The sequence below is a fragment of the Anomaloglossus baeobatrachus genome, chromosome 9 (genome assembly GCF_048569485.1).
Source record: "Anomaloglossus baeobatrachus isolate aAnoBae1 chromosome 9, aAnoBae1.hap1, whole genome shotgun sequence".
In the NCBI taxonomy this organism is placed as follows: Eukaryota; Metazoa; Chordata; class Amphibia; order Anura; family Aromobatidae; genus Anomaloglossus; species Anomaloglossus baeobatrachus.
The window spans coordinates 124,734,824-124,983,797 of NC_134361.1; the positions used below are offsets into that span (position 1 = coordinate 124,734,824).

General features: G+C 45.3%; 1 protein-coding gene and 1 long non-coding RNA gene across 6 annotated transcripts; one reads left to right on the forward strand and one right to left on the reverse strand.

Moving 5' to 3' along the window:
- The first annotated feature begins 26,637 nt into the window (after positions 1 to 26,637).
- LOC142251310 (uncharacterized) lies at positions 26,638 to 163,169 on the forward strand. 5 transcript variants are annotated; one of them, XM_075323993.1, is made up of 9 exons: positions 26,950 to 27,180; positions 54,645 to 57,985; positions 68,841 to 69,018; positions 69,103 to 69,195; positions 77,409 to 77,669; positions 91,111 to 91,151; positions 118,719 to 118,788; positions 119,368 to 119,408; positions 162,928 to 163,169. In XM_075323993.1, the coding sequence occupies exons 2-8, from the start codon at positions 54,770 to 54,772 to the stop codon at positions 119,376 to 119,378; spliced, it is 3,870 nt and encodes a 1,289-aa protein (XP_075180108.1). In that variant the 5' UTR covers positions 26,950 to 27,180; positions 54,645 to 54,769; the 3' UTR covers positions 119,379 to 119,408; positions 162,928 to 163,169. The 5 variants fall into 5 exon arrangements, with proteins under 5 accessions (XP_075180104.1, XP_075180108.1, XP_075180107.1 ...); XM_075323992.1 differs by lacking the exon at positions 162,928 to 163,169 and adding an exon at positions 129,775 to 130,773; XM_075323989.1 differs by lacking the exons at positions 26,950 to 27,180; positions 118,719 to 118,788; positions 119,368 to 119,408; positions 162,928 to 163,169 and adding exons at positions 26,638 to 26,719; positions 102,969 to 103,144.
- An 11,202-nt stretch (positions 163,170 to 174,371) lies between these two features.
- Positions 174,372 to 207,739, reverse strand: LOC142250569 (uncharacterized). Its single transcript, XR_012725213.1, has 4 exons — positions 207,685 to 207,739; positions 175,659 to 175,706; positions 175,303 to 175,381; positions 174,372 to 175,079 (listed from the first exon to the last, which is right to left on the reverse strand). It is a non-coding gene; the product is annotated as an uncharacterized LOC142250569 (long non-coding RNA).
- Between the last annotated feature and the right edge of the window lie 41,235 nt (positions 207,740 to 248,974).

Below are 248,974 nucleotides of genomic sequence, written 5' to 3' on the forward strand. Positions count from 1 at the left end.
AAGCTTACTCCAAATGCGTTAACCCAACCTACTTTCTCCCAGCAAAGTTCTATTAAGACCAGGTCTAGAAAATCTGGAAAAACTACAAATTACAATTTGACGAGCCAAACAAAACCCTGAAAACTCCAAAGAAGAACCAGGAAGGGGATAAATCTAAAAAACAACACACCCAAGAGATGTCAGCACAAAAATCCAGACAAGCACCAACCACCAATTTCACACTGTCAGACAGTGATGAAGATGAAGAGACACTAAGCGGAAATCTCATGGAACACATCAAAGCCCTTCCTACAGCAAACTGCATCAGAAACCTATTTAAGGAATTCGCGCAGACCATAAAAGAAGAGATGGCTGAACTTAAAAGCGACATAAAACAGATCTATACAAGAGTTCATACCCTTGAAAATGACTTTGACCAAATTACAACGCCCTCAGAGAGAGTGACAGAAATCCTGATCGACAAACAAAAAGAGATCTTCTTGCAAAAACTTCACATAGATGATCTTGAGAACAGGTCCAGAAGGAATAACCTTCGAATTCGAGGATTACCAGAATCAGTAGAAGACAAAGACATTCACACAGCCCTTACACAGATATTTAATGCTCCACTTGGCAAAGAAGAAACCATTGACATAGGGTTAGAAAGACCCCACAGAGTTTACAAACCCAAAACAGCAAACTGGGATAAACCAAGGGATGTTCTATGTTGTTTACAAAGCTTTAAAATAATGGAACAAATCTATCAAAAAGCGAGATACACCTGCAAGATTGAATATGAAGAGACAGAAATACAAATCTATCAGGACCTTTCAAAGCTCACTTTAGATCTGAGAAGACAATTACAGCCCTTAACAAAAACACTGTGAGAAAAAAATATAATCTACAGATGGATGTTTCCTTTTGGTTTAGCCATCTCCTTTGACAACAAAAATCTAATAATCAGAACTCCAGATGATCTTCCCTTTGTCCTCAATAAGTTGGACTTAATGCATATAAAGATACCAGATTGGACCTCCGCTGAAGATTTCCTTCACTTGCCTGCACTACCTAAACGTGACAAATGGACCACAACATCACCACCCAGAGCAAGTAAAGTGAGAAAACTGAATCAGGGGCCAAAGAAGACTCCAAGAAAAAGACAAGGGGAACAAGATGAAAATGGATGATTACTCTCCAATACCTTTATATACCTGACCTCATCATTCAAGTTTAAGAAATACCCTGATGAGAAACGGAAAAGAAGAGATATTCATATAAAAAAAATTCCTTTTTTTAATTTCCTCTCTCTCTCTCCCTCTTCTCCCTCTGTTAACCTTCCACCCAACGTTTTCGTTCCGGGGAGGAGGAGAGAATTGGAGAGAAGTCGTAGTTTTGTCTAAGTTTACCACATGATTGCGTACGTTCCCAATTCAGTTCCTGTTCTAAAGACATTAAATTTGTTGAAATAGAGATATCGGGACTTAGTCCTCTTTCTATCTGCCTGTGATTTGTGCATATCGTTCAATCAAATCACAATTCTACAAAGAACTCTCCTGGACGCTCATGACCTCTATCCTCATCGTTCAAGCAAGAGAACCAAAGACCATTGGTTGTAACTATACAAATATGGAATGTTTGCTTTAATTGGTTATTTATCATTTATAACTGACTTGGTATCTCACCCTCTTACATTACATTTACTGATAAGACTTAGCTGGGAGATAGTGCCCCCTAGTTCACTTCACTGAAAGTGTCAAGTACATATACTGTCTATAAGTACTACATCCTAGGTCCACGCCCCCACGGACCGGAAAATCCACTATTGCAGATTACACTGGAAGGGATTGGCTTGGCTTACCCTATCCCTTCCAGCTGCAAATTTTCTTTGTTTTTTCATTTCTCAATTTGAGAAATCCACGTCTCAAGGCTATGGCTAAGAGACTCAAATATCTCACACTCTATCCTATACTAAATCTCTTTCACCCTTCACAGATACCTACCTAAATTTCAAAGATAAATTATCAATTATTTCATGGTAACTATGGCTAATCTTAACTTTATAACATTCAATGTTAAAGGCATGAACATCCCCCAAAAAGATCACAAATACTGAGCTATCTTAACAAACACCAAATAGATATCGCTCTTCTCCAGGAGACTCACTTCAAGAAGACGTACACACCAGTAACAAAAAATAAGGTCTACAACAGATGCCAATTCCCCAATCAAGAAAAATAAAGGGGTCTCGATTATTATTCATAAAAAGATAACCTTTAACCTCAAAGACGTCATTTATGATCCAGACGGCAGGTTCATCTTCTTGAAATGCCAACTATACAACTCCTTATACACAATCATAAACATCTACGCCCCAAATACTAACCAGCTGCCCTTATTTAAGAAAATATTCAACACTCTGCATCTTTTTTCAGAAGGGAATATAATATTAGGAGGTGACTTCAATATCCCCCTACACCCTCCATCAGACACCTCAGATGGACATTCAACGATCCCAATTAAAACAGTAAATTTCATTAAAAAATCCCTCACAGAATTACTTCTGGTCGACAGCTGGAGGATCTCACACCCCTCAACCAAAGATTACTCTTATTACTCACAAGTCCATAAGAAATACTCCAGAATAGATTATCTATTCATACCCCATCAACTTCTAAGCAATGTTGAAAAAAATACATTATGATATAATATTACTTTCTGATCATGCCCCCCTACTTTTAAACATAAAGCTTTCACAAGGCAGAAGACGCCCACTCAATTGGAAACTCAACAATAGTTTAATAAAAAACAAAACTTCTCAAGACTACATAAGAACGTCCATCCAAAACTACTTCAGAGAAAATTGCTTCAATAACATATGTGACCCTAACGTTTGGGAAGCCCACAAAGCAGTTCTACGAGGTACTTTAATAGAACTCGGCACTAGAACCAAAAAAGAAAGAGAAAAAACAACAATTTCCCTTCTAGACCAAATAAAAAACTTAGCAGGACAACATAAAACAAATCAAAACCCTTCATTACAGAAGGACTTATTCAAGCTAAGATCTGAGCTCAGAGCTCTTTTAAATCAAAAAAGCGAAAAATACCTTAACTATGCAAGGTTTTGATCCTACCTTTACTCCAACAAAAGTGGACGTAATTTAGCAAACATGATTAAAAAACATGTTGGGCTTGAGAAGTAATACACTCATAAGATTGTCAAGGAGAGGGCAGCATTCTCATTTTTATTCTCTATATTCTCTCTCCTCTATCCTTTCTCCTCCACTCCATACCCCGTAGTTACCATTGAGTTACCCCTGGTTTCATTTTATGTAGCTGAAGTAACAATCAGACACATCACCCTAATTTTGTAATTTGATTACATGATTACATGATTACATATTATGTGATTTTTGTCACGCTTGTGCGTGAGCTGCCCTGGACCCTGTCTCTGTACTGCAGGAGCTGCCCTCTGCATGACTCTCCCATGATTGCTATGTTTTCCTAACCCAACGGACCTTACTCCAGGCTATACCACTGAAGTCACTAGGTAACATGTCTCTCATTTTCTCTCCTCTATTTCCCCCCCCCCTTCTTTTCTACTCCTTGCTCTATGGTTACCATTTAATCACCCTGATGTCATCTCATTTGGTGCAGCTGAAGTTACAATCAGGCACATTTTCCTGATTCCTAGCATGAGCCCTGGACCCTGACTCCATACCGCAGGAGCTGCCCTCTCCTTGACAATCTTATGAGTGTATTATTTCTCAAGCCCAACGGACCTTACTCCAGGCTATATCACTGAAGTCAATAGGTAACATTACTTCTGCCTTTTACTCAATCCCCCCCTTTTTTACCCACTACTCTATTTAATGAGCCTTGGATACTGACATCACATTGCAGGAGCTGCCTTCTCCCTGACACTCTCGTGGTCGCCATATTTTCCAAGCGTCTGGACACTCCAGCAAGAGACATATACTACCACAGAGGTAATCAACACTTTACTTCCCCTGATGGACCCTACCTGATGATCAGTATCACCCTGTTACCCAACCTAATAGGTCATTCCCTATTCCCATACCTCTATGAGTATGTCTCATATTCTCTGTTCCAGACTTCCTCACTAGGATCCACACACATTCCTAGGGTCTGATCCCACATGCCGGGATTACCCAGGGACCCTATAGAGGGTATGTCTATACAAACACTTTTTTTTCCTGATCTCTTCCTTTTTCCTTTACATTTTGTTTTTTCCTCCTTCAGCTGTCTCCACACGGAGGTCTTTACATTCTCACAGCCATTCTACATACTCACCAGGCTGCTATTCCAGTGTAGGTCAAGGTGAGCATTCTTACCATGTTCTCCATACCTAACGGTCACTCCACGTTGCTTCTTCATCCTATATCCACCGGGTTATATTACAATAATAATCAACAGGTTCTGTGAATCTTTATGCGTGGTTTCCTCCATGTTTAAACTGTATGCATTAATTCATGTACCCTTGTCTCTATGGTTTTGTCATTACCTATGTTTTCTGATGTTCAATTTTTTGCCTTGTGTACCCTGACAATGCAGCCATTTATTACAATTGATTGATCTCCTTTCTTTGTTTTGTTTTTCTCATCTGTAAATAATGTATTCAGCCTGTCCGACCTGATGAAGGCTTGTTAGCCGAAACATCGACACCTGGCGGACAATTGTACAGCACCGTTTTTTTCACGTCTTGCACTAACAAAATAAAAGAAAAGGATTTTGACATCTAATTACTGCGTTCTACTTTGGTTTATGGGAAATTAATAGTGTGCCGGAGTTAGCCTTTAAAGGAAAAATAAATAATGAACTGTCCTCTAGTTTTAACATAAAAAATGGAACCAGACAGGGCAGTCCGCTTTCACCACTTCTATTTATTCTAACAATAGAAACCTTTCTCCAGAAAATAAGACAAAATCCCAAGATCTCAGGCCTGAAATGCAACCAAATAGAATACAAATCCGCGGCATTTGCAGATGACATACTTTTAATTTTAACGAACCCTTCAAATTCAATTAAGGCCCTTACCGCAGATTTCAAGTTATATAGTGAAGTCTCCAACTTCAAAATAAATTTTTCAAAATCCCATTTATTAAACATTAACATTCCCCCCAAAATATGGAAAGATGTATCAGAATCATCCCCTTTCAGTATTAGCAATTCCATCACCCACCTAGGCATAAGAATTAGCAACTCCCTGTCTCAACTATACGATCTGAATCTCAAGCCACTTTTTCACAAAATAGAAGCCGACATTTCCGCTTGGAGCAGTTTACCAATCTCGTGGTTTGGGAGAACCAATTTAATCAAGATGATCATTCTGCCACAAATCTTATATCTTCTACAAGTAATCCCTACAGATATCCCACAACATTTCTTCAGCAAATTGAAAAACATGATCTCAAATTTTATATGGCTTAAAAAGAGCCATAGACTAAAGTACACTATACTGACTGCTCCTAAATCTAAAGGAGGTACAGGACTCCCAGATTTTGAACGCTATTGGCTAGCCACACACATAGCCAGACTCATGGAGATGAGGACAAACCCCCCTACAAAACTGTGGACTACCTTGGAAATCAGCAACTTAAAAGGAGACCTATCACATTTTCTATGGCCAACCCCTCACAACAGATTCAAATATAAAGACATACTGAACCCTTTTACCAAAGTAACACTTAAGCTCTGGCACAAATTTAATAAAAAACTAGATCTAATTCCGAACATTTGCAGAGCCACCCCCATTTTACATGTAATCCCGCAAAAATTTAGACTCCTAAAAAACAAAATTAGGACATCAAAAAATCTCTGCAACATAACACTATCAGAAATAATCCATAACCATGAACTATACAAGAGCTAAAATCCATCTTTAATCCAATAGATTTAAAAGATAAAGACCTAGCCATCATTAGAGACCTAGCTTCATATCACATCCCAGATATTTCCCCTTCAAACCCGTCCCCCCAACAAGAATTTCTACTACATGCTCAAGGGAAGAATAGGCTAATCTCAAAAATATACAAGCTACTATATAACACTTCGGAAAAACCTTCTTACATTAACAGATGGGAAATGGAACTAAACACCACGTTCAACCCTAGTGAAATTCAAATGATCTTCAACAACGCCCACAACCTATCAACCTCATCTAGATATCAAGAACTCAACTATAAAATTATCTCACGGTGGTATAAAACCCCAGACATTCTCTACAAAATTGACAACTCCTTGTCGCCACACTGCTGGAGATGTAATCAAATGACTGGCACTCCTTCACACATTTGGTATCATTGCCCAAAAATAGCAAAATATTGGGATTCCATTAAAATTCACATAGAAAATGCTCTCAAGACCAAACTCCCTTTCAACCCAAACTTTATTATCCTCAATCTAGATCCATAAAAGGAACACATAAACAAACTCTCAATAATACCTCATCTCATAAATGCAGCAAAACTTCTAATAGCCAGACACTGGAAAGAAGGTGATGCACCGAGTCTAACCGAGTGGTTCAATGAATCAAATCTTATAAGTATACATGAAAAAGCCCGATTGCATTACACTAGGAAAAATGCGAAGCTTTTAGAATCTTGGGACAAATGGGACAGATACCAAAAGCTAACTAAAATCTCTTGACAAATTTGCTCATCCAAAGATAACACATTAGCCCAGAAACCGAATAGACAGAGTTAAGCAAAACAAACACGTTGCTCATACACACCTCTGAAAACAAAGCCTTTTCATACTTTCATATATATAAATCCTAGTAACCAGACACCTTCTTAGAAATAGGTGGGAATCTCACCTTTTTCCCCTTCCGCTACCCCCTCTACATTCCCAACCCCTTGTCCTCTCTTTACTTTATACCAAGCTCACGTCCCCATCTCTGCCTCTTTCCTTTCTTTTTCTCTTTCCTTTCATCTGAAAAATACATGTTTATGCTTATTTGTTGTTGCTATTTCATTTCTGTAATATTAACCCCTTCACGACCATGGACGGATCTTTCCGTCATGGATCGTGTCCCGGTAATCCCCGCCCCCTGCCGCGGGCAGGCGGCGTGGATCGGCACACATATCAGCTGTTTTCAACAGCTGACATGTGTGCCTACATGTTCCGAGTGGAATCGCATTCCACCCGGAACATTAACCCCTTAGATCTCGCTGCCAAAGTCTGGCAGCGAGATCTATATGCGCGCGGCCATCTTTTTTTCTTACCTCCGCCCCCTCCGGACGTCACGTGAGTGATCACGTGACGTTCGGTGGTTGCCATCGTAGCACAGGGTCATGTGATGACGCCTGGTGCTAAGAAGTTTCACTTTCATTCTTCCTCGGCACGGAGCAGAGGAAGAAAGAAAGTGACTATTTCTGCTGTTTACAGCGGAATAGCTGTGATCAGCAGATAGCGATCAGCAATCGGATTGCTGATCGCTATAGCCCCCTAGGGGGACAAGTAAAATAAAATAAAAAAAGTTAAAAAAAGTTTTAAAAAATTAAAAAAAAATAAAAAAACCTAAAAGTTCAAATCACCCCCCTTTCCCCCCATTGAAAATTAAAGGGTTAAAAAATAAATAAATATACACATATTTGGTATCGCCGCGTTCAGAAATGCCCGATCTATCAAAATATAAAATCAATTAATCGGATTGGTAAACGGCGTAGTGGCAATAAAATTCCAAACGCCAAAATTACGTTTTTTGGTCGCCGCAAGTTTTACGCAAAATGCAATAACAGGCGATCAAAACGTAGCATCTGCGCAAAAATGCTACCATTAGAAACATCAGCTCGAGACGCAAAAAATAAGCCGTCACTGAGCCACAGATCCCAAAAAATAAAAACGCTACGTGTTTCGGAAAATGGCGCAAAACGTACGCCACTTTTATTGGACAAACTTGTGAATTTTTTTTAACCCCTTAGATACAAGTAAACCTATACATGTTTGGTGTCTACAAACTCGCACCGACCTCAGGTATCATACCCACACATCAGTTTTACCATATAGTGAACACCGTGAATAAAACATCCCAAAAACTATTGTGCCATCACACTTTTTTTGCAATTTTTCCACACTTGGAATTTTTTTGCTGCTTTCCAGTACACCATATGGTAAAACTTATGGTTTCATTTAAAAGTATAACTTGTCCCGCAAAAAACAAGCCCTCATATGGCAAGATTGACGGAAAAATAAAAAAGTTACGGCTCTCGGAAGAAGGGGAGCAAAAAACAAAAACGCAAAAACGGAAAGTGCCCCGGGGCTGAAGGGGTTAAGAAACATCTTAAATAAAGAATTTACAAAAAAAAATATACACTTGTTTGTGTGGTATATATCAACATTTCCCCATTATCTACATATATTCCATGTTCATGCCTCATGTATCTAACACAGGGAATAAAATATACACTTGTTTGTGTGGTATATGTGTTCATTCCCCTGTTATCTACATACAGTATCTTTTGTGTTCATTATTATGTTCATTATTATTATTATTTATTATAATTATTATTTATTATGTTCACCTAAGGGCTCGTGTGCACGTTGAGTACTTACATGCATTTACTCTGCCTATTGCACTGCAGCTTAAATGCATGCGTCCTGCGTCCCCTGCACAATCTATGAAGATTGTGCATGATATGTGCGAACGATGCTGTTATGAACGAGCGATTTGGGTGCTAAAATTTTAACCCAAATCCGTGTGTTCATAAAATTATTCCGTGCACTATGGGTGCAGCTCCCACTCTGTCTATTGTGGGGGTAGCAGCCATAGCGCATGAAATCGGCTTTTTTTAACAAAAATACTGCATTCATTATGCAGTGTTTCTGCAGCGATTTGACGCACACATGTGCTGTCAAATCGCTGCAGAATACTCAGCTTAGGGAATAAAATATACACTTGTTTGTGTGGTATATGTGTACATTTCCCTATTATCCACATATATTCTACTAGAAGGTGGCCCGATTCTAACATATCCGGTAGTCTAGAATGTGTATGTAGGTTAGCAGATTGAATAATAAGGTAATGAATGGACTGGATGGGTTAGGTTTAATTTAGTATTCTTATAATTGTTTATTGGTTTTAAAATGACAAACAACAGAAGGAACAGTTTTAATAGATGAGTCTAATGTTTAATGATGTCCATGGCTTGTAATGAAAGGAGGCCATGAACAGTGTAAAGATAACAAAAATATGCTGATGCTGTGATGTGGCCCAATGCTGGTATGTGCCCCCATCGTGGTGCAGCCACCATCCTGACATGTGCCCCCATCCTGCAGGGTAATGTGTGCGGGCGGCGGAGTGCGGGGGGTGGAGGCGAGCGGGGCCATGGCGCTGAGGACGTCAGTGCCGGGGACTGCATGGCTGGGGACAGGTGACTATCTAGGTGTGTGTGTGTGTGTGTTCGGGGGCTTTCACACTTGCGTTCAGCGCAATCCGCCGCTATGGAGAATAGCACAGTCCGTTACCGCACTGCGCTATTCTCCATAGACTTGTATTGACGACACACTATAATGCAAGTGTCTGCATTGCATCGGCTGGACGATGCTGCGTCGTTAATTTGACGCAGCGTCGGGCGGAACTTTATGTAGCGTTTTTTGGCTCATTAAAATATCGCACCTTGACGGATTCCGTTAGAATCCGCCAAGGTGTCTAATGATTGTCTATGGGGGCGGATTTCGCCGCAATGCACTAAGCGGCGGAATACGCTGACGGATCCCGTCACGTTCTACTGCGCATGCTCAGCATGTCCAGCAGAACGATCTAAATCGTTTAAAATCACTCCTGGTCTCTCCCCCCCTCTAAAAAAAACAAAAACCTGCGGTCCCCCCAATTTTGATACCAGACAAGATAAAGCCACACGGCTGAAGGCTGGTATTGTCAGGATGGGGAGCGCCACGTTATGGGGAGCCCACCACCCTAACAATATCAGCCAAGCAACTGCCCAGAATTGCCGCATCCATTAGATGTGACTGTCCCGGGACTCTACCCGGCTCATCCCGAATTGCCCTGGTGCGGTGGCAATCGGGGTAATAAGGAATTAAATGGCAGCTTATAGCTGCTACTAAGTCCTAGGTTAATCATGGCAGGCGTCTCCCCGAGATACCTTCCATGATTAACCTGTAAGTGAAAGTATATAAACACACACAACGAAAAATCCTTTATTTGGAATAAATGACAAAAAACCCCCCTCATTTACCACTTTATTAATCCCCAAATACCCCTCCAGGTCCAACGTAATCCACACGACGCTATCAGCTCTGCTACATGAAGCTGACAGGGAGCGCCGTAGAACACGACTCCTCTGTGTCAGCTCCACGCAGCAACTGAAGTGAGCCGCGCTGTCACCGGAGACTTCACTCAGGTAGTGCCTGCGTGTGTGCGGGGATGACGGGGTCTGGAGTGTGCGGGGATGATGATGGGTGCGGTAGTGCCGGGGTGTGTGTGGGAATGATGATGGGTGCGGTAATGCCTGCGCGTGTGTGCGGGTATGATGATGGGAGCGGTAGTGCCTGTGTGTGTGCAGGGATGATGGGTGCAGTAGTGTTGGGGTGTGTGTTCAGTGTGTACATGCGGAGGGCAGAGTGCGGGGGGGGGTGGAGCCGAGCGGGGCCATTGGGCTGAGGACGTCAGTGCTGGGGACTGCATGGCTGGGGAAAGGTGACTATTCGCGTGTGTGTGTGTTCAGTTGTTCAGTATATACATGCGGAGAGCGGAGTGCAGGGGGGGGAGCCGAGTTACGCTGGTAACCATGGTACACAATCGGGTAACTATGCAAAGCGCTTTGCTTAGTTACCCGATGTGTACCATGGTTACCAGCGTATGCCGACTCCCGGCACGATCCCAGCAACGCAGGGGTATGTCTCGGCTGGATTCTCGGTGTGGGCTCCCGGGGGTGCAGCAGTCACCTGGGAGTCGGGGCTCCGTGTGGGTGCAGGGAAAGGTGTCGGGCGTCGTCCTGTCGCGCCGTAGTTCGTGCTGTTCACTTAGCTGAGCCGTTGGTCGTAGGCTCTTTAGTGCACGCCCTATTGCGACGGTTGTCACTGTAATGACGTCATTTTGGAGCAAGACAGACAGAATAAGGCAATTACAGTTAGGTCCAGAAATATTTGGACAGTGACACAAGTTTTGTTATTTTAGCTGTTTACAAAAACATGTTTAGAAATACAATTATATATATAATATGGGCTGAAAGTGCACACTCCCAGCTGCAATATGAGAGTTTTCACATCCAAATCGGAGAAAGGGTTTAGGAATCATGGCTCTGTAATGCATAGCCTCCTCTTTTTAAAGGGACCAAAAGTAATTGGACAAGGGACTCTAAGGGCTGCAATTAACTCTGAAGGCGTCTCCCTCGTTAACCTGTAATCAATGAAGTAGTTAAAAGGTCTGGGGTTGATTACAGGTGTGTGCTTTTGCATTTGTAAGCTGTTGCTGTGACCAGACAACATGCGGTCTAAGGAACTCTCAACTGAGGTGAAGCAGAACATCCTGAGGCTGAAAAAAAAGAAAAAATCCATCAGAGAGATAGCAGACATGCTTGGAGTAGCAAAATCAACAGTCGGGTACATTCTGAGAAAAAAGGAATTGACTGGTGAGCTTGGGAACTCAAAAAGGCCTGGGCGTCCACGGATGACAACAGTGGTGGATGATCGCCGCATACTTTCTTTGGTGAAGAAGAACCCGTTCACAACATCAACTGAAGTCCAGAACACTCTCAGTGAAGTAGGAGTATCTGTCTCTAAGTCAACAGTAAAGAGAAGACTCCATGAAAGTAAATACAAAGGGTTCACATCTAGATGCAAACCATTCATCAATTCCAAAAATAGACAGGCCAGAGTTAAATTTGCTGAAAAACACCTCATGAAGCCAGCTCAGTTCTGGAAAAGTATTCTATGGACATATGAGACAAAGATCAACCTGTACCAGAATGATGGGAAGAAAAAAGTTTGGAGAAGAAAGGGAACGGCACATGATCCAAGGCACACCACATCCTCTGTAAAACATGGTGGAGGCAACGTGATGGCATGGGCATGCATGGCTTTCAATGGCACTGGGTCACTTGTGTTTATTGATGACATAACAGCAGACAAGAGTAGCCGGATGAATTCTGAAGTGTACCGGGATATACTTTCAGCCCAGATTCAGCCAAATGCCGCAAAGTTGATCGGACGGCGCTTCATAGTACAGATGGACAATGACCCCAAGCATACAGCAAAAGCTACCCAGGAGTTCATGAGTGCAAAAAAGTGGAACATTCTGCAATGGCCAAGTCAATCACCAGATCTTAACCCAATTGAGCATGCATTTCACTTGCTCAAATCCAGACTTAAGACGGAAAGACCCACAAACAAGCAAGACCTGAAGGCTGCGGCTGTAAAGGCCTGGCAAAGCGTTAAGAAGGAGGAAACCCAGCATTTGGTGATGTCCATGGGTTCCAGACTTAAGGCAGTGATTGCCTCCAAAGGATTCGCAACAAAATATTGAAAATAAAAATATTTTGTTCGGGTTTGGTTTATTTGTCCAATTACTTTTGACCTCCTAAAATGTGGAGTGTTTGTAAAGAAATGTGTACAATTCCTACAATTTCTATCAGATATTTTTGTTCAGACCTTCAAATTAAACGTTACAATCTGCACTTGAATTCTGTTGTAGAAGTTTCATTGTTGAGGATGGATACAAGTGATCCCTTTTTCCCCGATCTGATCGTTGTTCCGAATTAAAATGTCGTTTGTGCACGGCGAAAAAGAATGATAATTAATTGGAAATCAATTAAAACTCTTCCTCTCACGACCAAGGCTGAGGCAAGACTGAAAATCTTTATTCTCGGACACTTAAACCACGAAGTAAAAGGGGTGTAAACAAAAGTTCTAGTCCAATCAAGTATCGTAGGTCAGGGCTTCATGACGTAGAGAGATCTGCATATGCCCCTTGGATTGGTCAATCCAAGGCTTCAGGAATTTCCCTTTGTCCATCTGTCTTGGGTGTAAACCAGGAAATGGTGGCCATCTTCAAGCTATACATATATAAATTTTAGTATATACTGAGTTTAAGGAAAATACACTGAATATGCAATATACTTATCTAAACGTGTTAGTAAGAAACAAAAGCATTCACAAATATGTGTGTTAGTTCACATCTACTGAACTATATAACTGAGTCTATGAAATGGCTGAATTAAGTATTTTTGGATACTCAATTCTTTATCCTCAACAGTCCCCCCTAAAGACTTACTTCTGCCATTTCTAAATTCTAAGGGTACTGTGTTCCCTTAGGAAGAGAGGTAGAAAAATCTGTTGAAAAACCTGCCTAACTGAACGTTGAAACATGGGCGGAAAGGGGAAAGGGGTTTTCTTCAATGGTTTGAGACCAAGGACTCCTAGGCGAGTCCTCACCCTTTGTAATTGGACTTTCCCATGTCTCAAGGTTCTCTAAGTCCTCTCTTCTAACTGTTCTGGCAATGCTGGTCTAAAACTGTACAGGGTTTTCTGAAAAGGATAAGCATGAGCAGAACGCTCAGTGCAGCTCTGGTTGATTAACCCTTCTACAATGCGAGGTGTGGATCCATAGATGTTTCTGTGGTTGGATCAGCTCCTCTAGTGTTGACTCATAGCTCTTTCTCGCTTGTCCTTTAGGATCAATCAGTCTCCTGACTGGAGACCATATGCTAATAGCTCTGATTTAAGATCTGGAATTAGAGAATACACCTGTTTATCACACTATTCAGTCAATTATATAAAAATATACATGTCTATGCTAAACCAAAAAACATCTTACATAAAAACCTGCTTATTGCAAAAAGAAAACAAAACATATACATTTTATACACGATTTACTAGTTTTCACTTTTCTATAAAATATACACTTTTTGTAAACACATTTTTCTTACATACCACCTTCATGTGCTTCTCAACAATAATGTCGTTTTCTGCACTGGAATGCCTCTGACCAAACCTGGAGAGAAATTTACACAACACGCACAGACTTGCATACAACGTGCTCATGATATACATCTATAATCAGTTTGCAGTCTCTAAGAATGGGTAGAGCAGGTGCAGGGTGTTTCTACGGACTCTTTACAGTTTTTTCTCACTTCGTTCTAGGCACTTGTCTCACAAGACTGGGTGAGTCTGCCCACCTGGGTACTGAACCCGGTGTCACCAAAGCACACACTGACAATTGTCTTTCACAGATGTTACCTGGGCCATCATTAAGAAGAGCTCTCATGACAGAGAAAGCTTACCACCCTTTGTCCACAGACCTTCCTCAGTCAGTTGGCTCCTTGCATGTCACAGTCCATTCCTTGTTGTATCGCTTGTTCCTGTAGGGATTTAAGAACACAAGGAGTAACAGAAGTCACTGACGTGACCAATGTCACCAAGGCATGGTCGGTATTGGTGAAAGACTCTCAACTCTAGGCCCGTTCACTGCTTCTTGGTCAGCTGCACCTGTGCAAGGATCTCCATCCGAATCCATCAGCTCAGATCTAGACTTTCTTTTCGGCATACCTAATTCATTTGACAACAGGAAGAAATCTACAACCTACATACACCTCTAAAGACTCTTACCCACTCCTGTTCTACCCATCAAGAGAGGCATTTAATGCATCACTGTCTCCTGTATCAATAGGATTGGAGGGAGTGGTCGAATTTAGACTACCTCATGTGGTGTAAACAGCAGCATATCCAGTGCAGAATCGACCACCATCTGGTTTCATCTATAAAAACAAAAACTAAAAAATATACATTAGATCATTCTTATAACTTCATCTCTGATCATAATACAGTTAGTGGTCATCTATACTTCACATGACTGAGAATACTAAATAAATAAACAAACAAATAAACAAATAAACATATAAGACAAGACTTTCCTATTTCAGTTAACAGATATACCTCATAGTAATCTAATAAACATAACTTATGGGAAAAATGTCAGCTTCAAAACCTATCTAATATGCCTACTGCACCCTCCAAGAAACTGGAGAATATAATTAATACCTTATTCCCCCCTTGTTTAATTGTTTATTTACCAATATGGCAAAATTCAGCATTTTTATACTGGTATTCCCTAAAAGAAAAGATAAAACAGCAGGTAATAAATTAGCCACATACTAAAATGAACAAACACTGAAAATAACGTACATCTCACAACAATATACATTACTGGGAAATTTCAAAACTTTACAATAAACAACACTGTATCCATAAAGAAAAGAAAAACCTTTCATAGTAGAAACGACTGAGACATGATGAAATGACAGCTGTGACTGGGCGACTAACTGGCAAAAAATATATGAATGGTTTAGAAATAATCGTAAAAACAGAAAAGGTGATAGAGTCACAAAATAAAAATATATTGTTCAAATAAATCGCCATTAAACACAAAACAACACAAATTATATCGCACATCCCATAAAATTTAATATTCCCTATTCAGGTATAAACAGCAAACTAAAAATGTGAAATCCTGAACTCTAAGGGTTAAACCAAACTCACGTCACTATTGGAGAGAGACACATTCCATCAAGACACATTCCATCCCTGTCTCTTAAAAGCGAGACAGGAAGAAGAAAAAAACTCATCCTTTGTTATAACAAAGACGTAGCAGTGAACACATTCATTACCCATATCTACATTGAATGCATTATACATTTTTCCTAATTCCTTTTTACAAATGGATTTGATACATTTTGACATCAGTAGGGGTAAGTCGTTTACGATTTTTGTTTTAAATTAACTAACACAGTACAAAGATATATATATTTACCTTCCTCTATTTTATTTTATGATATAATGCTGCAGGACTTCTAAAATACCAATTAATTTTATGTGAACAGATCTGTTTCCACATCATTTCTGTAAAAATTTCACTTACTTATCTTTGACTTGCATTTATGGGATAGCTGAGTAAACAAATATACAATTTATGCTTATTCAAATGTGTTAGTCATATATACCAGAGAACACCTCCCACCGGGGATGGGTGGAGAGCTTTGAACAAAGAGCCATTGCGAGGGGTGTGGCTTATGAGGTGTACTGCCATCAGTGGGTGTAGCAAGACGGCTGCCACAGGAAGTTCCAGGCACCTGACTTCCGGGTGCAGCATCCATGTTGTGACTCCCTGGGTGTACTGGGAGTGGCTGGAACTACGTAGTAAACCAGGGATACTTTTGGTGCCTGTAAATTTGCATTTCAGCATACAAAGGAGAGATTTGATTAGCACCAGATATAATGACTTCTAGAGCAGAACAATGAGGCACCGCTAGAGAAACACATTTAGTGATTCTACAAACAGCAACAGACAGTGAATAGGGTCTTTGTCCTTCATTATAAACTCACTACAGATTAATCTGAACTTCAATACATGGGTTGCAGCCTGCCATCTAGTGGTAGTCCAACGATATTACACAACTTTTTACAATCTTTTATATTTTTTCCGTTTTTTGTAACTAGGGCGACAGCGTTCTCAGCTCCTACTAAAAACAACATATTTATCTTTTGAACAGAGTATACAGTGCTTAATTGGATCGGCCGTTCCAATGGAGTCCTTTCTCGTCTCGTCCGCGTTTGTAACACGCTGACAGTGACTCGCGTCTAATACGCATGAGAATCCGCTAACTCCAGCACCCTTACCTCAACTAAAGTGAGTTCCTTTCCTGCCTCGTTATGAAGACCTACCCCCTCATAACAGTGGCTCACGTTTAAAACGCAGAGGAATACGCTAAATCCACTTTAAGTTAACAGAACCCTTCCCGCCTCGTCTATTATTTATCCAACACTCAATATTCAATATTTAATATTTAATATTCAATATCTAATATCTGATGTTTAATATCTAACAAACAGTGGCTGTGTCCGCAACACAAGGGAATCGCTAGTTCTCATACTTCTGTTCAAAAAGAAAATAACTCAACTGAAAACACCAAAAAAAATGCATAAACCCGTCAGGTTCTGTTCCAATTTAAGCCAAAATAACACTTGTCTTTCTTTCAAATCATTACAACTTAATGTAGTATACAAAGGCTGCAGTCACCTCCTGTACATTAGCCCACTGACCCCTCCTCTCTCCTCGCTCCAAAGAGCTGCGCTGTTTTAACACCCGGCGTCTGCCTCTTCACCCTCCACCCCCCTTCTCCTTCACAGAACAAAGACAACAGCTGCGTCTGTGGGCATTCCAACCCGCCCCGCTTTCTAACACACACAAACTTTCCTCTTAGTGAAGAAATGCAGGCAAGGGGGGGATTAACTATCAACCCCCCTGCTTTCTTTGTCTAAGACACTGCAGACACAGCGTGTAATACAATTCCCGCGCTCAGTCTGTGACTACCTCCCTTCTTCCTTTGGTCACAGCGAAGAAGAAAAAACTACAGGCAATTAACTCTTTGAAAACTAGATCAGAGCGTAGAATCTACAAGCTATCTATGAAGCTAAAAACACCGTTCACAATTAGCAATAAAAAAAAAACAAAAAAAAACCAAACGATCAGATCGTATGACCCACGGACCCTATGACGCTATGGGGTCTGGGTCCGTCTCTTTGTTCTTAGACTACCGGCGAAAGATTCAAGCCCGCTAAGGGTCAATAGCGTCAACCCCTTCCTCAGTTCAGGGATCAGACCTTTCGCCACAAGTCTCCGTAACCGCAGGCAAATCTCATATACATTATATATGACACTTACCTGCGATTTTGAGTGATCAGCTCCTGTTTCGGTGGCCTGTGGGTACTAGGAAACGATCCCTCGGATCCGAGATAGAAGTTCGGCCAATCTTTCTTACGGTATCCCAGCAGTGCCTCCAGTTGTTGAGGATGGATACAAGTGATCCCTTTTTCCCCGATCTGATCGTTGTTCCGAATTAAAATGTCGTTTGTGCACGGCGAAAAAGAATGATAATTAATTGGAAATCAATTAAAACTCTTCCTCTCACGACCAAGGCTGAGGCAAGACTGAAAATCTTTATTCTCGGACACTTAAACCACGAAGTAAAAGGGGTGTAAACAAAAGTTCTAGTCCAATCAAGTATCGTAGGTCAGGGCTTCATGACGTAGAGAGATCTGCATATGCCCCTTGGATTGGTCAATCCAAGGCTTCAGGAATTTCCCTTTGTCCATCTGTCTTGGGTGTAAACCAGGAAATGGTGGCCATCTTCAAGCTATACATATATAAATTTTAGTATATACTGAGTTTAAGGAAAATACACTGAATATGCAATATACTTATATAAACGTGTTAGTAAGAAACAAAAGCATTCACAAATATGTGTGTTAGTTCACATCTACTGAACTATATAACTGAGTCTATGAAATGGCTGAATTAAGTATTTTTGGATACTCAATTCTTTATCCTCAACATCATTTCAAATCCAATGTGGTGGCATGCAGAGCCCAACTCGCGAAAATTGTGTCACTGTCCAAATATTTCTGGACCTAACTGTATATATATAGATGTTCATTCCATGTCTATGATGTCTATGAAACCTATTATTCATCTCTATAATTAGGAACCAAGAAGTTTATTCTTTTTGTTCATTCCTTCTTCATTCTTTTTAGTATGTCCCCAAGGGTGTAATGTAACCAGCATCAGCCTCGTATGGAAGGGATCAGAGCCGCATACACACTAGCGCTGACGTAGTTAGATTTGTGTGCGTAAAGGTATTACTGTGTGAACGTGCGAATATTAATTAGCAGTGCACATTTTACCGTATTGTTCCTATTGTGAATATTCACATAACTATACGTGTGTTTATACCGCTGGAGCCTGAGAGCCAGACACAAGTCCTGCTCTGCGGTGACGACCTCTTAAGCTGCTTTCACACATCCGGTTTTAGCAGTGCGGCTAAATCCGGCTCTAAAACCTATGCAACGGATGCGGCGAAAAAAAACGCATCCTTTGCAGAAGTTTTTACATGCGGCCCGTCCGGTTTTTGCCGGTTGTGGCACACTACTGAGCATGCATAGTGCAAAAATGCATGGGGCGGCCGGATGCGGTTTTTGACGCATCGCGCCGCATCTGGCGTCCATAGGCATGCATTGGAAAAAGCGCCGCATCGGCAAGATGCGGCGCGATCCGTTTTTTTTTTCGCCGGACAAAAAAACATGCCAGGCAACGTTCCATCCGGCCGCCGCATGGGCTAAATATGCCGCATCCGGCAAAAACCGGACTGAACGCAAGGCCATGCGGCACAATCCGGCACTAATGAAAGTCTATGTGGGAAAAACGCAACCGGCGGCAAAAAAACCCAGTTGCGTTTTTTCTGCAAAGAGCCGGATTGTGCCGCACTGCTACAGCCGGATGTGTGAAAGCAGTCTGTTCTTGTGGTCTTTTTAAACTGACGGCACTGCCCAGAGGTGTAACAGACGAAACCTGATGTTTCCATGTAGCCTCAGTGTGTTGCCGGTCACACGTAGGGTAAGAACGAGAAACCTCCTGCTTTAGGCTGCTTTCACACTACGTTTTTTTAACATCCGTCATGAACGTTTTTTTAACGCAAAAGCGGATCCAGTGCAAATGCGTTTTCATTTCAATGCATTTGCAATGGACTCGCGTTAACATGCGTTCACCTGCGTTTGCGTGCGTTATAGTGAGGATCCAGCGACTTGCAGTTTTTTAACATTTTTCAAAAACGCTACTTGTAGCGTTTTTGAGCTGCGTCCAAATACTGCAAATTGCTGGATCCTTACTAAACAGCATGCAAACGCATGTGAACGCTGGCATGCTGATAGACAGGATCCTGCTTGCTGTACTGAGCATGCACAGAAACCAGTCTCAGGTGATCAGTCCCTCTCTCTCCTCCCTCTCTCACCCTCTCCCTCCACCCCCTCATTCCTCCCTCTCTCTGTCTCTCCCCCTCCCTCTCCTGTCTCTCTCTCCCACCTGAGAGCTGCGGACACTCGTAACCAAGGTAAATATCGGGTAACCACTTCTCTTAGTTACCCGATGTTTACGTTGGTTACGTGTACAGACGCTCGTAACCAAGATAAATATCGGGTATCCAAGCAAGTTACCCGATGTTTACCTTGGTTACGAACCTCCGCAGTTGTAAGAAGCCGGCTCCCAGCCTGGCACGTTTAGTTCCCCTCACTCCCGATCACATGACTCCAATGCCCGCCCCTAAACATCCAGTGACAGGATCCTGCAAAATAACACATGCGTTAGCATGCGTTTTTTGCTGTAAAAGCAGGATCCACTTTTACAGCAAAAAAACGTTCATGATGCATGTTAAAAAAACGTAGTGTGAAAGCAGCCTTAGGGTATGTGCGCACTAGGCGTTTTTTTCACGCTGCGTTTTTATGTGCGTTTTTGTCTAAAAAACGCACCCGCGGCTAAAAAAACGCGATTTGGTGCGTTTTTTGCTGCGTTTTTGCTCACTGCGTTTTTAATCAGTGCACAATGCCATTAAAGATTGTTGATGAAAAAAAAAAAAAAAAAAGGTCTGATGTCATTTCCTTCTTCAAAATGTTCATTGTATGCAGGAGAGCAGACAGCTGCAGAACTAGTGTATGCAGGAGAGCAGACAGCAGCTGCAGAACTACAAGTCTCAGCATCCTCCATTCACTAGTGTATGGAGGAGAGCAGACAGCAGCTGCAGAACTACAAGTCTCAGCATCCTCCATTCACTAGTGTATGCAGGAGAGCAGACAGCAGCTGCAGAACTACAAGTCTCAGCATCCTCCATTCACTAGTGTATGCAGGAGAGCAGACAGCAGCTGCAGAACTACAAGTCTCAGCATCCTCCATTCACTAGTGTATGCAGGAGAGCAGACAGCAGCTGCAGAACTACAAGTCTCAGCATCCTCCATTCACTAGTGTATGCAGGAGAGCAGACAGCAGCTGCAGAACTACAAGTCTCAGCATCCTCCATTCACTAGTGTATGCAGGAGAGCAGACAGCAGCTGCAGAACTACAAGTCTCAGCATCCTCCATCCAGGACTGTATGCAGTTTTTTGCCCAAAAAGAAAAAAAAAATGACGTAGGCTTCGCCATATTTTTGTATGCTAGCCGGGTACAGCAGGCAGGTACGGGCTGCCCCCAACCCCCAGCTGCCTATTTGTACCCGGCTGGGAACCAAAAATATAGAGAAGCCCTTTTTTTTTAATTATTTCATGAAATAATTAAAAAAAAAAATGACGTGGGCTTCGCCTAATTTTTGAGTCCAGCCGGGTACAACTAGGCAGCTGGGGATTGGAATCCACAGTGCAGGGTGCCCATGCTTTCTGGGCACCCCCACTGCGAATTGCAGTCCGCAGCCACCCCAGAAAATGGCGCTTTCATAGAAGCGCCATCTTCTGGCGCTGTATCCAACTCTTCCAGCTGCCCTGAAGCCGGGTGGCTAGCTAGGTAATAATGGGGTTAGGGCTAGCTGTATAGCTGGCCCTAAGCCCGAAATTCATGGTGTCACGCCAATATTAGACATGGCCACCATGAATTTCTAGTATTGATAAAAAAAAAACACAACACAGAGAAAAATATTTTTATTAGAAATAAAACACAACACAATTAGTGACTCCATCTTTATTGAAATAAACCCCCCTCCGCAGTAATCCTGGGTCAGGGTCCCGCGCCGTCCAATCAGGATCCAATATCATCTGATCGGTTTGCTGGAAGGCAAAGCGATCAGATGATGTGTCAGGTTAAACTACGTGAATCACATCACACATCAGCTGATTGTATAAAAGCCGATTATACAATCAGCTGATGCATCAGTAGAAAAAAAAAAAAAAAATAATACTCACTTATGTGCTGTGGTGATTACCGGCAGCTCCTGCAGCGATCGATTGGACAGGAGTCTGATCCTATACGATCGCTGCCGGAGCTGCCGGTAATCAGCTGATGAAGTCCCCTGACGGCAGGATCAGCTGATAGCCGGCCGGGCGCGAAAAAGCCGGCGACACCGCGATCAGCTGATGCATCAGGTGACTGCATCAGGTGATCAGCGCCAGGTCCTGCAAGCAAGGTCCTGCCCCGGGGAGACTGCACACAGCCAGAGCGGCGGGACCGGGAGGAGCTGGGAGCGGGCATGGCACCGGGACCCTGCGGACAGGTGAGTATATGACATTTTTTTTTTTCTACTGTTCACTTTGGTTTTCGCCGCTGCCTCCACCTCCCGCCCAGACATGGCGCCGCACGGAGCTGACATGCACAGGACGGGAGGTGGAGGCAGCGGTGACGGTACCGGGAGGATTCATGCTTCTGTGTTTACCAACAGAAGGAATCCTCTTCCTGTACACGTCACTGTAGTACCCACCCCTTGCGTTTATAGCTGCGTTTTTAGTCATAGAAACGCGGCTATATGCGTTATTCATTGCGTTTTTAACATCTCATTGAATTCAATGAGTGAAAAACGCAGTGGAAAACGCAGAAATAATTGACATGCTGCGTTTTTGTGGTCACCACAAAAATGCAGCTAAAAAAAAACGCTGTGTGAGGACAGCACTTCTGAAAACCCATTGACATTGCTGGGGAAGGCGTTTTTGCCGCGTTTTTAGCGGCGTTTTTTACCGCGTTTTTGTGCTGAAAACGCAGTGACATTGCTTCCCCAGCAATGTCAATGGGTTTTCAGAAGTGCTGTCCTCACACAGCGTTTTTTTTTAGCTGCGTTTTTGTGGTGACCACAAAAACGCAGCATGTCAATTATTTCTGCGTTTTCCACTGCGTTTTTCACTCATTGAATTCAATGAGATGTTAAAAACGCAATGAATAACGCATATAGCCGCGTTTCTATGACTAAAAACGCAGCTATAAACGCAAGGGGTGGGTACTACAGTGACGTGTACAGGAAGAGGATTCCTTCTGTTGGTAAACACAGAAGCAGGAATCCTCCCGGTACCGTCACCGCTGCCTCCACCTCCCGTCCGGTGCCATGTCAGCTCCGTGCGGCGCCATGTCTGGGCGGGAGGTGGAGGCAGCGGCGAAAACCAAAGTGAACAGTAGAAAAAAAAAAATGTCATATACTCACCTGTCCGCAGGGTCCCGGTGCCATGCCCGCTCCCAGCTCCTCCCGGTCCCGCCGCTCTGGCTGTGTGCAGTCTCCCCGGGGCAGGACCTTGCTTGCAGGACCTGGCGCTGATCACCTGATGCAGTCACCTGACGCATCAGCTGATCGCGGTGTCGCCGGCTTTTTCGCGCCCGGCCGGCTATCAGCTGATCCTGCCGTCAGGGGACTTCATCAGCTGATTACCGGCAGCTCCGGCAGCGATCGTATAGGATCAGACTCCTGTCCAATCGATCGCTCCAGGAGCTGCCGGTAATCAGCACAGCACATAAGTGAGTATTATTTTTTTTTTTTTTTCTACTGATGCATCAGCTGATTGTATAATCGGCTTTTATACAATCAGCTGCTGTGTGATGTGATTCAGGCACTTGATCCTGACACATCATCTGATCGCTTTGCCTTCCAGCAAACCGATCAGATGATATTGGATCCGGATTGGACGGCGCGGGACCCTGACCCAGGATTACTGCGGAGGGGGGTTTATTTCAATAAAGATGGAGTCACTAATTGTGTTGTGTTTTATTTCTAATAAAAATATTTTTCTCTGTGTTGTGTTTTTTTTATCATTACTAGAAATTCATGGTGGCCATGTCTAATATTGGCGTGACACCATGAATTTCGGGCTTAGGGCCAGCTATACAGCTAGCCCTAACCCCATTATTACCTAGCTAGCCACCCGGCTTCAGGGCAGCTGGAAGAGTTGGATACAGCGCCAGAAGATGGCGCTTCTATGAAAGCGCCATTTTCTGGGGTGGCTGCGGACTGCAATTCGCAGTGGGGGTGCCCAGAAAGCATGGGCACCCTGCACTGTGGATTCCAATCCCCAGCTGCCTAGTTGTACCCGGCTGGACTCAAAAATTAGGCGAAGCCCACGTCATTTTTTTTTTAATTATTTCATGAAATAATTAAAAAAAAAGGGCTTCTCTATATTTTTGGTTCCCAGCCGGGTACAAATAGGCAGCTGGGGGTTGGGGGCAGCCCGTACCTGCCTGCTGTACCCGGCTAGCATACAAAAATATGGCGAAGCCTACGTCATTTTTTTTTTCTTTTTGGGCAAAAAACTGCATACAGTCCTGGATGGAGGATGCTGAGACTTGTAGTTCTGCAGCTGCTGTCTGCTCTCCTCCATACACTAGTGAATGGAGGATGCTGAGACTTGTAGTTCTGCAGCTGCTGTCTGCTCTCCTGCATACACTAGTTCTGCAGCTGTCTGCTCTCCTGCATACAATGAACATTTTGAAGAAGGAAATGACATCAGACCTTTTTTTTTTTTTTTTTTTCATCAACAATCTTTAATGGCATTGTGCACTGATTAAAAACGCAGTGAGCAAAAACGCAGCAAAAAACGCACCAAATCGCGGCAAAAACGCATGCGTTTTTGCCGCGTTTTTTAGCCGCGGGTGCGTTTTTTAGACAAAAACGCACATAAAAACGCAGCGTGAAAAAAACGCCTAGTGCGCACATACCCTAAGGCTGTGCGGCTCAATCCGGCTGTGCAAGCTATGCAACGGATGCGGCGAAAAATCCGCATCCTTTGCATAAGTTTTTCCCGTGCGGCCCGTCCGTTTTTTGCCGCTTGCGGCATGCTACTGAGCATGCGCAGTGGCAAAAACCGCATGCGGCGGCCGGATGCGTTTTTTGCCGCATTGTGCCGCATCCGGCCGCCATAGGCATGCATTTAAAAATGCGCCGCATCTGCCGAATGCGGCGCGATGCGGTTTTTTTTGCCGCACGAAAAAACGTGCCAGGCAACGTTCCATCCGGCTGCCGCATCGGCTAAATCTACCACATGCGGCAAAAACCAGACCGAACACGAGCCCATGCGGCACTAATTAAAGTCTATGCAGAAAAAACGCAACCGGCAGCAAAAAAAAACAGGTTGCGATTTTCCTGCAAAGTGCCGGATTGTGCCGCATTGCAGAAACCGGAGGTGTGAAAGCTTTCACACCTCCGGTTTCTGCAATGCGGCACAATCCAGCACTTTGCAGGAAAATCACAACCGGTTTTTTTTTGCTGCCGGTTGCGTTTTTTCTGCATAGACTTTAATTAGTGCCGCATGGCTTTGCGTTCCATCCGGTTTTTGCCGCATGCGGCAGATTTAGCTGATGCGGCGGCCGGATGGAACGTTGCCTGGCACGTTTTTTCGTGCGGCAAAAAAACCCTGCACCGCGCCGCATTCGGCCGATGCGGCGCATTTTTCAATGCATGCCTATGGCGGCCGGATGCGGCAAAAACCGCATCCGGCCGCCACATGCAGTTTTTGCCACTGCGCATGCTCAGTAGCATGCCACAAGCGGCAAAAACCGGACGGACCGCATGGGAAAAACGTATGCAAAGGATGTGGTGTGTTCACCGCATCCGTTGCATAGCTTGCACAGCCGGATTGAGCCGCACAGCTCAAGCCAGATGTGTGAAAGCAGCCTAAGGCTACTTTCACACATCCGGATTTTTGCTCTGCGGCACAATACGGCGTTCTGCAGAAAAACCGCAACCGGCTTTTGTAACGCCGGTTGCGTTTTTTTTTGCATAGACTTACATTAGTGCCGTATTGTGCCGCAGGGGCTTGCGTTCGGTCCGGTTTTTGCCGCATGCGGCAGATTTAGCCGATGCCGCGGCCGGATCGAACGTTCCCTGCAACGTTTTTTGCTCCGGCAAAAAACACCGCATCGCGCCGCATCCGGCCGCTGTGGCGCATTTTTCAATGCATGCCTATGGAGGCCGGATGCGGTTTTTTCCACTGCGCATGCTCAGTAGCATGCTGCAACCGGAAAAAAACGGACGGGCCGCATGTAAAAACTTATGCAAAGGATGCGGTGTTTTCGCCGCATCCATTGCATAGTTTTCACAGCCGGATTGAGCCGCAGTGCTCAAACCGGATGTGTGAAAGTAGCCTAATAAGGCTACTTTCACACATCCGGCTTGAGCTCTGCGGCTCAATCCGGCTGTGCAAGCTATGCAACGGATGCGGTGAAAACACCGCATCCTTTGCATAAGTTTTTCCTTTGCGGCCCGTCCGGTTTTTGCGCTTGCGGCATGCTAATGAGCATGCGCAGTGGAAAAAACCGCATCCGGCCGCCATAGGCATGCATTGAAAAATGTGCCGCATTGGCCGAATGCGGCGCGATGCGGTTTTTTTTGCCGCACGAAAAAACGTGCCAGGCAACGTTCCATCCGGCCGCCGCATCGGCTAAATCTGCCGCATGCGGCAAAAACCGGACGGAACGCAAGGCCATGCGGCACAATGCGGCACTAATTAAAGTCTATGCAGGAAAATCGCAACCGGCAGCAAAAAAAACCGGTTGCGATTTTCCTGCAAAGTGCCGGATTGTGCCGCATTGCAAAAACCGGAGGTGTGCACACAACGCAGTGTAGAAGACGCCCCCGTACACAGCACCTGCAGAACTGCGCATGTCATTCCATAGACAGCAACCAATCAGACTGCACCGCTATGAGCTCCGCCTTCAATGTGCAGATTATCCAATCTAGGAATCCCATTACTTCCTGATCAATCTCAGCCAATTCTGATTGGCGCATTTCGGTTTTGTCTATACTGTACAGTGATTGGGTGTTTTCTATGTAGCCGGGTCACGTGATAATGATAAACCAATCAGTTTCGCACCGCGCGGCATTTGAAGCTGTACATCTGTTGGTGTTGGGTGGAAGCCTCGGTCCGGTGTCAGTGGCTTGTGTTGATGTGCGGTTTTGTGTTCATAGCCGCCGCTCGCCTCACAGTAAGTGGAGAACTCGGGCACTGGAGACTTGTCACGGGTTCCCGCGTCTAACGGCTCTATCGCTGCTGGCAGGTGATGAGCAGGGAGACACAGCGGCTGTGGGGGTGGAAACGGTGTGGAAATGCTTGGAATAGTGGGGTGGTGCGTGGGAGGAGACGTTGTTGAGTGGGGAGGAGGCGCTGTGCGTCACCTATTGGGGCTTCTTTAGCCCTACTACAGTGAGGACTCGGAGGCCTGGCCTTAGTGACAGCTCCGGTGGCCCAGTGCTATACAGACCAGGGGCGTAACTACCGCGGTCGCAGGTTAGGGGCCCGCGCTGCAGATCAGCAGCCGCTCCTGTCAGTGAGAGCGGTTCCTGCATTTTCAGTAGCAGCGGCCGGGCAGCGTGAGCTCTGCCCCCTCCAGTCTCTGCACGTGAGTACTGTACACTGTGCTGCCGGCCTCTGCAGAAGATATGACAGGTGAGGGCAGCAGCGCAGGCTGTATATACTCTGCTTCCCTTCCATCGCTCTGTGCAGTCACCGACAGCGTCTGATTGTTTATTTACTGATGTGCGATCATGTGGAGAGGGTGAGCTGTGGCAGGAAAGTGCATCTGACCTTTACGTTCTATGTTATCTTAATGTAATAATGTATGCTGCTTTGGACACTTTGGGATTTGGGGGGGATGAGGCTGATCAGGTGATTGGGGCCATCTCACAGAATCAGTCACACTGTGAGCAGAGGGGGGAAGTGTGCAGCAGTTTGATGAAAGCCGCACAGCCAGGTCCTGTATCTAAATCCAGCTAAATTACTGTGCACTGCTCTGCTACATACACAGATGCCCTTGTGCACATGTGGCTTTTTCATGCGTTTTTCCTTGCTTTTTTAATCTATAAAAGCAAGGAAAAATCATCTCAGCAAAGTCTGAATCCTCACTTGCTGTGCCCACGCTGTTTTTTGCAGTTTTTGTTGCTGAAAATAGAAGCAGTGTGTCAGTTGTTTCTGCATTTTTTTCCTGCTTTTTAACCAATTGACTTCAATGGAGTCAGTGAAAAATGCAGGAAAAAACGCATGTGTAATGCCCACGTTGAATATTTGTATGTTATATGCTTTTTTTGATGTCACTGGGGCTCCCTGCAGCCATTTCCTTATCTCAGTCTTTACTGCAGGACATTGCTTCTGGGAAGTCCGGTGATATCACAAGGTGAATCGAGTTCATGCCTGCAGATCACCGGGGTGTCCTGCAGATCCGCCGCCATGAACTCAGTTCACCTTGTGATGTCACCAGGGTTTCCTGCATCTAGGCCTCATGGTCTTTACCACGGGACCTTGTTGCAGGGAACTCTGGTGACGGAGGTGCCCTGGTTTGTGAGGCGATCCATACCTCAGTTATCCAGGGTCATCATGGTGATGACCCAGGGTTGCCATGGCAGTGATCGGATCCCTGTGATTGCACTACAGGGACCCGATCGCCAGAGAGGGGTAAGCGATGCCTCTCCCTGCCTTCTGAATGTAGCAATCACATTGATTGCAGCATTTAGAGGGTTAAACTGCCGAGAGCGGCGCGGGTACTGCTCCTGGCAGCGAGAGCCAGGACCTGGCGACCGCGGGGGTACAGCGCTTGAACCCCCATGATTGCCATGACTAAAAAACGCTCAAAAAGAAGTAGGTGAAAAAACACGCAAACGCAATAAAAAATGCTCATTTTTTTCAGTTGCTTTTTTTTGTTCCAAACATGCGTTTTTATGTGCAGATTTTCTGCACATAAAAACGCAATGTGAGCACATGGCCTAAAGTAGATTTGATGCAGTATGTCCTGGGAGGGTGCTTTATCTTTACAATACGTGAGCTGACTTCAGCAGCCTATAGTTGGTGGTTGGGGTGAGGAGAGCAGGCAGGGGAGTAACGATCACAAACGTAGAGAAACGTAGAGATTGTTTCCAGGCCCAAAGGTACAGGGGACCAGCCAACCCCAGCTCCTACTTCAGCTGGATGAGCGTCTGAGGGCGCACATCCAGCTGAAATGCATCACAGCACATTGACCCGCTGGGTCCCTGCACTGCTATACCCGCTGCCGGGCAAACAGTGGCTGGCAGCTGACGTCCATACCGTGACTGGGGGCAGAGCATGGTAGTACCGTCATGCTCTATAGGACACACTCTGATGTCAACTGCAGGCCACTCCGCGCTCGCTACAGAGGACACTTGGTGATGTGGGAGCAGAGGCAAGATGAGTAGAATTTTTTTAAAACTATTTATATTTTTTTAATTATGCATTAGAGACAGGACAGGATTTAAAACGCTACAGGTGCCCATTCATCTGACCAACGTCCGGAGGGGGGCCCAGGTCCAACTTTCGCACCGGGGCCCATCACACTAGTTACGCCACTGATACAGACCCTTGTATTATGTGCTCAGTGCAGAGATCACACTTGTTACTACGATGCTGAAGTTGGTTTCTTATTCGGCAATTTAGTTTTTTCAGTTTTTTTATACATTTAACAACAAAAACACATCACAATAATAAACTACAATGCACTGATGTGCCCTAATATACATACACTCTAAACCAGCTGCAAAAATTATAAAACTGGCAAAAAAAGGGCATCAAAGTGGGCACCGAAGTATGTTAGTGAAAGGGTTAAATGGCTTTGGGCCACTGATCTCACACCACAATTGCATATCTAGTGATGCCTCTAATCAAACTCAAGTGTCTCCAGCCTGGCCCAAACAGGTTCTGGGCATCAGAACTGGCATCAAAATGGGCACACAGCCAATTTTCACAGATTTGAATAAGTAACCAGTGTTTTTGAGGGGTTAAATGGCTTTGGGCCACTGACCTCCCCACATTTGCATACCTAGTGATGTCCCACATCAAATTCAGATCACTCCAGCCTGGCCCAAACAGGTTCTGGGCATCAGAACTGGCATCAAAGTGGGCAAAACCCCAGTTTTCACAGATTTGAATAAGTAACTGGTGTTTTTGAGGGGTTAAATGGCTTTGGGCCACTGACCTCACACCACATTTACATACCTAGTGATGACACACATAAAATTCAGATCACTTCAGCCTGGCCCAAACAGGTTCTGGGCATCAGAACTGGCATCAAAGTGGGCAAATGGCTAGTTTTCACAGATTTGAATAAGTAACCAGTGTTTTTGAGGGGTTAAATGGCGTTGGGCCACTGATCTCACACCACATTTACATACCTAGTGATGCTAAACATCAAATTCAGATCACTCCAGCCTGGCCCAAACAGGTTCTGGGCATCAGAACTGGCATCAAAGTGGGCAAAACCCCAGTTTTCACAGATTTGATTAAGTAACTGGTGTTTTTGAGGGGTTAAATGGCTTTGGGCCACTGATCTAACACCACATTTACATACCTAGTGATGCCACACATCAAATTCAGATCACTCCAGCCTGGCCCAAACAGGCTGGAGTGATCTGAATTTGATGTGTGGCATCACTAGGCATGTAAATGTGGTGTTAGATCAGTGGCTTAAAGCCATTTAACCCCTCAAAAACACCAGTTACTTATTTAAATCTGTGAAATCTGGCCATTTGCCCACTTTGATGCCAGTTCTGATGCCCAGAACCTGTTTGGGCCAGGCTGGAGTGATCTGAATTTGATGTTTAGCATCACTAGGTATGTAAATGTGGTGTGAGATCAGTGGCCCAAAGCCATTTAACCCTTCAAAAACACCAGTTATTATTCAAATCTGTGAAAACTGGGGTTTTGCCCACTTTGATGCCAGTTCTGATGCCCAGAACCTGTTTGGGCCAGGCTGGAGTGATCTGAATTTGATGTTTAGCATCACTAGGTATGTAAATGTGGTGTGAGATCAGTGGCCCAAAGCCATTTAACCCCTCAAAAACACTGGTTACTTATTCAAATCTGTGAAAATTGGCTGTGTGCCCACTTTGATGCCAGTTCTGATGCCCAGAACCCCTTTGGGCCAGGCTGGAGTCACTTCAGTTTGATTAGAGGCATCACTAGATATGCAATTCTGGTGTTCGATCAGTGGCCCAAAGCCATTTAACCCTTTCACTAACATACTTTGGTGCCCACTTTGATGCCCCTTTTTTTTGCCAGTTTTATAATTTTTGCAGCTGATTTTGAGTGTATTTATATTAGGGCACATCAGTGCATTGTATTTTATTATTGTCATGTGTTGTTTTTGTTAAATGCATAAAAAACTGAAAAAACTAAATTGCCGAATAAGAAACTGACGAATAAGAAACCAACTTCAGCCCCGAATAAGAAACTGGACGAATAAGAAACCAACTTCAGCATCGTCTTGTTACTGCAGTGACTGTGGTTGCCTGGTGCTCCCAGTATGGGGAAGACCACCAGTACAGTCCCACTACAGCTGCTGAGAGGGGCATAAAATGACTGGAGTCTCCTCAGTGTCATACAGTGTGCTGACTGAGCGCTCACAGACCCATCCTTACACCCAACATGCCCCCTCGGGGTAGTCGGCTGGTCCTGCCAAAATCAGCAAGGTTGGCCAAATGTTCTCTGTGCTGAGAAGCGTTCCTGAATGTCTTCCCTCCTCCCAATGGATTTGTACGTGGTATAACTAACGCACAACAGCGAGTAGGAAAAGTCATGGAAATCACCAGGTGAAGAAAGGTTACTGATATATGTGACGCCCCAGCCTATCAGGTCGTCACAAGGGTGCCGTGCAATCTGCCTTTCTGCATGGTACCCGCCCCTACTTGGTTCGGGTCCTGTCAATTTGGCGTTGCTACCAACAGGTGTATCTAAATCCTGAGGAACACTCTGCACCACACCCACCAACCACCTCAGCAGCCTGAGGGGAATAGGGCCACCCAGATGTCAGTTGAGTAGTAGTTGAGCAGTGAGACAGCGGTGACAGGACAGGTCATGCTGTGGAGCTGGGCTCCTCTACCCGTCCAGGTGCCAGACGTTGGCCTGGCCAGAAGGAGCTGGAACCCCTGTTGCAGAGGATAGTGACGGGGGGCACGGTGCAGCTACAGAGAGCAGGCTGGCTGCCTTGTGCTACAACCGGGCAGGGTCCAGGGCAGGACTGGGTACGTGGACCCTAGGCTGGGAAGAAGCTTCATGCAGCCCAGTAATTCACCCGACTGGAACTGAGTCTTCAGGAACCGTTCCCCACCCACTCCAAAATCGGGGTACTAGCGCAATGAGGGGGATAGGACTTCCCACAACCGTCCAGAAAATCCCAAGCGTGAACCCTGAGAGCAAGCTCACCCTGCTAGCCACGCAGATGAGCAAGATCCAATTAGTTCCAAGCGAAAGGGATCCATGCGAAGGACACACAGTGCCAAGGGACAAGGCTTCAGGCCAACCAGCAACACCAAAGGGGCACGGACCCAGCGTGCTCAACCAAAGGAGACAGAGCATTCAAGAGTTTGGTTTACCTGGTGTCAGTGACTTTAGACAGAGTGAGTACCGGATATCCCTTCATCCCCGATGGGTTTCCCACTCCATCCATCACCCACGGAGGGGTTAACCTCTCGAGCTGCCACACCATTGTCCCCGGGCTCCCCCCCCCCCCCCCCAAAACTGCAGCGGTGGTCCCTCACGTTACCACACACCGTGGGTGGCGTCACGAACATTATCCCATTCACCACCCAAAACATTCCCCCTTATTTTAAAGTCCGGGTAGCCGCGCGACAGGCAGTCCTGTAGGCCACTCATCATAACTGCTACCTCGAGCTTCTTTTCCTTTAGTAAGCTGTTGATCATCAAGCAGTATACGATGACTTGGGTCCACATAAACAGCTGTCCGAAGAACTTTATTTTCCAAAAGTTGTCTCTCCCCGTTTTATTGAAGCCGAAATGCCATCTGCGATTAAACCTCCCCTTTGTGATAGGCAAAATAGCAAGTTCTTCCACTTGCTTATGAAAGTACCAGGAGTTAAATCCTCAGCTTGTAATTTTTCAGTCACTGTAAACGTGTGATTAAGCAATTCCTTCAATTCAGCCACCTGTGTACATTGACCTTCATTTAGGGTTATCTGAGGGTTCGCCATATCTATAAGAAATGGTTTTAGTTCAAGCAATCGCTCAATCATTAAATGCTGCCCCGAGAGGCTTGATCAACAATTGCCCCTTTCCCAGCACGTCTCCAAGGTGGAATCAATTTTAGGGGTTCTGGCGGCAATAATCAACTTCCTCACTTTTCCAATCAGATTTCCAGCATGTCCCTCTTGCAGACTATCTCTTATTGCCAGCTGCAGCGTGTGCACAACACAGCGCATGTGATGAATATGAAAGTGTTTTGAAGCAGCTTCAACAAGATCTAATCCTAAAGTATAATTTTGCTGTTCTTCTGTTGTAATATCGGTTTGTTCCTCAGTTACATGAACAGCTCTGTGGCTCAATCTCACACATTCTGAATCCTAAATTTTTTTCTAGCTGTTGTTCATTACTCTCATTCATCAGTTTAATTTTACTTATCATGTTTGAAGCATTGTCCGCTACAATAGCAAGAACCTGTTCTTTTTTGAGTTCGTAATCTTGCAGAACTTTTTCCACTAAGGCCTGGAGAAACTGGCCGGTGTAATGAGCTTTAGTATATTTTACTGCCAGTGTCCTTAAACAATTTCTTTCTTGTCACAAACATATCGAACATTGATGGCAAAATAGTTCAGTGAAATGCAGGGACTCTGGCATCCTAGCAAAGGCAATGGGTTTCAAGATAGGACATTTAGACACATCGTTTTGTGAGAATGTCTTTGGGCTCAAAAACAGATCCTCCCAAAGAATGAGCAGTCAGTTTGTGGTATTTTTCTAATCTGCTTTTGCTATTGAAAACATTATCTATGAGCTCAGAAACCTTTCAGGTGATGCGGTTTTTTAAAAAGCTGATCTGCTTTTGCAGCTGAAAAACGTATCCTCAAAAACGCTGTGTGAGGCTCTGTGCGCACTAGGCCGTTTTGCCCGCGGATTTACCCGCGGATTTGCTGCAGAAATTTCTTGAGAAACGTCTGCAATCTTTGTGCAGACATTTCCCAGCAAATCCTATGAGAAAAAAAAATAGCTATGCGCACTGTGCGGATTTTTCTCAAGAAATTTCCTTGAAAATTTTCTCGAAACTTTCTTGAGAAAATGAGCATGTCCATTATTTTCCGCAGGTACCTGCTGTATACCCCCGGAATTTCACTCCATTCACTGTAATGTAATCGCGAAATTCCGGGGGTATACCGCAGGTAGCATATGATGTGCGGTATGCCCCCGGTATAGCCGCGATTTACCTGTGGTAATGCTCATCGCTGCCTGCGGTTTTGCAGGAAGCGATGTCATTATGCCAGGAAGAGGAAGCGGAGCAGAGTAAACACAGACGTCACACTCCCTGGACGCCGCACAGAAGCGCTTCCATGCGACCTCCAGGTGCCCGTGCAGTCTGTGTCCCGCTCCGGCCTCGCGGCTGCCTGCACTGCAGGGTGTCAGGGTCTGCTCGCAGTGTCAGCAGCCTGTCACGTGGCAGCGCAGGCAGACACTGACACCCTGCAGTGCTGGGAGCCGCGGGGATGACTATCGCTGCTGTCAGGAGGTGAGATCATTACCTGCTGTGACTATCTCCTGCCTCCTGACGTCAGCGCTGTCACTGCTGTCTATACCCGTCTCGCGAGCGGCCCGAGACTGTCACTAGCGGTGACGTCACGGGCTCTCGTGATACTTCTGACAACGCAGCGGGCATAGAAGTCAGTGACAGCGCTGACGTCAGCAGTACAAGAGATGATCACAGAAGGTAATGATCTCATCTATGCTCCTGATGGCAGCGCTCGGCATCCCCTGCAGTGACATGGGCTGACCTACTGATGTTAGCTCAGGTCACTGCATTGCTCTCCCAGCCAATGGGGAACATTCTGTTCTTCATTGACTGGGACAGCGACTATGGTATGGATCGCCGTGCCCCCCCCCCCTTATTGGATTACGCCGGACGTGGAATTGATTGTTCTTTTCAATAAATTGGTTAAAGAGGGAATGTTTTGGGGAGTGTTTTTTCAAATAAAACTTTTTTTGTTGTCTATTTTTTTAATTTCTTACTGACTGGGTTGGTGATGTCGGGTATCTGATAGACGCCTGACCTCACCAACCCCAGGGCTTGATGCCAGGTGACATTACACATCTGGCATCAACCCCATATATTACCTAGTTTACCAACGCACCAGGGCGTGAGATGAGCTGGGGCGAAGCGCCAGGATTGGCACGTCTAATGGATGCGCCACTTCTGGGGCGGCTGCGGCCTGCTATTTTTAGGCTGGGGAGTGTCCAATAACAGTGGACCTCCCTAGTCTGAGAATACCAGACCACAGCTGTCCGCTTTACCTTGGCTGGTGATCCAATTTGGGGGGGGACCCCACGTTTTTTGTTTTAAATTATTTATTTAATGTAAAACAGCGTGGGGTGCCCTCTATTTTGGATTACCAGCCAAGGTGAAGCTGCCAGCTGCAGCAGTCTGCTTTACCCTAGCTGGCTACAAAAGATGGGGGGACCTCACGTCGTTTTTTTTTTAAATTTATTTATTTTATGGCTTAATACAAGGCTAAGCACCCTTTAGTGCCACATGAAAGTCACTAAGGGGTGCCAGCTTAGAATTTTTAGGGAGGTGGGACGTTATATAGGTCTTTCTCATCTATCTATCTATGGCCCGTTTCACACGTCAGTGGAAAACACTGACGTTTTTCACTGGCGTGTAAAACATGCACATGTCCCTGCGTGTGCCGTGAACTACGGCACACGTGGGTTGTCTAAGTGCAATCCGGGCTCCATTCTCCGTGGCCCGTGATTGCACTAAGGCCTTGTGCGCACTAGGCGTTTTTTACCGCGTTTTTGTGCTGAAAACGCCGTGACATTGCTTCCCCAGCAATGTCTATGGGTTTTCATAAGTGCTGTCCGCACACAGCGTTTTTTTGTAGCTGCGTTTTTGTGGTGACCACAAAAATGCAGCATGTCAATTATTTCTGCGTTTTTCACTGCGTTTTTCACCCATTGAGTTCAATGAGATGTTCAACAACGCAATGAAAAACGCATATAGCCGCGTTTCTATGACTAAAAACGCAGCTATAAACGCAAGGGGTGGGTACTACAGTGACGTGAAGAGGATTCCTTCTGTTGGTAAACACAGAAGCATGAATCCTCCCGGTACCGTCACCGCTGCGTCCACCTCCCGTCCGGTGCCATGTCAGCTCCGTGCGGCGCCATGTCTGGGCGGGAGGTGGAGGCAGCGGCGAAAACCAAAGTGAACAGTAGAAAAAAAGTCATTTATACTCACCTGTCTGCAGACTCCCGGTGCCATGTCCGCTCCCAGCCCCTGTCTCTCTACCGCCGCTCTGGCTGTGTGCAGTCTCCCCGGGGCAGGACCTTGTTTGCAGGACCTGGCGGTGGATCACCTGATGCAGTCACCTGACGCATCAGCTGATTGTAGTCTCGCCGGCTTTTTCGCGCCCGGACGGCTATCAGCTGATCCTGCCGTCAGGGGACTTCATCAGCTGATTACCGGCAGCTCCTGCAACGATCGGACAGGATCAGACTCCTGTCCAATCGATCGCTCCAGGAGCTGCCGGTAATCAGCACAGCACATAAGTGAGTATTATTTTTTTTTTTCTACTGATGCATCAGCTGATTGTATAATCGGCTTTTTTACAATCAGCTGCTGTCATGTGATTCACGTAGTTTAACCTGACACATCATCTGATCGCTTTGCCTTCCAGCAAACCGATCAGTTGATATTGGATCCGGATTGGACGGCGCAGGACCCTTGACCCAGGATTACTGCGGAGGGGGGTTCTTTTTCAATAAAGATGGAGTCACTAATTGTGTTTGTGTTTTATTTCTATTAAAAATATTTTTCTGTTTTTTTTTTTTTTTTTATCATTACTAGAAATTCATGGTGGCCATGTCTAATATTGGCGTGACACCATGAATTTCGGGCTTAGGGCTAGCTGATAATATACAGCTAGCCCTAACTCCATTATTACCCAGCTAGCCACCCAGCATCAGGGCAGCTGGAAGAGTTGGATACAGCGCCAGAAGATGGCGCTTCTATGAAAGCGCCATTTTCTGGGGTGGCTGCGGACTGCAATTCGCAGTGGGGGTGCCCAGAAAGCTTGGGCACCCTGCACTGAGGATTCCAATCCCCAGCTGCCTAGTTGTACCCGGCTGGACTCAAAAAGTAGGCGAAGCGCACGTCGTTTTTTTTTTTTTTTTTTTTAATTCATGAAATTCAGGAAATAATTAAAAAAAAAAGGGCTTCTCTATATTTTTGGTTCCCAGCCGGGTACAAATAGGCAGCTGGGGGTTGGGGGCAGCCCGTACCTGCCTGCTGTACCCGGCTAGCATACAAAAATATGGCGAAGCCCGTGTCATTTTTTTTTTCTTTTTGGGAAAAAAACTGCATACAGTCCTGGATGGAGGATGCTGAGCCTTGTAGTTCTGCAGCTGCTGTCTGCTCTCCTGCATACACTAGTTCTGCAGCTGTCTGCTCTCTTGCATACAATGAACATTTTGAAGAAGGAAATGACATCAGACCTTTTTTTTTTTTTTTTCATCAACAATCTTTAATGGCATTGTGCACTGATTAAAAACGCAGTGAGCATAAACGCAGCAAAAAACGCACCAAATCACGGCAAAAACGCATGCGTTTTTGTCACGTTTTTTAGCCGCGGGTGCGTTTTTGAGACAAAAACTCACATAAAAACGCCTAGTGCACACATACCCTTAGAAATCAACTCACCTGTGCGCGCTCCCGCTCTTCATGGTGCTGATCGCTCCTGCGGTGCAGCATCCGGCCGGCGCTGACCCCCGCAGCAGCTGCTTCCGGGTCGGCTGTGTCGTGCATCATTAATATGTGTGACAGTAATGAGCCGGCTCAGAAGCAGCAAGCTGCACGGGCTGCAGAGAGCGCCGCTGAAGCCGGGTGAGTAAAAATGTTTTTTATTTTAAAAGCACGTTTTTTTCTGGCACGTGTTTCACGGACCACACCACTGCGTGGTCCGTGGGACATCAGTGATGCCAGAAAAAAATGGACATGTCTCCGTGCGGCAATCACGCACACGCGGGTATGCCGCACGGAGACATGTGCAGTGACAAATCACTGACGTGTGAGCAGACCCATTCATTATAATGGGTCTGCGTATGTCAGGGATTCTGGTACGTTTAAAAAAAAAAGCACAAACGTACCAGAATCACTGACGTGTGAAACAGGCCTATCTATTCATCTTTCACTCTATCCATTATCTGTCTATCGATTATCTATATTATTTATTGCAAAACCGCAGGGAGCAATCTGCGGTAAATCTGCGGCAAATCCGCATGCGTTTTTCCCGCGGATTTTTCCGCAGGTGCGGAAATCTTCAACTCGCCTAAGTTTCTCAAGAAATTTTCTTGAGAAAAATCACTTTTCTAGTGCGCACAGAGCCTGAATGTAGCCTTTAATCAGGAATAAAACAGCCATTTATAGGACATTTCATAACTTTCCCAAATTCCTATGAAAAAATATTCAGCTCACTCTGCATTGAACTACTGTACCAATTTATTATATATTTTAGGAGTCTGAGTCAGTCCATTTTATACCGACTCCACAGCCCTGGTTCCCACTCCTATGACTCCACCCCCACCCCCCCAGCCTGGCTTCGGTATAATCACGCCCTCTGCCATGTCTGAGGGGTTTCTGAGCCTGGGTGTTGTGCTTGTGTTAACCGCTGTTGACCTCCTCCTTACCCGAGATGTAATACCACACCTCTGGATGAGGTGCAGTACTTCTGTGGCAACTGAAGCCTCAGGGGCGCTACATGAGCGTGACTATGCCTCTGACTCTGCGCATTCATTTGCTTATTATTACACCCACAGGGGTGTGCTTGCATGCTATGGGGGCTGATTAGCCACGAGAACTAATGCCTTTGCGACTAGTCGCTGACCTTATTAGCATATCATAGAGAACTTTAGAAAAAGTATTTCTAAAAAAAGCTTTATCTCGGCTACTATAGCCTGGGATGGTTAGGCAGATTAGCAATATGCACCCAGAACTGCTCGTGGTTCTGGGTGCATACAGGACCTGACAGGTTCCCTTTTAACATATGGTCGTCAGAGAAATGTTCTGCCAAGCTGAATGCTTTGGGTGTGTGGATTAACCCCTCTTGGAACGGGAGAAAGCCGCTCCCCTGCAGCTTTGGACGCAAAGGGAGCCGTTGCCCGCAGATGCTGACCCGTGGGACTTCAGTGGGTTCTTGGCGGACACCCTGTCCCCCGCGTTGGGCTGCCGGTCTGCTCTATCTGGGCTTCTCTCCTCGAGAACAAGGCCTGGTACCTTGTCCTGCTGGTCAGTTAACAAGGGGCTTGAAGCTTGCTTCATCCTAGAGTCCAGGTGCCCCACCCATGCACTCTCTGGACCGGATTCCCTCCATCGGTACCGGCGGGCTACGACCCTGCCCCAGTCCACTTCGGGTCTCCTGTGGCCCTACAGAGGCGTCTGCCACCTAGTCGGTCCTCCCGTGGTCCCAGGGCTCCAACCCCGACCACACTGCACTTTGACTTAACTCCACTCTAACTGAACTGTTCCCGCCCCCTGTCACCTCAAGACCCCTAGGTGGGCGTTCCCATCCGCCTGGTCCCGACCACTGGTGTGTCCTGTGTCATGGGGAGGCAACTAGGATTTGTGGCTGATGTTCCCCTGTGTGGGATGTGTAGTGTTAATTCCCAAGGAGGCGGCGATTCCTGTACCCCTGGTGGGGGGTACAGTCATCTGTGACTACCTGGTTTTGCCAGGGCATCACAACTATGCCACTCACGGTTTGCGGCCAGGGATAAAGCCGCCACTGCAGGTTCCTCCTGGGGATGATGGATGGGGGCAGCGTGGATGATGGAGCTCTCCGCGTGTAGGGCTTTTTCCCAGAGATAGGTGAAGGGTTAACGTGGAGGCGCAGCGCAAGGAAGCAGTCCAGACAGAGTGAAGCTTGATTGTCTTTACTTACAGCTGGTGTAGCGACCTGGGGACGTGCTGGATCCCAGGTGCGCCCGTGTCCCTGATGGCTGTACCAGCCAACCTGGTGCCACTCTCCACCTTTGCACTTTGGTGTATGTGGGTCCTCCCTGGCGTGGAGCATTTGGAGTTCCTCCTGGTGTCTGGGTCCTGCCGCAGGCAGCTTGGACTATTCAAGGGACTATGTCCCGGTCCCCTCTTCGCTGCTGATGCCTCGGACGTTAGTGGTGGCAGATGAGTCCTGGAAACACACCCCCCTGGCAGAGTTAAGAAATGGCTTAAAGTCCTGGTCTGTTCTGGGATCTGCACCCTGTGTGTGCAAAGTACTGTGAGCACTGGATGTCCACCCCACAGGATCTGTCTGTCCTTGGAGCTTGCTCTCTTGCTCTACAGCTACTTTTCTTCTCTGAGTGGCTGATCTTTCTACTCAGGTCTTGGTGGTTCCTTTCTGCTGTCATTGTGTCTCAAGAGTCTCTGGTCTGTCTTAACACCTTTCTTGTCAGCAGCTCATCACAGCAACTAGCAACATGCGGCCTGGTGTTTTGAAAAATGGCTCCTGGGACCCTGTGGAGAAATTCCCATATTACTGATTGCCCAACCGAATCAATGTAACGCCGAGCTGGTAGTGTACCTGGAATGCAGAATAGAGGGGCACAGGTACCATACACACTACCACCCTGCACCATAATCCTGCGCATAGGACCGGTGTGACTTGTGACCCTTCCTTCTTGGTGGTGCAGTGTCAGGGTATGTGCGCACGTTGCTTTTTACCTGCTTTTTTGCTGCTTTTTCTTCTGCGCTGTTTAATGCAAAAATGGATGTGTTCTTCTATTCAAGCAAAGTCTATGGGAATTTGGGTTTCTTGTTCACACTATGTTGTTCAAAATGCTGCCTTTTTGTGGCAGAACTTTGGTCAAAAACTCAGCTTTTCAAAGAAGCAACATGTCAATTGTTTTTGCCATTTGGGTTTTGCACTGCAAAGCTGAGTTTTTGACCAAAGTTCTGCCACAAAAAGGCAGCATTTTGAACAACATAGTGTGAACAAGAAACCCAAATTCCCATAGACTTTGCTTGAATAGAAGAACCCATCCATTTTGGCATTAAACAGCGCAGAAGAAAAAGCAGCAAAAAGCAGGTAAAAAGCAACGTGCGCACATACCCTCAGTGTTGAGGTGTGTAGTAGTGGAGTTGGTTTCCTTAGGCTGCTTTCACACATCCGGCTTGAGCTGTGCGGCTCAATCCGGCTGTGAAGCCTATGCAACGGATGCAGTGAAAACACCGCATCCTTTGCATAAGTTTTTTACATGCGGCCGGTCCGGTTTTTGCTGCTTGCGGCATGCTACTGAGCATGCGCAGTGGCAAAAACCGCATGCGGCGGCCGGATGCGGTTTTTGCCGCATCCGGCATCCATAGGGATGCATTGGGAAAAGCGCCGCATCGGCCGAATGCGGCGCGATGCGTTTTTTTTTTTTGCCGGAGCAAAAAACGTGCCAGGGAACGTTCCATCCGGCCGCCGCATCGGCTACATCTGCCGCATGCGGCAAAAACCGGACCAAACGCAAGCCCATGCGGCACAATGCGGCACTAATTAAAGTCTATGCAGGAAAAACGCAACCGGCAGCAAAAAAAAACGGTTGCAGTTTTCCTGCAAAGTGCCGGATTGTGCCGCATTGCAAAAGCCGGATGTGTGAAAGCAGCCTTACTGATAGCATTGGTAGTTATCTTCTCATTTTGGTTCCTGTACTGTCATTCAGTGTTTTCAATGTGGCAGGAATAGTCTGTGTATTCTTATGATGACCACATTAAGGAACCCGTAGGAAAACTGACTTCTGTTCTACATTGCAGTGTAGAGATCAAAGCGCAGTGGTGCAGGACCATAGAAATGATCTTCTCCATTTTGATTTTTGTAATAAAATAAAGCTAGCGGTATTAAAGTAAACCTGTCCCTTTCCTATATTAAACTGTTCCCAGTGTCTTGTTAGTGATGCAGTGTAAGTTAGTAACATGCTGTTCTTAAACAAGTGGTCCCAGTTTTTGATGTTTTGGCGCCGCAGGGGATCTGTCAATGTAACAACCATTCCAGCAAAATCTGCACTATAATATGGTAGTCCTTCCCTTCTGAGCTGGACACTGCCTGAAAAGTAGCTTCTAACCACTGCAAGGATTTTGCTCACTCCGCTGCAGATCCAGGTAGTCAGAGTAACAGTTTCCATTTAATCTTTAGCTAGTGTATTGGGCTTCATAAGCAAGTAGCACAAAACAAACTTGGGCCCCTTCACACATCTCTTCATTAATCGCAGGTCCATATGTCCCTGTGTCTGTGTGCTGTCCATGTGACATCTGGATAATACACGGACAGCATGAACTTGTATACTTACCGGTCTGCGGCGCTGCTGTCACACTTGCTTCCGGTGTTAGGGTGAACTCTTAATCAGAGAACACTAGTTGCCTACTGCCTGTCTGAATTGGTATGGGCCAAGTGCATGCATAAAAGAATTCACACCAGACAGTCGGATATGAAATCTCTTCTTGACTCAGTAAAGATGGCACCGAACAGACTGAGGAGACTCATGCATCCTCTTGATATAGGCTAGGGGCGTACACAAGTTCAGATATGCCCATTTAGTGGGACAGTTCATGGGCTAGCGAATGGGGAGATCCGTGTTGCTGTTGATGGGCAGGTCTGACTCCAGTGGATGAAACCATGACGATGGGAGGGACGTCATTTAGTGGATCCATGCTGATGGTTTGGTCTGTGATGTCATCTGATCTTTGGGTTGGTCTTCTAGCTTGACCAGGGGTCTTCCCTTATATGGTGGTCTTTCATCTGGACATTCCTTGCATTCCAAGCAAGGTGTGGATAACAGGAAATGGCGGCCATCTTTATATCTGTGTCATGTATATGATCTGAAACCTGAATTATGTAAGGCAAATCGACATATTTCCCACAATCCCTTGTCAAGAAGTTAAGTATTTGATGTAAAGGTCCTCCTCAACACCGGTTCTGCAGTCAGTGCAGTGAATATTCATGAGGCATAATGACCGGGACCCGGATGCAACAGCAGTGACTGAGACGGGTAAGTATATAAACATCCATTTAATGTCAGTATGATTCCTTTGGTCCAAATTTTTTAATTTTCAAAAGGGTAATAGGAGAAAACTAATGGTACAATTAGTTGTGTGCAGTGAGCATGTTGACACCACATGTGCCTTATAGAATTTTATACCATTGGGTGGTGAAAAAGAACAACTCAACAATTTTTACTGCTAAAATGTTTAGCCCCCAATATTATTTTGTTTTTAACTATAATGGCAATAAGAAAAAAGTGTCACGCACAGTTTGAGTGCGCCAATGCCCCCCATGTAATTGGGAACTACTTTTCATGCACAGTGCAAAGTTCAGAGGGGAAGGAGCGCCATATTATAGCACAGACTTTGCTGTTATGGTTGCGAGTGCCATTGGCAGAGCAGGTGCTGAAACAGCAGAACCACTATAATTTTACAACTACAACTCTCCATGGGACACCATATGTCACAGAATTTTATATAATTTGTTTTTATTAACCCAAAATTAGAAGATTTACCAAGATTATCAGTAATTTAACCTATCAGGATATACCAACATCGAATCAACCAAAATATCCCAATAAACCAGTTAAAGGAAGTTTATTGATGGCATATTTTCTAAAAACATTCATGACAAAAATACAAATTAAAAACCCATAGGCAGGGAAGGCAGGTCATACATTAGTATAATGAAAAGTTAAAACATATGGGGAATCATAGTAATTATACAATCACCAATGCAAAAGCATTAGAGTAATGATGCAGTAAAATTCTTGCCTTCAGAACAGTAAAATACTTAATACAATCGCATCATTAGACTACCCCCCCCCCCATAATTCATATACCAGACCTGTAGCCATAATAGACCGTACACCCAGCTTCCCCGCCTCACACTCCTCCTCCACACTTGAGTGTGAGGTGGGGAAGCTGGTTGTACGGCCTATTATGGAGCGCGCCCCTGGGAGGATGATGAGGGGAGTAGTAATGGCGGGCGCCTATATCGGCAAGGACAGGCGGACAGTCTCTGTGGGTTCAAGGTTTTTTACTCACAGTCCTGGTTTACCCGAGAGATGCCGTGTTGGGCCCCAGTCAATGCTGGATCTGTCGGAGATCAGAACCGGTACAGTGGACGGTGGACCCTTCCTCCTTGCACTTGGTGTTGAATCCCCGTGGCCTGACGCATCTTGGGGACCCCGGTTCTTGAAAAGTGTTTACTCCCGTCCCGTATGCAGGTGCCGCGGGTTCTGAACCCTAGAATTCTGCACCCTGCTCAGCGTCTGTCCCAAGGGAGCAATGAAGCTCTCCCCTCGGTGACTGAATTGACTCCTGCGTCCCACCAGACCCACTTGTAAAACCCGACTGCTCTCTTCTCCTGCTGGAGAACTCACTAACTGTTGTGTTGCTCTTAACTCCCCCTGGTGGCTGTTCCTCCCCCATTATCCTGTTGGTAGAGGGTGGCTGCCCCCCATGTTTGTTGACTGCCTTAAGACCCTACCCTAGCTGGTCCCCACTGGGAAGGCCAACCTAGTTGTGTGGATGATTTGGTGTATGGTGGAACCGGTATCGACCTCTTCTGGATCCAGGATAAGTACTGCATCTTAATTGATGTGCAGTACCCTGTGGCGACTGAAGCCTCAGGGGCGCAACATATGTTCCTGGCATGGTCTAACAGGCCACTGTAGCTAGATAAACCTCTGTTTGCCCTAGTAATGATCAGGACCCCACGATCACGTCGCGAGGGACCTGATTGCCTGGGAGAGGAAGTGTATGCCTCTCTCAGCCCCCTAAATGCTGCAATCACTACTGATAGCAACATATAGTGGGTTAAAGAGCCAGGGGCAGTTTGGGCACTAACCCTGGATGACAGACTGATATGGTTATCATTCAACTCGAGCTCCCATGGTGATTTCCTGTGCTCGCCCGATTGCCAGAATGTACTGGTACATCCGTTTGCATGAACGCACTGCAATATAGTACATACTGCTTCATCAAATCTCGGGAAGAGGTTAATATACAGCAGGGGTCTCAAGCCCGCGGGCCGCATGCAGCCCTTCAGGTGGCTTCTTGCGGCCCGCTGGCCCGTGGACCCGGTAAAGATGGCGACCGGTGCAAGAGGCCGCAGCCTCCAGCTATCTATTTCAGTTTACAGTTTTGCCTTTGCCGGGCACAGTAAAGTTCTCGCTGCAGAACACAATAACAGCCGCCTGCCAATCAGAGGCAGGCACCTGCTCCATATGACCTCAGATGCTTACCTGTGATTGGCCAGTGGCTGTTGTGCAGTGAGAACTGCTCTGAGTGCTCTGCACGCGCCGGCAGAAAGTTCAGCAGTGACAGGCAGGAGCAGCGATCATTATCGGGTCCACATGCCTGCGTGCTGCTGAGCCGACGGAGGATAGGTGAGCAGAATGTTTTTGTGTTTCTGCTGCTGGCTGAGCCTGCACAGGGTGTGTGTGTGTGTGTGTGTCAGCTGAGGCTGCACAGGGTGTGTGTGTGTGTGTGTGTGTGTCAGCTGAGGCTGCACAGGGTGTGTGTGTGTGTGTGTCAGCTGAGGCTGCACAGGGTGTGTGTGTGTGTGTGTGTGTGTGTGTGTGTGTGTGTCAGCTGAGGCTGCACAGGGTGTGTGTCAGCTGAGGCTGCACAGGGTGTGTGTCAGCTGAGGCTGCACAGGGTGTGTGTCAGCTGAGGCTGCACAGGGTGTGTGTCAGCTGAGGCTGCACAGGGTGTGTGTCAGCTGAGGCTGCACAGGGTGTGTGTCAGCTGAGGCTGCACAGGGTGTGTGTCAGCTGAGGCTGCACAGGGTGTGTGTCAGCTGAGGCTGCACAGGGTGTGTGTCAGCTGAGGCTGCACAGGGTGTGTGTCAGCTGAGGCTGCACAGGGTGTGTGTCAGCTGAGGCTGCACAGGGTGTGTGTCAGCTGAGGCTGCACAGGGTGTGTGTGTGTGTGTCAGCTGAGGCTGCACAGGGTGTGTGTGTGTGTGTCAGCTGAGGCTGCACAGGGTGTGTGTGTGTGTGTGTGTCAGCTGAGGCTGCACAGGGTGTGTGTGTGTGTGTCAGCTGAGGCTGCACAGGGTGTGTGTGTGTGTGTCAGCTGAGGCTGCACAGGGTGTGTGTGTGTGTGTGTGTGTCAGCTGAGGCTGCACAGGGTGTGTGTGTGTGTGTGTCAGCTGAGGCTGCACAGGGTGTGTGTGTGTGTGTGTGTGTGTGTCAGCTGAGGCTGCACAGGGTGTGTGTGTGTGTGTGTGTGTGTCAGCTGAGGCTGCACAGGGTGTGTGTGTGTGTCAGCTGAGGCTGCACAGGGTGTGTGTGTGTGTGTCAGCTGAGGCTGCACAGGGTGTGTGTGTGTGTCAGCTGAGGCTGCACAGGGTGTGTGTGTGTGTGTCAGCTGAGGCTGCACAGGGTGTGTGTGTGTGTGTCAGCTGAGGCTGCACAGGGTGTGTGTGTGTGTGTCAGCTGAGGCTGCACAGGGTGTGTGTGTGTGTGTCAGCTGAGGCTGCACAGGGTGTGTGTGTGTGTGTCAGCTGAGGCTGCACAGGGTGTGTGTGTGTGTGTGTCAGCTGAGGCTGCACAGGGTGTGTGTGTGTGTGTGTCAGCTGAGGCTGCACAGGGTGTGTGTGTGTGTGTGTCAGCTGAGGCTGCACAGGGTGTGTGTGTGTGTGTCAGCTGAGGCTGCACAGGGTGTGTGTGTGTGTGTCAGCTGAGGCTGCACAGTGTGTGTGTGTGTGTGTCAGCTGAGGCTGCACAGTGTGTGTGTGTGTGTGTCAGCTGAGGCTGCACAGTGTGTGTGTGTGTGTGTGTCAGCTGAGGCTGCACAGTGTGTGTGTGTGTGTGTGTCAGCTGAGGCTGCACAGTGTGTGTGTGTGTGTGTGTCAGCTGAGGCTGCACAGTGTGTGTGTGTGTGTGTGTCAGCTGAGGCTGCACAGTGTGTGTGTGTGTGTGTGTCAGCTGAGGCTGCACAGTGTGTGTGTGTGTGTGTGTCAGCTGAGGCTGCACAGTGTGTGTGTGTGTGTGTGTCAGCTGAGGCTGCACAGTGTGTGTGTGTGTGTGTGTCAGCTGAGGCTGCACAGTGTGTGTGTGTGTGTGTCAGCTGAGGCTGCACAGTGTGTGTGTGTGTGTCAGCTGAGGCTGCACAGTGTGTGTGTGTGTGTCAGCTGAGGCTGCACAGTGTGTGTGTGTGTGTGTCAGCTGAGGCTGCACAGTGTGTGTGTGTGTGTGTGTGTGTGTCAGCTGAGGCTGCACAGTGTGTGTGTGTGTGTGTGTGTGTGTGTCAGCTGAGGCTGCACTGTGTGTGTGTGTGTGTGTGTCAGCTGAGGCTGCACAGGGTGTGTGTGTGTGTGTGTGTGTCAGCTGAGGCTGCACAGGGTGTGTGTGTGTGTGTGTGTCAGCTGAGGCTGCACTGTGTGTGTGTGTGTGTGTCAGCTGAGGCTGCACAGGGTGTGTGTGTGTGTGTGTGTGTGTGTGTGTCAGCTGAGGCTGCACAGGGTGTGTGTCAGCTGAGGCTGCACAGGGTGTGTGTCAGCTGAGGCTGCACAGGGTGTGTGTCAGCTGAGGCTGCACAGGGTGTGTGTCAGCTGAGGCTGCACAGGGTGTGTGTCAGCTGAGGCTGCACAGGGTGTGTGTCAGCTGAGGCTGCACAGGGTGTGTGTGTGTGTGTGTGTGTGTCAGCTGAGGCTGCACTGTGTGTGTGTGTGTGTGTGTGTCAGCTGAGGCTGCACTGTGTGTGTGTGTGTGTGTGTGTCAGCTGAGGCTGCACTGTGTGTGTGTGTGTGTGTGTGTGTGTGTCAGCTGAGGCTGCACTGTGTGTGTGTGTGTGTGTGTCAGCTGAGGCTGCACTGTGTGTGTGTGTGTGTGTGTGTGTGTCAGCTGAGGCTGCACAGTGTGTGTGTGTGTCAGCTGAGGCTGCACAGTGTGTGTGTGTGTGTCAGCTGAGGCTGCACAGTGTGTGTGTGTGTGTCAGCTGAGGCTGCACAGTGTGTGTGTGTGTGTGTCAGCTGAGGCTGCACAGTGTGTGTGTGTGTGTGTCAGCTGAGGCTGCACAGTGTGTGTGTGTGTGTGTGTCAGCTGAGGCTGCACAGTGTGTGTGTGTGTGTCAGCTGAGGCTGCACAGTGTGTGTGTGTGTGTCAGCTGAGGCTGCACAGTGTGTGTGTGTGTGTGTCAGCTGAGGCTGCACAGTGTGTGTGTGTGTGTGTCAGCTGAGGCTGCACAGTGTGTGTGTGTGTGTGTCAGCTGAGGCTGCACAGTGTGTGTGTGTGTGTGTCAGCTGAGGCTGCACAGTGTGTGTGTGTGTGTGTCAGCTGAGGCTGCACAGTGTGTGTGTGTGTGTGTCAGCTGAGGCTGCACAGTGTGTGTGTGTGTGTCAGCTGAGGCTGCACAGTGTGTGTGTGTGTGTCAGCTGAGGCTGCACAGTGTGTGTGTGTGTGTCAGCTGAGGCTGCACAGTGTGTGTGTGTGTGTCAGCTGAGGCTGCACAGTGTGTGTGTGTGTGTCAGCTGAGGCTGCACAGTGTGTGTGTGTGTGTCAGCTGAGGCTGCACAGTGTGTGTGTGTGTGTCAGCTGAGGCTGCACAGTGTGTGTGTGTGTGTCAGCTGAGGCTGCACAGTGTGTGTGTGTGTGTCAGCTGAGGCTGCACAGTGTGTGTGTGTGTGTCAGCTGAGGCTGCACAGTGTGTGTGTGTGTGTCAGCTGAGGCTGCACAGTGTGTGTGTGTGTGTCAGCTGAGGCTGCACAGTGTGTGTGTGTGTGTCAGCTGAGGCTGCACAGTGTGTGTGTGTGTGTCAGCTGAGGCTGCACAGTGTGTGTGTGTGTGTCAGCTGAGGCTGCACAGTGTGTGTGTGTGTGTCAGCTGAGGCTGCACAGTGTGTGTGTGTGTGTCAGCTGAGGCTGCACAGTGTGTGTGTGTGTGTCAGCTGAGGCTGCACAGTGTGTGTGTGTGTGTCAGCTGAGGCTGCACAGTGTGTGTGTGTGTGTCAGCTGAGGCTGCACAGTGTGTGTGTGTGTGTCAGCTGAGGCTGCACAGTGTGTGTGTGTGTGTGTCAGCTGAGGCTGCACAGTGTGTGTGTGTGTGTGTCAGCTGAGGCTGCACAGTGTGTGTGTGTGTGTCAGCTGAGGCTGCACAGTGTGTGTGTGTGTGTCAGCTGAGGCTGCACATGTGTGTGTGTGTGTGTCAGCTGAGGCTGCACAGTGTGTGTGTGTGTGTGTCAGCTGAGGCTGCACAGTGTGTGTGTGTGTGTGTCAGCTGAGGCTGCACAGTGTGTGTGTGTGTGTGTCAGCTGAGGCTGCACAGTGTGTGTGTGTGTGTGTCAGCTGAGGCTGCACAGTGTGTGTGTGTGTGTGTCAGCTGAGGCTGCACAGTGTGTGTGTGTGTGTGTGTCAGCTGAGGCTGCACAGTGTGTGTGTGTGTGTGTCAGCTGAGGCTGCACAGTGTGTGTGTGTGTGTGTGTCAGCTGAGGCTGCACAGTGTGTGTGTGTGTGTGTGTCAGCTGAGGCTGCACAGTGTGTGTGTGTGTGTGTGTCAGCTGAGGCTGCACAGTGTGTGTGTGTGTGTGTGTCAGCTGAGGCTGCACAGTGTGTGTGTGTGTGTGTGTCAGCTGAGGCTGCACAGTGTGTGTGTGTGTGTGTGTCAGCTGAGGCTGCACAGTGTGTGTGTGTGTGTGTGTCAGCTGAGGCTGCACAGTGTGTGTGTGTGTGTGTGTCAGCTGAGGCTGCACAGTGTGTGTGTGTGTGTGTGTCAGCTGAGGCTGCACAGTGTGTGTGTGTGTGTGTGTCAGCTGAGGCTGCACAGTGTGTGTGTGTGTGTGTCAGCTGAGGCTGCACAGTGTGTGTGTGTGTGTGTGTCAGCTGAGGCTGCACAGTGTGTGTGTGTGTGTGTGTCAGCTGAGGCTGCACAGTGTGTGTGTGTGTGTGTGTCAGCTGAGGCTGCACAGTGTGTGTGTGTGTGTGTGTCAGCTGAGGCTGCACAGTGTGTGTGTGTGTGTGTGTCAGCTGAGGCTGCACAGTGTGTGTGTGTGTGTGTGTCAGCTGAGGCTGCACAGTGTGTGTGTGTGTGTGTGTCAGCTGAGGCTGCACAGTGTGTGTGTGTGTGTGTCAGCTGAGGCTGCACAGTGTGTGTGTGTGTGTGTGTCAGCTGAGGCTGCACAGTGTGTGTGTGTGTGTGTGTCAGCTGAGGCTGCACAGTGTGGTGTGTGTGTGTGTCAGCTGAGGCTGCACAGTGTGTGTGTGTGTGTGTGTCAGCTGAGGCTGCACAGTGTGTGTGTGTGTGTGTGTCAGCTGAGGCTGCACAGTGTGTGTGTGTGTGTGTCAGCTGAGGCTGCAGGCTGCACAGTGTGTGTGTGTGTGTGTCAGCTGAGGCTGCACAGTGTGTGTGTGTGTGTGTCAGCTGAGGCTGCACAGTGTGTGTGTGTGTGTGTCAGCTGAGGCTGCACAGTGTGTGTGTGTGTGTGTCAGCTGAGGCTGCACAGTGTGTGTGTGTGTGTGTCAGCTGAGGCTGCACAGTGTGTGTGTGTGTGTGTCAGCTGAGGCTGCACAGTGTGTGTGTGTGTGTGTCAGCTGAGGCTGCACAGTGTGTGTGTGTGTGTGTGTCAGCTGAGGCTGCACAGTGTGTGTGTGTGTGTGTCAGCTGAGGCTGCACAGTGTGTGTGGTGTGTGTGTGTCAGCTGAGGCTGCACAGTGTGTGTGTGTGTGTGTGTCAGCTGAGGCTGCACAGTGTGTGTGTGTGTGTGTCAGCTGAGGCTGCACAGTGTGTGTGTGTGTGTGTGTGTGTCAGCTGAGGCTGCACAGTGTGTGTGTGTGTGTGTGTGTCAGCTGAGGCTGCACAGTGTGTGTGTGTGTGTGTGTGTGTGTGTCAGCTGAGGCTGCACAGTGTGTGTGTGTGTGTGTGTGTGTCAGCTGAGGCTGCACAGTGTGTGTGTGTGTGTGTGTGTGTGTCAGCTGAGGCTGCACAGTGTGTGTGTGTGTGTGTGTGTGTGTCAGCTGAGGCTGCACAGTGTGTGTGTGTGTGTGTGTGTGTGTCAGCTGAGGCTGCACAGTGTGTGTGTGTGTGTCAGCTGAGGCTGCACAGTGTGTGTGTGTGTGTGTGTGTCAGCTGAGGCTGCACAGTGTGTGTGTGTGTGTGTGTGTCAGCTGAGGCTGCACAGTGTGTGTGTGTGTGTGTGTGTCAGCTGAGGCTGCACAGTGTGTGTGTGTGTGTGTGTCAGCTGAGGCTGCACAGTGTGTGTGTGTGTGTGTCAGCTGAGGCTGCACAGTGTGTGTGTGTGTGTGTCAGCTGAGGCTGCACAGGTGTGTGTGTGTGTGTGTCAGCTGAGGCTGCACAGTGTGTGTGTGTGTGTGTGTGTCAGCTGAGGCTGCACAGTGTGTGTGTGTGTGTGTGTCAGCTGAGGCTGCACAGTGTGTGTGTGTGTGTGTGTGTCAGCTGAGGCTGCACAGTGTGTGTGTGTGTGTGTGTGTCAGCTGAGGCTGCACAGTGTGTGTGTGTGTGTGTGTGTCAGCTGAGGCTGCACAGTGTGTGTGTGTGTCAGCTGAGGCTGCACAGTGTGTGTGTGTGTGTGTGTGTGTGTGTCAGCTGAGGCTGCACAGTGTGTGTGTGTGTGTGTGTGTGTCAGCTGAGGCTGCACAGTGTGTGTGTGTGTGTGTGTGTGTCAGCTGAGGCTGCACAGTGTGTGTGTGTGTGTGTGTGTGTCAGCTGAGGCTGCACAGTGTGTGTGTGTGTGTGTGTGTCAGCTGAGGCTGCACAGTGTGTGTGTGTGTGTGTGTGTCAGCTGAGGCTGCACAGTGTGTGTGTGTGTGTGTGTGTCAGCTGAGGCTGCACAGTGTGTGTGTGTGTGTGTGTGTCAGCTGAGGCTGCACAGTGTGTGTGTGTGTGTGTGTGTCAGCTGAGGCTGCACAGTGTGTGTGTGTGTGTGTGTGTCAGCTGAGGCTGCACAGTGTGTGTGTGTGTGTGTGTCAGCTGAGGCTGCACAGTGTGTGTGTGTGTGTGTGTGTCAGCTGAGGCTGCACAGTGTGTGTGTGTGTGTCAGCTGAGGCTGCACAGTGTGTGTGTGTGTGTCAGCTGAGGCTGCACAGTGTGTGTGTGTGTGTGTCAGCTGAGGCTGCACAGTGTGTGTGTGTGTGTGTGTCAGCTGAGGCTGCACAGTGTGTGTGTGTGTGTGTGTCAGCTGAGGCTGCACAGTGTGTGTGTGTGTGTGTCAGCTGAGGCTGCACAGTGTGTGTGTGTGTGTGTCAGCTGAGGCTGCACAGTGTGTGTGTGTGTGTGTCAGCTGAGGCTGCACAGTGTGTGTGTGTGTGTGTCAGCTGAGGCTGCACAGTGTGTGTGTGTGTGTGTCAGCTGAGGCTGCACAGTGTGTGTGTGTGTGTGTGTGTCAGCTGAGGCTGCACAGTGTGTGTGTGTGTGTGTGTGTGTGTCAGCTGAGGCTGCACAGTGTGTGTGTGTGTGTGTGTGTGTGTCAGCTGAGGCTGCACAGTGTGTGTGTGTGTGTGTGTGTCAGCTGAGGCTGCACAGTGTGTGTGTGTGTGTGTGTGTCAGCTGAGGCTGCACAGTGTGTGTGTGTGTGTGTGTGTCAGCTGAGGCTGCACAGTGTGTGTGTGTGTGTGTGTGTCAGCTGAGGCTGCACAGTGTGTGTGTGTGTGTGTGTGTCAGCTGAGGCTGCACAGTGTGTGTGTGTGTGTGTGTGTGTCAGCTGAGGCTGCACAGTGTGTGTGTGTGTGTGTGTGTCAGCTGAGGCTGCACAGTGTGTGTGTGTGTGTGTGTGTCAGCTGAGGCTGCACAGTGTGTGTGTGTGTGTGTGTGTCAGCTGAGGCTGCACAGTGTGTGTGTGTGTGTGTGTGTCAGCTGAGGCTGCACAGTGTGTGTGTGTGTGTGTGTGTCAGCTGAGGCTGCACAGTGTGTGTGTGTGTGTGTGTGTCAGCTGAGGCTGCACAGTGTGTGTGTGTGTGTGTGTGTCAGCTGAGGCTGCACAGTGTGTGTGTGTGTGTGTGTGTGTGTCAGCTGAGGCTGCACAGTGTGTGTGTGTGTGTGTCAGCTGAGGCTGCACAGTGTGTGTGTGTGTGTGTGTGTCAGCTGAGGCTGCACAGTGTGTGTGTGTGTGTGTGTGTGTCAGCTGAGGCTGCACAGTGTGTGTGTGTGTGTGTGTGTGTCAGCTGAGGCTGCACAGTGTGTGTGTGTGTGTGTGTGTCAGCTGAGGCTGCACAGTGTGTGTGTGTGTGTGTGTCAGCTGAGGCTGCACAGTGTGTGTGTGTGTGTGTGTGTGTCAGCTGAGGCTGCACAGTGTGTGTGTGTGTGTGTGTGTCAGCTGAGGCTGCACAGTGTGTGTGTGTGTGTGTGTGTCAGCTGAGGCTGCACAGTGTGTGTGTGTGTGATTACTACAAGACATGCATGGGGCACATTTTTACAGAATGGGGAACAGGATGGGGCACATTACTACAAGATGTTGGCCAAAATTACTATGCAGTGCTTATTGTAAATTGTGTGCGTTTATCTATGTATGTATGTATGTATGTATGATATAGATATTTTATATATATATATATATATATATATATATATATATATATATATATATATATATATATATATATATATATATAATATTATTATTATTATTATTATTATTATTATTATTATTACCACCACCAATGTCACTTTGTCCTGGAAAGAATGTGGCCCCTCAACTTATTTTTTTTTCTGTGTGCGGCCCATACACCCAGCTGAGTTTGAGACCCCTGATATACAGTATCATTTCTCAGAAATCAATAGTACACCCAAAAGTATGTCTTCTTATTAAAGATTTTTTTTTCCACACATTCTCCCCCCCCCCCCCCTCCTTCCTCTCTCCTCTTTAGATCACTTATTCTTAATTCATGGGTAAAAATGTGTTTTCCTTGAGAAAAATTGTCCCATTACTGAGATAGGATGTGACAGTTGGTGCTCATAAGGTTCTGTGGAGAACTGTGGGGCTATGTATCCATGCTGCTTTTCTATGCTTTATTTAATACAGTTATTTTGGTAGGGAAAAAAGCAGCTGCAAACACATTGTGTTTTTTTTTTTTTTTTCTCCCTTTTCTTTTTGGGTCATGGCGTTCGTGGGGGGAGGGGGTTTAGGCGCTGTACCCTCGCAATCGCTGCCAGGTCTCCGGCTGATCTTACAGCCGGGACATAGCTTTCACTACCTGGAGTGGTCCCGGCAGTTTAACCCCCTGAATGCTGCGTTCAGAAGGCAGGGAGAGGAATCTCTTACCTCTCCCTGGCAATTGGGTCCCTGTAATACAATCACCATGACGACCCTGGGTTACTGAGCTACAGAGAGCCTCGCACACCTTGCTGTATGCATAGTGTGTGAGGCAAAGTGCTGTGCTATAATCCCCTGTAGTGATAAAGCATTGCAGGAGATTATAGAAATGCAGAAAGAATTGATATGCTGCTTGTTTGGATTCTCATAGACTTTGCTGGTATGCTTTTTTTTCTTTTGTTGATTTAAAATGTGCAAGGAAAAAACGCATGAAAAAACACAATGTGTGCACATAGCCCACCAGTGCTTAGAGGACAACTTTGCAGCAAAATGTCTGAGTATTTCAAGCTCCCCTCCCCCCACCCCATGCATCAATATAACATATAGAAAGTACCAGCTGTTACCTTCTATCTATGGGTATATCTGACTGTGTCTTTTAAGTCGGTAAAGATGGATTTTACCCAATAATTGGGAATAAAAGATCAATCCTGGGGGAGAAAGAAGCAGATTTCTCAAAGATATATTACAAAGTTTCTTATTTTTTGCATACTATTGGTTTATGAAATAAAAGGTTTTTTTTTTTTTGTTTTTTTTTTTTGGGTGGGTGGTAGGTTGTGTCAAGTGTAAAAAGTGGGTCCTAAAACCCTATAGTTTATCACAACAATGTGCTGTTCTTCTTCTTTTTCAGATTGTAAGAGAAATCTAAAACTCATTACCACCGAGTAGTTGCTTTCATATTTAAACCTGGAGGGATCTACCGTAAAAGCAACAAAAGTGCCGATAGGCACAAAAAGCCCCCTACAACTTCGACGTATGGTACTAAAGGACATAAAAAATGAACCCAATGTGAATGATGGACTGAAGCGGCCATTAAGTTCGCTTAAAAGGAGAATGAGTGAATCTGGATGTCCCTCTTCACCACCCAGTAAATCAAGGTTTAGAAAAGGTGATGTGGAACAAAATCTAGACTCTGCCTCTACAGGTTCGAGAAGTGAGCAAAACCTAAATATATGCACAGATCTCACAAATACTCCATTGGCCCTTCAAGGTAAAGACAGAATTGAAACTCTTTTCGGTAAGAGAGAGCTCTCTGGACCACGTGGCCTAATGAACTATGATGGTGTAGTCTCTCCTGTTCTAAGTAAAGAAAACGTTCTGCTCTCTTCTCCCGATTCTTACTCCTCATCTTCAGTTTTTTGTGTCTCCAATACGTCCCTGTCCTACTTTGCAGACCCCACAGTTCCCAATGCGAATGAGGAACAGAACCCTACAGAGTCCTCTTCTATCAATAGTGACAAATATTTCAGCACTCCAATGCCATCAAGAGACAGGATGAAAAAAAAGCTTACTCCTGTTATGGAAGTGAATATAGAATCAAATCTGTCAGATGAATGGCATCCTCAGGACAAACTATCAAGCATAGATCTGCTTCACAATAAACCGTATTCAACTGATGTCTTGTCACATGAAAGTCCCACCAAGACTCCACTATATAGAAGTTTCTTTGCTGCCGAGTGCCAAGAAATAGTTAATCAAATCGAAAACAGAGAAACACTTGTGCGAACTCCAGGCAAACGTAATGTGGAGGCATTTGATGTGTCTACCATTGATGCGGAGCCCCCTCCATATGACTGTACACCAATGAAGTCATTACTGGCTTGTGAAGTGGCCACAATCATCCGCTCTCTGGAAAGCAGCCCTGTCGAAGGACTGTCAATGTTTGGTGAGAGTCTTCTGGATCTTGAGAAGACTGATATGCAACTTAATGATTTTAACCTATCTGAATGTCAAACTCTAAATAACCCAGGATGTTCTGCAAGTAACATCAAAGGGCTTTCTGTTTTAAGTGACGGGCTCAATGGTGTATGTGCGAAGAGGCAGAAGACAGAACCTCTGGAGATAAGTGACTGCAAAGCAAATAAAGATATTAAAATATTGCTACCTTTGCATGTCTCTCCTGCCAGCAAATGCAGTGTCAAAAGGATAACTCAAGTCTCCTCCAACAACCTACTACATACTGAACAGCAGCCCTTGGACAATGTAATGACACCAGATATGGCTGCTACTCAGGTTAGCAAAGTGTTGAAGACTTCACCTCAAATTCTGGTCACTACCACAAAGAGTCCGGTACATGCAGGGCCCTCACCAACCTGCCTTGAGCAGATGGGCAAAGTGGATGAGGATAACCTTTGTGCCAGTACTGTACAGGACATTGAGGTAACCTATGATGAGCTGCCACCCACTGATATTACTCATGTGATTGAGAAGGGTAAGGCATCTACTGACACCAGGCCGAGCATTACATCAATGCATGAGATTACTGTGGCAAATGCCACTATAGTGACTGAAATCTTGCCCTCCACCTCTAATACAACACAAGATATACCATTTATTCAGGAGGAAGTTAATCTAGCGAATACCACACAGGTTATTGAAATGGTAGGGCTGCTGTCTGCTAATATGACTCAGGACATTGCCTCAGTGCACGATAGTGTAACTTCTGCCAATTCTACACAGGAAATAGATGCAGTGCCACTGTCGGCCAACACCACACATGAAATCACATCTGTGGCTGATGGCGTTACTACTGCCAACACAATTCAGATAATTGAAGTAGCGCCACAAGTTTTGGTGAACACCACACAAGACATCCCTCCCACGCATGAGAGCAAAACTGCGAATATTACTCATGAAATTGAACTGGTGCCACAGTCGTGTGTAAATGCTACACAGGACGTGGCATCCTTGTGTGAGGCAGCAGAACCAGCCACTATAACCCAAGTCATTGAAATGCTTTCTGAAGCTTCTGCCAAAAGAGCAGCAGGTACAACTTCAATTTGTAATTCAATTCCAACCTGTCATACTCAACACAGTAAGACGATGCCAAAATCGTCTGCGGATATAGCGACGCCTAACCCATGTACTGAAACTAATCCCAAAGCACCTTGTCATGCTAAAGAAAGTTGTGAGCAAGTAACAGATAATCATGGTAAACTCTTTAAAAAGGTGAGCCAACCTTCCTTAAATATCATTTTGGATGCACCAGCTCAGCTCAGTGACTTAAGCCTCACTGGTGCTACAGGATCAAACGCAGCAGTGCCTATTCCAAGCTCCAGCTTGAATGCAGACAATAAGTGCTTGATGCTAAATGATTGTAGAAATGTATCCAAACTTGATCCTAAGCAACAAGCTTTAGTGGTCAATGATGGGAATGAATTGCAGTCAGTAGCCTCAGAAGCACAAACCTCGGTTATTTGTGTCACTATTGATCCTAGTACACAGGTGAGTCCACCTGTCCAGCCCAATCATCATTCTATGGAAGGGCAGAAATTGGAAGGATCCGAGAAAAGTTGCCCAGGGATGACTACGTCCCAGACGGACGTTATCTGCAAGGAATCTGGTAATCAACCATTGCTCTCTGAATCCTGTTGTATGATACAGGAAGAAGAGAATGCTCATGATATCAGTGTTTTTTCTATTGGATCTCTTTCTTTTGTCACCTCCACTCCTGTTCCTGGAATAACTAATTTTCAGTATCAAAAACCGGTCATGGATTCCGTGCAGCAAGACCCTAGTATTGGCTCTGTACAGGATGAAATTGTGAATAAGGTCTTGGGAAAACAGCAAATGAACACACCACACGATGCACAGGGATTGAACTGTAAAGCCAAAGGAAATGTGGAAACATCACCTGGGTCATCTCTGCCTCTTAGAATGCAGAGGGGCATGGTTCCACCAACTGAGGCCATACCAAAACCAATGAAGTCATCTGGCATCCCATTAGCACGCCGTTCTCTAGCTCTGTATCAAAGCGCAAGTCAGAATACGGCAAGGGACCCTGCAGTTTCTAAAATTGCACAAGGGGGTGGAATTCCAGGCAGAGGAATTATTCGCCCCCCAATGGCTCGCCAGAGTTTGCCAAGGGCTAGCCTGGGAAATCTAAAACAAACCATGGAGGCTATAGGAAAAACCAGTTTAAGCAAGCCTACTGGAAGTCTATTCAAAAATCCAAAAGCCACTGCCCTAAAGGTTTGTAGGATTTATTACATGACTATGCAGCATGTTTAACTTGCCCGGTTCACTAAGGCCTCTTTCACACATCAGTTTTTTACCATCAGGCATAATCCGGTGAATTGCGGATAAAACTCATCCGGTGTATGATGCCACCAAATCCGTTTTTTCCTCATAGACTTGTATTAGCGCCGAATTGTGCCGCATGGCCTCGCATTTCATCCGGCATGCGCAAGATCTGGCAAAATATGTTTGTCCAGCTGCCGGAAACGACGCACAATGGCACATTTTTTTGTCAACGGCAAAAAACCGCACCACACCTGATCCAGCACAGTGCGGCATGTTGTATAATGAAAGCCAATGGGCGCCAATCTGTCGTAATATGGCAAAAAACGCATTACAGTAACTGATCCGGTTTTTTAAACAGCATGCTCAGATGTTTAAATTCCTTTCTGATTAGAAAGTGTGTCTGTGTCTGTGTCTGTGTCTGTGTCTGTGTCTGTGTCTGTCTGTGTCTGTGTCTGTCTGTGTCTGTGTCTGTCTGTGTCTGTGTCTGTGTCTGTGTCTCATACTCACCGGTTACTGCCGCGGCACAGCTGTCACACTGCTCCCGCTGCTTCTTCTGCTTTGAAAATATCGGCCGCTCATTATTCCATTTCGTATTCACTGCTTCCCTCGCCCACCGGCACCTATGATTGGCTGCAGTCAGTCGAGCCCCCACGCTGAGTGACAGCTGTCTCACTGCAATCAATCACAGACTCCGGCAGGCTGGTCTATATCTTGCAGTAAAATAAAGAAAGCGTCAGTGCCCCCCCCCCTTCCCCCTTTCCAATTTTGAACCAGCCAAGGGAAAGCCACTCGGCTGAGGGATGGTATTCTCAAGATGGGGAGCCCCACATTATGGGGAACCCCCCCAGCTTAAAAATGTAAGCCAGCAGCCACCCGGAAATGCCACATCCATTAGATGCGACGGTCCTGGGACTCTACCACGGCTTATCCCGATTGCCCTGATGCGGTGGCAGTCGGGGCAATAAGGAGTTAATGGCAGCCCATAGCTGCCACTAAATCCTGGGTTAGTGATGGCAGGTGTCTGAGACACCCTCCCATCACTAAGCTGTAGTGAAAGTAAATAAACACAAACCCCAAAAATCCTTTATTTGAAATATAAGACAAAAAAACACCCTCTTTCACAACTTTAATCCCCAAAGACCCCTCCAGGTCCAACGTAAACCACACTAGGTCTCAGGACTTTCAGCTCTGCTACATCGGAAGCTTACGGGAGCGGCCGTAGAGCACCGCCACTCGCTGTGAGCTCCACGGAGCAACTGAAGTGAGTCGTGCTGTCAGCAGTGACATTACTCAGGTTACCCGCGGCCAAAGCTGAATTCTTTGCCAGGTACAAACATCTACAACTGATCCGTTTTGTGTGGTGTGTGTGTTTTTTTGTTTTTTTTTTTTTTTTTACGGATATGTCTTATCAGTTGTACCACAAACCGGATTGTGCCTGAAGTAAAAAAACTGATGTGTGAAGGTAACCTTAGAGTATCATAGTTTTTACACTTATGTGTCAGTATAAGTGAGAAATCTGTCTTTCTCCTCAAGGACTGATCTTTCATTCTCAATTTACTAGAAAAATCTGTATTCAATGAATGCAAATTTATTGCATTACTGAGATGGTTATACTGGTAAGATGCTATGCTCTGCCTCTAGTGCCCTCCTCCTCTCCCCTCTACATAGAATCTTAAACAAACCAATTGCCATCTCCTGTTAGTAATATAATCTGCATTCACTGAATACAGATCTTACATATGAATTGAGAATGAACAGTCTTTGGGTAGAAAGAAGCAAATTTCTGATATATATTACAAAGTTGCTTATTTTCACGTGTACTATTGATTTATGAAATAAAAACTAAATTGTTTTAAATTTGACTATTCATGATGGAGATACAGTGCCTTGCAAAAGTATTTGGCCCCCTTGAATTTTTCAACCTTTTCCCACAGTTCAGGCTTTAAAGATAAAAATGTTAATGTTATGGTGAAGAATCAACAAGTGGGACACAATTGTGAAGTTGAACGAAATGTATTGCTTATTTTAAACTTTTTTAAAAAAGTGGGATGTGCAATATTATTCGTCCCCTTTAAGTTAATACTCTGTAGCGCCACAGTTTTCTGCGATTACAGCTGCAAGTCGCTTGGGGTATGTCTCTATCGGTTTTGCACATCGAGAGACTGAAAGTCTTGCCCATTCTTCCTTTGCAAACAGCTCGAGCTGAGTGAGGTTGGATGGAGAGCGTTTGTGAACAGTTTTCACCTCTTTCCACAGATTCTCAATTGGAGTCAGGTCTGGACTTTGACTTGGCCATTCTAACACCTGGATACGTTTATTTGTAAACCATTCCGTTGTAGATTTTGCTTTGTTTGGGATCATTGTCTTGTTTAAAGACAGATCTCCTTCCCAGTCTCAGGTCTTTCTTCAGCGCTCTATTGGGAGACCCAGACGATTGGGGTATAGCTACTGCCCTCCGGAGGCCACACAAAGCACTACACTAAAAAGTGCAAGGCCCCTCCCCTTCTGGCTATACCCCCCCGTGGTATCACGGGTTCTCCAGTTTTCAAGCTTTGTGCGAAGGAGGTCAGACATCCATGCATAGCTCCACAGATTTTAGTCAGCAGTAGCTGCTGACTATTTCGGATGGAAGAAAAGAGGGCCCATATAGGGCCCCCAGCATGCTCCCTTCTCACCCGTGGATGGTGTTGTAAGGTTGAGGTACCTATTGCTGGTACGGAGGCTGGAGCCCACATGCTGCTTTCCTTCCACATCCCCCTGAGGGGCTCTGAGGAAGTGGGATCCTGCCGGCCTCAAAGCTCTGACGCCGGGCTCCATCCACAGACCCATTTGAACCTGCTGGATACGGAGCTGGAGTACCGTTCAGGGACATAGCCCTGCACCATTACAGGTACTCTGTGTCCCCGTACACACAGGCACAGCACACTCCAGACTTGCTGGGTGTGCTAGTGCGCCGGGGACAGTAAAGGGTTACAGTCACTGCAGCTTTGCTGAGTGACTTTGTGTTTTGGGAACTACCGCGCCGGACGCTCCGGGAGCGGCGGCACGGCTGGGACTTGTAGTTCGCCGGGGACTGGGCGCCGACCGCGCTTTTACGGCGGCGGCGCTTATAAATCCAGTCCCTGGCTTCTGCGGCCTAGTGCCGCTTCGTTCCCGCCCCCTCCCTGTCACTCAGGGAAGGGGACAGACGCTGAGCAATCAGCAGCGCCGAGGGCTGGAGCCTTTTTACATGCTCCAGCCCTCTCACTGCACACTGTCGGACGCCGGATTCCCGCTCTGCCTTGGGGGCACGCCCACGGCCCGCCCCTCCTCACACGAGCTGGGGAAGAAGCCGGCAGCCATTACTGCAGTCCGAGCTCGGACTTTCGGCACCAAGGCAGGACGGTGGCGATCATACACCCGCTTATAGGCGGGCGGTAAGAGGCACACATAGTGCTGACCACGATATAACTGCAGTGTGTACATGTGTTGTTTTTTACTGCATAGGTCGCTATATGCCCGCTTGGGGAGCGACACATCAGCAGCAGGAAAGCAGGTGTGCTAAGGCACAGGCTTTCTAGGCTGCTTGTATTGCACGACTGAGGTGTTCATTTGTGTTTATGCTTATATGCTATACACTGCACTGTACAGTCGCTAGTCTTAGCTATATTCTCCTGGAATGGCTAGACCACAGCAGCAGAAAACCAAGGGTGCTGGGGCACAGGTTTTTTTCTATGCTGCTTGTATTGCATGGGCTGCAGTGTGCATTTGTACTTGTGCTTGTATGCTATACATAGCACTGTATGGTCACTCTTCTGGGCCATATTCCCCGAGATGACTAGTCTACAGCAGCAGAAGAGCTGGGGTGCCAGGGCACAGGCTTCTATGCTGCTTGTTTTGCATGTGCTGCAGTGCTCATTTGTACTTGTGCTTGTATGCTATACATTGCACTGTAGGGTCACTCTTCTGGGCTATATTCCCCTAGATGACTAGTATGCAGCAGCAGAAGAGCAGGGGTGCCAGGGCACAGGCTTCTATGCTGCGTGTATTGCTTGTGCTGCAGTGGTCTTTTGTACTTTATGCCTGTATGCTATACATTGCAATGTACGGTCACCAATCTGGGCTATATACTTCTAGATAGCTAGTCGGCAGCGGCAAAAAAGCAACACAGATTTCAGTGCTGTTTTTACTACATGGGATGCTGTTCATGACACCGTCCCATTGTGTGCATGCTCCCCTGTAGCACGTCGTCTGCCGGGGTCTCTAGCACTTCGTCTGCCGGGGCTCTACTAGTTGTGGCCAAAGAAACCTCCTGTCAACCCTGTCCATGGACAGGGACGGAGTAGTCATAATATAGAGACTTGCACCCATGGGCAATCTACTTGACCAAAAGGCAGCTCTTCAGGGCTTTGATACTGACATCGCTCTCAATCCGGATACACCGGGTGGTATCGCCATACGGAATGATCCTATACCGTCCATCAATGGAAGGTTGGATCTTTCTCCCTCAGCTCCCCCAGTGGAGATAGGAGACGAACAGGAGAAGTTCCTTTTCAGTATCTCACGCAGATATTGAGTATTTTTCTGGCCACGCTGACTTCAGAGAAGCAGTCCAGGAACACCACGCTTACCAGATAAGCGTCTTCTCCAAACGTTTTTAGGATACACGTTATCCCTTTTCCCCTGACGTGGTCAGCGCTGGACCCAGGGTCCAAAGGTGGATTCTCCAATCTCCAGGCTTGCATATAGAGCCATAGTTGCACTGGAGATGGGGCTTCACTTAAAGATGCCATTCACAGACAGATGGACTCTGGTTGAAATCTGTCTAGGAGGCTATCGGCGTGTCGGTTGCTCCGGCATCCACAGCCGTATTGGCAACCTAACCTTTTCAGCTGTTCTTGCGCAGCTGACCTTGAGCAGGGACATCTGTACCGCAGAGGCGTCCGTAACCCCGCAATGTCTGCACTGCGACTTACCCTGTTAATACTGTCCTAAAAGTACAGTCGAGGTTTCGGTCCTTCCCAAGCTCCGGCAGGTCCCAATTGTCCTCGTGCAAAAGGGCTACAAAACCTCAGACGGGCTCAGATTCCGGCCGGGCTCAATCTCGCCCAAGGAAGGCAGTCGGAGGAACCGCTACCAAGGCGGTCTCCTCAGGACTCTCAGCTCTCTCTCTCTCTCTCCGCATCCGCGGTTGATGGCAGACTCCCCCGCCTTTGGCGACATTTAGCTGCCACAGGTCACAGACCGGTGGGTGACGGACATTGTGCTCACGTGCACAGGACAGTGTTCTGTTCTCGTCCTCCGACTCCATTCTTCAGAACGGCCCCACCTCTCCACCGAGCAGATGCCCTGCTGCAGGCGGTGGACGCTCTAAGAGCAGAAGGAGTGGTGATCCCTGTCCCCCCTCAGGAACGAGGGCGAGGGTTTGTACTCCAATCTTTGTGGCTCCAAAAATGGACGGTTCCTTCCGTCCTGTTCTGGTCCTGAAACTGCTCAACGAGCATGCGAACGCCAGGCGGTTCCGGATGGGATCCCTCCGATCCGTCATTGCCTCAATGTCTCGAGGAGACTTCCTTGCCTCAACAGACATCAAAGATGCCTATCTCCACGTGCCAATTGCTACGGAGCACCAACGTTTTCTACGTTTTGTGATAGGAGACGAACATCTTCAGTTCGTAGCTCTGCCATTCAGTCTGGCGACAGCCCCACGGGTGTTCACCAAGGTCATGGCAGCAGTGGTAGCAGTCTTGCACTCTCAGGGACACCCGGTGATCCCGTACTTGGACGATCTACTCGTCAAAGCACCCTCCCTCGAGGCATGCCAACGCAGCCTGAATGTTACGCTGGAGACTCTCCAGACTTTCGGGTGGATCATCAATTTGGCAAGGTCAAATCTGTCTCCGACTCAATCACTAACGTATCTCGGCATGGAGTTTCATACTCTATCAGCCATAGTGAAGCTTCCGCTGAACCAGCAGCGTTCACTGCAGACAGAGGTGCAGTCTCTCCTTCAAGGCCAGTCGCACCCCTTAAGGCGCCTCATGCACTTCCTAAGGAAGATGGTGGCAGCCATCGAGGCAGTTCTCTTTGCGCAGTTTCATCTGCGCCAACGGCAATGGGACATTCTCCGCCAATGGGATGGGCAGTCAACCTCCCTGGACGGGAAGTCTCCCTTTCCCTGACGGCCGAGGACTCTCTGCAATAGTGGCTTATTCCCACCTCATTGTCATAGCCCCCATCCTGGGCAGTGGTCACGACAGATACGAGTCTGTCAGGGTGGGGAGCAGTTTGTCTCCGCCACATGGCTCAGGGGACGTGGACTCAGCAGGAGTCCACCCTTCAGATCGATGTTCTGGAAATCGGGGCAGGGTATCTTACCCTATTAGCTTTCCAGAAGTGGCTAGAAAGAGAGCAGATCCGAATCCAGTCGGACATCTCCACAGCGGTGGCATACATCAACCACCAAGGAGGGACACGCAGTCAGCAGCCTTCCAGGAAGTCCGGCGAATCCTCATGTGGGTGGAGGACACAGCATCCACCATATCCGCAGTTCACATCCCGGGCGTAGAAAACTGGGAAGCAGACTTCCTCAGTCGCCAGGGCATGGACGCGGGGGAATGGTCCCTTCACCCGGACGTGTTTCAGGAAATCTGTTGCCGCTGGGGGGTGCCGGACGTCGAACTAATGGCGTCTCGGCACACCAACAAGGTCCCGGCATTTATGGCACGATCGCGCGATCACAGAGCTCTGGCGGCAGACGCCTTAGTGCAAGATTGGTCGCAGTTCCGGCTCACATGTGTTTCCACCTCTGGCACTCTTGCCCAGAGTACTGCGCAAAAATCAGATCCGATTGCAGCCGCGTCATACTCGTCGCACCAGACTGGCCGAGGAGATCGTGGTACCCGGATCTGTGGCATCTCACGGTCGGCCGACCGGGGTCACTACCAGACCGACCAGACTTACTGTCTCAAGGGCCGTTTTCTCCATCGGAATTCTGCGGCCCTGAACCTGACTGTGTGGCCTTTGTGTCCTGGATCCTAGCGTCTTCAGGATTATCCCAAGGGGTCGTTGCCACCATGAGACAGGCTAGGAAGCCCACGTCTGCTAAGATCTACCACAGAACGTGGAAGGTTTTCTTAATCTGGTGCTCTACTCAGGGAGTGTCTCCCTGGCCATTTGCATTGCCTACTTTTCTTTCCTTCCTACAATAGGAGTTAGAAAAGGGCTTGTCGCTAGACTCCCTCAAAGGGCAAGTCTCAGCACTATCCGTGTTTTTTCAGAAGCGTCTAGCACGTCTTTCTAAGGTGCGCACGTTCCCGCAGGGGGTTTGTCATATCGTACCCCCGTACAAGCGGCCGTTAGATCCATGGGATCTGAACAGGGTTCTAGTTGCTCTCCAGAAGCCGCCTTTCGAGCCTCTGAAGGAAGTTTCCTTTTCTCGCCTGTCACAGAAGGTGGCGTTTCTCGTTGCGATCACATCGCTTCGGCGAGTGTCTGAGCTGGCAGCTCTGTCATTCAAGGCTCCCTTCCTGGTGTTTCACCAGGACAAGGTAGTGCTGCGCATCATTCCGGAGTTTCTCCCTAAGGTCGTATCCTCGTTTCATCTTAATCAGGATATCTCCTTACCGTCCTTTTGCACTCATCCGGTTCACCGGTATGAGAATGATTTACGTTTGCTAGATCTGGTGAGAGCACTCAGAATCTACATTTCCCGCACGGCGCCCATACGCCGTTCCGATGCCCTTGTCGCTGGTACGCGCAAGAGGTTGCAGGCTTCTAAAGCCACCCTGGCTCGATGGATCAAAGAACCAATTCTGGAAGCCTACCGTTCTGCAGGGCTTCCGGTTCTTTCAGGGCTGAAAGCCCATTCAACCAGAGCCGTGGGTGCGTCCTGGGCGCTACGACACCAGGCTTCGGCTCAACAGGTGTGCCAGGCAGCTACCTGGTCGAGTCTGCACACTTTCACCAAACATTATCAGGTGCATACCTATGCTTCGGCGGATGCCAGCTTAGGTAGAAGAGTCCTGCAGGCGGCAGTGACATCCCCGTAGGGGAGGGCTGTTTTGCAGCTCTAACATGAGGTATCTCTTTACCCACCCAGGGACAGCTTTTGGACGTCCCAATCGTCTGGGTCTCCCAATAGAGCGCTGAAGAAGAAGGGAATTTTGTTACTTACCGTAAATTCCTTTTCTTCTAGCTCTTATTGGGAGACCCAGCACCCGCCCTGTTGTCCTTCGGGATTTCTTGGTTGTTTGCGGGTACACATGTTGTTCATGTTGAACGGTTTTTCAGTTCTCCGACGTTATTCGGAGTTAATTTGTTTAAACCAGTTATTGGCTTCCTCCTTCTTGCTTTGGCACTAAAACTGGAGAACCCGTGATACCACGGGGGGGTATAGCCAGAAGGGGAGGGGCCTTGCACTTTTTAGTGTAGTGCTTTGTGTGGCCTCCGGAGGGCAGTAGCTATACCCCAATCGTCTGGGTCTCCCAATAAGAGCTAGAAGAAAAGGAATTTACGGTAAGTAACAAAATTCCCTTCTTTGCAGACTCCAACAGATTTTCTTCAAGAATGGTCCTGTATTTGGCTCCATACATCTTCCCTGTCCCTGCTGAAGAAAAGCAGGCCCAAACAATACTTCCACCACCATATTTGACAGTGGGGATGGTGTGCTCAGGGTGATGAGCTGTTGCTTTTGCGCCAAACATATTGTTTGGCATTGTGCCCAAATAGTTCGAGTTTGGTTTCATCTGACCAGAGCATCGCCTTCCACATGTTTGTCTCCCAGGTGGCTTGTGGCAAACTTTAGATCTCTGCAGTTCATCTAGGGTGATCATGGGCCTCTTGGCTGCATCTCTGATCAGTCTTCTCCTTGTTTGAGAAGAAAGTTTGGATGGACGGACGGTTCTTGGTAGATTTGCAGTGTTAGGATACTCCTTCCATTTCAGTATAATCACTTGCACAGTGCTCCTTGGGATGTTTAAAGTTTTGGAAATCTTTTTGTAACCAAATCCGGCTTTAAACTTCTCCAACAGTATCACGGACCTGCCTGTTGTGTTCCTTGGTCTTCATGATTCTATCTGCGCTTTAAACAGAACACTGAGACTATCATAGAGCAGGTACATTTATATGGAGACTTGATTACACCCAGGTGGCTTATATTTATCATCATCAGTCATTTAGGACAACATTGGATCATTCAGAGATCCTCAAACTTTTGGAGTGAGTTTGCTTCACTGAAAGTAAAGGGGCCAAATAATATTGCACGCCCCACTTTTCAGTTACGTATTTTTCACTTTATAAGACTCAGTTTTGTTCCCCCAAATTTTGGGGGGAAGTAGAGGGTGCGTCTTATAATCCGAATATACGGATTATATACTGCAGGGCCCAGGGGAGGTAGGGGCAGCTCTGGAGTGGTGGTGGAGGCTGGTGAAGGCTGCAGGAGGCAGCGGCAGATCCCCCTGCTCCCTCTGATATATGCACTGCCGCTGTCCATCACCGTGGTGCTGAAACCGCACCGCAGTGACGGGCTGGGGGAGCGGCGCATATATGTGCCTGTGCCCCCCTTTAATGGCACATGCCCCCCCCCCCCCCGTGTTAGATATGACCCCCATACTGCTGCCCATAGTAAAATAAAAAACTCTTTACTTGCCTCCTCCAGCGTGTCTCCCCGGTCTCACTGCTGCTGCTGTGATCAGGCACGCAGAGATGATGTCACTCTGCTGTGCCGATCACATGACCGGCACTGAGAACCAGGAAGTGCAGGAGCTCAGCAGCACGTAGGGAGACATGAGGGAGGACAGCGCTGGAGAAGGTAAGTAAAGGTTTTTTTTATTTTACTATGGGCAGCAGCATGAGGGCCATATCTAACACAGGGGGACGTGTGCCATCCATAGGGGGCCATATCAAACACAAGGTGACGTGTCATCCATAGGGGGCCATGGGCAGGCAGCACAGGGGGACGTGTGCCATCTATAGGAGACCTGTGCCAGCTGTAGGGGACGTGTGCCGTCAATGAGGGACATGTGGCATCACTGGGGGACGTGTGCCAGGACAAGGGGGCTATATTCAATATAAGGGGGCCATATCGAGATTAAGGGGGCTAATTTTAGGATGGGGGCTATGAGGGACATATACCCTATATGATTTGTTAGACGGACACTGGCATTATAAGACGGACCCTATTTAACATTAAAAAAAATGTTCTCTTTTCCTTCACCAAATTTGGGGGGTGCGTCTTATAATCAGGTGCGTCTTATAAAGCGAAAAATACGGTATTTATTTGTTTTAAAGTTTAATATAAGCAAGAAATTTCGTTCAACTTCACAATTGTGTCCCACTTGTTGATTTTTCACCATAACATTCAAATTTTTATCTTCGTTTTAGGCCTGAAATGTGGGAAGAGGTTGAAAAATTGAAGGGAGCCGAATACTTTCACAAGGCACTGTATGTATCACTATCTCAGCTCCCGTTGGGTTTGGTACAATGAGACATGGTGCATATTAAAATATTCTATCATTATTAGAAAGAGCTGTCAATCAGTTAACCAATCACTGGGTTAAAATGCCCCCCTCCATTTCCTCTTGTTGAGCATATAAAATCATGTAATGGTTGTCGGAATGCCTGCCGCATGCTAAATGTCTTCCTATAGGACTACGTTAATTTGCAGCAGAGTTCCTATTCCATCCCTTTCAACATGAATAAATACTGTCTACAGACAGGCCTGCATGCTAAACATGACAGCTGTTCTGCAAGATCCTAATATATTCTGCACACTTGGCAGTCGGGTTTTTCTTTTTTTTTTTCCTGATTACAGTTCTATTTACAGGTAAAGTTGGCTACAACACATTCACAATTATCATCTGCCCCCCCACCTGTTAGACCACCATCACGATTGGGGGTCCCAAGTAGCACTAGACAGTTATCTTTTGGAGGCCAGAATGCTCTCCTGCATGATGCGCCAAGTGACAAGAGTGTCTCCAGTGTACGCCCACCAACGTCAACAGGTAAGAGTACAGGTTTTCAAAGGAAGGGGATAATAATGTCACTTTGTTTATGGTACAAATGTTACAATAACTTTTCTTTAATAGGCATAGGGACAGGTCTTCCAAGACCAGGAACATCGTCAATATGCCCTTCTCTATCAGTGTCTCAAAAGCTTTCTCCTAAACCTCAAGTCCAAGGTGAGCAAAAACAATTATGGAGAGTCTTGAAGGAGTCAGCCACTTTCTCCTGTTAGTGCAATTTTCTCACACACTGACTAGCACTTCTGTCTGCACAATGGCTGCTGGTGAAGGATCAATAACCAGACCTATCCATCAGCACTAAATGAAAATGGCCATGTTTTGGAACTAAATGACAGATGTAAGGGGAAAAAAACCCCCTCAACTACTCCCGGGAGACAGCAGTAATAAAATGAGATAAAATACTAAACAAAACAGTGATATGGTAACCAGTCCTCTCTAACCAATTCAAACCAGGCCATTTATCCCAACTCCCTGATTAGGTGCTTTTTATTACATTTTTCACTTCCTATATGCAGAGTACACTGCACTTGTTTAGCACTGTGTATACAGTGATTGGGAAGGCAGAGACAGTAATAAACAGTGTCTGCATTCTCTGTGGAGTCCCACTGTGTCTGAAAGCTGGATGTTGCTGCTCTGAGCCACACGATTGGGTGCAACCTCTTTACTATGCAGTGATGTTCTAGAATGTTGCTACAGAGTAGAATGTGGATCGGGCAGCCATTTGTCTATGGATAGACTGGAAATGGATAAATATACAAAACAAAAACCTATGCAAGCTTGGTATCACTATAATAGTGCAGTCCTGTAGAATGACACTCCCAGGTAACTTTTTTACAGCACAATAAATGATGTAAAAGCCATTACCGAATTGCTTTTGTTTTATATTTCAACACACTTGGAATATTTTTTTTTCCCATTTTGCTATTTTCTAGTACATTGGTAAAATGACTGTTCGTTTTGAATTACTTGTTCCGCCCCAACAAAAGCAACTGTGTAATATATGTATAGGTGTGTATAAAATAGATGTTAAATAAAATAATTGCATGCCTGTAACAACAGTTATAGCTCTTGGAAGAAAGGGCTGAAAAACTGAAGTGACAGAAAATTGCCTGGCTAGTGTAGGCAGGTATGGATGCCAGGCCGTGGGGGCTTCGCACTCCTACGCCAGAGAGTCTGTGTGGATGACTTCGTGCTGGGTGTGTGACACTTAGGCCTAAGCCACACGGCATGAAAATCGGTGTGACTGGAGTGCGATTAAAAAATCGCGTTCCACTCGGACCAATATTAGCCTGTGTGTCAGCACAGATGAGCAATTATTTTTTCAGCCCTAATCGGACTGAGAAAACAATCGCAGCACTTTCTCTTGCACCCATTAAGTTTATGGGGAGAGAAAAATCTCACTGCACTCGCAGAACACCGGTGTCCACGAGTGCAGTGTGTGAATGGCAATAGCCAGCTATGGATGAGAGAGGGAGATAAATCTCTTCCTCCCCTCAGCAGCGCCGGCCCGCCCCTCCTCAGTGCTGGCTTGCTCCCCCCGCAGCTAAGGTCCGCTCGCACGGTCGGACCTCAGTCGCAGGGACACTGGGCTCTGCTGTACTGCCAGCGTGAGCCGAGTGTCATGCGAGGGGATCGCAGTAATCCCGGTGTGGCCCAGCCTTACTGTTTCTTCAGGTTGGTATCAATCACCCAGCAGCCGGTCCCCATCATAGCATGCTATGAAGAAAAAGACATGGATCGCACATCCCACAAAAATACAATGATCTAAAACCGCTAGGCAAAAAATTGCTGCAAGGCAAAGCCCCCAAGGCTCCAGGTCTCAGTGCCCCACTGACACGACACCACCACAACAGTGGCCACTACACAGTACCACAGCAGTGGTAAATAGAACCTCATGTTCTATTTAATTTTTTGCCTAGCCGCTTTAGATCATTGTATTTTTGTGGGATGTGCGATCCATGTCTCTTTTTCTTCATAGCATGTTATACAACAGTCTATCCCCCTCTTCTTCTTCTTTTTTTTTTTTTTTTTTTTTTTATTTTTTTTGCTTGGATCTCCACTCTCCCCATTTGGCACAGGTGATTTTAATCAGCAGGAGACTGCAAGAGGGGTCAACCTTTTTTTGCTCCCAGTCCACATATGGGAGCCAGTGGGAGGTGAGTGCGCAGCTCCTCTCACTGAGTGCTGGTACTGTGTAGTGGCCGCTGTTGTGGTGGTGTCGTGTCGCAGCATGAGTGCTGTGAGGCACCAAGTCGCCTGCCCTGCTGGCGCTTTGTCGCTGCAGCAGTGGTTGGTGCACGGTGCCGCACTATAAGGTTTAGGATAGGGACCCACTCAAGAGGTTTGCTGTGAAGTGGCAGTGGGCTTAATACAATCTGATCAGAATGGTAAAAGAACCTCATGTTCTATTTTAATTAATTTTTTGCCTATCTGCTTTAGATCATTGTATTTTTGTGGGATGTGCGATCCATGTCTTTTTCTTCATAGCAGGTCCCCATCATAGACTCAGTAGTAAAACATTTGACACTCTTTTGGCAAACATAACTTGAACAGTTAAAGGGGTTATCCGGCTTATTTGGCTTTTTTTAATTATTTCCCTATTGGGCTACATTGGGGCAGGTAAGTAGATAGTGGTTACTTACCTGCCCTGCTGTCAGCCCCTCTCCCCCGACTCAGACTGGTCATGTGACCGCTCCTGCCGCGATTTTGCTGCTACTGGTAATTTCATGTCAACAGGGGCAGGATCATGTTGACATGCAAATCGGTGAACAGCATGTTGCCGCCCTGCTGCTTAGTGGGCAGGTATAGTACGATGAGTACCTGCCCCCTCCAACACACTCCGTAGTCTCCCTCCCCCGCCTCCTGTGCTCAACTACATGTGCCCTGAATTCCAGCCGATTCAGTGTCAAGTTCAGTAAGGCAAGGAACAAGAAAGTTGCACATTTGCTTTCAGAGACGAGACACTGTCAGCGCTGTGTCCACAGCGCTTTATCATGTTTGGTGCCCAACGCCCTGGGAACTGTCCCCCCCCCCCCCCCCCCCCCCCCCCCCCCCCCCCCCCCCCCCCCCCCCCCCCACTCCTTACCCCGTGCGTGCTGTATCTAATCAGTATGGAGGGGTCTTCCTCGTGCACGCTGTCTCCTCAGTATGGAGAGGACTCCAAACCCCCCTCCCCCCACCCCTCCTTGCCCTTCCCCCGTGCGCGCTGTATCTCATTAGTATGAAAAGCAGGCTTTTCAGAGCGATCAGCTGATTGTTCTCGTCTCTCTGTGTGTGTGTTCGTCTGTGTGTCCCTCTCTGTGTGTGTGTCCCTCTCTGTGTGTGTGTCCCTCCTCTGTGTGTGTCCCTCCTCTGTGTGTGTCCCTCTCTCTGTGTGTGTCCCTCTCTCTGTGTGTGTCCCTCTCTCTGTGTGTGTCCCTCTCTCTGTGTGTGTCCCTCTCTCTGTGTGTGTCCCTCTCTCTGTGTGTGTCCCTCTCTCTGTGTGTGTCCCTCTCTCTGTGTGTGTCCCTCTCTCTGTGTGTGTCCCTCTCTCTGTGTGTCCCTCTCTCTGTGTGTGTCCCTATCCCAGAGAGCACAGGGGAGGAAGAGAGATGAATGGGAGTGTGGGAGACAGCACGGTGGGAGAGAATGCACTGCACAGTGAGTATGGATCGTCGTGGGACCCCCTTATTGAATTACGCCAGACCATATTTGATTCTTTGTAATAAGTTGGGGAGTGTGTTTTTTTTTTTTCTTCTTTTTTTTTTTTTTTTGTCTGGGTTAGTAATGTCTGGTATCTAATAGACGCCATGACATCACTAATGCCAGGTCTTGATGCCAGGTGACATTACACAGCTGGTATCAACCCCATATATTACCCAGTTTGCCACCGCACAAGGACAATGGGATGAGCCAGGGCGAAGCGCCAATGTGACACCCTGGCCTATCAGGGCGTCACAGGGTATTGTGCAATCTGCCCTTCTGCACAGTATCTACGCCTCCTTTGTTACGGGTCCTGGTCCTTTGGTGTTGCTAACAGCTTAGCCAATCAAACTCCTAGGAACACTTTACACTGTACCCACCAGACACACTATTGGGGGGGCCTGAAGGGAATAGGGCCGCCCATATGGGGGGTTGGTAAGGTGAAAGTGACAGTGGAGCAAAGGAGAAGAGTGAGGTGGACGAGGAGAGGTGACTCTTTGTGAGGGAGAGGTCACCGGCCTGGAGCAGGGCTCCTGTAGTTACTAGGTGGTAGACGTTGGTCTAGGCCTGGTAGGAGCTGGAACCCCGGTCGCAGGGAATTGTCAAGGGGCACGGACTGCCGAGGAGGGCGGCCTTGCGCTATCACCGGGCAGGGGCCAGGGCACGACTGGGTACGTGGACCCTAGGCCGGAAAGTAGCTTCACGTGTTCCGGTAATTTATCCGACAGGGGTGAAGACTTCAAGATTCATCCCCAACCCCCTACAAAATCGGGCTACTAGCGCACCGATGGGATAGGACTTTCCCAATACAGTCCAAAGAAATCCTACATGTGAACCCTGAGAGCAAGCTCACTCAGCAATATGGGTGAGCGGGACCCGGAGAGTTTTATACTCGAGGGTCCAAATAGAGACAAAGGTGCCAAGGAAAGGGCCACAGGCTAACTGCAACACCAAGGGCACGGACCCAAGCGTGCTCCCTGCAAGCTACAGTGGTGCTCAGAATTCTGGTTTACAAGCTGTCTGTTATTCCTGGACTGAGTACACTGAACATCCCTGTTCCTATCCCCAACGGCACCCCAAGCACCAACCATCCAATGGGCCCCGGGACACAAACCCCCTAAACATCTGGCTGCTGCACCATCGTCACCGGGCTCCCCAACAGCAGCGGTGGTCCCTTACATTACCACACAACGTGGGTGGCGTCACGAACTTTGTAACTCCCCTGTACATATCCCCCCTTCTCTTTTAATCCGAGTGTCTGCGTGGACCCCCCGCGGCTCCGGATCCGAGCGGCTCGGCTGCTGACGTGGGGGTGGTACACCAGGATTGGCGCATCTAATGGATGCACCACTTCTGGGGTGGCTGCGGCCTGCTATTTTTAGGCTGGGGAGTGTCCAATAATGGTGGACCTCCCTAGTCTGAGAATATCAACCACAGCTGTCCACTTTACCTTGACTGGTGGTCCCATTTGGGGAGACCCCACGTTTTTTTTTGTTTTTGTTAATTTTTTATTAGTTATTTATTTAATTTAAAACAGCGTGGGGTGCCCTCTGTTTTGGATTACCAGTCAAGGTGAAGCTGCCAGCTGTGGTTTGCAGGCTGCCGCTGTCTGCTTTACCTGAGCTGGCTACAAAAGATAGGGGGGGACCCCACGTCGTTTTTTTAATCATTTTATTTTTTTGCTAAATACAAGGCTAAACACCTTTTGTGTCACATAAAAGGCACTAAAGGGTGCAAGATTACAAAATTTAGGGAAGTGGGACATTATGTCTTTCTCATCTATTACCGATCTATCCCTCTATCTATTTATTCATTCATTCATTCATTCATTCATTCATTCCTCTATTTATCCCTCTAGCTATCCCTCTATTTATTTATTCCATTCATCTATCCATCCATTCATTCATTCATCTCTATATCCCTCTAGCTATATCTATCCATCTATTTATCTAGCCATTTTTTTGCAGTACGCAATGAAATGGAAATGAAAGCGACCTCACGGACCTGCATCATGCTACCGTAGTAGTGATATGGGCATGCTGCGATATTTGACAGCATGACCAAAATGTCATGTAGCCCAAGGAAAAAATAGTGGTCAAGGTTTTTCACAAAAATCTGCAGTAACTATATTTTATTGCAGATTATTATTATTATTTATTATTATTATCGCACTATTACAATGCGCTTCACAGTGCAGATAAGTGATCCTCACATCACATGCAGCACTGAGTTGTCAACAGTCAGAATGAATGGTCATGTGACCACTTGTATGCAATATGCACATTCCACATTCTGAGCCCAATGTGTCAATTCATATAGTGACAGAGGGATAAGCCTGGACAAGGTGTGTGTGTGTGTGTGTGTGTGTGTGTGTGTGTGTGTGTGTGTGTGTATATAATGCGCACATAAGCAAGGATGGTTGACCTTAGGGAGTTAGTATAGCAAGGATTTAAAATATAACTTTTAATAAATATAATGATAAAATAATGATAAATCAAAGTGCAAAGTGAAGTATAATAAAAGGAAGGATCTCACCCAGTTCTTCTCCTGAGAGATCCACACCACTGTACAATCCAAGGCGGGCGGGCACCAGACCAGTGACGTAACGCAAGGGATAAACGATACAATTACATTACCCCTGTCGTGCCCCTGCGATAGCTTCCGCCCTTACAAGGGCAGCACCCAAGTCAGGATAACTACCCCAATAAATACACAATACCCCTCCCAACGCGTTTCCCTCTCCTCTTTTATTAAAAGTTATATTTTAAATCCTTGCTATACTAATATCATATTCAGGATTTAGGCTACATCTCCCTGCCAGTTGGCAGGTCTGCTTTTCTTATTGACCTTAGGGAGATCAGCATCCAACACTGCGGAGACACCATCACGTGTTTCTCAACGCAGTGATTCTAGAGCAATGCCCCCTGGGAAATATTCAAAACAAAGCCTGCGGAGACGCTATCACATGTTTCTCAACGCTGGCAGGATACTAGCCAGGTCTTTCACGGGGAATGGCAGTCTCCTGTCAAGGAGACCACCTATGCCAAACATGGTATCCATCCACAGCTGTTTCGGGGTATTTGCCCCTCATCAGTGTGGAGTAGGATACCATGGATACCATGTTTGGCATAGGTGGTCTCCTTGACTGGAGACTGCCCTTCCCGTGGTTGTTCCTTCCCGGTGAAAGACCTGGCTAGTTTCCTGCCAGCGCTGAGAAACATGTGATGGTGTCTCCGCAGGCTTTCTTGGGGGGTGTGTGTGTGATAATGATATATACATTATGTACGTGTGTATATTATATAATATGATATATATTATATACATTATGTACGTGTGTGTATTATATAATGATATATAATTTTATAGTATGTATGTGTATGTGTAGCATGCATGTATATACATACATACGCCATGTATGTATCTCCTATAGACTCCCATTAGATGCTATATAGTCTTCCTTACACAGTATTCATTTATCTATAAGGGGTGAGGAACATGTAACACCTCTGTGTCACCATTGTAGATATGAGGTGATTGCTCTGTCACAGATGAGAGAAGCTGGATCTCTGCTGTTATTTCCAATGCTGAGAGGTCAGTGCTGGGCAGAATACTGACAGCCAATGAGTGTGCAGAGGGCGGGCAGGGGGAGGGGCTGGACAGTGAGGTCGGGCGGTGCCAGCTCTGACTGAAGTATGGCAACCAAAAATATAGGAAGTGGTCAGTTTGCTGGAGCTGAAGGTAAACAAAGAGCTGCAGAGAATAAAGTGATAATTCAAGAGGAACAAAAAATAACAATGTAGGGGTTTTATGACAATACAGCACAGATTAGCTTACATTTTTTTTTTTTTTTTGTATGTCGGACAACTTCTTTAATTTTCTTCTCACTGTTATGACAGACATGGCCTCACTCCTACGGTTCTGCTGTATTATTCTTTGGGGTACTCTTTCTTGGCCTATCCCCATTCTTATTATTCCCATTCTTATTCTTGGCCAGGCACGTGTCTCCTTTCCCCTACCGTTCTCACCACTGTCCACTTCTTTGGCCTGACTGCTTTAGTCGCTCCACTCTCTACGCCTGTCGGGGGGGGAGCCATAGGCTCCAGACCTTACAAGGATACGTCAGGGTTCCCTGACCAGCCCCCAGTCCATGCCATGTCTTTAGTCCACGAACCCTTGTGCAGAACGGACCCCTCACCATTCCAGTCTCTCAAACAACCCATGGCCATCTGTCACGCTCCCTCCTAACTCTGAACCCCTGTCATACCAGAAAGTGTTAGATATTGCTTATGCCTACTGAAACCCATACTTTAGCTAATACATTGTTAATACAGTTGCAAAACATTTAACATTACTTAAACGTATCCTTTACATTATCTGGCCTCAACGCTAGGTGACGCCAACTGCTACATCCAGGAACTGCATTTTGCTAGTAGCTGTAGATCTTCTCGCATATACTTTAACATTGAATGAAATTGGCAACCTACTTAGTAGAAAACTCAATACAGGTAAACTGAATTATACAATAGGGGTGGGGGTAAATGCAATCACCTTCTACATTAGGAAGAGGGTTAATGGGTTACTTTACTGTTTGTAATTGTCACATGCCAGGATGATAAATCACTGCAGTTAGTCTTATTCAAAATGCAAATCAGTATTCACACATTTAATTAATCATAATTGTGTTACAGGGTTAGCTATGAAGAAAAGTCAAAGAGAACGCTCTACACTTGGGTCTCGAAGACAAACTGGCTCAAAAGCTGAAAGCACATCTACTGTGAGATCCTCTGCAAAACAGCCGCCTCTTACACAAGGCTCTGCTACAGAAGCTAGTAGTCCAGCTAGTTTTTCCCTGAACCACACAGTACAAACCAAGGCAGATATCCACGAGAAGGAACAACGCTCACGATCTTCAAAAGTTGATATTAAAGATGTCCCTACGATCTCAACTGGTATGTAAAGAGGATTTCAGCCCAAAATGCTAGAAACACATAGTAAAAAAAACACAGGGGCAAGAGCCTGTCAGGTCTGCCATGTTGGAATGTTGTTTACTGGTCAGCAGCCCAACAATTTGGTTTGGGGTGTTTAAATGGGTGTTATACACTACAGTTAAAAAGTTTAGGGTCACTTAGATATTTCCTTATTTTTGAAAGAAAAGCACATTTGTTTTCAATGAGACTGACATTAAATAAACAAATACTCTATACATTATTAATGTGGTAAATGACTATTCTAGCTGCAAACACCTGGTTGTGAATGCAATAGATGCATCTAGATGGGATGTGGAGGAACGCCCCCTCTTGGGTCTGCCCAAGGGTCCCCTCTAAGGTGTGGGAGACCTGGTTGCTATGTGTCTGTGCGTACACACCCTATTCCAGCCCTCTGGATTACCTGGAAGTACTGCCCCAGCGTGGGTGCAGTACTCTGTGGTGCCTGACCAGGTCAGAGGCGCCACATTAGCACAGCTGAAAAGTTTTGCTGATTAGAGAAGCTATAAAACTGACCTTTCTTTGAGCTAGTTGACGATCTGGAGCATTATATACGTTTGTTCTATTAAACTCTTAAAATGGCCAGAAAAGGTACCGTATATACTGGCGTATAAGACGACTTTTTACCCCCTTAAAATAATGGCTACAGTGGGGGGTCGTCTTATACGCCGGATATACGGGGGGTGTGTGTGTGTGTGTGTATATGTATGTGTATATGTATATATATATATATATGTATATATGTGTGTGTATGTGTATATAGTGTGTGTGTGTGTGTGTGTGTGTGTGTATGTATATATATAATTTGTGTGTGTATGTGTATATATATAATTTGTGTGTGTGTGTATGTATATATATAATGTGTGTGTGTGTATGTATATATATAATGTGTGTGTGTGTGTGTGTGTATGTATATATATAATGTGTGTGTGTGTATGTATATATATAATGTGTGTGTGTGTGTGTGTGTGTGTGTATGTATATATATATGTGTGTGTGTGTATGTATATATATATATAAATGTGTGTGTGTGTGTATGTATATATATATATAAATGTGTGTGTGTATATGTACACTGCAGCGTCCAGGGGAGGTGGGGGCAGCAGCTCTGGAGCACAGGGGAACGCTGCGGGCTGCAGCCTTTGATCTCCTGCACCCGCTCATATAATATGCACAGCCGCTGTCCATCTCCAATGGTGCTGAAATCGCACGCAGTGAGGGGCTGGGGCAGCGGTGCATATTATATGAGCCTGCGTCCCAGTGTGATCGCACATGCCCACCCCTGTGTTAGATTTGGCCCCCAGGCTGCTGCTCATTCTAAAATAAAAAAGCTTTACTTACCCCTGCAGCGTTTCTCCCCGTGTCCCTGCTTCCACTGTGATCAGGCAGGCAGAGAGCTCAGCCTGCTGTGCCGATCACATGACCGCACTGAGAACCAGGAAGTGGAAGAACAGAAGCACGGAGCCAGACAGGAGGGAGCTCAGCGCTGGAGGAGATAAGGAAAGAGGGTTTTATTTTACTTTGGGCAGCAGCCTAGGGGCCATATCTGACACAGGGGGACTTGTGCGATCTATAGGGGCCATGGGCAGCACTATGGGGGCGATATCTGACACAGGGGGACTTGTGCGATCTATATAGGGGCCATGGGCAGCACTATGGGGGAGATATCTAACACAGGGGGACTTGTGCGATCTATATAGGGGCCATGGGCAGCACTATGGGGGAGATATCTAACACAGGGGGACTTGTGCGATCTATAGGGACCATGGGCAGCACTATGGGGGAGATATCTAACACAGGGGGACTTGTGCGATCTATAGGGACCAAGGGCAGCACTATGGGGGCGATATATAAACACGGGGACTTGTGCGATCTATATAGGAGCCATTTGCAGCACTATGGGGGCGATATCTAACACAGGGGGACTTGTGCGATCTATAGGGGCCATGGGCAGCAGCATGGGGGCGTTATCTAACACGGGAACGTGTGCAATCCATAGGGGACCATAGGCAGCACAGGGGAACGTGTGCCATCACAAGGGGGCTATATTCAATATAAGGGGGCCATATCCAGATTAAGGGGGCTAATTTTAGGATGGGGGGCTATGAGGGACATATACCCTATATGATTTGTCAGAGGGACACTGGCATTATAAGATGGACCCCATTTAACATTAAAAAAAAAAATTCTCTTTTCCTTCACCAAATTTGGGGGTGCGTCTTATAATCAGGTGCGTCTTATAAAGCGAAAAATACGGTATATATCATACAGCAGGGGTCGGGAACCTATGGCTCTTTTGATGGCCGTATCTGGCTCGCAGACAGGGCTCCTACCTGTCTATGGGCAAATTCCGGGGCCCTGGAGAGCCGGGGGGGCCCACTCGGCCTCGTCAGTTCTCCTGTCCCTTGGCCGGGGCCCACTCGCCTTTATAGTTCTGCTGCCCCCGGCCGAGTTCCGGGGACCGCAGTCCTCGGCAGCAATCTGCGGCGCCGTCACTTTAAGGCGCGCAGACATCCTGTTTTGAATTTCATCTGTGGGCAGAGCTACCGCCTTCTCAGTCCCACAGATGAAGGAGGCGAGCTTCTGTCCGGCGCTGTGTGGGCCCCCTCTCCACCGTGACCTAATCGGGTAAATGCCCTCCCCGCCTCCCCATTATGGGCCCCGGTGAGCTGCTTCTAACCCCCCAGATGTATGCCCTGCCAATCCCCCCCCCCCTGCTGATGCCGCGGGTGCTGTACCCGCCGAGCCGCGGGTGCAGGCCCCACAGAGCAGCAGAGTTGTGTGTGTTTGTCTGTATGTAGCAGAGTTGTGTTTGTCTGTATGTAGCAGAGTTGTGTGTGTTTGTCTGTATGTAGCAGAGTTGTGTGTGTTTGTCTGTATGTAGCAGAGTTGTATGTGTTTGTCTGTATGTAGCAGAGTTGTATGTGTTTGTCTGTATGTAGCAGAGTTGTATGTGTTTGTATGTAGCAGAGTTGTATGTGTTTGTCTGTTTGTAGCAGAGTGTAGTACCATTGTTTCAGTCCAGTTGTGGCTTTATACAGCAGGGAGGAGCATTCCTTGCTGTACTAAGTGAACATTGGAGCGATTGATCTGTCAATGGCCCTTTAAAAACATATTGTACGGCTCTCACGGAATTAAAATTAACATGTTGCAATCAAAGCAGACTTTTTTTCATTTGGGAGCGGGGTAGTCTTATACAGTGAGTATATCCCAAATTCTATATTTTTAGGGCAGAAGTTGGGGGTCGTCTTATACGCCCAGTCGTCTTATACGCCGGCATATACGGTACATTGGAGTCTCTAGGTTGAGAAATCGACGCCTCACAGGTCCTCAACTGGCAGCTTCATTAAATAGTACCCGGAAAATGCCAGTGTCAAGGTCTACAGTACAGAGGTGACTCCGGGACGCTGGCCTTCAATTTAGAGTGGCAAAGAAAAAGCCATATCTGGACTGGCTAATAAAAGGAAAAAATTAATATGGGCAAAAGAACAGACATTGGACAGAGGAAGATTGGGGAAAAAGTGTTCTGGACAGACAAATCTAAAGATTGCTTTACACGCTGCAATATGTCATGCGATCGCATTTGCGATCGCACCCGCTACCATCGTTTGTGCGGCACGGGCAATTTTGCCCTCACCCATGACAGCACCATGTGAGAGGGATCCGCCCAGCGAGGACAGTTAACCATTCTGAATAAAAGGGCGGTACCTCTCCCCTTCGTCAGTTGGTTTCCTGTCCTTGATGGGGGACCCCCGTTCTGAAAACCGGCTGTGAAGAGAAGTCGTCGCCTACATACCCAGCCCCTTCCGGTGTCTGGAAGAACAGAGTGAGTCCTGTAGCACCGTTCTTCGGGGCTGGAAGCGCCGTCCACCTGACCCTGGGGGTCCTGGTGTCCGTGCGGGGGCGTCCGGCAGGAGAAGTTTGTGGGATCCCGGTCCACCGCTCCTTCCTCCCCGCCCTGCGCTCCATGCTGCCTGACTTCCGGGTACGCAGCTGCGCGGCGGTCGTGCTGGGAGATGGAGGCGGGGCCTTGCGTGACGTCACCGGCAAAGATGGCGGCGTCCATGCAACGCTGGGGCCTGCCATTCTGGGCTGCGGGTGCTCCTGTCCAGGCACCGTGGGGAGCGTGGGGCAACGGGGAGGAGCCTCTCCTGGGACCGGAAGGCGGAGGATCACTTTTTTTTAAAAAAAAATAAAAATAAAAAAACATATAAAGACACTTCTGGCTCTGTAGAGTGAGGGTGCCTGTGCTCTGCTATGGATACTGATGAGCAGCAGCACTCTCCGGTACATCGTCAGCAGAGCCGAAAACCTGATGACTGCTCAAGTGACACCGGCCGGATGGGCCGTGGCAGCCATGACAGCAGATCCTTTCGTGACTCTGCAGCTCCTGTGAGACCTGTGGATGTTCCAAAACAGCCTTCAAAACCAGTACCCTTGATTCTTATGGTGGTGAGTGATCTTCGTGAATGTCACATTACTCAGTTACCTTGTGTTTTTTTTTTTTTTGTTTTTGTTTTTTTTTTCCCTGCTTTTGTCTGCCCTTCTTGGGCCCCTAACAAATCGGTGTCCAAAAAGAAGCATAAGGAGTGCCCCCTATGCAGAGAACCCCTCTCTGAGGAGTGGCATAAGAAGTTGTCAGGCGTGCATTCGTCGCACAATTGCGGAGGAATCTTTGGGACTCTCAGCGGACGTCCGTTCGGCTATCTGCTCAAAGTACAAGATTCCATGAAGGCTTTCTTAGAGGAAAAAATCAAAACCAGTTGACTCTGCCCCTTCCTCATCTTCCTCCGGTACGGCCTCGGACTCCTCCTCCTCAGATAGTGATGTAGGAGGCAGACCGTGCTTCTCCATTGATGATATAGGGACCCTAGTCAAATCGGTCAGGGCAACTATGGGGTTGACAGAGGAGAAATCCTCTACATCCCTGGAGGATGTTATGTTTGGAGGACTGGAAGAAAGGAAGAAGCGTACCTTTCCGGTCAACAACAAGATTGAGGCGCTTATTCAAAAAGAGTGGAAGCGTCCAGACAAAGCAGGTTCTCTCCCCTCCTCCTCCTCCAAGCAAAAATATCCCTTTGACGAGGACAAAACGACCGTATGGGATAAGGCGTCTCGAATCTTTGCTGCCGTCGTGAAGTCCTCTCTACGATGGGGCATCCCCTTAGACTCTGGAACATTGAAAGATCCCATGGACAAAAAAGCGGATGTCGTTCTTAAGCACTTGTGGGAAACATCTGCAGGGATCTTGAGGCTGGCTATCGCAAATACCTGCATGGCCCGTTCCCTAATGATCTGGCTCCAACAGATTGAGGATCAGTTGCGGGATAACGCCTCCCGTGAAAAGATCTTATCTAAACTTCCACTTCTCCAGGGGGCAGCAGCCTTTCTGGCGGATTCCTCAGCGGATGTGATCAGACTAGGGACTCGTTCTGCTGGACTGTCCAATCAAGCCAGACGGGCATTGTGGCTGAAGGGCTGTCCGGGAGATCTACAGTCCAAACACAAGTTGTGTATGGTGCCCTGTGACTGTTCCCTGCTTTTTGGGAAACAGTTGGAGGACGCATTGGACAAGGCGTCAGATAGCAAGAAGTCCTTCCCAAGGTTCCACTCTGGTATGTCTCGTTCCTTTCGGAGGCAGAGATTCTCCAAGGGCAGGCCCCCGGATAATCGGCGGTGGGAGCATAGACCCAAGCGGGACTCCGGCTTCATGTTTGGGAGCGCCACAGCCTCCTCGAAGAAATCTGCCCAGTGACGCCAGGCTACTGGTCAGAGGACGCCTTTCTCACTTTCTGGAGCAGTGGGAAAGCATTTCCTCCAACGCCTACGTTCGATCCATTATCAGATACTGTCTCCAGTTCCAATTTCTCCTTCAGCCACCACAGCATTTCGTCATCGCTCCTCTTCGGAGGTCACAGTCGGAACAACAAGCTCTGGAATCGGAGGTCCTGCTGTTGATTGGGAAGGCAGTCCTGTGCGAGGTACCCATTGCGGAAAGGTGAAGGGGGTTCTATTCCACCCTCTCTCCTAGGAAAACCGGACGGTTACTTCCGAACAATAATAAACCTCAGTTGTCTTAACCGTTTTTTACAGTATTTCCCGTTCAAGATGGAGTTTGTTCAGTCTGCAATAAAACTGCTGTTTCTCGACTGTTATATGGTGGTAATAGACTTGAAAGATGCCTATTACCATGTCCCTATACATTCACATTTTCAACGGTTTCTACGAGTGGCTGTTTCCATCAACAACCGAATCAGTCATTTTCAGTTCCGAGCCCTCCCCTTCGGGCTGTCTGTAGCCCCCAGGATTTTTACGAAACTAGTGGCAGAGATGTCGGCTCATTTGCGGATACAGAATGTTCTGCTGGTCCCTTACCTGGACGACTTCCTGGTGATTGGGAACTCCAAGCAGCAATATGCGGCGCATCTCCGATGCCTTCAAACGACTCTGCAAAACCTGGGTTGGATGGTGAATTACGAAAAGTCCCGGTTGGACCCAGTCAGGATTCAATCATTTCTCGGTCTCACTCTCAACTCAGACTACAGAGAACAATGGTGAAAAAAGGGTTTTCATAAGCCGCACCAAATGATCACTGGTTCAAGTAGTCCGATTACTGAATCTTTATTTAGCACAGGTCTACGCGTTTCTGGAGGCTCAGCTCCCTTCCTCAGGACCGTCAGGCATAAGAAAACATCAAATCTATTGCAACAGGAATGAACAACACATATATACATTTGATGACGTCAAAGGACCGCTTCTGTTAGAAAAAACGGGCGGGAAAGGGTGCATTGCAGTATACTCTGACGCAATACTTGTAACATCATAATAAATGTAAAAAACCAAATGCGATTTTCCTGACTTCACTAGATCATAGATGGTCATATATTGAAATTCGTGAAATAAATAAATACAAAACAAATATATGTGGTAATGAGACTCTGAAAGTACATATATAATATGTATATGTATATACAGTATATAATATATACACATACAGTGTCCATCTACAACAGAACCACGTAAGAGCCTGGAACTCGCCTAGAAGTGTCAGCGCTGGAGACGAAATTTCAAGATCAGAAACTGGGAAATAGGAGCATGAAACCACACCGCCAGCAGAGCGTGTGGTACATCAAAGTGAAAAAAACACAATCAGTTCCCCAGTATCGGTATGATAACCGGGAGAAAATATTCCAAAAAAACTCAAATGACATCCCATCGTGAAAGTAAGACAGAATCCACACATCCAGGAGTTGCTCGTAACCTCAAATTTAGTGCAGGAGTTCAAAGAAGTTCAGGAGCGTGGGAAAAAGACAGAACCCGCATGCGCTACTGTCTCCTCCCCATAATCCCATAGAATGTAAGCCCGCAAGGGCAGGGCCCTCTTCCCTCTGTACTAGTCTGTCTACTGTAACTTGTATATGTATTTTGTATGTAACCCCCTTCTCATGTACAGCACCATGGAACTAATGGTGCTCTATAAATAAATAATAATAATAATTAATAATGCGCAAGGGGTCGTCACCCTATCCTGGGCGGTCAGAAGCGCTCTCCTCTGGTGGACGTCCGTGGACAACTTGTCTGTGGGTGTTCCCTGGCTCCCTCGGGACCGGAGGGTGGTCACTACCGATGTCAGCCAGTCCGGCTGGGGAGCTCACCTTCACGAGCACATTTCTCAGGGATGGTGGTCACCACTGGAAGCGGCACAACCCTCGAATCTCCGACAACGGTGGGCAGTGGCGCGTGCCCTACAAGCCTTTCTTCCTCACCTTCAGGGGCGGCATGTTCTGGTCATGTCAGACAACCAGTCCAGTCTCCTATGTCAACCATCAAGGGGGCACGAGATCCCCATCCCTCATGCAGGTGTCTTACAGACTGTTCCTCTGAGCGGAGCAACATCTTCTCTCCCTCTCCGCTCTCCACATCAAGGGTCGTCTCAATGTCACAGCAGATTACCTCAGCCGCCATCACCTGCGGCAGGGAGAATGGTCCTTGAATCCTCGGGTCTTTCGATAGTGACCTTCTGGGGCATGCCACAGATAGACCTCTTTGCCACCAGACTGAACAGGCAGGTAGGGCAGTTCTGTTCGCCAAGCCCATCGGACCAGCCCTTCGCCGTAGACTGTCTACAGGTTCCATGGACCTTCAGACTGGCTTATGCGTTTCTTCCAATAGTCATGGTGCCGACCGTTCTGCAAAAAGTCAGGGAGGACTGGGCGAGGGTACTTCTTATCGCCCCCTTCTGGCCCAAAAGGCCGTGGTTTTCTCTTGTGAGGGCGATGTCGGTCACAGATCTCTGGGTTCTGCCGGAGGTTCCAGACCTGTTAGTGCAGGGACCAGTATTCCATGCACAAGCGAAGGGATTCCATTTAACGGCTTGGAATTTGAAAGGTCAGAGGAGCAAGGGTTTTTCCCCTGACCTTATTTCTACATTGTTGAAAAGTCGTAAACCAGTTACCACCAGAATATACGGGAGAGTGTGGCAAAAATTCCTGCACTTCTTCTCTGACCGTCCCCTGGGTCCGGAAGACCCTATTGAGTGCATTTTGGAATTCCTACAAAAGGGGTTTGATCTGGGGTTAGCAGTGAACACTCAAGGTTCAGGTCTCTGCCTTAGGGGTCCTGTACAATTGTAACCTGGCGGCCAACAAGTGGATTAAGTGGTTTATTATGGCTAGTGGTAGGGCTAAGCCAGTGGTCCTACCAAAGGTTCCTCTCTGGGACCTTAACTTATTCTTGGATGCCCTCACAGGACCCCCCCTTTGAGCCCCTGTCAGATCTTTCCCTGAAATTGCTTACTCTAAAAACCATATTGCTAGTCGCGTTAACCTCGGCACGGCGGATCAGTATTTTGCACAACTGATAGGGCCTGTAGCCTTACACTCAGGTCCTTGAGGAGAGTCCTCTTGCGGCTGGACCCGCCGTATCTCCCAAAAGTTGCATCTCATTTTCATCGAACGCAAGAGATAGTCCTACCCTCCTTCTGTAGCCATCCCGCTAGTGAAGAGGAACGTTTATTTCACACCCTAGATGTGCGCAGGGCCCTCCTACACTATATTTCAGTGACACGGGTAGTAAGGAAGACAGTCATTATTAATCTCCTTTTAGGGTAGTTCAGGGGGTGTCAAAGGGTACTATTGCTAGGTGGATTAGGGAGGCCTTTACTTCAGCCTACTCCTCCAGTGGTGCGCCCGTTTCGGAGAACATTCGGGCCCATTCCACCAGAGCAATGTCTACCTCCTGGGCTGAACGTGCGCAGGTATCTATTGAACAAATTTGTAGGGCCGCTACCTGGTCCTCAGTCTACTTTTTTCCGGCACTATCGGTTGGACATATCCTCCTTGGCTGCTTTCATTTGGCAGACGGGTGCTTGACTGGTCCCTCCCGAATTAGGTTTTCTCTGGAAATCTCTCACGTGGTGCTGTCATGGGGGAAGAGAAAACAACATGGTTACTTACCGGTAGCCGGTTTTTCCAGAACCCATGACAGCACCCATATAATCCATCCCTTTCTCATCCTTGGTGTGCACTTCTGGGGGTGCTTCTGTGTGTTTTAGTGGTGATGGAGTAAGTTCTAACGATTGTTGGAGGTCCTCTCATTCTCGGTAATCAACTGACCAAGGGGAGAGGTACCGCCCTTTTATTCAGAATGGTTTCCTGTCCTCGCTGGGCGGATCACTCTCATGTGGTGCTGTCATGGGTTCTGGAAAAACCGGCTACCGGTAAGTAACTGTGGTGTTTCTTGCCCGTGTCGCACAATGCTGTAACCCCCCCTTCCTAACTACCTCGCTGTGGGCGGCGAACATCCACTTCCTGAAGGGGGAGGGACGTTCGGCGTCAGAGACGTCACACAGTGGCTGGCCAATAGAAGCTAAACAGATCTAACTTTTTGTCAACCTCTCATCATATGGGAGGCCTTCCATTCCTTGTAGTAGTCTGGTTAGCTGCTTTTGAATGTTCTTTTTTTAAAATGTGGAGCCCAAAACTGGATCCCATATTCCAGATGTGTCCTTACAAGTAATTTATAGAGGGGTAACAATACATTGGGATCACAGGATCTAATCTCTCCTTTTATACACCCTAAAATCTTGTTTGCTTTAGCAGCTGCTGCTTGACATTGAGTACTGCTGCCCAGCTTATTTGTAATAAGAATACCAAAGTCCTTCTCCTGTTCTGTAGTCCCGAGTTTACTACCATATAATGTATACACAGCTATAGGATTACTCAGTCTTAGGTGCATTACTTTACATTTATCAACATTAAATTTAATTTGCAAAGTATCTGCCCATTCTGACATCTTATCCAGATCTTTTTGTAATATTGTACTATAAAGGTCAGTTTTTAATATCCTACATAGTTTGGTGTCATCAGCAAAGACTGACACTTTACTATCAATCCCATCCACAAGGTCATTAATAAAGAGATCCTAGCACAGATTCCTGCGGCACCCCACTGCTGACTATAGCCCATTTAGAGAATGTACCACCTATGACTACTTTGTTTCCTATCTTTTAGCCAATTACTTACCCAGTTGCAAATGGTTTTCCCTAGTCCCTTGCTTCTGGAGCTTTAGTATAAGGGTGGTGTCACACACAGCGACGACGACGTCGCTGTTACGTCACCATTTTCTGTGACGTTGCAGCGACGTCGCTGTGTGTGACATCCAGCAATGACCTGGCCCCTGCTGTGAGGTCGCCAGTCGTTGCTGAATGTCCAGCTTCATTTTTTGGTCGTCGCTCTCCCGCTGTGACTCACACATCACTGTGTGACAGCGAGAGAGCGACGAAATGAAGGAAGCAGGAGTCGGCATCTGGCGGCTTCGGTAAGCTGTAACCATGGTAGCCAAGGGAAGACCTTTCCCTGGTTACCCGATATTTACCTTCGTTACCAGTGTCCGCCGCTCTCACGCTGCCAGTGCCGGCTCCCGGCTCTCTGCACATGTAGCTGCAGTACACATCAGGTAATTAACCCGATGTGTACTGTAGCTAGGAGTGCAGGGAGCCAGCGCTAAGTAGTGTGCGCGGCTCCCTGCTCTCTGCACATGTAGCACAGCGACGCGTATCGTTATGATCGCTGCTGTTTGCTGTTTGACAGCTAAGCAGCGATCATAACAGCGACTTAAAAGGTCGCTGTTGCATCACAGAAAATGGTGACTTAACAGCGACGCCGTTGTAGCTATGTGTGAACCCATCTTTAGGCTATTATGTGGTACAGTATCAAATGCCTTTGCAAAGACCAAATAAATCACATCCACTGCATTCCAAATATTCAGATTTGTATTTACACCCTCATAGAACGCCGACAGATTGGTTATACACGACTTATCTTTCATGAATCCATGCTGTCTGTCAGTTATATTATTTTCTGTAATATATTTTTGCATGTAATCACTTAAAATGCCCTCAAAATTTTTCATACTATTGATGTCAGGCTTACTGGACGGTAGTTGCCTGGATCTACCCTCCTACCTTTCTTAAATATCGGTACCACATCAGCAATCCTACAATCCTGAGGCACCAACCCTATTACAAGCGAGTCTAAAAAGATGAGATACGGCAGTCTGTTGATTTACGGCGCTCAATTCCCTCAATATTCGTGGATGAATACAATCTGGCCCCGGGGGATTTGTCAATGTTTAATTTACACAGACGCAGGCGTACTTCTTGTGTTTAATTATATCGGGTGGTGAACTTAGATTTTTCACTTGTTGAATGATCCCTGGTACAGTCAGCTCCTTGGGGAACACTGATAAGTGCCTTTTTAATATCTGTCTTTTGTTTGTCTTCTATAACTAACTTGTTATATTTTAAGGGGCCGATACCATCCTTTGTTTTCCTTTTGGCATTAATGTATTTATAAAAGATTTTGGGATTTATTTTAATGTCCTTGACTATTGTTTCACTAACTAATTTTGCTTGCTTAATTTCGTTTTTGCATTTCATATTGGTATCTTTATACTCTTGAAATTCTATTTGTATTCTCAGCCTTCAAAAGTTTAAATGTCCTTTCTTTTTGTTTTATTATACTTTGTATAGTCTTATTTCTCCATAGTGGTTTCTTTTTATTCCTGGACATTCCAGGCTATAATAAGAGTAGAAAGAGCAGTGGGAGGCCCCGCTGCACAACTGAGCAACAAGACAAGTACATTAGAGTCTAGTTTGAGAAATCGATGCCTCACAGGTCCTCAACTGGCAGCTTCTTTAAATGGTATCCGCGCCAGTGTCAATGTCTATAGTGGAGGCGACTCCGGGATGCTGGCCTTCAGGGCAGAGTGGCAAAAAAAAGCCATATCTGAGACTGGCTAATAAAAGGAAAAGAGTAATATGGGCAAAAGAACAGACATTGGACAGAGGAAGATTGGTTTTCTGGCTGAAATTCACATTAAAATCCTCCTTGTGAACATGCCTTAACCACTTAGTGACCACCAATACACCTTTTTACTTAATGTACATAGTCGTGTAAGTGAAAATGCAGAGTCTTGTCAGCTGTACATGGCCATGACCATTATTTCACCCTTTAGACTCTGCTGTCCATAGTGGCAACAGCATCTGGATTAAGTGTGGGACTCACTCATTGACCCGATCAGCACCCTGAATTTGAGATTGTGTGGTCTTGATGGTTCCCTTGAGGTCAATAAATTACCTTAGGGCCGCTTTACACGCTGCGACATTGCTAGCATTTGCTGGCGATGTCGAGCGCGATAGCACCCGCCCCCGCCGTACAGCCGATATGTGGTGGTCGCTGCCGTAGCGAACATGATCACTACAGCAGTGTCACACGCACATACCTGTTCAGCGACGTCGCTGTGACTGCCGAACAATTCATCCCTCAAGGGGAGGTGCGCTCGGCGTCATAGCGACGTCACTGCGGTGTCACTAAGCGGCCTGCCAATAGAAGCGGAGATGAGCGGGACGTAACATCCCGCCCACCACCTTCCTTCCGCATTGCCGGTAGACGCAGGTAATGAATGTTCGTCGTTCCTGCGGTGTCACACATAGCGATGTTTATTATCTATTTTAAATAAATGTATTTAAAAATCAACCTAAATTTACCTATTACATAAAGTATATTGTGTCACGAAAAAACAATCTCACTGGGATGTGTTGAAGCTTTCCAGAGATTTCCACACAGTGATTTGAAGGGTTTGGCTTGGTCACTAGGGCGTAGACGACTGCTCTAGAAGTGTCCGTTTTCAGCGGCACTGTTCAGGTTTACTCTGCATGCAGTCCCTTAATAATACACCTTAAGCATGCACTTTCCCACTATCACTTGGGAGTGATAGTTGTCCTTTTTACAGGTATAGAATGACTTGAATCTTTCTTTTTGTTCTAACCATCAGAAAGCTGTTTTAATCTCAATTTTTTTTTTTTTTTTTTTTTTACATTTTTTTTCTTTACTTTCTCCTGCAGAGTTGGCAGACTCTGGACTTGACCGATGCCAGCACTTAGAGGTATGTAGCAGACTTATCTTGTTTTAACGTTTATTGCTTTGGCAAATTGATCTATATAATGTTATACATTAGTAAACATTTGGGTATTTTCTGTAGTGACCCTTTAGTAGATGTGCACAGCAGCATCTTTGTCCTGAAACATCTCTTTGATAGTGGTGTATTCCTGTATTATAGATTAAAGAGAATCTGTCAACAGGTTTTTGCTATGAATGTACCTATATAGAGCCTGGAAGTAAATGGTAACCCAATAAAAACATCCTACAAATGTATACATTTCCTTGATCCTTAAATTCCCACACACCTGAAGATTAAAGCTGTGCGGACTCTCAAAAAAACCTGCTCTTTTTAAAAAAAAAAAAAACTGATCCGGTCCGGAATCCGCCCCCATATAAATCTATGGGGCGCAGAATGTGGAGATTAAAAATGGTGGTAGAAAAGCTAGAGGAATGGGAGCACGTGCAGTGGACTTACCAAGGCTCCGGTATGGCTGTACGCTGCTCCCAGGACTTGCATTCACTGCATGGGCAGTTGATTAGTCAGACCTGCCCCCACTTTGAGTGGCATTGTGTTAGCTGACTGCATCAAATCCCCCACCCCCCGCCCCCCCCAGACCCACGCTTCATTTATAAACCACTTCATGCCCACGTGATGTTAGAAAAAGAATGTTTGTTTATTCTGGCTGGAAACATCGCACGGCATTTTGAACACTCCCCTATCATGCCTTGATGCGGTGACAATCGGGGTAATAAGGGGTTAATAGCGTACAGCTGCTACCAGATCAGTGATGGCACAAACGTCTGAGACACCCCCGCATCCTTAATCTGTTAAATAAACACCGGAAAAATCCTTTATTTGGAATAAAATACAAAAACACACCCTGTTTCACCACTATATTAACCCCAACACCCTGCAGATCTGACGTAATCCACACGATATCCCACAGCGATTCTAGCTCTGCTACATCTGATTCTCACAGCGAGCGCCATAGAACTGGACTGCCCACTGTGAGTGCAGAGAATGAATGAGCAGCGATGACTGCAGGCAGACTCAATCGCACTGGTTGCAGTCAGACGTGCCCGGCCGCTGGGTGGGGAAACCGTGCATGTAAAATGAGTGGCCCAGGGAGGCCACAGAAGCAGCGTACAGCAGTGCGGGAGCAGTGTACAACCGGACCAGAGCTTGGGTAAATATGAAGCGCTCGCTTCATTCTTATTTTCTTTTTACTTTTTTAATTCTTTTTTCTCGCGTGCCAGATCAAACACCTGGAATCCCAGGACTTGTCTGGCACCCGGGCAAGTTTGAAAATGCGTGGATCTAGACTTTTTCAGTCCGGGTCCACCCAGCCTTACTGAAAGTAGGATAAAACAATCCCATTTAAAAAGAAAGGGCATTGTGGTCCATAGCATGTAATGTATATTAAAAATATATTAGATTTGCATACGTTATAGTACAAAAAGAGGAGACTACAATGCTTCCACAAGCACAAAATTCATTAATTGGACAGAGACCCACAAAAAATAACCAATATAACATGATTCAAATAGTAGCAAGTATATGAATGATTGATAGAGGGAATCTAATCCACAAGATAATGCATTAATAGCAGGAATTCCAGCAATCACTAAATCAGAGTGCAGCAGTGCAAAAAACATACTCACCAAACTGTGCCATAGTAAATGTGCCAGTAATGTAGACTACAGTGCCCTGACATACCTTTCACTTACAGCTGACAAATTGCTGGATTTCTTCCTATTTATTATCTTGTGGCTTAGAATCCCTTTTGCTCATCAGTGTATATCAATGACAAAGGGAAACAATGTTTTGATCTTTTGACTTGTTGGGACTCCACTAGAGGAGGATTAATAATGTTTTCGCTATGTAATCTGAGGACCACATGCTGTAGGGGTTAAAACACAGACTTCAACAATGTCAAGCTCCTGTGCTGTTTACTTATAGGGAATCTGTCAGCAGGTTTTTGCTACCTCATCTGACAGTAACATAATGTAGGCAGAGAGATCCTGAATCCAAAGGTGTCACATAGATTAATGGCTCCAGCTGTTCTCACATAATCAGAGAATTCCGTTTTAACTATGTAGCTGAGCCCAGGGAGCTGTCCCACCCACACCAAGCTCACAAGCAATGCACAATCACAGCAGCGGGTGTGTCACATTGCAGTGTACCTGTGTTTCTAGTCCTGTAATGTCAATCACAGGGTAGTAAAGTTATTTGAAACTTATGTAAACAATTGCACACAAGATATACAGTAGATAGATACCGTATTTTCTCTAGTCCCTTCCACGACAGCATAGGAGGTTGTCTCTCCACGCCCTAATTGGGACAGGAAGCACAAGAGGTTTAAAAGGACCCTCCCACCTCCCATAGCCAGTGTCTTTCCTGTCCCCATGGGGCATGGAGAGGTTTTCTTTTTCTCCTATGCTGTGGTGGCCGGCGAACTACAGTGTATATTATTATTTTTTTTTTTTTTTCTTCCTACCTTAAGCCGGGCAGTATCGATCGGGCCTTCGCCGCTCCTCCCCTACTGTTCCCTCACGCTGTGGGGGACCGCTGCTCCAGCCTTCCGGAACTCCTCTGGGGTGATGCAGGCTGTGTAGCTCCCTGAGCCGCCGGTCGCTTCCTGCATGCACGCTGCTGGGCGATCCGGAAGTGCTACCGCGGGCGGGACTTCCGGTCTAGCGAACTTCCGGTTTGGGCACTTCCGGTCGCGGAGGCAGCGTGGAGGACACGCCGGCGCTGCCACGGCCTGTCAGGGACCGGATGCAGGAGGCAGGGAACATTCCCTGTCACTGGGGGGGGCAGGCCCTTCTGCATAAGGGCTGCCTTGAAGACTTCAGATTCATGGTAAGGATTTCGGCTGTGCTTCCTGACATGTCTTCCCCTGCAGCTGCATCTGCGAGCCCAGTGTTCCCCCTGCCACTGTAAGTACGGAGGGGGGTGGTCCCTCATGCATAGGTCTCAGGCGGATAATTATGGCTCTTTCTGGTCTGTGTTTTCCAGGAGGACAAGGCCACTAAGAAATTTGACAAATATGAGAAGTCAGCGAAGTCAGCGAAGTCAGCGAAGTCAGCGAAGTCAGCGAAGTCAGCGAAGTCAGCCTACCTGCAGTCTGGGATAAGAAGCTTTGCCAACAGTGTACGGACCAGATTATTAGGGCTGAACAACCGTCCCTGGTAGACGAGCTGCGGTCCCTGCTCCTGGCCCCTCTTCCCCAAAGAAAAGGAAACTCCAGTCAGCCCCGTCTGATGATGAGGCTGATTCCGCCTCGGAGGGTCCCGATGAGGGTTCTTCCTCCGGGAGGTCTGACCAGTCCTTCCTTTTTCCCTCAGAAGATTTGGGGGATCTTATTGGGGCGGTTCGGAGTACTATGGGGTTAGAGGAAGTGCAGTCTCTGCCCTCTATCCAGGATGAAATGTTTGCTGGCCTGAAAACCGTCAAACAATTAGGGTTTCCGGTTCATGCCAATATTCTGGATATTGTCTCTCAGGAATGGGAATTTCCTGAGAGGCGGTTCCGGAGTGACCCCAGACTCTGGTTTCCTCTGGAAACTTCTGGATTACATTGGGAGGTCCCCAAAGTAGATGTACAGGTGGCTAGGGTAGCTAAACAAACGGCGCTTCCCTTTGAAGATACTTCCCAACTTAGAGATCAGATGGATAGGAAGGTAGAGGGCCTCATGAAGCGATCCTGGGAGGCATCGTCTTCTACCATTCAGGCCAACATTGCCTCCACTTGTGTGTCCAGGTCCCTACTTAGGTGGTTAGACCAGTTGGAGGCTCATATTTCCCAGGGTACCCCTCGGGATGAGTTGCTGGAATCCCTTCCCTTACTTAGGAAGGCTACCAGTTTTTTGGCAGATACCTCGGTGGAATCAGTCCGCCTGGCGGCCAGGACCTCGGTTCTTTCTAACTCTGCCAGACGTGCCCTCTGGCTTAAGGCCTGGAGTGGAGACTCCACCTCCAAAATGAGACTTTGCTCCCTTCCGTTTTAAAGGGGATTTGGTGTTTGGGCCTGCCCTGGATGATATTCTGGACAAGGCGACTGATCGTAAGGCGTTACCTGATCCTAGACCCCCCAGGAAGCGGTCCTTTCGTCCCTCGGTGCCTCAGGCCTCCCAGCCCAGAGGGAAAGGGAAGGCGGGCCGATGGAGCTATCCTAAGGGTAGAGGGAGAAACATACCCATCCCTCCCCATCAACAACGTCCTCAGCAGGACAAACAGTGACTCGGCTCGGGTGGGGGGACGACTCTCGGCGTTTCTTCCCCAGTGGCGGTCCATCACCTCCTGCCAATGGGTTCTGAAGATCGTCTCAGAGGGTCTCTTAATAGAATTCATCTCCCCCCCTCTTCCGGGTCTCCGAGTCACGGCTCTGGCGTCACAGGTTTCCCAGGCTCTACTGTACGCAAAGATTCAGGAGCTAATGCACTCGGGGGTTGTTTCCCCAGTCCTGAGTCGGGAAGAAGGGATAGGCCACTACTCCCGTCTCTTCCTTGTCAGAAAGCCGTCTGGCGACGTCCGGCTTATCATCAATCTACGGCGTCTCAACCGGCTGGTCAAGTACCGGCGGTTCAAGATGGAGTCCGTGAAATCGGCTATTCCCCTGATAGGTCTGCACCACCAGATGGCCTCCATAGATCTGAAGGACGCCTACTTCCATGTGCCCATCCATCCGGGTCACAGGCATTACCTCAAGTTTGCGGTTCTACACGGGGAAGAAGTGCTTCATTTCCAATTCAATGTACTTCCCTTCGGGATCTCCTCGGCTCCAAGGATCTTTTCAAAGATCATGGCAGAGGTGGTCGCCTTCATACGATTGCAGGGTATCTGTCTGGTTCCATATTTGGACGACTTTCTTCTCGTAGCTCCCTCCGCTCACACCCTCCGGAGCCATGTGGAGAGGTCTTTAGGAATCCTTCGGTCCTTGAGATGGATTCCCAATCTCAAAAAATCAGTTGCACCCCTCCTCCACTCGGCAGTTTCTCGGAGTGCTGCTGGACTCCGACAGGCAGGCATCCTTTCTCCCGGAGGGCCACAGGGTGGCCCTGCTAGCCAAAATATCAAAGCTTCGCCGTCAGGCTCGCCCGACCCTTCGAGCGGCTATGTCGGCTCTGGGTTCTATGACTTCCTGCATTCCCTCAGTCAGGTGGGCTCAGGCCCATTCTCGGTGTCTCCAGGATCATATCCTGGCGCATTGGGACAGACTCCCGTCCTCCCTGAACCGACGGTTTCGCCTCTCGGGGACCGTCTCCTCATCCCTTCTCTGGTGGCTGCGACCCAACAACCTGCAGGTGGGGGTTGTCTGGACTCAGACGCCCCTGGTTACACTGACAACAGATGCCAGCCTGCGGGGATGGGGTGCTATGGTGGCAGACTCCCCATTTCAGGGGGTCTGGAGTCCTTATGTCAGCTCCCAATCCTCCAACTGCCGGGAGCTCAGGGCTGTCAGGGAAGCCCTCCTTGCGGCTCAGGATCTCGTCCGGGACTCTCACGTTCTGGTCTACTCGGACAATGTCACCACAGTGGCACATCTCCGCCATCAGGGCAGTACACGATCAGGCGCCCTGAAGTCGGTGTCCTCCCGGATCTTCCACTGGGCGGAACAGTCCCTGCTATCTCTTTCTGCAGTCCATCTAAAGGGCTCACTAAACCTTCAGGCAGATTTCCTGAGTCGTCGGGATGTTCATCCGGGGGAATGGAGTCTGGATCAGGCGGTGTTCTGCTCTCTGGTGGCAAGGTGGGGTACTCCAGAAGTGGACCTCTTTGCTTCAGCAGGAAATCGCAAGGTCGCAACATATTTCTCCCTGAACCCTCGGGACAAGGCGTTGGGGGTGGACGCCTTCTGCCACGATTGGTCCTTTTTGCCTCGCCTACGCTTTCCCCCCTCTTCCTCTTCTCGCACGGACCCTGAGGAAGATCAGAGACGATGGGGTCACAACTATCCTGGTAGCCCCTCTGTGGCCTCGGAGGAGTTGGTACAGCCTGATCCTGTCGCTCGGGATAGACGGACCGGTCCTCCTGGGTTCAGACCCCAGTTTACTATCCCAGGGTCCGATTTTTCCATCCGGATCCCCAGAAACTCAAATTGGCTGCCTGGCTTCTGAGGCCCGGGCACTGAAGGCCCAGGGACTTTCTGACAAAGTTGTGGCTACTCTACAGAAGAACCGTAAACCAGTGACTAATAGTATTTACAATAAAATCTGGAAGAGATTTTCCTCCTGGTGTGGTTCTCGGCCTCCTGACTTGCTCCGGCCTAATGTTGCGCAGATTCTAGACTTCCTCCAGAGTGGGTTGGACCTAGGCCTTCGGCCTAGTAGCACCCTGAAGGTTCAGGTCTCGGCACTCAGTGCAGTCTTTGACACGGCTCTGGCAGATCATCGCTGGATCCGCCGTTTCTTTGTGTCCGCTAGTAGGCTCTGTCCGCGTCAGAGGGTCCTGACGCCTCGCTGGGATCTCAATGTGGTCCTTACCGGACTATCTCAGTCACCCTTTGAGCCGCTGTCCTCCTGTAACATCCGTTCTCTTTCTCACAAGACTGCCTTTCTCGTGGCTATTACGTCTGCCCGTAGAGTCGGGGAACTTCAAGCATTATCTATTCGGGAGCCTTACCTGACCGTCAGAGATGACAGCATTGTCTTTCAGCTGGACCCTTCATTCCTTCCCAAGGTGGTTTCGGATTTTCACCGTTCTCAGTCCATCATCCTGCCTTCCTTCTGTCAGCATCCTAGGACTCCGGGTGAGGAAGTGTTTCATTCTTTGGACGTTCGTCGGACAGTGTTGCACTACCTGGATGTTACTGCACCTTGGCGTCTTGATCATAACCTATTCATCCAGCCCTTTGGTCGAAATAAGGGCAGGAAGGTGGCTAAGAGTACCGTCGCCAACTGGATTGTGCGGGCCATTAGAGACGCCTACCTCGCTCAGCATCTCTCTCCGCCTACCGGATTTACGGCGCACTCCACCAGGGCTACCTCTGTCTCCTGGGCTGAACGGGCAGGGGCTTCTCTTGAGCAGATCTGCAAGGCGGCTACGTGGTCTTCCCTCCATACTTTCACGAAGCATTATCGTTTGGATCTGGATTCCAACAGGGATTTGGCTTTTGGCAGGAAGGTCCTGCAGGCTGTGGTCCCCCCCCCCCTAGGTATCAATTCGTTGGTATTCCTCCTATGCTGTCGTGGAAGGGACTAGAGAAATAAGAATTATTCTTACAGTTAATTCGGTTTCTAGGACCTTCCACGACAGCAGGTAATTCCCTCCCTTGTCCTCGATGTGCCTGGATGTGTTTGTACTTCTCATATGCTATGGGTTCTTTGTAAGACACTGGCTATGGGAGGTGGGAGGGTCCTTTTTAAACCTCTTGTGCTTCCTGTCCCAATTAGGGCGTGGAGAGACAACCTCCTATGCTGTCGTGGAAGGTCCTAGAAACCGAATTAACGGTAAGAATAATTCTTATTTTCGGACCATAAGACGCACTTTTCCCCCCCCCCAAATGTTGGGGGAAAGTGGGGGGGTGCGTCTTATGTTCTGAATATAGGGCTGCGGGGAATGAGGGTGCTGCGGTGGAGCGGGTCATCGGGGGCACGAGCAGGCTGTAGCAGCCTGCCGTGACTGTGGACCCGCTCATTTAATATGCACGCCAATCATCCCGCCCATCATCTCTCAGCGCTGAAGCCGGAGCTGACAGGTGGGCGAGGGATAAACAGCCAGCCCGCATGATCACCCCTGGCAACTGCAGCCTGGAGTGATCATGTGCGGCTGTATTCACTGCCCCCCGAACATCATCAGTGCGGGGGGCACTGAAACAGTACACATTACTCACCATTCTTATGAGCAGCATGGGGAGTATATGAGCAGGCTGGGGAGTATATGAGCAGGACATTACCCCATAAGTGTCATGACCACATTTTTTGCTTAAAATTTTATTTTCCTCTAAAACTAGGGTGCGTCTTATGGTCCCGTGCGTCTTCTAGTCCGAAAAATACGGTACCTAGATAGAGAGATGAGGCATAGTTGCTTTTGTTTTTTAACACACTACAACATGCTGTCCTCAGCTTACATAGCAAAAACCTGTCGACAGATTCTCTTTAAACGGAGTTTTATCTTTGCTGTGACTAGCTGGTTTGTGCCATGTTTGACTGCACCCACTTGTGATTAGCAGCTCACTGTCTATAGAAAAGTACACTGAGAGCTTGGTGTGGCTAGAGGCAGCTTTCTCATCTCTAAAAACAAAAAACTGAGCTGTAACACAAAATCAGTAACCATGCAACATTACAAGCATGTAAATGGCAGCCTCTAGACAATAAAAAAAAAAAGCTTTCTCTGCTGCATGGCTAAATCTAAACTCTTGGAGCGCCTGCACCAAATCTAAGATACATGGTTGGACTCAGGGACTGTTTGCCTACATCATCCTGCTTTCAGATGAGGCAAGAAAAACCTAGTGACAGGGGACGTGGTTTTCCTTCGGATGGGATGTGAGAACTAATGTAGCATAGGCTCCTGCTAAACTTCCTAAACCAGATGGGCCTATCCGTGTAAATGTCTAGGGGTAAATCCAACAATCAACAGACTGCAGGAGGGAGACTCAAATACTAAGAAAACAACCTAAACTTTTATGCAATTCAAATTTTCAACTTTATTAACTTATCATAAAAGCAATAAAACACAAGCTAATATACACCATAAGAAGGTGGTCAGTGACTGGAAAATAAGTGTATACAATCCTAATACTGTGCTTAAAAACCAATGCAAAATAAAATATTGTAATGTTTAACTTAAACTTTTATTGAATAAAGTAGCGATACCAAAAATGGACACAAGGTGACACCACACTTAAATACAGTACCAGTCTTCCGGGAGGCGTAACTTTTTTTTTTTTTTCTTTTTTTTTTTTCTTCAATCTGATTATGTGAGGGCTTTTTTTTTTTTTTTTTTTTTTTTGCGGAACGAGCTGTACTTTTAAATTAAACCAAGTGTTTCATATAGTGTACTGGAAAAGGGCAAAAAAAAAAATTCCAAATGCGGAAAAATTACAAAACAAAAGTGCAATTCCACTTTAGTTTGAGATTTTATTCACTGTATTCACTATATGGTAAAACTGATGTTAGTGTGAAGCCAGAGGTCGGTGCGAGTTCGTAGACACCAAACAAATATAGGTTTACTTTTTGCAAGAGGTTAAAAAAAAGTCAGAAGCTTGTCCGAAAAAAAGCGTATGTTTTGCACCATTTTCCGCAACCCGTATCGTCATTTTTCGGGATCTATGGCTCAGTGACAGCTTATTTTTTTGCGTCTCGGGCTGATTATAACGGTACCATATTCGCGCAGATGCTACGTTCTGATCACCGGTTATTGCATTTAGCGCAAAATTTGTGGCGACCAAATAAAGTAATTTTGGTGTTTTGCATTTTTTTGCCGCTATGCCATTTACTGATCAGATTAATTGATTTTATCTTTTGATCTGGCATTTCTGAACGTAGCGCTGCCAAATGGTTTATTTTTTTTAACCCTTTAATTTTCAATGGGGCGAAAGGGGGGGTGATTTGAACTTTTTTTTTTTTATTTTATTTTACTAGGTCCACTAGGGGACTATAGCGATCAGTAATATGGTCATTCATTCATTTCTCCTGATCAGAGCAGCATCGCTCAGACCAGGAGAAAGGATCATCTCTTGTAACAAGCATCACTCGGCAATTTCTTACAGGACCTGAGTCATATGAGCACAGTCATTACATGACCCTGTGCTCTCATGACAACCACTGGATTCACGTGATCACGTCACGTGACTTCCGCTATCAGGCGGTGAGTACGAATCTACCGCTATCTCCGTTAATTTGGCGCTGTCACATCTTGACAGCGCCATTTACAGAGTTAAAAGGCACAGGCAGAACGCAATTCCACTCGTGCCTAGCAGGCACACATGTCAGCTATATAAATAATCTGACGTGCGTGGATCCCCGACTGCAGCCCACAGCTGCAGGTGGGGATTAACACTATGACCTCTAGGATGTAACTTTTAAGGGGTTAATATTCCTTCTTAAGAAGGCATTAGTGCCGAAACATGTGTTGGGGATTGTGGCACCACGCTAACTACACTGGTAGGATTTAACATTATTTCTGATTTTGGTTTTAACTTTGATTTTCAGCATTTATTTTATATACCAATTTCTTTTCTTTTCTTTTCTTTTCTTTTTTTTTTTTTTTTTTCTCCTCGTTGCACCTACTTGATTTTTGTTTTTTCTGAGCACTTTTTGTATGTATCATTTTCCCAGCATAGTCCTCTTGGGCAACCTGGTATTTGCACATTTACACTTTACCCTTCTACCCTTTTTATTTATTTCTTGTGCTATTTTCATTGTGAATCTAAGTGCAATATAACTTATATTTATCCGAATTTGGACCTGTGGAAGCACCTGTTTGAGTGCGAAACGGCCGTCGTCCGGCGTACCTGCACTTCCCCCTCCCCACTTATGCTGTAACTTTGCTTACAATTGCACATTAAAATATTGCATATACTCCACCGTGAAGTACTGCCTTTCCTGCTTTAACGGATCTTATATAGGATATGTCAATACTCAGTAAATCATAGATATGAACATTGATGAACTGTTGTGTGCCATGCGTTTTTAGCTGAGCATTATGTGCTTGTGCATATAGCAGGAAATGTTATTGCAGGAGCAAAAATGGCATGTAACCTGAAGTGTCTAATGAAAACCTGCATATTTTTTGAGTCTACATACCCCTTCTTTTTGCTGCGGTAATATTATCTGCTGCTGTATACACAAGCACTTTGCATTGATTATAGTCCATATGCCCTGCTTATTGTTGCTGCGATGTATATTTTTTTTTCTTATTTACATCATGGGGGCATGGAGTGTGCAGAGAGTCCCGGGGGGAAATTGGGAGGGGATGTGCAAAACTGTCAAGCACCGAATGCTGGCAGATACTGTATATACACAGAAGTAACTTGGTGTAATAAAGCAATTTCATCAGACTTTGCAAGTTGGTCATGCTACCCCGGAGATTACCCTATTAAGGCCCAGCTTGCAGAAAGTTGCTGATCGCTCCATTGCTGCTTTGGGTTAGAAGACCAGATATCTCCAGCCCTTAAAGACATCTAGAAAAAAACAAATAGAATATATACACAGGAATGCAGCAGAGCTGCCAATGATCTCTGATAAAGCAGCCAAATAAGAACAAAATGTAAGGTTGGAAGAAAATGCTGTGTAGGGGTGGTCTATTACTGACATGTCTCCGAATTTCCAAGCAATACATTTTGTATTTATTTTCTGAAAATGAGAAATGGTCAAAATAATGCATTGCTTTCAGACCTCAAATAACACTGGGGAACAATTTGAAAAAAAGTTCTGTTGAGTTAGGTTTTTGAGCTGACTTATACTAAAATTGGCATGCTGATTCCAAAAATGTAGTCAGTTTTTTTTTCTATCACGTCAAGTTTCTCCTCCTCAGCTTACCTGCCATAGAAGCACAATTGCACTGATTTCTGTAATAAGACTTTGTTATCTGAGTACAATTCGACTCATATAGAGCTACGTGGCAACTTGTAAGACTAGTCACAACTGAGAGTGTGGTGAGAGGTGTGTGCAGCTCCCAATAGGTTAATTATCAATATCTTTACACAAAAAATGTATCATAGTAGGAATAAATAGGATTTGTGATAGCTTTTCTCGTTACATTGGGCGCTTAGTTGTAATTTATATATCTTTTATGATTTTTTTCTTTGTTAGTTTTCAAAGCTTGTAACTTTCCATCTGTGTTTTATTTACTTATGTACATATTTCCTTTGTTTCAGATCATGTCTGCTCCTTCTTCCTCTCGTCGTAAATGCCTAAACAACCCTGACTCCTTCTGCTATATTTGTGGTGTTTTCACCATTCCAGTTCAAAAGGGCAAACATCAGTGCATTTGTCAAACAAGCATATTTTGCATATTTTAAAGTAAAACTCTGTGATCAAGATAAGCCATGGGCCCCTCACATGGTGTGCAAGCAGTGTGTCGAGAGTTTACGGATGTGGACCAAAGGAACACGTGAAAAGTTTGCATTTGGTATCCCCATGGTGTGGAGAAAGCAAAAAGTCATTCCACAGACTGTTACTTCTGTTTAGTGAAAACATCAGGATTTAACAGGAAAAATAAAAGTAAAATAGAATATCCAAATCTACTGTCAGCTATCAGACCAATGCCTCATTCAGCTGAAATTCCAGTGCCAGTTTTCAAACAGATACCATCTCTAGAAGTTCTGAGTGATGTTGACGAACACAGTGACAGCAATGATGCAGAATTTGAAATTCACAAGGATTCAGTTTGTAAGGGATTTGATCAGCACGAGTTAAATGATTTAGCACGTGAATTGTGCTTATCAAAAAAAGCTTCAGAATTACTAGCATCAAGGCTGAAGGAGAAACAGTTACTTGAACAAGGAGCGAAGGTATCATATTTTCGTACTAGAGAAAGTACATTTTTGCAGTCACACTTTCGGTGTGACAGCGGTTTTGTGTGTTGCCATAATATTCCTGGTTTACTACAAGAATTAGGGCTTTCAATGTACAATCCAAATGAATGGCGACTGTTTATTGATAGCTCAAAGCGGAGTCTTAAGTGTGTCCTTCTACACAATGGCAATTTATTTGGTGCTGTCCCTATTGGGCATTCTGTGTCTCCTCGTGAAGAACATGGAGATGTAAAGTTATTGAAATATGACACACACAATTGGATCATCTGTGTTGACCTTAAAATTGTTTGCTTCCTTCTTGGTCAGCAACGTGGGTACACAAAGTATCCCTGCTTTCTCTGTATGTGGGATAGCAGAGCTTGAGAAAAGCATTGGGTTGCATAGAATTGGCCTCCAAGATCTGGTCTTAAACCTGGAGATCCTAACATTCTACATCAGCCACTTGTTGACAGGAAGAATATACTATTCCCACCTCTGCACATAAAACTAGGTCTCATGAAGCAATTTGTAAAAGCATTGCCAACTGACGGCGACTGTTTTAAGTACATCATGTTGGTACTTCCTGGACTGTCCATTGAAAAAATCAAGACTGGTGTGTTTGATGGTCCACAAATTCGACAGCTCATCAAAGATGAACGTTTCACCGGGACTGTCACATCTTGAGAAGAATGCTTGGTTATCATTCAAAGACGTCGTCAAGAACTTTCTTGGAAATACACGTGCAAGTAATTACAAAGAAATTGTTCAGAAACTATTGGAGAGCCTCAAAGCGCTTGGTTGCAACATGAGTATTAAACTACATTTTCTGCATTGCCATCTTGCCAACTTTCCGGAAAATCTTGGTGCGGTTAGCGATGAGCAAGGTGAACGATTTCACCAAGATTTGAAGGTTATGGAAGACCGTTACCAGGGTAGATGGGATGTACATATGATGGCTGACTATTGTTGGAGCATCAAACGTGATTGTCCTCAAGTTACACTCCAGAAAAAGCTATAAATGTACATTTTTACCTTAAATACTTGCATGCATGCATGCATGCATATGCATATATGCATATATATATATATATATATATATATATATATATATATATATATATATATATATATATATATATATATATATATATATATATATATATATATATATATATCTCCTTTGTAAAAAAAAAAACCATGATAGTGTTAAACATATGCCTATTTCTTATATATTTCATTTTTTGTTCATATTTGTACTATTTAAAAAAAACACACACTTTTTAGGTACAGTAGTTTACATATTTTTGAGAAGACAAAAATCCTATAGTTCAAAAACTTGATGTGATAGAGAAAAACTGAGAATTTCTGGATTCAGCATCCAAAAATTAACAGTTGTCTGACCTAACTCCTAAAAAATTGCGTTCCCCAGTGTAATGCAAAGAAAACAAGTTCATAATAATTTAGAAACAACAATACTAATGTTTTACCTCAGGGAGAGTTCAGAAATCAATATTTTGTAGAATAACCATGATTTTTAATCACAGCTTTCATGCGTCTTGGCATGCTTTCCACCAGTTTTTCACACTGCTTTGGGTGACCTTTATGCTACTCCTGGCGCAAAAATATATGCAGTTCTTCTTTGATGGCTTGTGACTATCCATCTTCCTCTTGATTACATTAGAGGTTTTCAATGGGGTTCAGGTCTGGAGATTGTGCTGGCCATGACAGGGTTTTGATGTGGTGGCCCTTCATCCACACATTGATCTAGCTGTGTGACATGGCGCATTGTCCTACTGGAAAAAAGTCCTCAGAGTTGGGGAACATTGCCTGAGCAGAAGGAAGCAACTGTTTTTCCAGCATAACCTTGTATGTAGCTTGATTCATACGTCCTTATAGAGGACTGGAGTTAAATACTCTTCTGAGTCTAATTTTTAGCTTTGCCTAACACCTGGTCGTCTAATGGTTAGTCGGAGACCTGGAGAGGCGTACAAGACAGTGTTTTGCACCCACTGTGAAATTTGGTGGAGGATCGGTGATGATCTGGAGATGCTTAAGCAAGGCTGAAATTGGGAAGGTTAATCCCTTCCCGACCCTTGACGCACTGTCATGGCGGGATTCCGTTCCTACAGCCCTGGTGACAGTCCACTGAAATGTCACCAGCGCTGCAGGTACATGAGGATCTGTAGTTGATACCGGGGGGGTGGATTTGCCCACCCCATGGCTACGATAGCTCTGGCTGTTCAAATCTGAACCGCCAATCAGATATCGCACTGTTTTCGGCTAAAAACATGCCCAAAATACTGTGATCCTGTGAGATCCAGCTATGAGGTTTTGCAGCAGCAGGATCATAGCTGGAGATCATCAAACACTGTGCCCCCCCTCCCCCTAGAGCACTAATTGGAGCGATCGTGGTATGACGCGCAATCACTCCAATCAGCGTACAGGGGGGTAGGCTGAACAGGCTTTAACGTCTCTCCCAAGCCTGTTTTGGTCTGGAGAGCCCTCCAGCCAGTCTGCGGCGTGCCCCTGCTGGGACTTGTAGTTCCACTGCTTAGCTCTGCTGCATGGCCTCCGCCGCCGCATGATCGCCACTGCACGATCACCACCGCTTCTGCCCATCGCTGCTGCATGGCCTCTGCCACCACAAGAACTGCCCCTCCTCCAATCTCTCCGTCTGTACCCCCCCCCCACCCAGTATGCGGCATGCCCCTGCTGGGTCTTGTAGTTCCACGCTGACCCGGCTTTCCATCGCCGCTGCACGGCCGCCGCAAGTACTGCTCCTCCTCCGATCTCTCCGTCCGTCCACACCCCCATGGCTTCTCCTGTAACCCTTCACCCGCCTTCTTCTGGCCCCCTCCGACGTCTCCACTGTGGACCTGTGGAAGCGTGATTATACGCGAAACAGCTGTAATCTGGACCTGCACCGGGTCTTCACCCTGCGTTTTATATGCACCTATTTGTAAAATAAAAGTTTTCTACCGGATCTGGCTGGATTGTGCGGTTTTATGCATGCATGCATACATACGCACACATGCATGCATGCATACATACATACATACATGCATACATACAGTACAGACCAAAAGTTTGGACACACCTTCTCATTCAAAGTTTTCTTTATTTTCATGACTGAAAATTGTAGATTCACATTGAAGGCATCAAAACTATGAATTAACACATGTGGAATTAAATACTTAACAAAAAAGTGTGAAATAACTGAAAATATGTCTTTATATTCTCAAAGTAGCCACCTTTTTGCTTTGATTACTGCTTGGCACACTCTTGGCATTGTCTTGATGAGCTTCAAGAGGTAGTCACCGGAAATGGTAGATGCTTAGCACTTGTTGGCCCTTTTGCCTTCACTCTGCGGTCCAGCTCACCCCCAAACCATCTCGATTGGGTTTAGGTCTGGTGACTGTGGAGACCAGGTCATCTGGCGTAACACTCCATCACTCCATTACCTTCTTAGTCAAATAGCCCTTACACAGCCTGGAGGTGTGTTTGGGGTCATTGTCCCGTTGAAAAATAAATGATGGTCCAACTAAATGCAAACCGGATTAAATAGTATGCCGCTGCAAGATGCTGTGGTAACCATGCTGGTCAGTATACCTTCAATTTTGAATAAATCCCCAACAGTGTCACCAGCACAGCACCCCCACACCATCACGCCTCCCCCTCCATGCTTCACGTTGGGAACCAGGCATGTCGAGTGCTTTCGTTCACATTTTCTGCGTTGTACAAAGACAAGGTGGTTGGATCCAAAGATCTCAAATTTGGACTCATCAGACCAAAACACAGATTTCCACTGGTCTAATGTCCATTCCTTGTGTCTTTAGCCCCAACAAGTCTCTTCTGCTTGTTGCCTGTCCTTAGCAGTGGTTTCCTAGCAGCTATTTTACCATGAAGGCCTGCTGCACAAAGTCTTATCTTAACAGTTGTTCTAGAGATTTGGCTGCTGCTAGAACTCTGTGTGGCATTGACCTGGTCTCTAATCTGAGCTGCTGTTAACCTGTGATTTCTGAGGCTGGGGACTCGAATAAACCTATCCTTCGCATCAGAGGTGACTCTTGGTCTTCCTTTCCTGGGGCGGTCCTCATGTGAGCCAGTGTTTTGTGTTTTTGGGGTTTTTTTATATTTAGCGTCTGATGGTTTTTGCCACTGCTCTTGGGGACACTTTCAAAGTTTTCCCAATTTTTCGGACTGACTGACCTTCATTTCTTAAAGTAATGATGGCCACTCGTTTTTCTTTACTTAGTTGCTTTTTTCTTGCCGTAATACACATTCTAACAGTCTATTCAGTAGGACTATCAGCTGTGTATCCACCAGACTTCTGTACAACACAACTGATGGTCCCAACCCCATTTATAAAGCAAAAAATCCCACTTATTAAACCTGACAGGGGACACCTGTGAAGTGAAAACCATTTCTGGTGACTACCTCTTGAAGCTCAAGAGAATGCCAAAAGTGTGCAAAGCAGTAATCAAAGCAAAAGGTGGCTACTTTGAAGGAGCTAGAATATAAGACATATTATCAGTTTCATAATTTTTTTTTAAGTACTTCATTCCACATGTTAATTCATAGTTTTGATGCCTTCAATGTGAAGCTACAATTTTGAGTCACGAAAATAAAGAAAACTCTTTGAATGAGAAGGTGTCCAAACTTTTGGTCTGTTCTGTACAGACACACACAAGTACAGACACACACATATACACGTGTGTTTGGTTTTTGTTTTTTTGTTTTACACGCCCCACCACGCCCTTGGGGGGCTGTCACATGTGTGGCATTTCCACTGTTTAGACATATCAGGGGCTCTTCAAACACAACATGGCGTCCGCTAACTATTCCTGGCAATTTTGCGTTTGAAAATTCAAATGACTCTCTTTGCCTTCCGAGCCCTGCTGTGCGCCTAAATAGTGCTTTACCCACACATGTGGGGTATCCGCGTACTCGGGGGAAATTTTCCAACACATTTTGAGGTCCATTTTATCCTATTGCCCTTTTGAAAATGAAAAAAATAAAGACTAAGAGAACAATATTGTGGTAAAAATTTTATTTTTCATTTTCACGGCACATTATAAAATTCACTGAAGCACCTGGGGGTTCAAAGTGCTCAGTACACATCTACATAGGTTCCTTGGGGTGGGTCACTTGTGGGAGGTTTCCAATGTTTAGGCACCTCAGAGGGTCTCCAAACCCAACATGGCATCCGCTAATGATTCCAGCTAATTTTACTTTCAAAAATTCAAATGGCGCTCCTTCCCTTCTGAGCCCTGCTGTGCGCCCAAACAATTTATTGGCACCACATATGAGGTATCGGCGTACTCAGGAGAAATTGCACAATAAATGTAATGGTGCATTTTTCCTGATACCCTTGTGAAAAAAGCTAACTGGTTGAAGTAACAATTTTGTGGTAAAAATAATTTTTTTCATGGTTATAAACTTCTGTGAAGTCCCCAGGGGTTCGAAGTGCTCACTAAACATCTAAATAAATTCCATGAGGGGTCTAGTTTCCAAAATGCAGTCACTTGTGGGGGATATCCATTGTTTAGGCACCTCAGGGGGTCTCCAAACGCAACATGGCATCCGCTAACAATTCCAGACAGTTTTTGGTTTAAAAAAAATTCAAATGACGCTCCTTCCCTTCTGAGCCCTGCCTTGCGCCCAAACAATTGATTTCCGCCACATATGAGGTATGTGTACTCAGGAGAAATTGCACAATTAATTCTATGGTGCAATTTTCCTGATACCCTTGTGAAAATGCAAAATTTTATGGCTAAAGTAACATTTTTGTAAAATTAAAAAAAAATTCATTTTTTTTTCCCTTCCACATTGCTTTGATTCCTGTGAAGCACCTAAAGGGTTAATAAACTTCATGGATGTGGTTTTCAGTAGCGTGAAACTTCATGGATGTGGTTTTCAGTAGCGTGAAGGGTGCAGTTTTTAGAATGTTATTTTGTCACCTAGGCCTCTCAGTCACTCTAAATGTGGTGTCTCAAAGCTTTTTGTAAATTTTGTTGTAAAAATGAGAAATTGCTGATGAACTTTCAACCCTTCTAACTTCCTAACGAAAAAAAAGTTTTCAATATTGCGCTGGTGTAAAGTAGGCATGTGGGGAATGTTATTTAGTAATATATATATATATATTTTTTTTTAAAAATAGTAATATTTATTCATTTATATAGCGCTATTAATTCCACAGCACATCATCTACATTGGCAGCACTGTCCCCATTGGGGCTCACAATCTATATTCCCTGTCTGTATGTCTTTGCAGTGTGGGAGGAAACCGGAGTACCCGGAGGAAACCCACGCAAACACGGGGAGAACATACAAACTCCTTGCAGATGTTGTCCTTGGTGGTATTTGAACCCAGGACCCCAGCGCTGCAAGACTACAGTGCTAACCACTGAGCCACCTTGATATCACCAAGACTTAGCTTAGGGGCTGTTACTGTTTTCTGTACATTTTTTTTTTTTTCTTTTAAATGTTTTTATTAATTTAACACTAATATGAATATAACCAGACATGTTATAAAAATATACATTGCTGATTTTAGTAAACACACGTCAATATTCTAGGTTATAGAATGTTACTTTTAAATTTAATCACTACATACTAAACTACTACAACAATAAAATACATTAACTTTTAATCTGTCTTCTTTATTCATTGGAGTGGAAATCACCAAATTACAACATATCGATCAATCATAACCACAAGGAAATTTTAGAAACGTAAATTATTAAATATATAACTGGGAGAGGGAAAAAAAAACCAAAACAAAAAAAACACAGGTTTAAATAGTTATTTATCATTAGGTTATTCCATCTTTCCCAAATGTTTTGGTATTTTGGGTATCGATTGTTAAAAGTGGCGAAACTTCTCTCATAATAATTATTATGAAGCATTATAGTTTCTTTAATTTCTGTAATAGATGGTATATCTGTCTTTTTCCATTTAGCCGTTATATGAATTTTGACAATTAAAAACATATGAATAGCTAGGTATTTGTCTTTGGTAATGCTATCTAAATCTAATGAAAGAGCCATTTGAGGTTAGTGATAATAAATCAAATTCTTGGAAATAGTAAAAGGTTAACCTCCCTCCAGACATCTCAATTTGGGACAAGACCAAAATATGTGAAGAATATCTCCCTTTAAATTACATCCCCTCCAGCATAAATGGGAATTATTACTTGAAAAGAGCGATAGCTTATGAGGAGTAAAGTACCACCTAGAAAGCAATTTATAATAAGCTTCATGAAGTGTTAAACATATATTAGAGGAGTATGCATCTCCAATACATCTATTCCACTTTTCCAAGGAAAAGGGGTTTTTTAACTTTTACCCATTTTATCATAAATGGCCTCTTTTCAAAGAGTTTCTTTGTTGAATATTTCATATATAGATCTAGTTTGGCAAATAATATTATTGGCATTACAGATAAGATTACAGGATTGTTCAGTTAATAAATGGTTGTCTTTTAGTAAAGCGGAGATTATTTTTCTGATGGATAAATAGCTGTAGAAATCAATATCTGGTAAATAGTGTTGTTTTTTTAGAGTTTGAAAAGAAATAAAATTAGTCCCATCATGTAAATCCCAAATTTTAAGATTTCTGTTCCGCCATAATTCTGGAGTTTTTTACTTCTGGGAGCAAATTGAAAAAGGTAAGGGGGGTATTCTTTATTTGCTCATATTTATTACTTTTTTGATTTAATGCCACTAATTTTCTCCATGTTAAGATAGTTAGAAAAAACACTCCAAAGAGCACAACGTAATTGTGTGTGGGGATAATGTAGTATGAACCCCCACAATTGGCACAAACTCAATAGCATGATACATAAGCAAGAGGACCAAGAGTTGTTGAGTGCAAAAATAGACAAATTTTATTAAGTACAGCAGGTGATTAATCATTAAAATCATATAAAATCCAAATGATTACAGGACCTAAGGCTGAGGTCCATACCAAGTCAGGGCTAAGTTTAAGCAAAAAACATATAGTGATGCACCCATTCCGGTGCGTACATTAAATTCTAGCCCCTCCAAAAACCCCCACCAGATCGCAGCATATGCCATAATGTCTCTAGTATATCTACCAATTAATGGTGGGGTGGTATGGCCCAGCCTGGTCACAGGGGCAACCTCAGGAAAAGCGACGTACATTTCGAAAAAGGTCTGTTAAAATCTTCATCAGGGTAGAGGTGTTCTGACAATCAACCCCAAAGCTCCGGTTTTAAATACTCGCGCTGATCAGACGAGTCCGGAAGCTCACGAACGGCGCATGCACCGGCTCACAGGCAAGTCCCTTAGGTCCTGTAATCATTTGGATTTTATATGATTTTAATGATTAATCACCTGCTGTACTTCTTAATAAAATTTTGTCTGTTTTTGCACTCAACTCTTGGTCCTCTTGCTTATGTATCATGTTAAGATAGTTGCACATAAAATGGGAGATTCAGGAAGAGGTTGATGAGGATTCATTAGATTATGAATGATTAATGAATATAAAGGAATATTATTATGTAAGTCAGTTTCAATCTCCTTCCATGTAGTAGTAAGATTATCTTTAAACCAAATTTGACTTTGTCTAATTAAATTAGTATAGAAATAACTGTAAATATTTGGTAAGCCTAAGCCTCTTTTTTTTTCTTTTTCATTAGAATATAGTTAGCTACCCTTGTTCTTTTTTTTTTTTTTTTTTTTTTTTTATTTGAAACAAAGGTATTCATGAGAGACTGAATCTTAAGTAATTTTCTGGAATAAAAAGGGGAATAGTTCTAAAATAGTATATTTTTGGAATAATCATCATTTTAATAAAGGATATTCTTCCAAACCAAGTGAGTTCATACTTTTTACGTTTTTTAAGTTTGACTGAATTATTTTAATTAGGTTCTCCATATTAATGCTAATTATGGATTTTATATCCCTAGTTAGTTCAATTCCCAAATATGAGATTGTATGTGTAGCCCAATTAAAATCTGTTAGACTTTTAATTTCCTCTGTTATACCATGACTGAAATTAAATTCTAAAATATTTGATTTTGTAATATTTACTTTAAAAAAAAGAAATTCTTGCAAATTCATCTAAACTATACTGAACTTGTTATGGAAGTTACTGGATTTGATAGGGATAATATGATGTCATCTGCGAACAGGCAAATCTTAAACTCACTATTTTTTAATTGGATTCCTTCAATATTAGCATTTTCTCTGATTATATTCAGCAAGGGGTTCTAAGATTAGGGCGAATAGTAAAGGAGATAAGGGACATCCTTGACGTGTACCATTAGTTAAGTTAAATGACATGGATAAAAATTTATTTGCATATACTTTTGCTGAGGGACAAGAATATAGAGCAAGAATGGAATTTTAAAATTTGATTTTTTTTTAGGCCAAATTTAAGTAATGTTGTTTTCATATATAACCAATTGACTCTATCAAATGCTTTTTCGGCATCAAGAGTGATAAGTAATGTTGGATCCTTCTTATTGTTCATAATGTTGATTAGATTGATTATTCTACGGGTACCATCAGATGTTTGACGACCTTGAATGAAACCTAGCTGGTCATTAGAAATTAGTCTGGGTAAAATCTTTTTTTAGTCTATTAGCGATAATTTTGGAATACATTTTAAAATCAGAATTTATAAGTGAGATAGGTCTATAGTTTTTAACGAATTCTAAGTCTTCCTTAGTTTTAAGAATTAAAGTTATAGTGGCTTGGAGCATTTCCTTGGGGAATTGACCTGTTAAAGTAGCTTTGTTAAAAATGTTGACTAGGTGTGGAGTTAGTAAGTTAGGAAAGGCCTTTAAAATATTCATTTGTAAAACCGTCTGGACCTGGGGATTTTCCAATTTTTAACAGTTTAATTACATTTATTACCTCATCAAATACAAATGGGGAGTTTAAAGTAGATAACTTGTCTTCTGAGATTGAGGGGAGATTGACTTTAGAAAGAAAGGTATCATCAATAGCTTCTTTTGTGGGCTGAGGAGTTTGTGGATCAGAATTAAGATTATAAAGATTTTTATAATATTTTCCAAATTCTGCTGCAATATCTTTTGGATGAAAACAGTCTTCCCCATTTTGTTTCTTAATCTTTCTTATTCTGTTTTGAATCCTAATTTCTTTCAGTTTTCTGGACATATATTTAGTGGGTTTATTAATTGAAGCATAATGGTTTGCCTTGATTGCACCTATATATTTATCATACTCCGAGAAAAGGGAGTTTTTAATTTCTGTTCTTATCCCAAGGTTTGACGATGATTACTTTGCGAGGGAGTTGGAGAACTTTGTTGTAAATCCTCTATCTTTTAATTGTTTGAAGATTCTTAATTCTTTTCTGTCTTTTAATTCTAGCTGAAATTTCAATTAAATGACCTCTAATTACTGCCTTATGTGCATTCCATGTGACAAATGGACAAATAGATTCAGATGTGTTTTCTTGAAAGTAATTTTTATGTTGGTTTCTAATTCTTCTTTTAAATGGGGAGTATGTATTAATGTTGGATTGCATCTCCATATATAATCCATATTTGTTGGGATCCCCAAATCTACTTTGCAAATAATTGAAGAATGGTCCGAAAAGGTTTTGATTTATTGTAAAAATTTTTAAATTTCGTAATAGAAAAAATATCTAACAGCTAAATCAATACTGGAAAAGGTTTTATGAGGTTCTGAATAAAATGTATATTCTTTAGAAGAAGTATGCAAAAAAACGAAAAATATCATAAAGTTCATTTGCTAAAAGCCAGTTTTTTTTTAAAGTTGGGTAAATTCCTCTATTTGGAGCTGTGGAATCAAGGTGAGCATCTGGGACAATATTAAAATCACCCAGTATAAGGAGATCTCCCTTTCTGACCTCTTGGATTTTGGACATTTATTTAAAAAAACTAATTTGCCCTATATTTGGCACATATAAATTAACTAATGTATAGGGTCTATTATCCAAGTTTGCAATTAAGATCAAAAATCTCCCTTCAGTATCTTTGTATTCCGCAATTAAATCAAAGGTTATAGTGTTCTTAATCATTAACACCCCTGCTCTTTTTTTTTTTTCGTTTTAGAGAAGAAAAAATGTGTGGGAAATTTTTATTATGAAATTTAGGATGAGAATCTCTAGCAAATTTCACCTCTTGTAAAAACACATCTGCTTTATCTCTAATTTCCTTCCACGTGAGAAATCTTTTCCTTGGACTATTTAAACCTTTAACATTAAAAGACAAAAAATTTGTAGCCATAAGATGCAAGCCTGCTTAAAATAATGAGGGACACAAACAAAAAAACCCCCAAAAAAAAACAAAACAAAAAAAAACAAGTTAAGAATACCTATAATAAACAGTAGGAATTAACTAAATAGCTAATATCCTTATTGCAAGATTAATAATATTCTTGAAAAAGAGAGAATTACTATTTTAAGAAATCGCTACTCTACAAGACCTTAAACTATGTAATTGAATTATAACAACAAAGTTTTACAAGTACAAAGCACACGAAAAGAACTTAGATTAATATCTGTCAAAATCTTTCAAATAATCCGCAGTCGAGAAATTAAAGATCTAATAAGTAGTAGTAACAACTAAACTAACAAGCTGATCTTCCAAAGTATCCAAAGTATCCACTAACAATGGAAGCTCTTCGTGGGGGGAATAAGTTTGTGGAAAAAGTTTCCGAAGCCAACCGTGGTAAATGAGGATTTTAGAAATTCCAAAGTTGGAAATGAGTATTTTAGTTAGACTCAGATCAATGTCTCCATAACAATTATTGGAATTAATATCTCCATTCGTAAGTGACTTTAAATTGTGAAATCAAGTGGGTTGATGATGGAGTTGTTCATGATTTCTTCTGTTACCTAAGGAAGAAAGAAACTTCGTGCCCTCTTCAGGAGTGAAAATCGGTATGGTTTTTCCATTTTGATTAACAATTTTGTAGGGAAGCCCCATCTATAAGCAATACCTTTTTGTCTTAGTATGCTGGTAACAGATGAAAATGACTTTCTAAGAGATGTGTATTTGGAAAGATCACTGAATACTTTAATCAGATAGGGAGATGGAAGGGTTTTCTTTTCTCTCATGTATTTTAAGTCTCTTTGGTACCAAAAAAATGCAGATGTAAAATAGTATCTCTTGGGGTTTCTTCAGCAATAAAAGATGGTCTTGGCAAACGATGGATACGGTCAATTGTCAACTCCAGATCCGATGCAGATGGAAAAATCTTTAGAAGAAAATTCTTAACATAGTCTGGGAGTTTTAGATGGAACACTTTCAGGTATACCTCTAAGTTTAACATTATTCCTCCTACTCCTGTCTTCGAGGTCTGAAAGTTTCTGTTGGAGGTAATAAATGTCTTTTTTAGATCATGTTGATATTTTTCCAGGGAGTTTGGTTTTTCTTCCACCTGATCAATTTTGACCTCGTTTGCATTTATTCTGCCATTTAATTGTTGTACCGTGTCCTGTAAAGCCTTAAGCTGGTGTCACACTAAACGACAGCGACGTCGCTGTTACGTCACCATTTTCGGTGACGTAACAGCGACCTTGTAAGTCGCTGTTATGATCGCTGCTTAGCTGTCAAACACAGCAGAAGCAGCGATCATAAGGTCGCTGTGCTACATGTTCAGAGAGCAGGGAGCCGCGCTTAGCGCTGGCTCCTTGCTCTCCTGCAGCACACATCGGGTTAATTAACCCGATGTGTGCTGCAGCTACATGTCACAGTTCAGAGAGCAGGGAGCCGCGCTTAGCGCTGGCTCCTTGCTCTCCTGCAGCACACATCGGGTTAATTACCCGATGCGTACTGCAGCCACATGTCACAGTGCAGGAGCCGGCACTGGCAGCAAGAGCGGAGGCTGGTAACCAGCGTAAACATCGGGTAACCAGGGAAAGGTCTTCCCTTGGTTACCCGATGTTTACGCTGGTTACAGCTTACCGCAGCTGCCAGTGCCGGCTCCTGCTCGCTTCATTTCGTCGCTCTCTCGCTGTCACACACAGCGATGTGTGTGTCACAGCGGGAGAGTGACGACCAAAAAATGAAGCTGGACATTCAGCAACGACCGGCGACCTCACAGCAGGGGCCAGGTCGTTGCTGGATGTCACACACAGCGACAGCGACGGGACGTCGCTGCAACGTCACAGAAAATGGTGACGTAGCAGCGACGTCGTTGTCGTCGTCGTTATGTGTGACACCAGCTTTAGTTTGTTTGTCCATTACTAGCATTAAATTGTGGTTGAATGCATTAATAAGCTCATTGAAGTAAGGGTCTGAGCAATTGATCCTTGTCTGTATTTGGTGAATTAGAATGTTTTATTTCTTCCATGTTTATAGAGATATCAATTCTAGGTCGAGTCTTATCTGGACTATGAATAGGAGAGTCAGAATCGCTAACTGGCCCCTTCCTTTTTGCATTGGTACCAGCAGTAGTAGTATCCATAGTGGAGACTTTACAATCCTGTGAATTTTTGGATATCAGAAGAGTATGTTCAGTAGGTTTTGTATAACTTATTTTTCCAACATTATTGGAAGAATTAGTTGTTGCATCCTTTTTTAACATGTGTTCCTTTTTGTTTCTACAACTTGAGAAGTTGAGGAACCTAAACACTTAGTATGAATTTTTTGAGGTTTACCTACATTACCTTGTTTTAAGGATTTGTCGCTCATTTTGTTTTGTGATTTGACTCGGCTACTGTCTATCTCCTATGTGTATCTCTATATCTATTCCAGCAAATGTGGACAGATTAGATTTACTATTGAAATACTTGCAACTGGGTCCAATGAAACTTTGACAGCTTTTAATCCTTGTTCCGGATTTACTCAAAAACCACCAATACACACCAGATCTATTTCACTTTTGTCACTGGCCACATATTAAGCTGCCAATACTTGCTTAGCAAAAATAGTTTCAACACAGTCTGCACAACTCCCCTGAACTCGGAACTAGACGCTCAGTATTAGGTTATATTTTATAGTTTAAGTCAATAAATGTGGCTTTTGTGAGAGCTTAAGTCCTCTACTCTTGTCTGTCTTTATTAACTTCAACTCCTGTTTTAGTAAAGAAATACTTCAATGAGCCTTATGCTGAGCTGACAGAAATTCACTGAGGAGTTGTCATGGAAACGGCACATAGACCTCGTCACTCAGGTGTCAAATTTCCCTGGGAGATCTTTGACTAAAATGTTTTGGGTTTTTTTTTTGTTTTAGAGAATGACAAATGTTTGGATGATTTTCTATGTTTAGTATTTACATTTGTCCCACATCACCACTTTATCTCCTCAAACAGCCGTTTTTAATTAGTTATATATCTCCTTCTGAATCTCCTCAGACAAAGTCTCTCAGAAGTGCTGCTCCTCCGAACTGACAAAATTCCTCTTTCGTAATTATCTATCTTCAGCACCAAAAAAGTCAAAGGTCTCAAAATGTTCCAACAAATATACTGAATAAAATTATATATATTGTCTTGAAAATGTTATCCTCAGTATAGCTTTATAAGTTGATATATATGATTGGCTCTCAGAGCACTCTCTCCCTGTGTCCTAAATCGTCCTCAGCAGGCCACGCCCCCCATTTAGTAATATTTTGTGACTTATCTCTCAGATTTATGGGCATAACATTTCAAATTTTGAAAATTGTGCAATTTTCTAACTTTTTGCCAAATTTTATGAAATTTTTGAAAAATGAATGCAAAAAAAATCATCCTAAATTTACCACTTTCATGAAGGACAATGTTACAAAAAACAATCTCCGATTCGCTAGGATCCGTTGAAGCGTTCCAAGGTTATAACCTCCATAAAGGGACACTGGTCAGAATTGCGTAAAATGGCGAGGTCAGTAAGGTCAAAATAGGCTGGGAGGTGAAGGGGTTAATCTTTGCGAAGGACATATGAATCAAGCCGCATACAAGGTTATCCTGGAAAAACAGTTGCTTGCTTCTGTTCAGGCAATGTTCCCCAACTCTGAGGACTGTTTTTTCCAGTAGGACAATGCGCCATGTCACACAGCTAGATCAATGAATGTGTGGATGAAGGACCAGCACATCAAAACCTTGTCATGGCCTATGTATAATTAAGATAAATGGTGTAACGCTATTAATATGTAAATTTGTCTATTTTCATTTACTTAGATATGTAAATGCTGTGATATAAGGTATCGCCAAATTCTACAAGAGAACGAAGACCTTAAGAAACGCTTAGGTGAGAATGTCCTATAGTTTTTAAGTCACTTTGAATTAATAAAGTAGGGAAAGTCTTAAATGGTGAAATTGCACAAATCTGCCATTTTTCTGCTGTACTTTTTTGGGGGTGATATGTGCCATATCTGACAGACTTGACACCTCTACGAAAATGAGGTTAAATAATCGCTGCCATTTCAACAAACACAGCACGTACTGAATTCCTCATTTAATAATGTAGCTAAAATCTATATGCAAAACGAGATGGACTGAGGGATCAGATTACAGCTGCCTAGTGAAATCTATGGAGAGGGGAGGGGAGGAGTGATGGAGGCAGAAACAGTCCTACTTTCTAGTAAGAGTTTTATCTCACCCAATGAAGTACTGTCCCTGCTCAGTACTGCTGTGTAATTTCCTTCTATGTCGCTGTTGCTAATGAACAGACATGGATTTGACACTCCCTCTAAGGGACCTGATAGCCACCTGCTAGATCAAGGTCAGGTGAAATTTATTTTTCACCAATTTTCCCCTGAAGAATGAGGTATGTTGGAAGATTGGAAATATTCTAAAATTATTTTTTTTTTTTTGTTTTTTTTTTCAGACATAATATAAATTGTGAACGTACACCTTCATTCAGCAATGGTAAGCGGACAAGTCTTCTAACCTATAAAATGTGCTTTTCTTGTGCCAACATTTCGGGGTGATTTTTCATTTTCTACCCAATTAACCCCTCCAAGGTTGACCAATTTAGGGCCTGTTGGACAAAGGTGTGTTGTGTGTGGGTTTTTTTTTTTCTCTTCAGGATTCCACTTTGAGGACTTGTGTGCACGCTGCTTTTTTTGCTGCTTTTTTGGTGCTGTTTGTGGTCCTAAACTGCATGTATGACCTTCCCTAGCAAAAAGTCAATCCGAAAGTCTGTGCGCACACTGCTGTTTTTTTTTTTTTTGCCTGCAGTTTTGGTTGTAGAAAAAAAGCAGCATGTCACTACTGCTCTGCATTTTTCCCTGCGTTTTGTCATTGACAATGGTAAAAAAAAAAAAAAATTGCTGGAGCAAAAATGCGTGCATTTTTTTTTTTTTTCCGGCCAGAGGGTGCGTCTTTTTGCTGGAGAAACTAAACTGCAGTGTGCACACATAAAATTTATGGCACATTGCCTATAAGGCTGTCATTCTATGAATCTTAAAAAGGATTTTTGCAGGATGTGTTGTATTCACAAGTGGCATTTAGGTCTTTAGAACTCATTAATCATAGTTTTAAGCTTGGAGAAAAACAGCAATTTTACTTTTTTTTTTTTTTTTTTAACGTCATTCACTGTGTTGAAGTCTTCATTCTGTGGGTCAGTATGGTTGTGGAGATACCAAATTTAAAGGGTTCATGTTTAATTACTTTTGTGCATTAACCCTGTAACGAACGCTGCTTTACTGTAGTCATTAAAGGGAACCAATCGCCAGGATTTTCCTATATAACCTAAAGCCAGTGTTATACTAACACTATCAGGCTGATTCTATACAAACCTGTAGTGGTCAGCTCGGATGTTTAGGTTTTGAAAGCCAAGATAGTTTTATAAAATTGGCAGCTTCTTGAGTGACAGCAGCTGAGGATCAGTTATCTGGGGGGGTAGTCCTAGTTATCCCGTTTCCCAGAGGTGTATCTAGGCTTTCTGGCACCCAGCGCAAGACTTCAGTTTGGCCCCCACCCCCCTTCATGTGACCAATCATTCATATGTGATTTGCACGCTCAGTCACGTGATGACGAGCTGCTATTAATAATTTCATTCTCTTAATGTTCAAAGAGAAACATGAAGAAAAGCCAGTTGTCACATGCAAGCATGAACATTACATATGAGTGGAGTGGCCAAATGATGACTGCTGGAACCAGACACAGAGCTGAATCCTGACAGGGAGCATATTACACGCTGTTATGATTGGGCTACAGTGCTTAATTTTATGAGTAATGGGGTTGTCCAGGTTTGAGATGAAAATCTGCAGTTACTATGTGACTGCATACTTCTGAATTCTTACAGTGTGCACACTGCCCGCTGTTAGGATTCTCTGGTGTTGATGGTCAGAGTGGGAGGTCATGAAACTGCAAGTATGTGATTTACATATTTGGTCACGTGCTGACTAGACATGCGTGGTCTCGCTCAAAATGGATTGAGTGAGGCTGGACACGTCAAATCAAATGTGGCCAGAAATATAAAAATCTCATACTTGCGCTCAAATGACCGTCCACTATTGCCACTGGCACCGGAGAATCCCAAACGTGTGCAGAGTATGCATAGTGAGAATTCAGAAGCTTGCAGTCACCTAGAGTCACTGCAGAATTTCATCTCAAACTTAGACAAGCCCTTTACTTATACAATTAAGCAGTGTATCCCAATTCTAAGTAAAGTGGTTGTCCAATCTTACAATTTCTGAATTGTTACTTGTGTACGGGATCAAAGCTAATAACAGCACCAGAACCAGCAGAGGTACTGAAATACATATTTGTAACACCCAACAGTACAGAAACACAGCATCACAACCACCAGCAGTACAGAAATTCCTCATCAGAACCCAGCACTTAAGAAATTCATCCATGTAACCCCATCAGTACAGAAACACAGCATCAAAACCCTCATTAGTACAGAAATACATAATCGGAACCACAAGCAGTGCATGGTACATAAATTGTAATGTCAGGTCCGACCCATACACATTTGTATTCCATGAACAACTTCCAGTACATCCAGGGCTGGCTCCAGGTTTTTGTGGGCGCCGGGCAAAAGTCTGTCGGCCCCATACACACATAGAAATATCACATAGACGTACATACATAGATACACACATAGACACATTAGAGGTATTAATAAGGGGAAGCCAGCAGCAGCCTCACTCACCTCCCCCGCTTATCTGCCATCCAGCGCCTCCTGGGCTTGAGGCTGTGCTGCGCTTATTGGTGGCCATGGCTAACAGACATGGCCGCACACAGTGCACACTGACACTGCTATATACATCACAGGAGAGACTGGATCTGTATGTGCCCCCATAGCTGTATGTCTCCAGAGGAGGGCATACAGCTCTGAAGTAGCATACAGCACTGGGTGGGGGGGACATACAGCTCTTGGTGTACAGCACTGGGGTGGGGGAGATACAGCTCTGGGGGGTATACAGCTGTGGGGTAGTATATTGCACTGGGGTGGGGGGGACATACAGCTCTGGGGGTATAGCGCACTGGAGTGGGGAGACACTCTTCTGGGGGGTATACAGCACTGGTGTCAGGGGACAGACAGTTCAGGGGGTATACAGCACTAGGGTGAGGGTATACAGCACTGGGGTGGTGGGTACAAACAGTTCTGGGGGTATACAGCACTGGGCTGCATGGGACAGATAGTACTGGTGGTATACAGCTCTGGGGTGCGTGGGACAGATGGTACTGGGGGTATACAGCTCGGGTACGTGGGACAGAGATGGTACAGGGTGTATACAGCTCTGGGGTGCGTGGGACAGATGGTACTGGGGGTATACAGCTCGGGTACGTGGGACAGAGATGGTACAGGGTGTATACAGCTCTGGGGTACGTGGGACAGATGGTACAGGGGGTATACCGCTCTGGGGTACGTGGGACAGATGGTACAGGGGTATACAGCTCTGGGGTACGTGGGACAGATGGTACAGGGGGTTTACAGCTCTGGGGTGCGTGGGGAAGATGGTACAGGGGGTATACAGCTCTGGGGTGCGTGGGGAAGATGGTACAGAGGGTATACCGCTCTGGGGTGCGTGGGGAAGATGGTACTGGGGTATACAGCTCTGGGGTGCGTGGGGCAGATAGTACTGGGGATATACAGCACAGGGGTGGGGAGGATGACATACAGCTTGGCGGTATGTTGATGCTTCGGCTCCTCTCTGGGTTAAGCCTAGAATGTATGGGCTCCTTCCATGTTAGTGGGCATGACCAGCTTCATTACAAATTCTCATACCTGGAAGGAGCCTGTACATTCTAGCATCTACCTTCATCTGTTTTTGGGGAGCGCACAGTGCATGCTAGCTCTGCCCACAGACATACTTATACCCTGCACGCAGCAGTGAAAGCTCCGTGCAAGTGAGAACAGCCAGCAAATCAGGAAAGTGCGGGCTGATGGCAGGAGCGCTGCATTACCCGGAACTCAGCCTGGGGACCGCAGCATACATCACCACCCTTGATGACAGCCCGGACCTGATGCCGGACATGGCCGTCGGGGAGACTCGGAGTGCTGCATCAGTCGGCAGAACAGCGCCCCCCCCTGACACTGCGCCCGGGGCAGATGCCCCGCCAGTCCCCCCTAGATACGCCTCTGCCCTCTCCCTCTTAGAATTAGCATAAGTATTATACAATCGATTTAACTTTTCACTAGGAGGACCTGTGAGGTCATACCCATTTGACCAGAAGGGGTGGTCACATGCTAATGAATGTGCAGCGCAGAGGATGATCTCGCCTCTCCGCTGCCATCACCGCCCGATGCTGGGTTTTGGCTCAGTGCTTATGAGCTCGAAGTTTGGGCAATGCATACTACTTCAGTTTGAAGTCAGGACGCGTACATCCGGCTTATAGTGCACCTGACCGGAACTTCGGGGTCATGTGCACTGAGCCGAAATCCAGTGTTTGGTGGAGGGGTGAGTGAGATCATCCTCTGACACTATGTACGCCTTAGCATGCTCCAAACGGGCGTGCTAACTTGCTAATGGGGTTGACTAGCAAGGGAAGAGACGCCCTTGGGACTAGTCCCCGCGCTCATTAGCATATGATAAAAGATCTCAAGAAATACTTTTTCTAAAGATCCCTTTATCTATGCTAGTGTATACAGGGACAGATAGTCAGGGATTAGCAATATGCACCCAGAACTGCTCGTGGTTCTGGGTGCATATTGCACCTGACAGGTTCCATTTAACAAAAATGGTAGGGACTACACTTACACACATTAAGTATGGCAGATACAAGTCTTGGGAAACTACGTTCAGCATCCAACCACAACTGTTATGATTCAGGGACCGAGGAGGATCAAAAAATGCGGAATCCCAAAAAGGTAACGGTGGCTGGAAACTTAATGGACTGCAGACCTAATCCTGACACACAACTAGAAGTAGCCGTGGGGCGTGCCTATGATGACCTGGACGCCTTGACAAAGCCAGAGAACTAAATCTCAGAGATATAAGAAAGCTAATCTGCCTCGGAGCAGTCCCCAAAGATAGATAGCCCCCCACATGTAAAGGCTATGGTGATATAGAAAAACACAATACAAAGCCAGGCAAGACAGATTTCAGCAAAGGTGAGGCCCAAACTATCTTCATAGGAAATGATAAAAAAAAGAGCAACTGTCTGCAGCTGTAAAAACCCAAATATATACTATCACTTCTGATATGGAAAAATCCTGAGTTCACACAACCTCTCCCCTACTGTATCAGCACTCTGATGTTACTGGGATCCAAAAGCACTAATACAGATGAGGGACTGAATTAATACTAAGCATGACAAACAATACCTTGCAGAATCATGGCGCTAAGTATACAAACACTCCCAGCAGGGAATGATCCCATTCCACCAAGAACTCCACACAGACAAAATAGGAATCAAGCCTTAGTATTAAAGCAGAAAAAAAAACAACAAGAAAGTGGAACACAAACAGCAGAGGTACAAAGACCACTTATCCGAGAGGAGTTCTGGTAGTGAGCACAGCTGGTTACAGAATGTCCTTAACACACAGGAGACATTGACCACCGGCAAGTAACAAGAGAAAACTACTCAGCCCAATCTGACCCTGATTGCCAGTCCTCCACAGGTGTGTGGCTTTCACTCCACACATTAACTGCACTGACCACAAGAGGGAGCCCCAAACTGGAAAACGTATTCACAACACGCAACGTCCTTGGCTTGTGGCTGCCCTCTGTCCTTCCCAATCCATAGCTGTTGGTGGAGCAATGTGCCATTTTATTGCAACTCTGTGCTACTTCCTGTGATCAGAACGGAGCAGTTAAAAAAAAAAAACTCTGGCTGTAGCGCTCTGATCAGAGATTACCGGTGAGTGAATGGTGACGGTGGTGATTTTTCACCGATAAGAACAGGTCAGTGGTTGAAGTCACCGCTTAAGCTCTGTTTCGTGAACCGCCTTCACAGCTCACCAGTAATTACTGTGATCAGCCAGTAGTGATAGGACTGCTCCACTCCCTTCGCTGAAAGTACAGATGACCATGGTCCGTGTTGGGGAGGCGCAAACTAGCGTACCCCTCAAACACATCTTATGTTAAACTGCTGTTTGTTAAAACTGCAATTAAAAACAAAAATTGTAATGTAAAAGCCAAATTTTATTCCAAACAGATCATGGAGCACATAAAACAACCCAATGAAAGCAGTTTAAGACCTAAAAAAATATTTGTTAAAGGGAATCGGTCACCAGATTTGGGGCCTCTAAGCTGCTGCCGCCACCAGTGGACTCTTATATACAGCATTCTAACATGTGTAGAAAGTAAAAATCACTTTAATACGCACCTAACTGGCGGTGCGGTGCAGACCGGTCGGATGGGCATCTCCATTCTCCGGGTCCAACACCTCCTTTTTCGGCCATCTTTGTCGTCCTTCTGAAGCCTGGGTTCATGACTTTTCCTATGTCATCCATACTAACTGGCATTGAAATCCCGCACAGGTGCACTACAATACTTTGATCTGCCCTGCTCAGGGCAGATCAAAGTGCGCCTGTGTGGGACCTCAATGCCGGCTAGTGTGCATGACTACAATTTCTCCTCACTATACTATTCCTTGCTTAGGGCAAATAACCTGCAGTAAGCAGCATGCACTTTGATTTTATGTACAGAAATTGTTCGTTCAATATAAGGCACAAAAGTGACCCAAGACTTGCATATATTGTGGCCAGTCGCCACTTCACTCCCGCTGCCCCAACACATGTTTCGGAAGTTACTTCCTCAGGAGGCATCAAATTATCCTCGTCCTTATTAAAAACACCTAACAGCATGTTTAACAATAATGTTCCAGTTTTGTTACTCCAGACTTTTTCCCCTGGCTTTAAAGTCCATACTTGGAGAAAGGGAATTTTATTGTTAGAAAACAGAAGGATAATAAGGATCAGGGTACCCTTTCACCTTTCAAAACTCTATATGCGGCCATAACTAGGTAAATACTATTTAAGACCACTAGTCGAGACGTTGCCCTCCTATGTCAGAGACACCATGGACATCTTGAAACAGGTGGATGGATTACATCTCGATCCTTGTGCACTTTTGGTAACTGCCGACGTGGAGTCTTTGTACACATGCATTGACCATCTGGACGGAGTGAGGGCAGTTGACTTTTTTCTAAGGATGAGTAATATGGACGTGGCACTATGTGATCTGGTTTTGGAGCTGTTGCGGTTTCTTAACCCATAACTTTTTTACCTTTTTAGGGATAAATTTTATTTACAGCAGCGGGGGACCGCGATGGGGGCGGCGTGTGCGCCATCATATGCATGCCTGTTCCTAGGTTACTGGGAGCGGGAGGTATTCCGGGGTGGCGCCCACGCCTCCTCCCTCGTTTCAGGATGGTTCCGCTACATAGATGATCTACTCATTGTGTGGCATGGGACCATCCCAGAGCTGCAGGACTTTATGTCCGATCTTAACCGCAACAACTTTAATATCAGACTGACATATAAGTACAATCGATCATCCGTCGATTTCCTGGATATTCGACTCTTAGTCCAGGAGAATGGTAGGATTGAGACGGATGTCCATCGGAAGGAGACGTCTATCAACTCACTCCTTCACGCATCTTCGGTACACCTAACTTCTACCATCAGGGCGGTCCCTAGGGGCCAATTTTTGAGGATGCGACGCATTTGTTCCACTGACCCGTTCTTTGAACAACAGGCATCGGATTTAAGAAGAAGGTTTTTGGAAAGGGGGTATAGTAAGCGTTCTATTAATGATGGTTATAAGCGGGCCAAGAAATGCCAACGCAGTGATCTTTTGAACCCCAACACTAAGGGAAGAGGGGAAGAAGTAAATTCACCAGTTCGTTTTATTTCCACATTTAACCATCAGTGGAATAAGATGCGGACAATTTTATCACGTCACTGGTCCATCCTTACTACTGAACCCTCTTTGGCCCTGTCTTTGCCGTCTGAACCTCTAATGACGGCCCGCAGGGGTAAAAATCTTCGAGATCTACTTGTGCGGAGTCACTACGTGGCAAGGCAGCCCAGCATTCCCGGGGCAGGTAAACCTCGGCTGGGCTGCTTTCCATGTGGTGACTGTATGGGATGTAAGAATATCATCCGTGCTGCCACCTTCATGTCAAAACAGCTGAAAAAAAAAAAAAAGTCTTTAAATTTGCCTTATATTACATGATATCCCATGGCCCAAGAACCACCAACACCAAAGTAAGTTACACATAGAAAAACTTTAATTGGTTGGGTCAAGCATATAAATATTACATGGGATATAAAAATTGTGACAAGTAAGAAGGTTAAATGACATATAAGAGCGAATAAAGAACCCCATGTGGGGCTGCATGGATCAAATTAGGTGCACACAAAAAGGTGTACTCCCAGCAGGGCCAGTGTAGGTGCCTTTTACAAAACGCAGGTTCACCTAATCAAGAACTCTAGGCACATTACAGATAAATGAACAGGAATATATTCCCAGCAAAGCCAGTGTATGTGCCTATACAAAAGATAAATTCAGTCAGTGACAGAATAACACTTTAGTAAATGACAATAAGCATGTTACCCACACACATCATCCGATGAACAGGGATATGTTCCCAGCAAGGTCAGTGTAAATGCCATTGCAATAAACAGGTTCACAGTGGGTGATAGAGTAACATTCAAGTATATGAACATAGGCACATTGCCCAGGCATCTAGTCCAATGGACAGGGATATATTCCCAGCAGGGCCAGTGTACGTGCCTATATCATAAACAGGTTCACAGCAAATGACAGGGTAACACTTTAGTTAATGACAATAGGCACATTACACAAACACATGGTCCAACGGACTGGGAAGTATTCCCAGCAAAACCAATGTAAGTGCCTTTCCAAGTTCACAGTAATGACAGGATAACACTTAGTACATAATCATCGGCACATTACCCAAACACATAGCCCGGTGGATATTCCACCAATTATAGCACTCACATGCAGTCACACAAGGGGAAAAAAGTCCCAATACGTATTTCGTGGTGACTTCCTCAGGGGACCATGGACAAAAGGAGGGAAATGGTTGCATTTATACACTAGTGTATATTAGATCATTTGCAGCACCTGTCGCGGCTACAGAGCACTAAGGCACGCTGAGCAGGCGTGGGCGGCTACTCCAGCGTCACCTGGGCCAGGGAAAACCCCTTTGATGACGTCAATATTACCCAGGGGAAGCTTCAAGGAGAGCCACACACACTGCACATGTGCAGAGCCGCAAACAGGAAGTGAAGCTGCAAATGCCATGTCTACTCCTGGCAAAAAGGGCAAATCGCATTGGGAATCATACAAAGTGCATAGCACTATAGAGGGATAAGAATACATATAATTACATCATAATTACATCCAGTACTGTATACATAGAGAGTAAGGACATTATTCATGCATATAACAACATATTAAACAGTAAGACGCAGTCCAGTGAACAATCTCATTTAGACGATCAGGATATACTGTATTCCTTCCCAGCTCATTCTCCAATGCAGGCAGACCTCCAGGTTAGTGACACAGAGAAATATTGCACCAAGAGCACAAACGTAGACAACTGTAGAAAAGAGGACACACAAAGAATCCAGTTAAAAAAATATATATAAAAACCATTATGTACAAAGCAGATTCAATCACAGGGGATCTGCAACCAAAAAAATATTGCCCGTAATGGGGTATATGTCAACCGCAGACGAGACCTACTGGATTATAAATAGGAACTAAAGGTCTGCCTCTCATTCAATCCTCGAGGGGCCACTGTGTCGAGGAGAAATATCCAACGACATTCAACCCGTGCCAACACCTTATGAATATTACCACCCCTCAATCCAAGGTGTACACGGTCAATCCCCCTCACCTTTAAAGCTTGAGGGGTCAGACCCGTGATGCACCCTAAAATGGCGGGGGATGGTCTTCAGTAAATCAACATCCTCAGGTTTCGCTTTTTTAGCCGCGATGATGTCCCTAGTATGCTCCCTCGTCCGGACCCGCAATTCACGACTAGTGAGTCCGACATATATTAAGTCGCAAGCGCACGTAGCGTAATAAATTACGCCCGTGCTACTGCACGAAATATATTGCCGGATCTCGAATGTTTTGGAGCCGTCCGAGGAGGCAAAGCATTCCCGGGGCAGGTAAACCTCGGCTGGGCTGCTTTCCATGTGGTGACTGTATGGGATGTAAGAATATCATCCGTGCTGCCACCTTCATGTCATCAGATGGCAAACGGGAGTTCAAGATCAACAAATACATTTCTTGTAAATCAACATATGTCATCTACTATGCCACATGTGCATGTGGATTAATTTATGTGGGTCTGACATCACGGGAGCTACGTGTTCGCACTCGCGAACATGTGAGGGACATTGTGGCAGCACGCGATGTGGAGGACATAACCACTCTGAAAACTCTTCCCCGACATTTTCTCAGGTTCCACGATTGCAATCCAAAATGTCTTAAGATCAGAGGTATTGACTGCATACACGGAGGTATCCGTGGAGGTGACCTGCAACGGCGCCTTGCACAAATGGAATGCAGATGGATTGTGCTCATGGGATCTGTTGCCCCTAATGGCCTCAACGAGAGGCTCTCCTTTGCCCCCTTTTTATAATGTGATGTCCTGTCTTGGTCACCACCATTCTTTCATTCTCTCAATTTTTCATTTATTTATTGTTTTATCTATTTTTTTATTTTTCTATCCATGTCTTTAACATCTTGGTGTGTTGTACCATATTGTTAATTGACAATAATATTTGCTCTTCTTTTCCACATTTTTTACTAATGTGTGTGTTTTCTTTTTTCTTTCTTCTTGTTTTTAGTGCTGTGGTTATCGGTTACTGGATTTTTTTCTTCCACGTTACATATCATATGTGTACCTGACTATGGATTATGAATATTATGTCATGGGATCATGGATGAGCATCAGCCCGACACCTGATATTTTTTGTAAATGTTGTTTGTACTTCCCTCTGGATATCTAATGATATATGCTATGCTTGCACATTTCTATGCATTTACATATGTGTTCTTTTCGTATTAAGATACGGCTGATGTTGTCTATGCTCCCTGTTATTGACTTTTCCAACATGGTCTTGGTCTGCATTTCCTTTGGATGCGACCTTCCCACGATGGTCTTTGTGGAATTGCATTCAAACGCTGGTGACACAGTGCGCACGCGCGCTCGACCTGCGTTGCCTGGTGACTGCTGATGCCTCCACTGAGTGACTGGCCGGATGTGACGTCTGAAGGGGTTTTTCCCTCCCGGACCTTGTCACTGGAGTGCTGACGCAGTTTCCGGGCGACCCATTCGGGCCGACTGCGCATGCGCCATTACGTGTGTCGCCATCGCGTGAATTCTGATCAGCTGTTTTGTATGTATTTATACCCTGGGAAACACACCACCTATTGCGACCCCCAGTGAAGAAGCCCTCGCGAAACGCGTTGGGATCCGTGGAGCTGCACTTCCCTCTGCTGATTCGGTTATTATGGGTATGTGTCCTTGTTTATTGTTCTGACCTGCAAACCTATATGGATCTTGTCACGTGCTAGGGGTTTACTTTCTCCCCGGCGTTATCTTAGTTAGGCGTAGTGCTTGTGTGCTGGGCACTTATTTTGTGCCCAGTATTCATGCACAGGGCTGCACCTTATTTTGGTCCATACGGTAATTATTGCAGGCTTTGAGCCATTTTCTGAATTATTACCTGGTGACACAGGTTCCCAGCCACTACTTGATGCATTATTTGTACATTTTCAGCAGTGGTATGCAGCTCCTTGCTTTTTGTATCCCCTCCAGCACTCTATTTTTGAACCTCTTTTAACCTATGTGTTTTTATACAATTGACTAATAAACTTGTATATTTATTTGCATTAAGGTAGTGTCAGTGATTCCCTTCTTTTTGGTTTTTTGATACTTATGGAGTCTCTACCAGGGATTTATTATCTTTGCTATCCTATATAGGGGTTATGGTGATCGGTGGTGATCACCAAAAATTTCCCCCGTATGTTCAGATGTTGTTTATATCTATCATGGAACACAGATCAGAAGGTGGGTGTTAGATATTTCTACATTTAATTTGAAAATAACTTTTAGAAATTCACAGCAATAAATCTCAAGAGCTGGAAGAGCCTTTTCTTTTATATAGACCTCTAGAAAGTGAGCAGATAATTCTGGGAGAGGAATGTTGTCCCATTCTTGTCTAATGTAAGATTCAGACTACCCAACAGTCCTGGGTCATCTTTGCGGGAATTTTTCATTTCATAATGTACCAAATGTTTTCTATTGGTGAAAGGTCTGGACTGCCGGCGGCTGGTTCACCACCTGAACTCTTCTTTTGTGTAGCCATGCTGTTGTGATGGATGCAGTATGTGGCTTAGCATTGATTTGCTGAAATTTACACGGCCTTGCCTGAATTAGATGTCTAGCAGATGGTCGCATGTGGTGTTCTAAATACTCTATATAATGCTCAGCATAGATGTAGGAACTGTACGCTGATAACAAGCTGGATGGACCTTTTCCTCTGGAATGTGTATGCAGCGTCTATGCTTCCATAAAGAATTTCTCTTGATATTGTGTCTTGTAGATGGTGAGAAGTCTTTTGCATTATGGAACAATTTCAGAAAAATGTTCAACATAAAGTTGCTGTTCAGATTGGTGAACCTCTGACCATCGCTGTATAAGAAAACCTATCCGAGAGGCAGTCTCTCCAGATACAAATAACTGACTCTTGTTAACCATTAGAGATGAGCAAACCTGAGGTTCGGGTTTGGAAACAGACTTCCAAAAAAAGCAAACCACTCAAGCGAGCAGCGCTGTGCTTGGGTCTGATGCTCAGCCATGTGCAGTGTCTGAACGGCTTGAATTGAGGGTAAAATCTGCATGATCTGAAGTAGTGTGCACAACAAAGTTTAAAAAAAAAAAAAAAAAACCCCACCCTCTTTTGGAAGCGTTCTGCTTATGGCTGGCTTCATGTGGGCAGAGACACAAACTGCTGAATTAATTATTGACTTCCATTGAGGTTCGGTTCATGTCAGGATCAGAAACAGCCTTATCAAGGGTTCGAATATGCCCTGCGAACCGAAGCTCCAAAGGCTCGCTCATCTCTATTAACCATGTCCCAACCTTTATGATGTGTTGCTGCCATGAATTTCTAAATACAGTTAATTTTTCAAATTAAATAGACAATGTATATTGCATTTTTGTTTTCTTTGCATTTTACAGTTTCCCAATTTTTTGGGAATTGGGATTGTGCATGTCCCTGGGAAAGGTGAATGGCAAGCTTAACCCCTTCAGCCCAAAGCCTATTTTGACCCTAAAGACCAGGCCATTTTTTGCAATTTTGACCAGTGTCACTTTGAGGTTATAACTCTGGAACGCTTCAACGGATCCCGGTGATTCTGAGATTGCTTTTTTTTTTCGTGACCTATTGGGCTTCAAGTTAGTGGTAAATTTAGGCCGATATTTTTTGCGTTTCTTTGTGAAAAAAACGGAAATTTCGTGAAAATTTTGTAATTTTCAAACTTTGAATTTTTATGCTCTAAAATTAACGAGACATGACACAAAATAATTAACATTTCCCACATGTCTACTTTTACCTTAGAACAATTTTGGGGAAAAAAAAAAAATTAAGGAAGTTATAGGGGTTCAAAGTTTATGAGCAATTGCTCATTTTTACAACAAAATTTACAAAGCCACTTTTTTTTTTTAGGGACCACATCACATTTGAAGCGATTTTGAAAGGTCTACATGACACAACACCCAAAAGTGACACCATTCCGAAAACTGCACCCCTCAGGCTACTCAAAACCACATTCATGAAGGTTATTAACCCTTCTGGTGCTTCACAGTAACTAAAGCAATGTGGAAGGAAAAAATGAACATTTTACTTTTTGCAACAAAAATGTTAATTTAGCCTCAAATATTGCATTTCACAAGGGTAGCAGGATTAAATGAACCCCCAAAATTTGTTGGCCAATTTCTTCTGAGCACGTAGATACCTCATATGTGGCGAAAATCCACTGTTTGGGCGCACGGCAGGACTCGGAAGGGAAGGAGCGTTATTTGACTTTTTGAACAGAAAATTAGCTGGAGTCGTTAGCCGCACCATGTTGCGTTTGGAGACCCCCTGAGGTGCCGAAACAGTGGAGCTCCCCCACATGTGACCCCATTTTGGAAACTAGACCCCCATGGCATAGAAAAAAAAAGAGCGCACGCACGAATGTTCTGCAAAAAAAAGGGGGTGGGATGGAAAAAAAGTCCTGTCCAAAGTCGAGTACGACTGCAGGACGATTGCTGACCAGGTACCTAATTGTTCAAGTTTTTTTTTTTTTTATTTGGGGTGCACAAAAAAGCAAAAACTAGAGCAACAATTACGTACCTGATCAGCCAATCACGTAGCTGATCAGCACTTCGGCAAGCAGGTGGGGGAGGAGGTGGGGAGAAGGAGTAGGAGATGCGATTGGGGATAGTTAGAAAAGAGCCACGAAAAATACTTACAGGATGGATCAGAACAGCGGCAGATGGGGGGCGGCAGATGGGGGGGGTGGGGGGAAGCGGCATATAAAGGGAGAATCTGTGATTGTGAGACGGAGGCGGCTGGGATAGGGTGGAGGCGGCTGGGATGGGAGAGGGCGCAGTGGATGCAGGAGCGGCAGAAGATGGGGGGGGATGGGAGGGAAGGGGAGTGGGAGGTGAGATTGGGGATAGTTACCTTACAGCAGAGGTTCCCAACTCCAGTCCTCAAGGCACACCAACAGTGCATGTTTTCAGGATTTCTTTAGCATTGCATGGGTGTTGGATTCAGCACCTTTGCAGGTGATTAAATTATCACCTGTGCAATACTAAGGAAATCCTGAAAACATGCACTGTTGGTGTGCCTTGAGGACTGGAGTTGGGAACCTCTGCCTTACAGGATGGATCTAGGCAGCAGGATCACAGGAGATGGAGGCTGCAGATCGGGGAGGGTGAGAGGTGAGAGGTGGGAGAGGGAGCGCAGTGCAGGTCACAGGGGAGACAGGTGAGCAGAGCACACATCACGGGGGTGAGAGGGGAGGGAGCACACATCACGGGGGTGAGAGGGGAGGGAGCACACATCACGGGGGTGAGAGGGGAGGGAGCACACATCACGGGGGTGAGAGGGGAGGGAGCACACATCACGGGGGTGAGAGGGGAGGGAGCACACATCACGGGGGTGAGAGGGGAGGGAGCACACATCACGGGGGTGAGAGGGGAGGGAGCACACATCACGGGGGTGAGAGGGGAGGGAGCACACATCACGGGGGTGAGAGGGGAGGGAGCACACATCACGGGGGTGAGAGGGGAGGGAGCACACATCACGGGGGTGAGAGGGGAGGGAGCACACATCACGGGGGTGAGAGGGGAGGGAGCACACATCACGGGGGTGAGAGGGGAGGGAGCACACATCACGGGGGTGAGAGGGGAGGGAGCACACATCACGGGGGTGAGAGGGGAGGGAGCACACATCACATCACGGGGGTGAGAGGGGAGGGAGCACACATCACATCACGGGGGTGAGAGGGGAGGGAGCACACATCACGGGGGTGAGAGGGGAGGGAGCACACATCACGGGGGTAAGAGGGGAGGGAGCACACATCACGGGGGTGAGAGGGGAGGGAGCACACATCACGGGGGTGAGAGGGGAGGGAGCACACATCACGGGGGTGAGAGGGGAGGGAGCACACATCACGGGGGTGAGAGGGGAGGGAGCACACATCACGGGGGTGAGAGGGGAGGGAGCACACATCACGGGGGTGAGAGGGGAGGGAGCACACATCACGGGGGTGAGAGGGGAGGGAGCACACATCACGGGGGTGAGAGGGGAGGGAGCACACATCACGGGGGTGAGAGGGGAGGGAGCACACATCACGGGGGTGAGAGGGGAGGGAGCACACATCACGGGGGTGAGAGGGGAGGGAGCACACATCACGGGGGTGAGAGGGGAGGGAGCACACATCACGGGGGTGAGAGGGGAGGGAGCACACATCACGGGGGTGAGAGGGGAGGGAGCACACATCACGGGGGTGAGAGGGGAGGGAGCACACATCACGGGGGTGAGAGGGGAGGGAGCACACATCACGGGGGTGAGAGGGGAGGGAGCACACATCACGGGGGTGAGAGGGGAGGGAGCACACATCACGGGGGTGAGAGGGGAGGGAGCACACATCACGGGGGTGAGAGGGGAGGGAGCACACATCACGGGGGTGAGAGGGGAGGGAGCACACATCACGGGGGTGACAGGGGAGGGAGCACACATCACGGGGGTGACAGGGGAGGGAGCACACATCACGGGGGTGACAGGGGAGGGAGCACACATCACGGGGGTGACAGGGGAGGGAGCACACATCACTAGGTGGAGGGGGCGCGCAGCGCATAACGGAGGGGAGGGGGAGGGGCCAGGCAGCAGATCGGGGAGAGCGGTGACACTGTGGCAGACGGAGGAGGGCAGCGGCGGATCGGGAGGGCAGTGGGGGTGCGGGCAGCAGATAACGAGGGGTGGGGGTGTGGGCAGCAGATTGGGGAGACAGGTGGCAGATCGCGGAGGGCAGCGGATCGGGGCGCTTTTCGGCAGTTTCATACAGTGCAATGGCAGCGTGGCAACTTCCGGGTCCCATGCTCCGGTCACATAACAGCATGGGACCGGAGCTTGTCGCCCTGCCATTGCACTGTATACACTCACTGTGCTGGTGTGCTGCAGGGACGACAAGTGACTGTGACGGGGGTGGTCACCGGCAACAGGTCTATGGTGATTGGAGAGATCGGTCACAATCCCGATCTCTCCAATCAGAGCTGCTGGAACTGGGGGAGGGTGATCCAGTGAGGTCACCAAGCTCCAGCCATTGGCCAGTGCTTCAGCTGCACTGGTCATGGCTGGATTTCAATGTTTCAGTCATATTAAATGGCTGGAACATTACAGTGGCTGTGATTGGTTGAGCGGCGTTCGTCAGCCAATCACAGCTTCCGTATGTCCGGGGAGGAGGCACCACCCCTCCTGAGGTCAGGTACAGGTCCCCTCCTCCCCGAATCTGCAGTTTATGTTAACCAATCGCAGTCACCAGAGGCTCCGGTGCCGCGATTACGCCATGACTGAAAGATCCGTCCATGGTCTTGAAGGGGTTAAAGAAGTTATCCACTACCCTGACTCATTTACATTTTTTTGTACTATTATGCACCACTAAATGGATCCATACTCTTATTGTAATATCAACCTTTTATCATGCAGAGAGCATCACTTGGTGTCTGCAGCTGAGATGTTTACATCGATCTTTTCTCCTCCCCAGGCTTACTGTGCTCTTACTAAAAGTTCCATAATGCATTGCACTAGCCTGTAAGCCAGCACTTAGCACGCCCCCTTCATCCTCCACTCAAACTCTTCCCTCCGCCCTCACTCTAATGTTCACCCTCACCAACTGTATGTTGCCATGTTAAATCCTGACAAAGATATTGCGAGATACCAAGTGTCAGTGGTCCAGGGTAGGTACAGTCCATGTGGCAATTGCCAGATGACCAGTACAGCCCTGTCACTGTTAATTTCGGTGCTTTTCAGCTGTCCACCTCAGTGAGTGGATTACCTAAACCATTTGCTTTTGAAATACAGATCACTTCACTAGCTAAGGTGTCAGACCCTGCTGTTACTGCTGACTGAAGCTGTCAGCTCTGCTTGCATGAGGCAGTGAGTCAGACTAAGGCTGTGCCCACGAGACCATGTACCCGTGGATTTTTGCTGTGGAAAACCCGCGATTTATCTGGATATTCTAGATAAATCCGCAGGGTCTAGCAGGTACACACTCCCCATGTTACCCTATGGGATTTGGGGAGTGCTGTATCAATGCTGCGGTATGTGTGGCTGTGGAAAATGCTGCGGATTTTCCGCAACCGCACGTAACAATGTCAATTATTCATGCGGAAATATGTGGAATTTCCGCTCCTTCACTATGGAGATACAGGGCAGGAATTCTGCACGAAATCAGCATGGTTTCCGCAGGTTTACCACAACAACTCTGCAGATATACCGCAGCAATGGATAGCTGCGGATTCCGGGGAGCAGCTGTGGTAAACCTGTGGAAAAATCCACCGGTACATTGTCCCGTGGGCACATAGCCCTATTGTATCTTGAGGAGCCATGATCAGGAAGCAGTAGCCCAGTTACCACTTCTTTCATTTGGTCTGATTTCTTTCCCAGGAAAGGAAGTAACAGATGAGTAAGAATCTGCATAACTATCCAGTACTATGTGATCCCTTTTGAGATGCGCTCAGACACATCCACTAAAAGTATAAGCTATGTATCTGCTATAAATATAAGCTATGATATATGGTAAGTAGGGGGGTAAGTAGTGGGAAAACTCCTTTAACCAAAAACCTTCCAAAAAACCGATACCACAAACAGCAACTGAAGAACCTAATAACATAGGAGAAGATGTTAGAGGATAAGTTGGGAGGGTACAAACTACAGCCCCCTCCGGTCTAATGCCTTCTCTGGTCACCACTCCATGCTACAAAAAAGCCTCAAATACCCCTTACCAATAGTTTTTTTTTTTTTTTTTAAAACAAAATACAAAAATAAACATAATTTGGCATCACTGTATTTTGTAAAAAGTCTGGTCTTTAAAAATAAAAATGTAATCAACCCTATGAAAATTTCAATCAACAAAAATGGAAACATTTTTATTTTTTGGGGGGGTCCTCTGGTGTTCTTTATTAAAAAAAAGGCAATAAGCGCTCAAAGCATCATACACATACTGTATATGATGCTAAATTAAGAGTATATAAGCCTCCTCCCACAATTCAGAAAGAAAAGCCCTCACTTATGTTGCTCTGTAGATAGAAACAAGTATATAATACTGGACTCAAAAAAAAGTCAACACAAACTATATGTATGTATGTATGTATGTATGTATGTATATGTGTGTATATATATATATATATATGTATGTATGTATGTATGTATGTATGTATGTGTGTGTATATATATATCTATCGTATACCGTATTTTTCGCTTTATAACACGCACTTTTGTTCCCCCAAATTTTGGGGGAAAGTAGGGGGTGCGTCTTATAATCCGAATATACGGGAGGGGGGTGTGTGTGTGTATGTTTGTATGTATATGTGTATATATATGTATGTGTGTATATATGTATGTGTATATTATAAAATATATATATACACACACAGAACACAGAGTCCAGTGGAGGTGCGGGCAGCTCTGGAGCAGTGCTCGGGGCAGGAAAAGCTGGGAGCAGCAGCGTTTGATCTCCCGCTCATATAATATGCACAGCCGCTGTCCATCAGAAGCGTGGTGCTGAAACTGCATCGCGCTGATGGGCTGGGGGAGCTGCACATATTATATCTGCCTGTGCTTACCTTTGATCGCACAGGATCCCCCCTCCCCCTGTGTTAGCTATAGCCTCCCGTGCTGCTGCCCATAGTAAAATAATAAACTCTTTACTCACCTCCTCCAGCGTGTCTGCCCGGTTTCCCTCCTGCTGCTGTGATCTTGCAGGCAGAGATATCTCTCTGCTGTCCCGATCACATGACCTGCACTAGAACCAGGAAGTAGGAAGTGCAGGAGACACTGGAGGAGCTCAACCCCGAGGAGGGAGACAAAAGACAAGACAGTGCTGCAGAAGGTAAGGAAAGAGTTTATTTTACTAAAAGCAGCAACATGGGGGCGATATGTAACAGAGGGTGATGTCTGCCTGCCCCAGGGGGCCTGTCTGCCTGCCCCAGGGGGCCTGTCTGCCTGCCCCAGGGGGCCTGTCTGCCTGCCCCAGGGGGCCTGTCTGCCTGCCCCAGGGGGCCTGTCTGCCTGCCCCAGGGGGCCTGTCTGCCTGCCCCAGGGGGCCTGTCTGCCTGCCCCAGGGGGCCTGTCTGCCTGCCCCAGGGGAAATGTGGAATCACTGGGGGACGTATTCAATATAAGGTGGCCATATGCAGATTAAGGGGGCTAATTTTAGGATGAGGGGGCTATGAGGGACTTATACCCTATATTATTTGTTAGACGGACACTGGCATTATAAGACTGACCCCATTTATTAAAAAATTCTCTCTTCCTTCACCAAATTTGGGGGTGCGTCTTATAATCAGGTGCGTCTTATAAAGCGGAAAAATACGGTATATATAATCTTATTATATATCTCATTATTTATTATAATATTTATATTATAATTATTTATAAATATTATATTTATATTATATATATTTATATATATTATATTTATATTATAATATCATATATAAATATATATTATATTATAAATATATAATATATATATATATATATATATATATATATAGACACACACACACACACACACACACATATTATATATATATATATATATATATATATATATATATATATATATATATATATATATATATATATATATATATATATATATATATATATATATATATATATATATATATATATATATATATATATATATATATATATATATATAATATATATATATAATATATATATATATAAATAATTTATATTATATTTTAATATATTATCCCCAGCCCAATTGATACCATATAAAACTGACACTTCTATGCTGCAGAGCATGAGACTTCTTACAGTATTTGACCAGCAATCCAAGTGAATAGTCATTTTCCATAGTGGGATTGTTTGTGAAAAGAAAATATATGGTATCACTAAAAATATTAACTTGTACTGCAGAATACAAGCCATCACTCGATTGATGACATAAAGATGAAAAAGTTACAGCTGCCAGAATACAGAAATGCAAAATCAAATTATATTTTATAAAATACTGTTTACTGTGCAAAAGTAGCAAAGTGATATTTTTTTTTTTTTTGTGAAAAAAAATAAATCTGTAATTGTACTATCCTGAAGAATACAACTGGTTTACGTTGCACTTTATACTCCACAGTTAAGTGTATAAAACAAAATCCTGAATTGCTGGGTCTTGTTCATTGTGATCTTAAAATATTATATATCAATATAAATAGCAAGACATCCTGCAAAAACAAATAATCATATTGCTCTGACAAATAACCGGTAGCTAGAAGTGTGACAGCAAAAAAAAATCTATTTTTGCTAAACTAGCAAAACATTCAAGTGGAATTACTGTTATTGTGAACAGTCAAGTTGAAGATGAAATAATCTTATAGGCATAGGTAAGGCTAATTTCACACATCAGTTTTCTGTATTCAGGCACAGTCCTTGTTTTTTTTTTTTTTTTTTCCCCAGCTCCAACGGAACTGGAAAAAAAATGTGAAAAATCGGATCCGGTTTTTAACGGATCCGTTATGCCGGATGCGTAAAAAAACTGATCCGTTGGATCAGTTTTGCATCCGTTTTCCATCAGTTTCGTCCGTTTTTTTTTTGTTTGTTTTTTTTTTGACTGATCCGGTTTTTTAACACAAAACAAACAATTAACACATTCCGTTCTTTGGCTAATGGAAAAATACGGTATAAATAACCTGGTTTGAAGCATATTTGACAGATTGAAGAGAGAGGCAAACAGAAAACATGGAAGGTGTTCTGGAAAATATCACAAAGATATCGGCTGACTTCGCATTTGAGGCCAATCGGTTGGGTGTCATAGTCCGCGAAAAGGAGCGACAGCGTCTGAGGCGTCAGCGCCATCGTCTATTTTGGATTCATCCAGTGACTGCCCAGAGAATGACCCGTGGTTTTTTTTCCACACTGTACATGGAGCTTCGTGGAAACCCTGAAAAGTTTTCAAAGTATGTACGGATGGTAGTGGAGAATTTTGACATCCTAGTTGCAGACCAGATACGGAAGACTGATACCTACTGCCGGTACTCAATATCACCTGAGGAGCGTTTGCTGGTTACGCTTAGGTAAGCCTTTTCTGTATAAATTGTTTATCCTCCTGTTAACTTGACTTTTAACTGTAATGTGGTTGCTGGTATTTTTTTTTTATTAATTCTTGTATTTCCTTTACAGATTCCTTGCAACAGGAGAGTCGCTGTAGTCACTCCATTACCAGTTTAGACTCTGTATTTCTACCATCTCTGGAATCATCAGACAGACTTGCCGAGCCTTGTGGGATTGTCTCAAGGAGGAATTCACCCCACAGCCCACCAGGGACAGATGGCTGGACATTGCCGAAAAATACAACAACATATGTCAGTTTCCCAATTGCCTGGGTGCAGTTGACGGAAAGCATATAAGAATTGTTAAACCTGCATCTTCTGGGTCGGAGTACTACAACTACAAAGTTTTTTTTCAATGTCCTCATGGCAATAACTGATGCTGAGTACAAATTTATTGCAGTGGACATTGGTGCTTATGGCAGGTCAAATGACTCTCTCAGGTCTTTAAAATTTCTCCTATGGGGCGGCAATTATATGGTAACACTTTTTTGATTTTCCTACTGAAAGACCACTTCCTGGAACATGTGATCCACCAATGCCGTTTGTTTTTGTGGCAGACGAAGCCTTTCAACGATCACCACATCTTCTAAAGCCATATGCAAGCCGTGGCTTGACGCAAACCCAAAAAATATATAATTATCGATTATCCAGAGCAAGAAGAATGGTGGAATGCTCGTTTGGGATCCTGACAAGCAAATGGCGAGTGTTAACTGCGATCAACCTAAACATTGAAACTGTTGATGAGGTAGTAAAAGCCTGTGTGGTACTACATAATTTTATTTTTATCAAATGAACAAATCTCCATGGATGATATGAATGTGGAATCAACCTCTTTGTCTGATTACACTAATCCTGATTTTAGAAGTAGTGTTGCCAGTTCAAGAATCCGTGACAAATATGCAGAATATTTTGTGTCCCCAGAAGGTAGAGTTGATAGACAAAACTACAGATCATTTGATCTTGCCAATGTCTACTATGTATGTAGTTTTAATAAAAAAAAAATTTACCTTTTGAAAGATTTCTGTACCTTGTTAAACTTGTTAAATTTCAAATTTTTGTACCTTTTAACATTTTCTAATTATTGCACCTTATTACAGGTTCAAAGTATTGTACCTTTTATGTTGTGTATTATACCTTATTACCATCCAAACTTTAAAATTCTGATTACAAAAAAACCCCGAACAAATTAAATCATTTCAACAAAAATGTTCTATTTTTTTTTTTTTATTACATATAATTTTTTTTATAAGTTTGTATAGCTTGGGGTTGGGGTGGAGATAGTACTGGAGGGGCTGTCAGATGGGACCACATGCACACTGGGAGTATGGAGGGTGGAAAGTGGTGTTGTTGGTGGTGAAGTAACAGAAGGTGAAGGGGTGGTGGAGAAACCGAGAGGGAAAACAGGAGATGGGATGGGATTTGGTAAGGATTGAGGGGTGGAGTGGAGGGATTGGGAGACAGAAGAGATGGTGGGTGAAGTAGAGGCTTGTATTGGGGTCATGATGGGTGTGGAAGGAGAGTGGTGGTAGGGAGTGGAGGGGCAGATGGGGTTGGGAGCTGGTACGGGGCAGGAGGCTGGTACAGGGCAGGAGGCTGGTACGGGGCTGGAGGGGGGCAGGTGCAGGACGAGGGGTGGGTGGTGGTGGTTGGGAGCAAACCTGCGCCAGAGCATGCTGGGTGGCTTGCATTACATGCATCTGCTGGTCAGGAGACAGCTTTTCCATGCGCTCGAGTACGGCTTGAAAAAAACGATTCGGCGATTTACTTGCATCTAAATGCATCCTGTCCAGAAGCGTGCACAATTCGTACGTATTTTTCTGCATAGTATTCTGCATGAGGCTAAAACCAGCACTCGTTTGTTCTGCTAACAATTTAATGGCGTTCTGGAAGGCTGCATTTAGATGCAAGATCTCGGGCACATAGCTCCTATCCTGACCCCGCTGACGTCCAGAACCCAAAGGTGTTCTACTGAGGGCAGCAGTGTCAGAGGGGTGGGATAGGGGAAAAGCTACCTCGTCACCAGCAGCTTCAGGTAATGAAGTCTCACCAGATGCTCCAGCGCAGGTGGATGGGATCTAGGGACCAGATGTGAGGGAAGGTGCAGGTAGGTGGGGTATGTGCATGTGTTCCCCAGTGGCGGACTCTGGTGGGATCGCTCCAAAAGGGTTCGATGCAGGCTCCCGAGTGCTGCAGACTGTGCTGTTACAAAGAGAAAAAAAATTATTAAATTGCTATTGATTAGCCCTGGCTAAAAGACAAAGGTTAGACATGTAAACAAATGTACTTAGTACATTTACTTACTACATATTAGGGCGGCACGGTGGCTCAGTGGTTAGCACTGCAGTCTTGCAGCGCTGGGGTCCTGGGTTCAAATCCCACCAAGGACACTATCTGCAAGGAGTTTGTATGTTCTCCCCGTGTTTGCGTGGGTTTCCTCCGGGTACTCCGGTTTCCTCCCACACTCCAAAGACATACAGATAGGGAACCTAGATTGTGAGCCCCAATGGGGACAGTGTTGCCAATGTATGTAAAAGCGCTGTGGAATTAATAGCGCTATATAAATGAATAAAATTATTATTATTATTATTATTATTATATTGTGGCCAATATTTTTACCTTCTGCACACCATAGTTGTCCGGAGGAACGACAAAGCTCTAAAGTATCTGTATTTGGATCTGCGTCCTCCGGATCCACTCGGGGCCTGTATCTCTAGATTCAACTCCTTCTTGAAGCGATCCCTCATAGACCGCCACCGCTTTTGAAGTTTGTCACCTGGAAGGTGAAAGCACAAAGTGGTTAGTATACAACACATTAAATCATGCAGCATAACCTACTGAACTGTGAATACTTACGCGCTTTCTTCTGGGCCCAAGAATTGAGGTCCTCCCAATCTTGTACCGCTGCGTGGCATACCTCGTCCCAGAGTCAACAGGTTACGATGGTATCAGCGTGGAGGCGGTCACCCATTTTCCACAGCGACTCCCTCTCTCGAACTTCATCGATGAGGAGGTCGATGTTGATACATCCGGCCTCCTCACCGTCCGATTCGGGAGCACGCTGTGAAGCCTGTTGCCCAAAAAAAAAAAAGAAATTTACACTGAAATGCACAGAAAGTAGAAATTAACCACAAAACCAAATATATTAACTTACACTATGACCTCCGCCACCTTGACGCCGACCCTGGGACTGTCTTAAAGGACCTCTATCGTGAGCCCTAGAAGTGGAAGCCTTTTAGGAGAAAAAAATGATGTGCTTTCATGTGTTGGCTGTGCTGTGATAAGCAATTCCTGTAAAATGAAACTTACAATCTGACCGCCCACTCCGTGGATTTCTCCACCCCTTTCGTCCCCTTCTGGAAGCACCTGTGATGTTCCAGCTACCTGTTAAAGACAAAGTTAATTTTAAGTTTTTTGTTTTTTTTTTTTTACCAAAAACCCGAAAAAAAACAAAAAAAACACCACAGTTTGAGAACATGAGGGAGGGCTCCCAGAAAAAGACATTGTTGGCTGTATTTTTTTGGGGTTTTCCATGCAAATTTCTGCAAGAAATACGATTATACCTATCCTACCGACTGCACACCCGTAAAACCGCACTTTATCATTTAACACTGATTTAGTGTTGTACAAAGTAAAGGAACATCCAAAAACCCACAGGTGCTTGGCTTTTATACACAACCAAAAAATATAAAGTTACCTTGGTTAAATCAGACAACGCATGCAAAGGTTTTGTATAAATTTAATATTTCATTTTATTTTTTTTTCAATTTTTTTCAAAATAAATTAAACAAGGTTGGAGCCAGACAGCTCTTTATTAAAATAAAATTACATTACAGAAATTTAAAACAAGAAAAAAAAAAACAAAACAAAAAAACTTGCCTATTCAGGACGGGACTGCTGGACTGGGGTTGACTGCTGGACCAGACCGCTGAACTGGACCGCAGAACAGGACCTGGAAACAAACAAGACCTGTAATTAGGATGACAGGACCTCAGGACAGGATCTCTGGACATTACTCTGGACAGTACCTCTGGCCTGGACCGCTGGACTGCACAGGAACGCTGGACTGCAACGCTGGACAGAATAGCAGGTAGTGTGGACAATGTTTACTTTAGGGCTTATATATCTTGTGCAAAAAAAAAAAAATGGAGCATGCTCATTTGCAAAACCGGAAGCGGCGGCCGCATCCGGTTTTAACCGCATCGCGCCGGATCCAGCGTCCATATACTTTCATTGTACACCGCCGCATTGCGCCGGATCGTGGTTTGTTTTAAGGGGCCAAAAAACGTTACATGAAACGTTCCATCCGGCCGCCGCATTAATTTTGCCGGATCCGGGAAAAAACTGATGCAACGCAAAGCCATCGGGCACAATCCGTTAACACTGCAAATCAATGAGGATAAAACTGATGCGGTACCGGATCCGTTTTACCCGTTTTTTTCCGGATTGTGCCTGATAGGAAAAAACCTGATGTGTGAAAGTAGCCTAAAGCTGACACATATTCCTTTTTATTAGGCAAAAACTTTTTTTTTAATCTTTCACATTTTTAAAGTAACAAAAAAGGAAAATGGGCTGATGCAAAAGTTTGGCCACCCTACATGGTTAGTACCTAGTAGCTCCCTCTTTTGGCAGATATCGGTTTGTAAATGCTTTTTGTAACCAGCCGATTTTAGTTTTTCAAATCTATTTATTTATTTATTTATTTATTTATTTTTTTTTGTCATCCATTCTTCCTTGGTAGTGATGGAGGAAACCGAACTGTAAGGTTCTTGTACCGAGTACAGTGTTTGTGCACACTGTCCCGAACACAAGTTTTCCTGGGAAGCTCGTGTTATAGTTCCGGTCCAGTTTGGGTCCAGGGGCTGTAAAAATAAAAATCACATTAGTAAAAATACATTATGATTTATACTTCTGGTCCTTCGACGCGTCCCACAGACCTGCTCACCTGACTCTCGGCCGCTTCTGCTTGCGGGTCCGATCATTATCTTCCGGTGGTTTTCACTGCACTGATTGTCACTCAACAGTTTTCAGTTTTTTTTTCGGCGTGTTTGCATGAACATCAGGATTCACCCAAGTCCAAGAGCCATGGACTCGATTGAACTTTGACTGTCACCGTGCTAGTCTCGCATCTGTATCACCCGGCATGGCGCACACTCTCCTTACAGGAATGGGTCGGCTGCATAAATTTTCATGCAGTTGAGGCGCTTCTGTCTGGAGAGTCTGCGCTGTGCTTGGTGATACCGATGTGAGACTCGCAGGAGTTCTACGCAAGCCTCAGCTGTGCACTCGGGTGAAGGCTCTGTCAGCTCTCAGCTGAGTCTGTGTGAGCAGACCTGTTTGTCTTCTCGCACAGATGTAGCAGAATTGAAGATGCTCGCCCGCCTCTGGACTACGTTAGAGGGTTGGGTTTTTTTTTTTGGGATAATAAAGATTGAGTCCTAAATGTCTTCTGTTTTATTTCCATTAAAATATTTTTCTGTTTTTTATTTTACTGTTAAAATAACAGACAATCACAGACGCTGTCACAGAATATATGAGCAGATTCCAGGTTACTCCAACAGCCAATCAGACACCTATTCTGCATGACAGCATCTGAGATTGGATGTTGGGTACCTCACTCAAAGTAGTGTAAAAATAAATTAAAAATGACGTAGCTCTGCTGTATTTTTGATTTTCAGCGCAGATAAGCAGATGGCTACGGGCTGCCACCTCCAGCTGCCTGGCTTTACCTTGGCTGGCAATCAAAATACAGGGAAGCGCATTTATTTTATTTTTGTTTTCAATTATTTAAAAAAATATAAAAAGAAATGCATGGGCTCCCGCCGTATTTTGATCGCTAGTCAGGTAAAACAAAGCAGCTGGGGGCTGGGATTCTCTGCAGCCGCCCCTGGAAATGGCACATTGTTTTTTAGCGCCATTTCCAGGTGCTTTTACTCAGCTCATCCAGCTTCCCTGATGGCGGTGGCACGCTGGGTAATAAAGGGGTTATTACCAGTTTTGTATTCTCAGCTGGTGGGAAGCCCGAAATTCATGGTGTCACGCCAAGTTACACATGGCCATCATGAATTTCTAGTAAACAGTGAAAAGAAAAACGCAACACGTAAAAAAATGTTTTATTAGAAACAAAACAAAAAAAACATTTAGACTCCATCTTTATTATAAAAGAAATCCTTTGTCCGACGTAGTCCACAGGAAGAGCAATGTCAGCTCTGCTTCATCGCTCTGTACAGACAAATATCTATAAAGAGCGAGAAAAAGTTCGCATACTCAGAACCCAAACCCTAACTTAACAAAAAGTTTGGGCGAGTCTCCCAAACACTAACATCGGTGGGTTCACCCATCACTATTCCTTGGAAAAGTTTTTAGTTCTGTGAGATTCTGGCTAGTCTTGCATGCACTGCTCTTTTAAGGTCTAGCCACAGATTTTCAATGCTGTTCAGATCAGGGGACTGTGATGGCCATTGTAAAACTTTCAGATTGGGCCTTTTGAGGTAGTCTATTGTGTGTTTAGGATCATTATCCATTTGTGGAAGCCTTCCTTTGTGTAAAAAGTGTTATGCATCAATAATTTGTTGAAATTTCATTGAATCCATTCTTCCCTTTACTCATGAAATGTTCCCTGTGCCATTGCTGCAACACAATCCCAAAGCATGATTGATTAATTGATCTACTCCCATTCTTAATGGCTGGTGAGATGTTCTTTTCCTGAAATTCTGTGCCTTTTTTTGTACACACATACCTTTTGATCATTGTGGTCAAAGAGTTCTATTTTCACCTCATTAGTCCACATGACTTGTTTACAATATGCATTAGCTTTGTTTAGATGTTCATTTGCATACTTCTGACTCTGAATTTTGTAGTGAGGACACGAGGTTTACGTCTGACTTTTCCATGAAGGCCATATTTTGTGTAATGTCTCTGAACAGTTGAACAGTGTACCAGAACTCAAGTCTGCTAAATCTTTCTGAAGTTTTTTGCAGTCAGTCAGGGGTTCTGATTTTCCCCTCTAGCAATCCTACGAGCAGCTCTCTAGGAAATTTTGCTTGGTCTTCCAGACCTTATCTTGACCTCCATCTTCAATCTGCCCCTGGTGGCCGCTCCTCCAATGGTTACCTGTCACTAGTGGGTGGCAGCCCCCCCATGTTTGGTGACTACCTTTTAGACCCGACCCTAGCCCGGTCCCCAATGGGGAGGGCAACCTAACTGTTAGCATTTGTGTGTAGTGGAACCGGTACAGACCTCCTCTGGATCCAGGATGAGTGCCGCACCTTAAGTGAGGTGCAGTACCCTATGGCGACTGAAGCCTCAGGGGCGCCACATAAGATAGCTTAGTGCTAGGCAGCTGCTTAGAAGAACCATAGCTGTTGTTTTTTTGCACAAAATTAGGAGGCTGGTTTTTATAAAGCTGGGAAATTTGCACCACCTGGCTTGAACGATGGTGAAAAAGTCCTAACCCTAGCAGACTAAGGTTTAAAACCTTAGTCAGTTCTGTGCACACAAATCATTTTAGTTTACTGTTCTCTGCTCTAAGGCCCTGTGCGCACTGGAACACGGAATTCCGCAGGGTCTGAAAGATTACCGCAACCACGGTAAAAAACCGCGGCAAACCGCACCCGAAAACCACATGCGGTTTGCCGCAGTTTTACCATGGTATTGTTCGCGGTATTGCAGTGGAATTGCAGCATGCGGGTTGGTACATGTGCTTTAATGGTACATTAAATGGTACATGTGGTTTAATGCATTCAATGCAATAAAGCACATTTGAAAAAAAAAAAAATTCCTTCTGAGATATAGCAGACAGATAAATAGATAAATAGATAGGATAGATAGAAGGATGGAGGATAGAGTCCCTGTGAGCACACGCTGCATTTCTCCCGAGCGGTAATGTGTGTTCACATTACCGGCCGTGGGAAATGCCCTGTGGTTACCTCTGCTGTCTCGTTGCGAGGCTGCATTCAGCGCTGTGTGTCAGTCGAGGCTGGATGCCAGCATCGGAGGACGTGGATTACGCCGGAGCTGTGTGTTTTGGGGGGGGTTAATAAAATGGTGAACCAGGGGCTTTTTTGTGTTTTATTTAAAATAAAGGATTTTTTGGTGTGGGCTTATTCACTTTACTTATGGGTTGATCATGTCAGCTGTCACAGACGCTGCCATGATCAAGCCTGGATTTAAATGGCAGCGATCCGCTGCCATTTAACTCGTTATTACCTGGATTGCCACCGCATCACGGCATCTGGAAGAGCCGGGGACACTCCGGGACTGCCGCATAATGGATGCGACAGTCCCGGGGCAGCTGCAGGCTGATATTCTCGGCTGGGGGGGGGCATTAACCCTGACCCTCGCCCTCCCCAGCCTGAGCATACCAGGCCGCCGCTGTTTGTTTACCTCGGCTGGAAGGTAAAAATATGGCGTAGCCCATGTGTTTTTGTTTTGTTTTTTTTTTCTATATGTCCGTTTGCTTTCTATGTGTATTCTATATGTCTGTGTGTGATCTGTGTGTGTGAGATCTGTCTGTCTGTGATGTGTCTGTGATGTGTCTGTGATGTGTCTGTGATGTGTCTGTGATGTGTCTGTGATGTGTGTTTTTACTCTCTGCTCCGCTTCCTCTTCCTGTCATAATGACATCACTTCCCTGCAACCCGCAGGCAGCGATGAACATTACCGCAGGTAAACCGCGAAATACCGGAGGGAATAACGCAGGAAAACGCAATGAACCGCACAATTTGCTGCCTGCGTTATTCCCTGCGGGATTTCACGATTGCATTGCAGTCAATGGAGTGAAATCCCGCAGCGACGTGCGGAAAAGTGACATGCAATTGTTTTTGCTGCGGGAATTCTGCAGCAAAACATGCAGCTGTCAAAATCCGCATAGTGCGCACAGCATTTTTTTTTCCCATAGGTTTTGCTGGTGAATCACTGCAGAGATGTTATGAACATAACATGCAGCAAAACCGCCGGAAATCTGCGGCAAACACCGGCAAGTGCACACAGGGCCTTAACAGCAGGTACTCCTCATTAGGACAGTGTGACGTGGCGGCGCAGTGAAAACTTAACCCTTTAGTGACGGAGCTAATTTTCACCTTAATGACCAGACCAAATTTTGCAATTCTGACCAGTGTCACTTCATGAGGTTATAACTCTGGAACGCTTCAACGGATCCCGGTGATTCTGCGATTGTTTTTTCGTCACATATTGGACTTCATGTTAGTACCAAATTTAGGACAATATTTTTTGTGTTTATTTATGAAAAAAATTGAATATTGGCAAAAATTTTGAAAATTTAGCAATTTTCAACTTTTGAATTTTTATACCGTTAAACCAGAGATTTCTGTGACACAAAATAGTTAATAAATAACATTTCCCACATTTCTACTTTACATCAGCACAATTTTGGAAACAAAATTTTTTTTTGTTAGGAAGTTAGAGGGGTTCAAAGTTTATCAGCAATTTCTCATTTTTACATCAAAATTTACAAAACCAGTTTTTTAGGGACCACATCACATTTGAAGTGACTTCAATAGGCCTAGATGACAGAAAATACCCAAAAGTGACACCATTCTAAAAACTGCACCCCCCAAAGTACTCAAAACCACATTCAAGAAGTTTATTAACCCTTCAGGTGCTTCACATGAACAAAAGCAATGTGGAATGAAAAAAAGCAAAAATTAAATTTTACCTAAAAATGTTGCTCTAACCCAAATTTATTCACTTTTAGAAGAAATAACACAACAAAATGGACCTCAAAACTTGTTCCCCACTTTCTTATGAGCGCGCCGATACCCCACATGTGGTCAGAAACCTCTGTTTGGACAAATGGGAGGGCTCGGAACAGAAGGAGCAATATTTGAATTTTGGAAAGCAAATTTGGCTGAAATAGATTGCGGGCACCATGTTGCATTTACAGGTCCGCTAAGGTACCTAAACAGAAGAAATCCCTCACAAGTGACACCATTTTGGCAACTAGACCCCTCAAGGCTTCTATCTAGGGGTATAGTGAGCATTTTAGATCCACAGGTACTTCACAGATTTTGTTAACGTTACGTTGTCATATTGAAAATTTTAATAATTTTCTCAAAAATGTTGCTTTAGCATCAATTTTCTCACTTTTTCAAGAGGTAATTCCAAAAATTTGACCTCAAGGTTTGTTAACCACTTTTTTATGAGCGCGGTGATACCTCACATGTGGTCTGAAACCTTTGTTTGGACAAATGGGAGGGCTTGGAACGAAAGGAGCAATATTTGAATTATAGAAAGGAAATTTGGCTGAAAAAGATTGCGGGCACCATGTCGCATTTGGAGGTCCCCTAAGGTACCTAAACAGCAGAAACCCCGCACAAGTGGCCCCATTTTGGAAACTAGGCCCCTCAAGGAATTTATCTAGATGTTTGCTGAGTACCCTGAACCCTCAGGTGCTTCACAGAATTTTATAACGTTGAGCCATGAAAAAAAAAAATAAAATTTTACCACAAAATTGTTATTTCAACCAGGTAGCTTTTTTTTTTACAAGAGTAAAAGGAAAAAATTCAGCATAACATTTATTGTGCAATTTCTCCTGAGTTTGGCGATACCTTATATGTGGTGGAAATCAACTGTTTGGGCGCATGGCAGGGCTCGGAAGGGAAGGAGTGCCATTTGACTGCAAAATTGGCTGGAATCAATAGCGGACGCCAGGTTGCATTTGGAGAGCCCCTGAGGTGCCTAAACAGTGGCGGTCCCCCACAAGTGACTTCATTCTGGAAACAAGACACCTCAAGGCTTTTATCAAGGTGTATAGTGAGCAGTTTGAATCCACGAGTACTTCACAGAATTTGATAAGCTTAGGTTGGCATATTGAAAATTTTCATTTTTTTCACAAAACTGTTGCTTTAGCATCAAATTTCTCACTTTTTCAAGAGACAACAACAAACCGTGGACCCCACAGGTTGTTATCCAATGTCTTATGAGCACAGGGATACCCCACATGTGGCCAAAAACCTCTGTTTGGATAAATGGGAGGGCTTGGAATGGAGGGAGCACCATTTGAATTCTGGAAAAGTTGAAATAAATTGCGCGCACCATGTCACATTAGCAGGGCCCCTTGGGTACCTATACATCAGAAAACCCCCACAAGTGACCCCATTTTGGAAACTGGATTTTATTCAGGAGTATAGTAAGCATTTTGAATCCACAGGTACTTCACAAAAATGTTGCTGTAGCAACAAATGTCTCACTGTTAGGCTCTGTGGCCATGATCCAGCGACACGGCATCTAGTACACAGTGTCAGCCTCCTGCAGAGATGTGAGTGTTGTCCACGGGAGAACGCAGCTGCCCAAGCCCACGATTTGGGTTCAGGCCGCTGTGGAGCTCTATGCTACCTGCAGAGAACACTCATCTCCGCAGCATAAATTGACATGCTGAGGCTCGGGAAGCTGCGCCACAGGTCGGTTTATGCTGCGGAGAAAAGAAGCACATTGGGCATGGGATTTCTAAAAATCCTTCCACTGTGCTTCTACTGCACAACGCAGCATTATGGACACAGGGAAAACACTCTGCGCCCAAAACGCTGCAAACCCTGATTGTGGGCACACAGCGTAAAATGCTACAATGGATGAATGGATAGATGTCAAACAAATATAACGTCCCATTCCCCTGCATATTCTAAGCTGGCGCCCTTTAGTGCCTTTCATGTGGCACTAAAGGGTGCCTAGCCTTGTATTTAGCCCCCCAAAAAATTAATAATTAAAATAGACGTGGGGTCCCCCCTATTTTTGATAGCCAGCTAGGGTAAAGCAGACAGCTGTAGCCTGCAAACCACAGCTGACAGCTTCACCTTGGCTGGTGATCAATTTGGAGGGCTCCCCAGGCGTTTTTAAAAAAAATAAAAAAACGTGGGGTCCCCCCCAAATTAGATCACCAGCCAAGGTGAAGCGGACAGCTGGGGTCTGGTATTCTCAGGGTGGGAAGAGCCATGGTTATTGGACTCTTCCCAGCCTAAAAATAGCAGGCCGCAGCCGCCCCAGAAGTGGCGCATCCATTAGATGCGCCAATCCTGGCGCTTCGCCCCAGCTCATCCCGCGCCCTGGTGCGGTGGCAGACGGGGTAATATATGGGGTTGATACCAGCTGTAATGTCACCTGGCATCAAGCCCTGGGGTTAGTGATGTCACGGCATCTGAACAGATACCCGACATCACTAACCCAGTCAGTAATAGAAAAAAAAAAGACAAGAAAAAAATTTATTTGAAAAAACACTCCCCGAAACATTCCTCTTTTACCAATTTATTGAAAATAAAGAAATTCCGGTCGCTGTAATCCATTTTGGAGGTCCCGCGCCGACTCTGGATCTTCTAGAATATGGGGGGCACGTTCAGGGAACGTATCCCCCATTTTCTGGAAGAGCAAGCTCTCCATGAGCAGTGTGGGTGCAGTAATCTGAGAATACTGCACTCACACTGCCCCGGTCCAACCTAGGGCAGAGTGACCTGCAGTAACCTCATTCCAGAATATGAGGGGCACGCTCACAGAACGTATCCCCCATTTTCTGGAACAGCAGCCTCTCCATGTGAGGAGTGTGGCTGCAGATCACTGCACTCACCCTCCCCCGGTCCACAGTGGAGCCTGTGCATCAGCGACGTCAGCAGGATCCCTGCTTGCAGGGATCCAGCTGACAGCCGCTGTCTGCGCATGCGCCGCCAGCATTGAAGAAGGAGGCGGCGATCGCGGGCCCGGAGCGGCAGACAGGTAACGTATAACCGGGGGCTTGGGGGGGGGGGGTGACGGGGGGTGACCTAGTGGGACCTGGGGACACCTTTCTGCCGCATGTGACGTGTCACATGCGGCAGAAAGAGCAGAATGAAGGCGGCCGCGCGCTGTGCGCCGCCATCTTCCACGCTCCGGAGGGGGGAGGGGGGTGGTGGCTCTGGAGAACCGGAGGGGGCTCCGGTGACCAGAGGGCTCCGGTGGACCGGAGGAGGGGTCAGGGGGAGGACATTTCCCTCCGATCTGAAATGTTTGATCATTTCAGATCGGAGGGAAATGACTGCAGAGCCGGCGGCGGCTGCAGTTTTCTGTGCGCTTCGGCGCCATTTTGGATGTCCGGTGGGGGTAGGGGTGGGGGTGGGGGGACTCTCCGGTACCGGGGGCTTTGGGGGCACTAGGGGGTTAGATTTCTTTCTCATCTGACATGTTTGATCATGTCAGATGAAAAAGAAATCAGTTTTACCGGCCATTTCTTTTTTTTTCATGTGTTCGTCGGTATACGGTGTATACCGCCGATCACATGATCGGGGTCCAAAAAAAACACCCCGATTCATAATATGGGGGGTCTCAGCTACCCCCGGTAGCTGAAACCCCCGAGATTTTCGGTCGCTGGGGGGCGCTACAGGGTTTTTTCGGGCCGCCGCTTTAAAGCGGCGGAACAGAATAAGTACCCTGTTTTGCCGCCGCTTTAAGTCGTACGGCCGTCGTTATGAGGTTAAAGTAAAACTATAAGGCTATGTGCGTACGTTGCATAGTGTCCATGCTGAAAATTCTGCAGCGATTTGGCAGCTTGTGTACTTCAAATCGCTGCAGAAACAATGTGTAATAGATGCAGTGTGTCTGCAGAATAGATGCCGATTTCATTCGCTCAGAATGCTGCCTCTCCCATAGAGTGGGAACAGCATCCAAAGCGCACAAAATAAGTGACATGTTGCTTTTTTTGAGCGCAGCGATTTGGATCAAAATTTCAGCATGCAAATCCCTGCGCTCTCAAACTCAACGTGCAGATGGATTATGCACAATGTTCATAGATTGTGCTGGGGGTTCAGGACGCATGCATTTACGCTGCAGTGCAATACGCAGCGTAAATGCATGAAATTACGCAACGTGCGCGCACTGTCTTAGCATCTTGTTAATATCTTGTGCGGGCCATAGTTTTACCTTTAGGCTAGAAACACATCTATGCGAGTAAAATCGGTCCGACTGGGCTGAATAACTCGGCTGATTTTAGTTCACGTTAGGACCGAGTGCAACACAAGTGCGATGCCTTTTCTGAATAAATTTAATCATTTTACTAGCGTGTGTAATGCGTGTGTAATGCGTATTTTTTACTATGTCATCTGCCATTCAGCTCTGCTACATGGCCGCTGACAGCAGACACAGACAGCCATGTAGCAGAGCTGAATGGCAGATGACAGCAGACACAGACAGAGCCGCACAATCAGAATGAACTCTGGTAAACTTGACCCGACTTCATTGTCATGCTGCGGCTCTGTCTGTGCCACGTCCTGATTAGCGGTCACCTGTGAAGGACTCACCGGTGACAGCTAATCTCCTGAGTGACTGAAGTTAGAAGCCCTCTCTCATATACTCACCGATCCCCGATCTCCGTCGCGGCGCTGCACAGCGTTCACACTGCTCCGGCGGCTTTTACTATTTTGAAAAAGCTGGCCGCTCATTAATCAATCTCGTATTCCTTGCTTTCCCCGCCCACAGGCGCCTATGATTGGTTGCATTTAAATCAAATGGAAAACCGGTTTTCCATTTGATTTATATGATAACCTGCTTTCCGGGGCCGCTGCTAAACCACATAAAACCACTCACATGCGATCATAGGGGGTTGTGACTGGCACAACCTTACCAGGTGAGTGTATCTTTCTGTTCTGTCTCTCTACCCTCATACCGGGTAAGACCCTATTGTGCTTTTTCCCCCCTATAGCTTTGATTGGTTGCAGTGAGACATGCCTCCACGCTGAGTGACAGGTGTCTCACTGCACCCAATCCCAGCAGCCGGTGGGCGTGTCTATACTGTGCAGTTAAATAAATAATTAAATAAAAAAAAGGCGTGCGATCCCCCCCCAATTTTAATACCAGCCAGATAAAGCCATACAGCTGAAGGCTGGTATTCTCAGGATGGGGAGCTCCACGTTATGGGGAGTCCCCCAGCCTAACAATATCAGTCAGCAGCCGCCCAGAATTGCCGCATACATTAGATGCGACAGTTCTGGGACTGTACCCGGCTCTTCCCGATTTGCCCTGGTGCGTTTGCAAATCGGGGTAATAAGGAGTTAATGGCAGCCCATAGCTGCCACTAAATCCTAGATTAATCATGTCAGGCGTCTCCCCGAGATACCTTCCATGATTAATCTGTAAGTGACAGTAAATAAACACACACACCTGAAAAAATCCTTTATTAGAAATAAAAAACACAAACCTATACCCTCGTTCACCACTTTAATAAGCCCGAAAAAGCCCTCCATGTCCGGAGTAATCCAGGATGGTCCAGCGTCGCTTCCAGCTCTGCTGCATGGAGGTGACCGGAGCTGCAGAAGACACAGCCGCTCCTGTCACCTCCACGCAGCAACTGTCAGTCACGCGATCAGCTGAGCTGTCACTGAGGTTACCCGCGGCCACCGCTGTATCCAGTGACAGCGGATAACCTCAGTGACAGCTCAGCTGATCGCGCTACTCACCTCATTTGCTGCATGGAGCTGACAGGAGCGGCGGTGTCTTCTACAGCTCCGGTCACCTTCATGCAGCAGAGCTGGAAGCGACGCTGGACCATCCTGGATTACGCCGGACATGGAGGGCTTTTTGGGGCTTATTAAATTGGTGAACCAGGGAATTTTAGTGTTTTTTTATTTCTAATGATTTTTTCAGGTGTGTGTGTGTTTATTTACTGTCCCTTACAGATTAATCATGGAAGGTATCTCGGGGAGATGCCTGTCATGATTAATCTAGGATTTAGTGGCAGCTATGGGCTGCCATTAACTCCTTATTACCCAGATTGCCAACGCACCAGGGCAAATCTGGAAGAGCCGGGTACAGTCCCAGAACTGTCGCATCTAATGTATGTGGCAATTCTGGGCGGCTGCTGACTGATAGTTAGGCTGGGGGACTCCCCATAACGTGGAGCTCCCCATCCTGAGAATACCAGCCTTCAGCCGTATGGCTTTATCTGGCTGGTATTAAAATTGGGGGGGATCGCACGCCTTTTTTTTATTTAATTATTTATTTCACTGCACAGTATAGACACGCCCACCAGCTGCTGTGATTGGGTGCAGTGAGACACCTGTCACTCAGCGTGGGGGCGTGTCTCACTGCAACCAATCATAGGCGCCTGTGGGCGGGGAAAGCAGGGAATACGAGATTGTTTAATGAGCGGCCGGCTTTTCCAAAATAGGAAAAGCCGCCGCAGCAGTGTGAATGCCGTGCAGCGCCGCGGATCGGGGAACGGTAAGTATGAGAGAGGAGGGGAAAATGACCGACAGACTGTGAGAGAGGGACAGAGATAGTGACGGACCGACAGAGAATAGAGACCGAGAGGGAGAGACCGACTGACGGAGAATAGTGAGTGCCAGACATTGAGACATCACTCGTTTCCAGTGTTTTAGGAAACATGTGAGAAATGCATTTAGAAAATCGGATGTCACTAGGATGGTGTGAGTGCCTTCCCGTGACATGCGATTATTTACATGCTCCCATAGACTTGCATTGGAGAGACTCGCAGTAGAACTCGCAAAAAAGCAGCATGCTGCGATTTTTTTTTTTTTTTTTCTGTCCGATTTGGACTGAGGAAAATATCGCAAATGCGAGCTGAATCATTCAATAACATGTGTCCGATTCCAATGCGAGTTTTTCTCGCATTGCTCTACTGCGAGAAACTCGCAAGTGAGAAGCAGCCCTTAGGCTATGTGCCCACGGTGCGTTTTTTCATGCTTTTCTGCAGCGTTTTCAACTGCACCTTTTTAGTGCTCAAATGGCTGCGTTTTGATTTCCCAGCAAAGTCTATGGGAAATAGGGTTTTCCTGTGCCCACCATGCAGTTCAAAATGCTGCGTTTAATTTGCATATTTTGTGGCAAAAACCATGCATTTAAAAAAGCAGCATGTCAATTGTTTTTGCCATTTGAGGTGCGTTTAGATAACATAGAAGTCAATGAGAAACAGGGAGTAACCAAGAAACATCAAAATTCCTGCGTTTTACCTGCTTTTTAGGTGCAGAAAACATGCGTTTTGGACTACTAAAACGCATGCTTTTTGCACATCAAAATGATTTCATATGTCCCTTTTACACACACATAGTCCGACAATTTATTTAAAGAAAATTATCATTTTATTGCTATATTTCCGTTTTTATTAAATAACCGCTATAATTCTATTAAATCTTGCAATTTTCATTTTTTTCATACAAATATTTGTGCCCATTTTTTTTATTTTTTTTCATTTGGTTTGACTGTTGTAACTTTATTTATCAGTGTCTTGGTGTTCAAAACGCATGTGTCAAAAAGCATTTGAAAAAGTATTCAAAAAGCGCTAAAAACGCATCAAATACGCGGCAAAAACGCATGCGTTTTCAGCGCTAAAGTTCTGCAAAAGGCAACTTTGGCTAATTCAATTAAGGACAAAACGTGCATTTAGAACTGCAAGTAGGGAAAAGCAACGTGGACACATAGCCTTAGAGGTTTCTCACTACTACTCTGCAGTGCATTACTCTGTATATCACACTACTCCCTGCTCTAATCGGTATGAGAACTTGCTCTTTAGAGCAGAGAGCAGTGTAACATACAGGCAAAGTGATGCTGATACGCAAAACCACAGCACTGAACGTATATTCTGCTCTAGTCAGAGAACTTGTGATATTTTGCTAATGTCCTTGTTCAGAGGAGAAAGATCACCTCCAGAGCTATGGAGTGACATAATGCTGCTATTCATGCAATGAGCATCCGGTCCAGCTGCCTGGTGGCAAAACTAAAAAGTATTGCAAACGCCCTTACCTACTGGTTGTTTTTTGTTTTTGTTTTTTGTCAATCACTCACATTTTAAGGCTTTTTCCTTCATATACTGAACAGCTGTAAAGTAAAAAAATCTTGTTTGAATGTAAGATATTGCATGTTTGAGAGAGAGAGAGAGAGAGAATATATCCACACTTCACCCGCTGTATATAAAGTATTGAACACGTCACCAATTTTAAGTGAATCCATTTCTAAGGCCGTGTGCGTTGAACATGCGTTTATGCTGCGTTTTGAACTGCAGCGTAAACGCATGCGTTCTGTCACCAGCAAAGTCTGAGAATTTAGGAAATTCCATGCGCCCGTTGCGTTTTGCATGCAGAATTTTTTGACCAAAACGCTGCGGTCTAAAAAGCAACAGGTCACTACTTTTAGGAGTTATGGATGATTTTCCCACTGTCTATGGGAGAGAAAGCATCCAAAACACAACAGTTCTGCATCAATTCTGCTTTCAACAAACTGTCATAACACAGCTGTTCAGCTGCGTTTTGAAACGCACCTGCAGTGACTTAAACACTGCGGAATATTTGTGACGGCAGAACGCAACGTGGGTACATACCCTAAAGGTGCTATTGATATGAATTTGCCCTTCTGCCTATGACAGCAGCACCTGAGAGAGAGGTTCCGCCCACATCAGGACAGGAAACCCACTGAATAAAAAGGCGGTACATCTCCTCCGCATCAGTTTGGTTTCCTGTCCTGGTATGGACAACCCATTGCTGTCCCAGGTCCGACCCGGTGTGGAAGCCTGGTGCTCACCAGAACTGTGTTCGAGCCTGGATGCACACCCCCCCTCCCCCACAGTCTCAGGCCTTTGCGGTGGTGAGCCACGCGGGTCTGGAGCTGAAGCTCTGCCCAGTGTAGCTCCGGAACTGTGTGCACTCACTGCAGCAGCTGGAAGGCTTGTTCCTGCTGTGCAGCATGCTGGAGTGAAGACCGGAAGTGACGCAGGGACCCTGGTGACGTGCGCAGAGCGACCAGGAAGTCTCTGGGGGACGCATGCGGACACTGATCCAAGATGGCGGCGCCCATGGAAACTGGAGCGTGATCTTTTTAAAAAAGCCATGGCCGACCAGCGGGTCACATGAGTATTGCTTCTACCATTGCAGTATGGCAGAAGATTCACCCCGCAGCAATGAGTCGCCGCAACGTGGCTAAAGACGGGGCTTGACTGAGCAGTCCAAAACCACCGGTTCCAGTCTGGGGAGCTGTCGGTCGGTTTGTTCCAGGAGGAACAGGTCGGGGGAAAAAGTTCCGCCTCCAGATCCGGTATTAATCCAGGAGTCAAGGGTGGTGAGTGAGCCTCTGGGTCGGACATGATTACTAAGGCCCCATTCCATGTTCGCCTTTTTTGTTAGGCGCAGCCTAAGAAATGTACTGTAATGTACAGTAATGTATGTAATGTAATGTATGTACTGTACTGTAATGTAATGTGATGCGGAGGAGAGGTACCGCCTTTTTATTCAGTGGGTTTCCTGCCCTGATGTGGGTGGAACCTCTCTCAGGTGGTGCTGTCATGCGCTTCTGAAAATCCCATTACCGGTAAGTAAGATTTTCTCCCCAGATATCTGTAACAGCCTATCCAAGCCACACATGCAATAAAATCGAACCATAGTTGTCCATAAATGATGTGTAATACTGAGAACTGATAGGGAAGAAAGTATTGAACGCTTGAAGTTCGGTACATAAAGCCATGGAAAGTCGTGAAACCAGCTGAAATCTATCAGTAATTAGAAAGTAATCCTGCTACGTAGTGAAAAATAGCTGATTTTACTGATGGAAGGCATGAGATAGCCTATAAAAAGGTCTCATAACCAAGGTGCCACACAAATATCTCATGATGTCTAAAACCAGTGAGCTGTCTAAAACAATACCATCATTATGTTTTGTAATAAGGTTGTGAAAGTTTTTAAAGAAACATTTCTAAATTGCTGAATGCTCTAGTGAGCACTGTTGGGGCCATAATCCGGAAGTGGAAAGAACATGGTTTACCCTTAAACCAGCTATGACCAGGTGCTCATTGCAAGATTTCTGACAGTGAAAGGAATTATCAGAAGGGTTGTCAAAGAGCCAAGAATCTGCCTGTGGAGATCCACAGAAAGACCTGGAATCAGCAGGTACAATTGTTTCAAAGAAAACAATAAGTAATGCAAACAAATGTTTGCTCAAGAACATTTAGACAATCCTGTGAAATACTGGGAGAATATAGTCTGGTCAGATGAGACTAAAATGGAACTGTTTGGATGCCATAATACCCACCATGTTTGGCGGTCATAAGGCATTGCTTATCACCCCCAAAACACCAGATCAACAGTGTAGTTTAGAGGTGGGAACATCATGGTCTGCAGCTGTTTTTCAACTTGCGGCACTTAGAAACTTCATGATTGAAGGAAGGATGAATGGACAAATGTACCAAAACATTCTCTATAAAAATCTGCTGCCATGTACCAGAATGATGAAGCTAAAACGGCCAGTGGACATTTCAGTAAGAGAATCATCCCAAATACACAGCCAAGGAAACTCAATTGGGTTCAGAGAAAGAAAATGAAAATAAAGCTGCTAGAATGACTGTCGATCACCTTAGCTGAATCCAATAGAGAATTTATGGAAGGAACTAAAGCTGACTTCATAAGAACACATGCAGTTTCAGGATTTGAAGAGTGTTTGTGGAAGACTGGTGGGACAAATTCACACCTGAGCAATCTTATAGTCAAAGCTTTTGTACGAAGTATTACATTTCAGTAAGCAAATTCAATACCCTCACCCCCCACCCCACCCCCGTCAGTTCTCATTATTACACATCACTACATTTTTGGACATCTATTGTTTGATTTCTTTGCCTGTGTGGATTGGTGAGAAATTCTGTCAATAGCTTCTTTAGAAATATATTTACTGCGAAACTTAGTGACTTGTTCAATACTTATTTCACTCTCTATATATACAGTATAATATACGGGTAGTGCTTGTAATGGAATTTTATAATTGCAGTTTTGCAGTGTCTATTTAATTATGATTTGACCCCCATGAGATCTTAAAGGGAACCTGTCACTAAATTTGGCCCGTATGAGCTGCGGCCACCACCAGTGAGCTCTTTTATATAAAGCATTCTAGAATTCTGTAACTAAAAGCCTAGGCCTCTCTGTAAAAGATAAAAAAAAACAAACATATTTTATTATATTCACCTGTAGGGCGGTCTGGTCTAATAGGTGATTCTTGTCTTAGTCGTCGCCTCCGCTCTTCCTTTCATCGCTGTCCCCCCTTCCCAGCCCCATGTGGATAACTCATCCTTTGTCATCCACACAGGCCTCCATTGTGCTCCTTTGCATGCACACTGTTCACTGCCTTGCTGAGAGCAGAGTAAAGTACTGTGATGCGCAGGGAAAGGTCAAAGACTGCATGTGCACTAATAGAAGTATGCAGGATCAAAATGGAGGCCCCTGTGAGGATGACATAGCACATATAATCCACACGGAGCTAGGAAGGAGGACAGATACTAGCGACGCCAATTAGACTCAACTGCGCCGCAGGTGACGTTTTTTTACTTTATACAGATCGACTTGGGCACTTATATATACAGCATTCTAGATTGCTGTATAAGGGCTTAATGGTGGTGGCCACAACTTATTGAGGTCAAATCTGGTGACAGGTTCCCTTTTAAATGCCCCACCACCCTACCCCAAAGGTCCTTTATTGTGTTAATACACTTTTTATTACATATTTCCTCTGTAACTGGCCTTACAAAATTCAGCCTTCTAGCTACATAAGAGCCCACTGGGCCTCCTTTACCCAGCGATTGCATGACGGCTGGATTCGGAGGATGGAGCACCCACAATTCTTCCTAATCTGTTATTTTATTTCACTATAGACACAAATACCTCATTCAAAGAGGTGTGTGTATTGTGGTTGTGTGTTTTTTTGTTATCGCAGATGAAATTTACCAACACAAGTTTCTTTGAAGATCATGGGCAGCAGCCTGATGACATCCATGTGCAGTGTGTGATTAACATTGCAAAGCTTCTTCTGTTCGATGCAAAGTTTGACACCACCCCTATAGCTGAAAACCCATGGTTGCCCGGAGGAATAGTTAATTTCCTCCTGGCAGCAGGACTCTGTGCATGCGGCGAGCAGTGTCAGAATGTTATTAGCCAGCAGATGAATCCAGGTGAATAGTGTTTGTGGTTTTATTTATTTTTTTTACGTAACTGGTTCCCTTTTAAAATTATGGCTTTTCATAAAGGAAGGAAGAAAAATAAATTTTGCAGTTTTTGAATCTGTGTACTAACACAATGTAAGTTGAGCTTGGTATTGTAATTAATATAATTCCTGTTTATTACCTTAGGTCACGTACGGCATACACAAGTGGAAGTGCCCCATATGGCTGCTACGTAATATGAAGACTAAGAAGGAGAATATGGCTCTACGTGAAGGATTAGTTGCACGGGCTTACAAGTTTGTTACATACTGTATATATTACTGTAATTGGCAAAGCTGACTACAAAGCATTGGGACAAAAGCTGCTACATTATATGCACAATGGCTTTCTCTTCCCTACCCCTGCCAGAGTGTACAAATATATAATCATGTGGATAAATGTCTTATGTAATAGTGTTTATTTTTTACATATTAGAATAAAATAAAATATATCACTGACTTAACCTTTCCATTTACTAGATTTTTTTTTTTTCTTCAATTTTTCTCAACTATATATTCGTTTACCTATTTTACTCTACGAAAAATAAAGAAAAACTGAAAATAGTAAGCACTTATCTATCTTCTGCTGGTTAGACTTTTGTGTTGTATGTGGATGGAGTTTATTTATTTTTTCTCCAGCAGAAAATCTTCAGATAATTACAGAAGCAGCAAAGTGACTGAGGTGGTTAAAAAAACAAAGACTACACTTCAGGTTAATTTTCATACACATCTGAAAGGGGTTGTCTGGTCTAAAATGATGGGTCAGAAATCACTATGTATAACTCTGTGTACAGATTTCTGAATCTTCACATCTGGCGCACTGTGAGGATTCTCCAGTGTCAGAGCCGGGAACAGTGGTCACATGGCCGCAATTATGTGATATGTCCGCTAATCAGACCAGCAGATGTGACCAAAGGGAGGCAACCTAGGACATAATATAATATATTATATTATTCATGAAGGGGTTAATGGAGGTGTGAACCGGGTAAGAATATGTAATTATGTACAGGGGGAAGGTGTATCGTAGCATGCCTGTCAGCCTGCACAACGCACCCAGCAGCCACATGAAAATAAGGCAAGAGCTCACGTTAAAACCACAGTGTTTTGTTTTTTTTTTGTTTTCTTTCCCCACTGCTGGATGGGTATCACTATTGTCTGCTCCCTGTTATTTTTCAATAAAGTTAATTGTATTGTTAATAGGGTTTGTTACTTCATATTTTTTTCTTTCTTATATGCCTGCCTTTTTAAGCTTTTAATTCTCAATGTTTCATAAATGTATACATTTCTAGTATACTGGGAGTTGCCTTCACTTTTTGACTATGATCCTTGTTGATTTCCCTTTGTTCTTATTATCTCTGCATTTAAAATGGGCTGAAAGAATGGCAATACAGCCAGTAACAGATGTACAGAAGATAGTGATTCCACTTTTGGAACAGTGTTGAAAACACTGCTAATTCATGCCTCTCAAAGTGGGAAAGGATATGCATTCACTATAAAACAATATAAATGTAAGTAAGAGATTATTTGCGGTAGGCCTCTAAAAAAAAAATAATGTATTGCAGAATCATACACCTCCTTGGAAAATAGCTAGGGTGGCATAATCATTTTTGATATGGTAAATAGGCAATACAACTGTATACCATTGTTGGGGTGTGGAGCTGTGCATGGAAATACACCAAAATAAGGAACATTTAGATCCAGCTGCAGTCGTCCGGTGTGGTTGAAAAGTCTGGGTTAATCCATGCTTTGTTTATTTTGCGAAGAGTCAGCCTGTTAGGCACATCCGCTTGATAACGGACATTGCTATCTGTTATTATGCCCACAGTGGCACTAAAAACTCATTCATAAAAATGGCATAGTATGCCAGCACCTCCAAGGTGGAGAGGAACTGTTCATGCCACCTGTTTAGCTTTGATAACAAGTAATTTTACAGTACAGGAATCTGGAGATGGTGCTACTGTCGGCTATGTAATCCTTCACAATCTTCCAAAACTTTTTCCTCCTTGTCAGAGTACTATGTGCATCAGGGCCTGGGTGCTGGGAGTGTGTAATGAAACTGTACCAGACTTTTGTGCGCTCTCTCCTCTGTTGTTCCTGCTGTGTCTCCCTCATCTCCTTGGTTTTCCAAAGAACTATGATCTCTACTGCCAGCGTTATCACATGGAAATTTTTTTGACCAATTCTTCAACTATGGCCTTCTGAAATAGTACCATTTTAGTAGCCCTCTTAACTGCAGGAATGAGAGCTGTAAAGTTCTCCTTGTAGTGTGGGTTGGGAAGGGTGTAAAACCACTAATCTGTGTTGCCCAGGCAAGGCAGTGTGGGACATGAAGTCTGCCATGTGTGCCAGACCGAATTTGTTCAAAACAGGTTTGCCAATTTGAAATTCTGCTTGAGTCTTGCCCATATGGATTAGTGTGAGGAAGGCAGAACACTTTTCTCAAAAATAGCAATGTTCAACTCTGGTAACTGTTTGCAGTTGCACGAATGTTTTTCTTCTAAGTTATGACTTTGGCTACTATAGTGGTGCTGTATGATGAGCAGGAGAGGTCAGGAGCGGTGGCCTTTTTTTTTTTTTTTTTTTTTTTTTTTTTTTGTTCTTATCCTTAACTTTAATGTGTGGATGTTCTGGCAGCCAGAGTGCAGAAACCTTCCATAATGTTCAGACACAAGGGCTTGTGCCATTGGCTGCCTAAAGGCCGCTTTACACGCTGCGTCATCGCTAGCGATTGCTCCCGCCCCCATCGTGCGTGCGTCACGGGCAAATCGCTGCCAGTGGCGAACATTATCGCTAGTACGCGTCACACGTATATACATTCCTAACGACGTTGCTGTGGCCGGCGAACAAACTTTTGTTGAGGCGGCGGTTCGTGCAGCGTCAAAGCGACGTTACACAACCAATAGAAGCGGAGGGGTGGAGAGCAGCTGCATTAACGTCACTTTCACCTCGTTGCTGGTGGACGCAGGAACGCTGTTCATCGTTCCCGGGGTATCAGACTTAGCGATGTGTGCTGCCTCAGGAACAACGAACAACCTGTGTCCAAAATGAGCAATGATATTTGGGAAAGGTACAGTGTGTCAACAATCAATGATTTTGTCCGGGGTTTTTTTTTAGTAGTTAGCGGTCGCTCATAGGTGTTAAACGCAATGACGTCGCTAATGACGCCGGATGTGTGTCACTAATTCCGTGACCCCAGCGGTATCGTGTTAGCGATGTCGTGTGTAACGGGGCCTTTAGTCACATGTCTCTCTGCATATAAGTGGAAATAAAGCGTTAGTGCCATTTTGAGACTGCTACATATAAATGCAGCTAAATACAAATTCATAATAATTTTGCTCCTGGCACCAATTGACATTTCAGCATCTAAATCCTGATTTGCTAATTCTGTGGTCCTGCCAGCAATTTTAAATTTCAGCATCTATATTCTGATAGCTAACTCCGTGTTCCTGCACCCTCCCCAAATCAACATTTCATCTAAATCCTGATAGCTACTTCTGTGGTCCAGCCATAAATTGACATTTCATCATCTAAATAATGATCTCTACTTGTGTGGTCCAGTCACAAATTGCAATCCCCACAAATAATTCTGATTGCTAATTTAGTGACAGGCAACTGACAGGTGTGCGTCTAGGGTTGTGAAACAGCTGGCTAAAAGTGGGTAAGGGTACATCAAACATGAGTGGGAAATCCTGAAGTTGTGGGGTAGGTTCTAAACTTACTGAAAGCTCTATTGAACAAACACTGGCTTGTCCTAATTTAAAGACAAATGATAACTTTTGTTACTGGATGGGATATTCTACTCCCTTTCTGTGGCAGCCGCACAGCTGTACGACTTGTTCTTTCTGGGTCTCATCTACATGTGCTACAGTGGTGGCAAGTGCTGCATCAAGTGGCCTCTCCTCTTCAACATCACACAGTACAATCAAAGCAAAAAAAGAGCAGCAGAGACTCACCAGTTTATTGCAGAAAAGTCTTATGCTTCTTTTACCCAAAGATTAAATAAGACTTTTCTGCAATAAACTAGTTTTTGCTATGATTGTTCCATGCTTGACCTGTGAAGTGAACCGCCAGTTGCAGATCTATACTAACGAGTGTTGTCTGTTCACCGTGATAGGTGGATAAGTGCAGTGATTACTAGCTGGGAGCTGTGCCCGCTTTTTCCTTCTGACCTCCGTGATCACATACAGTACAGTCCTCACAGGTGGCACCCCAATTACACTTGCTTCCAACCCGCGTCACAAATCTTCAACTGTACAGCTAACTGTGGGGAACCACAGATGTGCGAGTCTGCAGAACTTTTCCCACATTTTATTCCTTGGGCATTAGAGGTCTGCTCCAAAGAAAAACACTCGAGGAGGAAATCATCTGCACTGATGCCCAAAGTCTTTCAGTTGGATGAAGTAGGGTCCAGGCAAAATACAGAACCCAGGGGTGCAGGTGATTATGATGAGACTTGGATACCTGAGGCTCACGCATACTGTACTGTGTTCTCAGGGCAGGAAGAGGAGGAGGGTGACTGTCAAGGCAAGGAGTATGACAATGGAAAGGATGGCGATAAAGTTCTAGATCCCATTTGGTGTGAACCCACAGTCATGCATTTGAGTAGCTCAACACAAGAGGAGAAAGATGAGGAGGTTACGTTGCCACTTCTGGAAAAACACAGTGATGCAACCACGACAAGTATTGCATCCTCCACCACAACTCTGGCTGTGGTCAGCAGCGGTCGCGGGTCTTTTGCATGGGCGGCAAGGGTTGCCTAGCCTGGGTCTTTTTTGAGATTGCAAAATATGACCCATCTTGTTTACATTATCTGCCAACTTTGTAAAGAAATTCCAATAATTTGACTACTATAAGCATGAACTGACATGCATTATTCTGGAAATCTTACTGTGCTAAAATGTAGCCTAGTGGGCCTTGCCAACCACCAGCCACTACCTCATCTGCTGCATCTTTCTTGTCCGTGGCAAGTGTTGTCAGGCAGGTCTCCGGCCGCAGACCCTCCACTTGGATTCCCACTACAGTAGGGTTCAGTGGACGTGGATATGCCTGGTGTTTTTGAACAATTTCCGACACAGAGTACACCACATTTTTCTCAATCCATCATAACCTCTCCACCTGCACCTCCCTCGCAGTCCACCAGTTTGTCATATACACCATGCTCCTCCCTCTCTCGGCACAGCAGCCAGCCTTTTGTCCCGCAGTTGTGGTTATGTAATTTTTTTTTTTTCTCCTGCACATGCCAAAATAAGAACTTGAACTTCACCATATCTAAACTGTTGGCCATGGAAATGCTGTTTCTTCCTGGTGGATAGAGTTTCCGAAAGCTAATGGTCATGGCAGTTTCCCAGTACCAGCTGCCCAGTAGTCCTTACTCCTCTTATAAAGCTGTGCCTGCACTACATCATCATGTCGCAGACAACATTACCTTTTCCTTGAAAAATTCTGTCTCCCAGGGTGCATTTCACCACTGATACCTGGATGAGCAAGCATGGGCAGGGGCGTTACATCTTGCTGACTGGGGACTGGGTGACTGGTGGCTGTGTGGGCAGGCAGGGAAGGAGCTGCTCCACAATTCTTGAAATCCCCAAGACTTGCGGGACAAACCTATGTATCTACCACTTCCTCCACTGCTTTTGTCTTCTCTACCTCCTCTAGGGCTTCCACCTGCTCCCTCAACCTCTCCCTTAATGTAACACGCTTTCAAACAGTGCAGAGAGAGAATCTCCCCCCCCCCCACCCCACCACCACTGTACATCTCCTTTGAAGCCCAGTCACCGGCTGGCTTTCAATGAGGCACCGTAATCACAGAGGTCTTCAGCAGACCTCTGGCAGCCATAGCAAGTCATCAATGTCACATGTTTGCATCTGAGGAATGTCGATGGGCATGTGTGTAGGAGGTGGACAGATTATTCCACTCCTAGGGTTGTTAACTATATGTCCGAAGTATTTTACAGTTGTGTTTTTATAATATTGTCTAAGTGTTGCTGCTGGAGAATACGGGCTGGTCGTGTAGCAGAGCCAGTGCAGTTCAGCGATCAGCGCAATCTCGCGGCCGAAAGTTTAAAGTGTTTTACAGAAAATTGCGTTTTATCATAATGTGTATTTTATAGGAATGTAATGTTTAATCCGTTATGTGGGAGTAATGTATTAACAGTACAATGCAAAGTATAAGAATGTAAAGTAGGCGTGACAGGTATTAGGTGACAGTTTTAGAATGTACAATGTAAGGCTGGTTTCAGACGTCCATGTTTTAGGTACGTGTGACATCCGTTTTTATCACGGATGTCACACGTACGCATGTTACCCTATTGTGTACTCACACGGCCGTGTTTCCACACGGACCGTGTGTCCCCCGCTATTTCACACGGAGACGTGTCCGTTTTTTTCTCGGGCAGCACGGGGGTCACACGGACCGCACACTGATGTGATCAGTGTGACACAAAAAATATGGGTAGAGCTGGGCTCAACCGCTAAGGAGGAAGGTGCTTAAGGGAAAGAAAGCGCTAAGTAATATATTGGATCCCAAGCACTCAAAATAGGACAAGGAGAATAAATGCAAAAAAAAGTGTAATTTTATTGGACTATTTGCAAAAAAGAAAACGCCACCACAATAGAGCAAAAGCCGACGTTCGGCCTATGTTAGGCCTTTTTCAAGGTTTTTGCCTATGAGAAATGATAGAAAGTATATTACACTTAAGAAGAAGATGTAAGTTCAAGCCTGGACCAGGGAAATGCAGTGGATGTTGTGTATATGGACTTTTCAAAAGCTTTTGATACGGTGCCACACAAAAGGTTGGTACATAAAATGAGAATAATGGGGATAGGGGAAAATGTGTAACTGGGTTAAAAACTGGCTCAGTGATAGGAAACAAAGGGTGGTTATTAATGGTACGTACTCGGACTGGGTCTCAGTTCATAGTGAGGTACCACAGGGGTCAGTATTGGGCCCGCTTCTTTTCAACATATTTATAAATGACCTTGTTGGGGGCATGCGGAGTAGAATTTCAATATTTGCAGATGATACTAAACTCTGCAGGGTAATCAATACAAAGGAGGATAATTTTATATTACAGGGAGATTTATTTAAATTGGAGGATTGGGCTGAGAAGTGGGAATTGAAGTTTAATGTAGATAAATGTAAGGTCATGCACTTGGGTAGAGGAAATAACATTTATGATTATGTACTTAATTGTAGAACACTGGGTAAAACAGACACAGAAAAAGACTTGGGTGTATGGGTGGATGGTAAACTTCACTTTAGCGGACAGTGTCAGGCAACTGCTGCCAGGGCTAATAAAATAATGGGATGTATTAAAAGAGGTATAAGTGTTCATGAAAAAAATATAGTTCTACCTCTGTACAAGTCACTAGTGCGACCACACTTAGAATACTGTGTACAATTCTGGTCACCGATATATAAGAAGGACATAGCTGAACTGGAGAGGGTGCAGAGAAGAGCCACCAAGATTATTAGAGGAATGGGTGGGCTGCAATACCAAGACAGGTTATTAAACTTGGGGTTATTTAGTTTGGAAAAACGAAGGCTTAGGGGGGGATCTAATCACAATGTATAAATATATGAGGGGACAGTACAGAGACCTTTCCAAAGATCTTTTTACACCTAGGCCTGCGACTGGAACACGGGGGCATCCGCTACGTCTTGAGGAAAGAAGGTTTAATCATAATCACAGACGAGGATTCTTTACTGTACAAGCAGTGAGACTATGGAACTCTCTGCCGCATGATGTTGTAATGAGTGATTCACTACTAACATTTAAGCAGAGCCTGGATGCCTTTCTTGAAAAATTTAATATTACCAGTTATGTTTATTAGATTTTATGACAGGGTATTGATCCAGGGAACTAGTCTGATTGCCGGATGTGGAGTCAGGAAGGAAATTTTTTCCCCATTGGAACTTGTTTGCCACATTGGGGTTTTTTTGCCTTCCTCTGGATCAACATGTTGGGCTACGGGTTGAACTAGATGGACTTAGAGTCTCCCTTCAACCTTAAAAACTATGATACTATGATACTATGAAGTGTCCCTGCGGTCTCGGATATGTTGGGGAGACCACCCAACATATCCGAAACCGCATTAGTAAACATAAATCTACCATACGTTGTGGTCAAACTGCACTTCCGATTCCAGCACACTTCATCGCTAGGGATCACTCAATTTCTCAACTTAGGTATCAGGTTTTGGAACACGTGCCGTTACCCAGGAGAGGGGGGAACCGTGTTCAAATCCTCAGGGACCGCGAGGCCTACTGGATACATACTTTACAGACTCTAGAACCATGGGGCATGAACAGAGAATATGAAGTTAATTATTAATTTTCAGCTACCATCTTACTCAGCAACTGTGGTATATAGCGGCTAAGGCCTATGTTGTTTTGTATAAGCGCTTTTGACTACCATGCACATATCCAGGTATTCATGTACTTATGCAAGTTCTAACTTATTCTTATCTTCTTTTCCAGAGGTATTGACCACCTTCATCACGGGCAGGACTCCACTCCCACATCCTTCTCATAAGCACCCCCTTTCTATAAGGTACCATCTCTAAACACCCCCCTCCCCTTTTTCTTCCAGGCACTTAGATTAGTATCACGTTACAGATGTACTCCCAACCCATGGTTTAATAACCTGTCTTGGTATTGCAGCCCACCCATTCCTCTAATAATCTTGGTGGCTCTTCTCTGCACCCTCTCCAGTTCAGCTATGTCCTTCTTATATATCGGTGACCAGAATTGTACACAGTATTCTAAGTGTGGTCGCACTAGTGACTTGTACAGAGGTAGAACTATATTTTTTTCATGAACACTTATACCTCTTTTAATACATCCCATTATTTTATTAGCCCTGGCAGCAGTTGCCTGACACTGTCCGCTAAAGTGAAGTTTACCATCCACCCATACACCCAAGTCTTTTTCTGTGTCTGTTTTACCCAGTGTTCTACAATTAAGTACATAATCATAAATGTTATTTCCTCTACCCAAGTGCATGACCTTACATTTATCTACATTAAACTTCAATTGCCACTTCTCAGCCCAATCCTCCAATTTAAATAAATCTCCCTGTAATATAAAATTATCCTCCTTTGTATTGATTACCCTGCAGAGTTTAGTATCATCTGCAAATATTGAAATTCTACTCCGCATGCCCCCAACAAGGTCATTTATAAATATGTTGAAAAGAAGCGGGCCCAATACTGACCCCTGTGGTACCCCACTATGAACTGAGACCCAGTCCGAGTACGTACCATTAATAACCACCCTTTGTTTCCTATCACTGAGCCAGTTTTTAACCCAGTTACACATATTTTCCCCTATCCCCACTTGATTAAGTAAACCTCAAAGTTAGTGTCACAAGTGTAGAAACCCTTAATAGGGTATTTTTTGCCAGTTCGTGGATGTTTGAAATTCTCACCTTTAGTGACATTAGAGCACTGAACGCAATGGAGGCATGGGAATGTACCCTTACGTGGCGTGGAGAGAAAACTCTGTCTGTCCTTGGATGTGGAGGAGCCGATGTCTGCTCGTACCAAAGTGTCCCTAATGTTGCGAGGACGTTTGTGGCAAATAAGTGGTGGATTTTGGAATTCTGCAATTCCAGGATAGGCATTGCCAAGGATTGGCCAATGTCTTTTGATGACCTGGCTAAAAGATGGGGAAAAGGGATGGTAAGTGTTGATGAATGGGATGCGCGGATTAGGTTTGGGCTCTGAATCACGTATCCGGGTAGTGGAGACTGCAATATGGCGAGGATAGTCTCTAGCCAGAAACTTTTTGCTCATTTCTTCGTGTCGCAGTTGACGGACTGTGGGGTCAGAGACGATTCTGTCCACTCTACAGTGCTGGGAGATTGGTAAGGATTGTTTGATGTGTTTAGGATGACCGCTACTATACAGGAGTAGACTATTTTTATCAGTGGGTTTGGTATAAATATCCGTAAATAACCTCCCATTGCAATCCTTGTTGACCAGGGTATCAAGGAAGTTGATGGAATCTTTGTCGTGATGTAGGGTGCACGATATATTGGGGGAAACCGTATTGATGCTGTGGAAGAATTCGGTAAGCGATTCTTCGTTGCCATTCCAGATGAAAAATACATCGTCTAGGTATCTTTTCCACAAGGGGATATGAGTGGAGAAGAGGGGGTGAGAGTAGATGAAATCTTCCTCAAATTTGGCCATGTATATGTTTGCGTAAGGGGGTGCTACGTTTGACCCCATAGCGGTCCCCTTACGCTGTAAATAGAATGTGTCCTCAAATAGGAAGAAATTGTTCTCCAAGACCACCCTCAGGGTATCCAAACAGAATTGTTTTTTGAGTCTGTCAAAATCGGTATGTTTGTTAAGGAACCACTTCACTGCCTCGAGGCCCCCCTGGTGGTCAATGCTGGTGTATAGACTGGTAACGTCCATGGTGACCAGAAGGCAGTTGTTGGTGATGCAGTTAGTGTTGGATATGACTTCCAAGAAATGGGTGGTGTCCTTTAAGTGTGACTGGGCCTTGGGAATGAGAGGAGTGAATATTTTTTCCAAGGTGCGGGCTAGGGGAGATAGGATGGAGTCTGTGAAAGCAACAATGGGTCGGCCAGGGGGTGAGGTGAGATTCTTATGAATTTTCGGAAGGGTTTAAAATACGGGTGTGATTGGATGGTTATTGATTAGGAATTCAGACAATTTGTTATCTATTGTTGCATTTTTGGAATAAAAATCAACAAGGTCACAGATAATTGAATTGATTGTTGTGGTAGGGTCCCGTGGGATTGGGGTATATGTGTTCGTGTCACTGAGCTGGTTTTTAATCTCAGATATGTAATATGATTTATCAAGGACAACAATAGCGCCCCCTTTATCTGCTGGTTTAATCACCAGATGGGGATTGTTCTTGAGTGAAGTAAGGGCTCTGGATTCCTCGTTAGTCATGTTGTGGCGCAGGTGCATGTGTCCATATCCGATGTCAGATTTAATTTTATCAATATCCCGTGTGACCAAGGATACGTAAGTTTCGATGGGGTGGTAATTCCTCGGGGGTTGGAAGGAGCTTGGGTTGCGAAGACCCAAGCCATGTAGTGTAATGGAGGCTAAAGGTGGAGAGTCTGTTGTGGAGGTAGCAGAGTTAATGTCCAGGGAATTCTGAGGGGTGGAAAAATGGGCCTTCAGACGGAGGTTCCTGAAGAAGTGATTAAGTTCCTGTTCTAAAGTGAAGGTATTAAGTGGAGGTGTAGGGCAAAATGTCAGACCTTTCTGTAGAACCTTGGTTTCTGTGGGTGTGAGGATTGATGAGGAAATGTTGTACACAATGTTTTCCCTACCTGGGACCGCGTGGTTATCCTGTGGGGGGGAGCCCTGTTTCTTGCCCCTCCTGGTTTGCCTCTTGGTTGTAGACCTGTGCCTAAAAAAGAAGAGGAGGGACCAGAATTGCTCTGATCGCTGTCCGAACTGTATGCACTTGTGTAATTGCCTCGATGGGAGGGCCTTCTCTCGGATAGAAATGAGGGAGTACGCCATTTCTAGACCCGTTTATTGAGATAGTCGTCCTGGTCACGTATGAATTTTGAACGCTTGCGGGTCTGTAGAGTTTGCTGGAATTCTGTGATGGTTTCTTTATTTTTCGTTCTTAGTGTAGAGAAGTTCGCCGCAGGAAGGGTCTGGGTCAGCTGTTCCTCTATAGTTTTTATATTAACGTCCACTGTGTTAATTTCTTTTTGCAAATAGTCCAATGTCAAGATAATAATATTAAGAGAACACTTGTTCAGGATACTCTCAAACTGGTCACAGTATGAGGGATTATCTGCAAAAAGGGTGGGCCTTAAAGGGACTCTAAGCCCTCTGGGGATACGCTGTGCTTTGTGATATTCCGCAAGAGTTATTGCATGGAGTTCCAACGACGTGTGCCGTTTTAACTCTTTAAGGTAATCTCTAGTGCGGAGCTCCTCTGTTGGTACAGTAAGAAATTGATTAGTTGCTGCTATCCCAGCAAGGACAGTCGCAGCTTGATCGTTACTATACGACAGCATGGGGAGAGACATTGAAGGTGCTGCGCAGGAGCGCCAGCATAAATAAATGTCAGAAAATATGGGTAGAGCTGGGCTCAACCGCTAAGGAGGAAGGTGCTTAAGGGAAAGAAAGCGCTAAGTAATATATTGGATCCCAAGCACTCAAAATAGGACAAGGAGACTAAATGCAAAAAAAGTGTTATTTTATTGGACTATTTGCAAAAAAGAAAACGCCACCACAATAGAGCAAAAGCCGACGTTTCGGCCTATGTTAGGCCTTTTTCAAGGTTTTTGCCTATGAGAAATGATAGAAAGTATATTACACACCACAAAGTGTCAGAAAAAAACGAAAATGTTTCACAAATATATATATATATATATATATATATATATATATATATATATATATATATATATATATATATATATATATATATATATATATATATATATATATATATATATATATATATATATATGTACACACGCATATTTATATACAAGGTATTTACACGTACCTATAATGGGAGGGTGGATGGGACAAATTAGACGTCAAGGGTTTGTACCATGTGGCGTTTGCTTTGCAAGGGTACGTCACTGGATAGAATAAAAAGCAATTGATCAGCACCAAAACAGGGAAATGTCATAGTCATACAGTAACATATAACAAGCGCCAGTGAGTTCATATTAGATAGCTGTCCTAGGTCAATCCAGGAGGAGACACATGAATAGACAGCGGGTCATGCTAATGTAGGGACACCATAGAGAGGGCTTTATGCATCAGGGCAACAGCAGATTAAGGCATTACAGAGTACAAAAATTGAGGGTACATCAGAGCATAAATTCAGACAAGCATGTTATCATTGGCACATACCGGAGGCCAGGGAGGCCCAGAAGACAGGTGGAGGAAGAGAGGGGATGCCTGTGGAGAGAGATATGGTGAGGCAATGGTAAATATAAGGACGTGCCTGGAGAAGTAGATTAGCAGTTGTGAGCTGGAGAGAGCAGAACGCATCTTATGGCAAGTTACCTGGATAACACAAGGAGTGGGGACAGGGTCCCAGAGGTCTGTGATGGAGGCAGGAGGCATGTCGGTGTGGTGTATGGCGCGTATTTATAGAGGTTGTGTGCCACTTTCGGGTGTCCGGTACTGGGGCTACTGCGCCTGCGTGTATGACGTTGGTGGTGGCGTGGGTACGCAGCAGCGCCTGCGTGGAGCGTCACACTAGGGGCGGGGACAGTACTGGTATGTTGGGAGGTGTGAGCGATGCAGCGTCACTGTGTAATGTCTATCGCGCATGCGCGCGTGACGTCACTAAAGCGCAACTGCGCATGCGTGCGGCGTCATAGCCGAGGCACTATTACAGGAGGTCTGTGTTAGTGCTAGTATGCACGGAGGGGGCGTCATCTAGTGGGTGTGGACCAAGTCCACAATAGGGTATGTAGATGATGGTAATAAGAAGCGGGGTGATGCGGAATACTCCTAAACATAGAGCGATATTAATCTAAAACCCCCCCTTTTTTCTATACTCCTCTGCCCTAATAGAATCTGTACACACATACATTAACATAATTAGTAATAAGGGGTATTTAGTCATACCCCTCATTCTGCCTTCCTATAGTTTCCCCATATCCATACACATCCCAAAGCGTATATACCTCCTTATTAATATCGCTCTATGTTTGAGTATTCCGCATCACCCCGCTTCTTATTACCATCATCTACATCCCCTATTGTGGACTTGGTCCACACCCACTAGATGACGCCCCATCCGCGCATACTAGCACTAACACACACCTCCTGTAATAGTGCCTTGGCTATGACGCCGCACGCATGCACAGTTGCGCTTTAGTGACGTCACGCGCGCATGCGCGATAGACATTACACAGTGACGCTGCATCGCTCACACCTCCCAACATACCAGTACTGTCCCCGCCCCTAGTGTGACGCTCCACGCAGGCGCTGCTGCGTACCCACGCCACCACTAACGTCATACACGCAGGCGCAGTAGCCCCAGTACCGGACACCCGGAAGTGGCACACAACCCCTATAAATACGCGCCATACACCACACCGCCATGTCTCCTTCCTCCATCACAGACCTCTGGGACCCTGTCCCCACTCCTTGCGTTATCCAGGTAACTTGCCATAAGATGCGTTCTGCTCTCTCCAGCTCACAACTGCTGATCTACTTCCCTGAAAAATGCCCACAGGATAAATGCCCACAGGAAAATTGCCCACACAGAAAATTGCCCACATGGAAAATTGCCCACACAAAAAAAAATCACAAATTGCAGCATCACAAAGTTTCAGATCTATGATATTTGAGGTGCAAGGTGAGGATGTTCACATGATAGGTGATCAACTTGTGATATACAGTTGACCTAGTGCAAAACTGCAAAAATGCTGAAGATCTGTGAATAGTAGCAGTCTGTCATTATCAGCAATAGATAGATACAGTCTGCTCTCATCTCTTACTGATCCTGCCTTACTCCTCCCACCAGCCCAAAACAGCAGCACATGCAGAACCAGCAGCAGTGTGATCCAGAGGAGCAATCACTACTATCTGTTCTCACAAAAGTATCACTGTATTATCTGTTGAGATACATGGGACTCATCATCTCAGTGAGAACCCACCAAAAGCAGGGTGCTGCTGGCAGAGATAAATAGATTGTCCAAGGACAAGAGTAAGCGCTAGATCCAAAAATTCACTTAAAATTCTGCAGCTGGTTTATAGGCAAAAAATACCCCAAAATTGCCTGGGTACAAACAAATAATAAATTAGAGATTTTTCGTGGATAGAAAAAGCTCACCAACCAGCGCTGAATAATAAGATTATTTGATACTTTGATATTTTATTAATCAGCAGTATGAAAATAATAATGAATAGTAATACTACTACATGAGACAGGACACAAAAGACAAAATAGATATATAAGCAAAAAGAAGTATAATAAAACTGTACTCTCGTGGGGCCCCGGCCGGTGGCACCACGAATAGTAATAAGTGTTAGTAAAACTAAAAATCCGAACAAGAAAAACAACTTCCTCAGGAATGATCAAAAAATGAGCAGTAATTGTTACAAGAGTTTTTTTCAAGAGTTTTTTTCAAGGGGGGTACCACGTCCGTGCTAGCCCATATGTGAGGGCGAGGGTTCCTTCTGGCGGGTACTAGTGCACAGATGAATACTTCAAAATCGGTTAAATTGCACTTACATCCACGCTGCAAGTTTTCACGGTCCCTGAATGAGATTGAATATGCCGCGCTTCTACCAAAGGCTCTAACAGGCAGAGGGATCAGTGCACCAGGGACTCGTTACAAGTCCCGGTGTATATTACCTGACACCCGCGCTGGCAATGGGAGCTCCGTGAAGTATGGTCCTTGCGTGGAGCGATTCTCTCTCCCAGCTGGAGAGGAGGAAATAATGCCAGGTTGCGATTTGCGAAAGTCCTTAGATCCAAGCAGGATACTAGTTGAGAGTTGCTGAAGCAAGATTGCACCGTCCTAGGGCATGGATTCCTCCGTGCACCTTGCTTAGACGTTCACTTGCCAGTAAGTCGGCAGGGTCCGTAGTCGATAGAAACAGGCAGACAATTACGTCCAATTCAGGGTCCGTAGTCCGTAGTCGATAGAAACAGGCAGACAATTACGTCCACTTCACAATATTAAACTGAGCTAGATCCGACGCGCGTTTCGGGGGCGTCACCAGTCCCCCTTCCTCAATGCTATCCTTGAGGAAGGGGGACTGGTGACGCCCCCGAAACGCGCGTCGGATCTAGCTCAGTTTAATATTGTGAAGTGGACGTAATTGTCTGCCTGTTTCTATCGACTACGGACCCTGCCGACTTACTGGCAAGTGAACGTCTAAGCAAGGTGCACGGAGGAATCCATGCCCTAGGACGGTGCAATCTTGCTTCAGCAACTCTCAACTAGTATCCTGCTTGGATCTAAGGACTTTCGCAAATCGCAACCTGGCATTATTTCCTCCTCTCCAGCTGGGAGAGAGAATCGCTCCACGCAAGGACCATACTTCACGGAGCTCCCATTGCCAGCGCGGGTGTCAGGTAATATACACCGGGACTTGTAACGAGTCCCTGGTGCACTGATCCCTCTGCCTGTTAGAGCCTTTGGTAGAAGCGCGGCATATTCAATCTCATTCAGGGACCGTGAAAACTTGCAGCGTGGATGTAAGTGCAATTTAACCGATTTTGAAGTATTCATCTGTGCACTAGTACCCGCCAGAAGGAACCCTCGCCCTCACATATGGGCTAGCACGGACGTGGTACCCCCCTTGAAAAAAACTCTTGAAAAAAACTCTTGTAACAATTACTGCTCATTTTTTGATCATTCCTGAGGAAGTTGTTTTTCTTGATCGGATTTTTAGTTTTACTAACACTTATTACTATTCGTGGTGCCACCGGCCGGGGCCCCACGAGAGTACAGTTTTATTATACTTCTTTTTGTTTATATATCTATTTTGTCTTTTGTGTCCTGTCTCATGTAGTAGTATTACTATTCATTATTATTTTCATACTGCTGATTAATAAAATATCAAAGTATCAAATAATCTTATTATTCAGCGCTGGTTGGTGAGCTTTTTCTATCCACGAAAAATCTCTAATTTATTATTTGCTGGCAGAGATAGTTGCTTCTGAAAGCCCCAAAGGCATAGCAGAAAGGTGAGACTGTCGCTTGTACCACCTTGTGTTTGTGCTGGGAATGTATATGTTTTTGCAGTGGTGTAACTAGAGTCCAATGGCCCCCAGTGTGAAATTTTGACCTGTCCCCCCACTCACACGTTTTTCACATGTATGGGCCCTTGTAGCGTTCTAACTTTTATCAAGACTTATGAACTGCCTCCCCTCCCACTTCATTATGTAGTAATGTCCCCCGTCCTGGTATATATGCCCATCATCCTGGGGAATATGTCCTCATCCTGGTGTATATGACCCAATGCTGGTACATAAGGTCCTCATCCTGGTATGTATAGTCCATGTTGTCTCCATCCTGGTATATATGCTCCCATCCTGGGTTACATGGTCCCAAATCCTAGTGTGTGTGTCCCTGTTCTGCCCCGATGCATAATTAAAAACTAAAACATTCTACTCACCTTTCCTCTGCTCCTACATTGCCTGGTGTCTGCTATAGCCACAGTCAGCAGCTGACATCGGAGTGTGCACCACTGTCATGTGCCACTCACTTCACTGTGGCTGCACCTCCTACGTCAGCTCACAGTCACGGTACCGGCAGCATGTTTCGCAGTGCAGGGACCCGACAGGTCTCTGCAACACGATGCATGTCATCTGGATCTGTGTCTTCAGTGAGGACGCAGATCCAGCAGAAACAGGCACCAGAGTTGGCGGGCCCCTGTACCCCATGCCTGGTCATGGCTTTGACCCCTGCAACCACAGTCATTACACCTCTGTGTTTTTTTCTGTTGGTAAATAGTCTTACCAATGTGGGTTTCCCTCACCCTGTGTTGTCTGAGTGGTGTTCTGCCCACGGGGATCGAGTGCGGGAATTCAGTGGAATGAGCTCTGGTTCTTGTGGGCTCTTGAAAGACAGCCAGGCCAACAGACAAGGGCACCCACTGACCCGTGTGTCTCCATAGGGATGTGACTGACCAACAGAGGAGCCAGAAATGCCATAGCAGCGCCACTCTCCCATTGATTTTAGTGGCAGTGAATCAGTGCCTGCACTTATTTCCCTGTCCACTTATGACTGCCAAGAGTAAAGGGTGCTTTACACGCTGCGACATTGCTAACGATATATCGTCGGGGGTCACGTCGTTAGTAATGCACATCCAACGCAGTTAGCAACATTGCAGTGTGTGACAGCTAGGAGCGACGATCAACGAGCACAAAAACGTGAAAAATCATTGCTCGTTGACACGTCGCTCCTTTTCATAATATCGTTGCTGCTGCAGGTACGATGTTGTTCGTCGTTCCTACGGCATCACACATCGCTATGTGTGACACCGCAGGAACGACGAACATCTCCTTACCTGCGTCCACCGGCAATGAGGAAGGAAAGAGGTGGGCGGCATGTTCCGGCGGCTCATCTTCGCCCCTGCTCTGCTATTGGACGGCTGCCGTGTGATGTCGCTGTGACGCCGCACAAACCGCCCCCTTAGAAAGGAGGCGGATCGCTGGCAACAGCGACGTCGCAGGGAAGGTAAGTCCGTGTGACGGGTGTAAGAGATGTTGTGCGCCACGGGCAGTGATTTGCCCGTGTCGCACAACCGACGGGGGCGGGTACGCTCGCTAGCGATATCGGTACCGATATCGCAGCGTGTAAAGTACCCTTAAGAGTGAATATATTCTACCTAGCTATGTAGCATACACAAACTGCAGGTGTTGGCAGACATAGGATGAAATAAAATGCAGAATGGATTTGAATATGGGTCTCTCGGCCCATACACACCACACTGAGAGTGAAATTATATTTAGCACAGTGGAATGACAACTCATGAGAACAGAATCTGTATTCTGGGACTAGGTATGAATGAACTGAACCTGTAGAACCTGGAGAATTAACGTGGGCCTAGAGACCTTTGTTGAAATCCATTCTGCATTTTCTTTGCTGCCTGTGTTGTGCTGTATTGTATTTCAATGGAGTCCATGGAAGTCATTTTCTTTTCCTTGTTGACATTATTTCAAATGGGCAATCCAGCGCCCTCCCACCCCATTGTTTCTAAATAGCAATCATGTCATTCCTTTTGGTACAACCCCAGTGAACAATGACTTTCCTGCTGTGCCAGCCAATTGTGTTTTGGTTAAGGTACCGTCACACATAACGAGATCGCTAGCGAGATCGCAGCTGAGTCACTGTTTCCGTGACGCAGTAGCGATCCCGTTAGCGATCTTGTTATGTGTGACACCTACCAGCGATCAGGCCCCTGCTGTGAGATCGCTAGTCGTTGCAGAGTGGTCCAGGCCATTTTCTCCAAAGGTGATGACCTGCTGGGCAGGACACATCGCTGTGTTTGACACTGTGTGACAGGGTCACAGTGACTGCTGAGATCGTTATACAGGTCGCTACTGCGACCCGTATTGTTCCTGCATGGCTGGTAAGATCTGACTGTGTGACATCTCACCTGCGACCTCCCAGTGACTTACCTGCGATCCCTATCAGGTCGCATCGTTTTCGGGATCGCTGGTAAGTCGTTGTGTGTGACTGGGCCTTTAGTTAAAACATGTACTTTAATAGATCCATCCCCACATTGATTAATTTCTTTTCAAGAAAAATGTATTTTGAGTTTATCTAAAGTATTCTATTCCTTCTTGTAGTGCAAACAATGGAGTTTTCAAGAAGCCAGAAGAACAACAAAGTTATGATTTACTTGGGGTTTGAATATCTTGCATTTCGCACTATCAATGCAGTGGTGACTTGGAGATGCCGACTGCATCGCTCTTCAAAGTGCCATTCAATTCTCAAAACAAAAGATGACAACATAGTTCAAGAACCAACAGAACATTGTCATGACTCCTGCCCTCAAAAAGCAGAAGCAAACATTGCCAGAAGCAAAATGAGAGAAGACATGAGAGCAGTAAGTGCTACTCCTCGCAACGTGATGGGAAAGGTGTTGTCTGTGTTGAGTAATGATGTATTGGCCCATATGCCAAGACAATCATCTCTTGCAAGAAGCCTGGTATATCATAGAACAAATGGTAATTTGCCTAACCCGAAAACTATAAATTTTTGCATTCCGGAAAAGTATAGTCAACTGATACTTCATGATTCAGGAAAGGATGATCGACACAGAATTCTGGTTTTAGGAGATAGAGATCTAATGCTTGAACTGAACAAAGATACAATCTATGGAGATGGCACCTTTGATAAAGTGCCCAATGTGTTTTACCAACTCCACACTTGGCATGCCAAGGTGGGTAACTCATATCCGCCATGTTTGTACATTTTACTACAAAGAAAGGATATGAACACGTATAAGAGAATGTTTGAAATAATGAAGCTATTGATTCCAAATCTGGCACCACAAAAGGTTTTAGTGGATATTGAGAAGGCTTGTATGACTGCAGTAAGGGTTGCCTTTCCACATGCTGATGTTAAAAGGGTGTTATTTTCATCTTTGTCAGAGTCTCATTAGAAAAATAAAAAATGTTGGTTTGAAAACAGAATATGAATCTAATATCAACATACAAATTACACTGAAGTCTCTTGCTGCATTAGCCTTTGTGCCAATTGAAGATGTGAGATGTGTTTTTGACAAACTTGCTGCTACATTCCCAGATGAAGAATGCTATAATGAGGTGCTCACACACTTTTTTTCATCATATATTGAGGGTGCAGCTGGTAGAGATCCTCAATTTCCTATAAGAATATGGAATCATCATGATGCAGCCCTGGAGCAGTCACCAAAAACCACAAACTGTTGTGAGGGATTTCACAATGCCCTTAATTCCATGTTCCACTGCAGTCATCCCAGCTTGTGGTTTCTTTTTGATGGATTGCAGAAGGACCTGGCTTGCCACAAATTAACACTGGTTAATACACTGGTTAATGCACAGGCAGGTCGCCTTGAGATAAAAAAGAGGAAGTATGAGGTGCTGTATAACGTGGTTGCAACTTCTGTACAGGACTATCACCAGGTGGAAGATAAACTAAAGTACTTAAGGAGAATATCTAATTTGCAGTAAAATGGCTAATTTGCAGATATGCAATGATTGTTTACTAAACTAGAGTTATTGTTATCAGACCTCTTTAATAAACTGTTCATAATAAACTTGTGGGAAATTTTCTGTGTGGGCAATTTTTGCGAACATCCCTCGGTGCTACAGAGCATCTCACCTATAACTCTATATTATTCTTCTGTCCTGCAGAGCATCTCACCTATAATTCTATATTGTCCTGCCCTGCAGAGCATCTCACATGTACCTGCATACTATCCCCCTGTCATGCAGCGCATTTAACCTATTTTTCTATATTATTCTCTGTTCTGCAGAGCATCTCAACTATTTACTCTATCTTGTTTTCCTGTGGGCATTTGTGTCTGTTAGCAATATTCTGTGGATATTTTTCACCTATCATGTGAATATCCTCACCTTGCTACTCAAATATCATAGATCTGAAACTTTGATGCTGCAATTGGCAATTTTCTGTGTGGGCAATTTTCCATACGGGCAATTTTCAGTGTGGGCAATTTTCCATGTGGGCAACTTTCCATGTGGGCAATTTTCCATGTGGGCAATTTTCCATGTGGGCAATTTTCCTGTGGGCATTTTTCCTGTGGGCAATTTTCATGTGGGCATTTTTCCTGTGGGCAATTTTCCTGTGGGCATTTTTCTGGTCACTAATATATATATGCAGACTGTTCTGTGCACCCTGTTGCGGCCGGTGTCTTGGTGCAGATGTGCACCCTCCTATTTGCATATTAAAGACAGTCCCTCGTCCTTAGTCAGTGCTGTCTAAAATCACTTAGCATTTCTGCATGTGTCCTGACACTGGAGGAGCAGAGTAGCACTCAAAGTGTCAGTGTGGGTGCGCACGCAATGTGACTGCAGTGCCAGTGTGGGTGCACGCAATGTGACTGTAGTGCCAGTGTGGGTGCACGCAATGTGACTGCAGTGTCAGTGTGGGTGCACGCAATGTGACTGCAGTGCCAGTGTGGGTGCACGCAATGTGACTGCAGTGTCAGTGTGGGTGTATGCAATGTGACTGCAGTGTCAGTGTGGGTGTATGCAATGTGACTGCAGTGTCCGCATGGGTGCACATGCAATGTGACTGCAGTGTCCGCGTGGGTGCGCATGCAATGTGACTGCAGGTTTGTTCTGACACCTGGTTGCTGCCTGTATTTGACTGCAGATTCAATAAGGAGGAAGGTTGTTGAAGTGAGCAGACAGCACATCACAGCGCCGTGTCCCCCTCCTCACTGTACTCCTGTGTTGTGTGCACACCCGCATTTACGCTTGGAGTGTGCCGCTGTGCTCCTCCTGTGTTGTGTGCACAGCTGCACTGACGCTTGGAGTGTGCCGCTGTGCTCCTCCTGTGTTGTGTGCACAGCTGCACTGACGCTTGGAGTGTGCCGCTGTGCTCCTCCTGTGTTGTGTGCACACCCGCACTGACGCTTGGAGTGTGCCGCTTTGCTCCTCCGGTGTTGTGTGCACACCCGCACTGATGCTTGGAGTGTGCCGCAGTGTTGGGTGCGGTGCAGTCAGGAGATCTGGTGTTACGGTGCTCACTCTCTCCAATGGATCACTATTAAATAAAAACAAAGGCCTGGCTAGTATTTTCCTATATTAGGTGGTATCGTGCACCCAGGCTTAGGCCGCGCAGAAATGTCCTCATTTTCATATCAAATAAATGTGTTTTTTTCAGTAAATATTAAAGGGAACCTGTTACACCCTTTTACAATTTTAAACTGCCCCCAATGTCTTGTTAGTGGCGCAATGTAAGTGATGCACATTTTCTGACTAACAAGACGATGAAGCAGTTTAATATTAAAGGTTGTGACCAGTTCCTTTTAAGCTGAACTATATGAGTGGGATTATTTCTCCACAGATCATGTCCCCATATAAATATTTCTGCAGTCTAGGTGTCATTTTGGGGTGACAGATTCCCTTTCAGTCAGCTTAAAAATCATCTCACCTGACGAATGAAAGTTTTTTGCTCGTGCATCGGGTGATGGACACTGTTTAGATAAATCAGTTTCCCATCTTTGGCTGCAGTGTTAATGCTGCTTTAAAGGGGTTTTCTCACATTGGAAACTTACCCCCTATCCTTGGGATGGGGAATAACTTTCCAATCGCTGGGGGTCCGACTACCGTGGCCCCGAGTGTTTCCAACCAGAATATGCAGACAGAATGGATGCCGGGAGTAAAATTTCATAGTCCTGTCTCCTGAGCTGTGCACTTAAGAGGTCTTTTGAGCAATTGGTGGGGTCTCAAGTCCCACCCCATGATGCCCCTTCTCCCTACTGAGCCCACCTCTGCCCTACTAATCTCCTCAGAATTAATGGACCTAAACATATAAGATCTCTTCCAAAAGTTAAGTCTACTGCCTGGGACTAATCAGTATTGTGGTTCTTATATGGTCCACAGTCTAATGATGGCTGGTAACAACTACCAGCATCGCCTTACCATTGTTAAGGACATACTGGGAGTTGTACGTTAATGCAATACATATATGTATATGGGTCTAACCTGACACTGCACTTGATTGCTGTACGAAGTTGGCAATGTATTCATGTACTGATGGTGGTTTTGGTGATGTATTATTGTCTTTAGGGTGGGTTTGGCAATGTATTATTGTCTTTAGGGTGGGTTTGGTGATGTATTATTGTATTTAGGGTGGTTTTGGTGATGTATTATTGTATTTAGGGTGGTTTTGGTGATATATTACTGTATTGATAGTAGTTCTGCTGATGTATTACTGTACTAACTGTGGTTTTGGTTACGTATTCTTGTATTTAGTGTGGTTTTAGTTATGTATTACTGTACTGATGGTAGTTCTGGTGATAGTCATGTGGCTGTTGTAATCTTTACCTTATCAGTCTTGAGCCTAAAACATAGCGTCAGTGTGCTGGACTAAAAACACAGCTATCTGCATGTCTGTCAGCCAAATAAGTAATAGACTAAAGCCCCCATACAGTTTAGTCTGATCTTTCAGCCGACAGCTATCTTCCTCAGCTCTCCCATATACAGGAGCACTCATTCTGCCAAGTGTTTGTGTTCTCTATTAAAGCCGCTGCTGGACATCTCCGGCAGCAGCTTATCATTTAGAGGATAATAGGATCTATACTTCTACACTCTGTAGTCGGACATGCTGGATCCTTATTCCCCCCCAACAATCAGATATGAGAGCCCCTATACACATTGGGCTGTCAGCAGAACCCGTCGATATTGACGGGTTTAGACCACTTTAGCTTAATGTGTATGGAGGTCTTACCTACTATCTGAAGGCTCTGGGCTCTATCAGGGCATGTGCACACCTCTTGTAGTTGTCTGTGAACCCCCGGAATTATTCAGACAGAAAACACTTCAGGACAGTCATCATTTTATCCTGAAGCAAATATTTTATTTTTTTTTTTGCTGTTGCTTCTTGGTTGTTTTTTCTAACATCTTTTAGCTACTGGATTTTACTTATTTTTTAAATGAACTAGTAAGCGGCATCCAAGCAGAAGCCACCATATAATGGACCGGTCACTGTAAGCCGCTTCATGTCTGAGGAAACCTGACGCGCTTGAAAAAAAATCCAAAGACTGAACATATGAACAGCAAGTCGTTTACATTGCAGTGTATGAGTTCATTTCTTTAATATTTAGAGTTTGGGGTTTTTGGGCAGGTTACAGGGCGGATCTGTCTGAAAACAAAATGCTGTGTGCACATACCCTTACTCTGACTGATGAGAAGGGGGCGCCATCACTGACAGTGCCTAGGGCAGCATAAACCCCAAATACGGCCCTGTTTGGGGGGCACTTTTCTTGGAATCATATTTTATGGCTGCAATAAAAGGGGAATCTACGGGCTTCAATAAGAGGAAAATTACATGGTAAGGGCTGTAAAGTTGTGAAATATGCTCTTCTGTGTCCCAGCTGAATATTTTTATTTATTATTATTATTGGTTTTTTTTTGGGGGGGGCCCAATTAGAAATTCTGCTATGGGGCCCCATGATTTCTATGTACGCCCCTGCCTGACAGGTTCCATTTAACCTTTCCTCGCGTCTGCGCATTACAGTACTTTGATCGCTGCCCTCAGTCTAGCACCAAATGTGATGCTGCACACCATTCACACAGAGTATAATGGGTGGTTTTACTTGCTCACTTCCTGCGGTGCGAGGTAGCACAGGAAACACAGTCCATTAACAAGTCCAGCAGTTTATTAAATATCTCATAAACTTCACTTCAACAACATAACAAAACCTCTTCTGGCTTAAAGGAAAACACACACATGGATTCCAGTCCTTTTTCTTCAGAGAGGTTTCTGTGCCTCAATTATAAGTCTAACAACTCCTTTACCTCTCAGAGGTTGTTTCCTCAGGAACCCGGTTTCCCAGTCCGTATTCGTCGTGATACTCCTACTTAGGTTCGGATATCACTCAGCCGCAGTATCCCAGTGGAGATGTCTCCCTCCACTTGCTCACTCCAGACAGAAGCGAACCTTCATTTCCCTCAGAAGGTTCCTCCCAGAGGTTCAGACCTCTACATGCGGTCCAGGTCCGGACTTTCCAATACTCTCTTCACCCAGAGGATTCTTCCCAGAGGTTTCACACACAAACAGCCTTCTCACACTGCACCATGTGCCAAACAAACAAGCTCCATTTTATGTAGGTGACCAGTCCCACCCATCTCTCCAGCCACCTTTAATCCTCACCCTGTGAACACTAAAGCAAAACATGTGGCACTAAAAGTACCAGTACTCCTGAGGATCACACCACTCATGTGATACATACCGGCCATTAATAATGTAGCCGATCGCATTCTTACAATGTTTACAACGTAACCTTCCCTCAGTATATCGTCTCATTTATGCGTGAAATGCCCTAAAAATGGCTTTAAAATGGATTTGGAGCATGGGGACGATTATCTTGGGATTGCAAGATAACCAAACAAAACTTTTAGTGGATTTCCACTTATTTTATTAAATATCATCTCCACCAAACAGAACAAGCTTGCATCTGTTTATAGTTTTGGAGAAAAATGTGATCATTTCATTTATGCGCTGTGAGACTGTGACCGGGGTTATCTATGACGGCCGGTATGTCTCGCCCCGGTTGTGCTCACTCCATGATAGAAAGTAGATCCACTCTAGGGTTAATGCTGTTTCCCTACAGGCTGAAGGAAGGGTTAAATAGAATCAGGAACAAGGGCAGGTGTGCCGGGTGTGGGGGAGTGAACAGAACTCCCTGAGCTCTCTGCTGGAGAGGCACATGTATTTTGTTGTGGACTTTTGTTTGGACATTAAAACCGTGTGCTGTGAACCTTAATGCCTGGATCCCGTGTCTTCTGCTGCGCAGCCGACCGTTCTACCTCACATATGGTGGAGAATGCGGGCATGACAGCCAGTGAGGTGTAGCATCCATCCCTGGTGACCCGGTAGCACATGTCCTGGATTCGAGCGGCTATAATACAGCCCAAACCCGGCGACGCCATGGAGGACATACTAAGGCAGCAGCAACAGACTAATGCACAGGTACAAGAGGCTAATGCACAGCAGCAACAGACCAATGCACACCTGCTCCGGGCGTTGGAACGTCAGCAGCAATCCTTGCAAATGCAGGAAAAAAGGCACCAAGAACAGATGGTTCTCCTGGCCAAGTCGATCCGTGCCGGACCGGCAGCAACAACCCCGGGACCGGGTGACGACGGCAGCGTCCGGAAAGCGGTGAGACAAGCGTTGCAAAAGATGACCCCGGGTGATGTGGAAGCGTTCCTGGCGGTGTTTGAGCGGGTGGCCGAGCGGGAAAAGCTGCCGACCCCCCAGTGGGCTGAGGTATTGTCGCCCTATCTGACGGGGGAACCCCAAAAAGCGTACCTGGACCTCTGTACCGAGGACGCCATTGACTATGTGACCCTGAAAGCCGAAATACTGGCTCGGTTGGGGGTGAATACCTATGTACGGGCTCAGCGGGTAAATCAGTGGTTCTATGAGGAAGCCAAACCCGTACGCTCCCAGGCCTATGACTTGTTGCATCTTGTAAAAAAGTGGTTGCAGCCTGACACTCTGAGCCCGGCGCAAATGGTGGAAAGGGTAGTAGTGGATCGTTTTGTGCGCACTTTACCCGTCACCGTTCAACGGTGGGTAGGACAGGGTGACCCGAGTACCCTGGACCAATTAGTGTCCCTGGTAGAGCGGCATGTGGCTACGCAGGACTTGATACGGGACACTGAGACTTTGCGTACCGCCCGTCGGTCCGGCCCCTCCAAGCCTAGGGCCAAGGACCCACCGCTGACAACGGTGCAGGAGTCCCCTACCGTCCCGTCTAAGGCCGCGGCCGCCATTCCTGAGGTCCGGAAGGTTCTGTACCCTAAACGACAACCCGTCAAGGGGGTTTCCGTCCCCATTAGATGTTGGCGGTGCCAGCGGGTGGGACATATGGAAGCCTAGTGTCCACTCACCACGGAGCCCATGGATTGTGGGGTTACCCGGCGGGGTTCAATGTATGCTCAGGTGGTGTGTACCGCTGACCTGGTCTCCCCAGAGACGGAGCCCCACTTGTGCCAAATACAGGTGAATGGATGTCCGGTTACAGGATTGTTGGATTCCGGAAGCTTAGTGACCCTTGTGCGATCCACCTTGAGGGCTAAAGTAAAGGCCACAGGACGTACCGTGGGGGTGGTTTGCATACATGGGGACCGCCGCGACTATCCCACGGGGATTGTCACTATCACAGCACCTTGCGGTCAGGTGCAACATGAGGTGGGACTTCTTAACACTCTTCCTTATGACGTGATCCTAGGAAGGGATCTGCCCTATTTTTGGACTCTATGGAGGGGACCCCCTAAGTCCCCTCAGTTATTGGTCAGTCCGGGACCTGAGCCCTACAATCCTGAATCCGGGACGCCTGCCGTAGGGGTCACCATGATAGGGACAGAGTGTGAACCCGATAGGTCACCCCTAGAGGTATTGGCAGGAGAGGCTGAGATGGTCGAGCCCATCCCGGAGTTGGAGGCGTCCCCGGATACGTTTGGGACAGCCCAACTCCAGGACCCTACGTTAATACATGGCCGGAGTTGGGTGACAGTAGTTGACGGGGTGGCACAGCTGCCCGGTGCCCAGTAAGGTACCCCCTTTTCGCTCTTAAGCAAGATTTACTCTACCGGGTAGATGAAATACGGGGCGTGGGGGTAGAACAGTTGGTGGTGCCCCAGCCGCATCGCCGGCGGGTCCTCGACTTGGCTCATAAACACCTGATGAGTGGCCACCTAGGGGTCAAGAAAACGCAGGAGCGAATATTGCAAAGGTTCTATTGGCCCGGGGTCTTTGGGGAGGTAAAACGGTTCTGCGAAACCTGCCCGGAGTGTCAGCTTACCGCACCCCTGACCCATTTTCGCAGTCCGTTGGTACGTTACCCATTATAGAAGTCCCTTTTGAACGGATAGGGTTGGATCTGGTGGGGCCCCTCGTAAAGTCCGCTCGAGGGCACCAACACATCCTAGTGATCGTTGACTATGCCACCCGGTATCCCGAGGCGATACCTCTCAGACATACTGCAGCAAAGCTTATAGCTCGGGAGTTGTTTGCTGTGTTCTGCCGGGTGGGGTTGCCCAAGGAGATCCTTACGGATCAGGGGACCCCATTCATGTCTAAAGTGACCAAAGAGCTATGCCGGCTACTCCAGATCAAGCAGTTGCGTACGTCTGTGTATCATCCTCAAACGGACGGTTTAGTCGAGCGATTCAATAAAACCCTGAAAACCATGCTCAAAAGGGTGATCTCCAAAGACGGGAAATACTGGAATATGATGCTTCCCTATTTGCCTATTTGATGTTTGCCATACGAGAGGTGCCACAGGCATCCATGGGGTTTTCGCCTTTTGAATTGTTATACGGGCGACATCCCCGGGGATTGTTGGACCTGGCAAAGGAAACATAGGAGCAAGAGCCCACCCCCCATAAAAGTGTGATTGAACACATTTTGGGTATGCAGAACCGCATAAGCGCGGTCATGCCAATTGTGAAGGAGCATTTACAGGAGGCTCAGGCCGCGCAAAGCGGCTGCTACAATAGACAAGCCACCATGCGGACCTTTAAACCCGGGGATCGGGTGTTGGTATTAATCCCCACGGCGGAGAGTAAATTCCTGGCTCAGTGGCAAGGCCCCTACGAGATAAAGGAAAGAGTCGGGGTGGTTAACTATAAAGTATTGCAGCCCGGTAGGCGGAAACCTGAACAAATATACCATGTCAACCTATTAAAACCTTGGCAGGAACGGGAAAGCCTGATGGCTGTTTTTTCCCCACCTCCCTCCTCTTCGGGTCGTTCACATCCGGCTCCAGCGACCTCCGGAGAGGACGAACCGGAAGTAAGGATTGGAGAAGCCCTCACCAAGCAACAGAGGCGAGAGGCCAGACGGTTGGTTCAGCAGAACCCCGATGTCTTCTCCGAGCTGCCCGGTAGGACCAGTCTGATACGACATGATATTGTCACCGAGCCCCACCTGAAGGTACGCCTGAAGTCATACCGGGTACCGGAGGCTCGACGACAAGCCATATCGGAGGAAGTAAAGACAATGTTACGCCTGGGGGTCATCGAAAAATCCCGGAGTGAATGGGCTAGTCCGATTGTCCTAATACCAAAACCCGATGGCTCCTTAAGGTTCTGCAATGACTTTAGGAGATTGAACGAAATATCCAAGTTCGATCTCTACCCCATGCCCCGGGTGGATGAGCTGATTGATAGGCTGGGACAGGCGCGATATTTTACCACGCTCGACCTGACCAAGGGGTACTGGCAGGTGCCACTGACGGAGTCCGCCAAGGAGAGAACCGCTTTTGTTACGCCGGAGGGTCTCTTCCACTATGTTGTCTTGCCTTTTGGGTTACATGGCGCTCCGGCCACGTTCCAGAGGTTGATGGACTTGGTGCTGGAACCCCACCAGGCGTATGCATCAGCGTACCTTCATGACATCATTATTTACAGCTCCGATTGGCAGACCCACTTGGAACAGGTACAAGCGGTGGTGGACGCGCTTCGAACAGCCGGATTGACAGCCAATCCCAAGAAATGTGCGTTGGGACTCACGGAAGCCCGCTACTTGGGCTACGTAATAGGCCAAGGAGTGATTAAGCCCCAAATTAACAAGGTTGAGGCGATCCAGAAGTGTCCTAGACCCCTGACCACGAAGCAGGTTAGGGCCTTCCTGGGTATCGTGGGGTACTACAGGAGGTTTGTAAAGGATTTTGCGGGACTATCAGCCCCCTTGACGGACCTTCTCAAAGGCAAGAAGTCCGTCATGGTGCGCTGGACTCCGCAGGCCGAGGACTCCTTCCGGGCCCTGAAGGGGGTCCTGTGCGGACAGCCCGTTCTGGTCAACCCTGATTTCCGGAAGGAGTTCATTGTACAGACTGACGCCTCGGAGGTCGGCCTGGGGGCAGTGCTGTCTCAGGTGGTTCAGGGGGAGGAACACCCCGTCACCTTCTTAAGTAGGAAGCTCACCCCTCCCGAGCGGAATTATAGCGTAGTGGAGAAGGAGTGCCTGGCGATTAAGTGGGCCTTGGAGTCCCTACGCTATTACCTGCTGGGACGTCAGTTTCGCTTGGTGACGGATCACTCTCCACTGGTCTGGATGAGGTCCGCCAAGGAACGGAATGCCCGGGTTACCCGGTGGTTCCTTTCTCTGCAGAACTTCCGGTTTACGGTTGAACACCGGGCCGGTAGGTTGCAGGGCAACGCCGATGCCTTGTCCCGCGGCCCGTGTTTGATGGCGGGAGTTCAACCCCGCGCGCTTGAACTGAGGGGGGGGGGTATGTGAGACTGTGACCGGGGTTATCTATGACGGCCGGTATGTCTCGCCCCGGTTGTGCTCACTCCATGATAGAAAGTAGATCCACTCTAGGGTTAATGCTGTTTCCCTACAGGCTGAAGGAAGGGTTAAATAGAATCAGGAACAAGGGCAGGTGTGCCGGGTGTGGGGGAGTGAACAGAACTCCCTGAGCTCTCTGCTGGAGAGGCACATGTATTTTGTTGTGGACTTTTGTTTGGACATTAAAACCGTGTGCTGTGAACCTTAATGCCTGGATCCCGTGTCTTCTGCTGCGCAGCCGACCGTGCTACCTCACAGCGCGAAATGCCTTAAAAATGGCTTTAAAATGGATTTGGAGCATGGGGACGATTATCTCGGGATTGTAAGATAACCAAACAAAACTTTTAGTGGATTTCCACTTATTTTATTAAATATCATCTCCACCAAACAGGACAAGCTTGCATCTGTTAAAGTTTTGGAGAAAAAAAAAAATAAAAAAATATATATATATATATATATATATATATATATATATATATATACATATATGAGAAACGGGTTTTAGCCACGCTCCTGTCTCACTTGTCTCTTTGGTCACTGTTTTTACTGTTTCCTCTTTCCCTCTTTGCACCCAGAACACTGATGCGGTCTGCTTTTCTACACATCTGAACCTTAGTCACCTTCACTGTGTCTCCGCGCATGCGCCTTCCTTTAGTTCCCACGGTCTGAACTTAATTTACCCCGGTTCCCTTTGAGAACCTGCTCAGTGTCTTCGCGCAGGCGCTCTAGTTCCCCCTCACGTGCACTGTCCCCTGCTTTCTAGGAATTCTTCTAACACTTTGATTATAATCCTATCTTCCTTTGGGTTGATGTCACCAATATATTCCTAATGCACATTCCTTTATTAAATCGGTGCATTTGATTCCCCCATATATCCATTTATCTCCTCAATGTGGCACTAGAGAAACCTCTCAATTTTCCTTTCCACTGTAACCAGTCATCTTTGGAGTAACAGATGATTACTAACCACCCTGTGTTGAACTCCGTGTCTTACCCTTTTTGAGTTCGGGAATCATACCAAACACATACGTCTGTTATCATTTTGACGCGCTCTGAAAAAAAACAAGCAGTGTTTATATATTTTCCACATATTATTATTTTTATATTCATTTCATGTTTACTTTTATTTTTATTATGCTCTTATATATGTTTTTCGTGTTAGTAGAAAATACTCCTCCTTTGCAGTTTCACATGTCTGAGTCACTCCGTTAACATGAGAGCATTGACGTCATAGATGTCAACGTGGCGGTATGGACTCCATTATAAATAACCGGTCTGCATACTGTGTGTATATTTTCTCTTTTTCCCTGAAGAAGGAGACGGCCCTTGTCTCTGAAACGCGTTGGAGTGCTGTAATAAAAGATTTTTATTAACACCCTGACAACAGTGTTTTTTTAGTACGGCTAAAACCCGTTTCTCATATATGTGTATATATATATATATATATATTTTTCACTACGTCTCCACGGGGCCGCTGCTTGAACCACGCGGACACTCACATGCTCAATAGGGGGTTGTGACTGGCACAACCTCATTAGGTGAGTGTACCTATTTATATCTTCACACGGTTATTACCGGGTAAGACCCTATTGCGCCTTTGTTTCCCCCTCTCTAGCAGTCACATTTATACTAAAGAAATATGTCTATGAATAAAATATATTCGGGGGGCGGAGCCGGACATGCCTGAGTAAAGACGCTGTTTCCTTGAGCTCCTGTCTACAATCCCCCATAAAGCCGGTTTTTCTATCTAAAATGGGCAAATCTTCCGCCAAAAAGGTCAAGCCCCACACCCCAAGGCGACCACCCTCTTCTCAAAGCGAGATTGGAGTCTATCTTACCCGATCTCGGGAGCCTGGGATGATATCACAGCCAGGACGGGTGTTGGGGCCTGCAGATCCTGCTCCTGTATTAGATCCGATGCCCGAGACTACAGCAGCCCCGGTGATTCGGAGGAGGGGAGAAGCAGCGGGGAATCCCCGTGAAGTAGAGGGACCCACAGGCAGCCCCATGGTAGCGGCCGGAACCAGCGGACGTCCCACACAGAAAGAAGCGGTGAGGCCGGCGGCGCCATTCCAAGATGGCGGCCGCGCACATGGGGAGCGGGGCGACTGTTCAGCGGCAGAAGACGGGACACCCGCAGCCATACCCCCGCCTGCCACACGACGCCCCGCCGCAACTCTGCAGGGACTGTAGAGCTCCCACAAACCGCGTGGTAATCGAGCAGTTGCGGCCAGTGAGAGCAGGGAGCACATTTGCTCAGGCGCGGGGACGGACTCACCGCTGCAGCCCCAGGCAAAGGAGAAGGTGTCACCGCACCGAGCAGCAGAGGAGAAGATGACATCATCCCTGCATTCAGATGCCATAGTTAGAGGGGAGGAAGGGGCCGCATTTAAACCCAATAGACTGCCTGTGGGCACCCCACAGGCGCTGAACCTGCAGGGGGACCTGGTGGAGGGGGCCAAAATCAGGGACTGTGACACCATCTTCAGTACTTCTCCCCTATTAAAGGCCTCAGGGTCCACAGGGAGCCTTGGATATGGAGAGAGGCCACATAGTCCCCTAGTGGCGACTAATGAGTCCTGGGGAATCCCCCAGAGGAAGACATCCCCTACCCATTCAGAGAGCTGGTCCACTGGCTCCTGGGCAGAGAGCCTGATGAGCCCAGATGGGGAGCCGGATAGGGGCACACTGATGCCCACGATCAGAGGGCCCAAGGCGCGGGGATCCCCCCACTCCGACTTGCGGCAATGCCACAGGCATGGGAAAGTATAAACAACCCCCAAGGTTCGCAGAAATTGATATATGGTCCGGCTCTACAGGACTCCTTTTGTGCATACCCCAACATGTCCCATACTGCCGCCTCCATGGGTGAGGAACGTCCGGCATCCTTGGCAGATCTGCGGTCACTGCTACAGGCGATTCCAACCAAGAACGAAATAGCAGCGCTGGCCAATCAAGTGGTAGCGGAATGTAAACAGGAATTTATCCAACTGTGAAATGAACTTTCCTCACTTACTCATAGGGTCGATGCCCTTGACGAGCGCAATCAAATTCTCAGGTTTCTATTCAATCTATCCAGGAGTCAGTAAAAAAACAATCTAAGCAATTATTTGCCCTCCAACAACATGTGGATGATTTGGAAAACAGAAACAGAAGGAACAATCTACGTGTTAGAGGCCTCCCTGAGTCCATTGCCGCTCCTGATATTCCCGCAGTCCTCCACGCTATTTTTAATAGCTTATTAAAGAGGCCACCTGGAGCCCCTCTTGAACTTGACAGAGCCCACAGGGCCCTCCGCCCTCCTGATCCAGAGGACCCCCGCCCAAAAGATGTCGTGTGCAGGGTGCACTTTTTCACCGCCAAAGAGGCCATCTTACAAGCGGCTCGGAGGAAGCAAAACCTATCATACAATGGCTTTGCCATCTGCATAATGCCGGATCTTTCATGGCACACCCTAGCTCAGCGTGCTACTCTTAATCCCCTTCTGGATATCCTAAAAGAAAAGGGTCTACCGTTCCGGTGGGGATTCCCATTCTCCTTATCGGTACAGAAGGACTCGCGGTGGTGGGTCTTGCGTTCCCCAGAGGACTTGCCTGCACTCATCTCAGGCTTGGGTCTGCCTCCAACATCCATCCCAACATGGCCTACCACCCTGCTTCAGTCTTGGGTCCCCAGGGGACCAGCCGGCACCTCCAGGCCGACCCCACCTGCAGAGCCCAGTGGGGGGCTACCCCCGAGAGGAGAAAGGGGTCGTAGATCAGGCCGTCCACAGCTGACGACATAGAAGAGCCCAGTTGCGGCACCTGCCTTCTTGACCTATACCTTTTACAGCCATTTAAGTTAACCGACGTTGTCATGTTGCCTTAAAATCTACTCATTGCCCATATTGCATAAGCATTTGATATATTTGCCGGTGTTTATGGTTATCTCTAATGTTTTAAGCATATTTCGAGCTCTGCTCTGTTATGTCTGACTTCTTTTTCCCCCAAATAGGTTGGGATCCTCTGTTATGCCTAGTGGAGGCGGATATGTTCCCTTGGAACGTTTGTTCAGACTTAGACTATTGTGCAAGGTCTTTATGCCTGCTGTTCTTTTTGTTTTTCTCCCTGCTACACTTTTCCCAGCTCAAGTCTTTTCTTCCACTTACCCCTGGCGGCCGGGCTGATCGTGTTCGATCCCTTTTCTCATATATCTTTAATATTCTATCCCTTTATAGATGGCAGACCTAACCATCGCCTCTTTTAATGCCCCAAGGGCCTCAATGTTCCGGAGAAACGGACACAGATTCTCTACCACCTTCATAAGCGGAAGGTGAGCATAGTATGTTTCCAGGAGACCCATTTCAAACAAAGTCATGCCCCCATTATTAAAAATAAGTACTACCAGACATGGGTATCCTCAGATAGCCCAGACTCTCGTTCTAAAGGTGTGGCGCTAGCCATTCATAAATCCCTCCCACACCAAATCTTAAAGTACACGTCAGATAGTCTTGGACGATATATTATCCTCTCGGTGACCAGAAAAATGCACACAGGAAAATTGCCCACAGGAAAAATGCCCACATGAAAATTGCCCACATGGAAAATTGCCCACATGGAAAATTGCCCACACGGAAAATTGCCCAAACGGAAAATTGCCCACATGGAAAATTGCCCACACTGAAAATTGCCCACATGGAAAGTTGCCCACATGGAAAATTGCCCACACTGAAGATTGCCCATATGGAAAATTGCCCACACAGAAAATTGCCAATTGCAGCATCACAAAGTTTCAGATCTATGATATTTGAGTAGCAAGGTGAGGATGTTCACATGATAGGTGAAAAATATCCACCGAATATTGCTAACAGACACAAATGCCCACAGGAAAGCAAGATAGAGTAAATAGTTGAGATGCTCTGCAGAACAGAGAATAGTATAGAAAAATAGGTTAAATGCGCTGCATGACAGGGGGATAGTATGCAGGTACATGTGAGATGCTCTGCAGGGCAGGACAATATAGAATTATAGGTGAGATGCTCTGCAGGACAGAAGAATAATATAGAGTTATAGGTGAGATGCTCTGTAGCACCGAGGGATGTTCGCAAAAATTGCCCACACAGAAAATTGCCCACAAGTTTATTATGAACAGTTTATTAAAGAGGTCTGATAACAATAACTCTAGTTTAGTAAACAATCATTGCATATCTGCAAATTAGCCATTTTACTGCAAATTAGATATTCTCCTTAAGTACTTTAGTTTATCTTCCACCTGGTGATAGTCCTGTACAGAAGTTCAGAAGTTGCAACCACGTTATACAGCACCTCATACTTCCTCTTTTTTATCTCAAGGCGACCTGCCTGTGCATTAACCAGTGTATTAACCAGTGTTAATTTGTGGCAAGCCAGGTCCTTCTGCAATCCATCAAAAAGAAACCACAAGCTGGGATGACTGCAGTGGAACATGGAATTAAGGGCATTGTGAAATCCCTCACAACAGTTTGTGGTTTTTGGTGACTGCTCCAGGGCTGCATCATGATGATTCCATATTCTTATAGGAAATTGAGGATCTCTACCAGCTGCACCCTCAATATATGTTGAAAAAAAGTGTGTGAGCACCTCATTATAGCATTCTTCATCTGGGAATGTAGCAGCAAGTTTGTCAAAAACACATCTCACATCTTCAATTGGCACAAAGGCTAATGCAGCAAGAGACTTCAGTGTAATTTTTATGTTGATATTAGATTCATATTCTGTTTTCAAACCAACATTTTTTATTTTTCTAATGAGACTCTGACAAAGATGAAAATAACACCCTTTAACATCAGCATGTGGAAAGGCAACCCTTACTGCAGTCATACAAGCCTTCTCAAAATCCACTAAAACCTTTTTTTGGTGCCAGATTTGGAATCAATAGCTTCATTATTTCAAACATTCTCTTATACGTGTTCATATCCTTTCTTTGTAGTAAAATGTACAAACATGGCGGATATGAGTTACCCACCTTGGCATGCCAAGTGTATAGTTGTATCACACAGGTAGAAGAAAAGACCGGGTTTATGCCGCGCTAAAAACCACTGATGCGTGTAAATTAAAAGATTTCCTTTTTATTGGATAGTTCCTACGCGTTTCAGAGACATCCGTCTCCTTCCTCAGGAAAAGAAATCATATCAGTTTTACAAAGTGTACAGTTGGTAAAACACATTGGGCACTTTATCAAAGGTGCCATCTCCATAGATTGTATCTTTGTTCAGTTCAAGCATTAGATCTCTATCTCCTAAAACCAGAATTCTGTGTCGATCATCCTTTCCTGAATCATGAAGTATCAGTTGACTATACTTTTCCGGAATGCAAAAATGTATAGTTTTCGGGTTAGGCAAATTACCATTTGTTCTATGATATACCAGGCTTCTTGCAAGAGATGATTGTCTTGGCATATGGGCCAATACATCATTACTCAACACAGACAACACCTTTCCCATCACGTTGCGAGGAGTAGCACTTACTGCTCTCGTGTCTTCTCTCATTTTGCTTCTGGCAATGTTTGCTTCTGCTTTTTGAGGGCAGGAGTCATGACAATGTTCTGTTGGTTCTTGAACTATGTTGTCATCTTTTGTTTTGAGAATCGAATGGCACTTTGAAGAGCGATGCAGTCGGCATCTCCAAGTCACCACTGCATTGATAGTGCGAAATGCAAGATATTCAAACCCCAAGTAAATCATAACTTTGTTGTTCTTCTGGCTTCTTGAAAACTCCATTGTTTGCACTACAAGAAGGAATAGAATACTTTAGATAAACTCAAAATACATTTTTCTTGAAAAGAAATTAATCAATGTGGGGATAGATCTATTAAAGTACATGTTTTAACTAAAGGCCCAGTCACACACAACAACTTACCAGCGATCCCGAAAACGATGCGACCTGATAGGGATCGCAGGTAAGTCACTGGGAGGTCGCAGGTGAGATGTCACACAGTCAGATCTTACCAGCCATGCAGGAACAATACGGGTCGCAGTAGCGACCTGTATAACGATCTCAGCAGTCACTGTGACCCTGTCACACAGTGTCAAACACAGCGATGTGTCCTGCCCAGCAGGTCATCACCTTTGGAGAAAATGGCCTGGACCACTCTGCAACGACTAGCGATCTCACAGCAGGGGCCTGATTGCTGGTAGGTGTCACACATAACAAGATCGCTAACGGGATCGCTACTGCGTCACGGAAACAGTGACTCAGCTGCGATCTCGCTAGCGATCTCGTTATGTGTGACGGTACCTTAACCAAAACACAATTGGCTGGCACAGCAGGAAAGTCATTGTTCACTGCGGTTGTACCAAAAGGAATGACATGATTGCTATTTAGAAACAATGGGGTGGGAGGGCGCTGGATTGCCCATTTGAAATAATGTCAACAAGGAAAAGAAAATGACTTCCATGGACTCCATTGAAATACAATACAGCACAACACAGGCAGCAAAGAAAATGCAGAATGGATTTCAACAAAGGTCTCTAGGCCCACGTTAATTCTCCAGGTTCTACAGGTTCAGGTCATTCATACCTAGTCCCAGAATACAGATTCTGTTCTCATGAGTTGTCATTCCACTGTGCTAAATATAATTTCACTCTCAGTGTGGTGTGTATGGGCCGAGAGACCCATATTCAAATCCATTCTGCATTTTATTTCATCCTATGTCTGCCAACACCTGCAGTTTGTGTATGATACATAGCTAGGTAGAATATATTCACTCTTAAGGGTACTTTACACGCTGCGATATCGGTACCGATATCGCTAGCGAGCGTACCCGCCCCCGTCGGTTGTGCGACACGGGCAAATCACTGCCCGTGGCGCACAACATCTCTTACACCCGTCACACGGACTTACCTTCCCTGCGACGTCGCTGTTGCCAGCGATCCGCCTCCTTTCTAAGGGGGCGGTTTGTGCGGCGTCACAGCGACATCACACGGCAGCCGTCCAATAGCAGAGCAGGGGCGAAGATGAGCCGCCGGAACATGCCGCCCACCTCTTTCCTTCCTCATTGCCGGTGGACGCAGGTAAGGAGATGTTCGTCATTCCTGCGGTGTCACACATAGCGATGTGTGATGCCGTAGGAACGACGAACAACATCGTACCTGCAGCAGCAACGATATTATGAAAAGGAGCGACGTGTCAACGAGCAATGATTTTTCACGTTTTTGTGCTCGTTGATCGTCGCTCCTAGCTGTCACACGCTGCAATGTCGCTAACTGCGTTGGATGTGCATTACTAACGACGTGACCCCCGACGATATATCGTTAGCGATGTCGCAGCGTGTAAAGCACCCTTTACTCTTGGCAGTCATAAGTGGACAGGGAAATAAGTGCAGGCACTGATTCACTGCCACTAAAATCAATGGGAGAGTGGCGCTGCTATGGCATTTCTGGCTCCTCTGTTGGTCAGTCACATCCCTATGGAGACACACGGGTCAGTGGGTGCCCTTGTCTGTTGGCCTGGCTGTCTTTCAAGAGCCCACAAGAACCAGAGCTCATTCCACTGAATTCCCGCACTCGATCCCCGTGGGCAGAACACCACTCAGACAACACAGGGTGAGGGAAACCCACATTGGTAAGACTATTTACCAACAGAAAAAAACACAGAGGTGTAATGACTGTGGTTGCAGGGGTCAAAGCCATGACCAGGCATGGGGTACAGGGGCCCGCCAACTCTGGTGCCTGTTTCTGCTGGATCTGCGTCCTCACTGAAGACACAGATCCAGATGACATGCATCGTGTTGCAGAGACCTGTCGGGTCCCTGCACTGCGAAACATGCTGCCGGTACCGTGACTGTGAGCTGACGTAGGAGGTGCAGCCACAGTGAAGTGAGTGGCACATGACAGTGGTGCACACTCCGATGTCAGCTGCTGACTGTGGCTATAGCAGACACCAGGCAATGTAGGAGCAGAGGAAAGGTGAGTAGAATGTTTTAGTTTTTAATTATGCATCGGGGCAGAACAGGGACACACACACTAGGATTTGGGACCATGTAACCCAGGATGGGAGCATATATTCCAGGATGGAGACAACATGGACTATACATACCAGGATGAGGACCTTATGTACCAGCATTGGGTCATATACACCAGGATGAGGACATATTCCCCAGGATGATGGGCATATATACCAGGACGGGGGACATTACTACATAATGAAGGGGGAGGGGAGGCAGTTCATAAGTCTTGATAAAAGTTAGAACGCTACAAGGGCCCATACATGTGAAAAACGTGTGAGTGGGGGGACAGGTCAAAATTTCACACTGGGGGCCATTGGACTCTAGTTACACCACTGCAAAAACATATACATTCCCAGCACAAACACAAGGTGGTACAAGCGACAGTCTCACCTTTCTGCTATGCCTTTGGGGCTTTCAGAAGCAACTATCTCTGCCAGCAGCACCCTGCTTTTGGTGGGTTCTCACTGAGATGATGAGTCCCATGTATCCCAACAGATAATACAGTGATACTTTTGTGAGAACAGATAGTAGTGATTGCTCCTCTGGATCACACTGCTGCTGGTTCTGCATGTGCTGCTGTTTTGGGCTGGTGGGAGGAGTAAGGCAGGATCAGTAAGAGATGAGAGCAGACTGTATCTATCTATTGCTGATAATGACAGACTGCTACTATTCACAGATCTTCAGCATTTTTGCAGTTTTGCACTAGGTCAACTGTATATCACAAGTTGATCACCTATCATGTGAACATCCTCACCTTGCACCTCAAATATCATAGATCTGAAACTTTGTGATGCTGCAATTTGTGATTTTTTTTTTGTGTGGGCAATTTTCCATCTGGGCAATTTTCCATGTGGGCAATTTTCCATGTGGGCAATTTTCAGTGTGGGCAATTATCCGTGTGGGCAATTTTCAGTGTGGGCAATTTTCCATGTGGGCAATTTTCAGTGTGGACAATTTTCCATGTGGGCAATTTTCCTGTGGGCATTTTTCCTGTGGACATTTTTCCTGTGGGCAATTTTCCTGTGGGCATTTTTCCTGTGGGCATTTTTCAGGGAACCTATCCTCTCGCTGAAGGTGGGGGACCAGACATTCACAATAATCAATGCGTACGCCCCAAATCAAAACCAGGACAGCTTTGTTGTTCGTTTGGTCGACTCCGCAATCCCCTTGATACAAGGTACTGCTATTTTATGCGACGACCTCAACGTCACTCTTGACCCCACGTTGGATAATTCCAGGGGGAAATCTAGCATTGCATACACTACCATTAAACGTATCAAAAAGGCTTTGTTGCGCATCCAGTTGTTCGACACTTGGAGACTAAAACACCCGTCGGACAGAGACTATAGTTTCTATTCCCACACACAAGACTCATATAGTCGTATAGACTACATACTACTACAGCACAATGCTCTTCCCTGGATTCAAAATACTGGGATGGATAACATACTGTGGTCAGACCACGCGCCGGTATACTGTACAATTGAAATCCCTTCTCTCTCGGCCCCTAGAGGGTCGTGGCGGCTGAATGAATCGTTGCTACTGGATGAGCTCTGTGTTACCGATGTTCAGACCTCTATCACAAGGTTCATAGAGGACCACTCACTGGATGACACAGCCCCCACTTATAAGTGGGAAGCATTGAAGTGCGTCCTACGAGGCATTTTTATTAAACATGGGTCCCGAATTAAAAAAGAAAGGGCCCAAGACATAGTAAAAGCTCTCCATAGGGTCTCTGAACTGGAGCTCCTCCACAAGCGATCCTTATCGGCCGCAAACTTACAAGCTCTTCTACAAGCTAGGATAGAGGTTAAAAAACTGTTAGATTCTTCATATAAGCGCTTACTACAGTTGGGGAAGGGGAGGTTTTATGAGTTTTGGGACAAGCCAGGTAGATTGCTGGCTAATGCACTGAGAGAAAGGAGAGCCCATACTCTCATTCCTTGCATCAAAAATTCACGCGACGAACTGCTTTATGCCACCCAGGACATCTCAAATACCTTTCACGACTTTTATTCCAAGCTGTACAATTTGCCTGTCGAGTCCCCTGGGTCGAGCGATGGATGTCCTTCAATGCCCTCACCTTTTAAACGTCTCAACAGTTCTATAATTGAAGACCTAGAAAGCCCATTCTCATTGGAGGATATATTGGCGGTGATTCGTGACACACCGGGTAATAAGAGTCCTGGGCCCGACGGGCTCCCCGCCAAGTTTTACAAATCCTTTTCAGAACAGTTAGCACCCTTAATGCTTCTCTCCTTCAATTCAATTTCAGACTCTGTCCCTTTCCTTCCCCACTCTACCATGGCCCATATCTCTCTGCTCCTTAAGGCTGGAAAAGACCCCACGGCGTGTAGTAGTTTTAGACCTATATCACTCCTTAATGTAGATTTAAAAATATATGCCAAGCTTCTGGCAAATAGACTTGGCCCTCTGCTCCCAGACCTGATTCATTTAGACCAGGCCGGATTTGTCCCGGGCAGGGAGGCGAGGGACAATACCATAAAGACACTGGACCTAATTCAACACGCACATACTAAGAAACTTTCCTTGATGTTGCTATCTTTAGATGCCGAGAAGGCTTTCGACAGAGTCTCCTGGCAGTCACTTTCACAGACACTGGAACATATAGGCCTGGGACCAGTTTTTTCGTCTAAGATCATGGCCTTATACCAATCTCCGACTGCTTATCTCAAGATTAATGGTACTCTGTCGAAACCCTTCTCCATCCAGAATGGGACCCGACAGGGGTTTCCCCTGTCACCTTCATTATATATCTTAGTCATGGAATACTTGCTGTCAGCCATTAGGAACAACCCAGATATTCAGGAAATCAGGACCGCTAGCCGAGAGCATAAATGCGCCGCTTTTGCAGACGATCTCCTTGTGTATCTATGTAACCCCCTTACATCTCTCCCGTCTCTAATGGTGGAACTGAACCGCTTTAGCAGGTAGTCCAACTTTAAAATTAATTTTGATAAATCAGAGGCCCTAAATATCTCTCTGCCCCAAACAACAGTAAATGCTGTAAAATCAAACTTCCCTTTTAGATGGCCACCCACGGCAGTATCGGTTACTTAGGCATTAATATCCCATCCGATCTGACCAGACTCTTTTCATTAAATTATCAAAGTTTTCTGTCAAAACTTGAAGGAGACTTAGCCTCACGGCAAAGAGGTACTCTTTCTTGGTTCGGTAGGATTGGCGCTCTCCGGATGACGGCTCTACCAAGACTGTTGTATTTGATACAGACGGTCCCGGTTTATGTCCCGGCAACCTATTGGGCCAGGATTCAGCACTTATTCACTCAATTTGTCTGGTCAAAGAAGCGCGCCCGTCTCAGAAGCAGCGTCTTAACCAGGACCAAGAACGCAGGCGGAGTGGGGTTGCCCGATTGCAGGCGATATTACCTGGCGGCTGCCCATGCCAGAGTATTGGATCTTTTGCATAGCTCCGGATCCAAATTTGGGTTTGTCTGGCTCAGGATTTATGCCCTCTGTCAGTGCCGACCCTGCCGTGAACCTGGCCACTCCTCACCAAACATAAGGTTGAGATGTCATATAGCAGCAAACAAACCTTGAAAATTGTACACTCTACACCACCACGCAATCGCTTGCTTCAGCCTGGGGGTCCCCTTATGCCTCTAACTGACAATCCAAATTTTTTACCGGGAGCATCCTCCAACAATTTTTTGGGTAGCATGAAACAGAACCCCTTGAGATTGAACCAGGTGGCCCTGGAGGGATCCCTCCTGACGCTCTTAGAGATTGTAGAAAATCGTAATTTTAAAATGCGGTTCCACTTTGAATATGCCCAACTCAAACACTTCATTACCTCACAAGATAATGTCCTGGCCCATCCCTCACCCCAAACACCCTTTGAAAACCTCTGTACCGCGCCCTCCGACACACGTCACGCGATATCAAAAGGGTACAAGCTCACAACAAGCGCGGCAGAGTCGTCTCTTCCTCGCTTCTGCGCAGCATGGGAGGCAGAGCTCAATCAGATATTCCTTGGGAATCAGTGGGAGCGTTGTTTCCACCTGACCCACAGGTCCGTGGTTGCCACCAGGATGCAAGAAACCAGCTATAAAATACTTTCTAGGTGGTACAGGGTCCCAGCATCCCTCCATGCGTGGTGCCCAGAAGTACCCAATACCTGTTGGCGTTGTGGAGCGCAGGGGGGCACCATGTCCCACATCTGGTGGCATTGCCCGAGCCTGGTGGTCTCTTGGAACAAAGTACTAGGATCCATAAAAGAGGTCACCAGGATCACAGTCCCTAGTCGCCCAGAGGCAGTTTTATTGTACATCTTTAACGTATCGGAAAAGGCCTACAAAAAATCCCTCTTAGGCCACCTTCTTCAGGCGGCTAAGACAGTGATTCCACGGCGTTGGAAGGACCCTGTCCCCCCTACACTGGATGAGTGGGTAATGGAGGTGAATGTGATTCACCGCATGGAAATGGTGATGGCCAAGTCGCGTGGGCAGACGGTAGAGACGGCCACTAAATTGTTTCAGTGGGAATCATTCCTGTCTGGTAAGAAATTTCTTGAATTAATTTAATCTCCGGAAATAGGTACTTTGGCCCTATCCCCCTCAGACAACATACTTCACTTTCCCGATACGTCATGATCCAACGGACATTGTATCAGACCCGGCCGACGCGTCCTATTCTTTATCTCTTTTTCCTTTTCTCTTTCTCTCTGACTTTTTCTCCCCTCTCTACATAGTTTGACAGCCACTCTCCTCAACCTCTCCTTTTTTGTTTTTATATATATGTATATTTTTTGTGGCTTAAATTGACTGCCCATGTATCAACTATCTGCATACTACTACGAAGTCTGCGAGGATGTTGTATCGCATAGACTTTTCATTCGCATCATTTGTTATAACGGATCTTTGTTTTCTTAATGTGTTCTTTTTTCAAAAATTCAATAAAACTTTAAATTGGAAAGTAAAATAAAAAATAAAATATATATATATTCTGTATAAATTCCTTCATTATTAATACTTATGTACTACTACTACTAATGTATAACTTATTTATCCTAATAATATACATACATATATAGATACCTAACTTTGAAGTTAAAAAAAAAAAAGTTTCCTTTTTTTTTTCCTTTGGAAGCTTCAAAGACCTCTGGATAGAATTTCAGTCAACAGCTGTTCAGTCAATTAGACTGCCTCACTGTATATACAAACCTATCCACATACAGATAAACATTGACAACACATATCCCCTTTTTGATTTTCCAATTTGTCTATGCGCATTTCAAAAATGTGATACTAATCTATCTGATAAAAATGGTTGCTAAATTCTAAAGTTGCAATTCAGTTACAGAAAAGAAAAATAATATTCTTGTTAGCTTAAGTAAGAGAGTTCAGTTAGTCCATACTAATCAATAGAAATATTCATTCATCTTTCCTTAGTTCTGAATAGAATCATACTGGAGACCTGACAGCCATGTCTTGCTTCGTGGAGGGTTGTAGCTGCTTCCCCAGACTGACGACACGTGTAAGAGAGAGCCCCCCTCGCTCCGTGTCATATTTATACAGCTGTCCAAATCCATATAGGGAAATTCTCTGAAAGCAGTTTCACATGATGTAATCCTTTTGCTGTAAAGATCCAGATGGATATATATACCATACTATGTCAGCATTTATCTATATTCAATACAAATACCTTAATATTTATTCTTTATAAGAACTTTTTTTTTCAATAAGCTATGCCCTCCAACATAACATTTGTGAAAAAAATTAAAATTTTAAATATGGTGACCTAAGCTTATCAAATTCTGTGAAGTACTCGTGGATTCAAGAATGCTCACTATAGACCTAGATAAAAGCCATAAAGGGTCGATGATGTCATAAAGGGTCGATGATGTCATAAAGGGTCAATGATGTCATAAAGGGTCGATGATGTCATAATGGGTCGATGATGTCATAAAGGGTCGATGATATAATGGCTCGATGATGTCATAATAAGTAGATGATGTCATAAAGGGTCAATGATGTCATAAAGGGTCGGTGATGTCATAATAAGTCGATGATGTCATAATGGGTCGATGATGTCATAATAAGTCGATGATGTCATAATGGGTCGATGATGACATAATGGGTCAATGATTTCATAAAGGGTCGATGATGTCATAATGGGTCGATGATGTCATAATGAGTCGATGATGTCATAATCAAAAAGCGAAGAAACTTCAGCTCTCCCCTCTTCACTCCCAAATCTTACCTCCGGTGCACGGAAACACCCTGACCTGGGTGAGAACACATGAAGAAAAGGAGAAATTCCAGCAACTTCAGGAGAAAGTAGAATTTTCTTAAAAAACAGAATCTTTATTGATCATAAAAATATTAATGTTCCATCCAAGCAAGACAAAAAATAGAGAGGCAAGACAGAGGAGCTGTTTCCTACGCGTTTCAACCTGAATAGGTCTTAATCATGGAATGCCATGTCTATTTTTTGTCTTGCTTGGATGGAACATTAATATTTTTATGATCAATAAAGATTCTGTTTTTTAAGAAACTTCTACTTTCTCCTGAAGATGCTGGAATTTCTCCTTTTCTTCAGATGATGTCATAATAGGTCGATGATGTCATAATGGGTCGATGATGTCATAATGGGTCAATGAAGTCATAATGGGTCGATGAAATCATAATGGGTCGATGAAGTCATAAAGGGTCGATGATGTACTCACTCAGTCCCAGAATACTGACACCGACAATTTGTAAACCAGAATTCTGAGCACCGCTGCAGCAGGGAGGGAGCATGCGTGGATCCGTGCCCCTTGGTGTTGCTTGTTAGCCTGTGACTTTTTCCGTGGCACTTTCTTCACTATATGGACCCTGTAGTGTGGAACTAGTTAGCTCCCGCTCACCCGTATGGCTAACGGAGTGAGCTTGCTCTCAGGGTTCACGCTTGGGATTTTCTGGACTATGTATTGGGAAAGTCCTATCTTCTCGTTGCGCTAGTACCCCGTTTTAGAGTTCGTGGAGGATGAATCTTTAAGACTTCACCCTCGTCGGGTAAATTACCAGGATACGTGAAGCTACTTCCTGGCCCAGGGTCCACATACCCAGTCGTGCAATGACCCCTGCCCGGAGACGGCTCAAGGCTGCCCTCCTCGGCAGACCCGTGCCCCTTGACACGATCCCCTGCGACCAGGGTTCCAACTCCCACCAGACGAACTTCTACCACCTAGTATTCTACAGGGAGCCCTTCTCTTGTCCTCCTCTCTCCTTCGCCTCCAGCACTACACACTCCTTGTGACCTTTCTCCTTGAGAGTCACCATTCACTCTCCTGCCCCTAACTCCTCTGACTCTCCCCTACCAACCCCCCAAGTGGGTGGCCCTATTCCCTTCAGGCCCCCCATTTGTGTGTCTGGTGGGTGTGGTGCAGAGTGTTCCTAGGGTTTTGACTGACTCTGCTCTTAGCAATACCAAAGGCCAGGGATCCATAACCAAGGAAGATGCGGATACTGTGCAGAAGGGCAGATTGCACAATACCCTGTGACGAACTGATAGGCCAGGGCATCACAAACAGTCCAGATGGATTTACCAACTGGACACTGTTGTGCCAAGGGGAATAAATGAACTCACAGCTTTTTTTTTTCTTTGAGATCTTTTATTAGTTGTCACCTACATGTACATGTTGGGCTAGACTTTGTAATTGTAAGGAACTGTAACAACCCTTGTGTACATGTAAGCATATAGCAATCGTTATATTTGTGGTTGGTATTCCTTTGTATTCCCTTGTGAATTGCCTTTGATAACTAATCATCTGTTCTTTGCTCTTATGTCGGTTTCTGCAATCTGTGTCATTTATACTCATATTTCACATGCTAATGTCATTAATGCTCATCATGCTGTCATTCATATCCGTATGTGGCCTCCCCACTCCTCTGTTTGCTTTGTCCTGGCTGCAGTTAAGCGACGCTTGTGTGACACCCTGACAAAATCAGGTTGTCACAGGAGACTGCAGCCATCCAACAGATGCAGGACTCTCTCCTCCTTACCTACCAACATAACCCACACACAGGTACCAACACCAGCCACAAAGCCTAGTCACCCTCCCCCAGGACAATAGAGACAAACCAGTGGACGGGGCCCGGCAGATGGTGACGCTCACCTAGGGGTTCTGAGGTGTTAGGGGAGGGAACACGTCAGTGTGTAGTAGAGAGTGAAAAGAGTGAAGTGGTAGTCTGGGGTCGTAGCTCCCGGACTACCTGAGCTGACTAGGTGGAAGACGGCAGAGCAGGGCCATAGGCGACGGAGATCCGGTCGCGGGAGACCTTAAGTGGACCGAGGCAGGGTTGTAGCACGCCGGTGCCGACAGCGGGAATCTGGTCCAGAGGCCGTGCACAGTCGTGGTGCCTGGACCCTAGGGTGAGGACAGCTTCAAGCCCCTTGTCAATTAGCCAGCAGGGGACAAGATTCCACGTCTTGTCCCACCAGTAAGCCCAGATAGAGCGTGATGGAAGCCCAACGCGGAGAATATGGCGTCTGCAAGTGCCTGCAAAAATCCCAAGGGTCAGATCTCGCGGGCAACAGCTCACACAGCAAAGACAGCGGGAGTGGTCTTTTCCCGTTTCATGCGGACTAGTCAACACACAAAACACTAAAGTGCTGGAGGAAGGGCCACTGATCTGTTCACCAGTGTGCGGGACCCGAGCACACCCCTCCGGAGGCTACCGGTATCCGGCACTTAGTTTACTACTTGGACTTTGTGTGGTTTATTCAACAAAAGTGAGTACACTGGTATCATCGGGTCCAGTCCTGCAACTGGGCCCCAGCACTGCACTTCACCTACACCTGGGCCCTGGAACAACACCTCCCCTACCCGTGGAGGGGATACCATCCTGCTGCCCCGCTCCATCAGCCCCGGGCGCCCCATACCAAGGCAGCGGCGGTGTCACCAACCCTCATCGCAACCCACGGGTGGCGTCACTGACAAACTCTTCCCCGGTAAATACCCCCTTTATTACGTTGTGGGCGACGGGCTGCTGCACGAGCCCCGGATCCAGCTGCCACTTGAGCCACAGCCACAATCCCGGATCTGAGCATCTCAAGTAGCTCCCCACTGGCCGTGGCCTGCGCCCCGCCTGCGACACTTGTACTTTATTTTATTTCCACAGTGACCTCTGTTCAAAATTTTTCTTTATCTGCGCCATTTTGTGTGCCTTAGCGCATTTGTTTTTTGTTTGTTTCTTTATTTTACCATGGTTTCAATTTCAATAACACTTGCTCAAGCGTCCGTAGTAACCTTGCATTGATTATTCTAATAGCGTTTTTTGTGCATTGTGTGATGTATATATATATCTTATGTGTAATGATTTTTCTAACTATGCGGTCCATTGTTTTTACGCATTTAATTATGTGCCCTGTTCCTTCTCCATCTAGCAATGTGTGTTTTGGCAGCTATATGGCGTTTTTTTATCGCCTGTTGCTAAGCGCTACCGTGCGCATGCGCATATTATAATAAAACTTTCATTCACATGAAAGTACTGCTGTAGTTACTCTGAGTTTGCATACTGTTTGACACACTGTACATAATGTTTATGCATTCCAAGGCCTTTGACTCACATTGCGCAAGTTAAAATTTCTTTATATGGAGTAAATATGCATTGATTAGGCTGGTTTCACATCAGCGTTTTTTTTGCCTTAAGGCAAAAAAACGCAAACTGCATGTTACAGGATCTGTTTTTTTTGGAGAACAACGCATGCCTTCGCTAGTGACCTGAACGTTTTTTTTACTGGATCCGTCTACCGGATCCAACAAAAAAACGGACCCTTCACTTGTGTTTGCATGCGTTTGGGTGCTGTTTTTTGCTTAGTTTTGACGGATCCGTTTTTATTCTCAGCAGCTATGTCATCTGCCATTCAGCTCTGCTACATGGCCGCTGACAGCAGACAGACAGAGCCATGTAGCAGAGCTGAATGGTCACTGACAGCAGACACAGAGCCGCACAATCAGAATGAAGTCGGATGAACGTCACCCGACTTCATTGTCATCCCGCGGCTCTGTCTGTGTGACATGGCCTGACTTTGGGTCAACGGTGAAGGTCTCGCCGGTGACCGTAAATACCGAGTGACTTTAGTGATTTGCACTATCAGCGGTGCCGTCACTGAGGTTACCCGTGGCCACAGCTGGAGTCCTCCCGCTGAGATCTGTGGCCGCGGGTAACCTGGGTGACGTCATCGCTGATAGTGCGACTCACTTCAGTCGCTGCGGGGAGCTCACAGAGAGCGGTCGTGGTCTGTGTCCGCTCTCTGTCAGCTTCTGATGTAGCAGAGCTGAAAGCGTCGTAGGACCTCTGTGGATAACGTCGAAAATGGAAGGGTATTTGGGAACTTGAATAAAGTGGTGAAAGAGGGTGTTTTTTTGTTTATAATTTCAAATAAAGGTTTTGTTGGTGGATGTCTTCTTTTTCTTCTATCATACAGATTCATCATGAAAGGTATCTCGGGGAGACGCCTGCCATGATAAATCAAGGACTTATTGGCAGCTATGGGCTGCTGACATTAACTCCTTATTACCTAGATTGCCACCGCACCAGGGCAATTCGGGATGAGCCGGGTACAGTCCCGGGACTGACGTATCTAATGGATGCGGCTATTCCGGGCGGCAGCTGGCTGATATTGTTAGGCTGGGGGGCTCCCCATAACGTGGGGCTCCCCATCCTGACAATACCAGCCTCCAGCCGTATGACATCATCGACCCATTATGACATCATCAACCCATTATGATATCATCGACTTATTATGACATCATTGACCCATTATGACATCGACCCTTTTTTGACAGCAGCGACCCTTTATGACATCATTGACCCATTATGACATCATCAACCCATTATGACATCATCGACCCATTTTGACATCATCAATCTATTATGACATCATCGACCCTTTATGACATCATCGACCCTTTATGACATCATCGACCCATTATGACATCATCGATCATTTATGACATCATTGACCCATAATGACATCATCGACCCATTATGACATCATCGACTTATTATGACATCATCGACCCATTATGACATCAACCCATTATGAAATCATTGACTTATTATGACATCATCGACCCTTTTTTTACAGCATCGACCCTTTATGACATCATCGACCCATTATGACATCATCGACCCATTATGACATCATCGACCCTTTATGACATCATCGACCCATTTTGACATCATCAACCCATTATGACATCATCGACCCTTTATGACATCATAGAGCCATTATGACATCATCGACCATTTATGACATCATCGACCTATTATGACATCATCGACCCGTTATGACATCATAGACTCATTATGACATCATCGACCCATTATGACATCATCGACCCATTATGACATCATCGACCCATTATGACATCATCAACCCATTATGACATCATCAACCCATTATGAAATGATCGACTTATTATGACATCATCGACCCATTATGACATCATCGACCCTTTTTTGACAGCAGCGACCCTTTATGACATCATCGACCCATTATGACATCATCAACCCATTATGACATCATCGACCCATTTTGACATCATCAATCCATTATGACATCATCGACCCTTTATGACATCATCGACCCATTATGACATCATCGACCCATTATGACATCATCGATCATTTATGACATCATTGACCCATAATGACATCATCAACCCATTATGACATCATCGACTTATTATGACATCATCGACCCATTATGACATCAACCCATTATGAAATCATTGACTTATTATGACATCATCGACCCTTTTTTGACAGCATCGACCCTTTATGACATCATCGACCCATTATGACATCATCGACCCATTATGACATCATCGACCCTTTATGACATCATCGACCCATTTTGACATCATCAACCCATTATGACATCATCGACCCTTTATGACATCATAGACCCATTATGACATCATCGACCATTTATGACATCATCGACCTATTATGACATCATCGACCCGTTATGACATCATAGACTCATTATGACATCATCGACCCATTATGACATCATCGACCCATTATGACATCATCGACCCATTATGACATCATCAACCCATTATGACATCATCAACCCATTATGAAATCATCGACTTATTATGACATCATCGACCCATTATGACATCATCGACCCTTTTTTGACAGCAGCGACCCTTTATGACATCATTGACCCATTATGACATCATCGACCCATTATGACATCATCGACCCATTTTTACATCATCGACCCATTATGACATCATCGACCCTTTAGGACATCATCGACCCATTATGACATCATCGACCCATTATTGACATCATCGACTTATTATGACATCATCGACCCATTATGACATCAACCCATTATGAAATCATTGACTTATTATGACATCATCGACCCATTATGACATCATCGACCCTTTTTTGACAGCATCGACCCTTTATGACATCATCGACCCATTTTGACATCATCGACCCATTATGACATCATCGACCATTTATGACATCATAGACCCATTATCACATCATCGACCATTTATGACATCATCGACCCATTATGACATCATTGACCCATAATGACATCCTCGACCCATTATGACATCATCGACCCATTATGACATCATCGACCCATTATGATATCATTGACCCATAATGACATCATCGACCCGTTATGACAGCATCGACCCTTTATGACATCATCGACCCATTATTACATCATCGACCCATTTTGACCTCATCGACCCATTATATCATCGACCCTTTATGACATCATCAACCCATTATGAAATCATCGACTCTTTATGACATCATCGACCCATTTTGACCTCATCGACCCATTATATCATCGACCCTTTATGACATCATCGACCCATTATGACATCATCGACACATTATGACATCATCGACCCATTATGACATCATCAACCCATTATGAAATCATCGACTTATTATGGCATCATCGACCCATTATGACATCATCAACCCTTTTTTGACAGCATCGACCCTTTATGACATCATCGACCCATTATGACATCATCGACCCATTAGGACATCATCGACCCTTTATGACATCATCGACCCATTTTGACTTCTTCGACCCATTATGACATCATCGACCCATTATATCATCGACTCATTATGACATCATCGACCCATTATGACATCATCGACCCATTATGACATCATCGACCCATTATGACATCATCGACGCATTATGACATCATCGACCCTTTATTACATCATCGACCCTTTATGAAATCATCGACTCATTATGACATCATCGACCCATTATGAAATCAGCGCCCTATTATGACATCATCGACCTATTATGACATCATCGACCCATTATGACATCATAGATCCATTATGACATCATCGACCCTTTATGACATCATCGACCCATGTTGACATCACCGACCCATTATGACATCATCGACCCTTTATGACATCATCGACCTATTATGACATCATCGACCCGTTATGACATCATAGACTCATTATGACATCATCGACCCATTATGACATCATCGACCCATTATGACATCATCAACCCATTATGACATCATCAACCCATTATGAAATCATCGACTTATTATGACATCATCGACCCATTATGACATCATCGACCCTTTTTTGACAGCAGCGACCCTTTATGACATCATTGACCCATTATGACATCATCGACCCATTATGACATCATCGACCCATTTTTACATCATCGACCCATTATCACATCATCGACCCTTTAGGACATCATCGACCCATTATGACATCATCGACCCATTATGACATCATCGACCCATTATTGACATCATCGACTTATTATGACATCATCGACCCATTATGAAATCATTGACTTATTATGACATCATCGACCCATTATGACATCATCGACCCTTTTTTGACAGCATCGACCCTTTATGACATCATCGACCCATTTTGACATCATCAACCCTGTGGAGACACGGGGCTCAGTGGGCGCTCTCGTCCACTAAAACCCGCCGCCTTTAGAAAGACAGCGTGGCTCAGGGCTCATCCCAACTGAACGCCGGCCTCCCTAACCGTGGGCGTAACACTACTCAGACAACACAGGGTGAGGGAACCACAATAATTAGACTTTATTGGATCCCCAAACAATTAACGGCACATAACACATAACCAGCAAAACACACAAATGTAACAGGCAACAGAGTCTCACCCTTCCGCTGGCTCACCAGGGATTTAGAATGTCCATGCCTCACAGGTTCCAAGCTGTCTGAGGTCTGCAAAGTCTGTAACAGGTGACTGAACTGTCCCAACCTGAGTGTCCTCCTTAGGTAGTCCTGGTTTGATGTTACAATCCTGGCAGCCGGAGTCGAAATCCCTAGGCTGTGGATATGGTCTCCAACCGGATCCGGAGTCCCTAGATTGAAGCCATAAGATGTCCTGATCCTCCAGTCAGCTCCAAAGAGCTTAGACTGAATCCATCAACCATCAACAACCACTGGTGGCTTAAAGAAGTCCTTGTTATAGCCACAACCTTCCCCTTGGATACACTGCATCCTCATCGATTGGTTGGACAAGATTGCTTCTCCCATTGGAGGAATGATGTGCTTAGAAAGGCTGAGGGTGTACATGTAAACTGGGAGTCACTGACTAGACAATGGCTACTAAGGTAATTACATTATCAATACACAACTACAATACAATGGTTACTGGAAATGTCTGGAGAACAATACGTCTAGCTTTCAGTGGCCAACACAATTACAATGAGTCAACAAGAGTCTTATAAAAACAATGAGGGACTTCTCCCCCATGTATAGACAATCTATCATGCTGTCTGGCTGGATTTTAAGAAACGTTAACCCATGAGAGTCCATGTCGTCACATTCCTCCCCCTTCTTAATATTAGCCAGACATGATAGGCTTCCGATCATCCTTCTCCTCTTGGCGGCATTGTCCTTTTTAATGGTGAGGTCAGCAACAGAGGCTTGCATCTATACACCTCCCCCTGATTACCTCCCCCAAGTTGAGCAGCCATATTGTGGACAAGCACTAAGGTGGGGTCCATGAGTTGGGCGTGCACAAATCTCCCACTATCAATCTTCCCCCAGTCAATAGCCACAGTGTGGTTAAGCTTACTCACGGTTCTTGGCTCAGAAGTGGATGCTGGAGACTGGGAATGTGAATTATTCTTGGAAAAAATGTTAGAAAGATCCACATCAGGGTTCTGCTTGGCTTGGAGGTGGGTGATGGCTGCTTCAAACTGACTGGATAGTCCTTGTCCTAGGTCATTCTCCAAAATGACTGGTGTGAGCAGGTAATTCACAAGCCCCACTTTCACTTCCCTTTGAGTGGTATCAAAAACAACAGGCTTGGTGGGGCCATCTATGAACCCCACTTCAACTTCCTCCTGGCTAGTCCCCGAAACAACAGGTGTGGGGAGGCTGTCCATAAACTCCATATGGACCTCTTCCTGGTCAGACCCCAAAGTAACTGGTGTGGGGACGGTGTCCATAAGCTCCACATCAGCCTTGCTCGGATTAGTCTCCACAATGACAGGTGTGGGGAGGCTGTTCACAAGTCTCACATCAACCTCTCCCTGGTCCTTTCCCGAAATAACTGGTGTGGGGACGGTGTCCATAAGCTCCACATCAGCCTTGCTCTGGTCAGTCTCCACAATGACAGGTATGGGGAGGCTGTTCACAATCCCCACATCGATCACTTCCTGGTTGGTCCCCAAAATACCAGGTGTGGGGAGGCTGTCCACAAGCTCCACCTCGACCTCTCCCTGGTCGGTCCTTAGGTCCAACTGCACACATGCCAGAGGAATGTCTGAGCGCTGGCCCTCAGCCAGGGAGATGGATAATTGGGAATCCGGTACAGGGTCTTCCGGGGAAACAATAACTGGGCTTACCAGAGTGATGGAAGATCCAATGTCTCGAAGTCCCTGAGTCTGTATATCACCGACCTTGACCGTCTGGATGTGGGGATGGAGGTTGGCTGGTGTACGTTGTCCGACCTGCCGTAGGGTGTGGACTGGATAAACCACTTCCTCAGCTATTGGTGTTTCTTGGGAGTAGCATTCCTCAGGTCTCGTTGGTTCATCTCGGCATATGTTGACTGGTTGGACTGGCAGATGGGCTCCAAGCATGCGGCCTCTTTGTTTTGGTGCAGCTTCTGCTGGGTAACTGGACCATCCTTCTCGACCGGCTGGTGCTAGCAGTACGGCAGCTGGAATCCCATAAACATATTCCATAACCCAAGCCCTCTCTTCTCTTGAGGATCTAGGCCCCAATGCATCCAACAATGCTGTGGCTTGGGCCAATTTGGACAAAGTTGATTTCCGATTGTCACTAGATTCATGATGTGGCACATAGTTTAAATCCTCTGGGTCAATATCGACGGGATCATCATTGTCCTCTGCATCATTCTGGGCATCCCAACGGACTAATTTCTGGATCAAGACTGACCGAGTCTCAGCGTTCCAGTAGATAATCTTTCGCCTCTGGCACAGATCCTGTAGCATCCATTTACTGCAGCGGTCGTAACTCCTCTCTTGTCCTTGTCCCATGGCTGAGCTGGTGGGGTTGGACATGGCAGCGTCCAAAACCTGAATGCCTCCCCTATGGCCTGCTGGGTATGCTTATGTGCCTCCCTGGTTGTTGAGCCCTGGACGGTGTCCGAAAACACAAGTCCACTGCAGCTCCCCTGGGTAAACCAGGCTGAGTAGTATCCCACTGCTGCCACCAATTGTGGAGACACGGGGCTCAGTGGGCGCTCTCGTCCACTAAAACCCGCCGCCTTTAGAAAGACAGCGTGGCTCAGGGCTCATCCCAACTGAACGCCGGCCTCCCTAACCGTGGGCGTAACACTACTCAGACAACACAGGGTGAGGGAACCACAATAATTAGACTTTATTGGATCCCCAAACAATTAACGGCACATAACACATAACCAGCAAAACACACAAATGTAACAGGCAACAGAGTCTCACCCTTCCGCTGGCTCACCAGGGATTTAGAATGTCCATGCCTCACAGGTTCCAAGCTGTCTGAGGTCTGCAAAGTCTGTAACAGGTGACTGAACTGTCCCAACCTGAGTGTCCTCCTTAGGTAGTCCTGGTTTGATGTTACAATCCTGGCAGCCGGAGTCGAAATCCCTAGGCTGTGGATATGGTCTCCAACCGGATCCGGAGTCCCTAGATTGAAGCCATAAGATGTCCTGATCCTCCAGTCAGCTCCAAAGAGCTTAGACTGAATCCATCAACCATCAACAACCACTGGTGGCTTAAAGAAGTCCTTGTTATAGCCACAACCTTCCCCTTGGATACACTGCGTCCTCATCGATTGGTTGGACAAGATTGCTTCTCCCATTGGAGGAATGATGTGCTTAGAAAGGCTGAGGGTGTACATGTAAACTGGGAGTCACTGACTAGACAATGGCTACTAAGGTAATTACATTATCAATACACAACTACAATACAATGGTTACTGGAAATGTCTGGAGAACAATACGTCTAGCTTTCAGTGGCCAACACAATTACAATGAGTCAACAAGAGTCTTGTAAAAACAATGAGGGACTTCTCCCCCATGTATAGACAATCTATCATGCTGTCTGGCTGGATTTTAAGAAACGTTAACCCATGAGAGTCCATGTCGTCACAAACCCATTATGACATCATCGACCATTTATGACATCATAGACCCATTATCACATCATCGACCATTTATGACATCATCGACCCATTATGACATCATTGACCCATAATGACATCCTCGACCCATTAAGACATCATCGACCCATTATGACATCATCGACCCATTATGATATCATTGACCCATAATGACATCATCGACCCGTTATGACAGCATCGACCCTTTATGACATCATCGACCCATTATGACATCATCGACCCATTTTGACCTCATCGACCCATTATGATATCATCGACCCTTTATGACATCATCAACTCATTATGAAATCATCGACTCTTTATGACATCATCGTCCCATTTTGACCTCATCGACCCATTATGATATCATCGACCCTTTATGACATCATCGACCCATTATGACATCATCGACACATTATGACATCATCGACCCATTATGACATCATCAACCCATTATGAAATCATCGACTTATTATGACATCATCGACCCTTTTTTGACAGCATCGACCCTTTATGACATCATCGACCCATTATGACATCATCGATCCATTAGGACATCATCGACCCTTTATGACATCATCGACCCATTTTGACTTCTTCGACCCATTATGACATCATCGACCCATTATGATATCATCGACTCATTATGACATCATCGACCCATTATGACATCATCGACCCATTATGAAATCATCAACCCATTATGAAATCATCGACTTATTATGACATCATCGACCCTTTATGACAGCATCGACCAATTATGACTTCATCGACCCATTATGACATCATCGACCCATTATGACATCATCGACCCATTATGACATCAACCCATTATGAAATCATTGACTTATTATGACATCATCGACCCTTTTTTGACAGCATCGACCCTTTATGACATCATCGACCCATTATGACATCATCGACCCATTATGACATCATCGACCCTTTATGACATCATCGACCCATTTTGACATCATCAACCCATTATGACATCATCGACCCTTTATGACATCATAGACCCATTATGACATCATCGACCATTTATGACATCATCGACCTATTATGACATCATCGACCCGTTATGACATCATAGACTCATTATGACATCATCGACCCATTATGACATCATCGACCCATTATGACATCATCGACCCATTATGACATCATCAACCCATTATGACATCATCAACCCATTATGAAATCATCGACTTATTATGACATCATCGACCCATTATGACATCATCGACCCTTTTTTGACAGCAGCGACCCTTTATGACATCATTGACCCATTATGACATCATCGACCCATTATGACATCATCGACCCATTTTTACATCATCGACCCATTATGACATCATCGACCCTTTAGGACATCATCGACCCATTATGACATCATCGACCCATTATTGACATCATCGACTTATTATGACATCATCGACCCATTATGACATCAACCCATTATGAAATCATTGACTTATTATGACATCATCGACCCATTATGACATCATCGACCCTTTTTTGACAGCATCGACCCTTTATGACATCATCGACCCATTTTGACATCATCGACCCATTATGACATCATCGACCATTTATGACATCATAGACCCATTATCACATCATCGACCATTTATGACATCATCGACCCATTATGACATCATTGACCCATAATGACATCCTCGACCCATTATGACATCATCGACCCATTATGACATCATCGACCCATTATGATATCATTGACCCATAATGACATCATCGACCCGTTATGACAGCATCGACCCTTTATGACATCATCGACCCATTATTACATCATCGACCCATTTTGACCTCATCGACCCATTATATCATCGACCCTTTATGACATCATCAACCCATTATGAAATCATCGACTCTTTATGACATCATCGACCCATTTTGACCTCATCGACCCATTATATCATCGACCCTTTATGACATCATCGACCCATTATGACATCATCGACACATTATGACATCATCGACCCATTATGACATCATCAACCCATTATGAAATCATCGACTTATTATGGCATCATCGACCCATTATGACATCATCAACCCTTTTTTGACAGCATCGACCCTTTATGACATCATCGACCCATTATGACATCATCGACCCATTAGGACATCATCGACCCTTTATGACATCATCGACCCATTTTGACTTCTTCGACCCATTATGACATCATCGACCCATTATATCATCGACTCATTATGACATCATCGACCCATTATGACATCATCGACCCATTATGACATCATCGACGCATTATGACATCATCGACCCTTTATTACATCATCGACCCTTTATGAAATCATCGACTCATTATGACATCATCGACCCATTATGAAATCAGCGCCCTATTATGACATCATCGACCTATTATGACATCATCGACCCATTATGACATCATAGATCCATTATGACATCATCGACCCTTTATGACATCATCGACCCATGTTGACATCACCGACCCATTATGACATCATCGACCCTTTATGACATCATCGACCTATTATGACATCATCGACCCGTTATGACATCATAGACTCATTATGACATCATCGACCCATTATGACATCATCGACCCATTATGACATCATCAACCCATTATGACATCATCAACCCATTATGAAATCATCGACTTATTATGACATCATCGACCCATTATGACATCATCGACCCTTTTTTGACAGCAGCGACCCTTTATGACATCATTGACCCATTATGACATCATCGACCCATTATGACATCATCGACCCATTTTTACATCATCGACCCATTATCACATCATCGACCCTTTAGGACATCATCGACCCATTATGACATCATCGACCCATTATGACATCATCGACCCATTATTGACATCATCGACTTATTATGACATCATCGACCCATTATGAAATCATTGACTTATTATGACATCATCGACCCATTATGACATCATCGACCCTTTTTTGACAGCATCGACCCTTTATGACATCATCGACCCATTTTGACATCATCAACCCTGTGGAGACACGGGGCTCAGTGGGCGCTCTCGTCCACTAAAACCCGCCGCCTTTAGAAAGACAGCGTGGCTCAGGGCTCATCCCAACTGAACGCCGGCCTCCCTAACCGTGGGCGTAACACTACTCAGACAACACAGGGTGAGGGAACCACAATAATTAGACTTTATTGGATCCCCAAACAATTAACGGCACATAACACATAACCAGCAAAACACACAAATGTAACAGGCAACAGAGTCTCACCCTTCCGCTGGCTCACCAGGGATTTAGAATGTCCATGCCTCACAGGTTCCAAGCTGTCTGAGGTCTGCAAAGTCTGTAACAGGTGACTGAACTGTCCCAACCTGAGTGTCCTCCTTAGGTAGTCCTGGTTTGATGTTACAATCCTGGCAGCCGGAGTCGAAATCCCTAGGCTGTGGATATGGTCTCCAACCGGATCCGGAGTCCCTAGATTGAAGCCATAAGATGTCCTGATCCTCCAGTCAGCTCCAAAGAGCTTAGACTGAATCCATCAACCATCAACAACCACTGGTGGCTTAAAGAAGTCCTTGTTATAGCCACAACCTTCCCCTTGGATACACTGCATCCTCATCGATTGGTTGGACAAGATTGCTTCTCCCATTGGAGGAATGATGTGCTTAGAAAGGCTGAGGGTGTACATGTAAACTGGGAGTCACTGACTAGACAATGGCTACTAAGGTAATTACATTATCAATACACAACTACAATACAATGGTTACTGGAAATGTCTGGAGAACAATACGTCTAGCTTTCAGTGGCCAACACAATTACAATGAGTCAACAAGAGTCTTATAAAAACAATGAGGGACTTCTCCCCCATGTATAGACAATCTATCATGCTGTCTGGCTGGATTTTAAGAAACGTTAACCCATGAGAGTCCATGTCGTCACATTCCTCCCCCTTCTTAATATTAGCCAGACATGATAGGCTTCCGATCATCCTTCTCCTCTTGGCGGCATTGTCCTTTTTAATGGTGAGGTCAGCAACAGAGGCTTGCATCTATACACCTCCCCCTGATTACCTCCCCCAAGTTGAGCAGCCATATTGTGGACAAGCACTAAGGTGGGGTCCATGAGTTGGGCGTGCACAAATCTCCCACTATCAATCTTCCCCCAGTCAATAGCCACAGTGTGGTTAAGCTTACTCACGGTTCTTGGCTCAGAAGTGGATGCTGGAGACTGGGAATGTGAATTATTCTTGGAAAAAATGTTAGAAAGATCCACATCAGGGTTCTGCTTGGCTTGGAGGTGGGTGATGGCTGCTTCAAACTGACTGGATAGTCCTTGTCCTAGGTCATTCTCCAAAATGACTGGTGTGAGCAGGTAATTCACAAGCCCCACTTTCACTTCCCTTTGAGTGGTATCAAAAACAACAGGCTTGGTGGGGCCATCTATGAACCCCACTTCAACTTCCTCCTGGCTAGTCCCCGAAACAACAGGTGTGGGGAGGCTGTCCATAAACTCCATATGGACCTCTTCCTGGTCAGACCCCAAAGTAACTGGTGTGGGGACGGTGTCCATAAGCTCCACATCAGCCTTGCTCGGATTAGTCTCCACAATGACAGGTGTGGGGAGGCTGTTCACAAGTCTCACATCAACCTCTCCCTGGTCCTTTCCCGAAATAACTGGTGTGGGGACGGTGTCCATAAGCTCCACATCAGCCTTGCTCTGGTCAGTCTCCACAATGACAGGTATGGGGAGGCTGTTCACAATCCCCACATCGATCACTTCCTGGTTGGTCCCCAAAATACCAGGTGTGGGGAGGCTGTCCACAAGCTCCACCTCGACCTCTCCCTGGTCGGTCCTTAGGTCCAACTGCACACATGCCAGAGGAATGTCTGAGCGCTGGCCCTCAGCCAGGGAGATGGATAATTGGGAATCCGGTACAGGGTCTTCCGGGGAAACAATAACTGGGCTTACCAGAGTGATGGAAGATCCAATGTCTCGAAGTCCCTGAGTCTGTATATCACCGACCTTGACCGTCTGGATGTGGGGATGGAGGTTGGCTGGTGTACGTTGTCCGACCTGCCGTAGGGTGTGGACTGGATAAACCACTTCCTCAGCTATTGGTGTTTCTTGGGAGTAGCATTCCTCAGGTCTCGTTGGTTCATCTCGGCATATGTTGACTGGTTGGACTGGCAGATGGGCTCCAAGCATGCGGCCTCTTTGTTTTGGTGCAGCTTCTGCTGGGTAACTGGACCATCCTTCTCGACCGGCTGGTGCTAGCAGTACGGCAGCTGGAATCCCATAAACATATTCCATAACCCAAGCCCTCTCTTCTCTTGAGGATCTAGGCCCCAATGCATCCAACAATGCTGTGGCTTGGGCCAATTTGGACAAAGTTGATTTCCGATTGTCACTAGATTCATGATGTGGCACATAGTTTAAATCCTCTGGGTCAATATCGACGGGATCATCATTGTCCTCTGCATCATTCTGGGCATCCCAACGGACTAATTTCTGGATCAAGACTGACCGAGTCTCAGCGTTCCAGTAGATAATCTTTCGCCTCTGGCACAGATCCTGTAGCATCCATTTACTGCAGCGGTCGTAACTCCTCTCTTGTCCTTGTCCCATGGCTGAGCTGGTGGGGTTGGACATGGCAGCGTCCAAAACCTGAATGCCTCCCCTATGGCCTGCTGGGTATGCTTATGTGCCTCCCTGGTTGTTGAGCCCTGGACGGTGTCCGAAAACACAAGTCCACTGCAGCTCCCCTGGGTAAACCAGGCTGAGTAGTATCCCACTGCTGCCACCAATTGTGGAGACACGGGGCTCAGTGGGCGCTCTCGTCCACTAAAACCCGCCGCCTTTAGAAAGACAGCGTGGCTCAGGGCTCATCCCAACTGAACGCCGGCCTCCCTAACCGTGGGCGTAACACTACTCAGACAACACAGGGTGAGGGAACCACAATAATTAGACTTTATTGGATCCCCAAACAATTAACGGCACATAACACATAACCAGCAAAACACACAAATGTAACAGGCAACAGAGTCTCACACTTCCGCTGGCTCACCAGGGATTTAGAATGTCCATGCCTCACAGGTTCCAAGCTGTCTGAGGTCTGCAAAGTCTGTAACAGGTGACTGAACTGTCCCAACCTGAGTGTCCTCCTTAGGTAGTCCTGGTTTGATGTTACAATCCTGGCAGCCGGAGTCGAAATCCCTAGGCTGTGGATATGGTCTCCAACCGGATCCGGAGTCCCTAGATTGAAGCCATAAGATGTCCTGATCCTCCAGTCAGCTCCAAAGAGCTTAGACTGAATCCATCAACCATCAACAACCACTGGTGGCTTAAAGAAGTCCTTGTTATAGCCACAACCTTCCCCTTGGATACACTGCGTCCTCATCGATTGGTTGGACAAGATTGCTTCTCCCATTGGAGGAATGATGTGCTTAGAAAGGCTGAGGGTGTACATGTAAACTGGGAGTCACTGACTAGACAATGGCTACTAAGGTAATTACATTATCAATACACAACTACAATACAATGGTTACTGGAAATGTCTGGAGAACAATACGTCTAGCTTTCAGTGGCCAACACAATTACAATGAGTCAACAAGAGTCTTGTAAAAACAATGAGGGACTTCTCCCCCATGTATAGACAATCTATCATGCTGTCTGGCTGGATTTTAAGAAACGTTAACCCATGAGAGTCCATGTCGTCACAAACCCATTATGACATCATCGACCATTTATGACATCATAGACCCATTATCACATCATCGACCATTTATGACATCATCGACCCATTATGACATCATTGACCCATAATGACATCCTCGACCCATTAAGACATCATCGACCCATTATGACATCATCGACCCATTATGATATCATTGACCCATAATGACATCATCGACCCGTTATGACAGCATCGACCCTTTATGACATCATCGACCCATTATGACATCATCGACCCATTTTGACCTCATCGACCCATTATGATATCATCGACCCTTTATGACATCATCAACTCATTATGAAATCATCGACTCTTTATGACATCATCGTCCCATTTTGACCTCATCGACCCATTATGATATCATCGACCCTTTATGACATCATCGACCCATTATGACATCATCGACACATTATGACATCATCGACCCATTATGACATCATCAACCCATTATGAAATCATCGACTTATTATGACATCATCGACCCTTTTTTGACAGCATCGACCCTTTATGACATCATCGACCCATTATGACATCATCGATCCATTAGGACATCATCGACCCTTTATGACATCATCGACCCATTTTGACTTCTTCGACCCATTATGACATCATCGACCCATTATGATATCATCGACTCATTATGACATCATCGACCCATTATGACATCATCGACCCATTATGAAATCATCAACCCATTATGAAATCATCGACTTATTATGACATCATCGACCCTTTATGACAGCATCGACCAATTATGACTTCATCGACCCATTATGACATCATCGACCCATTATGACATCATCGACCCATTATGACATCAAATACCCATTATGACATCATCAACCCATTAAGACATAATTGACCCATTATGACATCATCGACCCATTATGACATCATCGACCCTTTATGACATCATCGACCCATTTTGACATCATCGACCCATTATGACGTCATCGACCCATTATGACATCATCGACCCATTATGACGACATCAACCTATTATGAAATCCTCGACTTATTATGACATCATCGACCCATTATGACATCATCGACCCTTTATGACAGCATCGACCAATTATGACTTCATCGACCCATTATGACATCATCGACCCATTATGACATCATCAAACCATTAGGAAATCATCGACTTATTATGACATCATCGACCCTTTATGACATCATCGACCCATTATTACATCATAGACCCATTATGACATCATCAACCCATTATGACATCATAGATCCATTATGACATCATCGACCCTTTATGACATCATCGACCCATTATGACATCTTCGACTCATTATGACATCATCGACCCTTCATGACATCATCGACCCATGTTGACATCACCGACCCATTATGACATCATCGACCCTTTATGACATCATCGACCTATTATGACATCATCGACCCGTTATGACATCATACTCATTATGACATCATCGACCCATTATGACATCATCGACCCGTTATGACATCATCGACCCGTTATGACATCATCGACCCGTTATGACAGCATCGACCCTTTATGACATCATCGACCCATTATGACATCATCGACCCATTGTGACATCATCAACCCTTTATGACATCATCGACCCATTTTGACATCATCAACCCATTATGACATCATCGACCCTTTATGACATCATAGACCCATTATGACATCATCGACCCATTATGACATCATCGACCCATTATGACATCATCGACGCATTATGACATCATCGACCCTTTATGACATCATCGACCCTTTATGACATCATCGACTCATTATGACATCATCGACCTATTATGACATCATCGACCCATTATGACATCATAGATCCATTATGACATCATCGACCCTTTATGACATCATCGACCCATTATGACATCATCGACTCATTATGACATCATCGACCCTTCATGACATCATCGACCCATGTTGATATCACCGACCCATTATGACATCATCGACCCTTTATGACATCATCGACCTAATATGACATCATCGACCCTTTATGACATCATAGACTCATTATGACATCATCGATCCATTATGACATCATAGACTCATTATGACATCATCGACCCATTATGACATCATCGACCATTTTTTGACAGCAGCGACCCTTTATGACATCATTGACCCATTATGACATCATCGACCCATTATGACATCATCGACCCATTATGACATCATCGACCCATTTTTACATCATCGACCCATTATGACATCATCGACTTATTATGATATCATCGACCCATTATGACATCATCGACCCATTATGACATCATCGACTTATTATGACATCATCGACCTATTATGACATCATCGACCCATTATGACATCATCGACCTATTATGACATCATCGACTCATTATGACAACATCGACTCATTATGACATCATCGACCCATTATGACGTCATCGACCCAATATGACATCGACCCATTATGACATCATCGACCCATTATGACATCATCAACCCATTATGAAATCATCGACTTATTATGACATCATCGACCCTTTATGACATCATCGACCCATTATGACATCATCGACTCATTATGACATCATCGACCCTTCATGACATCATCGACCCATGTTGACATCACCGACCCATTATGACATCATCGACCCTTTATGACATCATCGACCTATTATGACATCATCGACCCGTTATGACATCATAGTCATTATGTCATCATCGACCCATTATGACATCATCGACCCATTATGACATCATCGACCCATTATGACATCATCGACCCGTTATGACATCATCGACCCGTTATGACATCAAAGACTCATTATGACATCATCGAATCATTATGACATCATCGACTTATTATGACATCATCGACCCTTTATGACATCATCGACCCATTATGACATCATAGACCCATTATGACATCATCGACCCATTATGACATCATCAACCCATTATGACATCATCAACCCATTATGAAATCATCGACTTATTATGACATCATCGACCCTTTTTTGACAGCAGCGACCCTTTATGACATCATTAACCCGTTATGACATCATCGACCCATTATGACATCATCGACCCATTATGACATCATCGACCCATTTTTACATCATCGACCCATTATGACATCATCGACCCTTTATGACATCATCGACCCATTATGACATCATCGACCCATTATGACATCATCAACCCATTATGATATCATCGACCGTTTATGACATAATCGACCCATTATGACATCATCGACCCATTATGACATCATCGACCCATTATGACATCATCAACCCATTATGAAATCATAGACTTTTTATGGCATCATCGACCCATTATGACATCATCAACCCTTTTTTTACATCATCGACCCTTTATGACATCATCAACCCTTTTTTTACATCATCGACCCTTTATGACATCATCGACCCATTATGACATCATCGACCCATTAAGACATCATCGACCCTTTATGACATCATCGACCCATTTTGACTTTTTCGACCCATTATGACATCATCGACCCATTATGATATCATCGACCAATTATGATATCATCGACTCATTATGACATCATCGACTTATTATGACATTATCGACCCATTATGACATCATCGACCCTTTATGACAGCATCGACCCATTATGACTTCTTCGACCCATTATGACATCATCGACCCATAATGACATCATCGACCCATAATGACATCAAATACCCATTATGACATCATCGACTCATTATAAAATAATCGACTTATTATGACATCATCGACCCATTATGACATCATCGACCCATTATGACATCATCGACCCATTATGACATCATCAACCCATTATGAAATCATCGACTTATTATGACATCATCAACCCATTATGACATCATCGACCCTTTTTTGACAGCATCAACCCTTTTTTGACAGCATCGACCCTTTATGACATCATCGACCCATTATGACATCATCGACCCATTATTACATCATCGACCCTTTATGACATCATCGATTCATTTTTATATCATCGACCCATTATGACATCATCGACCCATTATGACATCATCGACCTATTATGACATTGACCCATTATGACATCATCGACCATTTATGACATCATCGACCCATTTTGACATCATCGACCAAGTATGACATCATCAACCAATTATGACATCATTGACCCATTATGACATCATCGACTCATTATGACATCATCAACCCATTATGAAATCATCGACTTATTATGCCTTCATCGACCCATTATGACATCATCGACCCATTATGACATAATCGACCCATTATATCATCGAACTATTATGACATCATCGACCCATTATGACATCATCGACCCATTATGACATCATCGACCCATTATGACATCATCGACCCTTTATGACATCATCGACCCATTTTGACATCATCGACCAATTATGACATCATCGACCCATTATGACATCATTGACCCATTATGACATCATCGACTCATTATGACATCATCAACCCATTATGAAATCATCGACTTATTATGATATCATCGAACTATTATTACATCATCGACCCATTATGACATCATCGACTCATTATGACATAATCGACCCATTAAGACGTCATCGACCCATTATGACATCATCGACCCATTATGACATCATCGACCCTTTGTGACAGCATCGACCCATTATGACTTCATCGACCCATTATGACATCATCGACCCATTATGACATCAACGATCCATTTTTACATCATTGACCCATTATGACATCATCGACCCATTATGACATTTTCGACCCATTATGACATCATCAACCCAATATGAAATCATCGACTTATTATGACATCATCAACCCATTATGACATCATCGACCCTTTATGACAGCATCGTCCCATTCTGACTTCATCGACCCATTATGACATCATCGACCCATTATGAAATCATCGACCTATTATGACATCATCGACCCATTATGACGTCATCGACTCATTATAAAATAATCGACTTATTATGACATCATCGACCCATTATGACATCATCGACCCATTATGACATCATCGACCCATTATGACATCATCAACCCATTATGAAATCATCGACTTATTATGACATCATCAACCCATTATGACATCATCGACCCTTTTTTGACAGCATCAACCCTTTTTTGACAGCATCGACCCTTTATGACATCATCGACCCATTATGACATCATCGACCCATTATGACATCATCGACCCTTTATGACATCATCGACCCATTTTGATATCATTGACCCATTATGACATCATCGACCCATTATGACATCATCGACCCATTATGACATCATCGACCTATTATGACATTGACCCATTATGACATCATCGACCCTTTATGACATCATCGACCCATTTTGACATCATCGACCAATTATGACATCATCGACCAATTATGACATCATTGACCCATCATGACATCATCGACTCATTATGACATCATCAACCCATTATGAAATCATCGACTTATTATGCCTTCATCGACCCATTATGACATCATCGACCCATTATGACATAATCGACCCATTATATCATCGAACTATTATGACATCATCGACCCATTATGACATCATCGACCCATTATGACATCATCGACCCATTATGACATCATCGACTTATTATGACATCATCGACCCATTTTGACATCATCGACCAATTATGACATCATCGACCCATTATGACATCATTGACCCATTATGACATCATCGACTCATTATGACATCATCAACCCATTATGAAATCATCGACTTATTATGATATCATCGAACTATTATTACATCATCGACCCATTATGACATCATCGACTCATTATGACATAATCGACCTATTAAGACGTCATCGACCCATTATGACATCATCGACCCATTATGACATCATCGACCCTTTGTGACAGCATCGACCCATTATGACTTCATCGACCCATTATGACATCATCGACCCATTATGACATCAACGATCCATTTTTACATCATTGACCCATTATGACATCATCGACCCATTATGACATTTTCGACCCATTATGACATCATCAACCCATTATGAAATCATCGACTTATTATGACATCATCAACCGATTATGACATCATCGACCCTTTTTTGACAGCATCGACCCTTTATGACATCATCAACCCTTTATGACATCATCGACCCATTTTGACATCATCGACCCATTATGACATCATCGACCCTTTATGACATCATCGACCCATTATGACATCATTGACCCATTATGACATTATCGACCCATTATGACATCATCGACCCATTATGAAATCATCGACATATTATGGTATCATCAACCCATTATGACATCATCGACCCTTTATGATATCATCGACCCATTATGACATCATCGACCCATGATATCGACTCATTATGACATCATTGACCCATTATGACATCATCGACCCATTATTACATTATCGACCCATTATGACATCATCAACCCATTATGAAATCATCGACCTATTATGACATCATCAACCCATTATGACATCATCGACCCATTTTGATATCATCGACCCATTATGACATCATCGACCCATTATGACATCATCGACCCATTATGAAATCATCGAACTATTATGACATCATCGACCCATTATGACATCATCGACCCATTATGACATCATCGACCCATTTTGATATCATCGACCCATTATGACATCATCGACCCTTTATGACATCATCGACCCAGTATGACATCATCGACCCATTATGACATCATCGGCCCATTATGACATCATCGACCCATTATGACATCATCAACCCTTTATGACATCATCAACCCATTATGACATCATCGACCCATTATGACATCATCGACCTATTATGACATCATCGACCCATTATGACATCATCAACTTACAAAATGATCGACTTATTATGACATCATCGACCCATTATGACAACATTGACCGTTTATGACATCATCGACCCATTTTGATATCATCGACCCATTATGACATCATCGACCCTTTATGACATCATCGACCCATTATGACATCATCGACCCATTATGACATGATCGGCCCATTATGACATCATCGACCCATTATGACATCATAAACCCTTTATGACATCATCAACCCATTATGACATCATCGACCCATTATGACATCATCGAACTATTATGACATCATCGACCCATTATGACATCATCAACTTACAAAATGATCGACTTATTATGACATCATCGACCCATTATGACATCATCGACCCTTTATGACAGCATCGACCCATTATGACTTCATCGACCCATTATGACATCATCGACCCATTATGACATCATCGACCCTTTATGACATCATCGACCCATTATGACATCATCGACCCATTATGACATCATCAACCCATTATGAAATCATCGACTTATTATGACATCAACCCATTATGACATCATCGACCCTTTTTTGACAGCATCAACCCTTTTTTGACAGCATCGACCCTTTATGACATCATCGATCCATTATGACATCATCGACCCATTATGACATCATCGACCCATTATGACATCATCGACCCTTTATGACATCATCGACCCATTTTGATATCATCGACCCATTATGACATCATCGACCTATTATGACATCATCGACCCATTATGACATCATCGACCCATTATGACATGATCGGCCCATTATGACATCATCGACCCATTATGACATCATCAACCCATTATGACATCATCAACCCATTATGACATCATCGACCTATTATGACATCATCGACCCATTATGACATCATCAACTTACGAAATGATCGACTTATTATGACATCATCGACCCTTTATGACAGCATCGACCCATTATGACATCATTGACTTATTATGACATCATCGACCCATTATGACTTCATCGACCCATTATGACATCATCGACCCATTATGACATTATCGACCCTTTATGACATCATCGACCCATTATGACATCATAGACCCATTATGACATCATCGACCCATTATGAAATCAACGACTTATTATGACTTCATCGACCCATTATGACATCAACGACCCATTATGAAATCATCGACTTATTATGACTTCATCGACCCATTATGACATCATCGACCCATTATGACATCATCGACCCATTATGATATCATCGAACTATTATGACATCATCGACCCATTATGACATCAACGACTCATTATGACATCATCAACCCATTAAGACGTCATCGACCCATTATGACATCATCGACCCATTATGACATCATCGACCCTTTGTGACAGCATCGACCCATTATGACTTCATCGACCCATTATGACATCATCGACCCATTATGACATCAACGACCCATTTTTACATCATTGACCCATTATGACATCATCGACCCATTATGACATGATCGGCCCATTATGACATCATCAACCCTTTATGACATCATCAACCCATTATGACATCATCAACCCATTATGACATCATTGACCTAATATGACATCATCGACCCATTATGACATCATCGACCCATTTTGATATCATCGACCCATTATGACATCATCGACCCTTTATGACATCATCGACCCATTATGACATCATCGACCCATTATGACATCATCGACCCATTATGACATGATCGGCCCATTATGACATCATCGACCCATTATGACATCATCAACCCTTTATGACATCATCAACCCATTATGACATCATCGACCCATTATGACATCATCGACCTATTATGACATCATCGACCCATTATGACATCATCAACTTACAAAATGATCGACTTATTATGACATCATCGACCCATTATGACATCATCGACCCTTTATGACATCATCGACCCATTTTGATATCATCGACCCATTATGACATCATCGACCCTTTATGACATCATCGACCCATTATGACATGATCGACCCATTATGACATGATCGGCCCATTATGACATCATCGACCCATTATGACATCATAAACCCTTTATGACATCATCAACCCATTATGACATCATCGACCCATTATGACATCATCGACCTATTATGACATCATCGACCTATTATGACATCATCAACTTACAAAATGATCGACTTATTATGACATCATCGACCCATTATGACATCATCGACCCTTTATGACAGCATCGACCCATTATGACTTCATCGACCCATTATGACATCATCGACCCATTATGACATCATCGACCCTTTATGACATAATCGACCCATTATGACATCATCGACCCATTATGACATCATCAACCCATTATGAAATCATCGACTTATTATGACATCAACCCATTATGACATCATCGACCCTTTTTTGACAGCATCAACCCTTTTTTGACAGCATCGACCCTTTATGACATCATCGATCCATTATGACATCATCGACCCATTATGACATCATCGACCCATTATGACATCATCGACCCTTTATGACATCATCGACCCATTTTGATATCATCGACCCATTATGACATCATCGACCTATTATGACATCATCGACCCATTATGACATCATCGACCCATTATGACATGATCGGCCCATTATGACATCATCGACCCATTATGACATCATCAACCCATTATGACATCATCAACCCATTATGACAACATCGACCTATTATGACATCATCGACCCATTATGACATCATCAACTTACGAAATGATCGACTTATTATGACATCATCGACCCTTTATGACAGCATCGACCCATTATGACATCATTGACTTATTATGACATCATCGACCCATTATGACTTAATCGACCCATTATGACATCATCGACCCATTATGACATTATCGACCCTTTATGACATCATCGACCCATTATGACATCATAGACCCATTATGACATCATCGACCCATTATGAAATCAACGACTTATTATGACTTCATCGACCCATTATGACATCAACGACCCATTATGAAATCATCGACTTATTATGACTTCATCGACCCATTATGACATCATCGACCCATTATGACATCATCGACCCATTATGATATCATCGAACTATTATGACATCATCGACCCATTATGACATCAACGACTCATTATGACATCATCAACCCATTAAGACGTCATCGACCCATTATGACATCATCGACCCATTATGACATCATCGACCCTTTGTGACAGCATCGACCCATTATGACTTCATCGACCCATTATGACATCATCGACCCATTATGACATCAACGACCCATTTTTACATCATTGACCCATTTTGACATCATCGACCCATTATGACATGATCGGCCCATTATGACATCATCAACCCTTTATGACATCATCAACCCATTATGACATCATCAACCCATTATGACATCATTGACCTAATATGACATCATCGACCCATTATGACATCATCAACTTACGAAATGATCGACTTATTATGACATCATCGACCCATTATGACATCATCGACCCATTATGACATCATCGACCCATTATGACATTATCGACTCTTTATGACAGCATCGACCCATTATGACATCATCGACCCATTTTGACATCATCGATTCATTATGACATCATCGACCCATTATGACATCATCAACCCATTATGACATCATCGACCCATTATGACATCATCGATCATTTAAGACATCATTGACCCATTATGACATCATCGACCCATTATGACATCATCAACTTATTATGACATCATCGACCCATTATGACATCAAACCATTATGAAATCATCGACTTATTATGACATCATCGACCCATTATGACATCATCGGCCCTTTTTTGACAACATCGACCCTTTATGACATCATCGACCCATTATGACATCATCGACCCATTATGACATCATCGACCCTTTATGACATCATCGACCCATTTTGACATCATCGACCCATTATGACATCATTGACCCTTTATGACATCATAGACCCATTATGACATCAACGACCCATTATGACATCATCGACCCATTATGACATCATTGACTCATTATGACATCATCGACCCATTATGACTTCATAGACCCATTATGACATCATCGATTCATTATGACATCATCGACCCTTTATGACATCATCGACCCATTATGACATCATCGATCATTTAAGACATCATTGACCCATTATGACATCATCGACCCATTATGACATCATCGACTTATTATGACATCATCAACCCATTATGACATAAACCCGTTATGAAATCATGGACTTATTATAACATCATAGACCCATTATGACATCAACGACCCATTATGACATCATCGACCCATTATGACATCATCGACCTCTTATGACATCATCGACCTATTATGACATCATCAACTTACAAAATGATCGACTTATTATGACATCATCGACCCATTATGACATCATCGACCCTTTATGACAGCATCGACCCATTATGACTTCATCGACCCATTATGACATCATCGACCCATTATGACATCATCGACCCTTTATGACATAATCGACCCATTATGACATCATCGACCCATTATGACATCATCAACCCATTATGAAATCATCGACTTATTATGACATCAACCCATTATGACATCATCGACCCTTTTTTGACAGCATCAACCCTTTTTTGACAGCATCGACCCTTTATGACATCATCGATCCATTATGACATCATCGACCCATTATGACATCATCGACCCATTATGACATCATCGACCCTTTATGACATCATCGACCCATTTTGATATCATCGACCCATTATGACATCATCGACCTATTATGACATCATCGACCCATTATGACATCATCGACCCATTATGACATGATCGGCCCATTATGACATCATCGACCCATTATGACATCATCAACCCATTATGACATCATCAACCCATTATGACAACATCGACCTATTATGACATCATCGACCCATTATGACATCATCAACTTACGAAATGATCGACTTATTATGACATCATCGACCCTTTATGACAGCATCGACCCATTATGACATCATTGACTTATTATGACATCATCGACCCATTATGACTTAATCGACCCATTATGACATCATCGACCCATTATGACATTATCGACCCTTTATGACATCATCGACCCATTATGACATCATAGACCCATTATGACATCATCGACCCATTATGAAATCAACGACTTATTATGACTTCATCGACCCATTATGACATCAACGACCCATTATGAAATCATCGACTTATTATGACTTCATCGACCCATTATGACATCATCGACCCATTATGACATCATCGACCCATTATGATATCATCGAACTATTATGACATCATCGACCCATTATGACATCAACGACTCATTATGACATCATCAACCCATTAAGACGTCATCGACCCATTATGACATCATCGACCCATTATGACATCATCGACCCTTTGTGACAGCATCGACCCATTATGACTTCATCGACCCATTATGACATCATCGACCCATTATGACATCAACGACCCATTTTTACATCATTGACCCATTTTGACATCATCGACCCATTATGACATGATCGGCCCATTATGACATCATCAACCCTTTATGACATCATCAACCCATTATGACATCATCAACCCATTATGACATCATTGACCTAATATGACATCATCGACCCATTATGACATCATCAACTTACGAAATGATCGACTTATTATGACATCATCGACCCATTATGACATCATCGACCCATTATGACATCATCGACCCATTATGACATTATCGACTCTTTATGACAGCATCGACCCATTATGACATCATCGACCCATTTTGACATCATCGATTCATTATGACATCATCGACCCATTATGACATCATCAACCCATTATGACATCATCGACCCATTATGACATCATCGATCATTTAAGACATCATTGACCCATTATGACATCATCGACCCATTATGACATCATCAACTTATTATGACATCATCGACCCATTATGACATCAAACCATTATGAAATCATCGACTTATTATGACATCATCGACCCATTATGACATCATCGGCCCTTTTTTGACAACATCGACCCTTTATGACATCATCGACCCATTATGACATCATCGACCCATTATGACATCATCGACCCTTTATGACATCATCGACCCATTTTGACATCATCGACCCATTATGACATCATTGACCCTTTATGACATCATAGACCCATTATGACATCAACGACCCATTATGACATCATCGACCCATTATGACATCATTGACCCATTATGACATCATCGACCCATTATGACTTCATAGACCCATTATGACATCATCGATTCATTATGACATCATCGACCCTTTATGACATCATCGACCCATTATGACATCATCGATCATTTAAGACATCATTGACCCATTATGACATCATCGACCCATTATGACATCATCGACTTATTATGACATCATCAACCCATTATGACATAAACCCGTTATGAAATCATGGACTTATTATAACATCATAGACCCATTATGACATCAACGACCCATTATGACATCATCGACCCATTATGACATCATTGACCCATTATGACATCATCGACCCATGATGACCCTCATCGACCCATTATGACATCATCGACCCTTTCTGAGATCATCGACCCTTTATGACATCATCGACTCATTATGACATCATCGACCCATTATGACATCATTGACCCATTATGACATCATCGACCCTTTATGACATCATCAACCCTTTATGACATCATCGACTCAATATGACATCGACCCATTATGACATCAGCGACCTATTATGACATCATCAACCTATTATGACATCATCGACCCATTATGACATCATCGACCCATTATGACATCATCGACCCTTTTTTGACAACATCGACCCTTTATGACATCATCGATCCAATATGACATCATCGACTTATTATGACATCATCGACCCATTATGACATTATAGACCCATTATGACATCATCGACTCATTATGACATCATCGACCCATTATGACATCATCGACCCTTTATGACATCATCGACCCATTATGACATCATCGACCCTTTATGACATCATCGACCAATTATGACAACATCGACCCATTATGACATCATCGACCCATTATGACATTATCGACCCATTATGACATCATCAACCCATTATGAAATCATCGACTTATGACATCATCGACCCATTATGACTAGTGATGAGCGAGTACTAAAATCTCGGTTGCTCGAGGCTCGGGCCGAGCATCCCAAGATACTCGTGTACTCGGCCCGAGCACCGAGCCCAATGTTATCTTATAGGAGACCAGAGTATTTTTATGAAATGACCCCCCGGCAGCATGTAGAAACCCTAAAAATGTCACAAAAGTATCAGAAGAATGCTCAAATGACATGGCAACAGCATGGGGAAGACCCCTTGAAGCATTTATCACTCAAAAGTCACAGCTGTGAACAATTTTATCCGAGTTTTATGCCATTTTTACAGACTCGCCAGAAAACCTTCCAAAATGACACCAAAATTAATTTTCATGGCGGAAATGTTAAGTGCACATACCCAATAGTGAGATAGAGCTGGTGTATGTTACTTTTTGAGATTACATGAAAGATTTTACGTGAAAACATTGTGTGGCTCTCCGATGTCCCTGAGTAGAGACGTACATGAAGGCCTCTTGAGTCTAATGTGCCCATTTTGAGGAAGTGAGTCTTTGTAGTATTTTCCTTTGCCAGGGAAGTCCAAAATTGTGAGGTTCACCAATGCCCCTGCATACAGACGTGCATGATGGTCTGTAAACCTGAAGTGCCCATTGTAATGAAGTGGGTCTATTGTAGTATAGCCCTTTGGCAGGGCAGCCAAAAATTGGGAGGCTCCACATTGTCCCTGGATAGAGACGTGCATGAGGGCCTGTAAACCTGAAGTGCCCATTGTAAGGAAGTGGGTCTATTGTAGTATAGCCCTTTGGCAGGGCAGCCAAAAATTGGGAGGCTCCACATTGTCCCTGGATAGAGATGTGCATGAGGGCCTCAAAACATTATTCCCATTGCAAAGGAGCGGGTCTCCTGTCGTTGTAATGTCCATTCTGAAAGAATGGGCGAAAAAACCTACCACTGGGGGTATACCTGAAACAACGGCCTAACTATTGTAACGGTCATCATGGTGGTGCATGAGGAGAAGGAGGAGCAGTCCAGCGATTATCCAAAGTCCAGAAGTGTGTACCCATGGGTGAGTCGAGGTACATGGCAAATTCCCGTTACAAACTTTAAATTCCGCTCTCATTTGCTGGTGGTGTGGTGAAGTCTGGCCCAATCCAACCCTTGCTCATCTTGATCAGAGTCAGCCTGTCAGCATTTTCAGTTGACAGGCGGGTGCGTTTATCTGTAATGATTCCACCTGCGGCACTAAAAACACGCTCTGACAAAACGCTAGCGGCAGGGCAGGCCAGGACTTCCAAGGCGTAGAGAGCCAATTCATGCCACGTGTCCAGCTTGGATACCCAATAATTGTAAGGCACAGAGGAATGTCTGAGTACAGTTGTTCGATCTGCATGGTACTCCTTGAGCATCTGGGCAAACTTAGTATTTCTTGTGGCACTACCCCACACCTCAGGGGCATGTCATTATGACATCATCGACCCATTATGACATCATAGACCCATTATGACATCATCGACTCATTATGACATCATCGACCCATTATGACATCATCGACCCTTTATGACATCATCGACCCATTATGACATCATCGACCCATTATGACATCAACCCATTATGAAATCATCGACCCATTATGACATCATTGACCCATTATGACATCATCGACCATTATGACATCATCGACTCATTATGACATCATCGACTCATTATGACATCATCGACCCATTTTGACATCATCGACCCATTATGACATCATCGACCCATTATGACATCATCGACCCATAATGACATCATCGACCCATTATGACATCATCAACCCATTATGAAATCATCGACTTATGACATCATCGACCCATTATGACATTATCGACCCTTTTTTGACAACATCGACCCTTTATGACATCATCGACCCATTATGACATCATCGACCCATTATGACATCATCGACTTATTATGACATCATCGACCCATTATGACATCATCGACCCATTATGACATCATCGACTCATTATGACATCATCGACCCATTATGACATCATCGACCCATTATGACATCATCGACCCATTATGACATCATCAACCCATTATGAAATCATCGACTTATTATGACATCATCGATCCATTATGACTAGTGATGAGCGAGTACTAAAAAGCTCGGGTGCTCGAGGCTCGGGCCGAGCATCCCAAGATACTCGTGTACTCGGCCCGAGCACCGAGCCCAATGTTATCCTATGGGAGACCAGAGTATTTTTTAATGAAATGACCCCCCGGCAGCATGAAGAAACCCTAAAAATGTCACAAAAGTATCAGAAGAATGCTCAAATGACATGGCAACAGCATGGGGAAGACCCCTTGAAGCATTTATCACTCAAAAGTCACAGCTGTGAACAATTTTATCCGAGTTTTATGCCATTTTTACAGACTCGCCAGAAAACCTTCCAAAATGACACCAAAATTAATTTTCATGGCGGAAATGTTAAGGGCACATACCCAATAGTGAGATAGAGCTGGTGTATGATACTTTTTGAGATTACATGAAAGATTTTACGTGAAAACATTGTGTGGCACTCCAATGTCCCTGAGTAGAGATGTACATGAAGGCCTCTTGAGTCTAATGTGCCCATTTTGAGGAAGTGAGTCTTTGTAGTATTTTCCTTTGCCAGGGAAGTCCAAAATTGTGAGGTTCACCAATGCCCCTGCATACAGACGTGCATGATGGCCTGTAGACCTGAAGTGCCCATTGTAAGGAAGTGGGTCTATTGTAGTATAGCCCTTTGGCAGGGCAGCCAAAAATTGGGAGGCTCCACATTGTCCCTGGATAGAGACGTGCATGAGGGCCTGTACACCTGAAGTGCCCATTGTAAGGAAGTGGGTCTATTGTAGTATAGCCCTTTGGCAAGGCAGCCAAAAATTGGGAGGCTCCATATTGTCCCTGGATAGAGACGTGCATGAGGGCCTGCAAACCTGAATTGTCCATTGTAAGGAAGTGGGTCTATTGTAGTATAGCCCTTTGGCAGGGCAGTCCAAAATTATGATGTTCACCAATGCCCCTGCATACAGATGTGCATGAGGGCCTGTAAACCTGAAGTGCCCATTGTAAGGAAGTGGGTCTATTGTAGTATAGCCCTTTGGCAGGGCAGCCAAAAATTGGGAGGCTCCACATTGTCCCTGGATAGAGACGTGCATGATGGCCTGTAAACCTGAAGTGCCCATTGTAAGGAAGTGGGTCTATTGTAGTATAGCCCTTTGGCAGGGCAGTCCAAAATTGTGAGGTTCACCAATGCCCCTGCATACAGACGTGCATGAGGGCCTGTAAACCTGAAGTGCCCATTGTAAGAAAGTGGGTCTATTGTAGTATAGCCCTTTGGCAGGGCAGCCAAAAAATGGGAGGCTCCACATTGTCCCTGGATAGAGTCGTGCATGAGGGCCTGTAAACCTGAAGTGCCCATTGTAAGGAAGTTGGTCTATTGTAGTATAGCCCTTTGGCAGGGCAGCCAAAAATTGGGAGGCTCCACATTGTCCCTGGATAGAGATGTGCTGAGGGCCTCAAAACATTGTTCCCATTGCAAAGGAGCGGGTCTCCTGTCGTTGTAATGTCCATTCTGAAACAATGGGCAAAAATATTTACCACTGGGGGTATACCTGAAACAACAGCCTAACTATTGTAACGGTCATCATGGTGGTGCATGAGGAGAAGGAGGAGCAGTCCAGCGATTATCCAAAGTCCAGAAGTGTGTACCCATGGGTGAGTGGAGGTACATGGCAAATTCCCGTTACAAACTTTAAATTCCGCTCTCATGTGCTGGTGGTGTGGTGAAGTCTGGCCCAATCCAACCCTTGTTCATCTTGATCAGAGTCAGCCTGTCAGCATTTTCAGTTGACAGGCGGGTGCGTTTATCTGTAATGATTCCACCTGTGGCACTAAAAACACGCTCTGACAAAACGCTAGCGGCAGGGCAGGCCAGGACTTCCAAGGCGTAGAGAGCCAATTCATGCCACGTGTCCAGCTTGGATACCCAATAATTGTAAGGCACAGAGGAATGTCTGAGTACAGTTGTTCGATCTGCAAGGTACTCCTTGAGCATCTGGGCAAACTTAGGATTTCTTGTGGCACTACCCCGCACCTCAGGGGCTGTGGTACGTGAGGGGCTGAGAAAACTGTCCCACATCTTAAAGACTGTTCCCCTACCTCTGGCGGATTGGACTTGTGCCCCTCTCGGCTGTACGCCTTGGTTGTCCACTGATTCCTGACCTATGCCGCTAGCGTTTTGTGATGGGAATGCTTTGCCTACTTCCGTGACTATGGCCTTCCGGAACTGCTGCATTTTGGCTGACCTCTCCGCCTCGGGAATAAGAGACATAAAGTTCTCCTTGTAGCGTGGGTCTAACAGTGTTACCAACCAGTAATGATTGTCGGCCAAGATGTTCTTAACGCGAGGGTCACGAGACAGGCAGCTTACCATAAAGTCAGCCATGTGCTCCAGACTCTTAACAGCCAGTGCTTCAGTATCCTGACCAACACGATGACTGAACATGCTGTCCTCCTCCTCCTCATCTACCCTGTCCTCTGGCCAGCCACGCTGAACCGAGGATATGACTGGTGTGCATGTCATATCCTCAATTTGGCCGGAGAGTTGCTCCATGTCTTCATCCTCCTCCTCGTCATAGTCCTCCACTGCACGTTGTGATGAGACGAGGCTGGGCTGTGTGTTATCACCCACACCCACTTCTGTTTCTTGCTCCAACTCATCGCGCTCCGCCTGCAATGCATCATGTTTGTTTTTGAGCAGAGACCATTTTAGAAGGCAGAGAAGCAGTATGGTGACGCTAATAATGGCGTCATCACCACTTACCATCTTGGTGGAGTCCTCAAAGTTTTGGGGGATGGTACATAGGTCGGACATCCATCTCCACTCCTCAGGTGTTATGTGTGGCGTTTGACCCATTTCCCGACGGCTTAGGTGATGCAGGTACTCAACAACTGCCCTCTTCTGCTCACATATCCTGACCAACATGTGCAGAGTTGAATTCCAACGCATGGGGACATCACACATCAGTCTGTGAGCCGGGAGATGCAAACGGCGCTGAAAGCCGGCAAGGCCGGCTGAAGCAGTAGGTGACTTTCGAAAATGTGCAGACAGGCTGCGAACTTTTACCAGCAGATCAGACAGCTCTGGGTATGACTTTAGAAACCGCTGAACCACGAGGTTGAGCACATGGGCCACGCATGGAACATGTGTCAGCTGGCCTCGCCTCAAAGCCGCCACCAGGTTCCGGCCATTGTCACACACGACCTTTCCTGGCTTTAGGTTCAGAGGTGTGAGCCAGTGATCTGCCTGCTGTTTCAGAGCTGTCCACACCTCTTCTGCATTGTGGGGTTTGTCACCTATGCAGATTAGCTTCAGCACAGCCTGTTGCCGCTTCGCCAAGGCAGTGCTGCTGTGCTTCCAGCTTGGGACTGGTGTGGAGGGTAAAGTGGATGAGGATGCGCAGGAGGAGGAGGAGAAGGCTGAGGAGCATGACATTCCGGAGCTGTAGAGTGTGGGTGAAACCCTGACTGAGGTAGGGCCTGCAGACCTTGGTGTGGGAAGGACGTGTTCCATCCCTCGCTCAGACTGGGTCCCAGCTTCCACAATATTAACCCAGTGTGCCGTCAACGAGATGTAGCGGCCTTGCCCACAAGCACTTGTCCACGTGTCTGTGGTTAGGTGGACTTTGGCTGAAACAGCGTTGTTCAGGGCACGTGTGATGTTTTGTGACACGTGGTTATGCAATGCGGGGACGGCACACCGGGAGAAATAGTGGCGGCTGGGGACCGAGTAACGTGGGACAGCTGCCGCCATCAGGTCGCGGAATGCTTCTGTCTCCACCAGCCTAAAAGGCAACATTTCCAGCGCAAGCAGTCGCGAAATGTTAGCATTTAGAACTGTGGCATGTGGGGCGTTTGCAGTGTATTTTCGCCTGCGTTCAAAGGTTTGCTGAATGGATAACTGAACGCTGCGCTGGGACAAGGACGTGCTTGATGATGATTTCCTGCTGGCACTGGCTACTGTCTGCCATCTAGCCAAGGTGTCAGGGCTCCGACCCTGGCACCTGTCAGCTTGCACTTCAGGCCTTGACTGCCTGAGCTCTCCTCCTCCACGCCACTCTGAACTTGACTCTAGACTTATCTGACTGTTTTCCCGCCCTGGGCTCTCCAGACCCCTAGGTGGGCGTTCTCCATCCACTTGGTCCCACCCACTGGTGTGTCTGTCCTTCCCTGAGGGGGTGACTAGGGTTTCAGGTCGGCTGTTTTAAACCTGTATGGGATAGGTGTTGTGTGGGGACCTAAGCTACCTGGTTTTTGCCAGGGCATCACAGATCTGGTGTGGGTGTCCACAAAAAACATTAAGCATAATGTGCTGCCATTTTTAAGTTAGGACCTCGGTTCATCGGCTATTTCAAAATTACTGCTGTCATCAACCTGTTGACTTTCTGCCTAGCCTTACCAGAATCATATAAACTTCATAATTTAAACAAATCTCTTTTAAAGAAGTTTGTGGGTTCGGGAATTCCTCTTCCCACTCCTCCACCTCCAGTCTTAGTGGATGGATCGTTGGAGTTTCAGTTATTGAGAATTATAGATTCTCAGGTCGTTTGTCATTCTTTACAATACTTGGTTCACCGGCTGGGCTATGAACCTTTGATATCCATGCAGAGCGTGTGGCAATGGCATTCCATCACTGTTATCCAGGGCACATACCCTAAAGAGGATCTTTCACCAGTTTGAGCATATTAAACTAGCCACATCATGGAATAGAGGTTGCAGAGCTGAATAAAGCATAGTTTTTATTATGTAATTTGTCATCTGTCATCTGACCTGGCCCTGAGGGTCCAGAGGTTCCTCATAGTGGGAGGGGTACTGTAACACGGGGTTTGGCTCATAACTCGCCTCCTGTCATGGTGGCATCAAATGCTGTTCACACGACATACTCCAGCACTCCTCTCTGTGGTTTCTCTGGTGCTTCTGAGCTACACAGGAATGCTCAAGCATCAACCAACTGTGTGTTCATTTGTGATTACACAATCTTCCTACAGAGCATTCATTTATGAATTGCCATGGCTCAAGATTGAGCTGAAGGCCATTAACAAAACATAATAAAAAATACAGTATGAGCCCATACATAGCATCTTTATATTTGGTATGAGCTATTTCATAGCCTCCTGTATAGAGGCATACATCCCATATTTACATAAAAATATATATGTAAATATATTCTGTATATACTCGTCTAAAAACCAACACATACTCATCTCGCTCCTGTTCCCTTGATGCTCTTCTCCAGTGCACTGACTCTCCGCACAACAGACATGATATAGTGACATCAATACATCTGTTGTCACAGTTGCATGTGCCGATTGGTGGAAAAAGGAGCCGACAGCTCTGTCCTGCGCCAATGTATTTACTGCTGTCTGCATCATGAGGAAGCAGATGGCGGTGATATCAGGACATAGGCTCCGGGTAGTAGAATGTTTTCATCTCATTGGCTGTCTTGGTACTCTGCTTCGATCTGGACTGTGGGCCACACTTTGCAATGTCTGTGTTACAGAATAAATTTAGAGCTAATGAGATGCCTCCATGATTGAACTACATGATGGATAAGTACCTGCCTGTATTTCTCAGCATTTATCCTGATCAAATCCCCAATCCCATTTGCTAAAATGTAACCCTTAAAATTGCAAGAAACCTCCACCTTGCTTTAATGTGGCCTTCAAGCACTCATAATTATACCACGCTCCATCTTTTTGGTGAATAAAATGTCTCTGTTACAGCTAAAAATTGCAGCTTTTGACTCCTCAGTTCCAGGGCACCTGCTGCCATTTTCTGCATTCCAGTTTTTATGTTTTTGTGCATACTTTAGTCCCTTCTTCCATGAAGACCAGTTCCAGCCAGTCTTCGCCAAACAGTATATTGGTGTTGCTGGGTACAACTGGTTGCTGCCAGTTCCGAGCTGATGGTACAGCTAGACATCTTCTAATTTTAATGGAAATTAAACATGATGTGTCTTTCATCTGCTGCACTTTTTCCTTGGGTGACAATTGCTTTTAAAGTTCTTTATGTTTCCCATTTCTTTATGTCCTCAAGCTGAGAAATACAGGCAGATATATATCCATCATTGAAAACAATAAGAGAGGCATCTGATTGTCTCCAAATTTATACTGCAGCAAGATAACATCCCCAATGTCATTAAAAACTGTCCTCAGCACAAAGAAGAAAAAAGGAATTCTGGAAGTGACGATATGGTCCCAGGGAATGCTGATCTCAACATTGATATTGATTTATGCAGGCCTA

Bases quoted from the DNA above. Each gene is read 5' to 3' on its own strand.
- LOC142251310 (XM_075323989.1), top strand. From the start codon at position 54,770: ATGGTACTAAAGGACATAAAAAATGAACCCAATGTGAATGATGGACTG. The intron at 69,019-69,102 runs GTAAGAGTACAG...TTTCTTTAATAG, and splicing joins ACGCCCACCAACGTCAACAG to GCATAGGGACAGGTCTTCCA. The intron at 91,152-102,968 runs GTATGTAGCAGA...CCTTTGTTTCAG, and splicing joins ACCGATGCCAGCACTTAGAG to ATCATGTCTGCTCCTTCTTC.